The sequence below is a fragment of the Tachypleus tridentatus genome, chromosome 12 (assembly GCF_004210375.1).
Source record: "Tachypleus tridentatus isolate NWPU-2018 chromosome 12, ASM421037v1, whole genome shotgun sequence".
In the NCBI taxonomy this organism is placed as follows: domain Eukaryota; kingdom Metazoa; phylum Arthropoda; class Merostomata; order Xiphosura; family Limulidae; genus Tachypleus; species Tachypleus tridentatus.
In genome coordinates this window covers 21841769-22080773 of record NC_134836.1, presented here as the reverse complement: position 1 = coordinate 22080773, position 239005 = coordinate 21841769, and the positions used below count along the sequence as shown (strand labels likewise).

General features: G+C 35.4%; 2 protein-coding genes, 1 long non-coding RNA gene, 1 other non-coding gene and 1 pseudogene across 22 annotated transcripts; 2 read left to right on the top strand and 3 right to left on the bottom strand.

Moving 5' to 3' along the window:
* Positions 1-13667: 13667 nt before the first annotated feature.
* LOC143235144 (RNA binding protein fox-1 homolog 1-like) lies at positions 13668-87589 on the top strand. 9 transcript variants are annotated; one of them, XM_076473009.1, is made up of 11 exons: positions 13668-14693; positions 67777-67905; positions 68479-68643; positions 68982-69035; positions 72201-72293; positions 77265-77319; positions 79832-79946; positions 80931-81003; positions 83529-83635; positions 84973-85057; positions 85609-87589. In XM_076473009.1, exons 1-11 carry the CDS (start codon positions 14529-14531, stop codon positions 85651-85653), a joined length of 1086 nt encoding a protein of 361 aa, XP_076329124.1. In that variant the 5' UTR covers positions 13668-14528; the 3' UTR covers positions 85654-87589. The 9 variants fall into 9 exon arrangements, 7 of the variants coding, with proteins under 7 accessions (XP_076329124.1, XP_076329129.1, XP_076329123.1 ...); XM_076473014.1 differs by lacking the exon at positions 13668-14693 and adding an exon at positions 25166-25351; XM_076473008.1 differs by lacking the exon at positions 13668-14693 and adding an exon at positions 26647-26832.
* Positions 87590-93793: 6204 nt separating this feature from the next.
* LOC143235140 (allatostatin-A receptor pseudogene) lies at positions 93794-125778 on the bottom strand (annotated as a pseudogene). Its single transcript, XR_013018942.1, has 2 exons — positions 125561-125778; positions 93794-95851 (listed from the first exon to the last, which is right to left on the bottom strand). The product of XR_013018942.1 is annotated as an allatostatin-A receptor pseudogene (transcript).
* Positions 125779-126308: 530 nt separating this feature from the next.
* On the bottom strand, positions 126309-133281 carry LOC143235082 (uncharacterized). Its single transcript, XR_013018914.1, has 3 exons — positions 132814-133281; positions 130748-130816; positions 126309-126847 (listed from the first exon to the last, which is right to left on the bottom strand). It is a non-coding gene; the product is annotated as an uncharacterized LOC143235082 (long non-coding RNA).
* A 21117-nt stretch (positions 133282-154398) lies between these two features.
* TRNAP-UGG (transfer RNA proline (anticodon UGG)) lies at positions 154399-154470 on the bottom strand. Its single transcript has one exon. It is a non-coding gene; the product is annotated as a tRNA-Pro (tRNA).
* Positions 154471-156882: 2412 nt separating this feature from the next.
* LOC143235139 (uncharacterized) lies at positions 156883-229055 on the top strand. 10 transcript variants are annotated; one of them, XR_013018940.1, is made up of 21 exons: positions 156883-157609; positions 182319-182399; positions 187526-187591; positions 188813-188964; positions 189285-189393; positions 190553-191369; positions 193756-193804; positions 194566-194831; positions 202262-202443; positions 203489-203569; positions 205913-206116; positions 207051-207521; positions 208239-211283; positions 213960-214037; positions 214906-215031; positions 215733-215880; positions 220074-220197; positions 221243-221375; positions 221934-222077; positions 223293-223391; positions 224535-226498. XR_013018940.1 is itself a non-coding variant. In XM_076472993.1 (21 exons), the coding sequence occupies exons 1-21, from the start codon at positions 157490-157492 to the stop codon at positions 229015-229017; spliced, it is 6636 nt and encodes a 2211-aa protein (XP_076329108.1). In that variant the 5' UTR covers positions 156883-157489; the 3' UTR covers positions 229018-229055. The 10 variants fall into 10 exon arrangements, 7 of the variants coding, with proteins under 7 accessions (XP_076329108.1, XP_076329110.1, XP_076329115.1 ...); XR_013018939.1 differs by having other exon boundaries at positions 221915-222077; XR_013018941.1 differs by having other exon boundaries at positions 221857-222077.
* Positions 229056-239005: the final 9950 nt, after the last annotated feature.

Sequence of the window (239005 nt, the reverse complement as noted above, 5' to 3'; positions counted from 1 at the left end):
GCTCAAGGTTTAGCTTTGATGGATATTATTAATCCCATTATTTAATTAAAAATTAGCCGTCTAAGCAGAAGGTGTCTCCACCTAGTGGCCCACATCATGATCAGAAATTCTAAATTAGGGATGACTGTGCCTGAATCTGCAGGATCTCTGATCTGGTCATTTAGATTTGACCATGTGTGGCTTAAGCTACTTGAAATTGAAATACCAAATGAGCTGTGAATACCAGCTTGTTTTAGTCAAAGGGTATGCGTACGTGTTCATTGAAAACAAAGATCTTTGTACCATTTCTAAAACTTGCAAAGAAAACATATTTATATATCCCCACATAAAATTAGTATTTTGAAGTTTTAAACAGGACTATAATTATTATTTTTAAGACCAAGAGGGGAGTCAACTGTGAAGCCTGTTGAACAACGTGTTTGTGTGCAAGACCGAACTGTAAATAACGGTGAAAGTGAAGCTTATTTTGTGCTTTCTGTGATAAACCTAGTGCTAGCACTGGTTTTACAAAAGGTAATAAGCCAAATAGTTCTGGTCGTCTTAAAAGTCAGTTTTAAACTTTGTTTTAAAAAAATACATTTTCTTTCTGTTTCATTCTTTAACATCTGCACAAAACAAACATTGAATCCCTTTTTCTATAGATGAAACTGTTATGTGAAAATTGCCTAAATGAGTAGGTTCATTGTGATCTGTTTCTTCTCAACTGAATTACTTGAAGAGAAATCTTTATGTAACAGGTCAAGGGCTCGAAACAAACATCGTTTTCATGGTACTCGAGGGAAGAGAAGGTTTTACGCTTTTGGAAACACTGCCATCAGCAATTAGTTGAATCAGAGTTTTGAAAATTTCATGGTTCCATGAATTCTTATCCATCCTTCTTTAATGAACAGTTTGATATGGATACAATATTTCAGAGAATGGTTTTTGCCCTTCAGTTTTAATGGTTGCATTAGAATATACATCACTGTTGTTAACGTAAATTAAACATGAGTTACAGAAATTGTATTGGTCCATGTTTCAAAGGCCCAAATTTTTACCACGGGTGTATACCACAGTTGACAACATCACTGTAAATATAAACACTGTAGTTTAAAAGGTAAATGTTTTCACCATTGATATGGTACCACAGTGGGTAACATCCTTGTGAAGTTGAACACTGCGTAGCATTGATTTATTGTATTCAAGATGGATACGAAACGCAATCTTTCAGTGAAATTTTTGTGTGATCACTTCTCAAATGATCCAAAGTCAATAGGTTCCTTCTGATATGCCCTTCGTCTTCTGAGGTGCTTAATAAAAAAAAAACATTTTGAAGCAATAGAGAAAGAGTTCCAAAATCATACATTGTACGTTTTGGAACACTGTCAAAAACGACTAGCCAAACAAGATTTCTAGAAAAATCACAGTTCTAATTCTGCTTATCAACAAATTAAATACGACATTTTATTTTCACACGTAACAAGGAATGATTTCATGTAGTTCTGCGACTTTTTACCAGTTGAAACAGAAACTGTTTTTTTTCAACTACAGTTTCTTTTCTCCAAAAGTTAGTTTTGAACATTTGCATATTTTGATGTGTTATTCTGTGCTACTGTTTCAAGTAAATTGTTAGGAGGTCCCTTACACATACAACATCAAAACATAATGTGGGGGTGGGGAGAGCAATAACAAATTCGTGAAGCTCATACTTCTCACTTTACACAGTGTAATCTTGATAGAAGTTGTTATAACCTAAACTTTATCTGAAGACAAGTTAATCTTGTTCTAATTTTATTTTTACTTTCACTTTCTGGTTTTAAGTTCAGGACGTTAAAGAACTGTTACTAGCATATAAACATCCTGAGGTTTTCTCAGGTTTGCTGGGGTCACGGAATAACAAGAGGCATGCCAGGTAATATTTAGGAGAAGTAAAACCTGAGTTATTTTAAGTCCGATTGGACACATTATGTTACACAGTGGAGTAATCTTTACTCTTACAAACAATAGTGTATCTTTCGAATACCTTTATTGAAATGCTTACAAACTAAACTGGGTGATAAAATCATTCAACACGTCAAATCTAAATCATCTGTCTAATATTCTATGTAATTCATAAATCGTAATTTCAGTATATTCCAAGTTGAGAAAACACGCCATTATATACGAAATATAATGATATTTTTCTCATGGTCTAGATATTAAGCGGGTTACAGATGGTCACTCTCCATTCAAAAGAAGGGGTGTTACATTCTTTGGCATCACCTGATTTGCTAGTCGAAAATATCCATGTTCTGCACTGCAGAAACGTTTCTCACGAGAAAGAGCATATGTCACTTTACTTGAATGAAATATCCTAAGTCTTGATTTTAGTTTCTCGGTGTGGATTCCTCTACGTGGTGAGGGGACCTCCCAGGGAAGGTTCTGTTCTATCTGGTTACCTTCTCTGGGATCTAAACATTCACCCACATGTTTGCCGTGCGTGGCGACCCGTGAAGGAGAGGAGAGGATCCTGGTGGTTGAGGGGTCCAACTCTAACACACCACTTTGGCCTCGAATTCCTGTATACGGGCGGCCTTTGGGTGGCCCCCCTTGGGTCAATCGGCTGGTCCACTTGGGCTAGAGTCAACCAAGTGCCAGTGTTGGAAGTTCTCAACGGGTGTTGTGGACATTGTGCCTGATGCTGGTGTTTGGGTATAGTGCTCACGAAACCCTGGCGTTGCTGCATTGTCCTTGCGTGACTTTGTAGTGCGTCCCTTTGTAGGGCTCCACGGTGGGTGGGGTCAGTGGGTACCGAAATTTTTTCCTTTTCCTATGGATTCTCTAAAAATTTAAATAAAATTGTAAAAAAACAGTCAATGGGTAAGCGACCACGTCTTGAATACTCAGAATAGCAATCTTCAACATCAGTAACACACGTACCTCATTTTCTTATATTACATTCCCTTTCGGAAAAACCTTTAGGGCAAATGTCCCCTTTTTTTATTCAAAAGGGACTAGAGGGACTTGCTGGCTCTCCAAAGTCAGTAAAGAAACTTCGATCTGGTGACATATTGGTTGAAACATCCACATCCCAACACAGTGAACTCCTCTTGCATTCAAAGGCAATTGGGGATATACCTATTGAGGTTACACCCCATGCTACCTTGAATTCTTCACGAGGAGTTATTGTTGAAAGGGATTTGAAGAACGTTCCCGAGTCAGAGATTCTCGCTGGTCTCTCCACTCAAGGAGTTTCTGCAGTGAGGCGCATCTCCACTCGCAAAGATGGAGTTACACTGCCAACAAATACCCTCGTTTTAACATTTACTTCACCACGTGCACCTGCCACCATCAAGGCAGGTTATCTCATTTGCAGGGTTCGGCCATACATACCAAACCCTCTTTGATGTTTCCAATGTCAGAGATTCGGCCACTCAAAGACATCTTGTCGTGGTTCCCTGACATGTGCTCGTTATGGAGGCAAGGACCACGATGCCTATGACTGTGACATGAACCCACATTGCGTAAACTGCAATGGTTCTCGCCCCTCTTACTTTCATTCTTGCCCAAAATGGTTGGAGGAAATAGAGGTGCAGCGTTTGAAAACGACACATAACATTAGTTATCCTGAGGCTCGGAAATTGCTGTCCACAACTCCATCTCGGACATATGCTGCTGCACTTCATTCCACAACTACAGTGGGAGTGCAGACAGATCTCTCTGTGCCTCCAAGAGAATCGTTTTCAAAACAAATGAAAAGCCTTTTGACCTCCGTGGTTAAAGAGGTTGATGAATCGACTTCCACACCCATCTCTGTTCCTCCCATACCTTCCAACAAACCTCAAGATCCACGTCCTTCAGTTTCAAATACAGGCATTTCTTCTGATACATCTTTTTTCTCCCACCACAAGAGACAAAACAATTATTCGTTCGCGTCATCAGTTACTGGACTCCCCTTCCAATAACAAAAATCTGCCCACCCGACCCAGAGCAGAATCCATGGAGGTTGATAGACCTCCTCCAACTAAAGACAGTAAAGAAAAAAGACGTGGTCGTAAATCGAAGGGTTCTCCAGCCACTTCACCTACCCGTTCTTAAAAAATGGCCACCTTGATACAATGGAACTGTCGAGGTTTACGTTCTAATCTGGATGATATCAAAACGCTGATTGTTTCCTACCATCCTGTTTGTCTTTCTTTACAAGAAACATTTCTCAAAACCGCTGATACTGTCTCTATTCGGCAGTTTTCTCTGTACAGAAATGACAGGTTGTGTGATGGTCGAGTACATGGAGGGGTGGCACTGTTGGTTGATCAACACATGCCCACCCTGTCTTTGTCACTCAACACACCCTTGGAGGCTGTAGCCATCCGTGTTTCCTTGGGTCATACCATCACTGTTTGTTCTCTGTACCTGTCCCCTGGAGAGACATATGATCAATCAGATCTTGATGCTCTCGTTGAACAATTGCCATCTCCATTTCTAATCCTTGGGGATTTTAATGGACATCATCCACTCTGGGGAAGTGCTATTATTGATGGGAGGGGCCGATCTGTAGAGCGGATGCTCTCTGATTACAATCTTTTTCTTTTCAATACTGGTTCTTCCACTTACTTTCATGCACCTAGTCAGTCCTTTACTGCTATTGACCTCTCAGTTTGCTCCCATTCATTATTCTCCCATTTTTCATTGAGGGTTGACAGTAATCCACTAGGCAGTGATCATTTTCCGATCCTTTTGAGAGAGACTGGCCGTGGTCGATGCCACCCGACCCGCGTGCCCCGGTGGAAGCTGGATCAGGCAGACTGGTCCACTTTCACTGCTCTCGCAGAACTTGATCCTGCCATCGTAAATCAGCCATCAGTAGACGACTGTGTAGCAGCGGTAATTGACTGTATTACACATGCAGCTGCTCAGTGTGTTCCTAAAACCTCGACACGTTTTCCACGATATCCTTGTCTGTGGTGGAATCCTGCTTGCCACTTAGCACGGAAGGCTCAAAAGCGGGCCTGGGATACTTTTCGTAGATATCCCACACTTTCAAACCGGGTTGCTTTCCAACAGGCCCGTGCACATGCTAGGTGGGTAAGACGTCAAAGCCAGAAGGAATCTTGGATTAAGTTCACAACCAGCATATCTTCTACCACCAGTTCCAAGATCATATGGGACAGGATTCGAAAGGTTAATGGACACTACAATTCTATCCCCCTCTCGATCTTACTCTCTGATGGTCAGGAGGTGACTGATGTTCGAAACATCGCTAACACTCTAGGTGAAAGCTTTTGCCGGGTATCTAGCACTTCTGCTTGTTCATCCACCTTCCTGGCCATCAAGACTCGGGCAGAGCGATCACCTCTTTCCTTTCGAACTGACTGTTTCTTTGACTATAATTGTCCCTTTACCCTGGTGGAACTAAAAAATGGCCCTTCATTGGTCTGCCAGTACGTCTGTTGGACCTGATGATATTCATTATGACATGCTGCACTATCTATCTCCTGCTTCTCTTGATGTCCTTCTGATTGTTTTCAACCGGATCTGGCAGGAGAATGTTTTTCCTGATGCCTGGCGCCAGGCTATTATTTTACCTTTCTCTAAGCCAGGGAAAGATCCCAAGATTCCTTCAAACTACCGTCCAATTGCTTTGACGAGCTGTCTCTGTAAGACATAAGAAAGGATGGTTAATGCTCGTCTTGTTTGGTTCCTTGAATCAAACAACCTCCTCTCGCCCACCCAGTGTGGGCTCCGTCGACAGCACTCCACCACAGACCACCTAATTCGTCTTGAAACATCTATCAGAGAAGCCTTTCTCAACTGCCAACATCTTGTATCAATATTCTTTGACATAGAGAAGGCTTACGACACAACATGGAGGTATGGCGTTTTGCGAGACCTCCATACATATGGGTTACGTGGCCATCTACCCATGTTTATTAAAAAATTTTTAATGGACAGGAGATTCCAAGTTCGTGTGAATTCGACACTTTCCCGTTCTTTTGTACAGGAACTTGGAGTCCCTCAAGGCTGTGTATTGAGTGTTACACTCTTCAGTATAAAGATAAATGCCATCACTGAACAACTCCCTCTCACTGTTGCAAATAGGCTGTATGTCGACGACTTTCACATCTCATGTCAGTCGTCAAACATGAGATATATTGAGCGGCAACTACAAACCGCCCTCAATTGTGTAGGGAAGTGGACTCTGGCGAACGGCTTTAATTTCTTTCTCTCCAAAACTGTATGCATGCACTTTTGCCGTCGACGGGGTATTCACCCTGATCCTGAACTTCATATCGGTGAAGTTTTGCTGCCAGTGGTCCCGGAGACCAAGTTCTTGGGGCTTATCTTTGATCGTAAACTGACCTTTATACCACACTTAAAGCAGCTTCGGATCAAATGCACAAGAGCACTGAACATCCTCCGTGTTCTCTCTTCTACCAGTTGGGGGCAGATCGCTGTTCAATGTTAAAGGTATATCGTGCTCTTATTAGTTCGAAACTCGATTATGGATCAATCGTCTATGGCTCTGCCAGACCCTCGGCCTTAAAGATGCTGGACCCCATTCATCACCAAGGACTTCGACTCTGCATTGGGGCTTTCCGTACCTCTCCAGTTCAAAGTTTGCAACTATCTTTACAATATACTTCGAAACTTCATTCCTTACCAAAGCATCCCACCTGGAAATGTGTTTTCCTTCCTCGGTGGGCAGTACTTTTTCAGAACAGACGATCTGTCATTGCTCCGTTTGGCCTTCGCATCCGGGCGCAATTGGATGAATTGGGTCTGTCCTTGGATAACATTGCAGATTCCACAGGTTGGCCCATCCCACCATGGCTTATTACAGCCCCCAAATGTGACCTTTCTTTCAGTCACCTAAAAAAGGCAGATACTCCAGATTGGAAGTACCGTCTTTTCTTCGATGAATATCTTTCAAACAATCATTCAGTTCCCATTTATACAGATGGTTCCAAATCAAGTAATTCAGTGGGCTCTGCTATGGTTTGCTATGGGTCAGTAGTTGCGCGCAGAATCCCTTCTACAGCTTCTGTGTTCACTGCTGAACTGTATGCCATATCTCTTGCCCTGGATCATATTGCAGCTGAGCAGTACTCCAACTGCACTATTTATACTGATTCGCTTAGTTCTATACTTGCCTTGGAATCGCTACACGGTAGCTCACATCCTATTCTCGCTGATATTCGAAACCGACTGGCCCATTTCTCATTAGCAGCTATTTCAATCCAGTTTTTCTGGATACCAGGCCATGTTGGTATTCGCGGGAACGAGCTTGCAGACATGGAAGCTAAATATGTCTGCTTCAGCACCATCACTCCTGTGCCTATTCCGTACATGGACTATGGTGTTGTCTTCAAGGCTCGGCTCCGTGCCAGCTGGCAGTCCACTTGGAGTGAGCAACGTGACAACAAACTTTTTCAAATCAAACTCAAAATTGGACTTTGGCCATCTAGCTTCCGTAAAGTTCGGAAGGAGGAAGTTATTCTCACTAGGCTACGCATTGGTCACAGTTTTTTAACTCATCATTTTCTTTTATCTGGAACTGATGCACCAATGTGTAGTTTGTGTAACACTCAAATCACTGTCAGCCACGTTTTACTTTCTTGCCATCGTTACAATTCTCAACGACGGCAATATTTTAAACATATTTTTTCCCAGGGTCAGTCTGTAACATTGGACAGAGTTATTGGTGATGGTGACTCTGTCCACCTTGATAATGTTTTTAATTTTTTAATGGCCATTAATCTTTTTAATCTCATTTAAGTGTTGCATATTTATTTATTACACCTTTTTAATTGTGGTTCCTTTTTTACAGTTTTAATTTCTCTCCTTCAATTTGACATTGGACAATGGCCAGAACATTAAATAACTCGGCACCAGGACTGGAAAGGCCAACTTCAGGTGACCAACGCTACTGTTTGAACTACCCGTTAGTCGTCCTGGCGAGTTGTTATTATACTTTTGCTGCATATCATTTCACACTTTTACTACTTAACTTTTTTAGTACTGGCCATATTGACTCATAACCCGAAACCAGGACTGGAAAGACCAACTTCAGGTGACTGACGGTGGTTTTTATACTTACCTGTTAGTCTTCCTGGCGGGTTATGATCATTACCATTCTGCTACAGGTAGTTCTTTACAACTTTGTTGACTGGATGTCAACATTGGTTTTTACGCCATTTTCTGTTTTAATTGCCGTTTTGCTTTTATCTTCAATTACTTTTACAAATTTTACTCCATTTACTTGACTTTTATCTTTTTACTGGACATTTGGCTAACTCATTATTACGATTTTGCGGAGTGTCTTTTAAAACTTTTATTATTTTACATTTTGATAATAGCTGCTATGACACATAACCCGGAACCAGGACTGGAAAGGCCAACTTCGGGTGATTGATGGTGATTCTTGAACTTACCTGTTAGTCTTCCTGGCGGGTTATGATCATTACCTTTTTGCTAGAGTAAATACCTTACAACTTCTTATACTCTGCCTTCTATCTTAACATTGTAGACTAGGTGTCAACATTGGTTTTATACTTTTTTGTTTTACCTTCATTTCCATTTATGTCTATTACTACATTTATTTATTTATTTTTTACATTTTTTACCGAATGTCTGGCGCAGATAGCCTCGCTGCTTTGTGCCATAAAACACTAAATCAATCAATCAATCTTGATTTTAGCTACACACGAGCAAACAACTGAATGTTTTGTGAGACACTGCAACGTGTTGAAGTTTAGGTTATAAACAAGTTTTTCTGACAACTATAAAAAAGTAAACAATTTTGGCGCACAGAATCTGTACTGATCTTTTTTAAGATCATATTATTAACATAAACGAGTTTCTTGATACCCCATGTCTATCTGAAGACAGATGTGTCATAAGGAACAGCACACTTAGTAGAAATGTTGGCATGTCTTTGCAGAGGCATAACTCATACACCCCATTGTCCAGCTTTGCACTGAAACAAAACAAGAATGTTATTTTCAATGAATGATTGTGAGCATCCCGCCAAGTGATTAGTGTATAGAGTGTAGACCAAATATACGTCAGACTTTCAGCTAGTTGGGAGTAGCTACTTCAGATGGAGCTGAATGACATCTTTTTCTCATTAACGATCAGGCTTGAACTATAGAGATTTCGATCTGGCCATTTAACCTATAAGGGTGTTGTTTAAGTGCACAATACTTGAATTGTCTGACAAAAAACAGAAGTCATTTGGATGAATGATAGGGGTAGATGGCAGAAAAATTATTCTGACTTTTTGGTCTGGAATGATGAAAGCAAACTTACTTTTTGATAGCAAGGAGACAGTTTTAAGCGTGTTTTGTAGCTCTTATGAAATTATCGAAGTGAAAGGGTCTTTAATGTTGTCGAAGAATCATGAAGCTTGTGCTATACTAAGGAAAGTAATATATCAACAACGGTGTTCAAAATCTTTAGTGATATTGGATTTTATGTGATACACACATACAGGAGAATACGTTTTGGTCTAGATTAATTACAGCTAAGAGAGACCAAGTCTGTTCCAACCACTGGTAGTGACAATGGTTAGAGAAGATTGTGACACATTCTTACGTCTTAGCCATTGCACAATTGATAAAAAATGTTACTACACCGTTCCTATATGTTAACATAGCTTATAGAGTATTATAGCAGTAAAATTATGTTCAGTTTCACATGCTCTATGATCATTTCCGAGACCATGTCATAAGAAAAATAACAGGGAATTTATATTTCCGTATTTCTGCATTATTGTCATTGTTTAACATATTGCACTGAATTGTTTCTTTCAATAAAATAAGTGCTAAATGTTCTTTACAATACCTCCCCCCCAATTGTTCAGTAGTAAGCTTGAGAGCTTACACGCCAAAAATGAAGTTTCGATACCTTTAGGCTTATTGACTCGGTAATTCTGAAGGTTAATAATGCTAAAAATGGGATTTTGATACCTGCACTTGGTATAGCACAGATATCCCATTGGCAGTCTTTTATTTAAACATGAACAAAGTGTCCATTCACTCCACAATAAGTTTAGGGACCTACAATGTCAGATAAAAACTACTGTTTGTCGTAGAAGATTAATTTTTGGTGAGTTAATGTTTCATGTTTGTTTAGTTTTTTGTATGCTTCTTTTTTTAATGATAAGAAAGGTGGTGTTTGTAAATTATTGATGTCGAGGCTACGGAGATTTCTAGAACACCTCGCCTCAGTGAAAGATATTTAAAAAGAGAGAGAGAAAAAACAAACAGCGACCAGACGAGAGACCAAAAAGCCAAAAGTAACGCCGAGTGAAAGAAAGCTTCAGGGCTCGGCATGGCTAAGTAAGTGGTTAAGGCACTCGACTCGTAATTTGAGGGTTGTGAGTTCGAGTCCCCATCACACCAAACATGCTTGCCCTTTCAGCCATTTGGGTGTTATAATGTGTAGTCAATCCCACTTCGTTGGTAAAAAAGTAGCCTAAGAGTTGGCGGTTGGTAGTGATGAGTAGCTGCCTTCCCTATTAAATTAGGGACGGCTAGTGCAGATAGCCCTTGTGTAGCTTTGCGCGAAATTCAAAATAAATCAAAACAGGAAAGCTTCAGTCAGAGAAAGGTTATAAAACGTAAAGTTAACCGTCGTAGGAGTGAAGTTAAAGTGAGATTAATAGTTTTTTTAACTCTATGAAAATAATCTGCTTTGTCAATTGGTGTTCTAAAGCAATCGAACCTACTAGTGTGTACTTTGGCAAAAACCAACGATTATTTGGAAGTAGACCTATATGCGAAAAACACGTTTATTATAAGTTGGCCTAAATACAAAAAAGCAGGCGTGTGTCGGAAGTTAAGAATACAACTGTTGTAACTCAACGACAGCGTAAATGAACTATACGTCAATGCTAATTTGATGAAAATAAAGAAAAAATAATAATTCGGCTTGTCAACATAATTTAAAAGCAATCGAATTAGCCTAAGTGAACCTTTAACAACTATAAAGAGAACTATATACTGTTTAAAATACAACTATGATACAGTAAAGAATGTTTGTACATAATTTCTTGTGAATATATTATTTTAAAACAAACAGTGCGTGATGTACTTTTATCGTTTAATTTATCGTCAACAAATCACAAACAAATGTTATGGAAGAATATTTAGCCCAACACGCCCATATACTTTAACTTACTAATATACACATAAACTTTACTACTCACGAAGAAAGTACCTGACAATGACATTGTATATAAATGAATCGTTTCCACAATTGCTTTTTATCGTTCTACTCAATTACTGGATACATACAGCTAAGTCTAACATGTACAAGGTACGAAAAGACCTTATCAGGTGTTATTAACTGAATATCTGAGGAAGAAACACGTATATGAAATCATAAAGTTAATTATTTCTGTAACCATAGAAACATAACTATAGGGAAGCACAAGCCAGGATGTGATGTGAGATATTAAAATCAGTGATGTCGACCCTACGTTATCGCTAGAATATTTGTCGTTAGTGTCATCGCAACTTATGCCCTACCATGCTGAATTTCAGTGGAGAGGGGTCGTATTTACCATATTTAGTTATATCTGCTGGCCAGTTTGGAAAAACAAAAAGTATGAAAATTATGTGCCACAAATTTATGTATCTCGGAGAACATATGATACCACAATATAAATAAATATTACATATTACAGTTTCTCGGTTTTGGTCCACATTCGTAACGTCATATTGATTATTATTACACACATATGGAAAATAGTGTGGCGGCGCGTGCTATATGTTAACATCGAGTTCATTTGAGTGTAAATGAATAACTTTTTGGAGAAATCGAAACAATATCAACGATATACATCCAAAACCGACAAACATATTTCACAAATCTTACTGTTGACCCGTTGTGAAGTAGACCTTAAACAGGGTTGCTAAAAGCACCACCTGCGGTTTCATTTCTCAGTACTTCGTAGTTCACTGGATTTTAAGGACAAGAATGGCTCTTATTGGGGTCAATCCTTTTAGTTAGAAGGTAGAACGTCTTCGGACTAGTATTAAAAATGATTATAACTGTTTGTTTGTTTTGTTGTTTTCTGAATTTCGCGCAAAGCTACTCGAGGACTATCTGCGCTAGTTGTCTCTAATTTAGCAGCATAAGACTAGAGGGAAGGCAGCTAGTCATCACCACCCACCGCCAGCTGTTGGGTTACTCTTTTACCAACGAATAATGGGATTGACCGTCACATAATAACGCCCCTACGGTTGAAAGGGCGAGCATGTTTGGTGCGACTGGGATTGATTATAACTGATTCACGTTCATCGAATATATTAAAGCAGTAGTTTTCTAAATACCGTTTAAAAGTTGTACATTTTATTTGGATAATTTCTTTTTTTATGAACAATTATTTTGTACGTATAATAAACAAATAAACTTTGCATAAATCGACAATGAGAAAATAATATTACTAATAATTGTAAAAAATTGTACAAATATACTTGCAAAAACATTTAAAAATTTATTGTCTTTGTGTGTATATATTTTGATTTTTAAAGCAGTGGCTACATCAAACTTTCGAGTCTTACGGTAACGCACTGATTGGTCGAGATGGTCATCTAATTGTGAAAGCTGCAGTGTTATCATATTTATAGATGATGGTGGTGTATTTTCTGATTTCATAATCTCTCAAATTGGCTTGAATTATTTCGGCAATAACATGTTTTAGTCATAATGTTTCGAAATATGTATGCCTCGCCCTCACTATATTTAAGCGGCTGACTACGGCCGTAGTAAGAAATCAAATTTTGTTACAGAGGGTATAAGATATTTAAACGTATAATATATTACGTAGAACTGTAGGGAAACAAATTATAGAAATAACACTAAAGAAAACTGTAGAAAGCTTGTTGTTGTAAAAAGTGGCTTTTAATACGTCAGTAGAAAAGTTGGTGCCATGATAGTACGAGCAAAACAAAACAAAATTAATCCTTAATACGAGTGTAAAATTTGTAATAATAAAAAACTACTTCTCGATGGAGTCGTAGAAAGCTGTAGTAATATCAAAAAATGTAAAATCGATTGTATAATATTGGTGGCGATGATAAAATGTAGTTTTGAATTGGACTGTAACATAAGTGAAGTAGCCTAGACGCTACATATGAATATTTATCAAATTTTATGAAAACAATTTTTTATGGTGTGTATTAGATCGAGCAAGTTAATTGTAGCCATTATTAACTTTATTTAACGTATTTACAAATTAACTTTATTCGTAGAAATTAATAACACATTATTTATTATTATTTTGTTTGTTTTAATTTTTCTCTTCTGAAGAACAAGACATGTGTTCACTTTCAACGAAATAGTTCAAAAATAATTGTCATAAAACAATTAATCATAGAAAAAGATATATATAACAATAAAACCAAAAGAAAAATAGTTACTTATACAAGAAATAACGAATGAGGAACAAACTAATTAAAGATCGTGTTTACTTTGCTTCTGGAAATAAATGATAGCCACCGTCACTTCTGATGCACATTACTTTTTAATTAAGCGTTAATATGGTACTAAATTATATTACTAGGTGACTTATTTGATTTCATCATTAACTTACGTTTTTTAATAGATAATTTACGTTTAAGAATTCCTTTGTCCGATCTTTATTTTCCAATTTATTTGAAATAATATAATAATACGAACTTAAATTATGATGGAATTATGAATTAGTCCTAACAGTAACGTTTTATACTGAAATTTATACTGTTTTTGACAGGCTAACAGTAATAGTTGGGAATTCTTGGCTATGTAAATTGATGGCAGAATGTCATTGCATACAAATATTAAGCTAAGTCCACCTGGAATATCATGCTAATAACGTCAAATTTGCACGAACAAAAACCGCAATATTTTATTTATGTAAATCAAAATAGTATTATTTTTTCAATTCATATTGTGTCTTTAAAACTCAAAATGAACTGACATTTAAATCAGTACTTACAGTTCGACAAAGTGAATGATTTCAACCTCTTTTTATTTAATACAATACGCGTCAGATAGACGAGACCCATTCTCTTCCCGGCATCTCGGTTTGTACTCTCGTTTTATTCTGTCCACGCTCTTGCATCCGGGACTTGCTTAACGAGTAGGTGTTACAAACCGTTTAATATAGGCTAATATATCCCTGTGCATACGTAAGCAATGTGAACGTCTTGTAGTTCCTGCAAGTGGAAATAGAAAATAAACTGTGAGAGACAGAACTAGATTTTGTTTTATGGCATTTGCAATATCATATCAACAAAGGAATAAATATTATTCTGCTAGATTTGTGTTCGTGATTTAAGTGATGTGGTTTATTCGGATAATTCGAAACTGTTCAAGTTAAAACGAAGGTTTAGACGCGATATCAACTCTCACAGAGTAACATATCTTCGTATCCAAAGTAAGCCTTTTAGTTACGTGCAACTAAAAAGAAATATATATATATATTTATATACACACGAACCTCTGCTGAGTATTACATCAGACCTTTTAGAATTTCAGTGTTTCTTGTAGTTGGCTGGACGTAAGTAGATTTCTTTTGCAACATGACGAAGAAGGTAGCAAATGGTGGAATCGAACAAACCCATGGGAAGGAGAAGACAAGCAGTTCGGGAAACCCTAACGTATCTTCCATCAATGAAAACGCCGAAACACAAAATCACATTAACGGCAACACTGCTGATTCATGTGACCCAGAAGACACAGACAAGGTAGGTCATATGATATTATTTATACTGTTATTATTAAAATCTTATGACCAGTTCACACACACGCCAGTGTACTGCGTTTGACCGTAGAATGTTATTACATTCGATCGGAAGTGTATAAATATTTATGTCCAGTAGAGTAAGAAGCAGAAACAAAGTGGGGTTGTTGGCTAGATATGTAGACTTTATAATTAGAGACTGAAAGTATAAGTTGATAAAAATAGCTCCCGTAGTGCTAGAGGCAACTCAGTATAGAGGGTTATGAGGGCATGCCATCTACAGGGTGGTCCGTAAGTCCCTACCCATCCATATATCTTATGTATTCAGTGTATCTGTGTGCTGTCCCTCATTCTCGCGGCATAATATTATGTGACGCCATGTTCTGTGAGACATTTTCCTCAACATAGCAGGGGTTATTGTTCTAAATGCCGCGATAACAGCTGCCTTCAACTCATCATTAGTATTATATAACGTTGTTTATAATAACATATAGATGGGTAGGGACTTACGGGCCACCCTGTAGAATAGTAGTCTAATAATATAAAGTTGCTATAGAAATGAAATAGCGAAATCCCGGTTCCAATGCCTCTGATAAAAAAATTACATCGTGAAAGCTTTTCATATGTAGACTAGTTATTGTTTTTTTGTTTTTAATAGTTGGATAACTTTAAATATCGGTAAATATTTTAAGACTGAACATACATCTAAGAATTTTTAAACTTATTTTAAAGCGAAAAAAGTTAATTAACAAAGTGGGAAAGGTATAATTCAGAATAAGAAAATAAGACGAATTCGAACGCTCCATATACGGAAATAAGCATTGGGTATGATTAAAATAATTGTAATAACAGTTTTTTATTAAAAGGCGGGGTAGAAAATTATCATTTCGTGTGCATTAAGCCTAAGGCAGTAGTTCTTAACCTTGTTGGAGGTACTGAACCCCGGAAAACCAAATACAACACTGGATCAACGAGATCGTGTGCTGTTAAAAAGTTTGCAACCTGAAGTTTCTCGGTATACATTTCTTTATCTAGCTAGCTACACGTATTTCACTTACAACAAAGAATTGTGAACGCTATACAAATCTGCTGAATTCTTCGAGAATTACTCTTAAGGGAATTTGTATTAAATTCGCAACTTTGTATTTTATGGTGCGTATGCGTTGTTTTCATGACTTCCCCTGTTGAGGCTCGTAGAAATAATGATGATATTCTCACTTCAGTCAACGATAAAAATGACGGGGGAAGAAACGAGTAGTGTCGACGTACACAGTGGAAACATCCAGGATGTTGAATGTCTAATACATCAACATGTTGGTAGATATGTAGACTGGAAACATCTAGTGCAGTGATTCTTAACCTTGTTGGAGGTACTGAACCCCGGAAGTTTCGTACTTGCATTCACTGAACCCTCCGTAATTGGAAAAATAAAATATGTTTTTTTTCAAATTTAAAACATAAGTAGATATTTTATTAGTGCACAAAATGAACCATGCATCAGTTGCACACAATATCACTGTGTTCAAAGAACAAAACCAACAAAACATGAATTTCACACAAAAACAAAAACACAACTCAATGAATACTGCAAATCAATGTAACTTTTGCTGTTGCCTTTCAGAGACAAGTTAAAAAATGCGCAGCTTCACCTTGACAACTGCCACTCTCATATCATTTTCGCAACAAAGTCTGTTCCTTTTCTTTGTTTTTATGTCTACCATCCTCGAAAAGGATTGCTCGCAAAGATACGTTGTAACAAACGGTACGAGTATCTCAAGGGCTTTATCAGCAATAAGAGGGTACGCTACGATTTGGTGACACCAAAACGTTGAGAGCGTTATTGTTCTGAAAAGTTGATGTTGAACCTGGCTCTGCTGAAGTTCAATGATTTCGTCGACGTATTCATCATTGGCATCTGCTGTCGCAACACTAAACGTGAACGGCTGCCTCACCCATGCTGGATATGACTCTCTGGTGAGGAAGTATCTGTCGAGAGACTTTGCGAGCTCATCTAAGTGCATGGCAATTGCTTGCTTCAATTCCCCGAGTACAGAAATGTCTCCGATTTCAGACACATCTTCGATCTTACTTACACAGTCGTCCAGCAGGGGAAAGTTTATGAAGTTATCATTCTCTGTTCGTCGTTTCCATAACGGTAGCTTTTTTTGAAAAGCCTTCAGGTTTTCTTCCGCTTCGATGATGTTGACTCCACCGCCCTGCATCTGTTGATTGAGATGATTGAGAGCATTGAAGATGTCGGACATATACGCCAAAATGACAGTGAATTCAGATTTTTTGAAGCAATCTGCATGGCAATGTTGGTGCTCTCGCAAAAACAGGGCTAATTCCACACGCATAGCAAAAACACGATTCATCACCTTTCCCCAGGATAACCACCGAACGTTAGAATGGTACAGAAGTACCTCGAATTCAGAGCCCATTTCATTACACAGCTCTTTGAAGATGCGGTGCTTCAAGGTACTATTTCGCACAAAGTTCACACATTCCACTACAATTTTTAATACTTCTGCCAGTTTTGAAGGCTAGGTTTTTGTTGCCAACGCATGCCTGTGCAGAACACAGTGCGTTACAATGATGTGTGGTGCATCGGCTTTCACCAGCGCACCAAAACCAGAGTTTCGTCCCAGCATGACTGGAGCTCTGTCCGAACAAACTCCAGAAACCATATCCCATGAAAGATCGTTGTCTCTGAAGAAGTCATCCACAAGCTTCTTCACGTCAGCTACCTTAGTTGTTGTTGTAAGAGGCTTACAAAATAAAAAATCTTCTTTTATCTCGTCATTCTTCACATAACACACGAATACAACAAGCTGGCTTAGATTGGAAACGTCAGTGGTCTCGTCGAGTTAAAGGCTGAATTTTGCTGGGCTTGAAATCAGATCTGCAACTACTTGAGCCAAGATGTCATCGCTCCTGTCATCTATTCTGCTGCTGATAGTGTCATTTGAAAGAGGAATTTGGGATAACTTATTTTCAGCAGCTTTTCCCAGCGTGATATTCGCCATCTTCAAAGCAGCTGGTTTTACAAGTGCTTCACCAATGGTGAGTGGTTTGCCCTGCTTTGCGATCAAGTACGCAACTTCGTACAATACTGTGAGGATCAGTTTGCCGAGAACAGGCAAAGTAACCTTTTTATCGAGCCTGGCTCTCTTTATCTTGAATTCAGCAAGCGTTGTGTTCTTGTATTTTCCATCTCCATGCAGCTTTAAGGAGTGTTCTCTTAATTTTGCCGGTGCTAGACTAGAATTGCTCAACTAGGAATTGAAAATCATGCATTGAGGACGCTGACTCCCATCATGTTCCGTTATACACGTGAATCCATATTGTACGTATTCGTCCAACCACTTTCTGTTTTTGCTCGACATAGTTGGTATAAAGGGATTGAAATATTAGGAAAAAAATCACAAATTACGCAGAATTACTACAGTCACAAGTCGACTGCTAAGCGCACAACGTTCCCTGTAGCACAGATATTAAGGCCAAGTGATGTGACGTGATTAGCTGCAGCCAATGATGGCCAAGTGTAGCATGACGTCACGAATCATACGAGTGGGGTGAACGAAACGGACACACACACAGTTTGTGTGTCTTGATCTGCGCCGAACCCCTGAGACTGACTCACTGAATTCCTGGGGTTCGATTGAACCCAGGTTAAGAACCACTGGCCTTAGGCTTAGCATGCTTTAAGCCTAGATTAAAGATAAGTTAATTGTAGAAGAATATCGTTTAACTTTCGTGAGTCGTACAGTATGTATAACATGGCCTACATATGTGAAGATTTACTGTATATGTCCCACCTCTCTCTACTCTTAAAATATTCGGTAAGAGATGATTTTATCGTTGGTTTCGTCGTCATTCAACAGTCGTCTATCTTCCATACAAATACAATAAATAACTACTTTAAAACAACAGATTTTAATGAACTACATGTAACCTTTTTGTTTTTTGGGTCTGGGTAAAACTGTTGATTTTGGTTTTAAAAGATCAAGAGCACGATATAAATAAAATAAAATTGAAAACTAGTTTTTGTGCAAAATAAAATATATTAACGTAAACAAACAGACTTAAAACAAGTTAAACCAACAAAAGCATTGCTGGCGAGTCTAACCATTCCGTCGACGGACATTTTTACAATAACTTAAAGGTCGATTTTACAATTCTTTTACTTTTCATTTCGCACGCAAACCATAATTATTTAATTAAAATAAAAATATTTATGTCCTGGTGATTTTCCTTACTTTATGTTAAAGAGGGTTGAATTTTCTAATATTTCTTGACTAGAACCTCCGAATTAGAATTTATAATAATGTCAACCGGCCCACGTTACGTTATATCTGCTATACCCAGTAATGGCCTAGTATAAAATCAACGAACAACTGTTAACGGTGTCAACTATATTCCGTTGGTGTGGTGTAATTTTTTCATCAGTTATATTTAGGTTGCAATTTTTTAAAAAATTATAAAGAGTTATTCATGCGATAACACCTTTTAGGATTTTGTACAAGAATTTAATTATCTCAACCATTGAAGCATTGTGTTAAAACCTCCTTTGTTGTAAGATTCATTTATGGGATTCAGAGCTGTGTTGAATTGGTCTAGTATTCCAGGGTATTGTTATGGTCTACTGATGTAGGATTTAGTGCTATAATTCAGTGTTATAGTGTTTCTTGTAGTGTTGTATTTGTCTGACGAACTGTTGTTTGACATAAAATCAAGGGTTATTTTCATCCGAAATATAAATAGTTGGTATTTTAGTAAGCCTAAACAAATGTGATAAAAGCGCATAAACTGCAGACCCATTTTTTGATTTGACTATTATTACCTATGAAAAATTAGACGCTTGTACAAACAATATTTCAGATTTGTCGTTTCTAAAGAGAGACAAACGATTGTATGAAACGTTCTTTATACAACTTACTACTGTTACCTTACTACTGAATTCATGATAATATTAAATGGGTTCTTTGTATAATCATTTTTAATGTATTGTGTTTAAAAAAGACTGCTACTTGGGAACATTGGAGTGATAATGTATAAAAAACAAAACGCACGTGGAACATTGATATTCATACAGTAAAGTATATAAGTACTAAGACATCTATGTTTTATTCACCCACTCCACCCTCCTGAAACGTCCGAAGGAGCTTATCATGTTAAAAACCAGATTTTGATACCCGTGATGGTTACAGCACAGATAGCCCCTGTATATTCATTGGTTGTTAGGTGTAAAGTGTTTATCACTCTACCCGTACAAGAACCTGAAGAGACAGACCTTTCCATACTTCTATAACGTGCAACAAGGAATAGGAGTCAACCTTGTATATAGACAGGGTTGTGTCTTCGTAGCCCATTAAGTTTAATTTCCAGCTCCATAGTCGGCAGTAGTCTAAACCAGCGTTTCTCGTGTGCAGATCACAGATATCGATCCAAGTAAGGCGGTCGACGTTGAAACTTAGTTTATAAAAAGTGAACTATATTGCCTGAGACAGACTCTGTGCTCTGTATGAGAAATGAACTATGCTGCCTAAGAGAGAGATGATGTGTGTCAGAACAGGTTTTATCATCAAATGTTTAATAACAGCCATGATTCTCTGACAGGTTTTATCCATCAAATGATGTTTATTAACAGCTATATGCCTTATTAATCATAGTAAGTAAGAATCAATTTCAATTTTGTGAAATAAAATTATGGCATACACCGTTATTTATGTTCATATTTCGTGTTGGAGCAGTATAGCAGAAGTATATAAGTTTCCTTATCGTGTGGCAAATACTCGTGGGAAAAAAAGCAGTTGGCATCTATTACCTTGCTTCGAGAACCCGGGGAGGAGAACAGATGTTGTTTCGTGATTTGGTACACTTTCTGCTGTTTTACAGTTGTAATAAAGTGGTGTTATAATCCGATTTTTTAATATTTTATTTCAATTTCAGCAGAAGAGTGCTAGATGTTAAATCTTATAATCAATTTTTATTAAAATACACTTCAGTGTAACTGTAAATGAAATAATAATTAGATATTACATATAATGTTAAATGTTGAACTTTTCACTTACGAAAGTTGAAATTTATTACTGAATTGAATTTGTTACAGGATATTTCTACTTGTTTCATTTTATAGTTAAGAATAATTCTGAAGGAGTAGCCGATAAAAATATTTCTTAAATAAACTACTTGGATAACTGGATGAAAGGTTGTTTCCAAGTGTTTAGTAATGTTACTATATTATGGATTGTGGCTCCATCTACATTCTAATATTGATAATATTTTGTAAATACTACAACACGGGTCAGTGGAACACACTATTATGTAGATGTGTGCTAGTGTAATATTTATAACATACTATACTTCTGTTAGCCTACTCGTGATACTTTTTAAGTTATGAGCAAAAAACCATTCGGGACGCAGAGGTACGAACACTTTCTGTCGTAACTGTATGTCAAGATATTCTAGTCAGACCACGAAACGTTTTAAAATTATGGTTGGGTTCGATGTATGTTTAATTAACTGGCCAAAGGTCATAGTAAAATACTAGTCGAACTTTAACTAAAATCTTTTTAAGCTACCGAATGAAATTTGATGGTAACACAGAGTAGATGTGTCCAATCTGGTAAACTTCTATAGGATAACATAGGGTACGTGTATCCAACCTGGTAAACCTGAAGATGATAACATAGGGTAGGTGTGTCCAACTTGTTAAACCTCTAGAGGATTACATAAGGTAAGTGTGTCCAACCTAGTAAATTTCTAGAGGATATGTTATTGTGGCGCTTTATGAGGAATTCATCATCGCTTGCCATTTTGTCATGAATACATGAAAATCTGCAAAATTTCGACGACTAACTTCGACGTAGTAACACTATCGATCTATACTGAATACAGAAAACGAGAACAAACTTTTAGACACATAAATCTACACTTCCGTTTCAGTGGTAACTGTGGTAGTCAGCTGTCCATCGTCTAAAGAACCGTTTAGATATGCGAGAGAATTCACAAAAATTTGTAATAAAAGGGCAAGGTCATGATATGCAGGTTATGATAGTGGCATAAAATATGTTTCATTTTATAAATTATAAAATGCCGATGACACCTGCCGATGTAGAGAAGAAAACGTTAAAAACACTTAAAGTTTAAACTTACAGAAGATTAACAGGTTAGACATACCTACCCTATGTTATCCTCTAGAGGTTTAACAGGTTGTACACATCAACTCTCTGTTATCCTCTAGAAGTTTAAGAGATTAAACACACCTACCTTATGTTATCCTCTTCAGGTTTACCAGGTTGGACATACCTACTCTATGTTATCCTCTAGAGGTTTACCAGATTGGACACACCTTTCCTATGTTATCCTTTAGAGGTTTACCAGGTTGAACACACCTACTCTGTGTTATCCTCTAGAAATTTAACAGGTTGGACACACCTACCCTATGCTATCCTCTAGAAGTTTAACAGGTTGAACACACCTACCATATGTTATCCTATGGAAGTTTACCAGGTTGAACACACCTACCCTATGTTATCCTCTAAAAGTTTAACAGGTTGGACACACCTACCCTATGTTATCCTCTAGAGGTTTACCAGATTAGACACACCTACTCTGTATTATCCTCTAGAAGTTTAACAGGTTGGACACACCTACCCTATGCTATCCTCTGGAAGTTTAATAGGTTGAACACACCTACCATATGTTATACTATGGAAGTCTAACAGGTTGGACACAGCTACCCTATGCTATCCTCTTCAAGCTTACCAGGTTGGATACATCTACCCTATGTTATCCTCTAGAAGTTTAACAGGTTGGACACCCCTACCCTATGCTATCCTCTTCAAGCTTACCAGGTTGGATACATCTACCCTATGTTATCCTCTAGAAGTTTAACGGGTTGGACACCCCTACCCTATGTTATCCTCTTCAGATTTACCAGGTTGCACATATCTACCCTGTGTTATCACCTAGAGGTTTACAAGATTGGACATACCTACTCTGTGTTATCCTCTAGATAACCTGTATGAAAAGGTGTATGTACCAGCGTTATGTATTGGCACTCTCTAAAAGTTCAGCTTATTTTTAATTATTCAAAACAATTTTATTTTTTGTTGTTTCCAATGTCAACTTTATTTTGTTAATTACACACATAATTTGTAATAATTTAAAATACAACAGCAGATATTTGAATAATAAAGTTAATGGCTTTTTAGTGAACAAAAATCTGATTTTAAAAAAACTTCTTTATGGCCAGAATTAAGGAGTATAGTGTTTATAGTTACAAAATTTTAAATTTGATTATTAATTTACGTAATACGTTACGTTCGAAATAAAACGTATTTAATTGCCAATTTCTGTTATATTAGAGTCCTTTAGAGTATTTTCTTGCTAAATGTCACAGAGGGATTATTTACACCTTAATTTGTTTCAGAAATTTAACGGAAAATTACATGGAAGGGCTCGCCTCGTGTTGACAGCTATCGATTCACAATCCCAAAATAATACTCACCCTTTCATCTGCGGGGGCGTTATTACTGTTCGTTGGTAAAATATAAACAAAGAGTTGGCAGTGTTGATTAGCCACTTTCCCTGTCGTTTATTGCTGATAAGTTGGAAGGGCTGTAACAGGTATTCCTTGAGTAATTCCTAAAGAACCAAAATGTATGATTGATGAACGACCAAACTCTACAGTCCAGTGTAACTTATAGACTATTCTAAAATTTTCTTAACGTGTCAAGTGAATAGTGATTGTTAGGAACAACACTACAGCGTGAGTTATTTAAAAAAAGTATTTAAACAGTCTTTTCAGAAGTCAAAACTCGAGGCCGTTCAGAATTTGAAAATAGGCGAAATACTTATATGTATATATAATTGTATTTTATATATATATATGTGTGTGTGTGTGTGTGTATATATATATATATATAACAGCCATAGTAATTATATTTACATTTATCTAATTTTTCCTTCCCAGTTTCCTTTTTGTAATTAAAGTAATGGTCTACAGGCGGACTGTAGTTGTGACATCTTTATCTCCTGCTTGTAACGTAATTGATAACAGCCAGTTGGACTTGTATAAAAACAAACCACTGTAAGTATTTTCTATTCGAAACTAGACCAGAATGAAAAATCTTAAGAAATTAACCATCAACAACCAGTTTTCTCATGGTTCAAAGGTTTTTTCATGGTTTATAACAATAAACTTTGGGACTTAATCCCCAAAGTGACATAGCACAGATAGTCCACTGTGTTGTTTTGCGCCAACATAAAAAAAAAAAAAAATAGAAAGGAAAGAACTATCACTATCATGGTGACTCGACGGTTAGCTTATAACTCTAAAATTCGGAGCTAAAACAACAACTCATCAACAGTTAAAGCCTACTGAATTAACAACCAATATATATACTGTTATTAAGTACGACCACGCACTCTCTTCAGACTGTACATGCCATTCATCATTAAATACAACAGGAACGACGAAACGTTGGAAGTGTTACAACATTTAATAGGCCCACCGATACCAGCACGAAACAAAACTGTATTGGACGAGACATAGCAACGGTGTTGTGTTAGTTTATTGTTGTTAGATGGAAAAAAAACATTTGTTGTGTTGCTAAAACGACTGTAACAGAGGACTTGTTACAAGTCTGGCAACAATTAAAAATAAGACTAAACGATATTTACATAAACGTAACAGGAAATAAGACGATCTGTTGACAATTGAGGAAGACATTATTAAATAAAGTTAAAAGGACAATTACAAGAATACTGTGTAGGCGACGTGGTTCAGTAGTTCATTTTCCAAGTCAAGTTAATGTGGTTCGCTGGACAAATGATATTTTGGCAGTGGTCCAATTGAGATCACCCAAGGCGTAAGAAGAGAAAATAAATTGTGTGAGAAGCAAACTACCGTCCCTTATTAACTAATGTCTCTGCGATAAGGAGTGTGATATATCTAACCTTGAAAAAACAAGATTTCTAGCCTGCCCCTCTCTTGCCATGTTTGGTTAGAATATTTATACATGTACTAAGCAAGTTCATATTTTTCATCCTGTACCCAGAAACGATTATTAGAAACAAACGAAATGGGGTGAACATTGTTTCTTGATCAGGTGGAATTTTGTCTACAGGAAACCGTGACTATTAATTAAATTGCTATCTTTCTATCATTATTTAACGGAAACTTAGGACTTATAAATATAATTACTCTAAGAGACGTGAATGTGTGTTGAAAATGTATAACAATTAGCATTTTACTAAATTTTGTTTCGGAGTAAATTTCATGTTTAATTTCGTTTGCTGAACTATGTGATTTGTATCTATCACAATGTTTTTGTTTAATGATAGATGGCGCTCCTATAATCATTCAATGTTTTTCTTGTCGGATGGTCTCGTCGCTTCCAAGCCTAATAGTGTAACGAGCTGATGTTTTTATATTTGTTTCGATACTTTCCTGATTACGTAGAGCTAAATAAAACTTTTTACATAAACGGAGATATGAAATGTTTGCTTTGATGATGTTATTGGATGTGGACACGTGTCCATCTAATCTACGTACGAAGTTAGAGATGTTTTTTAAATCTGTAAATGTTTAAATTTCTTCAAAAGTCTGTTTAGAATCATTGGAAAGCTTGCAAGAAACGTGCGAGAAAGCAGGTAAAAGACCTTTTCCTTATGATTTAGTTTTATTAACCAATTAAAAGACCTTTCCTCTGTGATGTGGTTTCATTAGCCAATTAAAAGACCTTTCCTCTATGATGTAATTATTATTAACCAATTAAAAGACATGTCAGGGTTTGTAGTTTATACAGTCATCCCTAATTATTGTTAACGTATATAAAGAAACTTTATCTATGTTGGATTGTTGGGATGGCTTGAAGATCCGTAAAGATGTTGTCAAGTTGTTTAAACAACATGTTATATGCTACTACATGCTCGTCTCTGATAGATTTAGGATGTCTGTCTGTCTGTTTGTTTCTTTTCAATTTTCGTGAATAGCTACATGAGGGCTATCTGCGCTAGCCGTCCCTAATTAGCAGGGTAAGATTAGAGGGAAGGTAGCTAGTCACCACCATCCATCGCTAATTCTTGGGCTACTCTTTTACCAACGAATAGTGGGATTGACTGCAACATTATTAGGCACTCACGGCTGAAAGGGCAAGAATGTCTGGTGTAACGGGGACTTGAACCTGCAACCACCAGATTACGAGTCGAGCGGGCTAACCACTCGACCATGTGGGGCCGATTTAACATATGAACCCCAACTAATTTAGAAATATATTCAATTTGTAACATGAGTTAGTCTGTATATAAAATACAAAATTAAATACAACAAAATTGGGCAAAAAAGTGTATTAATACGGTGTATAGAGAATACACAAAAAATAAAATCTGAATTTCGTTTTGAGATTAAAACCATATACAGATATTTGATAAACTGTTCTGTAGTCTGTTAATCAGTGTTCTTTGATAATTTATTTTCCTGAATGTTGTTACTTCACTGAGAATATTGATGACTTATAAAAAAGATGGAACGACAAGCCTCATTTGTGGAGTTTGTTGTTATGGTGAAAACAAATCTTCTGATTTTATAACGCCAAGCTGTCAAATATTTCTCTGAATATGGAAGGAAAGGTTTTCGTTATTTGTTTATTTTTAATTAATTTAACAAGTACAGTACAATGCTTGAGGAAAACGTTTTTATTCGTAAAGGTGAATTTTACAGAAAAAGAAAACTTTGCAGTCAAAAGAACTACTCGTACTGATTAATTTTGCAGGTTCACATTTTTTATAAAACATAAGTGCTGATAAATGAAACATAGAACTTGGTGCAGAAAGAGCCCTTTCCGAGCGGCGATCCAAACGTTTTAGCTTTTACGTTTGCCGCTAGGAAAAGTACTGTGACGTAATAGTTGCCAAACAAATCGCTAACGCCAGCGCGTTGAACGTAAATAAACATGGCCAGTACATACGGAGAAACAGAGGCGGAGTCTGTTTTGATTTTGTGTTCTGAACAGTGCCGAGTAGCGCCATATGAATTCGAACCTACTCTGAACGAACCTAGAACAGTTACTTTTGACACAGATCTGACAAGTTCTAGTGATGAGGACAGTTCCACGAGCGAGAACAGCGGAACTGTGAGTGATACTAAAGAAATAAGATTATATATTAGAACAACATGCTTATGAGGCTTATGAGATTTACATTTAATATGACAATGTCAAAGTACTGTGTTGAGATTAATTTTATTATGATGAGTTATGGAAATATGTTATGGAGTTTATATTTGATTGTTTACAAGTCTACAATGTTTTTTTTTAAATATATAACATGTACTTGATTACTTCAACATGTTCAAGACAGTTTTATTTTAATTTATCTTGAAATGTTAAATTTGAAAAATGGTATTCTTCAAACTTTTACATGTGTAAAAATGATACAAAAACATCTACAGAATGATCTACCACCTTTTACACTTGGAATATACTCTATTTGGGATAGATTTGTCCACTGTCTAGACTAGGAAATCACGGTTTCACTGACTTTTAGGTGCTACAAATGCAAAACACGCTCATGAATGTGAAATGTGTATGTCTAGTTACATTCTTCAAAAACTTGTACTTTTTAAATTATTATATTATACAAGTTATTGTTTATTGCTTTATACTGCACACATACCTTTAAGTTTGTTTTTTTCGTGATGGCGAGGGATGGCTTCAGAGGGGTGGAACCTGTACGCTGTAGGCTGAGATCAGTCCTCAGCTCTACACGAGGAAAGATTGTGGTGACGATCCTGTCTACTGCCGATGGTTTTTCAGTCTCAATCTGTCTGGCTTGAAACCCACGGAATCCAAAACAGTGAGATCCGACACAAAACATGAGCGTTTTGACAAAGCTTTGCATAGTGTGAAGGAGTCCAGTTCTTCCTATTGACCATCCGCACCCACTGTCGCCACCTTGTCGGTTTCTTCTCCTTGCACGGAAACGAAAAGAAATTTTTGCCCATGCCGAACCGTTTTTACAAACATAAGCAACGCAGTAAACCATGTTATCATAAAACAAACATAAAGTAGCAATATCAAGACAAAAAATAGTCTCACAAAGTATGTAATCCGAAAAAAGCACCGGTAGATTTACATAAAACACTAGCACTGAAAGGAACAAAATGGTCGGCGCGCAACGAAGCTTGTTTGGCAACTATTACGTCATAGTTGTAAAACATCACGGAAACAACCGAACGACCGAGTTCGAGGACCCTCATATTTTGTTTCATTTTTTACTCAAAAACTAAAGTGTTTAAAGATATGGCAACCACACAGGAATTATACCTAACCAAAGTGCAGTTTCTAAGGCAATTATTAAATTTTTGAAAATTCATCTTTAAAAAGTGATCAATTAAATAACAAACAATAAATTCTAGTCACTGTTCGTAATATAATGAGAAAAAAGAGGCTCGAATGTCTAATTGTGGTAGGAGAGAGAACCGAGTTTGTTTGTTTGTTTTTTAATTTGTTATAGATTAGTCAAGCCCTCCCAAGGTTTAAGGAAAACTGATCTGCACTTATTAGGTTTTCTACCACAAGCTTTATTGTTAGCGTAAACGAAAAGGTCTATAAGTTGTTTGTTGAATACCAGTTATTAATTGTTTTTGTTATTCTGTGTTCGACCCAGTCCGTTGCCAACTTCAGGGAGACGTCGCAGTAATGAGAAACAGTTGTATATCTACAGACAACCAGTTCTGTTTGGTTGTTTTTACAGGTTAAAACGTAGCTCTTAAAACACGTTTGATAATAGTAGTATGAGTGTGTCGTTACTTTTCTTTATTCTTTTTTGTGGATTTATTGTATAATTGTTATGTTTGATATCCTTGTACTTCACGACAGTTGGCACTAGTTCTACTGCTGCTAAACTTGACGTGTTGAAAGTACGTTTTAATACAAACAAATTAAACGAGGCTACTACAACTGCTAATAAAATAAAGTAGTTAGACAAGTTACACGACCTTCAGAAACGTTGCACACGGTAGAGCACTGACTCATCACGTAATAAATTAATACAACACGTGATTAGCTGATAACGTCGCAGCGACCAGACGACGTAATTATCGAATAAAAGAAAAGATTCTACTGAAACAACTTCCAGTTTGCTGCCCCCTTCCCTCCCGGAAGATGTATAAAATGTGTTGTATGGTTTATAATAATTTTCTAGTTAGCTGTTAATTTCGAAAAATTGGAAATATTTACGGTCACATTAAACAAGTTGCTTACAATATTGTAAGTGGAGGTACTTTGTGAATTCAAAGTTATATGGTTCCCGAACTATTGCCGTGAAAACACATTCCGCACTTTGGGAACGTTGGGGTGTTATAAGAGTTACAGTTAACTACTGTTCGATAATACAGTAGTTGGCGGGGGTGCTATTACGTAGCTGTTCTTCTAGATTGTCAGTTAAAAATTAGGGACGACTATGTATAGATTGTCCTCAAGCATTTTTGTATGAAATTCTAAAGTGAACAAATCCTCTGGGAATACTTTAGTAACATTGATTAAAAGAAACCATTTAACAAAAGAATAAACTAGTAATAATTTATACCAGCACAATCTTTTATATATCATTGGCCCTCAAACCCTTATTGGCTCAGTATTCAAAGGGTGCAAAACTGATAAAAGTTGAAGCCAATCTATTTATTCGTTTGTTATTATAGGCGGCGGAACGGGGGGAGGTGTTATCCCCAATTTTGACCTGGTAGCAAAGTGCCCCTTCGAATGGAGAATAAAGATTGGTGTATAAATGTCGCGGAACTTCACTGTTACAACTCTGAATACACTGAATTAACTGCTGTTAATACACGAAATTAAGTGCCATCAATTGTTATCAGTGCCTAATCCCTCATTAAATTCATATAAGTTTTGCCGCCTACACTTGTCACAGTAAGTTATACCGGTTTTGGAGAATTCCGCCCCTTACCGCTAACTCTAACCAAGATGTTTTGCTTGTATGTTTTCTTTAGAGCAAGGCCATATTAGGCTATCTGTTGCGTCCATCGCGCGGAATCGAACTCGGAATTTTATCGTTGTAAGTATACTGTTGTCCTACTAGAGGGCTGAACAGTATATAACCGAAAAACTAGACTTCACGGAGTGATGAAGTGTAAACTATATGTATGGTTTTACAAAATGTATCTACATAGTTCTATAATATTTATCACTGATGTCAATAATTTATTCTTGTATAACTCGGTAACAAGTGTTATTCAATCTAACCAAACTTTGCTACCTGGATAATGAAATTTAGAAATTAACATATTTTCTATGTAAAAACGGACAAATTTACACATTTGCATAAGGTCTGAATAAAACAACATATGAATCAAGATTTACATGTACTTATACTAAAGTTATACAAAAATGTTTAGCAGTGAGTAGTTTTTCGAGATTTGCGACTATAATGTAAATCACTTTCACGTATCAGCTCCCAAATATAGTCTCCCATCATGTTTTCGTTATACGCTTCCAGTTTACAAAAGCAAAGTTTGCGCGGAATTATAAACAAACAAACAATTCTTTTTAACCCCCTATTGTTGTTCACAGCGCAATATAGCTCCGACAGGGAGCGCCACAATCTGACTAAATTCAATGTTCGCTCTGATTGAAATAAATAAAAATAGATATGCGTTAAAATACGCCCCGCATATTGTTTTAGCCGCTATAATTTTCCAAAGTGAACAAAATTCGCGACATGGCTAACTAATCAATGAATACTTGCTTTAAAATTAATATCGAAAATGTTTTTATATTAAACGCCTTATATGATGAAGAACTCGTCACGAAGCGCGAAACGTCGTCTTAAAAGAATGAAAACCGTAGAAACTCGGTTTCCACCGAGAACATGCTTGTGGGTCATCTCTCAGTCACAGATCATATGCTATCTTGTTACGTATATTGGAAATATCTGCGTTCCAACAGTGTGTGGGGTAAAGTTGTCGTGATTACATTAGTTACGTTAAATATGGAGTTTGGTTCAGTACCAAACAGCTTTTCGTCAACAGTGGCGACACACTTCTCTAACCCATGCACGTGTGTCTGCATTGTTGCAGAGATTCGCAGCGTGTCTCTGGCTCTCGGGTTAGTTCGTGGCTAGGTGGTGATGTTCTCTGTTCGGTTAGGAAGGTTGGTGCATCAACCCAGTATCGGAGCTTTGGCGCTACCTTTCCCAGTAGCACAAGTAAGTGAAGTTACATTTTCGTGTCTGATGTTTCGCACGTCGCACACGTGTTTCTTTTTATCTCACGTCACATCTGTTTCCAACCACGATATTAGGTGTTGTGATCGTTAGTATTCCCTGTGTACAAGATTCATGTCAAACGGCATAAAAATATGTCCGCAAAATTTATTTTAATTTCCATAATTTTTAGTTCCATGTCTTTAGTTTATAACAACTCACACAGAAATATTACGAATTAATGTCTAGACAAAAAACAAACAAACTCGTAATGTGTGTTTGTTTTTGTAGTTAACAGAAGGAAAAACTGAACACGAGCGAATTTTTATCTCATCGTTGTTTTTTGTTATTTTTCTGCTTGCCGCATGGCCCGGCATGGCCAAGCGTGTTAAGGTGTTCGACTCGTAATCCGAGGGTCGCGGGTTCGCATCCCGGTCGCGCCAAACATGCTCGCCCTCCCAGCCGTGGGGGCGTTATAATGTGACGGTCAATCCCACTATTCGTTGGTAAAAGAGTAGCCCAAGAGTTGGCGGTGGGTGGTGATGACTAGCTGCCTTCCCTCTAGTCTTACACTGCTAAATTAGGGACGGCTATCACAGATAGCCCTCGAGTAGCTTTGTGCGAAATTCCAAAACAAACAAACAAACCACATCAGCGTCATTCGACCGACAGTTTTAACTCGTAATAAGAAACTGTCATGGTTTTCTTTATGAATAAATACATTTATATTTTCATAACATATAAACGTAATTCGGTATAAAGATGTATAACAATCAATACGTCACTTTTAGGTTAAAATAATTTGAAAATGATATACCTGAGTAAAGCATTGTTACTTGGTTGAGAAACCTTTAAATTTTTTAATGAAAGGAAAACTTGCAAGTTTAGTCATGTCTTTAGAAACATACACAAAATTACACGTTATGAAAAAATTACTTCGCAATAATGTTCTGACCGAAGTCTTTAAAATAAATAAATGTTTTCGAGTGTTCTGGAACGAAAGAACTAGGTTTCAAGAAGAATGCTGATCGTTCTTTGTCACAACTGTTCGTCTGTTTTTACACGTACACATACCTTTTATATTTTATTTTGAGAGTGTCAAACTTTGGGGGGAAAAAAAACCCTGTTAAATGGGTTTAAGGAACTAGCGATGACAACCAATAAATCAAACTGTATTTTTTCGTTTTGACAGAAATCTGATGTCACTGAAGGCGTACATTGTCCAGTTCTGGTCACATAATGTTAATATCAAAACAGTTGCATGTTTGGTGTGACGGGGATTTGAAACCGCGACCCTCAGATTACGAGTCGAGTATCTTAACCACCTGGCCGTTTTAAACGTACTCCCTATGTTGTCAGAAAAAGGCGTGGTTTAGTGGTTAGTGTGTCTGGCTGCGGAACGAAAGGTTCGGAGTTACTAGAGAATGTATTACACATTCTGTACTTTCACTTGTTATAAAACTGTTAATTCCTTCACTCGGGTAGCGGCGGATGCTGCAGGCTTATTTCCTTTCCTCTGGTCAGCTGTTCAAAATAAGTGACGGTAATACCTAAAAACAAGGGTGACACTGACCTGTTTATTAAGCGCACATGCGCATAAAGTACCATTTAGCTTGAAACATTCTACTACTAACTATTGATTTTTGAGACACACCTATCACTGCGGGGATGGGGTGGAGGGTGTATTTTAACTGTCATCGTAAGTAAAGTGTTGTACTTTATCTGAGCTCTTCAAAAAGGTAACTCTTACCACTCGTAGTGATAAGATGTATTTTAACCATTTCGTTTTTTTATGTAGGTGGTTCAATATGTACATTTTCTGGTTGCAACATGTCACTGAATGTGAGGACTTTTTTTTTTCTTTTAATTTTACAGACTTGGGGCTACATATTTCTAGGTTTTAGTGTGTGTAAGTTTTAACATTCACTCGTAATGTAGCAGTTTATTTGTTTTTTCTTGTACATTTTTTACAGAGTTTCGGGCACGATTTATACGTAGAATTGATGGATCTAAATGGTCCTGATTATTTGATACTTTTGCTTAAGCGAGGACTTAGATGGAGGAGGGTTTACTTGAAAGGCATTGTAAATGGGTTTCGTCTGTCTAGGAAGTTTTGGACAAAATTTAGAGGTGCTAGTGTAATCTTAATCAGGTCGCTAGCAGCTCGAAACTTTGACCAAAACGTACTAGATTTTATACTCTCTTAATATGGTTTTGTTAGCAGTTGTCTTTCTTGGACGAGTTGTTAAGGCAAAGTTGGCGTTTAACCAGAACTACTGGGGGATTTAGAGGAGGACAAAAGCATGTCTTAATTATTGTGAACGTTGTGGGTATACCATATCCCACAGGAAAAAAAACAACAGAAGTGGGCTGGCATGTGTACAGAAAATCTTTATTGTCCTAGAATGCCCAAATATATATACATATATACTTCTTTATAGAGTTGTGACCAATAAGCATTTGATTTTAGCCAATCACAAATTCGAACCAATTGTGTAACGTTCTTAGTGGAAGTAATCAATTTCATTCATAGTAAAAGTTCGTCTGCTATCTTTCTGAAAAAACCTAATATGTTTCCACTGTTATATTACTGTCGAAGAGAATCATTTCGTCATGAACTGAATATTGAGTGGGAAGAGATAAATAAGGAGATATGGGTAGGAAACTTGTAAGAGGTTTTATTATATTAATTTCATTTCACATTTCTTCCAGTAACAAATTAGGCTTTACACATCCAAAACAAAAGAACACACAACAGTGAAACGTGTCGAATCGTACTGTTTAATTTAATGTATTATTTTTGTGCTATAGCCTAAACCAGGGAATGAAAACACATATAAAAAGTACAAACTACTTTTAATTTACTCAATATCTTTTACACAATCGTTGGTGGGAGATATCAGTCAGGGTTTGGAATGTCCTGAGGGGGAGGTCGTTTGTTAGACAATTTCGGGAACCCGTAGACTGAATCCTTGAAGAATTTCTACAACAGACTTTCATGCACAATGTAACGTTTATTTCGAGATATTGAGACAAATATAATTCAACACATACTCTTTTAATATCCATACTAAGTGTTTTGATAAATGAGCCTTAATTCGGAAGTTCTCCATTTGAAATTACTTTAAAAAGTATTGCTTTGTATAGACATTTTGTGGCCAAATGGCTAGTGTGCCCGAACTGTAAATCTAATTATTATGGCTCGAATTTCGTTGCTTTCAGGATGAACTTCGTAATTTAGGACCTTGAATACGTTATAAGAGTGAGTGTCAATTCCAACTGTTCAGTAAGACTAGAGTAGCCCAAGTGTTGGCAGTGCATGTTATTTTTAAGTAGCTGCCTTCACATAAGTTTAAAATTAACCATACATCTGTAGACAGATTGTAGGTTTGCGAGAAAATGTTGAATTAAACAAAGAAATTCACGCTTAAAACATTCGAAGTCGGACAGAATTGAATTGTCATAATTAAAAGCGGATCGAATACTGATTTCATAATTAAAACTGTTTGCATGTAGAATTTGAGAGAACATTGTTCTTTCCTTATCAGTGAAAGTGTTAATATCCATACCAGCCGTTCTGAGATACATTTATACGCAAGAAAGCCTCTTACGTACAACTTAGGAAGTTGACTAGCGTCCTCTCTCGACTTTTGTGCGAGAATGAATCTCACGAACTGTTATTTAGTTGTTTCGTTCAATCACTGATAAAGAGCAACCCGAGAGGTGACGGTGGTTGTTGCGATCTCTCTAGTTTTATCACTTTAAAATTAGGAACGGTGAGTAAAGATAGTCCTCGATTAGATTTCCGCGAATTTTAACAAAATAAACACAAAGTTTTACTTACAGTATAAAGTGTAATAAACGTGGTACTTTTTTGTAATACTAATTCGACAACGTTTACTTGTTATAAGCATGGTGGTTCACTTCTCCTTTATAAGGTGGTTTTGTTTGTTGAATCTTGTTGATCAACGCTACTAGCCTGCACTAGCGGTCCCTAATTTAATAGTAATAGACTATAGAGGAGGCAACTAGTCAACAAAATCCACTTCCAACTCTCTGGCACATCTAATCGAATTTTTGATTGACTGTAACTTTACAACGCCCTCACAGCTGATAATAGATCAAATACTTTTGACGATGGGATTCTAATTCATGGCCCGCAGGTTGTGAGTCAAGTACCCTCTAACCACTAGGCTTTGCTAGGCCGGTAAAGTGACTTGTTATAGAACTGTTGGACCACCAAGTTTTCCTAGGCCAGTAAAATGACGTGTTACAGAACTGTTGGAAGATGTACATTTAAAAGTCATTGGTCAAAGCTTTTTAAACGCTCTTTTTATTGGTTGTCCTAATATTTTCCAAGTTACACAGAAAATTATGTTCAAAGAAAAACCTCGGTATTTTTATCTTTTTAGTTTTTTCTTTTCCTTTTGTTGTTTATTTTTATTTTTCTTCTCCAAAATTTGTTGAGTGAAGTTGAATTGAGCTAAAATAGGCGGATCAAACATTGGTCAGTTTTGGCATTTTACTGTTTCATTGTCAGTTTTGGTTTTGTTTTTCTTACTAGTTCGGTTACGCCTACACGCATGCCCACGAATATGTCACATTTTTTTAAAATTTAATTTCTGTTTAAGTTGTAGGAATATGTGAGTTCCTTTTGTTCGTGGTTTTCGTTCATTGTCAGGAGCATATAAAAATATGTTTTTGTTTGTTTTTGTTAATAGAGAAATTTCAGTCTTCATGCTCGATGTTGTTGGTATAACTTTTATAGCTATGCTTCAGATAATGCTACTTATTTTAATTATCAGGTGGTTTTCACAAATAGTGCTAAATAAATAGATTGGACAACGATAAGTTTACGGATTTGCTAAAATTTGGGGCTCGACTCCTTGCTGTGTTTACAGCTCTAAAACAGATAGACAAACAGTAAATGAAAGATATTTTTCCTTGAATATGAACAGTCTTTTAAGTATCGCTTGTAATGAGACTTGAAATAGACACTGCGTGGCCTAATGGTTAGCCTGCTTGATATTTGAAGCCATTTTTCGTGTCCCGTTACCGAAAAAAAAAATATACTTTCACGTCAGGTGTTTTGTAAGGTTGACGACTAAATTCTATTCTTCGGTCAGACAAGAGTAGCATAAAGGTTGACGGCTGGTGCTGTTGACTAGCTGCCTTCCATTTAGTCTGTCAGTCCAAAATTAAGAATGACTGTAGCTTTGTGTGAATATTCGAAAACAAAGACAATTACACTTGTATTTGTTTGGTGTTTTAGACCAAGATTTATGTATGTGTTAGATTATACTAAGCCAACAGTGAATCTGTTATTTTAATACTAGGTATTAGAAGACAGCGTTGGATCATACTAAGCCAGTAGTGAATCTGTTATTTCAGTACTAGATATTGGAAGAAGACATTATTGGGTTAAATTACTGTAGTATAAAGTACTGGATGTTCAGTATTGACTTGAACTATGGATTAACAGTTTCATGACAAAAAATGTTTTGACCAATTTTCATTCAAACTGTTATTCGAATATACATTTTAAGCTTTCAGGTGTTTGTTGTGTTGCAGTAAAATAACATTTTTTTACAGTACTTAAACAGTTTAAACAGGTCCTGATGGCAAGGCTTTATGTTACGGAGATATTGATCACATAATGTAAGGACCATTATGTTCTCCAGCAAAGACATTTTTGGTACATATTAACAACTTCTTACAGTGATTTTTTTCACTTTTAATGCTAGTAATATATTATTAATACTTATGTTCTGTCAACCTTCTGAAGACCAGGGTAGGCCAGAAAAGTTTTATCTCAAGTCATACTTGACTAAACAAAGGCTCTTATGATCTTTTCTATATTTACCTCAGAGCAGTGACAGGTATGGTGAAGTAGGTTAAAGGAAAACTTAATGAGTAATGCAGGGAAGAAGGTTTGACGAGTGAAACTGTGTTAGTTCGTTTTTCTAAGCCTGTAAACATCATACGAGTATGTCTACAAAACTCGTTCAGAGAAACGTATGTAGATAATATTTTCTGTTGATTTTATTTTGTAGCAATTATAGAGATGTTTAAATAATAATTAGGACCGGGCGTGAGGCAGTGAGCCCGAGGGTTGACATTTAACATTTAAATCGAATATTTTTTCATTGTCTTGTTACAAACATTTATCTCGAATTTTCACTTACTGACACACCGTCTATCTGTGTATACTTGTTATATTAACAAGCTGTTACTTTAACTACTTACTGACACATGGTGTATCTGTGAGTACTGGTTATATGAACAACCTGTTACTTTAACTACTTACTACCACACGATGTATCTGTGTATACCGATTATATTAACAACCTGTTACTTTAACTACTTGCTGACACACGGTGTATCTGTGTATACTGGTTATATTAACAAGCTGTTACTTTAACTACTTACTGACACATGGTGTATCTGTGAGTACTGGTTATATGAACAACCTGTTACTTTAACTACTTACTACCACACGATGTGTCTGTGTATACCGATTATATTAACAACCTGTTACTTTAATTACTTGCTGACACACGGTGTATCTGTGTATACTGGTTATATTAACAATCTGTTACTTTAACTACTTACTGCCACACGCTGTATCAGTTGATGATGGTCACCGTTTGAGGGTTAAAACATTGGAACGAGCAGGTAACGAACTTTTGGTTCCATACAGTCTATACAGAATTATGTATGAAATCTTGTTCATTTTGTGTTTGCCGTGGGTTTGAATAAGTAATAAAGAACAATATTCGCCATTTTGTGTCAGATCGGATGGTGTGCCGCATTGCAGCACGCCCTGCAGAGCTCTTTAGTAATTAATCACGTGTCAATATGTCTCTGAGAGAAATCTATGGTTTATCAAACCACGTCCACATCTTGGTTTGTTATTGTCTGTGTATTCATATCACCGTGTTTGAAGTGTGTGGGGGACATATGTGGTGACTTGTTTGTTTGTTTTGAATTTCGCGCAAAGCTACTCTAGGGCTATCTGGGCTAGCCGTCCCAAATTTAGCCAACTCTTGGGCTACTCTTTTACCAACGAATAGTGGGATTGACCGTAACATTATAACGCCCCCAAGGCTGAAAGGGCGAGCATGTTTGGTGCGACGGGGATTCGAACCCGCGACCCTCAGATTACGAGTCAAACGCCTTAACCCACTTCGTCATACCGGGCCATGTTGACCTGTGTTGTCACGCTTCGAGGTTCTAATGAAATGCTCGTAATATAATGTTGTAGAGAACAAACAATGAGTAATTATAAACATATATGAACGTGGAAATTGGTGAAACGAATTTATGTATATTTGGAATATCCTTTTGTTTTTTGTAGTTTAATTTTATTTCGTACTTTTCTCTCACTGCCAAGTGTTTTTTTTTTTTTCATAGTATAAACGTTACACGTATGTGTTGAGAGCAAAACCTGTTGGTTTTTCTTGGGAGTGGGGGTTTAAAAAGGCGGAGGTGAATGAAACTTCTCCTTCGAGGAATGCCACCTGGAAACTAGTTATTCAATTATTCTATTACCTAACTTCATATCTTTATTAAATATCCGAGTGAATACTGCCATTCTTATTATTGTTACAACCAATTTGGACTTGGAACAAAATTTTGCAGTTTTTCTTCTCATATTGATTCAAACTGGAAAGAATCATAGAATGAAATCCCAGAGGAAGCGCTAGATTGGAAACGGGATTTCTCTAAGTCCTATGGCACCTGCCGTCCATCCGTCCGTGCTCCGTGGTTTAAGAATTTGATAAGGTAAACTCTCGTGGTCTCGCATCTCGAGTATCGTAGGAACTGCCCATCATATTTTTTGTCTTTCTTTACATGTATAGACTCAACGAGTATTGTTCAATTTAAATATATATATATATTAATAGAGGAAAAGTCATTAGGAAAGTCCATTTAAAACATCCAGACAGACAGAATGAGCATTTATATGCTGCTCAGGAAATTGTGTAGTTGGAGAAAGTAAATATATACACCAGCAAACAAGTGAACTAGTTCACAAATATGAGAACCGGAAGTCGAGCCCCCTATTTGATAAAGACTAAATAAGACTAGGAAAACATATTTGATATAAATTACTTAAATCTTTGTACGTTTTAACAACACGGTCCATTAACATGTAACATGAGTAGTGTGGGACCGCACGATCAAATTACAACCTGTATAGTCCATTAGCATACGAATCGGATATATAATGGAAGGTTGACCAGTAGAGTGTTGGGACCGTTCTAACAATATTTATAATCCAAGGTTGACCGGTAGAATGTGGGACCATTATAACAATGTATATAATGGAAGGTTGACCAGTAGAGTGTAGGACCGTTCTAACAATATATATATATATATAATGGAAGATTGACCAGTAGAATGTGGGACCGTTATATCAATATATAATGGATGGTACACAACTAGAGTGCGGGACCTTTCTAACGATAAACATATATATATAACGGAAGGTTGACGTGTAGAGTGTGAGACCGTTCTAACAATGTATATAATGGAACGTTGACCAGTAGAGTGTGGGACCGTTCTAACAATATATATATATAATGGAAGATTGACCAGTAGAATGTGGGACCGTTATATCAATATATAATGGATGGTTCACCAGTAGAGTGCGGGACCTTTCTAACGATAAACATATATATATAACGGAAGGTTGACGTGTAGAGTGTGGGACCGTTCTAACAATGTATATAATGGAACGTTGACCAGTAGAGTGTGGGACCGTTCTAACAATATATATATAATGGATGGTTGACCAGTAGAGTGCGGGACCTTTCTCACAATAAATATATATATATATAATGGAAGGTTGACCTGTAGAGCGTGGGACCGTTTCAACAATATCTATATATAATTGAAGGTTGGCCAGTAGAGTGTGGGACCGTTTTCACAGTATGTATAATGGAAGGTTGACCAGTAGAGTGTGGGACCGTTCTAACAATATGTATAATTGAAGGTTGACCAGTAGAATGTGGGACCGTTCTAACAATATATGTATAACTGAAGGTTGACCAGTAGAGTGTTGGACCATTCTAACAGTATGTATAATAGAAGGTTGACCTGTAGATTGTGGGACCGTATTACAATATATATATAATGGAAGATTGACCTGTAGAGCATGGGACCATTCCAACAATATCTATATATATAATTGAAGGTTGACCAGTAGAGTATGGGACCATTCTAACAGTATGTATAATAGAAAGTTGACCAGTAGAGTGTGGGACCGTTCTAACAATATGTATAATAGAAGGTTGACCAGCAGAATGTGGGACCGTTCTAACAATATATATATATTTAATTGAAGGTTGACCAGTAGAGTATGGGACCATTCTAACAGTATGTATAATAGAAGGTTAACCTGTAGATTGTGGGACTGTATTACAATATATGTAATGGAAGGTTGACCTTAGAGCATGTGACCATTCCAACAATATCTATATACAGGGTGTTCGGAAAGTTACTGTGCACTTATATATTTATTAACAGACATGTTTCAATATAGAATACAGGAGGTAAATATGAATGACAATTATAAACAATGTTGAAAGTGACCCCCGTTGGCATCAATACAGGCCTGGATCCTTCTTATTTTGTTTCTAAACACCGCTATCAGTTGCTGGCTTGAAATGGACTGAATAAAATATGATTACAAAACTGCACAGTGACTTTCCGAACACCCTGTATAATGGAAGGATAAGCAGTAGAGTGTTGGATCGTTCTAACAATATATATATAACGGAAGGTTGATCAGTAGAATATGGGACCATTCTCACAGTATGTATAATGGAAGGTTGACCTGTAGAGTGTGGGACCGTTCTAACAATATGTGTAATGGAAGGTTGATCAGTAGAGTGTGGGACCATTCCAACAATATATATATATAATTGAAGGTTGACCAGTAGAGAGTGGGACCATTCTAACAATATATATATAATTGAAGGTTGACTAGTGAAGTATGGGACTATTCTAACAGTATGTATAATGGAAGGTTGACCAGTAGAGTGTAGGACCGTTTTAACAATATATACACTGCTGACCAAAAACTTAAGGCCAATGAACTTAAAGAAAAAATATGCATTTTGCGTCGTTAGACTCAACCATTTATTTGAGTAGAGCTTCAAAAGATAAAAGTAAGAAAAGGGAAAATAAAAATAAAAAACTTTTTAGCATTCAATAGGGAAAATGCGAACACTATGAAATTAGCCTAAATACTAGCTGATCAAAAGTTTAAGACTATACCAAAAAAAAGTCCTAAACAGTGTAGGAAATACCCAACAAGAGGTCTCAGTACTGAGTTACACGGCCGTCATTGCGAATATCTGCAAACATTCGCTTTGACATGGTCGATAAAAGCGTTTGCAGAAGGCTGGCTGGAATGTTATTCCAAGTGGTGAAGATGGCTTCACGAAGATCATGCACTCTTTGGAATTGACGTCCATTTCTATAGACTTCCCTTGCCATCCACCCCCAAACATTTTCAATGGGGTTCAGTTTGGGTGAACACGCTGGATGGTCCAAACGAATCACGTTATTCGCCATGAAAAAGTCCTTTGTCCTTCGGGCATTGTGGATTGCATCGTTGTCCTGCTGAAAGATCCAATCATTTCCACACAAGCGAGGGCTTTCAATCAATAAGGATGGTCTCTCCCACATGTCAGTGTATCTAGCTGCTGTTTGACGCCCCTGTGTAATCTGAAGCTCCATTGTTCCATAGAAGGAGAAGGCACTCCATATCATGAAGAAACCTCCTCCACTGTGTCGTGTAGAAAATGTCTCCGGTGGGATATCCTTATCGTGCCAGTAACGTTAGAAGCCATTTGGACCATTCAGGTTACATTTTTTTTTCTCATCAGAGAACAAAACCTTCTTCCACTTTTCTACGTCCCATGTTTGGTGCTTCTCAGCAAAATTTAACCGAGCTGTTTCGTGGTGTGGAAGGAGGAGTGGCCTTTTAGACGTTTACGATTTTTAAAGCCTTTCTATCGTAGATGGCGTCTTATTGATCTTGAGCTGCATTCTGCGTCCGTAAGGGCCTTAATCTGATTCGACGATCGGTTGGTATCTTGCCGGACAACCCGTCGAATCCTCCTGCTGAACGCCGGCGAAATTTTCTTGAGCCAACTACTTGAATTTCTCGTTCCGTATCCCTCAAGGTCTTTTAAGAAATTTGCAACAGCAGTTTTACTACGCCCAATCTCACCAGCGATGACACGTTGAGAGAGACCTTGCTTTTGCAGCTCGACAATTCTGCCACGTTCAAACCATGTCAACTTTTTAGGCTTTGCCATGATTTTACCCAATGTAACACAGGCAATGTCGGTAGGAGATGTTGACAACACTAATGCTTGAACACAAATGACTAAATTTCGTTACGTGTTTACCGATTAACACTTCGTTTCAGTATGGTCTTAAACTTTTGACCAGCTAGTATTTAGGTCTTTTCATCGTGTTCACATTTTTCGTATTAAACGCTAAAAAGTTTTTTATTTTTATTTTCCCTTTTCTTATTTTCATCTTTTGAAGCTCTTCTCAAATAAGTGGTTGAGTCTAACAAAACAAAATACATATTTTTTCTTATGTTCATTACCTTAAGAATTTGGCCAACAGTGTATAAATATATTGGTGTAATATTACACTAATATATATCTACATTATAATACCTTTATCACATTAATATATATATTTATAACTCCTGTATTACAGTAATATATATATCTATATTATAATATCTTTATTAAACTAATATATATAAATATATATTATAATACATTTATTACGCTAATATATATATATTTATATTAGAATACCTTTATTACACTAATATATATATATTATAATACCTTTATCACACTAATATATATATTTATATTAGAATACCTTTGTTACACCAATATATATTTATATTATAATAACTTTATTACACTAATATATATCTCTGTATGATGATATCTTTTTCACACTAATATCTGCCTATTGTTGAATATGTATGCATGTTTATTCCTCGTGTTGTAAGTGCGTGTACGTATCATGTATGTCATGAAGAAAATTTTGGGTGTGATAGTACACAGAGATATTATCAACAAAATGATTCTGCTATCCTGTGTTGTGGAAAATTATAGCTACCTCTTCAAAGTAGTTTGTTAATTATATAAAATTACTACATCGGTAAATAATGTATGTGGAATACTAGATTCCTTTGTCCAATATGTCCATCAGTAAAAGGGTCGGGGTGCTTTTTCACGGATTCAGCAGGCTTATAACACTAGAAACCGAACTTTGATACCTGTGATTGACATAGTATAGAAACCCATTGTGTAGTTTCCCCTTAACAACAAACCAATATTCACACGAACTTGTAAGTGTTACCAAGTTAAAACACGTCTTTATGTGACGTGACTGTTGTTCCATTAGCAAGGCTTATTTGAGATTAATATGGTGTTAATTCTAGAAGTAGACGACCTTATAACACCGATTTTTGTTATATTTCCTTAATTGGACACACCGTTTCTTCAAGTGTGTTCCGTTAAAATAAGATTTTTATTAACATGTCTTTCATACACCAGTGTGTACTATAGAAATTAAATAATGCTTATTAATATTTTACCAACAATCGGTGAACATAGAGCTCTGTTTAACAAACACGTAAGAATGTTGGTTAATCAAAACTATTGTTGTATAAATTGTTTTGTCTCACATGGTTTAATTAACTAGAAAAATGTAGTTGAAGCCGCACAAGGGATGAAAATATCAAAGTTAAATAATAGGACGAACAATCGCCAAATTTTTATGTTTTTATTTAAAGAAGGAAGATGTTTCGAGATGGTACTGTTCGTAAGATCTGCAGTTTATCTCTTACGTTAGTTTTGTATTTCATAAAGTGTAACAACAACATTGTGAAATAATGTACATATATCATGGAACTGTCCCTCTGCCTGTTAGGTGTCTAAACATCACTGGCTGAACCAGTATGCAGAACCTAGGTCCACTTACAATAGATCGAATAGAACGATCAGTAGTTATTCGACTTTGACAGACTTCTCAGTTTATGCTATGTGAAGCCGACGCCGAATGAAAGTGAAGTTTAATGCCACGAGCAGCGCGGGCTTTATTTGTTAGTCAGTCTTCAGTGCTGAACAGGCTTGCACGTGCACGAGGACAATACAGAGACCTTATCACGTGGATATGAAAAAGAATTACGTCACTATAATTATTATATCAAACGAGTTACTTTAGTGATGTGTGCTATAGTAGTAATCTAATAACTTGTTCCAAATTATTATTCTAAATATATAACAAAACACTCAGTAGCTTAGCATTACATATCTTACAGGATGTAACATTGTTATTAATTCTAGACAAAAATCGGTCGAATCTCAGCAAGGTTTTTTAGAATATAGATCCTAATGTGTTTTGAATTTGGCATTGAAACCAAAACCTAAAAAAAAAAAAAGTTCTGTTTGCGGCTACAGCACATAAAAGATGACAGACATAAACCAGTTCCCTCTGGTGAATGTCTCTGGAACTTAAATAATACGTAATCCCGGAGTTCTGTTTTTGCTTCATCAAATTTCACGTTAAAATAAGCCTGCTAATAACCTTTCGAGGAACTTGGAATTTCTTCTTGTCAATAGACTTAAAATGCCATCGTGTTTACATAAGATTTATTGCTATCGATCTGAGCATTTATCCTGCAGTCTACACGAAAATTTCTTGAATATTGGCAGGCCTCAAGTCAAACACAGGGATTTGTTCGTCTTTTCAGAAAGTGAACGAAAATAAGATAAAACAGGACAATTTATTAGTTTATAGATGAAAAAAACACTTGAAACACACACCCTTTTTTAGTACACACTTGAAATACACACCCTTTCGTAGTACACACGTGAAATACACACCATTTCGTAGTACACACGTGAAATACACACCATTTCGTAGTACACACGTGAAATACACACCCGTTCTTATTACACACGTGAAACACACATCAGTTCGTATTACACAAGTGAAACACACACCAGTTGGTATTACACACGTGAAACACACACACGTTCGTATTACACACGTGAAACACACGCATAGTGACAAGGAGTGGAGAGTCTTACTTACCTATAAACATCTGCTATTTATAAAACCTATGACAAGGAGTAGAGATTCTTACTTAACATAAACACCAACTATGAAACTGACAAGGAGTAGAGAGTCTTACTTACCTATAAACATCTGCTATAAAAATTATGAGAAGGAGTAGAGAGTCTTGCTTACCTATAAACATCTACTATAAAAACTATGACAACTCAGGTGGTTTTTCCACATCATTATACCCTTCTTTCTTGTAGAGAAAACGCAATTGAAAGAGATGACAAAGAATAGAGCAAGGAAATGGGCTCAGCTGTATTACAGAGAATTTGGCATCAGAAGAATACTGACCTTTGTGTCAACAGATGGAGATAGATATATGTTTGTCCAGTACACCAACGGACAGAGGTAGAGATAGCTTTATGTCTACCATTGTCTAATGGTCATTACTCTTGTGTTCTTTTAGTCACATATTTCAACTAAGTTCTGACAATGATAAAATACAACTCCTTGTGTGTGTGTTCATTAAAGAGATCAGGATAGCCATTTCTTTAGAGTTTTCACAACACAACCATCATTAAACATTCCACTTGGGCGTAACCATCATGCTTCGCATACGGCATAGATGGTGCCTGTTCGCTTGTTGACATACTGAACAAAATAACTGTAATCTTCTCCTAAGAACAATTTTAACAATGCTAACAAGTGGGCATTTGTCTTTATTCAACATTACTTTCAACTAGCCTTAGTTACTAATAGTTTATCACCAACCATGGCTGTTCTTCAGAGGTATCTCGTTTATATACAGCCTCTGAGTTTCCTTGCGGAGCAGGCTGTGCAAGGGGTGCTTTTGCTAATGGTAGCGGAGGAATATAATGTAGGTAAAACCAACTTAAATATAGAGAGGTTTTGTTTTTTTTTTGCACAGTGTTTGATCGTTTAATTGGTGCTGTAGTTGTTCTTCATCGTATATGATCTAGTAATATCTGTTGTTTTTACAAATATCTGGAAATATCTGAGTACAGCTTTTGTTTTACTACTGTCCGGTGTTGCAGGAAAGACAAACCTTATTAAAGGTGAAACCTGTACAGTATTGATTACCTCTACGCTTTACTCATTGTCTAATCCACTCAAACGAAGACTGACCACTTTGAACCGTGTTTGATATCCCCCCCTCCGACAATCTTGTTACAGTATGCAATTAAAAACGGCATATTACCTTCACTTTCAGCGAGGAATGTTTTGGTTTGTTTATGTTTCACTCGCAACATTTTTTATATCCAACCTTTACTCTTCTATCTCTTCACTTAAATAATACGAAACCTAGATGCGTGAGTATAGAACGTGCGTATGTTGATCGACCATGTAGACTGACACGTTAATTGTTTGGTAAAGAACGCGGTCGCGTAGTTTCTGTATTTATTCATCTGGTGTATAGATTGGTGACGTATTTCGTTTTGTAAGAGTGTTCTGACAGGCGGCTGTGGTGGCTCTAATCTTTTAGTCGTTTCCTTGCTCCAGAATTGCCATATATTTCACAAATTTCCTTTAATGATATCAATATATTTCACATTTCCCTTTAACGATATCCATATATTTCATACTTCCCTTTAATGATATCCATGTATTTCACATTTCCTTTTAATGATATCCATGTATTTTACATTTCCCTTGAATGATATCCATATATTTCATACTTCCCTTTAATGATATCCATGTATTTTACATTTCCCTTCAATGATATCCATGTATTTCACATTTCCCTTTAATGATATCCATATAATTCATATTTTCCTTTAATGATATCCATGTATTTCACATTTCCCTTTAATTTCTAATTAATTTAATTTCATTCAGAGAGACTCTACACCACTACCGTCTGTAGTTTGTATTCTAGCGGTAATTGTAGTCCCTTTATGTGTGATGTTATGTGGTTTTGAGCTTTTGTGCATGTCTAAAAAAGATCTACATAGAGATCATACGTTTATTTATTGACATAGTTTCACAGTAATATCGCGGAATTTTTTATGTGATAAGTGCACGTGTAACTTAACGTGCATTGTTTAAATGTGTCGTTGCTACGTGAGTGTGAAACCGTTTAATCACAAAAGTTTCCTTTTATATGCAAAAACGGCTCGTTTGGGCTGAGAAAACACTTTACATAGAAGAGCGAACAAAAGAGCGAACAAAAGTTTCCTATCTGTATATTAAAGTAATATGTATTAACACATGTTGTTTGTGGTCCCAGAGTGGACTGCTTTACAACCAGTGTTGAACTTTTCTCTCTCTCTTTATTTTTACTTCCAATAGCGAAAGATGGCCTCTGGAGGCCAAAGAACGTGAAGCTTTATGCAGTTGATTAAATATATAATTGCATTGTGAATCAGCCATAATACTATGTTGTTCTAGTGTGGCGCCACCTGTGAGAGTTTGCGTTAAATACTTTTTGCGTTCTTGATTAATGAAACAGATACTTTATACACTTCTATAAGATGATGTACTGCACTGTTGTATTATTTAAATGTATTTCAGTTTGTATTTGTTATTTGTAAACGCGCATGCATAATATATCTGTTTGTTTGCGTGGAGAGATACATATATCTGTATATATAAATCTTAGAAGTGCTTCTTACTCATATATCACGCCAATTTTGTTATCAACTTACCAATTGAACGGTGGCGCCATCGTAGTGTAATTATATGAGGCAATTTTATTTATATTGACGGCAAGTTCTGTTTCTCGTTCATCTTTTTTGATGGGCGTCAGAACAATTTGAAATTGAAGAAGACTCCGTTTTGGTGATACAATATAGGGTGGCATATTGGCAGTGTCAGCGATGATGTAGATGACGTTATTAAAAACGAAATATACAGTGGAACTGAGAAAGTGTTGAAAATAAGTATTCACTATTTTACAAGTTTACGGTATGAGAGCTACAATAGAAATCCGTAAAATTTTACGTCGGAATTGTTTTAAATTTTACCAACTCGCTTCCTGCTCGTCTTTTCCCATCTTCGTTTTATGTTTTACGAATATTTTAAACTTTAAGTTTTAGGGCAATCGTTTCGAGAAAAGAGTGGTTTAGGGAAGCTCTAAAACTTATTAATGTATTGATATATTCTGAAAACGGTTTTCATATGTATACGTTCAAGTACTTGGGTTGTCCTGGAATTTGGCAATTCAGTAAGCTTTAAATAAACGCCAAGCATATTTTTTTGTTAGAACATCTTGACGGGACTCGTGACATTCTGATAAATTTTATTGGCTCTGCACTCAAGAGTTAACCTTTAGGTGATGTGGAAGGTATTACATACACACGTATATATGTACGTATATATTATAATCGTTGACATATTATTGTACACCCTTCTTTACTTTCACACAGACGTTAAGATTCATTTACATAAATGTATTATTATCAATGTGTTCCCAGTCCATTCAGTTGAGTTTTTCTGTTTATATTGTCGTAGAAGTACAGATATATAGTAGTAAATTTGACAACTATATACTTACATTTATACATTCGAGAAGTTACATTCGAATCCTAATGTACCACAAGATCTCATTTTGACCGTGTGATGTTTCTTTTACTGGGTTGAAAGGGAGTGGGGAAGTAGTTTTTGATGGTTGCTCCATCCCAAAATGCCCCCCGCTAGTACAGCGGTATGTCTCCGGATTTACAACGCTAAAATCAGGGGTTCGATTCCCCTCGGTGGGCTGAGCAGATAGCCCTTTGTGGCTTTGCTATACGAAAAACACACACACACACACACCATCCCAAAACGTTCAGTGTTTCGCGTATGTTCGAATATGTTGGTGCTGGAACATATTCAATATTTTAGGATAGTTTTTGTCACCAAAACTAAATATTTTACTAATTAATAGTAAAAATATGTGAACTGTAATTATGATATTAATTGATTGTAGAGATATTTCAGTGCTATTATTAGCGTCGGTTGATAGGTTAGAAGTTAGATTCCGGGTTCGATTCCTTCCGTGAATAGAGCTCAGAAATCCATTTTTGTTGTTTTATGTCTTCAAACAAAGACACAACATAAAATAACAAGAATATTTAAAGTAAGACAAGAAGACATCTTTCACGTTATTACGAACACCAGAAACTGATGCATTTTTCTTTTTTTTTACCCTCACTGAGACTTGAACGAGGCTAAAAAATTGAAAGCCTAAAAATTCGAGATGTTTAATTCGCACAATACCACAACTCTCTTTGTGCCAGAATTATTTTTAGGTATACACACACAAAAAAAAACAAAAAAACTATACACCGTTTAATATTTCATTATTTATGTGACACTTGAAAATGGTAAACTTTGGAACGGTTCAATGGGAAGACACTTTCACCGTGGTGGTACAAAATTTCAAACACGCACATGGTCACTATCACACCTTATCTAGGTCAAACGAAGGTTATACTGAGGGTACCATAACAGTTATAGTTAATGGAACAGTAATATCGGGGCAAAAGTAACCCAGTGATTTCTGTGCCATTACCATTAAAAGGAAAGACAAAATCAAAAGGGTTTCGGCGTGGGTGCGTTATGAAAGTGACGGTCAAGTCACACTATTTTATCTGACAAAAGTAGCCCAAGAGTTGGCGGTGGGTGGTGTTCACTGCCTGTCTTCTTTGTAGTTTATCAGAAATCCAACAAACAAAATAAATAGTTTCTACTCACCTGGTTTTAAATTGTTAAATATATCATTCTTATCAGTTTATTTTGAATTGTTAAATACAGCAACTGACAAAGTACAATGAAACTGCTAAAAACCAGACTCAACGAACTAAATACAATAAAACTACTAAAAACCTGACTCAACAGCCTTCCAACTCAATCTAATGAACTTTGTTACGAAACCTCTGTTCACTTGTGATGAAATATTTGATTGTAATGTAAAATAAACTCGCTTTCTTTGTTCACGATGTTGGCTTGTATTTTGTATCTAGTAGGATATCATAAAATAATGGATCAAGATCTGTTACAAATGATTATCCACTAGTTATGTAATGTTTCATATTATTCGCGTATCAAGATAATATGAAAGTTCCATTTTAAAGTATAAAAATAAAAGTTCCTTTCTGAACCTTACAGTGACGTATGCGACGAGAAAAATTACTTTCCTTTATCAGTCAATAAATACGGACGAAACATCATTTTTCGTTTAGGTCGTCTTGTATTTTGTTTCCAGAGTATAGAGGACGAAGACGGATCTACTTCATATGCCATTTGTGATTGATAATTACTTTATCTGTGGCAGAACGTGTTTTATTTCTGACAACCCAGTTGAAAAGTTATGGATGATTGAATTAAGTTATTCAAATAACCTATTGAGTAGTTTAACGTGCGTTTCTACTGAAATGTTTGGTTATCAGTCATAGTCCGAGTGGATCGAAACTATATATGTGATTGTTACGTACACTGTAGGTTAGGGCAACATTGCTTTCTACTCTCAGTGATGTTGTGTGCTGGTCTGCGACTATCAAGATACAGCTCGTATCTTAAACTATTCGCCTTATCCTTCGTTTTCTTTGATATTAGGCCCAGCATGGCCAGGTGGTTAAGGAACTCGACTAGTAATCCGAGGGTCGCGGATTCGAATCCCTGTCACACCAAATATGCTCGTCCTTTCAGCCGTGGGAGCGTTATAATGGTACAATCAATCCCACTAATCATTGGTAAAAGAGTAGCCCAAGAGTTGGCGATGAGTGGTGATGGCTACCTGCCATCCCTCTAGTCTTACACTGTTAAATTAGGGACGGGTAACGCAGATAGCCCACAAGTAGCTTTGCGCGAAATTCAAAACAAACAAACTTTTATATTATCAAATTTCGCGATAACAAGTCGTTATGTACAGTGGCAGTGCTTTCCTACCCACAGTCTTAATTTTTTCCTTTTGTCGCATTTTATAGGAAAACTATTCGTGCATTATATAAGTTCCAGTTGTGTGAAATTGTGCTAAAAATAAGAACATGCATGAAAAACCAATTGATTTCCAGTTTAAAGTGTCTGTTTCAAGTACATGAAGTTTGGTAGGGATATCCAAAGGGTAATTAGAGTCTAAGCTTTTGTTGTGATCGAAAAAGGAGAGGGCGCTGGTGTAGGCCAGGTGGAATGGAAAACAAAAAGGTTATATGGTTTCCTTGTTGTTAGTTGAAGATCAGTGGAATGCTAAAAATGGTGAGAACTGTAAGGTAAAACTTACAGCTTCAAAATTCTGAATTCAGTTCCCATATTAAACATGGCAGATAGTCCACTGTGGTTTTATTCTGAAACAAACTTATTTAAATTGTTCGTTTTTCTGTGTATTCTTTTGAAGTGGATGTCTGTCTGTCTGTCTGTTATATGGCCTCTAGGTCTGTGTTTATGTATATGGAGAGTAAACGGAATCGCGGTTAAATTCTTCACACACACTAAATAAAGGTAATTGTGACATGTTTAATTCAGATCCATTCGGATCGGCACTCCAGTAAGTTAGAAGATCTCCAAGTGCTAACTTGTGGCAATATCACTTGGGGTTAACTGGTTTAAACTGATTTAGCTGTTAATGACTTTTACACGGATATAAGTTGATTAAACAGCCAAGAAACGTGTAAACCTTGTTATGTTAGCTAATCTAAATATCGTCTACATAAACCCGGCGAAATTCCGTAGTCAACTTCAATTGTGTCTGTTCCACTCTGGGGCGGGTGTGACCACGTATGTATCGTGTCTCACTGTGAATACGATGTTCTGTAGCTCGTGGCCTGTTACTGAAACAAAACTCTACACTTTGGGGCCGTGGGTGCGTTATAAGAGTAATAATCGAACCCCACTATTTGACCAACAACAGCCAAAGAGTTGGTGATGACTTTTGTTGAGTAGCTCAGTGATGTCGAGAAAACCCACTTGTAGAGAAATATATATATGTAAAAACGTGTTTACATATATATATTGTTGACTAGCTATCTACCCTTTAGTAAAAAAAAAAAAATCAAAATTAGGAACGGCTAGTTCAGAGAGCCCTTACGTAGCCATACGTGAATATCCACAGAAAACAAACTTTTATACCTCATAAACGTGGGTTTGATATGAATGGAAAAATGAATGACTTTAAAATGTTCTGTGGAACATTAAATGTTTCATGTACTTTTACAGGGATCCTAAAGTCTTCAGTTTCAAGAATAAATACAACCAAAATTAAGAGTAAAAATATTTTAATTCTTGATTTTGAAGTTCATATGTCATGCTGTGTTGTAACCTACAGAATGCATAGTTATTATCTTGATTCGTGGCATGCGCAGGATTTACTGACGTCACGACAGAATAAATTGCAATATTAAGCGTCCTTTATGTGATGCCATTTTAGTGTCTAATGACTAAACAGTGCTACGAAAGGTTGAAACAACTGGTTTCTCCAAGTGCACCCCCTCCTTTCGAGGAAATATGACACTTAAAGTAATCTACAAACGTAGTTTGTTGAATTTCACACAAAATTACTAGAGAGCTATCTACGCTAGCTCATCCTTAATTTTGAATTAACAGTGGAAAGTAACTAGTTGGTGTGAAGTGAAACTATTAAGAGTTTTTGGTAACTCCTCTGTTATGGATCTCAACTACTTCAGCAGTTGAGGAATGAATGATAAACACCCCAGGCAACAACTATTACATATTATACTGAGTGAAACAGAAACGAGAGAAAAAAGCTAAAAGCAATTAGTACGTGGACCACACAAAGCACCTGTTTGAACCAGACCCTCAGAAACATATACACGGAGGAAGTTTTCTTTTGTTGTTACATGCGCGATAAGTGGGATAATTAGCCTGAGGTGGCGCTTTGAACAAAATGAAATACTGGCGCACTAAAGACACCCATGCTCGCCCTCCCAGCCGTGGGGGCGTTATAATGTGACGGTCAATCCCACTATTCGTTGGTAAAAGAGTAGCCCAAGAGTTGGCGGTGGGTGGTGATGACTAGCTGCCTTCCCTCTAGTCTTACACTGCTAAATTAGGGACGGCTAGCACAGATAGCCCTCGAGTTGCTTTGTGCGAAATTCCAAAAAACAAAAAACAAACTAAAGACACCTTGCGGCATTCATCTACGTTAGTTGTTGAAGTGCGATCCATCCTTGACCACAGTTGCCTAAATTTTGAGGTGAACGTAAAGTGCACTTCAAAAAGTTTGAAGAGGATTTTCCCCGATTTCTGCACGTTTCATTGCGAAGGTTAACTGACCATTTTCCCAGTGGGATCCAATCGTCTCGTGTGACTTAGCTGAATAAACGACGTCATTAATATTATGAATCATAGAAGTTAAGTCGAAGTTAACCAACATTACCACTGAAATGAACCACAGCTAAACTTATTGATGAACGCTGTAGCCTTCCTCCAGTACACGGAACTGGACAGCGTCAACAGCACGGATTGAGAAAAAAGAGCAACACATGGCAGCTACAAACACCGACATTAGCGGGTCCAAAGAAATTGGGAAGAAGGTAGTAATGATGAAAGGTTAAGTGAGAACGAAGTCACGGAAGGCCGTAGTTCAGTGACTTGTGACTATTAGTTTAATCCATTATTTTTGCTACATTTGTTTAGAGTTCCTCAGTTTAAAAAAATGTCTACCACTTACATTGTTTTTCGGTTTATTTATTAAATACGAAAAAGCAAAATTCGCGGAATCCTCCCCACCTATTTTTACCGAGTTTGTGTAAAGTTAATGCCTCTTCTTATACCACTATTCAAGCTCTCAGTGGCTCATCTGTAAATTTAAAGACATATCACGCTAATCACCTGACTTCGATAGTTAAGTCATTGTTGAGCTTTGTGTTTAATAACAAACAAACAAACACTAGTTAAAAAGAATTATTAATAAAATGTGGTGTTAACAGCAATACGTAACAGTTCCTGGAAGCTTTTGTCGTGTATTAGTTATATTGTGACGCATGTGCAACGTTGTTGTTTTTTTGTTAGCGAACTTACCACTTGTCCATCTGGGGACTACATGTATTATACGTCTAAAAATCACGGCGCTAATATTAGTCATAAATATATATATATTTCCCCAATGTATCAACTATAAAACAGAGGACTTTCCAAGCTCACATGTGTGCTATACATATATTCATTCCCCCACCATATTAACCATAATTCACAATTTTTCCAATTTTAAAAGTATAGGGTTTTTTTACATACTTGGAAAAGCAATTTTATTGAAAAATTGAAAATAGTTTTATCAGTAACAGAATTAGATGTAACGTGATGTTGTAACACAAGATGGAATCAATTTTTTACATAGTTAGATGTGATGTTGTAACACAAGATGGAATCAGTTCTTTACATAGTTAGATGTGATGTAACGTGATGTTGTAACACAAGATGGAATCAGTTCTTTACATAATTAGATGTGATGTAACGTGATGTTGTTACACAAGATGGAATCAGTTCTTTACATAATTAGATGTGATGTAACGTGATGTTGTAACACAAGATGGAATCAGTTCTTTACATATATACAAACGAAACAACAACTAAAATGCCAGCATGCTACGATGACAAAATGTAATATCGAAACGTAAGAGAAGAAACATTGCAAATAAAAACTCTCAGATATCATATTATAGTTATCAACTATGATGGAGCCAGTAGGAACATTAAAGACGTCGAGTTTGGCTGTAGAAGATATTTGGAAGTGGTTTTTATCTTTTCACCGTTCAAAATCACCACTGTTTAGCAATAACCACCATAAGCATGTATAAGTACTTAGAACACGCAACACAAATGATTATTTTTTATTTAAAAACTCAACTAGTCATGTTTGAGTTGTGGGTTAGTTACCACAAAACACGTGACGAAACAGAGACGAAGAATTAAAAAAAAACTGTGACATTGCCCCCCGCTAGTACAGCGGTATGTCTTTGGATTTACAACGCTAAAATCAGGGGTTCGATTCCTCTCGGTGGGCTGAGCAGATAGCCCGATGTGGCTTTGCTATAAGAAAAACACACACACACAAACTGTGACATTCATACGAATAAAAACTACAATCAGACGTTTTAATCACGAGAATTAATTGTAAAAGTGTGATGAAAATTACTTATATATATACACACACACACACACCACTATAAATAGCTAGTTCTAGTTAGTCCAGCAATTGTTATATTTTTCATTGAATTTAGTACTCGTGGTAAAATTTTTAAATCTCAAAGTCTACCATCAGTGTGTATTGTGTGCATTCTTACAGATCTCTGATCATGAAATTTATGGTCAGCAACGTTTCTCCAGATTCTACCAATCATTTTCTAGCGTTAATCTGTACACCATCTACTGTGGTGATCTTGACAATCTCCTAGAACATGACGGTCTTGTCATCAACGGATTCTTGTTCTTGTTTTGATAACAAATTAAGGTACTTTTTCGATAGAGAGTTAAGCCTTTCAAGGCAGAATATCGAGGAACATGAAGTATTCACTGGGTACTGGTTGTTAAGTAACACAAGAATTTGTATTTGTAACGCTAGTATATCAAAGATTATTTTTATCAAAAAGTGATAGGTGTAGTTGTTAATGTTGCTGGAAAGGTTTCACACTCTCTATTACTTGTCGTTAATCACGTGTCAAGAAGATCCAGGCTTTGTTGGCTGTTCCAGTCGTCTTGCTGACCAGTAACAGAAAAGTTCGAGTGTCTGTTGAAACGAAACACGATAATTAATAACAGATACTTTTAAGTTATTATAGAGTCCAGATTGGTGCATTAAGATGGACACTTTTTTGTTTGTTTTGTTTTGAATTTTGCGCAAAGCTACTCGAGGGCTATCTGCGCTAAGATGAACACAACAGTAACAAGAATAATTATTTAGTGATCGTCAGAAACATATATAGGAGTTTGACAAACGGATTAAGGAGTGGTGACGTCTTTTTATACTAAAAAAGAACTGCTAGAAATGTTAAAAGGTTAGGCATTTGTCACGTGTTCTTTCTATATATCGATCTCTCTGTCAGTTTGTCTATCAATTGAACTATTTCTTGTCAAAACACGTGATGTCAACAGAAAACTTGTAATATTTATATAAATGAAAATTGTTATCTTACTACAATAAGTTAAGTAGTAAAAACTCATAGATGAAGTACAGCCAGATCCACTTTTCTCTTTTTGGTTCCATTCCCGAAGAAAGAAAGAAACAGCGCTTTTTGTATTTAAGATTGGGCCGATATTAGATAATTTCTGATCCCGTAAAGGTTCCTCCTAGGTTGTCGCAATATAATGGTTTGTGCTTAGCAACAAACAAACAACAGTGTATCTTACTCTGTGAGTAACAACAAGTGAACCTTTATCTCCGTTTTCACGGACTGCTGCGTGCCGGAGCCAATTTTGAATCACAGATTTTGGCCAATTTTCCATGTATCTTCATCGTGTCAAAGAAACACAGGTTTGATGGAAGGCTAGAATGGTTGTCGATTAGGGTTGCTGCGATTCTGTCTGACAGCTCTTCCATTTCCTCTGATTTTTAGTTGTTAGTGGAAAGCTGGTAGACTTTGAGTTTGGGACTCTGGTTTTATACCGACGCGTAGTAGGATTACCTTTTTATCGAAGTCGTGGCTATCATCATACTAGCTTTTTGAGTGGGAAACCTCTCGATCGTCAACATGGTGAACGAGAGATTTGCTCCGAATAGTTGCGGGGTGTGATTTGGGAGCAGTTGCTATCGTAACCACTCAGCTATGGGAATCTTCCTGTTTTTAAATAGAATTGTCAAGAATTTTCTCCTAAAAACTTTATGTTCATCATTTACCAGTCTTGTGCTATGGATATCTCTTTTTTGGGAAATTATTTTTTATTCTTTCATTCAGAAGTATACCATAGAAACATTTCACTGTAAACGACCAAGATTTTTCCTTGAACCATATATATGGGTGTGTTAAACATGATGGTTGCGGCGCCATTCCATTGTATACTTACTGTATTGTAGGAGCCACTCCATTGTATACCTACTGTATTGTAGGCGCCACTCCATCGTATACTTTACTGTATTGTAGGCGCCACTACACTGTATACTTTACTGTATTGTAGATGACACTCCATTGTATACTTACTGTATTGTAGGTGCCACTCCATTGTATACTTACTATTCTTGATTATAAGAAACCCACTTGAAAGTTCAGCAGTAGTTTCGTATTTCTCTGACCCGAAGTTTAACTGGAGTTTCGTATGTCTTTCATAACTCAAGGTCTTAATTATTTAGAGAAGCAATATTTTTCTTGTACAACGGAATATTTGAATATATGGTGTTTACCTGATTTTCATATTACGTACTTTTGTACTCTGAACGATTTGTTATTTATTCATGTAATCACTACGACTTCATAAAACGTTTGAGGAAATATCGGATCATCTAATCATGTTTACTATGAAGTGTCTTAGGGGTTGTTGCCTACACGTACATTATTATCACAGGTTTTGAAGTTAAAGGAACACATATGTTTACTTTCTTTTTCTTATCCAACGACATTTTTCTATTGTTTGTGTTTGGTGTCATTTGCAAGCGTGAACTGTGTGCGAGAAATACGCTGAAAGTTTCCAAATTAGATATACGTTTGAATAATATTCAAGATAGATAAACGCCATCAATTGTTCTCTTATTTTTATCTATATTCTCTCCACCCATATTTAACGATAAAAAGTCGAACTTTAGTATATAGTAACTGTACACAGTGAATTCTATCTATGAACCGACTATATTTTAGTGTATTCTGACGAAAGTTGTAATTAGAAATCTCTTTATATATGCTTGTTATTCATACCCTACTGACTCTGATTTTGTTCAACTAGTGAGGCGTTGTGGTTCATAACACACACTGTCACCACCACTATTTTTGTTGACAGGCTTCGTGCCCAAATGTTCATATTTATCCTACATAAAACTAATGTTGTCTAGTAACAAGCACCATGTTTTCACTGTGATTTCAAGAATACTTGTTTAGATTCAATTCCACTGATTATTAATGCGTAAATTTTCTAAATATATATTTTTGTTAACTAACTTGTAAGGTTGCTCGTGCCAAAAGTCCATTTTTTTTTACCACACACACGGAACAGATATTTGTAAACACGATATTTATGAATATTCTAAATACATCCTGATTATTAATTTATTTGTGTATAGCTTTTTATATGCGTCTTATTAAACTACATGTGCTTAGTATGGCCTGGTGATTAGAGAACTTGATTCACAATATGTGGGTCGCAGGTTCGAATCCAGTCACTTAACATGCTTACCTTTTCAGCCGTGGGGACGTTATTATGTTACGATCGTTTTTACTTTTCTGTGGTAAAGTGTTGGCGGTGGTTGGTATTGGCTGACTGCCTTCCCTTTAGTTTGTCACATGTAGACAGTGCAAAAAGCTTTAGAGTAACTTTGCACGAAATTCAACAGACAGACAAACAAGTTATATGGAAGGACCTTTACGAACGTAAAAGAAGTAAGTGGTACCATCAACAAAATTAAGTTTCAACAACAAGAACATTCGGTGGCCTGTTTTTCTTACTGTATTTTGTTTTCTTACCAGATGCTCTTTCCCCCAAACCACAAGATAATCAGAAGTGCTATTTTAAATGTATTTCTATTAGCTAAGTTACCAGGAAATTTCTTGTTAATATCCTCCGAAAAAGCACAACGAGGTATTTGCTAAGGAAAAGTTAAGCCAGAGAAGTAAAGAACGTAACCTAGTGTTTAGCCATTCTAGACTGCGGATTTAAGGCATAAACTTCTAGCCTCATTATGCCGCTTAATACACTCCTATTTTTAGCTGTGTGGACGTTATAACAGTGAAGATCAATTCATTATTTGGTTAAGAGTTGCCGTATAGACAGTGGACGTTACTCACTGTAATATCAACCTCAGACTCAGGTCATCGGCTCGATATCGTGAACAACCATTGAGATACGTATATTGCATAATTTTACATGAATAATTTTATGTTTTTAACTTGTAAAACGCTCAGAACTCTTGGGTGAAATCACTGTTTTCCTGTAAAAACATACGTAAAGTGAAAGTGGAAGTAGTTAGTGTATTGATTTTGTTTGATGTTTTTTGTGTGATTAAGGACCAGTAAGAACGTTGTTGTATAAATGGTTTATAAAACATTCGTAAAAGAGCTGGTGGTCTACTGTTGGTTATTCTATGGTTAAGTTAATGATGGCTGTTTCCAAACTTTTGAGGTTCCCTTACGTAGCCATTTTGTCCATTTGTTACATAAATTGTTGTTAGGTTAAAGGTACTGTTCAGAAGATGCCATTTGATATCTAACCAGCAGGAGCAGGAAGAGATGAAATCAGCTACACAGAAGTTGCAAAACCACCCACCTATTCCTGACAACGAACTTAACGACCTCACGTGATCATTTTGAGATATGTGATAAATAGCAGTTTAGTTAATTAGTTTTTGTCTTTTTGATAAAGTTAGAGGAAGGCCACTTGCACGCTTCCATACCTAATTTTGATCTGTTAGATTAGAGAGAAGCCACCTACTGCCAAATCTTGGGCAGTGTTTGTCTGAGTGAATACTGAAATTAGCTGCTACTTTTATAATGCACCTACAGCCCCAAAGTACGGAGCGTATTTTAACACCAACGGAATGTAATCTACGAACTATCAGATTCACATTCCGAGTACACCAACCATTGGTCACGCCCAGCCTGGGTGTTTATATTTTTAAACAACTTATCTCTCTGTTAATTTAAGTAACTAAAGTAAGTCATCCTTGTATTTAATGGAGTTTTCAGTTGGTTCTCAAAGTACCTTGGACAATGGTGTCGGCTTACACTGTTCAATGTTGTATAAGTATATCAAAGTACCTTGTACAGTGACGTCAGTCTACATTGTTGAATGTTATATAAGTGTATCAAAGTACCTTGGACATTGGTTTCATAGCTCTCTACAGATAGTGTATATCTTTTAACTGGCTTATTTGCGATAAAATGCAGCAAGTTATTCGACTTTTCACATGCAGTAGTTTACACAGTTAGTCCACTGGAGAATTCTTCACCGATAGTCTCATGTCGGACTTTATTCGAGCACACACACATTGAGAGGAGGGAGGATATTCATGTGGTAATTTCCCGACCAGTAATGTAATCCAAATCCTCCAGAGTAACATTTGTTTCATTTCTTTTCAAGTATTATCTGCCTCTAGCACGTTTCTGTAACTCTGCCTCCACTTACCAATCTTTCTTGCATCTTTATATGCAAACATAATTTTGTTTTCCCTGCAGAAAGTGAGATTAACCAAGGAATTAGAGTCACTAGTCGGTTATTCCCTTGAGGGAGTTCTTACGGGGATTTTTATTTCCACAAATCATTGTTGATTTTGGAGCACGTGGTTTGATTGTCATGCATGAAAACCTTGCGTAGTTAATTAGGAATGTCGATTTAATAGAAATGCAATGAAGCCAAGCGTACAAGCTGATTGACACCAGTATGTTGATGTTAAGGGAGACTACAGAACTATCGATTAGAGTAGGCTTAGTTATTATAGTTTAGGTTCGAATAATTAATTTAACATAAGTGATGTTTCAATTTTTATTTCAATTAAGTAACTACGAAATAAATTTATTCCCGCCGTCAGTTAGTTATATATTACGTTTATGTGTTAATTTATAATTTTGAAGGAAATATGAAACATATATATATATATATGTTGGGCCTAAGCTATATATATATCATGGTAGATTTTCTTTTAGAAAAATCTTTCTAAATGAAAGAAAAAACATATATAATATTATATGAGACGTATCTTATTTTGTTTGTTGTTAAACACAAAGCTGAACAAAGGGCTGTCTGTTCTTTTCCCACCATAGGTATCGAAATCTGGTTTGTAGCGTTGTAAGTCCGCAGACATATCACTTTGCCACTCGGGGGCAAAACTTATTTTATTTTTTTGTTATTTAAGCTGTAGTCACTGTTATACTATTAACTCCGTAAGCTGTTTCCAGTTTTATTCGACTTCCTTACCTGTTTGTCGTTAAGCAGAACATTTTGTGAGAGGATCAAGTCCCGAATTCTGTAATTCAGCTAAGTTTACACACCAAAAGAACGTTACAACTGCTAGAAATAACAAAAAATACATGTTGACATATTCTTTACATTGTTTTCGATTTACTTGTTTTTAAGTAATGGAATTATGATTTTCTTTACAAAGTAATTAGGCAAAAACAAAAGTGTTTGGAAAAATGGATAAAATAGCGAAACGTTTTTTCAGCAGAACCTGGAGAGAACGAAACTATAAAACCAAGAAAGAAATTTGCTCTATCGTTATTTAAGAACATTTATTCGTCAGAAATTGATTTCTCTGTCATCAAGGCTGGTTGGACGAAACACGCCATATTTAATTATGGAGGTGATCTACTGAACATTGTATAGAATGTCTCCATAGTATGGAGGTGATATACTGACATTATATGGGATGACCCCAAACTATAGCGAGAAGTATTTATTATAGTCAGCATCAGTCTTGGCACTATTGGGGTTGCCAAAGACCCAGTGAGGTCAAGTTCTCTTTAACTTCTTCTTCCATTTATTACCAACGTTTGTTTATTTTCGGACTTCTCACAAAGCTACTCGAGGGCTATTTGCGCTAACTGTCACTAATTTTGAAGGCAGCTAATTAAATCAAACCACCCACCGTCGGCTCTTAGGCTACTTTTTTTTTTTTAAATCAACGATGAGATTTATCGCCACATTATACCCCTTTCACACACACACACACACACAACTGAAAGGGGTGATCGAGTATGTTCTGGGACGAGATTCGAACTCGTGACCCTTAGATTACGAGCCAAGCTCTAACCACCAGGCCATACCGGCCATACCAAGACTCTAACGTTTGTCATTGAATTGGTTTCACTATTTAGAGCACCGAAGTTCTGATAGAGTTTCAAAATTGTTGGCTAAGCGTTATCTTGTGGTTCACGTGCCCGGATTGAGAATTCGAGGATTCATTGTTCGTTAACAGTTCCAGCAAAAAAATTCGATTTGTTAAATTCGAGACTTTGGGTAGACTGTAGTAACGATAGTTAAATACAGGTCCGCTGAGACACGAGTTTCTCAACGGTTGATAAACGGGTCACAGACCAAATTATCCACTACGACACATAATGTCGACCTGTGAATCATTTAACTACAACCTCGGTAAATATATAGCGTGGACATTTTCTAAACATGTAACATCAGCCGGATCCTTTTTCAAAGACTCTTTTAACTTTAAATATATTCTTAATCAACTAAATCATAAAGCCTTAATGGCCAGTTTTGATGTAATCTCCCTCTTCACAGAAGTCTCAACAACTTATAGAATTCATTACCACCAAAACTAACTTTATGTTCAATAACCAAAATTACCTACAAATAAAGGGTATGGGGAATCCCGTATCACCAATTATAACCATCATTCCCTCTACTCTATTGGTTTAAAATAAGTGACGGCTTGCTAAGATAACTCTGAAGTTGTCATTAATTACAATCTTTTATTTTAACACATAATTCCGTGGCCTCTCCTTTTCATTCTTTTATCTTAACACGTAGTTCAATGACCTCTTCTCTTCCATATTTCAATGATCTCTCTTCCTCATCTTTTATCTTAACACATATTTTAGTGACCTCTCCTTCTCTATGTTTTATCTTAACACATAGTTCCGTGATCTCTTTTCCTCCATGTTTTATCTTAACACACAGTTCAGTGACCTTTTCTCCTCCATCTTTTATCTTAGCACGTAGTTCCGTGACCTCTCCTTCTCTATCTTTTATCTCAACACATAGTTCCGTGGCCTCTTCTTCTACATCTTTTATCTTAACACATAGTTCCGTGACGTCTCCTCCCCGGTCTTTTGTCTTAACACGTAGTTCCATCATGGAGTTAAAGAAAGATTTACCGTAATAAAAACATTCAAATATTTTTTTATTAAATCTGACTTTTCTCTATATATGCTTATTTACCATTTACTCATTGTTCAGTATTTTTGTAACCTAATATTCATGGAAAGTAACCCATATCCCAGCTACTCAGTCGTAATTCCGAAGGCTTACAACACTGTAAACCGAGTTCCGATACCTGTGGTTGACATAATATACATAGTCCATTGTTTAGTTTTGTGCTTAACGTACAAACATTGCTTTTTATTACTATTTTATTATTTTCCAGAATTCAAATTTATTTGCTATGACTAAAATGTTATCCTTTTCTGACAATATTTAATACTTGTTATCGTGTCACCAGCTTGGAAAACCTGGTAAGGCATGATTATACATAAATATACTTGTCATAAGACTTTAATAGTAGGCCTATTGTATTTTTAACACCTCTTGAAAAACCCTAAAGGATAGGGTGAGAAATTAATAGGCCTACTATTAATGTCTTATGATAAGTATCGTTGGTTTTTACTACTGTTTACAAGCCAATGTTTATTTTCAAACAATATTTTTATAAACGTGTGTAATTTATACTTCTGTATATTGTAACCTTTCAAAAAATTTTCCTTAGTCTAATTTTTATGTCACAATGCATGATGGGAAGGATATCTGTTCGAAACGTCTATTGAAATAGTTTTACTATGACGTGTTTTAATTAATCAATTCTTGTCCGTCTTGGTTTTGCTCACGGATTGTGTAAAAACAGTCACGCTAGGCATAATCGGGTTAGTAATAACTTAAGATCCGAATTCACACTATTTACTTAAAAAAGAAAAAGTCAGTGTCTGAATATGTATGCGTGTGTGCATAGCAGCTTACAATATTCTTCGGAGCACCACTCGGTGGTACATATGAGAACTTCTAAAACTAAAGTTTGGCTTTATACTCCCCAGTAGGCACAACATAATAACTTGCAGATATATTGGAGCTATGATTCAACTTCAAAGTTAGCGACAGGTTCTACCTCAGCAAATCAGCGATAAGTTTTAGAATGAATGAGTTTTAATAGCATACAACGAAATCACATCAAACATTTGCATGCATAGAATACAGTAAAAATGCAAAGCGCCACTAATCCATCTTCTGTATATATACTTCCGCCTAAAAAACAACTTACGGTTGAGCAAATATTTATTTTAATATTCTGTATTTAATTACATATTCTGACTTGATGTAAAACACTTACAGTTCTTAAATCTCTTTTGAAGTTGTGCTTAATATTTTTTTGGTTCCACTAACTTGCGTGGGTCGTAAGGCTAATGAAAGAAATCTGATATATGTAAAAGTCGGTGTGTGTCACGTCACGCGCTATTTCTTGAAATAAGAGAAGTCATAAAAGCTAAAATGCATTTATCTAGATAGAATAGTTCGATTACTATCTGCACATTACAATTTTAGTGATTGGGATACCAGCAGACCATGAGAGAATTATGTGTGCCTTGAAGCCTTATAAGTGTATTGAGTGTTATAATAAGCTAATAAGTAAAGACATAGTGTTGGATCAGCTAGTCTAGAGTCAAGTGCATACAATTTATCATGGAAGAAAAAATATCGATTTAGTTTTAAACTTAAATCGTTTCTGAATTTATCTATTTTATGCTATATCACCAACGTTTTTTAACAAAAACAAACCGCTTTAATCAACGAAGACTCCAAATTAAGAAAACAAATGTCTTTTCAGATGTGTTGACTATACATTTCATATTATATTCTCGAAGTATAAACTAACAACAGTATTAAGTTATATTTTTGTTGTAAAGCGACATTACATAAATACGTAATGTCTTTTCTATTGATTAGAAGTTGTTAATCTAACTGAAGTTTATCACCAATAATCCTATCGACACATCGTGAGTTTATTTCATGAATAATCTTAATTTTGATTGGCTCGCAAAGGAATTTACTGACATTTTACTGCCTCGACTTCATATTTCTGCCTCTTTGGTTAAGGTTGATGTTACAAAATTTATGTATGTCAGTTAGCTATTAAATGTGAGGTTAGGGCTTATTATGGGTGGGGTGGTGCCTCTTGCCCCCATACTTTTTGACGGGCTATACGCTAGTCCTTTCGTAAAACATTGATAATTTAAACATGTCATTGAGTGTTTGATATACAATAAAATCACTGAATGTTTGGTATACAATAAGATCGTTAAATGGCGGGACAATAAAGGCAGGTTGAACCACAAGTATGAAACGTTAAACAGGGATGCTTATATTAATAGAAATCGTTGAAGATAAATTTTCACTTAATTCACGAAAATAATATGCCAAACACGAAACCCATCAAGTTGGTTTTGATTTTTTTTCGATTACCGTTTCCTTCTTTTTCACGATGATTTAGTAGAGTTATTTTTCTCACGTTCTGACCACTAAAATACCAGCAGTTAACAGCGTTTCGCAAAAGTGGCATACTTTAACATTTTAACGGTGTTTGTGTCATAACTAGTACAGAAAAAGTAGAAGAAAAGACAAAAAAGAATACAGCAGAATTTAGAAGGAAAAAAAAACTAACGATTTCATAAATACACGTGGAACGTAAGGTATGTTGTTACATTATTTAATCGTCCTTACGTCATTTCAAGTAACGCACTAATTACTTTTCGAAGGTTGATAATATCGTTTTTTCCGGTGAATATTTTTAGTTTTTACATTTTTGTTGGTGATCAGCCTTCGTGTGTTATTATGCTTTATCATTCATTAAAATATTTAAAAACTTATAAATGTCATATGATCTAAGAAAAAACAACAACTTATTAAACAACATATCATTACTCTGTAATAGTACATAGTTAAACTAAATAATCGCATAATCTACCAACTTTTCTTACATTATAAATCTATAAGACGTATTGTTTTTGTTTTTAAATGATTGTTGAAGCAACTTTTTATTTGGGATATTTTCAAAAATACTTGTATAGAGTCTTAAGATTTGAGTCTAATATTAAGAAATGTTTCGGAAAAAGCTAAATGTAAGACCGGACAGTATTCAAACCAGTGATTTTGTTTGTCATGTAGCTGATTCAGTCACTTGACCTACGTGAGTCTCATAAGACACTCCACTACCATTAGTATGTTACCCAGTTAGTAATAATCCTGGAATATGAATTTCGCGTTGTTTTTTATTGTTTAATGTATTTAAATATAACTGTGTCCTGTATCCTGTTACTTTTACACGATTGTTTTTTTTTTAAAGAAAGTGCAGTATAAATGTAGCAAATAATTTTGTACTTCCATTCTGGTATATACGAGTTGACTTAATAGATGTATTATCATATACGTTTATATTAACAGTTGACTTAATAGATGTATTATCATAGAATTTATATTAACAGTTGACTTAATAAATGTATTATCATAGAATTTATATTAACAGTTGACTTAACAGATGTATTATCACATACGTTTATATTAACAGTTGACTTAATAGATGTATTATCATAGAATTTATATTAACAGTTGACTTAACAGATGTATTATCATATAGGTTTATATTAACAGTTGACTTAATAGATGTATTATCATATAGGTTTATATTAACAGTTGACTTAATAGATGTATTATTATATAGGTGTATATAAACAGTTGACTTAATCGCCTTATTATCATATACGTTTATATTCAACTTATTTACCAGTTACGATGGTGGATAATGTGTCTTCAAACTAGAAAATGGTTGTGAGAAATTCAGTTGATGCTTATTATGTGATTGTTCCAAGTTTAATTTCAATCTTGAAACACGTGGTTGAGTTCATATTGGGTCGAAACGCTTTGAACTTTGCGATGCCTGGAGTGTTTCTAACTTAGCGATTCGTTTTGTGAACACCAATGGCTTGGAAAAAAATATTATTGGGTTTTTAAAACTCGTAACGATATTTGCCACTATCGGTCCGCATGTGCCAAAAGAACTTAATGTTGTAGCTAAGTAGGTTTGGGAAGTGGTAATAACAACAGCGTAAAGAAATGTCATCGATTACGTGTAGGTAGAGCTATCGTTATGCCTGCTGTGAGTGTTACTTCGATGTTACAAGTGTCGTAGTCTTCACCTTGTAATTTGTGAATTATGTAAAACAGCTGATAGCACTAACGGACGTTACATTATCTGTTTACTTTTGCCTTAGCCTTGACTAGACCTTCAACGTCTAATTATACTAGTTTTGTCCTTTGTGATGTCAACTCTTATGATAAACAACCGACAGCAACAGTTTCACACATTGGGATAGAACTTAGCTGCAATGACAGTTTACAGAACTGGATTCTTTATCTTGAACATTTCCAGTTATGAACAATGGTTAACATTATTGTGAATGTGCGACAGAAGTAGTTTTTTTAAAACGCTAAATTACCTTAAAAAGTATAAATTAGTTTTAACATGGACTTTAAATCCTGAGAGCTAAACCATTATGTATAAAGTAAAAAGAGTTTATAGGGGGAAATGCTGTACTGAAAAACGTGAGAACACTGTATAATTTCTATATACATAAATTGTGGATATCACACAGCTTCTGGTACGTAAAACACTAAATACTGAACAGATAGTGGTACATAAAGTTCTAAATACAGTATTGATACAGCAATTTTGATGTATGCTTTTGAAGTTCGCTCACTGATTTGATATTCTTCTATTGCACATATTTTATTAACATTTATTTTAGGTAAAGAACTGTATATTTTTGTAATTAATAGTGATTTGTGTTTTTTTATTGTGTGATTTTTGTTGTTTGTTTTTATTAAGAACATCTTTAAATGTTTTCCTCCGTCTTTTCTTGTTTGGTTTATAGCAAATGGTACACTCCCAAATGACTGCCTCCTATGGTCCTTATTCTCAGAATGATGAACAGTCATCTAACCAACAGAAGGATACATTTGTCACACCTATAGTAACCACAAATGGTGTAGAACAACAAACGGTGAGTTATGGTGTGTGTGTTTTCATATAGCAAAGCCACATCGGGCTGTCTGCGTAGTCCACCGAGGGGAGTCGAAACCCTAAATTTAGCGTTGTAAATCCGTAGACTTCCCGCTGTACCAGTGAGGGGACGAGTTATGGTAAAGACATCACGGTCTGTAAATCGTTAATTAAAATTTAGCTTCCTGTTTTTGGTTAGTTAACGTGGTTGCTCTGACACTAAGTGACACATTTTCTTGAACTGAAAACAAATGATACGGAACATATTATGTTTAAAATTCTTTTCTACCAAGTGCTTTTGTAAATTGTAAAATTCTGAACGAAAAGTAGACAGACAGACGTCTTGATGGGCAAGAGATTGCACCATTTTTCATACAAGGTCTGGAGGATAGATAGATAAAACACAAAATCAATATGTTAGTTATTAACTAACTTGTCAAAACAATTACACGATAAGGAAATAGAGTGTTTTAGGAAAATTCACATACAATTTTTATGTAATAACGTTAATTAATAGTTGGCAATTATAACGTGAAAATTGAGATTTGAAGTTTTTCCTTTTTTAACTTGGTAGCAAACAGACTTAGATCTAGAATTTTCATCAGGAGGTCAAGGACAAGTGGCTACCCAAACAACAACAGTTGGTCTTAATACTTCCAAACCTAACCAACCAAAACGTCTCCATATCAGTAACATTCCATTTCGATTTCGTGATTCTGACCTGAGACAGTTGTTTGGGGTAAGTTTAAGCAATTCTTAAATTACTTTACCGGTATTTTCTAGTGAGCTGCATATCGCTTTCATGGACCCTTATTTCTGATATAGTGCAATTTCAATTATTTTTAATAAAAAATATTGATATGTCCATTGATTTAAACGAAAGTGAACTTAACTCCATAAGAAATTATTTATTGATATCAATATCTTTGTTCGATTTTTAATGTAAATAAGGAGTTTTTACATTTAATAATATATTTAGACTAAGACAACTTGATATGGTCGTTATGGATAAAATTTACTTTCATGTTTTCTTTCCGTAATTCTTACTTAAATTTATTTATATTATTTTACTTACAGCAATTTGGTCCAATACTCGATGTTGAAATTATTTTTAATGAACGAGGCTCAAAGGTAAGCAACGATGATGTGAATGGTCTAGTTTAACCCTGACAGTTTTGTTTCTTAGAATAGTTTAACAATTCATTTTTAATATATTTTCTTATTATTTGACTTTTTAACCTATTTATCTTAGGCTCAACCGTGTGTAGAAATTAATATTAGTAAATCTTGAGTTAGGCTAAAACGTGTGGAATTTAATATAAATAATTCTTGATTTAGGCTAAACCATGTGTGGAAGTTGATAATAATAAATCGTGATTTAGGCTAATCCATTTTAATAAATCTTCATTCATAAAATCCCACTTTTTGTTCTTTTGTTTTCAAATTATAAATGATTATTTGCAAAGTACGAATATTTTATAAACGAGTAATTGTCTGGATATGAAAATTATCCCACTTTTTTATTTTGTTTTTTATGCTCAATTAGTTTATAGTTTAAAAAGACTAGGCATTTTAGAGAAATGTAAATAAATAAATTACTTAAACATTACTTACATATTTTTAGTTTTTTTGTAAGACTAGCATTATGAAAACTGTAGTTTTCTTATTGTTTATGCTGTGATAAAAAATTCAGCAGTATATAGTTCAAACTACATAACGTTTTTAATATTTTTTTCAAATGAACTTTTTTTTAAAATTTTTCACTTTACAGATGTGTTAATTAGTTTAAGCTTGTTTACTTCTTGTGTAAGGAATTTTACATAGGTCGGGCCCGGCATGATCAAGCGTGCTAAGGCGTACGATTCGTAATCTGAGGGTCGCGGGTTTGCATCCCCGTCGCGCCGAACATGCTCGCCCTTTCAGCCGTTGGGGCGTTATAATGGGACGGTAAATCCAACTATTCGTTGGTAAAAGAGTAGCCCAAGAGTTGGCAGTGGGTGGTGATGACTAGCTGCCTTCCCTTTAGTCTTACACTACTAAATTAGGGACGGCTATCACAGATAGCCCTCGAGTAACTTTGTGCGAAATTCAAAAACAAACAAACAATTTATATAGGTCAGTGTATCTTTGTGACTTTATTTTTAATTCCAGAAAAATAAGAAGTATCTCTATTATTTTGTTTTCATTAAGTCTTGGACCTGGGAAAGATTATTTAAACTGTGGTTGCTTTAAGTGACCATATTTATTTGTGTAATGCATCATAATGTTACTGAAGTTATACGACCAATGTATCTAACTGTTAGCATGCATTGCATTTGAAAGGAAATCTAGTTGCATATATATATGTAAAAATGAAACAAAATTTGTGCTATTTGTTCTGATAGCACTAAGTCTCTTTTAAATTGTTTTCATTAATTCATATTCATTACATGTTATACTTTCTTTCCAATATTTTATATTCTGTTCATTTTATAAGTTTATCATATATGCTGAACAATTGTGTTTTATATGTAAAACAGGCAGCTAAGAATATACTGCCTTATTGTACCTATGGTATACAATCTCTTTCTCAACTTCAGTTTTTCTCAGTGGGGTAAACTTTCAGTAAGCACTAAGGTTAACAAGCCGATAGGTGATACACCCACCACTTGTTACAGTAAACCTTTATTTAGTCAGATTAAGTGTAATTGAGTGATAGAAAATAGTTACATACATAAGTAAGATAAGGAAAACATTTTGTTTTACTTTAATTAATTTGTATTAGATGTTTTACAGACCAAGCTCTTCATATACTTTTAGAAATTATAGCTATAGCTACAAAACTGTATAAAATGTCTCAGATGTGGATAACTTTATGGTGGTCACCTAGTTTTCTGATATTGTTTCTATTATCCAGAATAATGATAAGAAAACTAAAAATGTATTTTCCATTGTTCGTAGTACTGTGTTCCATAAGTGTATGTAGTATTTTGATTTTTTTAAAGACTGATGTCTTATCAGATTATATGTGTACTGATGGTTTATAGGATTAAATAATATTTTCATTTTAACTGTATTTTAAAACATCTAAAACTTATACTTGAGATCATGTTTATGAGGTATTTGAAAAAAACAAAAGGAAACCATTGTAATTTGTGTTATATATGTAATTTTACAAATTACTGATAAATAGATGTGCATTATTTCTTCATTGTATGCCACTGGTTTACTTCCATTACATCAACTTAAATTAGTATGTTAGTTTAATAGCTTTTTCTTCAGTCATTATTTATATTAAAATGAACCCATGTTAATTTTGTTCACACATTTGATTGTTACCATACCTCTCTTTAAACAAGTCACCATAAAAGTCAAAATCCACAGGAAAAAAACAAAATAACAGCAACAGATATTTGATATAACAGTTTTATTTCCTTTCCAGTTCTCTGTGCCATAGAATTTATGAAAGCCAAATTTCTGTATCCATAATGTTTAATCTTCAAGGCAAGTACAGAGTGGCTGATCGACCACATTTGGCTAACAAAACTTGCAAATATGTTTACTGCTAACTTACTGTGATAGTTCCAGTAATTTATCTTAATTGTGCATATAAATAACAGTGAAATATTGGGTGAAAGTATCAGTGGTTTAATGAGTTTATATTTTTAACTAATATTTTCTTTTCATGTGCTATATCTGATTATTTTTAGCATGAATGCATGGGCAAAAAGAGTAAAAAATGCTTTGAAAATCTCATGTCATACTTCTCTAACTGACTGATCATAAGTTTTACAGAATATGATTAAAACTGTGTTTGTTACACAGATTTTAATGGTGCTTTATCTACAGATCATACGGTTTAAAATAGATTAGTATATATTTCAAAAGTCAACTATTTTGTAATATAAACTAAAACTTTCGTCTTTAATACTTTGTGATAAATGTGTTGTTTGTTTTCACCAAGCTAATTTGTTCACACGGTGTTTTTGCTAAAATTACAAAAAAGGTTTAACTTTAAAACAACGTGATTTGTTCCTATATTCCTGAAGTATTGTGTCATTCTGTTTTTTCTTGAAGCTTCTAACAGCCTATCTGTCAGAATTCTTATTAATTCGAACTTCATCAGTTATGGAAGCTATGAAGACATGCACACCAAACTGACAAGTGCTGCATGTCTGGAAAGGCATATAATCCCTGACTGGTGCCTAAACCAACACTGTGAATTATAATATCTATGTAATTTGTCTTTACTGGGGAGTTCTGTTGAAGTGCACGGTTATTAATGCATGTTTTTTCTTGTTTGTTTTATGCATGCAGGGGTTCGGTTTCGTAACATTCGCAAGTAGTGTGGATGCTGATCGCGCACGAGAGCAGTTGAACGGCACGGTGGTTGAGGGACGCAAAATAGAGGTGCATGACCTTTATCCTTTGTGGTAGCACTTGCTGTTCTAACGTTTGGTCTTAGATTAGAGTCAGTCAGCAAAGAAATGTCCATCCTGTTAGGAATTACGCACAATAGAAGTTTCCCTGACAACTCACAGAGGGTGTTTGTGTCTATTTTTGTTTGTTTAAGGTAGCTTTGAATGAGTGAATGATGTTAAAAGTATATTGTGTGGTACGACACATAGTAAATAATTAATTTTGTAAAGAAGCTTAGCTTATCTCTTGTTTAGGTTATACATAATGAGTTCGATGCTTGTAAGTTTTTGATTTCAGATTAGCGTCACGTATAATTGTATATGTTTTATTCTATTCTGCATTCATCTCTTCAGTTTTTCTTCTAAGTTTGACTATGATCACGTGTTTGGGAGTTGTTTTAACTTTCCACTTTCTTCCCTTAGTCGTTTATCTTCATTCGTTGGAGTGTATGGTTTGAATGACATAGTTGAATGTCTTATATTCACACACTCTGCTTGAAACTTGATCACTTGTGTGCCTTGAGACAACATTGGATAGACATTTCTTGTGCTGGTGGCAATATAAACATTTCAGTGCTTATCGTTAGCTAGTTGTAATACTAGTATTTTAAGGTGAAATTTGTGTTAACGTAAAAACTACTTGTGCAAACGTTGCCTCCTTTCTCATCTGGATATTATGCAAAGTAAAACGTGCACAATATAACCCAATGTTTAGTGCACCAGATTTAGATTACTTTTTAATGTTAACCATCTTGAGCCTCGGAGAAATAAAAGTTTAACTACAAAGATTAGTTGAATTATTATATTATATTTAAAGTGAGATATGCCTTGTTTACGTACTTGAAATAATTACTATCACATTTGAAATGAATTTAGGATTCCAGTTTTGTACATTTATGAGTGAAAACTTTGTAAAGAACTGAATCTATTTATAAACAGACTTAAACTTCCATTCAAATGTAAACGTACATTGCGCCATCTAATCAGATTTCCACACCCTCTTCTCATTTATCAGACATTAAACCTCGGATTTTAGACTTAAAAACTATAACTAGCACAAACACTTAAACTGTTTAAGAAGTGTCACCTGACACAGAGATAGTTATCAGAGATACCAACAGTTTATAGATCTGTTTATATCAGTGCTCTACAACAGGTTATAGACTTTTTCGTAATGTCCTAATGCCATCATTTGTAGATTTATGACTAAAGGTATTGTCACAGTTACAGAGACACGGCAGTTTCTTTAAAGAAGCACTTAATATTGTCGATGGATGCAGAAAACTTACTCGGTGAACCACTTAGGAGACAACGACACTCGGTTTTGTCATGGCAATTTGGAGATTATTTTAGTGGTGATAAAACTTGGAATTATGAAGAAAATTTTAGTGAGTGTTGCCTAAAACATTTCTTATTACAATAAGCATTTAAGAAGCGCTCACTTCCGTCTGTGATCAATGTACGCTTCATTTATGTTGGGCCCCTAAATTTTTAGGAACTGTATTACTCAGAAGAGTGTCATTTTGAAACTGTAGAAATAAACTTAGATATAAGTTTTGAGAAAGCCACAATTAAATATTGCCTTGGAACTAAGAACAAAACCAAGTTCAATTAAAAAAAGAATACAAGTAAAAGAGGGGATATTTCCTGCTCGTATGTTTGAAGGTTACAGTATCCTCACGCTAGAAATGGGTTGGATTACAGTAAGTGCGCATATCCAAGTTTATATGTCAGTTCCATTACAATGTGTGAATACAAATGGAAGCTCATGTTACACCATTTAGACATTTCTCGTGGACCTCTATCCCTTCAGTGTAATAAAATGGTCCCTCAAAAGTTGTTCTTCACGCACAGTTTATGGACCTCCGAAATAATTTCTTTCAGAGTGTAACACAATAGTCTACAGAAGTGGATATTAAGTTTTATAGAAGTTAAGTGTAAACAGGACCGTAACAAAGGATGGTGGAAAAAACTACTGTAAGACCCTAAGAAGAAATACCTTTAAAATAGAAGAAATCCACGATGGAAATATTTCTTTAATAATGTTTAGAAGAAATTTATAGGAGAAAGGATGTCGTTACCATCACCCAAATGTAACTGTTAACTAGTTACTAATTGTAGAAATAAAGAGACCAATAAAAGTTAAGAATTCCTGACCATGGCAGACATGGAAAACTACAGTAATAATATATCTACAGCAGCCATTCATGTCAGAGAGAGTCTTCTGGCGAGACCGCGGTAAGCCTTTGAATTTACAGTGCTAAAATCAGAGACACGATTCCCCTCAATGGAGAAAGAGAGAGAGAAAAAAAACATGTAATTGGAAGAATACTAAAACAAGAGGGAACCATCGACAGCCGCGACATCTTTTAGGCAGGATTAGAATAAACTGTGAGACCTTTTCCCCATTTTTATTAGTTATATTTTTGTGCGCCAACAATATCAAGCGTGAGGCGTGCCTATTTTATTACTCATCGGGATCTCTTCTCTCAAATTTAAATTCGTTTGGGCTGGATTCGAGTAAATTAAATGTGAGACCTTGGGTGTGGTCAAATACATCAACCAAAAGGATTTGACTTTCTGAGTTCAAGATTATAGTTATAACTCTGTCAAAAAATGACGGTTCTATAATCTAAATGTTTGTACTTGAAAAAATAATGTAGGAGTCATTCTATGAACTGCTATGCTGTGGAAAAAAAAGGGGGGGATATAAACCTTACACTAATAAAAAGAAGAAAAATATCAGAAGCCTCTTAAAAGCATTCATCTAACTGATAACGAACTAAAGTACTATAGAAGTCAACAAAACCAGGGTATTTCTCATGAATCATTCAAATAAATTGATTAAAGAAGAGGAAAGACTGCAGACGAAAGGACAGCGCAACAACCTATACCTAATTAGAGATAGTCACAACTTTAAATAAGTACTTAGGTGAAAAATGGCGATGTATACTGTCAAGTCTAACAAGAGCAGTGCTTTTATTTGTATACCTGCCTTTACAACTGGTATTATAGTAATAAAAAATACAGAGCCTTTTGCAAATGAAAATAAATAATGACGTTTTTGCATGTACGCTCGGAGGAGAGAAAGCCCTGCTAGTGCTACCATCTACTGGACAAGAATGTTCTTTAAAATAAATATATATATATAAATATATATGGAGATAACAGTTATTAAACGTAATGAAATTTCTAAAATTACATCTTCGTTAATCTAAGAGCTACAGTGTTTGTTCAGTACTTTTATATTACCGAAGATGGAATTTTGAAAATTCCCAACCGTTTAATAAATGTTTCATATTATTACATTCGTGGTTTACTTTATTATTAACTATTTCTCACTGACCATGGGTGTTGGAACCCTGTTTGAATGCTATAAGCCGAGAGACTTACCACACAGCCACTGAGAGAGTGGTGGATGTATTCAGCGAGCTATACAGCGACATATGTGCTAAATGACAATTGTTTTTTAAACACAGATAAAACCTTCGTAAGTACTACGACATCAGTTGTTACGAGTAATTTCTAGACACTTTAAATCTTGCTTTTAACATTAAGAATGAATTAGTTCTTGGAAAAAGAAAGAAAGGTTTATATAATCGTATGCTACCAAAATCACTCGGTACAGCTCTCATGAAATTTTGTGAAACTGTGCTAGAAGGTATAGTTTCGGTTTGGAGATAAAAACCTTGTGTAGTATAATATAACTTCACCTGTTTTACTTTGGTTTGTTTCTTTACTTACGATTACCAGAGCCGTTGTATTTTCTTAAGAATAATTTAAGTTTTGTTGATTTGGGCAAAGGACTAACATATAATAATAAATTAAAATATTTAATCAGCTACTACACAGCTGCCATCTGCTGATACATTGTTACACTATGGAATTATTGTTCGCTCAAGTATGTTATTCACATATTTAACTGCATAATTATTGATTTGACAATATTTTGTTTATCCATCATTGCACACAAGCACACTTTTTACCTGATTTGAACATCTGATTAGAAGGTAACAAATCAAGTCCTCTGGAGTTTATAGCAGGAAACTAATGTCAGCAGTATTTGTCAGTATTTCAACTAGCAGACAGATAATTTTATAATTCTAATCAGGTTTTGTTGTTTTTCTTCTATTATTTATTATTTAAACATTGCACTGTCGGTATGAAAGAATCTGTACTTATAACAAAATATAAGTAGCTTAAGTATTAGTTCAACAAACTGAACAAATGGCTAATGATAGGAGAGAGTTGGTTGTCCTTGCCTTTATTTTGTTAATACCTTTGTAATCTTTCAAAGAGAACATTGGATAACCGAGACTGTAAAAGTTTCATTAGATGGTGAAAGGAGGCTGTTTGTGCAAAGTAACTTAAGTGTAGTAAAACCAATAAAAGACAAATAGAAATCAGAAACAAATTTGTAAATTGGCGTTTTTCTATTTTTACATTATATAACGATTATAAACTCAAATGGTTTAAATAGTGTGTGTTTTTAAATCTTTTAAGCTAGTTAAATTTAATAATACTGGTAGCGTAGCTGCTCGTGTGTTTTTTTACTGTTTTATACATTTCTATAGAAGAACTCAAAACTGAAATATAATTGTTGCTAGATTTCTTGACAGTTTTATATTGTAATTTTGTCTTTATGTTTGTTGTTTAAGTGCAATATAAACTGCAATTTCCTAGACATTTTATTTTTGAAGCATAAAAAGAAATATTTTGTTTTATTGATTATGTTTTCTCAGTAATATTTATGTGTAAAGAATAAGCTTTTTATTGACAAATTTAGATTTATTAAAACATATCTTAAAAACTATTATTAATATGGAGTGATCAATTAAGATGTATTACCACATTGTAACCATTCTTATTTTAATGGCTAAAGATAATCTTGATTTACTAAAATATAGATACTTATGTGCAAGAAACACATTTTAATAAAAAAATGTACTTCTTGTGGCATTAGGTGAATAATGCTACAGCAAGGACACAAACCAAGAAAACCACAACTATCCCAAACAGTAAGTATGTGAATTTAGCTGTCTTTCTTGATAATACATTTTGCTGTAATATAGTAGAAATATAATCATGTGGGAGTTATTGAAATAATACTTAAACATGTTAGCATGCTGAAGGGTGAAAAACTTTTCTTCTTTGAGCAACCATCATGGAATCAAAGAGTTCTGGTGTCAAGAAAGGTTTACCAAAGCATTTCATAAATTATTTTACCTCACCAATAACTTCTGATCAAAGAAAATCATTTACAAGGGTCAGAAATATTAGTTTATGTAATAATGTAACTAAATTAATATAGCAGTGTAACAATCAGTAACAAAAACTTGTAATGATTAGAATAAATTGTTGTTGTTTTATTCCTTAACCCAGTCTCTGCAGCTGGCATGTTTTTTTTTAATTATTCCATGTACTAAACTAACAATACAGGACAACAGTGATGTTAAGGAAATATGTTTTTGAAATTGATATCAAACCAATAATATGGATGTTTACAACCTATGGATTATAACTGTACTTACAAGACATGTTAAAACCAACTGCTCAGGTCAGTCTACCACATTTATTGTCTAGCTGATAGAAAGCCCTTTATTTTTCAATTAAAACAGAAAATAATTTTATCATAACTTGTTAAATTAAACTTTTAAAAATTATGTAAGGATATGGGGTAACACCCCCTAACCCACTTTTACTCATTGTAACACGGTCTTAGATACCCACCAACCCCATTATATGGACTATTCTATAGACCTCAAATAGTTGTACTGTAAATTATATTGTAATTTAGCATTCTTCAATTGGAATTGAAATTAATATTATCTCATTGGCAAGTGAGCTGAAAATATGATTTTATCATAATCCACTAGTTGGCAGTAGTTCAAATCCTGGACGGGCCCAAAGTTATATTTTCCACGTCCTTTGTCAGTACTCTCTTTTTCTGACTTAGTAGTGTTGTCAAAATTGGACAAACCATTACTTATATTTAATGTTTGTTGGAAAACAAGAAGAACGTCACTAATGACTCTGTAATTTACCAAATAAGTACTGCACAACAATTGTTTTGAAAAGTTTTGCTTCCTGAAAAGTTTTGCTGATTATGGCAGGCACCTGGTGGGTATGCACAAATATAGTTTGGTTTTGCTTCATCACGTAGGAACGCTGAGAAATAGACAGTTAACTGTTTACCGGCAATAACGTATTTAATTGCGTTTATGTTTCTAATACGCTATTAAGTTCAACATAATTAAAGTGTTTTGTTCCTGATTTTCGTTTATATTCAATGTCCGGTGCATCACGTTGCAGTGTCTAACAGTAGTCAGCAAACATTGATGGATTTCAGTTGCCCTGATATCGTTTTTCCATTGTAGCAATGTCTTGGTGAAATTGAAGATTTCGATGAAACAGTACGTGATGGGCAAATTTGGATGTGATTTTAGTGATCAGCAGCCAAAAATCTATAAGGAACACCCAACAGTGTTCAAGAAGCAAAAACTTTGTTGTGCAGTGTTATTGGTTAATATAATTTTAAAGGTACTTACACCCAAAGGATTTGGGTCAAGTGAGGGGAGCTGATCAAGTGATGCTATTCAAACTGTTTTATATAGGGGGGAAAAAGGGATATTAAAAAGGGAGGAAAATTGTGCTATGTAATTATTGGATGGCCCCTGATTTTTTTTATAATAGTTTTGGTTTAGTTTAGTGGAAGGGACAGTCAAGATGGACCATCAGGTCCCTAAATATTATGTTACCTATATGTAACTGGTAAGACCACATTTGGAGAATTGTATTCACTCTTGGACTCCTTATCATAGCTGAACTGTTAGAAAATATTCAGAGAAGGGTTCCTAGAATGGTGCCTGGGATAGAAAGGTTGTCATATGAGGAGAGTTTGAAATCTCCCAAACTGTTTTTTTTTTTTTAAATAAGAGTTAATTGAAGTGTTCAAGATAGTAAAGGAAATTGATAAAGTTGATGTGTCATCTTTGTTAAGGTTTCATGGTGAGAATGGTAAGACTAGAAGCAGGGTGGAAGTCATATTCAGCTAAAACAGTTTCATTTTTCTAACGGGATGGTTGGAATTTGAAATAGATTGTCTTTGGATATTGTTGAAACAATAAATTTAAGTGAGTTTAAGAGAAATCTTGTTAACTATATTGAGAGTTTGGCTTTGAGAGTTTTTTGTAATAGTTTCATTTAGTGAATAGAACAGTTTAGATGAATCAGTAGGTCCCTAAATATTAAGTATACCCATAGAATATGTATATTTCGTAAAATGATGCTGTTTCCAACTTAAGATAATAATATTACAAAATCTTAATTATCCTCCAATCAGAAGTTTGATTTCTCACTTTGATTAAGATTCAAGGTTTAATGTTTTCTATGAAAACACTGTTAGAGTATAAACAGTGTATAACAAGAAGTAAACTTCTTGTAGACAAATCAAACATTTATGATGTTAGTTCATAACTAATGTTCTCCAAAATTATTTCTGGAATATAATTGTTTTTCTTGTGATTTCAGTTGCAGCTTTGCGAGGAGTAGCAATCCAAAGAGGCCGAGCAAGGGGAGCTTTCCCCCATCTATCATCCCCCCTTAGTGCAGCAGCAGCAGCTACTGCCCTACATGGTTATACTCCGTAAGCACAAGAATTCAGACCAATATGTTACAACACCACTAAAACAGATATCTTAGAATTCAGACCAGTATGTAACTATGCCATTAAAACTGATATATAAGAATTTAGACCAATACGTTACTACACCACTAAATCTGATATATTAGAATTCAGAACAATATGCTACTACACCAATAAAACAGATATCTTAGGTTTTATTGTTTCTCCAGTTAAGTTTGGTTTACACTAACATATTGGACACAAAACTAAGTATGTGTATGCTTTTTTTATTTGTAGATGTTTTGGTGAAACTTCTACTTGTATAGTTATACCATCTTTCTAGGTAACAATGAGAATTATGAAAAATAAATGTTTGTTTTCATCATATCATTTAACTTGTTTTATTTGCTGATGCTTCGTGTTCCAGCTGGATTTATATTTCATAAACCGTTAAACTTTCTTTGGATATAAAAAAAAAGTTGTTTCTAGACATTGTTAGGCTTAACTCTCTGAGTTGATAAACGTTTAGAAAATAATCTTGGTTTGTCCAGTATTATTGTTAAATGTTTGTGGTAATATAAATTAAATTAAGTTGCTGTAAAGTGGCACTATAATTTAGCATGGGTTGATAAGAATAAAATGTCTACATCACACTTTTGTACTTCACTATTTGAAATTAGCTGGTATTAGTTTGATTATCAAAACTTAGAAAGTATCAATTAGCCAGAGACTCCAGATAAAGTGACAAATTTAAAAACTGTCACAAGTTTTTTATAACACTTTAAACTTTATATAAACATAGTTGTTAGATTAACTTCCATTTTAACTGAAAGAATTTGTTGTATAATACAACTGATATAAATATAGAGAAAAAAGAGAATGAAAATATGTATTAGATGGTAAATGTTATAATGACAAAACGGAAAACCAAAATACATATCAGATTATAAATGCAACTGTTTGAAAAGCACCTAAAGATTCGTCTTTAATCCTTGTCTGTTGTAGACTTCTATTACCAGGTGGTGTTTACCAAGACCCATTTCTAGCTTATGCAGGAGCAGAGAGATATCAGCTACCTGTAAGTGATGTCTGTGACTCTTTTTAATTTATCTACTTTTCTCATATCTACATACACTCATATAAGAAGCTACCTTCTTTGTAGCTGGTTCATTTTTCATGATGTAAGCTTGTACATTTAGCCATTAATAAATTAGAATTGGAACAAAGCTTTCTTATTTTGTAATTGTATCACACATTGTATAGAGAGTTGATACTTTAATTAGTACCTTTCCAGGTGTTCTTTAACTCTAAATCCATATTGTATGCCATATTGACTTGTCCTTTCCTCATAGTGCTCACCATGGAGATCGTTAATTTTCATGAGATCACTTGAAGGTGAATAACCTTGTGATATTTTGCTTCCTAAACATGCTCATTCCAGTCTGTACCACCCCTGGTGTGAATGGGTAAAGCAGAAGGGAATTGCTGCCCATCTGTGCCATGCTTCAAGTAAATAACATGGCATGGTCTGCTTTTCAAAATATCATCTCTTGGTCACCCATTGTATTGTCTCTTAAGATAGTATTCCTCCTGACTCCTCATTTTCCTTGTGGGAGTCCTTACCATTTTCATTTCCAAGTTGTTGAATGAGCTCCACAAGAAACAGATTAGAACCATTCAGTTAAAAGTGGGGTGGTGGTGTTCTGCTGGTGTCGATGTGATGTGGCCTTTGGAGGAGCTGAACCATCACCTTGCTGGTTGACACAGCCTCTTGATTGTATTTACACAACAACTGGAGTTGAACAATCTCCTTATTGGATGACATGCTCATCTGACATTATCTACACAACCACTAGAGTTAAGCCATCACATTCATAGATGACATGACCTCCTTATAAAATGTACAGAACAACTGGAATTGAACCATTACCTTGCTGGTTGACATAGCCTTCTGATCACATATACACAGCCACTGGAGTTGAGCTGATATGGACTCCTAATGCTATTTACATTAACATGAGAGTTGAGTCATTGCAACTGCAGTTTACCCCTTTGATTGGGAGCCCTCACCTTTATGTAGAAGTTGGTTTCTGGACATTGAGGTTTTGAATTCTCTAAGTGCTCACAAAAGTTTGGGTTGTCTATCTTACTACCCCAGTTGCTCCTTCTGTGTCGTGGGTTGTGGTGATGATGTGTCATTCCATCTATGTCTTGGATCTTGGTGATGATATGTGGTTCCATCTGTGTCTTGGTGATGATGTGTTGGATTGTTGCAGTTCTACCTTTGACTATCCTTTGTTCTCCTATTAAGGGGATGCCTTTGGTGCCAACTTGTGCCACAGTTGGGTAGATGATTCCATGCGATAGATATCATTGACAGATTGGTGGTGATCCTCATGACATACCCAGATAGTCTTAATCCCCAATTTTTGTCTTTGAGATAAAGGCAGTATAATCCTTAACCTGCCCTCCCTTGGTTGTCTGTACCCTGCAAGACGATTTTGGATATAGTTGACTTACTGAGTGCAGTTTGCCATGCCCTAGCCACTGTACATCTAAGGATTTCTGTCCTTGTGCATTACACAGAGTATACTTGGCTCAAAAAGTGGTGTGGTTTCTCCTCTTATGATCTTCATATCTGATTCTGTCCAATATTGTGAGAGGAGGTAAGTTCTGTACTGGAAGTTATAATTTTTCTATTATAAAGATGTATTTCCAATAGATACTTATCTCCTCTCATTCTTCCCACCCTTCCTTTTCACATTTCTCCAGGGCTGACTTCTGCCAAACTTCAAAGTGTTAATTTGGTAAAGGAGTGTAGAGGGAGTCACATGAGCATAGCGTGCTCTTGTTTGAGCAGAAAGCTTGGGGCATGCATAAAGAAAAACTTTGCATATAGAGGGCAGCACTGAACAGGAATAGCTAATCTTGTAAGTACCTATTGGAAATAAATTTTCAGTACAGGAAAATTATAATTTTTAAGTGTGAAAAATGATTTAATTTGCATTTTTGTTTTCCAGTTCATCTAACTAATATCATACAACTTGTTTTAGTAATACAGTATTTTAAGATGTGGTTTATTCAAATATATACTTGTATTAAGTGAATGGGTATCTTCCTGTCTATTGTTGTAAATAAAATTACAATTTGTTGTAAGAACAGAAAACTTGTTAGTTTTGTGATATTGACTGAATGTATTTTAATCAAAGTAATTATGACATGTGAATAACACAAAAATCTCCTTTAAACTCTGTGTAAATGTGTACGTGAATTCTTTGTAACGTATGTTTGTATCACCTGTTATTATTTTAAAAACTTTTATGAAAAGAATCCTTTTTTCTTTTTTTAAATATTAACATACTTGTATTAGAGATAACTTATCAGGAAGCTTTATTGAGATTAAATATCGTTTGATGTTTTGGTTTTCCTTGAACGAATTATAAACAGAATATCTGAAAGTATAATTAAACATGTTGGTAGAACCAGAGTGCAATATTCTTACTTGGATCTGCATATGATGAAGTTAATTTATTGCAGTTAATGAAAGCAAAGATGGCTTTAGATTAACTTTTTCAAGGACAGATTTGATCATTTTGGTTTCAGGCCACCTACGCAGCCAGTGCAGCTTATACGGCAGCGGTGGCACGGAGCTACACTGCAGCGGCAGCAGCCGCTGCTCAACCTGCTGGCACATATGCAGCAGTGGCAGGGTAAGTGTATAACAGTAGGAGTGTCAGTTATGTTGGATATTGGTTTGAAGGAAGGTGCAGGTGTCGAGGTATTCCACAACCTTTGTTTCAGTAGGCACAAGGAAACAGTTTTTGTTGTAAGAATGAAAAAATGTGGTTGTTGGATTTTATATCAATCTTTGGGAAAGTCAAAAATTCTTAATTTACTGTAAAGTCATGGAATATGAGCTAAAAATTTCATGACGAAAACCCTTTAATAAAATACTAGTCATTCTCATATAATGGTTTTAGTAAAGTTGGAAAATTTCAGTTTCAGTAAAACATAAAAAAATCTCATATCAAATAATTAGTTTGACTGCAAAAAAATTTTAATGATTTATATGAGAAGTTTTGTTTACAAAAATGAATTTTCTATATACTTAATTTTGGTCATTGCTCATCTTGTGTATTGTGAGATGAAAGTACTGCTTATCAGAAGTTTGTACGAAAATACAAGTTTAATCCTCCTTAGAAGACAAAACAATGTAGTAGCTATCCTGGAATTTCACTTGTGTAAGGTATGCATAAATCTAGGAAAATAATAAAAACCCAAGAGTTGCATATGTCATGATTTCATAGAAAAACTTAAGTTTTATTTCACATGTAACTTCCAAAGTTTTGATTTGTAGCATGAATATACTATTTACAGAAGGAAATAAAGTCTAAAGACTTGTTTTAGAGGTCAGATAGTAGTCATGTTATGCATCAGTTAGTGATCAAAATAAATATTGACAGAAGTTGATACTAGTAATGTTATGTATCAGTTAGTGGTCAAAATAAATATCGATAGAAGGTGATAGTAGTCATGCTACATATCAGTTAGTGGTCAAAATAAATATTGATAGAAGGTAATGGTAGTCATGTCACATGCCAATTAGTGGTCCAAATAAATATTGACTGAAGGAGACAGCAGTCATGTCGCATGTCAGTTAGTGGTCAAAATAAATATCTTCAGACGATCTGTCAAATCCTTCGTACAGCAACACTTTAATCTCTGTATCTAGTACATCATGCTACATATCAGTTAGTGGTCAAAATAAATATTGATAGAAGGTAATGGTAGTCATGTCACATGCCAATTAGTGGTCCAAATAAATATTGACTGAAGGAGACAGCAGTCATGTCGCATGTCAGTTAGTGGTCAAAATAAATATCTTCAGACGATCTGTCAAATCCTTCGTACAGCAACACTTTAATCTCTGTATCTAGTACATCGTTTCATAGTCTTTGATAGAATGTAAACCATTTTCTTAATTACATAATGTTAAAGTTGAAATAAGCCTCTATCGTAAAAATCAACATTTTCTGTCTATTTCTAGCTCTCCTTCTCTGTACTACACATATGGTAGAGAGTACACTGACCCCTACCTTGGACACACTATTGGTCCAGTTACTGGATATGGGGTGAGCATAGCTATGGTATAAATAAAAAAGAATATTTTTTGTGTACTAAAAGTAACTAATTGGAATTCAGTAATATAGTAAAGATTAGTACCTAAATATTTAAATTAAATGGAAAACACAATAACTCCAAACACTCAAGAAATATGTCTAATATCTGTAATAAATCTAAAGATTTATGTGAGACAATAAGAAGTATTTCAGTTATAAACAAGCATGTAACCAGAATCTGAGTGATTTGTGGGAGACAATGTAAACAGCAAGACTTGATAAAGTATTAAACATGAACATAAAAACAGCAGTGTAAACTGGTAAATGTGTGAACATGGAGTAAACTGGGATTGTAATTTACTGTTTTTATTTGGTTTTAAGAATCTAACTTGAAGTTGTATGTCTCAACCTGTCTAATTCATATAACTGTTTAGCACAGGCCACAGCCACCAGTACTTTTATGAAAACTTGTAAACATTCTAATTTTTTTACATTAAATGTTTTACTGTCTATGTAGGTTATTATTCTGTTTAGCTGATAATCTAAGCTCTTTGGTTTTACAGGCAGCAGTGTATCGAAGTGGTTACAATAGATTTACGCCATATTAGAATCAGAAAATCCAGCATACAGTAAGTATAAACATAAGAACCCAGCAAGGTTGAGTGTAGCTCTAGGCTGACTGATTATACCATTCATTTTAACTGCACAAGACAGTCCAACGAAATGTTTGCATTGTTGCACGCTATGTAATGTTTTTTATGTTGTTCCTTATTTATTCTCAGATTTGAGTTTTAAAGAAAAAGTGTGTAGGCTGGCCCCTGGTGGAGAATAAGCATACTAAATAGTGTTGGCTGGCCCCTGGTAGAGCCTTGTATATCTTTTGTTATCTCTCTGTTCTATAGTAAACACATGTTACATCTTCACTTGTGTGTATATATAAGTATCTGACATGTATATTAGTTGCAAAGCTTTACTCCAAGGTCTAGTCATGTTGAAGAATGACAGAGTAAGACCAAAAAATGTGCTCATTTTATTAAAAGGCAAGTCTTAAGCTCTCCAGTGGAAGCAATATAATAGTCTGAAGAAATACCAGAGAAAGTTATTGTAGAAAGATATATCTATTTATGAGAAAGTGTGTTGTTGAAAGTTTGCTCTGAAACATAGTCTAAAATAGGAGTGTTTTGGCTAGTGTTAAAGATATTTTAATAAGAGGTTTGATATTGTTGGCTATTGAATGTTTCATGCTTAATAATAATAACAAAGACTCAATTTGTAGCAAGATTTTGAAAGTAAGGAAACAATATGAAATAGAAATATGATTGTAAGTTGAACATGTATAAATTGGTATGGTTTTTTAACTTGAGGCCAGAATCAACTGAAAAGTGTAATTTTTTTAATTTCCTAGACATGAAAAAAACATTTGAAGAGCATGAATGTCATTTTTTTACCCAGCATTTTTATATTTTATTTATAAATAATCTGTAACTTACATATTTTTATTTTAACTTAATAAAACAAACACCGTTTCAGTATTATTATAATTGGTTTATAATTTGTTTTTAGTGTGTACAGTTTTTTAAACTAACTTGAAACGTTGTATTCATTGATTTTAATAATACACTTTAGACTAACTTACGTTACTCTGTTGTGATGACTGAATTGTAAGCCTACTTGCTAAAATTAAGGACTTTTCTTGTCAGTGGCAGGTTAGTTTGGAAGTGAGGTGTTCAGTAGCGGTCAGATACTCAACATAGGAATAATGTTATTGTAAACTTACATGTTGTAAATATTTTGCTGGTTTTTAAAGTCTGCTCTCTTGTCAGTTGCATCATATAATTGTTTTTGAATATATACTTAATTTTTAATATTAATAAAATACTCACCAGAAGATATTTATATTTAATGTGCTCGCTAGATGGTGTCATCCATATTGTTTTATAAGAAATATAAATTATTGCGAGTAAGGTTCATAATTGTATTATATATGTGATTATAAGAAACAAAACTATTAATTTATGAAAACCTGTGTCATTTTATAATTTACGTTAGATCATTTTATGTACATAAAAATACTTGACTCTTTTAATCGTCTTTTTTACTCTTTTTTTTTTAAAGCCTATTAATGTAATTTGATGTTTCCTTCCAAGTTAATGCTTTAAAAACAAATTTATAACAACTGTGACAGCGGAAAAGAAACTATATGCACTACTGTGGCAGCACCAATGCCACGTGGGTACTAAACCTAACGAACTGCAATGTTCGAAAATTCAGTGCATTTTTTACTGTAAAATTTCGTTTTTATAAATATAATTTTAAAAATTATGTCAAATAGTAGAATGACGTATAAAATCAATTAATTATCAAAATGTTATTTGAAGCTTGCAGGTTAATGTAATTAAATGTTAAGAAAACGTGTATATATATGTGTGTGTGTATGTATATGTATGTATGTACCTGTTTATAGGAAGTTTGTTTTAGTAGCATGATTGATATCAAAGTATTGTCGACAGCAAGTCTTTAGATAAAAGTAGTCTTGACTGGAAATGTGTATTCACTGAGATATATGCGTGTAAAGATGTTCACAAAAACAAAAAAAGGAGGGGCTTGTGTGTGAGAGTTTTCGTTATGACCAAACTATTTACATAAGCTCGTGGATATTTCTTGAACGGCAATGTCTGTGTTTTAAAAGCAGTAGGTTTTGATACTGTTGTTTGTCAACTATTTTAAGATTAAAACAAAGTCGTGGTAATCTCGTTTTTTAGTGTAAAAATCCAGTTATATCGCTTCTGTATTTACCATGATATTATTATTTTCTTTCGAGTAAAAGTTTCATTAAAAAAATGTTTTGAGCTAACGCGGCTTTCATGTTTTAAAGGCTACCAACAGAGCTATCAAATCGTTGCTTGTTAATCTAGCTTCTCTAAAAGAAACGTTTTCTTTGGAAGAAGTATGAGGTTGGAAGCGTCCGTAGAAAGTCCATTCTTCAGTTAAAAGCTCGTACAATCCTCAAACTTGTTTTCCGTTAAAAATCTGGAATTTTTGTATTATTTATACCTGGGATCCTTTATTGGTATATTATTCATCATTTCTTGATATGTTTATCACAGCGTTTAACAAGTACCTTATCAGAGATTTATATTTAATATTTATGTATCACTGCCAGTGTCCTGTTTATTGTTCTTAAATTTCTGAAGTGAAAATGTTCGAACAAAGCAGACAGGTGTACCAATCAGAAAGGGTGTTTAACCCTAGTTATATAAACACATTATTTACACTAGGCTTAAGTCAGAAATAGTACTTATGCCTAACTATTCCAATACCTTATCACACACAGTAGGCTTAAGTCAAAAACGAAGTTTAACTTTACTTATACAAATACCTCATTACATATACTTGAAGTCGGTAACGTCTTTTTAACCAATTAGACTAAACTGGTTAAAGGAGACCTCAACTGCTAGTCATTTTAACAGTTCCGTCTCAACTGACCGTCTTTGTTTCCAAAATGCAGTAAGAATAGTTACTAGAATAAGCAATATATATGAGAAGTAGGTGAAATATGAAAAATACATTTTAATGTAAAGTAAACATAGTTTTTAAGAATGTGCCTTCTCTGATTTAAAAAATACTATATTGAGTTTAATGAAACACTGCATAAACGTAGTCAAACATTTTTGCCATAAATTAAAAGCAAAACTTAATACTATCATGTTAAACGTATTAGTTATTTGTATTTTTATTGTTTATGTTGTTTAAGAAAGTATTTGGTTCTAATACAATGTTAGATTCATTAGTTTTGTTAGATAACATTATTGGAATCATTCCACATTATTAGCGCTTATTGCGCGTTCCTTGCTTTTTTTCTATATGCTAGCATTTTTTAAGTAACACTCGTGTTTTCATGGAATTAATGGTGAAAATAAATAGTCCGTTGGCGCAAAGGAAACTTTCCAAGTAATTAAATAAAAGTTCCAGTTAAAATGCTATCAAGATGTGAGACCATTTCATTTATTTTAAACAAAAAAGAAAAACTTTAATCTTATTGATAAAATCGAATTTTATTCATTCTATTAAAACTTCACATTGGAGACATCTTCACAACTTTATTCATATGTATTTAGTTTAATGTCATCTACGTGTGTAATTTGTTTTTCTTTTAATGAAAGGAAGAGCTTTTCAAATTTACGAAGTTAAGCGTTGTGATAGGTTTTACGTCACCATTATGTTCCAGTGGTTAACCCTAGAGGGAAATGGTGAAAGGTTTTTATAGTGTGCCCGTTTCTCATAATTAAGTTTATTTATTGTTGCTGTAGAATATTTAATGGATCTTTCGACAGAAATTATTACACAGTAGAATAAATTTAAGGTGGCTTTTCACACGCACAAACACACGTACATATGTATATATTATGAATCAAGACAGTAATTCATAATAGGGATCGCAAGTAATTTCTGATAGAACGTTCTAGTAAAAAAAATAACTTAAACAGTAAAGATTTCGTTCAAACAACACTGTTGACTGATAAGGCTGTACACATAAAATGCATAAAAGTATGCATTTTAGAATTACAAGGAAAAGAAAATTCCTTTGAAAATGGCCAATTTGTAATTCTTCTTTTATTATTGTCTTGCCAGCCTACAACAAAAACAGTTTGGTATATTGTATTCAAACCTTTCGTAAAATACTAAATAAAGTACTGTTAAGATTTGTTTTTGGATTTCGCGCAAAGCTACATGAAGGCTATCTACGCTAGCCGTTCCTAATTTAGCAGTGTAAAACTAGAGGGAAGGCAGCTAGTCACTATCACCTACCGCCAACTATTGGGCTACTCTTTTACCAACGAATAGTGGGATTGACCTTCATGTTATAACGTTCACACGAACCCGTGACATTAAGATTACGAGTGGAGCGCCTTAACCACCTGGCTGTGCTGGGCTCGTGGGGATATTGAGAAGTTGTCATGTTTCTTCTACACTTTACATAAGCTAAAGATCATCATAATTCTTGTGTAAACAATGTATCATTATCCCTGGAAGTTAGCTTTCTTACAGATATCTGGTGTTCCTCAAGAAATTTAAGTACAGGGTGGAACAGAAATTACCAACCAATTATAGGTGAATATTATTAAATCACTAACATGTTGATACTCAATGATTTGTACAGTATACAATCGGTGTCTTTAGGGAGCCAAACCCTCTATTGTGTATGACTTGAAGAAGGAAATAAAATCAATACTTATAGTATTAAACTTTATTACACGCATTCGTAGAATAATTACTTTAAAAGACACAAAGGTTTATTTAAAGCGATGTTTTATTTGAAATGGCTAGTTGTTGTTTTTCTGGTAAACTTTTATGCGAGCTTAGTGGGGTTGGATCTTATTCTAGGCATATATGCCCATTGCTATGCATTATATACAGAAAATTTAGTTACACATAAGCTATAACTGGTCACTACATTTACAGACAAGTATCTGTGACAATTTCCAGCTGTCATTTAACATGTTACATCTCAAACTAATGTGATCACATAGTCAATAGCTACAATAAATTATCACGAACAGTATCAGCTAGGTAATAGTTATGTTGATTATCATTACAATGTATAAAGTCAGCTATCCCATCAAGTACTCCTTTGTCCATTGTTGAGCATAAAAGAAAAGTCAGCAAACAAGATTTAAAAAATTGGAAATTTAAAAACCTACAAATAGGGATCGTAAAAAGTAAGGAAACAACACTTGGAATATTGTAGTCGTTATTTACTCAAACTCCAAATCTCTGATTTAACTTCACCAAATATAATTCTAAGTAACAGCATGAAGCCAAACTAGGGGTTTTTATTTTGAATATATAATGGATACAGTATTTCCAGCCTTGTTTTTTTTTTTTACTTTTTGTACGACCCCTGTTTGCAGGTTTTAAAATTCCAAATGTTTTATTTATCTTGTATATATATGTATATATAAAGAAATGGAAGGGCTGTTATCAGCCTTAAAACTTAGGCTTAATAAAGTTTTCATTCTCTTATCATTACCATATTGTCGAATATGTGTTGTTGAAGTGTAATTTCCAATTATTCATTTTCCTTTCTCTTCACTTAAAAGTAATACATATATGAGACTTCACAATGGTAAGGATACATACATACTCTGTACATTGTGGCCGTGGGTTTGTTATTGGAGTGACGGTCAAAACCCATTATAATAACTCAAGGGAAGTGGTCACCAGTTTTCTTTCCTCTAAACTATCACTTCTAGGTTACGGGCGGTCAGCACAGATGTCCACTCCTCGAGTAGCTTTGTTCGAAATTCGACAGACCGATCAGAGAGTCGAAACAAATTTTCACTTTTACTACTATTTTTTGTCTGTGTTTTACGAATTAACTTGTATAATGAAAGTAAAACTTTTGTTGCTATGGTTTCAGATAAGTATAAATTATAACACATGTTATAACAAGTTACCACGTAGATACTGACAAATTACGATTTTGAGCCCATGAGGCCCCTAATGGTGCAAAGTTGATACTTTATAACACTAAAATTTGGGGTTAGAAGTCTACATTGGCCACAGAAGTGGAACTACACCCACGTTTTCAATAAAATAATTAAATCACCCTCCGAAATTAAACCAGTGGCAGCCCACTTGGTGCTGTTGCCTGATTGGTAGAACCAGTGACAGCCTATTTAGTGCTGTGGTCTGATTGGTTGAACCAGTGTCAGACCGCTTTGTGCTATTGCCTGATTGGTTATACAGAATCAGACGTGGAAAAACTGACTTGACTGTAGATTTTGATATCACAGATATCGGACCAACCTTTACTCCAGAAGCTAGTGTCCATCAGGGAGGGGTGGTTAGCCCTATACTTTTTATCATGTATGTAAACAATATGCCATTGAGGGATTCTAATCGTGGATTCTCTTCACAGTTCGCTGATGATGTGGCAGTCTGGAAAAGTGCCGCAACACCAACAATAGCAGCCACAAACATCCAACCGCAACTAAATAAAATAAGCGAATACTGTCAAAAATATAGAATAAAAATAAACACAGCAAAAACACAACTCGTAGTCTTTACGAAATTGACAAAACACAAAAAACAACAGCCAGAATTATATATGAATGGTACACTACTTCAGACTGCCACATCGGCAAAATTTTTAGGTCTAACCTATGATTCAAAATTAACTTGGATTAGCCATGTCAACAAAATTAGAAATAAAGTGTGGCGAAGAACCAACTATGCTAGGAGTCTAACTGGCAAAAACATTGGAGCATCTATAGATAACATACTAAAAATTTACAAAACATATATTAGACCAGTAATAGACTACGCAGCTCCAACTACAAACAATCCAAAACACACTCCTTACAACACCGTACAGAGTTCTAAGAACTACATCATCTCAATTCATACACAAATATTCGAACATACCAACCGTACCAGATAGATTCCAAGATGGTACAATAACGAACTCCGATAAAAATTGAATGAAAAACGAATTACTATGCGAACTAGATAGGTGCATCATACATGATGAAGTTATTCCAAAACATCTCTTCCCGGTTAATGTGTATTTTAAACACAAAAAAATAAAAATAAATAAATAAAAAATAAAATATATAATAAAAAATGTACGTGTGTGTGTGTGTACATATATATATATATATATACATATAATGAATTAAAAAAAGTGCCACCAACAAACTTGACATCCAGCTGATAGGGCAAAATAATAACCATATATGTACCACAATACATCGACATTGCCCTGAAAAGGATCGGAGTAATATTCAGTTCACTCTGACCCAAAAATGAAGTAACTATTACTATCAAATACTACAAGACCACATAAGTACGGGGAGGAGAAAGAGGTCAAAGAGAACCCGATCCTCCAAGGTACGAACATACAATACCCAAACACCGAGGGAGAGAGAAGACACTTGCATTAGAAAACTTCCAAAAGTAAAGGTGAGATTATTTGGTGAAACCATATTACTTGAGTGACCTGTGGTGAACGGTAACTTTCACAATCTTTTTTTTTTTATTGTTATCTATGGAAATCGCTTTGATGTACGTGACTACGTGTTACATGTAGCAAAGGTAGGGATATTGACTGGTACGTGGTGCTTCATGAAATATAGATTTTTCCATTTGAACCTGTGTACGTGTCCGATATTTAGGGGGGGGGCGGTGTGCTTTGTTTTTGCTGTAAAGCTGTGAGTAATTTGTCAAATGACATTAAAATGTTAATTTTAGATACGTTTTATTAAATAGACAATTACAAAATAAAAATTGAGTGGGAAATATTCTTGTCGATGTTGTTTGGCGAGAATAATACGACAGCATTATGGAAATAAAAGTTTATTACACATAAACACACACTAAAACTTTACTCGTTATGATAAAAAAGAAGTACATCTATTTAAATATCAGTTGTGGGAAAACGTTGACCTCTGCAGTGGGGGACTTAGGTCAAAATATGTTTTGAGCTTGGTATCTCCCTAACTTTCATTCTTCTGCTTAATCTCGTTCTCATCGGGTGTTTGTAAGTGATGTGTTAGTGACGTCATTCAAGTGGCACATCTCGTAGAGCCCCAATCTTACGAGGTAGCCAAATTGTCAAACATCATAATTTGCTGGTGCACCAGACTGATACATACACTCCAAAAGAACGACAAATATTTTACTTTGAGAGCTTTACCATAACAACTTTGGGATTTTTGTCACAAATAACAAGACACATAATAATATTCTTTTGTTTGTTTTAGCGCATGGACACTAATTGGGTTATATGCGTTCTGTCCACCGTCGGGAATTAAACCCCGGATCTTAGCAGCCAGACGATAATAATATTCATACAAAGAGAAGTTTATTCGGGACTCCATATCAAGCCTTCCGTTCTTAGCATTCGAAAACCGTCGAAACTATGATATTTGTGTTTAAAACTTTTCAAATATCAATTTTTGTGTGATCTATCCATCAACGTTAGAAACAGATAGTTGTTGTGGTTGATTTTAACCGAAAGAAAATCAAGCCAGTCTTATACAAAACCTTGTTAGAGGTAATAGATCTACTTTCAACACATCAGTGATACTTACTTAAGTGGTCAGGCTAAATCCATAGGAAAGGCAGAATATTTAAAACCTTGTATGAAACATAAGTCTCCATACTCAACATTGGTTACTAAAATTATAAGTTTTTTTTGAAGTAGAAAATCCATTTACTATCCCACTCACTGAAATTAAATCTTTAAACCCTACTCGAATAGCATATGTAGCAACACAAGTTGCAGTGACAAAGTACCATTGGTGACGTCACTTCCGCAGTTAAATGTGACGTGCCGTTGGCGTAAACTTTTCCGCGTTTGAACATAACGTGCTATATGTGACGTAACTTCCGCGGTTGAACTGACTAGGTCTAGAAACACTGACTAGAAATAGTAAAACAATGATTTTACTTTTGACATTGAACAGTAACAAAATGAAAACACTTAAAAAACACAAAAAACGTCACATGCACTTCGAAATGCAGATGTGACCATCAGAAAATGTTGGTGGAGATGTAGGAAATTCATCATATATCATTACTCATTTTCATAGCAAAAGTGTTCTTGGTGCCGGCTGTTTCTCGCTCAACAGGCTCGAAAAGTTGTCTGCCACTCTTCGACTGCTCTCCGGTCGGTATGCACGTGACGACTTTCTGGAAGGCTTTGCGGAAGTTATCCGACAAGAAAGTGTACAAGATGGGGTTGACGCAGGAGTTCGTGTAAGCCAAGATGTGCGACGTCACCTGCACGACTACTCGACCAGGTCGTAATTTCATTTCGTACTTGTCCAAGCTCTTCAGAAGCAAGACGGTCTGGATGGGAAACCAGCAAACGGCAAAAATGACGACCACTATGACCACCATCCGAGTGACTCGCTTCTTGGACCTGTTGCTCCCGGCGCTGACCTTTCCTCCCGGAACCACGTGGAGCCACAGCCTTTTCAACATCAGCACGTAGAGCCAGAAGATGAGCACGAGTGGCACCACGTAGGAAGTGAGGAAGAAGGAGATTTGATAAGCTGGGTAGCTGTACCCTTCTTGGAGAAAGACACACATGGAGTATCGATTGGACCCCACATCGTAGGATACTTCCCCATGGGCTGGAAGAGCCGGTAAGCAGGCTAGGAGGATCACAGACCACGTGACTGTGATGGCAACATAAGCATTCCTTTCGGTGCGGATGGACATGGAGACGATTGGATGTACAACAGCCATAAATCTGTCGAGAGACATGAGGACAAGAGTGTAGATGCTGGCATATGCGCATACGATCACCAAGTACTGCACCATACGACACCAGGTGTCGCCAAAGGGCCAGTAAGGAAGCGCGTAGTCCCAAGCCGTAAAGGGCACGCAGAAGATGATGAAGAGGAGGTCAGCCACAGCCAGGTTGATGATGAGCAAGTTGGTGGTTGAGCGCATTGGAGGGTTGAAGATGACCACCACAACCACGAGGAAGTTTCCGATTAATCCCACGATGACGATGATTCCAAAAAGAATGGGAACCACAACGCTGACAATTCGTTCCAGCTGAGTGGTCGTGATGTTTCTAAACATGGCGTCAGTCGCGTTACAGTTGGTGATGGTGCTGTTACAAAATAATATTAAGGTGGCTCCCTCTGTAGTTGTGTGAGGGTCCGTATCTTCCACAACATCAAAAGTTTCCACTTTAATGTCCATGTAGTCCATGGCTGGATGACAACAGAGCAGGCACGAGTCTTCTTGAAATTGGTTCTTGCTTCTGTCTTTACTTACTTTGTTGACCTAAGGGATTGAGGAAGAAACCAACAAATTATAAAAAGAAACGATAACCGAGTAACAGCGACAAACATAAGCACTAACAAAAAATATTGAAGTTATAAAAAAATGGACGCTACTAAAGATGGCAGTGGCCCAAACACTGCTCACAAAACCCAGGTGTTTTTTTTTTAAATAAATCGAAAAAAATACATATTTCTAACATATAGTATACTTTATGTTCCATTGTACATGGTGTATATTAATAACTCTCTTCACAAATTGCATACGTTTGTATATCTGATTGGTGAATACAAGTTATATACCTTTTCTAGCATATCTGGAATTACTAAAAAATATTAATTCCAACAAACAATAAAACGCAAATAAAAAATAGTGGTACGGAAATTAAACTCTCTCTCGCGTGCGCGGGTTCAAATCCCCATCCAACCAAATATGCTGACCTCTTTCAGCCATGTGGTGTTATAATGTCATGATCAATTCTACTATTCATTGGTAAAAGAGTTGGCAGTGGATAGTGATGACTAGCTGCCTTCCATCTAGTCTTACACTGCTAAACTAGGGGCGCGAAATTCAAAACAAACAACTAAACTTATTTCTTACAAACATGTTTTAGTCTTCTAACGTGTTATTTCTGTTAATCTAATTTTGGTTTCTATGTTAAATTATGTTCATTTATTCTATATATTTTTCTTTTAGTTTCCTTTACTACCTTTGCTATATGTTCCATAAATGCATATATAATTATTTAATTTCTCTATGTTCTTCTTTCTTTCATACTTATCTGAGTAATTCCTTATGTCTGTTAGTACCCACGTCTCTATAGGGTTGTTGCTTCAATGAGTTAAATCAATAATTGAATTTTCCATTAATTGCCTAATTAAACCCCAGGAAAGCAGCTTTGCCGCAAAGATAACTTGCTGCAGTAACATATAATGTATCATTTAACTTTTAAAAGCAAAGTAGTGTTTAGTTTTGTTACCAGAAAAGGCTTGACAGTGAAATAGTTTACCGTATCAGTAAAAATAATGTGTTGATTTTACCACATTCGGTAGTTATGAAAAGCTAAATGGGTTAATAATGCGGCATATATAACAAAGTTCCACCAAAATCGATATGTAAATTCCCTCAACTAGAACACAACGTAGAAGTAAATTTGAACTTTTCGCTCACTACACGTATATCATAAATTAAACATTTAGGTGTAATTCATCGCGAATGTAAACCTTAATTTCGTAGTTATTTACACATAAGTAAACTATATTGTTTGGAAGTAATCAGTTAATTAGAAACCAATTAAATATATATTTCATTAGTACAACTAATAAAAACTTATTTCATCCAATCCAATAAAAGTTTTCCTGCTAAACTAATAGAATCAGCTTAGTTTCGTTCCTAATGTGGCGCCCTCAGTGACATAGCGGCATGTCTACGGACTCGCAACACTGGAAACCAAGTTAAAACGTGATGAGTAGAGCACTGATAGCCAATTGTGTAGCTTTGTGCTCAATTGCAAACAAACCCAACGTGGTAGAAATGTTTCAGCGACCTCTAGTCACTTAACTTTAAATTACTTTGTATTTTTTTTACTTCATCACCAGTTCTTTACACGACAACTTACAAAGTCGGCGAGTTGTAAATGTTTCCAAGTTGGATATGACATTCATTTGCTGCCGTGTTTACAGTATTTATTGGAAGAAAAAGAAAAACAGATAGACGAGTAAGTTAAAAGATATCGAAGAGACGTTAAGCTATTTTCTTTAAAATACACCCTTATACAATGTTTAATAAACTGTCCTATGGTGTCTTGTAACCATCTGCTTGTTTACGTAACTATGTAAAAAAACGAAGGCCGAAAATGTATGTGAGGAATTTAATATAGGATTATCCAGTATTTGAATTAGGTATTCTAAGCATATTAGGAGTCGGTTTGGTTTGAATTTCGCGCAAAGCTACACTAGCCGTCCCTAATTTAGCAGTGTATGACTAAAGGGAAGGCAACTAGTCATCACCACCCACCGCCAACTCTTAAGCTACTCTTTTTACCAACGAATAGTGGGGTTGACCGTCAAATTACAGCGCCACCACGGCTGAAAGGGCGAACATGTTTGGTGTGACGGGGATTTGAACCCGCGCCCCTTAGGTTACAAGTCGAGTGCCTTAACCTCTTGGCCATGCCGGGCGAAGTCGATTTGGAGAGATGTATTCTTCTTTCCAATATCTGCTGGAAAATATCAGTGAAATTCCAAGAAAATCAGATTGCATACAACCTATTTCAGTTATTCTTCACGTTTCCCCTACAAATCTATAGGTTTTAGCCAGTAAAACTACTGACAGAGCTTGTTTTTTGTGGGTTTTTTCAATACACATTTTTCTATAGATGTGCCAAAATGTACATTAAAAACACTTATGCAGGGTCCCCTAAAAATATTCTCTTTCGAGAGTAAATATAACCAAAAGTAAGAAGAACAAACATTTCTATTTCTTGCTTTTGAAGTTGATACGTCATGTCATGACGTAGCCTACAGTGTGCGTAATTATTCTCGTGATTCATGCACGTTTTACTGACGTCACGGTAGAACAAACTGTCACATTAAGCGTCCCTTATGTGACACCATTTTAGTGTCCACTGACTGTTGTCGTTGTTTTTTATTAAGCAAAAGGCTACACAAAGGGCTGTCTGTGCTCTGCCCACCACGGATATCGAAATCTGGTTGCTAGTAGTATAAGTCCGCAGATATGCCACTGACTGACAGACAACACTATTGGATATAGGTGCGAGTGATTAAAACAGGTGATCTCTCCAGGTGGCCTTCGCCCATTTTTGATTGTTTTGTCTTAAAAAAAACAAGTTAGAAGCTTGAGTCCTTGTTTATATATTAAATTTAAAAAGAACAATTATTAAAACTGACTTCTTCCGATGTTTGTAATCCTAACAACACGTTTGCAGGCTTAAATGCTAGAAATCGCGTTTCGATACTTTGGTGGGCACAATACAGACTGCCCATTGTGTAGCTTTGCGCTTAACTACAAACAAATACAAGAACAAAAACGCATATGTTGTGTAGTCAGAATAGCTTCTGTTTTAAAATCGAAAGAGAAATTCAGGAACTCCTGGTGATGTAAAAATGAATCATTGTTATAAGCGAAAAGAGACAAGTCTATAAATATATAAAGCAAAATAAAATTAAAACTATCGCCTTATCCACGAGCAATCTTTGTTTCGTCAGGAATAAAAAAAAACTTTTAAAAAGTGAGAGCCTAAGAATTGAGAGAAAACTGATAAAAGAGACAGGGAGAGAGATAAATAAATAGAAAAGCTTGTGAAAGTGAAATGAGTTAAACAACAATAGCAGTTTAGAAGGAAATAAAATAAGTTGAGAGCCATTTCAAGTCTATTCTTTGAGACCGTCGGCTATAAAATACACATGGTTAGGATAATCGATACTTGTTTGAGAAGAGGAAAGTACTGAAAATTCGTGGATTTATTTATAAGTGGATCTGTTTAGATGAGATAAACGTTCTTACTAAGATGTAATCTGCAAAAACAAAAAAAATGTTCCTTTTATCTCAGTCTCTACGATCAGAGCAGATTTGTTTCATTGTTTGTTCAGTGACTCGCCGCCTCTCTGTAGAAATTCAATGTAAATAAATCAACAAAATCTCTCTCGCTTACGTTGGTTTGTTAGTCCTCTTCCCACCCGGGTCCGGCATGGCCAAGCGTGTTAAGGATTTCTATTCGTAATCTGAGGGTCGCGGGTTCGCATCCCCGTCACACCAAACATGCTCGCCCTTTGGGCCACTTTATGTGGGGGCGTTATAATGTGACGGTCAATCCACCTATTCGTTTGTAAAAGAGTAGCCCAAGAGTTGGCGGTGGGTGGTGATGACTAGCTGCCTTCCCTCTAGTCTTACACTGCTAAATTAGGGACGGCTAGCACAGATAGCCCTCGAGTAGTTTTGTGCGAAATTCAAAAAAACAAACAAACCCTCCTACCCCAGTGGCATGTCTGCGGACTTAAAATACTAGAAACCAGGTTTTGATACCCATGGTAGGCATAGTAAAGAAAGTCCATTGTGTAGCTTTGTGTGCGCAAAGCTACATGTGGGCTATCTGCGTTAGCCTTTCCTCACTTAGCAGTGTAAGAGTAGAGAGAAGGCAGCTAGTCATCACCATCCACCGCCAACTCTTGGGCTACTCTTTTACCAACGAATAATGGGATTGACCGTCGCATTATTCGACTAGCGACCCTCAGATTGCCAGTCGAGCGCCCCATAGCCATTTGACCACTTACGTTAGTCGTAATTTTTCTGAGAAGTATGCTAGAATTACAACTCGTTAAGTTATAGTCACACCGTACGTTAGTTTCGAAATTATTCGCACAAAGATAATAGAAACTGTCTTGTCTCGCTGTCCCCGTTTTTGAACTTTTAAGCTAAAAAAAAGAGCAGCTAATCAACACGGCTTACTACTAGCTCCTAAACGACTCTTATAAATTCTAACCGAACAGTAAGGTACGACCGTCACCCTTACTGCGCGTTTTTGTGGCAAAGAGTATTCTCAATACTCGGCCACACCAATCTCCAAATCAGCTTAAATTTCAGCTGTACAAAACAGATATAAAAGCATTGTTAAAAATAGCAACAGTAAAACAATTTTAGCTCTATCGATTTATTTGTTTATGCCAAATGAAACAGCCTTCTGACCGTGTTTATCCAACACACACACCCAGAGAGTGAGAAATAGAAACAAATCGACCGTCAATTTGCTTTGAACACATTTAGTAAGCGAAGTGTGTATTGAAGTTACGATGTGTTTATTGTGCTACATAAACTACGTGTCTATCTACCTGCCAGTTTCGTCATGGAACATTTTTATTTATTTGTTTTTTACTTCGTTCTCCATCTGTATACGTTAACTCAAACTCCATCTACTTATCCATTTATCCGTGATTTCTTTCTTACTTGTTATTCTAACTATTCATTGGTGAAAAAATAGTGAAACAAAACTGTAATAAATGTATAATACTGTAACGTGCTCCGTAAACTTTGTATATAAGGCATTACTTTCCGTTGTAAAAAACCTCTGATAAAACAATCAGACATTTTTAAAATTTCAGACGAGAACTTGTTAACAAATGATTAAATCTTCCTTTCTCTATCTATCTTCTTCCTTCATCCCTAAGCTGGTATTTATTTACATAATAAAGATGAAGTGGCCCCTAGTGATGGTAGAAGAAACTAATAAATAATTTGTTCTTCCCCACTTGTTTTGCTTAATTGATCCACATAACCAATGAACTATGTACACTAGATATTAATGGAACTAAGTCTGTTTGTTTTTATCTTAGGCTCTGAATTTTACGGCAATCAAATCAGAAAATCGTCAGTTGGTACTTAATTTTCTTAAAATGCGCATTCAACAAATAGTAAGAAAACAGAATGAATTAAATTACACATTTAAACTAATGAGAAATATCAAAGAAGGGTAAGGAAGGCTTGATATAGTTAAAAGTTTTTCTTGTTTCCCGATTCTTTCCAAGAATGCGTGAAATAAACGAACAAAATCGAAACATGTAACAGTTACTGAAATTGATTACTACAGTACGAGTACACGAAACGACTTATTTCCAAAGGATTTTTTTTCTTCTTCTGTAGACTGTCTTTCTCAATGTCTGACCTATTCAAAAGAGGTTCAATGCATGGTTCAATGTTTTAGTTACATATGTTGTGTAGTGTTGTCTACAGACTCCTCTTACTGGATCAAACTTGGCAGGTGGATTTGTGATGGCCCGAGGGGTGGAGTTGTCCGAGGAAGGTCAGCCAAGCATGATGACGGTCAACGAATAGGTTTTCAGGGTCGTTGACAAATTATCTGGAAACCGGTCACATCTTACTCAAAAGCTAGCCGGACCAAACTTTGGCACGTGTTCTCCGGTACAACATACGGGGTTTGGGGTAGCTATAGAAATAATTGGAAAAAGTGATTTGTACATTGGGACCTTTGTGAACTTTGAAGTGGAGCATGTGTATTTTATAATAGTTTGTAAATAATTAACGAACAGGTGAAAGATAGTTCCTGCTGGGGTGGGGGAGAAATTGCTACATTCGGGTTATGATGAAACTACATATATCTCTTAATCTGTAATTTAAACAACTGATAAGATTATAATAACTTGTGGAGAATGAACGAACCTATCTTGATTCTCATCGCGAAAGGCTCGTAAAGGTGCAACTATTGTATATCCTCTGTTGACCTTTCTGGGATAGCAAACGTCATTCATTCGACCTCTGTCAGTTGTACTAGTGTTCTCTTTCACCAAGACGTTGAAAGGTAAGGTACATAAACGAACACCCAACTGTTTTATATCGCTGACCATGTCAGAACTGACAAAACGTCATGAAGGTCCCACGTGAAGATTTTACAGTACCGACAAAAAAAAAATCATTGTATTCTGTAAAACCAAAGATTTGTTTGAAATATATATTCCAACTCTTGTAAAGGTGGTAAATAAAACCCGCCCACTGCTCTGTTTTATATGACAGGGCGTTGACCACACACAAACACGTTAGGTTTTTAAAGGTAGCTAGTTATTACGAGACCCCCGCTAGTACAGCAGTATGTCTCCGGATTTACAACGCTAAAATCAGGGGTTCGATTCCCCTCGGTGGGCTGAGCAGATAGCCCTTTGTGGCTTTGCTATAAGAAAATACAAATACAATACAATACAGTTATTATGATGTTACCTTTTAAGGGTAGCAAGTGATGTTGGTGCAAACGTTAAACGTCTACTTTGTTTCAAAGTTTCTTGATGCTTATAACCCTGAAATGAAAACTAGCTTTCATTCCGTAAACAAAGGTTATAATGCACTTTGAGGAAAGTTAAGTACAGTGTAATAATTGTAAATTAAACCACGTAATTTCATCATAACATTTTTTTTCCCTGACATTAGAATTAGGAATTTAAAAATCGCTATTTTTCTCTCCGAGTAGGTAAGTACGACATTCTAGTCAAAACAGTCCTATCCGCAAAGGTCCACTGGACACTTATGTTTAAAGATGATATAGCATTCACTGTTGATTTTCACTTTATCTTGTTTTAGCCAAACAAGTATGCAGTTAACCCAACATTAAAGCATAAATTGACACCTCTAAAAGTGTTTTTATTTAGACATCACAATTTACTTTTCCCGAAGGAGAACCGAAGGCTGCCTAGAAAGGTTACCTGTTTTTAACCAGTCGCACTATCATACAGTAATGTAATGTCCGTCGATCAGTCCGTCAGTAGCTACTAAAATGACTTCGCGAGTGACGCTTAATGTTGCAATTTGTACTGTCGTGCGTTAGTAAAACTTGTGCAAGCAGTAAATTACCAGTACAATCACGCACTCTGTAGGCTACAACACAACATGACACACAAAGTTCAAACTTTGGATTTATTTACTCTTGGAACAGACATTTTGAAAGACCGTGTGTAGCTTTTCCCTTTATTATCTTCTATCCAAGTTTTTATGCTCACGCCTTTCGGAACAACGGTCACTCCAGTAAAAATACACGTTTTGATGGACCACGCATACAAGATTTATTGAATTAGCCTGAAACTAAGTAATGCAATCAAATATTTCATGATGGTACCGAAGTACCTTAACATTAAAACAGCAGTAGTTTTATCACAAAATTAGCCACGATGAACGACTTCATCACAAGAGTTGGCACCCATGTGGTTTATATTAAAACTTAACCTATAACATTATATTCGTTTAAGTTGGTCCTTCAGCTATTGGCCCATAATTTATTTTACTTTACATAAATGTACATTTCAAGAATGTCATATGGCAATTTCAAAGATAAATTAATAAAACTTTGAGTAAGGTTTTGACATATACATTAAGGCTGTAAAACAAGAAGGCACAAGATTTATGAATTTATTTCAATCTTCTGTCTCGTGGTTTCCGCAATCCACTTTCTCCACGAAATTACATATTGTTATGCGTGTCACTTTTATGAAGGCCCTGTGCTCGGTAAAGTAATTAATATATCAGAAGTCATAGCGTGTATGTAATAAACAGTTTTACATTGCAATATATAACGCATGATCTACTTACTACATTGATAAATATTTTTTTTTTTACCTCAAGGCTTTGAAAAATCACAAACTTTATTATTCAAGGCTTAACAACTGCGCGTCTTACCAACCTTCAAAACAACCGTTTCCGTCGTTTGTACAAAACAATGTAATATTGGCTCAAGCTTATGTATATAATAAATAAATACCTTAACTCACACATGAACTTTAACCGCTAGTATTCAAGTACGATTATATATATAATACCATTATATCTTATGGTAACATTTTCACTTCTATAAGCCTTTTATACCTTATTTGCTGAAGATACTAGAGTTAAGATAATTTGTAAATAGAGCTAAAACCTGAAACGATTTGTCTTCTTTATCGGTAAGAACAAAATGTTATTACATAAGGTATATAAAAAATTAAAATTGAGTATTAAGACTAATTACGAAAAGTGTTTTTATTAACTAATGGACATGATAAAGCAATTCGTTTGCTTTATTGAACGAATTTGAGATTTTTGTTTATTAACCCTAAAACTATCAATTGAAGCTAGCTATGTTTTTGAAAAACTTTCTGAATTATTTTTGCACTACAGAAACAAAATATAGCCTCACAACACTAATACCTATTTCCTTTAGTTCAAAATAACTTTATTTTAATGCGCAAATTTGTGAAGTTAATTTGTAACAATGTGTCTGAGAGTTGCTACTGAAGATTTTCTCATGACGGTTTGTTTGTTTTGAATTTCGCACAAAGATACTCAAGGGCTATCTGTGCTAGCCGTTCCTAATTTAGCAGTGTAAGATTAGAGGGAAGGCAGCTAGTCATCACCACCCACCGCCAACTCTTGGGCTACTCTTTTACCCACGAATAATGAGATTGACCGTCACATTATAACGCACCCACGGCTGAAAGGGCGAGCATGTTTGGCGCGACGGGGATGCGAACCTGCGACCCTCAGATTACGAGTCGAACGCCTTACCCCACCTGGCCATGCCGGGCCTTCTCATGACAGCAAATCGTTGATGATTGTGACATCTTTGTTGAAAAAGTTCATTATGTTTTAATTTAAATCAAAACATGAATTTAACAATAAAAAATTGTAGTATGCATTGTGTACTACAGATGGGTTTGTTTGCTTGTAGTTAAGCACAAAATTATATGAAGGACTAACTGTTCTCTGCCAACCAGGTATTGAAACCCGCCTTCTAGCGTTGTAAGTCTACAGCTATCCTGCTGTGACGTTGTTGGACATGCAAACATATCAAACATAATTTGCTCATCCCGTTATCTTTTTTTTTCCACTGTGTTTGTGTGTGTGTTTATAATTTCACTTTTACATAGGTGACTATGATTATAGTGACTTGGTTGTTTTTTTTCTCAGATACTTTGAAAATTTTGCTTTTCACAAAATAGTACATAAAAGTTATTGATAACTTTAACCTTTTAAACAGGAAGGACAAGTAAATTTGTCATACACGTTGTTATTATTACGTTATAGTTTGTTGTTAAGCGTAAAGCTACACAGTGAGCTACTTGAAACCTGGCTTTTAGAAATTATGAGCCTTCTTAATTACCGATGACATTTGGGAGATTATTATTTTAGGATTTTACTGAAGTCGGTAGTACAGCAATTGGCAGAGTGGGCAGAGCAAAAAGTACTTTTGAATTACAGTGCTCTAACAAACCACGGTAAATATAAAATTCGTAAAAGATCATGCTGTTTTAACGTGATTTATCGTTGGTCCTTTTTGTTTTGGTAAATATGCTATCAAAGCTATTCCACTTAATAATAACGAATTCATTTTTTATTTCAACAAACATTTGCTACAGTTTCTTTCAATCATAGGCCTAAATCTAATAAATATTTTTCAATTTAAACTCTACCATTATATGTAGGCCTAACTTCAAATGGCACGATCCAAAATGAACTGCGAGACGGATGCCTAACTCAATTAGCACGCAACTCAACTTGTACTCGAAAAGTATAATACATATGGTAATTAATATTGCCCACTGGCTTTTCGTTAACAACCAACTTACTGAATACTTCATAAAATTCACATTAATTTTACTAACTTATTACTAATACTTATAAAGAATGTACCTTTATCCTTAAATATTGGACGTACCTTTTCAATTATTACATCATCACAATTAGCATCTCCTAGAAAATATAATTATAGCATTGAAAATATAACTTACAATGATACAACAGAGAGGGCAGAGCGAAAAGTACTTTTGAATTACAGTGCTGTAACAAACCACGGTAAACATAAAATTCGTAAAAGTTTATGCTATTTTAACGTGATAAAGCCTTTATTATCCAGGTATTTCTGAACGAATAAAGCGCAACCACCTTTCACGAAAACACTATTTACTGAAAAGATAAATAATTCATTACCTAGTAACTTTTACGCTTTATTAGTGAATTAATAAAACTTTTGTTTTAATCAAAATGTGGTTAAAAACCGGAACTGAGGCGCCTTCTGTTCTACCATGCATACTATGCACAACCTGCGTTTAAGGTTATTGTGTGTTTTAGTATTGGAGATACAGTTAAGTATGTTTTGTGTTTAATTTACCACAGTTTCAGATATTTTAGACTCTACTTCGTAGAGAATAAATAGAAAAATTGAGTTCAGTTTAACGTTATATGAAGATTGAGGGATATCAATGTTTTAAAATAATATCTGCCGGAGAAGACGAATATCATACAGGTGGATTGTAAAAACGTTATGTCCAAGCTTTGACATGGAAAGATACTTCTAATTTTATCACTTGACCAACAATATTCAATCAGTAAAAACAAATAATTTAAGTTATTTGTGTTTTACCACGATGTGGACTCTCACTTTGTATTGCGTTTGTGGTGTGTATTTTAACGATTAAGTGTGTGATTACTTGGAAGAAAGAGTTTCATAATTGTCTATAGAATTTGTCATGGCTTTGTCCTGATTAATGCAGTTACAGCTGATTTTGTTTACGTGAACTTGAAATCGTAAGTTTGATAGCTGAATTTTGTATTACTGCAAAGGATTCTATTGAGTATGTTATATATGGAAATAGTTTAGTGATCATATAGAAGTCAATACGACCATAAATAAAAGAAGTGAGACTTATGCTATTAAGAAAATTTTAAACAAAAATACACCAATTATGTACATTTTATAAAGACAACAAGACTTTTTAAATGATAAATTCCAACGCTGATTTTTTGTTTAAATGTATGTAGACCACTATGAAATTTATATAAATGATAAAGTTGATTGCGTGTAAACAGGCTAGGCTTAGTCATGTGTAGTAAGAGGCCTACTTAGGCCTACGTTTTAGACTTCGATTTCAGAGGGCCCCAAGTGTTGGGTAGGCTTAACAAAATAATATTAAACTTTCAAATATTTAACCGTGTTTTATACTTACGAATAAAGTATTGAAACATGTGTAAAAGTATAACCATTTTTGGAAAAAAACAAACCAAAAAACGACTTAACGTTTCGAGGGGTAATGGTATCAGAAACTAAACGCTATCCTGACATTTAAAAAACAATGTCATTTCAAATTTTCACTTTTTCATAACTGTTCCGGTGAGCTACATCAAAAGTTCAATAAGCCTGTAAATAATAATTACCATTTACTTTTTTTACTGTATTCCTTATTTGTCTATAGCTTTGTGACATGGGCTTATTAATTAGCAAATGTGCCATTCTACTTGACTACAAGAACAACAACAATTTTGTCTCTCTTAACGTCTGTAAATGTTCCACGAAGTATTAGGTCATCCCTTAAGTAATGTCAGGTTCAGAAAAAGAGAAATGATTTCAAACGCTTTTAATGTTATTTAATCGATAATGTATGTTCCATTATTATTAATTACTTCCTGCCAACGATTCACAAGCTTCTGAATGCCACTCCTATAAAATTCTTGGGGTTTGGAGGAAAAGAATGTAGAGAGGGTAGTTTTGATATTTTCATATGTTCCAAGCTATTTTCCATCAAGATAATTTTGCTTTGGAATAGATGATAATCAGATGGGGCAAGGTCTGAAAAAATAAGGAGGATGTGGAAGTTTTTCCCAGTCTAGCTCTTCAATCTTTGCAGGTGTGATCCTTACTGTATGGGGCCGTGCATTATCCTGGTGTAACACAACACCTTTACAATTGATCAAAGCAGACCTCTTTTCTTTCAGTGCAACATTAAAGCGCTCTAACTGTTGACAATAGAAGTCTAATGTAATTGTCACATTGAGTGACAGCAACTCAAAGTGAATCACAGCAACAATATCCCACCAAGTGCTTAATAATACTTTTCTATGGTGGAGGTCTATTTGTGGCTGTGCTTTAGCCAGTTTACCTGCACTGAGCCAATGTCTGCGGTATTTAACATTTTTATAATATATCTATTTTTCATCTCCAGTCACTAACCTGTCCAGAAAAAGTGAGTTACGTTCACGAGAGTGCAGAGAAGTGCAAATGTCTGCTTTTGCTCTAAGGTTGGCTTCTGCAAAATCATGAGGGACCAATTTTCTAAGTTTTGGCACATTTTCAAGCTGTTGCATATAACGGTGAACCGTTGAATAGGTTGAATTAAGCTTTTTTGCTAGTTCTTTAACCGTTACAGTACAATTTTCATCAAGTGCAGCCAGCAACAAGTGATAATTAAATTCAACAGGAGGACCTGAACGTGGCGCATGACTTAAGCTCTAGTCACCTGATCTGGACTTCTGAAAACACCTTCGACATTTTTTTTCATTGAGAGACTCCTTACCATAAACACCTTGAATGTTTCCTGTAGTTTCTGCTGCACTGTTACTTTATTTAAACTCATAAAGCATTATATGCCTATTGTGCTCCTCAAACACACCCATCTTCATAAAGGTTTATTTGATTAATGATCTGAAAAAGTGGACTTGGGTTAATTTATTTTATTTGTCTGAACATTTTTGTACACGTCCTACTTGATATTAGTGTATTTAAAGTCTTCTACAAAGACAGAAACGATGATGCACTTTCTGGATTAAATTTTAGGAGATTAACTATGGGATGACCTGATACATTAATATTATGGTTGGCTTTTCGATATGTTCCGTTCGATGATATGATAAAAAAAAACCTTTTCTTTTAAACCACAATTGCACAACATGCATTATGTCTAGAAAATGTAAGAAAATATTCGTGTTCTTAGCAAAATTCAAGAGCAAGAAATAAAAAAATTATTTCCAAAATGATCATGTTTAGTCGTAATAAATAAGAATGTTAGAAGAGAGAATATTTTAAGAGTATGGAAACTGGGTATGTATATTTTAGCGTGTGTGCAATACACATACAAAATAATATTGTATTTATAGCAGAAGGAAAACTGACAGAAAGTTAGCAGGAAGTAATTCAGATATGAACACAAGAGTGGGCTGTCTTCTTTCCATTAACGTTACTATTTCTGTTCAGTCATAGAAGACAATACATTCTAATAGGGAAAATGAATGAACACCAAACGAATGTTTGTTTGTTGAATTTCGCGCAAAGCTACACGAGGAATATCTGCGCTATCCGTCCCTAATGTAGCACTAAAAAACTAGAAGCAAGGTAACTATTCATCATTACTCACCGCCAACTCCTGGGCTACTCTTTTATCAACGTATAGCGGGATTGACCGTCACATTGTAACACCCCACCACTAAAAGGATAAGCATATTTGATGGGACAGATATTTGAACTCGCGACTCTCATTTGAGAGTCAAGAGCCCTAACCACTTAACCTACCCATGCTGGACCACTCCAAACGTTCTGAGTTTTCTGTTTATATGAATGTTATTCAGTTTTCGATTTTTATATGAAATATATCCCTGTTGTTACTGCTACATTGGCGTCAAAAGAGTGTATGGTGCATTTCCCTTCTTCATTGACTAATATCCTTCTCTCTGATGTTGGACAGAAATAGTGAAAAGTCAGTGATCAGAAACGACCCCCTCCTAGAAAAATGTTAGATATATTTTGCCGAATTTTTGATGTAAAAAAATTAATTTATTGTGTCTATTTGTTTAAAACTTATTGCACTGCTTGTTACTTTTGGAATTTTCGCGAAGAATTACACAAAAGACAATACGTTCGCAGTGTTGTAGCCAATTCTCGACTGACAAACTTAGAACTAGTCAACATTACATCGCTGACTGTCTCACCAAACAGTGAGATTTGACTTTCACTCCTTTAGTGCATCTCAAAGTATAAAATGTGGAAAGCGATTTTATGACAATGAGACACGAACTTTAAATTCTCAGACTTACAGTCCGGCAGCCTCTATTCCGCCACTGATATAAATGAGGTTGAGTGCGTTATATTAAAAATAACTTTTAAGCCTTATCACATCGTTACAGTCCATGTTGCTAGGTATGGTTATGTCTGTCTTCATAGTTTCAATTACAAAAACACTCATGTTCATAGAGTTCCACTTCATGCTGCTTGCTTTCCATAATCTATCTATTTTACGAGAACCCCAGTGCATCAGCTGGTTTAGGTAGAGACCTAAGAATTCATACCCCGTTTGACTTCTTTCCAGGCAAATATCCTTCTTGGTTGTTTTAGGCACTGTCACCTGGGATACGTGGACAATGTTTGCTATAGGCTTTTATGTTTGTGGATTCTCACCTTTTACAAGATGCTATACTTTGACTATCATGACTGGGCAGAAATTGTTTTCTGTGCTTCTGGATTCTTGGTGCGCCAGGTGCCTCAAGATGATCCATACTCCCTTCTCACCCCTCTTCCCCCAAAAAAAACAACAAAAACTCCACATCTGAACACATTTTTATAAATGTTTTGTGTCTGAAATGGTTGTTAGTAATTCTTTCCAAAAGCGATCACTATTTGGTGACATCATATGACCTACGAAACACCAAACTGTCAAAATGTATTTTCACATTCGACCATGGCTTTATGTAGTCTGTGGTTTCGATGTCTCTGCTGATTTGCGTATTCAAAATTGTTTTAATTATATGGTATATAACGTACTTATACCTCTGAAAGTGGGGGGGGTGCTTACTTAACTGAATGTATTTTATATATTTGTTGTTAATTAAATACTTAAAAATTTGTTTTGAATAGACTTCTGTTACACTGGATTTAAGCTTCACTTCACAGGCGCTACAAATGACATACCAGTATCTTCAACATCGAACTGGTATCTGTATGGGAGATTTACATTTTCTGCTGCAAGTTTTATCATAGCGAACTTGTGTCATTTGTTTAAAATATAGCTGTTGCAGGCCTAGGTAAGATGACAGGGGTGTAAGTAAACCTGGTAGTAAATAAAATATCACTTACCTTGCCTGTCAAATGATCAGTGTTGAGGAGATCCGTGTTCAGTGGCGTATTCAGGTAGGGACTAGAGGGGGCTCAGCCCCAGAGCCGATGTTTTATTAGGGGCCCATTGATAATTTTATTCTATGTAAAATTACATGGGATGTAGGGCCCATAAAAATGTTTAACACGTGAGCCTAAACAACCTTAAATCTGCCACTGAAGGTATTCTTTAATTCCCAATAGTATTTCAGGTTTTAGATACGACATATCTGGTTCGGTTTTCATCACGAATTATATCGACTACAGATGCATGAGGTTAATAAACAAGGTCCTAAGTATTAGGTTTTATGAACCTGTGAGCCATTGCTAATGTAATAGCGCAAACTCTTCAAAAATTAGAAGCCAACGAACTATATTATTTTGTTCATTTACTTTAATTTATATACTTCCCCTTATGAGCAACTTTTGTCAATTACTTATATTTGCGGAAATTTAAATTATCGTGTTTGTAAGTTCCTTACAGTCAGTTTAATTAAACATGAAAATAATGTGATTATATAGCAAGACATTAAGAAATGGTGTATTTATTTGAAATTAAGAATTTATTTTATTAATAAAGTTAACAAAGTTTTAAATCATAGAAATTTCGAGTACAGTTACGTATTATAAAACAAAAATAATTGGGTCTCCTTCTTGTATTATGTATGAGGTTCTTAAAAGTAGTTCGAAAAGATCCTTGTCGAGTCAGAATAATTGTGTTTGATACTGGTTCATATTGTTGTAAGCTATAATTTTAATGTTACAATTTGGTTGTTAGCTAGAAGGCGTAAAACACCCTGAAAATTCTAAATTATCGTAAAGTTTTCTTCACATTTAAAGCTAGATCATAAATACGAGATAGTTGTGGAATATGTACAGTTGTTTTAATAGTAGAATTGGTCAATAAGATAATCACATCAAGATACAAGTTTGATATAGTCATTGTTTTTGTGAGGTGTTTGGATCTATGTTAGCTAACGTTCATAATTAATTAGTTACTTTGTACAAATGGTTGATTTTATTTAATAAAGGTAATACAGTTTCAACGTAAGCCTATGTACATTTATTTGTTTTTTTAATTTCGCACAAAGCTACACGAGGGCTCTCTGCGCTTGCCGTCCCTAATTTAGCAGTGTAAGACTAAAGGGAAGGCAACTAGTCATCACCACCCACTGCCAACTCTTGGGCTACTCTTTTACCAACTAAGAGTGGGATTGAACGTTACATTATAACGCCCCCACATAAAGTGGCTCAAAGTGCGAGCATGTTTGGTGTGACGGGGATTCGAACCCGCGACCCGCAGATTACGAGTCGAATGTCTTAACCTACCTGGCCATTCTGGGCCAAACTGAATGAGGAAATAAACTAATTGGTTATAGATTACGTGGAATAAACTTGCTGTTAATCGGATAATTAAGAAACTGATAACGAAAGCCCAACAATGTAACCATGAACTTGTTGGTTTATAGTTGTGTTTTTGGAATACTTAACTAGAAATAATTATGCTATCCAAAACAGTTTTGTATTTTTTAAAGAAATACGAGATTTGAATTTTGATAGAAGTTTTTACTGTGTTAGTTTTGATACAAAACTCTTTCTTTTTGAGACTGGTATTTCGTTAAATTGTACTATAAATTTATGAACATAGATTCTATATCGAGATAGTGTTTCCAAAATATGCGTTTCACCCACTGTTGAAAATAATCTAATTTTCAATTTGATAATGATTTATGGAATGAAGTGTTTCTATGGTATCGTTGGCTTGAAAAATATCCTTCAACTCTCGTAAACCGATATTACCTTTAAGATTCTTGAGTTTTCTAAATTATTTAACACTAGTCATCCGAACATAAAGTTTGCAGATGAAAAGTAATGCCCACCACTTTTATTCTTAGACGTTTTTTATATGTAATAAAGATAAATTCGAGTGGAAAATGTTTCATAAAAAGACTTGCTGGTTTCAGTTTTGATTCTGATAGCATTATACTGGTTTCTTCTACCAAAGATTTGATGGAGATAAAATAGTTCATCGAACATACAGATCACTAGCAGGTTTTAATTTCTCCATATAACAGAATATACTTAATTATCACAGAGGGATATAATAGCAGGAAGTGTTAAAACGGAAGTTGCGAGTTGATAGTTTTTAACAGAGTGGTGGACAGCAGGGGCCGTTGTTAACGTAAGGTCCCAGGCTGGAAATACGAGGGTCTCACCAAAAGTAATCTTGGTTTTCGAAAGGAACTACGTGATACAGTACGACAAAAAGGTTTATTTTATCATCACCTATGACATATTTTCTGTAGTTTCATTAGTAAAAATTGTAGTTTATTATAGATGAGTTAATTAATTGTCAATTTAACTGATAACGTGTATTTTTAAACTTATTTTACGGAAATAGTATAATAAAAGAACACGTGTTTGTTAGTAATATAAAACAAGGATAAGCAACAGAAGTTACAAAACAAGGTTGAAACTTGAACCTGTTCGAACTACAAATTGTAGGCTTTGGTTGTGAGAATAAGATTTTAAGTTGTTTACAGGCTGTCTCGTGCACCTCAGACCTTTTTATGAGTCCTAACTAGTTCATCAGAGACATAACCGTTCGTTCCTTGTTTGTTTGTCACTCCTAACAAACTTTAAATTTGATCATCGTCAAGTCGCAAATGTTTTCACTCAGAACGTTCAATCAAAACAGATTACACAGTTAGGCCTAATATTAGGGATAAAAACGCACGTTACTCTGCAGACTATTGCGATTCTTCACCAGTGTTAAGACTATTAATAGATTTCATGGATGTGACTGTTTCTGGTGTTTGAAGTGCAGGACGTATTTCGTGGTGTTTTGCAGTCTTCTAAGTTGTTTTAATAAAGTTAACCTAAGGTAATCACATACAGATATCGATTTAATGATACTCAGTTTGGATAAACAACAACAACAAACACGAAACAAAAAGCTATTAGAAATCGAAATTTGAAGCCTCTTATTTTCTTTTGAAATCTTAGTGCTATGCTGGTCGATACTCCTTATTTTTTGTGACTGGAATAATCTGCAAAAATCAGATTTTAAAATGTCATCGGCTAAAAATGTCATTCGATTTGATCACCTACTCAGACTAATGTAGAAACATGTGTAATAATTTTAACGATGTTACAAACTTAATATGTAGTGTATTATGCTTACTAATATATGCAAAACAACAACAACAACAAAAAATCACATTATATTGTAGGGAAAAGCAACCTCTGCTGTCATACTGCAGTTACGGGCCTGAATATTAGTTTTGTTTTCCGATGCCGACTAATGCAGATCGATATTTGTGTATTCAGTTAGTTAATTACCATAATATAAAAAAAATCATAATTAAAAGAGTTTTACTAAATAATAACAAGCTGGTTAAACGTCAAGTAATCTCAAGGAGATCGAAGTACAAGAAAATAAGAAATTAATGTGACATTTTTATTTTTACAATCGTCTTTATGGTCTTTTCTCAGAATGGGAAATTATTATTGTTGGTTTGTTAACTTATACGTTCTAAAACCTTTCTCTAATTAGTCCTATGACATTCTAATGTTCCAGTGGCTGTTTAAGTCAAAATGCAAATGTGTTTTTTAAATAATATTTGAAAATGTTTTGGAAGAATAGTAAATCGTATTAGACGTTTTAAAACTTTTCCCTAATTACATCATAAATTATTAAATCATAATGCTATTCCACGACCTAGCTACATCGCTCAGCTATATTTTACTACTTATAATTAAAAAATTGATATATTTTTTGTATTGGTATGGGCCTCGGCATGGCGAAGTGTGTTAAGGCGTTCGACTCGTAATCTGAGGGTCGCGGGTTCGAATCCTGGTTGCACCAAACATGCTTGCCCTTTCAGTTGTGGGGGGCGTTATAATGTGACGATCAATCCCACTATTCGTTGGTAAAAGAGTAGTCCAAGAGTTGGCGGTGGGTGGTGATGACTAGCTGCCTTCCCTCTAGTCTTACACTGCTAAATTAGGGACGGCTAGCACAGATAGCCCTCGAGTAGCTTTGTGCGAAATTCAAAAAACAAACAAATAAAACCCTCGCGTAGCTTTGCGCGAAATTCAAACCAAACTGTATTGGTGTGATGCGCACGTGACGTCTGGAATTTTCTTGAGGCGTAGTGATGATGTGCAACATCTAGAAATTTCATGAATATATCGAAAAGTCTGGAATAATATATTGTTAAGCTAAAAAGAGGAAAAGTTGAATACATGCAAGAGTTGTTTATACCGTTTAGTGAATTAATTTAGAATTAGTTCAGTATAAATTTGCGTTCAAACAAATTAGAGAGAGAGAGATTGTTACGTAGAAAGTGACCGATCAGTTTTGCGAGTCAGGTCTACCAATCAACGAAAGTACCCTATAGAACTGGTACAATAAGGTGGAAGAAATAAATCACTTTCGTTACAGTTAATTGGCCTGAACATTGCAATATGTTGCTAACGCTGTTGCGGTGTCTACATTATACCCGTTAAGAAAAATTTTGGCTTTACGAGTGTTATTTTTAAAGTTTTTGAACCATCAGAGTTTTATGTACAAAATTTATTCCCGGCACGTGAATATTGGGATTAGATATGGACTGTTGTGGGTATAATAGTTGTCTTTGTGACGTTACCTTAAACAGACTAAAATGGAGGAGGAGTTCATAATGTTTTGTATCTCCCCGGAGAACAGTTTAATTTACTTCTCTATAACTTATGCAACGAGAGTTAAGAAACTAAATAAAAATGTGAATAAGGAAGCCTCCCACTCCACATATTAATAGTGCCTACATTTATCTGTTATACGCTTCCTAAAAAAATGGGGGTAGGACCGGGTGTAGCATAACTGTTATCGTGCCCAGACTGTGAATTAGATGGTTCACGATTCACGCTCCCGTTGCTTCTAAAACTAGTTCCGTACTTTTAGCAGATTCTTTTCTAAAGGACCTGGCATGGCCAGGTGGTTCGGTAGCTCTACTCGTGGGTTCAAATCCCGTTTCAACAAATATGCTTGCCCTTTCAGCCGTAGGCACGTTATAATGTGACGACCAACCCCACTATTCGTTGGTAAAGGAGTATTTCAAAAGTCGGCGGTGGGTGATAATGACTAGCTGCCTTCATTCTAGTCTTATACTGCTAAATTAGGGACGGCTAGCGCAGATAGCCCTCGTGTAGCTTTGTGCGAAATTCAAAAACAGAAAAATATTATTTAAGGCGTCGAGCAGGCAGCAGTCGATGTTAATTTTGTTATTTTTAACAAGGATTTCCCTACCAGATGGATATTGTATAGTTAACCAAAGCATATTGTGATTGTGTTATTTTTTATTTTACGTAAGATTTAAAGGCCTAATTTGGTCACGTAACTAAAGTTTAACTCCGTGATCTTTTTAGATAATTCTTGAAATTTGAAGTTTTTAGCCTGTGTAAATTTTGAATTTGAAGAGAACCTTATTGGTTTAGCGGTAAGTCATAGGCTTATAACAATAAAAACCGGGTTTTGATACCCTTGCTGGGCACAGTACACATAGTCCATTGTATAGCTTTTAACTTAACAATAAAGAATCCGGCGACGATTTTATTACAAAATAAATATTGGAGACTTATCAAAATAAATAAGTTATTTATTTTAGCTAACGTAACCTATTGGCACACTTTACGAACATGACTATCGATATTTTATAGTTATCTGGTTTTAGTGTTTGAACTTCTATGTAAATGATCGGGTAAATTAATTCAAAATAAGTAATGTAGCACTTATATTATTAACGATTTAAAACAGTATAATGTGAAGTTTTCGAGTTTACCGATATTGAAAATATATTTTCCACCTCAGTGAAAGAATTATGATTTAAAATAACACTACTCCAGGCAATGGAGGAATAGATAAATAACGTTATTAGATAGATTAACAATATAGATAAAAATGTAATTATTAATTCACTAAAGTTTAGGAAAAACTAGAAATATTACAAGCCCGGGGAATTTTTTTGATCCTACTTAACATATGCATGTAATGTAATTTAGAAGATCAAAGCCATTTAATGAAATAAAGTGATCAGAAAGGTAACGTTCTGAACTGCTAGGCTTAGCTCAAACCCTACACAGAGGGTCAATACGGAGAAACGCACATATCTAAAAAGTGAAAAATATGGTTACAAAAGAGAACCCTTCGACACAGAAGGTCAGATGACAATATAATAACCAAGGATTCGAAGTTGGCGCAAGTTCACAAATCAGTCACAACATAAAATCAAGGACTGGTTTCACAAGGAAGATGATCAGAGAAACAAGAATTACAGCAATCTCAGTTCATAACATCTACAGTGCAGCCCCATTACATTATATTAAGCAATTTCCAAAAAACAGTGTAGCTTTAGATCGAGACAACTTTATCAAGATGATTTCGTAAGTCAATAATCTCTTACTATAATTTTCAAGTTTCGTACGTCATAACAGTTGGTTTCAAAACGCCACATATTCGCGTGTTATAAGTTTTACTAACCACGGGAACTGATGATGACGTCACAACATGCTCTGGTTAGTGAAAGTTCATTTATGAGCATGCCAATAAAAGTCGTGTTATGCTTGCGTCTTATCTATGCCTAATCAACATTTTGTTTAATCTTTACGTAGTTGTCAATTTGAGCATGTGTAACAGCCGGCTGCTGAATGTTTATTTGCTTTTTGAATTTCGCGCAAAGCTACTCGAGGACTATTTGCGCTAGTCGTCTCTAATTTAGCAACATAAGACTAGAGGGAAGGCAGCTAATCATCACCACCCATCGCCAACTGTTGGGTTACTCTTTTAACAACGAATAATGGGATTGACCGTAACATTATAACGTCCCAACGGCTGAAAGGGCGAGCATGTTTGGTGCGACGGGGATTTGAACCCGCGACACTCAGATTACGAGTCGAACGCTTTAACCAACCTGGCCATGCCGGGCCCCTGGTGAATGCTAACCTGTTTCTATTCTCTCTGTTAATTTAAATGGCAACATGAACATATCGGTCGTTATGAATAATTTGATCTTTCCGAATTTTTGCTTTATGTCTTTATGTTGCTTAAGAGTTTAAACTCTATGGTTTAGAAGAACGTCACCGACTATCCAAACCCTTTATAATACTACTCGTCATAGGCTGGATGATTTTATTTACCCCTGGAGTACCTATACTTCGTGAGATATTTGATTCAGAAATCTAAGCGGCTTACGTACGATATCAAATCCAGAAAGTCATTTGAAAACCTGCATTTTCACTTAGAATCGACTGAGGTCCATTGTATCATTCATACTACTAAGTGCTAGTCTTGTGTCTAGAATGTATTCTCATTTTTTGTTGTGGTCTCTCCCAGTGATATATGTCTATAGATTTAAAACGCAAGATACCAGTGGTGGGCGGAGCACAGGTAGCCCATTGTGTAGCTTTGTACCTGACCTCAAATAAACAATTTTTTTTTCTACTTGCTCAGCCGAAACAAAACTTGTGTTTTCAGACAACATTCTATTTAGTAACATTATAGTGTACGTTATGTAAAGTTAAGTCACGCATGCGCACGCTGTTTAAAAGACAATTTTTAAAAACTATATTATGGTGTGAACGTGTTTTGAAAGCCAACCTTTAACAAGCGTACACACCATCACAACTGTTGTTCTAAACACATGGCCGATATAATTATTGTTTTGGCCACTGCTCTGTTCTTGTATAACAGCTGGTCTGATGAGCTCAGGATTGGTCGAAACGCGTCGTCGGCAATGGATATCACAAATATAGTGTAGTTGAAATACTGTTATCATAAATTATTCTAATTATTGAAAATATGTAAGAGACTATATCAGACACGCACTGTTGAAAATATAATAGGCCTAACAATGCTTCAGAAGATATGGCCGTACAAAATCGATTCAAAAATATTAATTGTTTAACCAAGGCCTTAGATATTCGGAAAGACTGTTATTCAACGGACTTGGTGGTTAATTAGTGAGTTTTATTTAACAGAGAAGAAAATTTCACAATTACAAATTATAAACTATTGGAATGTAGTGACAATACGTTTTTGCGACTCATACATAATCTGAGGGTCGCGGGTTCGAATCCCCGTCGCACCAAACATGCTCACCCTTTCAGTCGTGGGGGCATTATAATGTGACGGTCAATCCCACTATTCGTTGGTAAAAGAGTAGCCCAAGAGTTGGCAGTGGGTGGTGATGACTAGCTGCCTTTCCTCTAGTCTTAGACTGCTAAATTAGGGACGTGTAGCTTTGCGCGAAATATAAAAAAACAACAAAAAACAAACAGACAATACGTTTACCACGTTATATCATGTGATTTTACAATGCTTGAGAGATGTACCTCTGGTGGTAAGACACTAACTTTCTGAAAATACATAGTTGACTAGAAAACGGGGCTTCGTCTTTTGTTTGCAAGACTCTCTGGTTAATAATAATTCTAATGCTTATTTATTTTTTATTATTTCACGAGTTAGTTTTGCAAACTATTTGCAGTGTCTTTTTTTTTCACTTTTATATTTAAAATGATAATTACAGTATCACCCAAAGTGTCGAACTTGTCATGCGTGATGCCTAATTAGTGTGTACTGGTGGAATGTGCACCGCGCACGATATGGCAGTGGATGTGAAACGAAATTGTAAAAAAAAATATGTTTTTCTTATAGTAAAGTCACATACGACTGGCTATCTGCTGTGTTCACCGAGGAGAATCGAACCCCTGATTTTAGTGTGGTAAATCCTTAGACTTACCACTGTCGCAGCGGGGAACTGTAAAAGATATAAGACTGGAAATGAAGAACAACACATACCTTATGCTTAATGAAATAGTTTGTAGGGAGAAAAAGAAGATATCTTTTTAAAAAGTCAAGTAACTTATAGAAAGAGTTTGTTAATGAAATATCTTAACCAAAAAATAAAACTTTCTCGAAAGGAGAAAAAGTTTTCATGAAGAAACGGATAAAGTGGTGTAAGTACTGGCACGTGCTGTTGCGCAGACACGTACAGCAAAGTCATGAGCTTATCCAACGCTTTTATTTTAAACTGCAACATAAAAAAATATCGTTTGTCTATGTTCAGGCCAAGCTACGCAAGGCCTGTCTTTTGTTTCGAACTGATAGTATGTGAACTGTTTCAAAGTTACTAAGGCTACCAGCTGCCTTACTAATTACAAACTGCTGCTGACCAGTTGGTAACCACAAAACATTTTTGCTGGCTTTATTTTAGGAATTACACCTTCTACAAAGCGTGTATTTTAATTACAGTGGTACTTCGGTTCTCGAACGACTCCCTTCTCGAACAATTCGGTTTTCGAACATATTGTTTGAGAAAAAAATGTCTTGGTTGTCGAACATAAACTCGGTTCCCGAACCAAGCTGTCGTGGCCCGAACCCCCGAAATAACCCGACTGATGACCCGAACGACCCTTCGACCATTTTAGGCTCTCGCCAAGCTTGCCCAAGACATTTTACCTGCACCTGTCGCTTAGTCCACACCCTCGTTAAAATCTGTTGTGAACGTTCTCGTTTTTCTTTTTTGTGTGTGTGTTTTTCTAAATATTCTGATTAAATAAGCCACCATGGGGTCAAAGAAGGATAATGAAAGCAGCAAACCAAAGAGAAAAGTTGTTAGAGCCACAACAGAGGTGAAAAAAGATCTCATAGCGAAGTATGAGAGTGGTGTTCGCGTGTCTGACCTTCCTACACAGTTTGGTATGGCGAAGTCTACAGTCTGCACCATACTGAAAAATATGGATGTTGCAAAAGGAGTGACAGTGCTTACGAAACAAAGATCACAAACAATTGAAGAGGTAGTAAAACTGTTGTTGATTTGGGTAAACGAAAAACAGTTAGCTGGTGATAGCATTTCTGAGACCATCATTTGTGAGAAAGCAAAGCAGTTGCATGCTGACCTCCTGAAAAACACCCCTGGAACGAGTGCTGATACAAGTGATGCCTTTAAGGCTAGTAGGGGTAGTTTGAAAAATTTAGGAAGAGAAGGAGCATACATAGTGTGGTGAGACATGGGGTGGGTGCAAGTTCTGGCAAAGACGCTGTTGGTAAATTTGTTAGGGAATTTAAGGACTATGTAGAAGCTGAGGATTTTATTCCCCAACAAGTGTTCAACTGTGATGAGACAGGCCTCTTTTGAAAGAAAATGCCAAAGAGGACCTACATCACCAAGGAGGAGAAGTCACTGCTAGGACACAAGCCAATGAAGGACAGGGTAACTCTATTGTTATGTAGTAATGCAAGTGGGGACTTAAAACTTAAGCCTTTGCTTGTGTACCATTCTGAGAATTCGAGGATTTTTAAGAAAAATAATGTCCTGAAAAGTAAAATAAATGTCATGTGTTGGGCTAATAGTAAAGCATGGGTAACCAGGCGACTTTTATGGAGTGGGTCCATGAAGTGTTTGCCCCAAATGTAAAAAATTACCTCATGAAAAAACAGTTGCCACTCAAGGCCCTCCTTGATGCACCTGCTCACCCACCAGGCTTGGAGGACGGGTTGGTGGAGGAGTACAGTTTAATTACGGTGAAGCTCTTGCCCCCTAACACGACTCCTCTCATTCAGCCCATGGACGAGCAGGTCATATCGAACTTTAAGAAACTCTACATTAAAACATTGTTTCAAAGGTGCTTTGAAGTAACCTCTGACACAGAGGTAACCCTCAGAGAGTTTTGGAAAAATCACTTTGCTTATAGACAAAGCCTGGATGAAAGTGTCTTTGAGGACCATGAACTCAGCCTGGAAGAAACTGTGGCCAGACTCAGTAGCAGATGGAGACTTTGAAGGCTTTGAGGCTGAGCCTGTTGTCGAGGATATTGTCTCACTAGGCAAGTGTATGGGCTTGAATGTGAGTGGTGATGATGTGGAGGAGTTGGTGGAAGACCACAACATGGAGCTCACCACGGAAGAACTCCAAGACCTTCAGAAGAAGCAGCAACAGAAGGCAACTGAGGAAGTGTCTTCAGATGAGGAGGAGAGAAGGGAGGATGTTCCTAGTTCACTAATCAAGGAAATGTGTGGAAAATGGGGAGAGTTACAAAGTTTTGTGGAAAAATGTCACCCTGACAAAGCTGTAGCAACCCACACATAAACCTTTTCAATGACAATGCCATGTCTTACTTCAGAAACATTTTAAAACGCAGGCAGAAAAATTAGACAAGTTTTAGTGAGAAATAGGTCCAGTGAGTCTCAAACAGGTTGTAGCGCTGCAAAGAGACAGAAAAGAGAAAGAACCCTAGAAAGAGAGTTACCTGACATTTTTATGGAAGGCGACTCCCCTACTCTCCACATTCCTCACCATCTTTCACTTACGCCACCAGCTCTCCTCAGCAAGTAGTAAAGTGCAGTTATATTTTCATTTATTGTTTTTTTATTGTGTTTATAGTTTTTGTGGTTGACTTTATGCATGTAAGTATTATTATATAGGTATAAATAAGCAATATTTTACTTAAAATGCTTCATAATGCATAATTTTTGGAGGTATGTAACGGATCAATTTAAATTACAGTATTTCTTATGGAAGAATTGATTCGGTTTTCGAACAGCCTTCTGGAACGGATTAAGTTCGAGAACCGAGGTACCACTGTATATGGCTACCTTCACTGGTAACAGAGATGAAGTTTAGAATTGTGTATAGGGGGAATATGAATATTTTAAACGACTGTTAAACCATATTGAATATCCTTTGGAAAATAGGGACACAGAAAACGAGAATTTGAAACTCTCCAACTTGGGGTCTCTACGTGATGGAAGTTGTGCAGTTAAAGCTACTGTCTTCAGTAGGATAGATAACACGTTTCTCACCACAACTATCAGCACAATTGTAGTTTCCAGCTATTAGCTGTTATCCACCCAACCACCTTCATGGAATACGTATCATTATTCATTATACATACGCTACTCAATTCTTTCAAGTGAAATATTTACTTTAGGGGATCTTCTTAAACCCAAGATAAGAACGAAGTTAAAGTAATTCAGAAAATGGTAGTATTAAATCATAGATTAATAGAGACTAAGAAATAGAATATATATTAAACAATTACACTGTATTAAGATAAGGGAACATATATCAATTAAATATCTATACTGTTTTAAGATATATATATAAATAAACTTCGTTAATTTTATTTACAAAAATTCATTTCATAAACGTCTAAAAAATTTAAATTCAGCCAAACAGTTGTAAATATTTCAAAACAAACATTATAATATTAAGGTTACGAAGACTCGGTAATTAGTTCAATAATAAAACTGGTTTACAAAGATTACACTTCTATCTTGTTAATTAAAATTTTACAGATTCATTTATTTTGCTAAAATAAATATCGAATTGAAAAGTTAACAATTTTAACACTAAATGGCCAAATTAAACCATTTTTTTGGGCGAAAATAAAGATTGTTTGTAAGTGGGTGGGTATTTATATGTTTTTCTTATAACAAATCCACATCAGACTATTTGCTGTGTCCACCGAGGGGAATCGAACCCGTGATTTTAGCTTTGCAAATCTGAAGACTTACCGCTGTTCCAGCGGGGTACAAGATTGTTTGTAATAAGCAAAAACCTACAAAATGGACTCTTTGTACTCATCCCGCCACGGGTATCGAAACCCGGTTTTTATAGTTGTAATTTCGTAGACATTCCGATGTTCAAATGGGGGTGAGGATGAAAGTAAAGAACGATGAGATAAAACTTGTTGTGATTTAAAAACAATTATACCGCGTCAGAGTTAATCCATTTGGTAATTAACTTATTCATTAATAATTAACGACACTCGAATTTTCCGAAGTACTCAGTTATTGATTTACTTAACTATATATTACAAACAAATGTTGTGTTTTTCCAAGATCCATGAAAAGAATACACCATTTTAATTATTCTCAGATTTACTGGCCAGGTGGTTAAGGCGCTCGACTCGTAATCCGAAGGTCGAGGGTTCGGATCTCCGTCACACTAAATATACTCGCTCATTTCAGCCATGGGGGCCTTATAATGTTACGGTCAATCTTACTATTCGTTGGTAAAAGAGTAGCCCAAGAGTTGGCGGTGGGTGTTGATGACTAGCTGCTTTCCCTCTAGTTTTAGATTTCTAAATTAGGGAAGGCTAGCGCAGATAGTTCTTGTGTAGCTTTGCACGAAATTCAAAACAAACAATTAGGTTTACCGGTGGAACCTCTTGACTTTGAAAGATTTACTTCTGGGTTGATTTTTCGGCTTTTAATAACATAGAAGACAGAAAAAATACTGTGGAGTTGAAACTAATCTGAACGATATAAAAACAGGTCGGTAGTTTTTGTGTTAATATCATCACGGTAACATTAAGAAAAATAAGAAATTATTTTAGAAAAGTATTTATTGATGTTTCACGACTGATACAAGTCATAACAAAATTACATTTATCGACTCGTACAACTTAACTTCTAAATAAGATCTGACTTCAGTATGCTCCACTGCTAATGTGAAAAACACTATAGGTGAACTATGTTTAACGACAGGAAGCCACGACAAGTACCGCATACTATTATTTCTATTAAAATATATAACATATTTAATTTAAAAAACGTTATTTTTAGTGCTCTCTGAATGGTCGGCAGTTAACTTGATAGATCATAATGCTACAGTTTAGGATTCGATCCATCAAGTGGACACAGTCCAACGTACAGCTTTGCATTTGAAATATAACATTTAAATAAACTTTGGCTGCAGTCTTTACCTAAAGAAAATAATTGTGTATTTGTTTAGATTTTACTCCTTGAAGGTAAGTTGGAAAGACAAATAAAACAACAGTTCGGCCAGTCACACCTTTTGGATTTGTTCCCTGCCTTTCTAAAACCCTGTCGTAACTAGACTCGTTTCGTTTGCACGAAAACACTAAGCTTTGAAGAACTAAAAACCCTTCTGGATAAAGTAATTTTGGCAACACACACACATTTATGTCCAATAATTACACGTGGACTAGGAAAATGTGGAAACGATTTCGAATTTAATGAAAGCAGCGCTGAACTACAAATTATAAGGTGGAGGAAGTCTGAATTGAACCTGACTGTCCCAGGTCGTGCACAAAGACTGAAATACTGACCCCAGACAGTCGAATGGACAGAACTTAAGATTATGAACGTATTCCTACCATGATATTAGAAAGAGAGATTAAACAGAAATAATTGATTACCAAGTGACTAGGGAAATACCTGAACTCTTTATTTTGCACCGACAGAAAGACTTTTCTACAGATGCTATGTGACTAGGCTAGAGAGTAGGAAATCGTATCTGAAATACCTGTTTCTGAATAGTTCACATCTTCTTCACGTATAGACCTGCGAGGTGTAGTTGTTTCGGATGTCTCCATGGGTTCTGTATCGAATCGGAACTGCTTCTTCCACATCTCAGCCGAAAAAAACGAATCAACTCTTGACAACCAATCAGAGTCGATGTTCATTTCTCGTGTTAGCCAATCGTGTTTCTTTTAGACATCTGAAGTCTGCAGCTCATGCCGTTTTCAGTCTTCATTTCATGAGAGAAGAGAAAGTTGAACGTAACTTTAATGTGATGTTAATAAGTAATGGCGTAGTTTATGGTAATATTTATGTCGCTAAGACCAAGTAAGGATGAAAATAATTTTTATCTCTCTACTTTTTTGCATTAGGTTTCACCTATGTTGGAAGAGACAGTTATGTATTTTGATAAGAACATCGGTTATCGATCCTCACCATGGCTATACACTCAATTAAGTAAAATTAATAATTAGATAATACTTTTTAAGAAACCTTCTACATTTTACAAGCCGATAAATTGCTCAGTTGACCTGGCACAGAAATCAGCAGAACATTCGGACTGTTGAGATCTAGTAGAGATAACCACGTAACAGCTTTCTAATAAGAAGACCCAGGATCGAATTCCGATTTCTTTCACTAGTAAACAGTATTTCTAAGAACGTCCTTGAATAATTCAGCAATATTGCAAAAATAAATAAATTATAGTCATACGGGTGCGCTATATGCACCTCACTGTTGGTAGTGGGTGCTGTTGACCAACCTATCAGTTCAAACTTAGGGATGGCTACACGCAAATAGCGCTTTGAGTGAAAGTACCAACCAAAACATTATGGTATTTACAACTAGATTAGAGGGCACTAGATCGAGGGACACAGATGTTCAGAAATACCCGTATGTATTTTTAAGTTGTTTGGAGTATTCTGTTGAGAATTTTGAACTTACAATAAAACTTAGAAATGTATTACATTCTTTGATAAAGTGATAAAGAAAAAAGCTTGCCTGAATTGTCGAGCAAACTTGATGACGAAAGTTACTCGAGACAGTTGAATGGACGGCAGTTGTCTTTTGTAACAACAAAAGTGTGGAGGTCTTTTTGTTTATCAAAGATCGAACGCAGTTATTTCAGAATTATAAAGCTGTCTTTCCGTCATCTTATTCTAAACACCAATACTATAGCATCATCTAACTTTGAAATTCCATTGATAGCGGTAAATCTACGGAGTTACAACTCTAAAATCCAATACTCGAATCCCCGCGGTGGACACGGCAATTAATACAATGTGGTTTGGATCTGAAACAAATAAACGAACATAAATAATCGCTATGAATAATACTTTTCACGATGTCGTGAAATAAATATTGCGAAAAAATGTAACAATAATAAAGTGTTGTGGTCTACAGTTTACGGTATAATAAAGGTATTACACAAACTTAGTTGTGGACTAAGATTACAATATAATAAAGATATTACACTAACTTAGTTGTGGTCTACAAATTACAGTATAATAAAGATATTACACTTACTTAGTTGTGGTCTACAAATTACAGTATAATAATATAATAAAGGTATTACACTAACTTAGTTGTGGTCTGCAGATTACAGTAAAATAAAGACATTACACTAATTTAGTTGTGGTCTGCAGATTACAGTAAAATAAAAATATTACACTAACTTAGTTGTGATCTACAGATTACAGTATAATAAAGGTATTACATTAATTTAGTTGTGGTCTACAGATTACAGTATAATAAAGATACTACACTAACTTAGTTGTGGTGTACAGATTACGGTATAATAAAGATACTACACTAATTTAGTTGTAGTCTACAGATTACGGTACAATAAAGATACTACACTAACTTAGTTGTGGTGTACAGATTACGGTATAATAAAGATACTACACTAATTTAGTTATGATCTACAGATTACAGTATAATAAAGATATTACACTAACTTAATTGTGGTGTACAGATTACAGTATAATAAAGATACTACACTAATTTAGTTGTGGTGTACAGATTACAGTATAATAAAGATACTACATTAACTTAGTTGTGGTGTACAGATTATAGTATAATAAAGATACTACACTAACTTAGTTGTGGTGTGCAGATTATAGTATAATGAAGATACTACACTAACTTAATTGTGGTGTACAGATTACAGTATAATAAAGATACTACACTAACTTAGTTGTGGTGTACAGATTACGGTATAATAAAGATACTACACTAATTTAGTTGTGATCTACAGTTTACAGTATAATAAAGATACTACACTAATTTAGTTGTGATCTACAGTTTACAGTATAATAAAGATATTACACTAACTTAATTGTGGTGTACAGATTACAGTATAATAAAGATATTACACTAACTTAGTTGTGGTGTACAGATTATAGTATAATAAAGATATTACACTAACTTAGTTGTGGTGTACAGATTACGGTATAATAAAGATACTACACTAATTTAGTTGTGATCTACAGATTACAGTATAATAAAGATATTACACTAACTTAATTGTGGTGTACAGATTACAGTATAATAAAGATACTACACTAACTTAATTGTGGTGTACAGATTGCAGTATAATAAAGATATTACACTAACTTAATTGTGGTGTACAGATTACAGTATAATAAAGATATTACACTAACTTAGTTGTGGTGTACAGATTATAGTATAATAAAGATATTACACTAACTTAGTTGTGGTGTACAGATTACGGTATAATAAAGATACTACACTAATTTAGTTGTGATCTACAGATTACAGTATAATAAAGATATTACACTAACTTAATTGTGGTGTACAGATTACAGTATAATAAAGATACTACACTAACTTAGTTGTGGTGTACAGATTACAGTATAATAAAGATATTACACTAACTTAGTTGTGATGTACAGATTATAGTATAATAATTCACTGAGCTCTTCAGTATGACTCATTCTACTGCCAATGTTTGTCTATAGTGATTACATGGTTATATGCTTGATGATATGCACCTGTTAGCAATGGATGTGGTTGAAATAGTCGAACCCACTAATTAGAAGGGATGTCCACATATCTTTGGCCATGTAGTGTAGTTAAGTTTCAAAATGTATTCATCAATATTGTTTCCAATATACCTTAGAATGTTATTCTTATTACATTTAATGGCTATTCTATATATTTAGATCCTTTATTAAGTATTTTACATATTTTATCTTTTATAATTTCCAAGTTACCAGTAACAATATGTTTACGAAAAGTATTAATAAATTAACTACTTTCACACTCAGAAGGTAAGTTAATCTCACCTACATGTTTGTTTTAGATATCCTCCTGTTTTGTTGATATTTAATGTCTACTGTTCGTATGCTGATCATATATATGTTGATGTCTGTTGCATGTCCATCAGATATAATCAAAACAACAGACACATGATCAGCAAGTAACCTAGGGGTCAGGGTCTGAATTGTTAGATTCCACTACCACTGATCAGTCGTGGCCACAATACTTACTTCTAAAGACATAAAAATAGAAATCGGATGTCATCAACCAGCCTTGATTTCTATAAAAACGGTACAGCAGTATGTCTGTAGGCTTAGAATGCTAAACAAAAGTGGGTTTCGATAACAGTGGTGGGCAGAGCACAGATAGCTCATTGTAAAACTTTGTGTTTAACAAGAAACAAACAAGCATGTATCTCAGAACGGCTGGTATAGGTATTATCAATAAAAGTGACAATACCCATACCAGCCATTCTGAGACACAATTTTTTTTTAATTGAGTTTCTCGTCATCAACAAACAAGCAAACAATTTCATACTACTATTTATGTATCTTAATGGGTACTGGTAACTTTGTGAACTTAAAATGCTAAAACTGGGGGTTTGATTACCCATGGTGGATAAAGTATAGATAGGCCACCGTGTAGCTTTGCGCTAAAACAAACGACTATTTGTGAAGGAGTTCGTTTTCTTTATTTACTCTTGGTTATAGGCGTGCATTAAAGTAAAGTAACTGAGTTTCAGGGAAGTACCCAAATTTGGAGAGTTTCCTCACTTCCCCCACTAGACAAATTTCAAACCTAGATCATTTGTTATTGTTGTTATTATTACTGGGAATGATGCAACACTCAATGGCAAAATATCTTTTACAACAAATCTGTTATAGCATCATTTTAACTGAAAGTGATATCTCAAAATTTCGCTATTATTCCTTATCGGTTTATTTATTATTTAAAAACATACAAATTTCAAAATACAATTGCGTGATGTCGCTAAATAAATCTGCTACAAAACTTTAATTACAACTTTAACTCAATTACCGATATAATGTTCCCAAGTTTCATGATACATATGTGGTCATTTTAACCCAAATTGCCTCTTTCTTTGTGAACCTGACGATGACCGAAGAAGGTCGAAACGTTGTTCGCTCTTCTATGTAAAATATTTTCTCAACCCAAACGAGCCGTTTTTGCATATATATAGTTAAGTTTTAAAATATATTCATCACTACTATTTTAAATATTTTTGGATTTTTATTCTTATTACATTTTGTGGCTATTCTATATTTTCATCCTTCATTAAATATTTCACGTAATATTTTATCTTTTATAATTTTCAAGTTACCAGTAACAATATGTTTATGAAAAGTATCAATGAATAAACTATTTTACACTCACAAGGTTAGCTATTAACTTAATTTTCTTTTAGATCAGTCAAAAAACTTTTATAGTTATATAGAGATGGGTCAATTGGAACTTCATATTTATAACTGACGGTAGACTAAGTTTTTGGAAGGAAAAATGTTATTTTTTTATAGATTGATAAATAATTTAAGAAATCTGCAAATCATTAAATATTTTGATTTGTAGTTTCTCATTTCCAAAACTTGACAAGTCAAACTTTTAATCGATATTTTATAATATCTACAAGTAAGTGTTTTACATGATCGTTTCGAAAATCAAATTTTTTATTACATTAATTAATAATTTTATTTTGGGAAGATTAAGATGATAAATCTTTTTGACAAATAATTTACATACACCAGTACTAGAATAAAAAATATTATCCAAATGCCTACAAAATTCTGAAAAGTTAACCCATTTCAATTTATTATTTTCTTTACCTTTTTATTTTATTTACTTAACTTTATCAGTATTAATATATATCAGTATATATATATATTGCGCTACATACTTTGAAGCCGTGGGTGGTGTTGACAAGCTGCCTTCCTTTCCTTTCATCGAATAGAGACGCATGTTTGAGCTAATATAAAGCAAAAACAACAACATCTAATAAATGACTTAAAGTTTGTGGAATTAGAAAAGAATAAAAATAAATATACGCGTTTAGTTCGCATTGATATTTTTATCGTAGATGTGAAATATGAAATAAAACTAATGACCCCAGTTTATGATTAGAACGTAAGAAACTGTTTAGTAACTAGACCAATTCTTTTCGATTAAAGAGAGCACGATAATGTGTTAAGGGATTTTAAATACATTTGTTGTTGTTTTTCTTGTCGTTATGGCTTTCATAAACCTTAAAGTTAGTGTTGCATGTGTAATGTGAAACGACTTTTTGATTTGCAATATTAATTTTGAACATATAACTAATTAGAGGTCGTATAGCCTCGAGTTGTTTGTCTGTATAAAATAGCCTTATAAAAATAAAATTTATCTCAACTTTAATCTGAGTTTGAAAATGAAAGATACTTATTTAGCCTAATATATAATTTTCATAGATGTTTGTAAGTCGTGCAATATCGAAGGTAAATTTATAGAACATCAAAATGCAACTGCTTATTCGTTTAGAGTTACTCCTAAAGAAATTCAAAATTTAATCGACAATACAAAGCCACACACATACCAGATTATAAAATATTAAGCTTCCTTATATCCGATCTTTCTGGGGATTGAGATTGTTTACTTTAAAAGTCAAATTAGATGGTCTCAGAAACGAATATTTTCAAGTTTTTTTTCGAATCTTAAGTCTGTCATTTAATCTGAGACAGAATTTAGTTTTGAATAATTAATATCCTAGCTTTAAAATGTCTTTTCTTTTTTCAGTCAGTGACGTGAGAGCATAATTAGTGGATGGTATAAGTCCACCAGTAACTTAAAGCACAATAAATAATACAATTACAATATGACTGTATTTATTGACAGGTTTAGAATATCGTAACAACGTGTTTCACCTTCATGCATTGCATTTTGCCTCAGAACTGACTAAATTAAAGTTATGTGATTCTAAGTATTACACAGCGGTACACAGTTATCTCAATTTTGTTAAGGAAAGTTTGAGTTCATAGAGTTACCAACGTCCATCTGCAGGACTGGAATGAAGTAAATAAAACGTCTGTGGGGTACAGGCGTGGCCTAGATCCTCTCCATTTGGATAAGGTAGGGCCCGTCATACAGTGATTTACAGAACAAATGATATAGTAAAGACGTTTGTCCCACCCATCTTGACTCTTCTCATTAGTTACAGAAAGAAATATTATTTTTAAGAGTAGAATGAAATTTGGGGTTGCACAGCCCACTCTAACACCCCTCTAGAACCCGCTCTAGTCAGCTAACGGTAGCTAACTTTTACCAACGAACAGTGGAATTGAATATCACATACTAATGCCCCCGCGACTGAAAGGGTGAACAAGTTTGGTGTGCCGGGAATTCGAACCCGCGACTCTCAGATTGCGAGTCTAGTGCCCTAACCGCGTGGCTATCACGTGTCGTAGCGCTTTGCACAGGTTAGCTAAGTTCAGGTATAGCAAGTACCAGGAGAAACAGAGACAAGAGCTATCCATAGAATCGAACACGAACTCTAGCATCATAAGTCTACAAGTTTACCGTCAGAATATTTAATTTGAACTAAACATTAAAGTATTTTTATATTATATAGTATTCGTCATTACACTACAAAAACGTGTGGCTGATTTTTTAAAAACCTGTCGCTGAATTATCACTACTGTTAAACTCTATACTTCCGGAAAATTGGTTGTAGATTGAAACGTGGAATATTCCAACAACAATAATTAGTCTTATGTTACGTGTTACAATTTGGAATAGCCTGAAACTGGGTTAAATTTTGAATGAGAAGTTAATTGAATATCGATAGGTATCAAATTTATTATATTTGCTACCAAGATTGATACAAACTATTTTCTTTATTGACACAAATATATTATTATACAAACAATAATACAATTTATGTTAACAGTTATTGCAAATAATAATTTATATACAAAGATTTTACAAACTTACACACAATATTGAGTCTTCAATCTAGTCTGGAACTGAATATTTTATCCGCGGTTTACGATGAGCGAAATAGTTTCTGGTTAATATAAGTACAGTTTACTTAGCGGTAGCTAGTTAGCTCTATTCTTGGCTGGTCTCACGCCGTTTACAAGCTGACTTTTCACCGACGAAAATATTTAATGTTCTCTTAGAAATACCAACGTCCGAAGTTTATTCTCTGAAGTTAAACAATCTGTAATGTTCGAAATCTATAAACATTTTTGTTTAAATATATTCAGTTTTCCGATTAATAAGCGTTTATTACAATTGTAGTTTATGAGTTTTGTGGTATATTAACTATAGCAAATCAACAATATAAAACTCTCTTCGCGCGTCGATTTGTAAATTTTAAGGCGAGGTTCTCGAAAATTCAGTTGGCAATAATACTGGGAGTCACTAGTATTTTACACACACACACATAGTACATTGTTGATTCTTACGTTCGAGAACCTTCTACAAATTTAATGAATAGGCAAGAATTTCGCAGTATATATTTAACAATATAAGTTACATGCATTCTTAATATAAATTTAACTTACACAAACGTCGATATTAGAATAAATATATAATAGTAAATCCGTTACACCTGTACACTAATACGACGTCCAATTGTGGCTTCGAACTTTGATTCAATCTCGGAAAAGGTTCCCAATTATTGTGACAAGTCAGAATTGACAGGTAATTGTTACCTGTTGCAACTTGAATGATGATCTGCCTTATTCTGGTGCTGGAGATTTTATATTGTTGGTCTTTATGTGGCGTCACGTTCTGCTTGAGCACTTTGAGCCGAGAGCCAACAAAATAAAAACTACTACTACATACATAACATTTAAATGAGAAACAAACAATCAAATGAGATCCACGTGTACAAGGTGTGTTAATTTACAATAAAAAAAACCTATACTCATAACTGTAAGGTAAATATTGTCATCAAATGACAAGGCCTACACAAAGAATAGCCAATGGCAGTGAAATTTTGTAACACTCCGTTATTTTTGTATCTTTAAATAACACACTTCTGATTCTAGTTAGCATACATATTTATAGAATTGTTTAAAGAACAACAGACGAAATAAATTAAAATCGAAAGGCTCTATAATGTTAAAAAGAGGAAACGTCATAGAAAGTTCTTAATGGCGTCACCTTCAACATCTGTAACGTCATCTTTAATGATGTAGTGCGTCAATTTATTCTTGTTCTTAAGTCTGAAACTCTAACAGTAAAAGTAACGTTCGGAAAAAGTACCGTCTAAAAGGTTTAGTTCTTTTCCAACTTACTGATCACGTGAAGGTTATTGGTTTATATTTTTACTTCTAGAAATTTGTAACATTCCAGATAAAACCTTGTGTTTTTTATTTGCAAATGAGAGATCATTAAGGCTTATTATTTGGGGTTATTCTTTACACTGTAGTTTTTATCATTATTTTAATTTAAAACATTCATTTCTAATCACTGTAGTTTTTATCATTATTTTAGTTTAAAACATTCCTTTCTAATCACAGTAGTTTTTATCGTTATTTTAAGTTAAAACTGATCCAAGCATTTTCCAACAGTATTCCTGTCTCTTTTACCGATAATTAACTTGTTTATCAATATCTTTATTTGTTTGTTGTCAGAAATTCGCATATCGCTACACAAGGGCTATCTTCACTGTCCGTCACTAAATTTCAACTGATAAACTAGAGCAAAGCAACTAGTCAACAGAACCCACTGTCAACTCTTAGGTTATTCGAATCGAATAATGGAATTTGACAGCCTCATTTATTACGTACTCACGAATCCAAAATGCGGATTGAGTTTTTCAAGCAATAGGACGCGAATCATGAATCTTCGGATTTTTCCGTAGAAGTTTTGTTAATAATAATTTACTTTTTTAATTGTAAGTAACCTGAGACTAAATGTATTAACTAGGACTAGATATATTAACAGGGAGTGATACCGTGACCTGGTAGTTAGGGTGCTCGAATCGCAATATGCGGTTAGTGGGATCTAAACCCAGTACCGAACGTGCTCGTCCTTTCAGCTGTTGAGGCATTATTATACAATGTTTAAACCTACTATTTGGCGGTAAAAAGTAACCCAAGAATTGGCGGTGTACTGCAAGCCGGTTGCTTCCTCTGTAGTCAGAAGCTCATTACATCGACATGTACACGTAATTTACGTTGCTTCACCATAAAATAAACAAACATGTGATTTTATCTCATTTAAACCGACATATTGATAATAAATCTGAAATCACAGTGGCGATTATACTGTTACGTCACGATTAATAAACGTTCTATTGGCTTTGGCGATCATTTTCAGGTACTGGTTTCTTCATCTAATCCTAGCAACCGAATTATGTTATTAAGTGCGAGTTACTACCTATTACTCATCAAGTTAGGTTTTTACTTACCTTTACCTGATATGTAACTATAGAGAGCGCTGATGGTGTTACATCCAACACTGGGACCAGTCATACCTTATGAAACTACCAAATAATCTTACTTTCCTCTAGTAGGCGCCTCCCCCCCCCCACCTTCCAGTGGCTCAAAGTTAAGTCTGTAAACTTAGATTGCTAAGAATCGGAATTAGATACCATGGCGGGCAGAGCACAGATAGCCCATTGTGCAGCTCTGTATTATGGGTTTTCAAGCTTGTCGTTGAGCCAAAGGGGTTCCTGACTGGTTCATTAATACTGGGTTCTCTGTATCCACAAGTTCTTAACCAAACTCCCTTCTGGGATATTCTCGGTATCTGTGTTTTACTGTCACTAACAGCCTGAAATGTTGTGAAGAAAACCAGTAATTCACCTGTGATCCACGTAGGAACAACCTAGTCACATTTCATAAGGCTTAGCTAATGGTGTTTACCTGTCTTTATTATGAGGTAGAAATGGTATCAGTACTAGGTTATTGATTGTCTATTTAATAAACGTCTGTAAAATAACATGCTTTGGATATATCAAACACCATTAGACTCAAACACAAGTAACAGCATTAGACTAAAACACAAGTAACAGCATTAGACTAAAACACAAGTAACAGCATTAGACTGAAACACAAGTAACATCATCAGACTAATATCACAAGTAACACCATCAGGCTAAGATCACAAGTAACATCATAAGGCTAAAATCACAAATAACACTATTAGGCTAAGATCACAAGTAACACTGTCAAGTATTTATCAAGTAAGCTTGATAAACCAATCACATATTTGTATTCTGTCATGTTCATAATGTAAACTTGATGAGTCAGTCACATATCTTGTTTGTATTCCATCACGTATTTTAAGAACGTAGCTCAAATTTGTTCCCAGCTGCGCAATACCTTGGAATCCTATAACGAATTTTAGTTGGGATGTTTTGGGGGGTAAAAAACTATGTTTGTAGGTCCTAGCTTTAATTAAATCTCGTTTTATTAAATAGCCTGGCATGGCCTGTTGACTAAGGCACTCGGCTCGCAAAGCTGCGGGTAACGCCTTCTCAACTTTGGGAGAATTATTAAGTGGTGGCCATTCCAACTATTCGTTGGTAAAAGAGGAGCCCAAGAGTTAGCAGTGGGCGGTTTTGACCAGCTAGCTTCACTCTTTTCTGTCACTGGTAAATTAGGGATGGCTAACGCAGATATCTTTGAACGAACTTTCAAATCAGAAATAGAATGGTGCCCCCATATCCGCACACAACTGTGATATTTAAAATAATGACAAGATTCAGGTATGTTTTAGATATATTTGTATTTAAACCGCAGAAGTTCCATTTCGGATTTAATGTTGAGCATTATAAAACGTAAGTTTTCATGGATTGACCGAAACATAAAACACCCCCACGGCTGAAAGGCAAGTATGTTTGGTGTGATGGAGATTTCAAACCCCCAATCCACAGATTTCGAGTCGAGCGCCCTAACCATCTGGCCATACTGGACATATGAAATGTAAAAACAACAACTAATTTGCCCCCCGCTAGTACAGCGGTATGTCTCCGGATTTACAACGCTAAAATCAGGGGTTCGATTCTCCTCGGTGGGCTGAGCAGATAGCCCTTTGTGGCTTTGCTATACGAAAAACACACACACACGCAAACAACTAATTTTTAATTGAAACAGCAATGAAATATGTCTAATTCAGTTACTGTTGAAGTTTTTTTAGGGTATTTAAAATTGACACGATACACGTTGCGCTATAAATAAAATGACAGTCGAAAGTTGTTTTTAATTAATTTAGATTTAAGGATCTTTGAGAATCTAGTTTTGTTTTGTTTTTACTAAGCTTGTAATTTGAAGAGAAGTTCCATTTTGAACATCCAGGATTTATTCTCCGTCCTTCAAATAAACTCTTCATGTTTTTTTGTTGGTGTTGTTGCCAAACATAATCTCTTTTCTATGAATTACCTTCAACGTCAAACTAAAACACATTAACCCTACGACAAGGCAGATACATTAAGAGTGGACACAGCGTTAGGCCTAGTAACTTCTGCGTCGTGTTTTTCTTGGCTTCAGGCCTTATGTTTTCACTGATCTAGTACACGAAGAATGAACCTCTGTATCAAAAAATATCCCTGGACTGTAATGTCATTCATGAAGACGTGGTTTCAAAATAATAAATGCTTTAATTGTCATGAGTTTCCTCACTCACGTCATGGTTACTATGGTAACATAAAAAATGTAACAAGATGCGTTAGTCGCTAATCAAGTGATAATTAAAACTGAGCCCATGTAGTTTAATTGATCAATTTATAGCGAAATGTTAATTAGGTCTTACAATGTAACACAAGTAATGCGAGTAAAAATTTAACAAACGGACATTTCAAAAAGGTCTTAAATACTTTCATCTTGTGTTGCCATGGCGAATCGATCATCATCTACACCTTTCAAATATACTGAAGAGCTATCGATCTGTGATCCAGTAGGGATCTTATTTTTAGTCCCTCATCGACGAATATTTTCCGCTCCGAGCCATTTTCCAAAAACACTATATCCGTCACATCTGGTTCATTTGACTATTTATACGTTTCTCAAACATTTGTATCAATATTTCCCATGGTTCTTTTCTGTTATTAATCTTCAATGGCCCCCTCGATTCCAGCCTAAAGCCACGTTAGCTCACCCACCTTTCATATCGTCACTACCCAGATTCGCCCTATACTGTTGTCATGGTTACTCAACTTTTATATTACCATTTGGAATCAAAGGTTCACATCCATTCAAAATATCTTACAGAAGATTTATTTGTCTGTCTTATTTATATCTTTATGTTTATAACTTAATGACTGCTCAATTTTTATACAAATGTAATGTGAACGTTCATTCTGACCACACTTGATAGGTCAGTTAGCTTTTTTCACAGTTTTCGCTTTCTCTTTGTTTTATTGAATATCATCCGTAAATGAGAAATGTTTACCTTCCAAAAACAGATGCTATACATATAATATATTCAATTTTTGATGTTACGTGATTTCTGTCACGGTACAAATGTATAAAAACCGTGTGGTTCGTTTTTGGTATCCAAATATTGATCAAAATAATTCACTTGACAAACACTGAATATATGGATAAAACCAAATACAGCACTGGATCAACGAGATCGTGTGCTGTTAAAAGTTTGCAACCTGAAGTTTCTCGGTATACATTTCTTTATCTAGCTAGCTACACGTATTTCACTTACAACAAAGAATTGTGAACGCTATACAAATCTGCTGAATTCTTCGAGAATTACTCTTAAGGGAATTTGTATTAAATTCGCAACTTTGTATTTTATGGTGCGTATGCGTTGTTTTCATGACTTCCCCTGTTGAGGCTCGTAGAAATAATGATGATATTCTCACTTCAGTCAACGATAAAAATGACGGGGGAAGAAACGAGTAGTGTCGACGTACACAGTGGAAACATCCAGGATGTTGAATGTCTAATACATCAACATGTTGGTAGATATGTAGACTGGAAACATCTAGTGCAGTGATTCTTAACCTTGTTGGAGGTACTGAACCCCGGAAGTTTCGTACTTGCATTCACTGAACCCTCCGTAATTGGAAAAATAAAATATGTTTTTTTTCAAATTTAAAACATAAGTAGATATTTTATTAGTGCACAAAATGAACCATGCATCAGTTGCACACAATATCACTGTGTTCAAAGAACAAAACCAACAAAACATGAATTTCACACAAAAACAAAAACACAACTCAATGAATACTGCAAATCAATGTAACTTTTGCTGTTGCCTTTCAGAGACAAGTTAAAAAATGCGCAGCTTCACCTTGACAACTGCCACTCTCATATCATTTTCGCAACAAAGTCTGTTCCTTTTCTTTGTTTTTATGTCTACCATCCTCGAAAAGGATTGCTCGCAAAGATACGTTGTAACAAACGGTACGAGTATCTCAAGGGCTTTATCAGCAATAAGAGGGTACGCTACGATTTGGTGACACCAAAACGTTGAGAGCGTTATTGTTCTGAAAAGTTGATGTTGAACCTGGCTCTGCTGAAGTTCAATGATTTCGTCGACGTATTCATCATTGGCATCTGCTGTCGCAACACTAAACGTGAACGGCTGCCTCACCCATGCTGGATATGACTCTCTGGTGAGGAAGTATCTGTCGAGAGACTTTGCGAGCTCATCTAAGTGCATGGCAATTGCTTGCTTCAATTCCCCGAGTACAGAAATGTCTCCGATTTCAGACACATCTTCGATCTTACTTACACAGTCGTCCAGCAGGGGAAAGTTTATGAAGTTATCATTCTCTGTTCGTCGTTTCCATAACGGTAGCTTTTTTTGAAAAGCCTTCAGGTTTTCTTCCGCTTCGATGATGTTGACTCCACCGCCCTGCATCTGTTGATTGAGATGATTGAGAGCATTGAAGATGTCGGACATATACGCCAAAATGACAGTGAATTCAGATTTTTTGAAGCAATCTGCATGGCAATGTTGGTGCTCTCGCAAAAACAGGGCTAATTCCACACGCATAGCAAAAACACGATTCATCACCTTTCCCCAGGATAACCACCGAACGTTAGAATGGTACAGAAGTACCTCGAATTCAGAGCCCATTTCATTACACAGCTCTTTGAAGATGCGGTGCTTCAAGGCACTATTTCGCACAAAGTTCACACATTCCACTACAATTTTTAATACTTCTGTCAGTTTTGAAGGCTAGGTTTTTGTTGCCAATGCATGCCTGTGCAGAACACAGTACGTTACAATGATGTGTGGTGCATTGGCTTTCACCAGCGCACCAAAACCAGAGTTTCGTCCCAGCATGACTGGAGCTCGTCCGAACAAACTGCAGAAACCATATCTCACGAAAGATCGTTGTCTCTGAAGAAGTCATCCACAAGTTTCTTCACGTCGGCTGCCTTAGTTGTTGTTGTAAGAGGCTTACAAAATAAAAAAATCTTTTATCTCGTCGTTCTTCATAAAGCGCACGAATACAACAAGCTGGCTTAGATTGGAAACGTCGGTGGTCTCGTTGAGTTAAAGGCTGAATTTTGCTGGGCTTGAAATTAGATCTGCAACTACTTGAGCCAAGATGTCATCGCTCATGTCATCTATTCTGCTGCTGATGGTGTCATTTGAAAGAGGAATTTGGGATAACGTATTTTCAGCAGCTTTTCCCAGCATGATATTCGCCATCTTCAACGCAGTTGGTTTTACAAATGCTTCACTAATGGTGTGTGGTTTGCCCTGCTTTGCGATCAAGTACGCAACTTCGTACAATACTGTGAGGATCAGTTTGTCGATGGGTACAAAGCCGAGAACAGGCAAAGTAACCTTTTTATCGAGCCTGGCTCTCTTTACCTTGAATTCAGCAAGCGTTGTGTTCTTGTATTTCCCATCTCCGTGCAGCTTTAAGGAGTGTTCTCTTAGTTTTGCCAGTGCTAGACCAGAATTGCTCAACTTGGCATTGCAAATCATGCACTGAGAACGCTGACTCCCATCATGTTCCGTTTTACACGTGAATCCATATTGTACGTATTCGTCCGACCATTTTCTGTTTTTGCTCGACATAGTTAGTATGAAGGGATTGAAAGATTAGGAACAAATCACGAATGACGCACGATTACTGCAGTCACAAGTCGACTGCTAAGTGCACGAAGTTCCCTGCAGCACAGATATTAAAGCCAAGTGATGTGATGTGATCAGGCGCAGCCAATGATGACCAACTGGAGCATGACGTCACGAATCATATGAGTGGGGTGAACGGAACGGACACACACACAGTGTGTGTGTCTTGACCTCCGCCGAACCCCTGAGACTAATCCACCGAACCCCTGGGGTTCGATTGAACCCAGGTTAAGAACCATTGATCTTGTGGTGTTGAATATTAATGTAAGTAAGAAGGAGACAGTTCTTGTTAACTGATACAGAAAATGTACGTAAGAAATGTATGGTATTAGATTTGTTTTAGTATTTCACAGAAAGCTACATAAAGGTCTTATTTACACATACCCGTCCCGACATTCTGACTAATAAGCCTCTAAGTAAGCCATATTAGATCAATAGCGCTAATCGCTAACCTTTGGGGTTTCACCATTACTCTTGTAGTTCACCCATCGCTCCAAAGTTGAGGGACCGATCGTGGGTCGGTGGTTAGAGTGCCGAATTGCGGTTCCATGGATCGCGTTTTATTGCGAAAAACAAATCTTGCATCTAAGGTCGTGTGTGGGTTGTAAGAATGACAGTGAAATCCCACTATTAAAGGAAACAAAAGCATCCCCAGAGCGTGTCAGTCTGTAGCAAGAGTTTGGATACAGTGTATGTTTGTGTGTGAAAGGATAGCGAACAACATATTTAAAACAACAGACAGAGGAATGGAATACATTAATTTTATGTACACTTACGTAGTCTTGTAAATTTAAGCGAGTTTTCTAGACAACCGTCTTCAAAGTTAACTTCTCTCTCTCCAACACTAAAGAGAGAGACTCTCTCTATCGGGATAAACGCCTCTTGTGAAAATACAGTAAATTATTGTTATTAATTTTAAACTTGAAGTTAAAAATTATTCTTAAATTAGTTATTACTTATGGATAATTAGACAAGATAGCTTCAGGCTAGGAAAGTAATTTTACAGAAAATTAGCAATTAAACCTAACTCGAGAACTGTTTACAGGTGTGTGTTTAAACTCCCATACTGAATAAAAGAGTAGAATTTTCGTTATTTCAAAGATGAGAGTAGATTTCGGTGGGTTGGGGGCCACCGTTTATTTATTTCAAGAGTTTTCCGTTCAAACGTACTGAAGACTCGTTTAAGCCTATAAGTCCCTAATTTTGAAGTAACAAACTATATTATAGGCAGCTAGTCAACATCACCTACCGCCACCTCTTGGGCTACTCTTTACCAACAGACAGTGAATTTGACTCGCATTATAACAAACAATCATTGAGCTGCGATCCGAGTGGCCTAACGACGAGGACATGTCAGGGAGGGGAAGGAACTGAAGAGGTTTCTCTTCTTCTCCTCTTTCCCATTATGGCTTAAGTAATCTTGAAGCATTATATCTAAGAATAGGGTTTGATCCCTGTGGTTGGGCCATCGCAGTGCCCCCGTTGTAGTGTTTCTTGTTTGACAAGAAATAAATAACAGTTTCATCTAACTGTGGGGCGGATTTAGAAACTTTTTAATAGAGCCTGAGAAACCAAACTGTTTGTTACTAAAACAATATAGATTTACAGTGAAGGTTTACAATATATGTTTGCACTAGCAGTTCATTCTAGTTTAAGTTGGACCAAAATATGATATCAATAAACAAAGTTAGAAACCTATCAGGTATACTTTAAGACACGAGTAGATGAATTTTATCAAATAAACATGAAACATTAGAAAATATATAATAAGTTAATAAACACAAGTTGTTCGATTGTTTTGATGCAAAGCTACAAAATAGAGTCTGTCCACCACGGACAATCAAACCCCAAATTTTAGCAGTGTAAGTCTATAAGCTTATCGCGAACTTCTTTGATTTATTTTACTCAAAGCTGCACGAGGGCCACCTGCTCTAGCCATCATATATGTTGAAGTGATAGCCAACGCATCTGATTCTTGGGCTATCATTGTCAGGCTGACTAGTTGGATATGACTGTCACTTTCATAACGTACCCACGGCCATAGCTCTTGAAGCGGTAACGGACACGAACCACAAAAACGATAAAGATTTATTTGTTTATAGCCCTTCATTACTCCCGGTGGTTGAAGTTTTATAATGCGAAAAATCAGGTTTCAATACCTGTGGTGGTAAAGCATAGATTTGTGCTTAACAGTAAACGAAAAAACAAACAACCCAACAGGCAATTGTTTGTTTATTAGTATTGTGTTAATTGCACTATAGACTATCTACTCTGTGCTCATTGCGGATATATAACCTCGAATATTATTGTTATAAATCTTCAAATTTGTCACCGAACCGCTGAGAGTAGGAACACACAGGATAAGTTAAACAGGTAAGTCTAGATAAGCAAAATACATTTTATTATGTTATTAAAGGATGTTTTTAGTTAAGAATGAAGGTGCACAGTGGGCTATCTGTGCTCTCTCCAACACGAGTATCAAAACTCGGTTTGTAGTAGTGTGAGTCCGAAGACATACGGCTGTACCACTGGGGGGCTTTCATTAAAGGAGCTAACCTGAATATTATTCTTTTATATCTTGGACTAAAAAAAAGGTCCCCGCTTCGTGTTTTTATATCGTTCTGTCACACTGAAACGGGTCCTTGCTAATCTCAAGGAATCACTCCATTTATTTCTAGATCAAACCATTTACGTCTCTAGATTTTGTTACCCTGAAAAGTTAGTTATCTTAGTTTTTAATAGAGTCCATCGTCCTTGTACTGCTAATCTTGCATGAATTAACGGATTTTCTTTGTCCTTGTTCATTTTACTGAATTCGAAGTTGCTGGTCTAATTTTCTTAGGCAAATATTTAAAAACTTTGAAAAATGTTTATTGTTGACTATTTTAAGATCACACGTTTAAGCCTAACTATTAATTTTCGATAAAACTATTAAATTTTAGGGGAATTCTGAAGAACGGGTGAGCAGCGTTATGATAATTTATTTAACATTCTCTCTATTGTGCGTATTTTCGTTTAAAACTTCGATCATCTTATGTACGATTAAATTATTTGTGGGACGGAACAAACTTATCCCTTTGCTCCATAGAAAATGACGCCCCTAAATAATAACTTCACTTGTACTTATAGCAATTAATCCACTGAAACTAAGCCAAATATAGTAAAACAAATGCACTATGGCAAGAGTTGTAGACATGCGTAATAAAACATTTTGAAATCAAAAGCCGATAAGTATAAACTGTGTCTTTCATGTGAGAAACTCGGTAAATAATTGCCAAAACAAAATTTGTTTTCCATAAAACGGAAGTACAAATGAGAACATTATCTCACTGCTTCTTTTTTGTTTCTTCAAAAATTCGATACGAACTTCAAAAATACTTATTTAATTTCCTACGCTAACAAAGCTGGCACCTAGCTTCTCACGTTAAAAGTTAAGGCTAGAAAATCTGTTTTGTTTTGGAATTTCGCACAAAGCTACTCGAGGGCTATCTGTGCTAGCCGTCCCTAATTTAGCAGTGTAAGACTAAAGGGAAGGCAGCTAGTCATCACCACCCACCGCCAACTCTTGGCTACTCTTTTACCAACGAAAAGTGGGATTGACCGTCACATTATAACGCCCCCACGGCTGGGAGGGCGAGCATGTTTGGCGCGACTCGGGCGTGAACCCGCGACCCTCAGATTACGAAGCAGATTACAAAAATCAACTTTTGTATTGCATGGTTACCATACAAAACAGCAAAGCTAAGTCTTGGAAACTCACAATGTCGACAAAAAATGTGAGATACAATCTGGCCTACTTTTGTTAAATTCGTCGCGAGGTACAAGAGAGACAGAACTTGTAAACCTATATTACTTTGGTTAAAAAAATATGCACATTAAATGATAATGCAATTCTTTTAAGGCTTTTTTTAATTTTTACTGGATTAAAAATATATTTCAGTGATTCATCAGTAAAAAAATCTATACTTATATCGAATTATGAAATAATTGTTTAAAAAACAGAAAATCCCACTCTTAATTTTGTTTTGGAATTTCGCACAAAGCTACTCGAGGGCTATCTGTGCTAGCCGTCCCTAATTTAGCAGTGTAAGACTAGAGGGAAGGCAGCTAGTTATCACCACCCACCGCCAACTCTTGGGCTACTCTTTTACCAACGAAAAGTGGGATTGACCGTCACATTATAACGCCCCCACGGCTGGGAGGGCGAGCATGTTTAGCGCGACTCGAGCGCGAACCCGCGACCCTCAGATTACGAAGCGCACGCCTTAACGCGCTAGGCCATGTCAGGCCTCTCACTCTTAATACCTTAATTGTAGAAATCTGTAGTTAATAGTGCGTCATTAGTTCTTTCAACATATTCCAAGCAGTAAATTTGAAGGCTTATAATGCCAAGGTTCAGAGCTCGATCCCTGCAGTTGAAGATAACCAATTGTATAGTTATATTCTTACGAAACGACCAACATCTTAAGACGAAATATTTATAAGCCAAAAAATATTTGGTATCTAATCAGTGGGTTCGGCTATTTCAGCCACACTCATTGCTAACAGTTGCATAAAATCAAGCATTTAGCCATGCAATCTCTATAGACAAACATTGGCAGTAGAATGAGTTATGCTGAAGAATTCAGTGAATTTCAACGTGGCACTGTCATAGAATGCCACCTTTCCAACAAGTCAGTTCGTCAAATTTCTATCCTGCTAGAGCTGCCCCGGTCAACTGTAATTGCTGTTATCGTGAAGTGGAAACGTCTAGAAGCAACAACAGCTCAGCCACGAAGCGGTAAGTCCCACAAGCTCATAGAACGGGACCGCCGAGTGCTGAAGCACATAAATATCGTCTGTCCACAATTGCAACATTCACTGTCCAGTTCCAAACTTCCTCTGGAAGCAACGTCAATACAAGAACTGTTCGTCGGGAGCTTCATGAAATGGGCTTCCATGGCCGAGCAACGCACACAAGCCTAGATCACCATGCACAATGCCAAGCGTAGGCTGGAGTGGTGTAAAGCACACTGTCATTGGACTCTGGAGCAATGGAAACGTGTTCTCTGGAGTGATGAATCACACTCACTATCTGGCAGTCTGATGGACGAATCTGGGTTTGGCGGATGTCAGGAGAACGCTACCTCCCTGAATGCATAGTGCCACCTGTAAAGTTTTGTGGAGGAAGAATAATGATTTGGGGCTGTTCTTCATGGTTTGGGCTAGGCTCTTTAGTTCCAGTGAAGAGAATCTTAATGCTACAGCATACAATGGCATTCTAGAGAATTGTGTGATTCCAACTTTGTGGCAACAGTTTGGGGAAGGCTCCTTTTTGTTTCAGCATGACAATGCTTCCGTGTATAAAGCGAGGTCTATAAAGACATGGTTTTCCGAGATTGGGGTAGAAGAACTTGACTGGCCTGCACAGAGCCGTGAACTAAACCCCATCGAGCACCTTTGGGATGAATTGGAACGCCGACTGCGAGCTAGGCCTTCTCCCCCGACATCAGTGCCCGATCTCATTAATGCTCTTGTAGCTGAATAGGAGCGAATCCCCGCAGCCATGTTCCAAAATCTAGTGAAAAGCCTTCCCAGAAGAGTGTAAGCTGTTATAGCCGCAAAGGGGAGATCGACTCCATATTAATGCCCATGGTTTTGGAATGAGATGTTCAAGAAGCACATGTGGATGTGATGGTCGGGTGTCCACATACTTTTGGTTCTGTTGTGTATCTCAGCACATCAACATTTTGAAACAAAGGTCCAGGCTGTAAAGGTCTCGAAACGCCCTCTAGTGTTTCTTAGTTTTTATAATAAGCTATATAGAACGTATGAATATAAAATATAAATAAACGGTTGTCACGTATATGTTATTTTAAATCGCTAAAAAATTAAGGTCTACCCACTTTCAATATACTAAACACCTTGAAGTGGGTTTTAATTATCTCTAAAAATACATGTGTATTATATTCATCGATTGCTAGTTTCTTTCCAAATTCACGTGCTCAGTTGTCCTTACAGCTGGCGAAACAACGTTGTTCACATAGTAAGATCCGAACCTTTGTTTGTTACTGACACTAGCAACATCTGAAAAATCCTCCAATTAGAAGTAAACATTGCTTAAGGGCAATTTAAGGAGATTTGTGTTGTGCAGTGCTGTAAAAAACTTTAATATTATATTCTCATAAATATTTATGAACTACAAATACGATTTATTTAAAAGTAATTGGATCATCCTAAAGATTTCACGAAATAATGTAGTAACTTGTTGAAATCTCCAAGGAGAACTAACTTTCATCTCCAGAAAAGAACCAATCTGAAAATATGAAATTAATTTATCCGTGCTTCGCGGCTGGTAACTGATATGTTTGTTTCTCTCGAGCTGATTCGAAGTTAAGCTACACAAAAAAATATACATTACAGTATATTTTTAGCCAAATGGAAAGTTGTAGTTAAGCCTTGAACTGACACAGTCTTTGGAATGAGTTCTTAGGAGATCTACTCCCATATTTTATTTATTCTGGAGCAGTCCCAATACTGTCTTATTTTCTCGACACTGTTCCAGACATTTGGTAATAATTTACAGCGTCATGTTACCGCAAGATGGCGATATAATGACAACAAACAAAAGTTGAAGACTAAGTAATCATTGACAGTGTTATATTACTGTGTGGTAGCGCTATGATTGCAACAAACAAAAGTTACAAGACTTTAGGTAATCATTGACATTTTTATACGAGCGTGTGATGGCACTGTGATCACGACAAACAAAAGTTACAAGAATTTTGTTTTGAATTCCACGCAAAGCTACTCAAGAGCTAGCTGCGCTAGCAGTCCCTAATTTAGTAGCTAGTCATCACCACCCACCGCCAACTCTTGGGCTACTCTTTTACCAACAAATAATGGGATGACCGTCACATTATAACGCCTCCACAGCTGAAATGGCGAGCATGTTTGGTGCGACGGAGAGTCGAACGCCTTAACCCACCTGGCCATGCCGGGCCAAGTTAGAATAATTCAGGTAATAAATTATACTTGTACATTATCGTGTGATAGCGTTATGATCACTACAAACAAAAGCTACGAGACTTTAGGTAATCATTGACAGCTTTATGTGGCCGTGTAGTGGCGCTGTGATCATGACAAACAAAAGTGTCATGATTTTAGATAATCAATGACAGCGTTATATTACCGTGATACGGCACTATGGTTCTAATTACTTATTGCTCTCCATCAATCAGTGTTATTGAAGGTCAGGTCATGTTCGTATTCCAACCTGTATTTAAGTGGAACGGATCGTGGTTTTTGCACTTTTGTTTTCTGTAGATATACTGAACTACGTTTACCTGTTACTGTTTCTTTGTAAATATACTGAATTATGCTTATTTGTTTCTCGGAAAAGTCATTGTTCGAAATTAGGCACAGTAACTCAGTTCAAATCTCGACTCGTACGTAATTCGAGGGTCACGGGTTCGAATCCCCGTTACACCAAACATACTCGTCCTTTCAGCCGTGGGGGCGTAATAATATACGGTCAATCCCACTATGTGTTAGTGAAAGAGTAGACCAAGAGTTAGCGGTGGATGGTGATGACTAACTTCCTTCCCTCTAGTCTTTCACTACTAAAATAGGGACGGATAGCGCTGATAACCCTCGTGTAGCTTTGCGCGAAATTCAAAAACAAAACAAAATCAATCAGTTCAAATCAAACTATCTCAAATACGAAAACTAAATGGAGCTGGGAACTAGGACTTCTGGAATGCTCCAGAAAGAGCTTCTTTGCTTTCAAGTAAATAAACAGAATATCTGACAACTTTGTCAACCCTAACGAGAACGTGGTTTTATTGATAACGACTAGTGAATTTACGCAATAAAGAAAGAGGCGTAGATAAGCAAATGGACGCGTAATGCATGCAACTGCTCTGTGCATTTATTAGCTTGTTTTAAAAAATAAAAGGCACCCCTAGTGGGCTATGTGTATTGTGCCCACTACGGGTATCGAAAACAGACTTTTGTTAGCGTTATTACCCACGAAACTTACCGCTGTGCCACTCGAGGGCGTGATTACTGTGATAAAACAACATTGTTGTTTAGAATTAAGCACAAAGCTACACAATGGGCTATATGTGCTCTGCCCACCACGAGTATCGAAAGCCGGTTTTTAGCGTTGTAAGTCCGCAGACATACTGCTGAGCCACTTGGGGGGCTAAAACAACGTAGAGTTCTAATTCCTTTTACGAAATTCCAACCTACGTGTCCGCATTCTTCTCATTTCGAATATGTCAAAGCTGTCGATAACAAGTATAAAGACCAATCATAATGTATTTGTGTTATTAGAAACACAGTCTTTATGTACAAAGAATAAGATATAAAAAAATCGAAATAAGTTATAACAATTTGTTTAATTTACGAAACCCTTCACCCCTGCTATCAACTTTATGCACAGGAAACGTTTTTCATTTAATTTCTTTTCTTAAATTATCTTTATTATTTAGCTTTCATTGTTGTTATTTTTTTAATAATGAATAATAATTCTTCACAAACCGTTTAACAGATATTCAGTTTTTATTGCTATGTCCTATACTAGCCAGTAAGACTGCTGATAACATAGAAAGAGTGATACTAGCCAATAGGACTGCTGGTAACATTGAAAGTGTCTCTTAACAGCCAGTAGGACTTTTGCTTGCATACTGATTAAGGTTTATATATATTTGTTTAAAAATCGATATTAATGTACTTCATAACAGTAAAGAACTACATCTCCACACTCTTTCCTGGCTTTTATTGTTATTTAAGTTTGTATATTTTAAACCTATAAATACATAACTTTAGGTTATCTAACGTTTACATATGATAGGTCTTGAAACTTTTACAAAGTGTTCCAACACATTGAAAATGGTACGTTTATGACACGGTTGTTCCCACTTCAGACAATATTCTCAACTCAGGATACGAAAATTATCTAACTCCAAACAGCATTCTCATAAACTCAGAATACATGATACGAGGGTTAACTTACTTAAGATAGTAATCTTAACTCTGGGTATATGATACAAGGGTTAACTCACTTAAGATAGTAATCTTAACTCTGGGTATATGATACAAGGGTTAGCTTACTTAAGACAGTAATCTTAACTCAGAATACATGATACGAAGGTTAACTTACTTAAGACAGTAATTTTAATTCGGGGTATATGATACCATTTTAGACATTAACCAAACAAATATCAGCATTTTATCATCACAAACTCAATGATATACAGATTTTAAGCCTAATATTATTGTCCTCAGGTCGAGTTTAATTTTCTAATATAAACAGTAAAAGGACTTTAGTGATGTTAAGACAGCTATCATTTAATCACTTTATTTTTTTTAAAGAGTATGTTTCTTTAGTCTTACTTTAATTATTCAGTATTTACCTCTCAAAATAAAAGTTTATTCATTTCCTCCTAAAACTTACTTCTCCAGAATCTACATGAACAAAATATATTATGTTTAATTTAGAAAGAATATTTTCTAATCTATAATGCATTCCAATATAATATAACGTTTATATTTTTACACTAAAAGCAGGTCCATACGAATATCACCTCAACAGCTATTAATTCCAAGATCAGTGCTTTTATTACCCTTTATTACTTTCCTCTCATTCAACGATAATCTATTAATTATCATTCGTTTTTTTGAAGTTATTTTTACCTTTATATCCAAGTAATTTCTCTCATAGCCAAGGGTATTTAATACGTAAAATAATTATTGTTAATATAATTTCTAAAGTTCTCTATCGTTCTGCGTTCCTTCAGTTTTCCATGTCTACTATTTAGATTACCCATTTAGTTTTGTTTCTCGGCTCTCGTCTCATGTTAAATGTTAGAAGTTGAACTAGAAAGACGTCATAAAAACTTCTTACATTACACTTGAACTTAATTTATTATCTTGTTTCTCCACAATGTTCTACTTCACGGTGACTAAGTTCTTTCTATCCACAGTTCGAATGTATTTACTGACATTATCTTATCATTCTAGAAATGATATACTTACTGACATGATCTTATCACTACTGATGATGTACGTACTGACAACATCTTGTCACTCTAGTAATAATGTAATTATTGACATCATCTTATCATTCTAGTAATGACATACATCTTGTAACTCTAGTAATAATGTACTCACTGACATCATCTCGTCACTCTAGTAATGATGTACTAACTGACATAATCTTATCACTTTAGTAATAATGTACACACTGACACACCATCTTATCACTCTAGTAATAATGCACTTACTGACATCATCTTATTACTCTAGTAATGATGTACATACGGACATCATCTTGTCACTACAAATAATGTACATAGTGACATCATCTTGTCACTAGTAATAATGAACTTACTGACATCATCTTATACTAATAATTATGTAATTACTGACATCATCTTATCACTGGAAATAATGTACATACTGACATCATCTTATCATTCTAGAAATGATGTACTTACTGACATTATCTTATCACTAGTGATGATGTACTTACTAACATCATCTTGTAATTACCTACATAATTTGTAATTTATATCATTTCAACGTTAAATGTAGATAGGAACAAGTAACCGCATATTACCTGCATAACTTATAGTCTACCTGGTTAATATTTTGCCTAAAATATACAGAGTGGCTAACTGTGCCCTCTGGAAATGACACAAGTCAATAAAATTATTATTTAGAAAGTAGTGATGAACAATGCATTATGGAACATGGTCAAAAGCTCTTTAACTTGTATAGAAACGAGTGTATGGTTTTGTTACAACATTAAACTTCTCAATCTTGAACTACTGGTTTAATTGTTCTTGGAAAAGTTAGGTTAAACTGAACGACTTGCTTGTGATTTAGTTGTTAAAGTGCTGAACCCTGGATCTGGGATCCATTCTTCGAATACCTTTGTTACAAAAATGTTTTCTCGATAAGGTTATGGCTCCAATAAAATAGTGACACTGACTGCCTTTCAGTTTGTTTATCAGTTCAAAATCAGAGACGAATGGTAAGGATTTCCCTTGTTTATCTTTACTCTAACATTCGAAAGAACCATGCTATGGACAGGAGTCTTATGTAAAATGTTATTGCTCAAAGTTTGTTTATTCATAGTGGCGCAATGCCTTTGGGGTTTTAGTAATAAATATATATATGTATGTTATTATTAAATTTTGTAATTAAATTGTTAGCATAGTAATGTCACAGTGAGTAAAACCAAAATCAAAACTTTACATTGATGTCTGAATATGTCTTTAATTTGTTTTATTTAGGTTTACTTTAGTACCATTATTTGCCGAAAGGTGGCGGCGTTTGTAAAAAGTAGGCTTGTCATTTTTGTGTTTCTCTTCATAAGAACAGTACATACCATTTTAACATTATTTTATTTGCTAAGAATACTCGCCAATTATTTCTTTGTCGTGTGGTTTATCATTACAGTCAATGGTATTCACATTTCGATTCGGTTTTCTAAATATTGTCAAGTTGTATTTAGAATTAAGGAAGATAACAGGGCGAAGAAATTAAAATTATTAAATAAATTCTTTATAATCCTATTTCAATGTCGTGTGTGTAGGTAGGTGAGTGTTAAAAAGGTAAAAAAAAAGTGAACATATTTGAGCTAAAATAACTTATCTCAGTGGTGATCAAAGTTGTGCTCCTTTGTAGATTTATCTGACCATTAGACACACCGTTACTGGATTATTGAAACCTGACATTTATCTGGCGTAAAACGTCTTTTGTTTTCGGTACAGTTTCTGCATTACATAAAACTAAGAAGGCTTAGAGTATTATTTAAGTACATTTATTAGTTTTATGATATTCTGCCATCTAGCGGTAGAGCTTTATTTGTCGGAAAATAATAAAACTTTTTTTACGTTATTATCAAAAAAGGGAAATTTGTCAATCTTAAAAAACAACTTTCAAAATTATATGCTATTTATCATTTCTTAACTTTAAGATCACCTTGTATCTACTAAACAAATAATAATATATCTGTATGTCTACTGTAATATTTTTGTCTTGGTAATATCTCGTTTTTGTGATTCTCTTTAATGATAACTGTATTTACACGAATATCTTATTATGTATAATTATATAATAGTTTTTCGAGGCTCATAACGCAAATGTTAAGATATTTGGTATATACGTAGTTAACTCTATGATTTAACGTAAACTTCTACTTTTACACTGTATACTTTATCCGTCAACAGTACGATAGGTGGTACAGTTTTTATTAAAATCTTACGGTAGGTTTTTTGTTTTGGAATTTCGCACAAAACTACTCGAGGGTTATCTGTGCTAGCCGTCCCTAATTTAGCAGTGTAAGACTAGAGGGAAGGCAACTAGTCATCACCACCCACCGCCAACTCTTGGGCTACTCTTTTTCCAACGAAAAGTGGGATTGACCGTACATTATAACGCCCCCACGGAGAGCATGTTTGGCGCGAACCCGCGACCCTCAGATTACGAAGCGCACGCCTTAACGCGCTAGGCCATGCCAGGCACCCTTACGGTAGGTTAGTATATGTTTGAAGCAGTTTAAATTTAATTATAGTTGTCACAATTTCGGGTTCACTTTAATTGGTCTTCTGGTATAATTCTGTATTACAAGAAATAAACAAAATCTCGATATTTTATGATAAAATATAATTACAAGTTTTTGTTCTCCACACTTGCTTAAACTGTTCATTAGTTGTTAATTTTAGGCCTGAATAGGTAACTCTTAACCCATTAATTTTAGACCTCAATAGGCAATGCGCAAGTCTTTTGTGTGGGAAAACTATTCTGTCATGGTTGCATATTTAAGAAAAATCATTTCACATTCCTAAATAAATAAACTCTCTTCTTGGCATATATTGCATAATAGGGCTGATTTGAAGGGAATAATTTTATGAGAAACAATTTATATGAGGTGCTAAGCCTTTCATACCCGCTGCTTATTTATTTTTAATGTTTCACCACTAACGGTGACATAAACCATATCTTTAAATATATATTATCTTGACGTTAGAAACTAAAATTAAATATACATACTACTAGCACTGTTGTAAGTGACTGATAGCAGAATTATATTCTTAAACAATGCGATACCCATTCCAATTTAAAATATAACACACGAGAATTTCTGTAATAAAACGTTTTCTAGTTTACTTCAGCTTCTATCATCTAGTGTTTTATGTTAAAACAAAATTATTTAGAAAAATCAAACTTGTTCTAACAGTAGTGTTTTTGTGATAAATCGTGGCTCGATTACCAAAAAGCTTAACTGATGTAATAATATAGTCAACGTGTTTTATTTACATATACATTTAAATATAGTACGACTATAATAACTCTTTTAACAAACATTGAGATATTAAATATAAGTAACTAAATTATAGCAGAATTATATGCATCAATTAATTTCAATTTTGTCTAATTTTGAGAACATTACGTTTAGTCAGAAAAACTGAAAAAAAAAAATAAAGCATCGATAAATGAAGTGAAAAGGTACGTGTTGGGCCCGTCCGGGATTTGAACCCGGGACCTCTCGCACCCAAAGCGAGAATCATACCCCTAGACCAACGGGCCTGTTTAACATCCTTTTGAATCCTTTTTTATTTAAAATCACTAGTGTATTTGTAAAATAATGTCTTGTGATATGATACGACGATTGACAACGTATGTTCCAAACACGCCATTCCACCACGACATTATACAGACTGTTGTTTTTATATGTAGTTTTGCATATTCAAAATCTTGTTTGATATAACGTACTGAACTCTCTGTAATAGGCTTACTTTTTCTACATAAATCGCTATTATTTATTCATGGTCATCCATGAGGTACATTACAGAGAAGAGTAAGATGACAAAATGATAACTTGTACTTGTTGTAGTTACTTTAGTTTTCAGAAAATGTTTATATGCAAGTTGGTTTTAAAAAAACGGACCATGTTAATGTCTATAAGAATTGTTGTAACCCTAATATGATCAACTTGTTACAATTGTATGTGCAATGGTGTTCACATACCCTCTGTACCAAAATTAATTTTCTTATATGATCAATATTTACTTCTCTCAGTTATAAAAATGTTGTAAAATATGACAATGGTGCCAAAAAATACACTTCAAAATTGTATTTTCCTTATTTATATCGCCCCTTCTTTACTCCTCGTTTCTTAGTGCAGTTATAAATCTAGTCTTGCGACACTAAAATTCAGATTTTAATACTTGTTATCAATACAACAGACAGCCTACGACTGTATAGTTCAGTGCTCACCAAGAATCTAATCAATAAAATAAAAATGTGTTGCCATCTACTCTTACGTTTGTAAGTAATATTAACTTCCAATTAGAATAAGTTACCTTTTTAGAGGGAAACTAAAATTTAATCCTCGTTTCGGTAACGAATGTAGCTAATTAAATATACGTCTTTCATGTTTTATTTATAGAGACTAGAATACATCATTTTATCACTTGTTACGATATTTTAGGCTGTCATTTGATTATTATTAAATTGTGATCACACACGTATACAACATTGATCTAATTAGAAATTCCAAGTGTCTTTAAAAACGTATAGTAATTAGAATGTAAAAAACAAAAAAGTAAAATTAAATCTAACTTTTTTCTAAAATCAGCAAAACAAATTTTTGGTCAGTCGTTTTCTGTTATTCTGAATTATAAAAAGCGCAAAGTAATTGGTTAAACGTATTTAATTTTATGATTATAATGAAATGATGGCGATTGAAGGGGATGTATGTTGATTTCGCTTTACGTATTTACAAGAGTGGGGGATGTATTGTGTTTAGTTATTAAGATAACATTATATAGTTTATAAATAAATAGTGTATAACCCTTCAAACATGACAGGGAAAATACTACCGCCCACATCCCATAGTATACCCTAACCTCATGTTTCATAGCTAACTGAAATAAATAAATTTTGCGAAATCAAACTTGACCACCAAAGAAGCAGAAAAAATGAAGTCGATGCAGTCATATGTCGGTAAATTCCTCTGTTAGCCAATCAAAATTTAGATAATGCATGAAATGAATTCTTAGCGTATTCATAGAATAATTATTAGTAAAAATCATGTATATTGAAAACTTCTTATATATATAAAAGCCAGTGCTTTTTGGCAACCCTACATTCTAACAATGGCTTTTAAATCGTTTCTGAATGAAAGTAGCTTTTGTTAAGACTAACAATAATATAAGGTTATATTTTTGTTTCTAAGGTATGTGATATAAAAGATGTAATGCTGGATCACATAGTTTAGAGCCACGATTAGATGATCCAACGTTACGTCTTTACTTTAGGCTTATTATACCAACACTCACTACATTTATAAGGTTTCACGGCACCCGCCCCCTCAGACAGGGCAGACAGTAATCGAATTATTCAATCTGGATAATCACATTTTTGCTTTTGTGATTCTTATTTCGAGAAATAAAGCGTAATGTGACACACACTAGCTTTTATATAGGTTAGATTAACATTTTTAGAACCTAAATCAACATCAGGATGTTAATTCCACTAATTTGCGAGGGGTTCTAATTACGTTGACGGACCCCGAGCTGAGATATTACAGTTTTAAAAATCTCAAAATCGTATGTGACACTATATACTCCCATTTCAGTGTCTTCCCTCTTTATCTAGACACTAACATAGTAATGACCAAATATGAAAACAAATGTTGAATAAATAAGCATTACTTCTCTCTTAAAAAAAAAAAAGTAATTCGTACATCTAAAGTGTTATTTTTACATAAATTGCAATATACAAATCAAGAGTAATATAGGGAGATCTACAGTTAATGTGATTTATATTGTAGATTTACGGGCTTCTAATCTTTTACTAACTTCCAGTGTTTCAAATTTGTAGTAACGTCGAAGTATGTCTAGAAGGAGCAAAAGCATGTGCATGCATATTTTTTTTGCACGTGGGTCTGTTGTACGTTAATCTCGGAGCAGAGACTCTCGTCTGGCTGCGAATACTAACTACAGAAGCTTGGATAAAGACAACAGCGCATATGGTCATGTGGTATGGGTGTAATGCCAAACCTAAGGAGAGAAAACAAATAAATAGCGGATGCTCGGATGCAAGTGTTCCGTAGCCTTTAAAGCTTACAAAGCGACTTCTACCTAAGAAACGTTATCTTCTGAAAATATTAGTAGGAAACTAACAGGTTTTGGCTTTTATATTTTTCAAACATATTTATTTTATAAAAAATGTAGCGATCAACAACGAAGCAGGTAGATAGCGGCAGTTAACGGCAAGGCAATGAACGCATACTCGATGCCTATTCAGCGGAATGGCGGGAAGATTCGTGTAATTATGTTGTTTTGGTATTTGAGCATTGGAGTGAGAGAAAAAAACAACCTATTAAGCATTTAGTAGGATGAATTGTAGACATTTTCAGAAGAAAAAAAAGTTTAATAAGCATGTAACAGTTGATGAACCTACACGAACTGAATGGTTAGTGAGAGAAGACAGCTTCTTCGGTTTAAATATAGTAACTTAATTCTCCAAAATTTGTATTCAAGTTTACGTAAGTTATATTTCGTCTTTATTCTCTTACCCCGATTTCTAAAAGTGAAATGCGATGACGACGTTGAAAACCGAATGCAGTAATTTTTCCGCGAATATATTTAACAAATCGAAATGCCAGCACTGTTTTAAAACGAAAGAATCTCACTCGGAAGAGGCGTTAGAAAATAACAGAGTAAGTGAAAATATAATTTTATAAATTATAGGTACTAGATCATCAAGGTGTTTAGGGTTAACTTGATTATAAGAGACGTAGTTCTTGTATCTCCTAACTTTACTGTAGCATTAAAATACAAGATTATGAAAGACGTAATTTTATTATCTCCTAACTTATTGTAACATTATAATACAAGATAATAAGAGACGTAGTTCTGTTATCTCCTGGGCCTGGCATGGCCTAGCGCGTTAAGGCGTGCGCTTCATAATCTGAGGGTCGCGGGTTCGCGCCCGAGTCGCGCCAAACATGCTCGCCCTTTCAGCCGTGGGGGCGTTATATGTGACGGTCAATCCCACTATTCGTTGGTAAAAGAGTAGCCCAAGAGTTGGCGGTGGGTGGTGATGACTAGCTGCCTTCCCTTTAGTCTTACACTGCTAAATTAGGGACGGTTAGCACAGATAGCCCTCGAGTAGCTTTGTGCGAAATTCCAAAAACAAACAAACAAACTGTTATCTCCTAACTTACTGTGACATTAAAATACCAGATAATAAGAGACATAGTTCTATTATCTTAAAGATATTACTGTGACATTAAGATACAGGAGAATAAGAGACGTAGTTCTGTTATCTTGAAGATATTGCTCTTTGATTTCAGTGCTTTAAATGGTTTACTAAATAATTGCGCTCCTGTTAACATGTCCTGAATAACATTACCATTAGTGAAGCCGTGTTCACACTGGCTTTCGTTTCGTGTTGACGTTCGATAACTGTTTACGAAATTTTTTATTTTGATAATATGTTAAATATATTTCACCTAGCCTTTTAAAACACACGAAAGTAAAGAGACTTGTGAACTTGTGACCTACTTATTTTTATTTCAGTGAATTTTTAGTTCATAATATAGTATAGGTTATTTTTTTTTTACACCTGAACACAGAAAATTACTTATGAAAGTATGAGACACAAAACAAGTCATGAAGTTCATTTAGTCACTAGTTAACTTTCTTTACTGTTATGAAATGAAGAGCCACGCTCTTATCTCCTAAGCGTTACTTCATTAAAACACTCCCAAAATTACTTTCATAATCGAAAACAAAAATCTTTGCTCCATGATTTCTGGGTTTTAACGGGATGGTTTCAGTATTTAAGGCTTTATTGACGACCGACCATAAAAACCCAGAACTCAATGGTTGCGTTGTTCGTATGGTAATATTTAAATAGAATTCATTAGGTCTAGCATTTATGATGAAAATCACGTCTCAGTAGAAGACAGTTTTTCTTCATAATTCATGTATTTCGTATTTAAAACTAAGTAGAGAAAATAATATAATTTCAAATAAATTTCTATCTTACAAAAGTCGCTAGGAGGCGCGTTAGCTTGGTTGTTAGTCGCTGTCTGGGGAACTTACCGAACGATATCAGAATTCGTCAGCTAGACTGTCACAGCCAAAGAAGCCTTTCGTTCAGTACCAGAACTCGTCAGTTAGACTGAGCGATTAGAGAGATGGTGGAAGATCATGTTATTAAACTATTGAATTTCCTGAAGTCAGAACTCCACCTTCTACATAGGTCTTACTAACGTTTCGTGAAAGGATTACGTAAACAAGAAATGTTTTATATACATTATAATTATCAAGAAAGATATATATTTAGAAAATATTTTGTTTGTATATAGTTTTGGTTGTTGAACATGAAGTTTGTCTTCATCGTGGTGAATACTATGAGGGTTGCAAACTGGTTACTGGGAATTTCTATACAAACAAATGGCCTAAGCATGGGCAACCCAGTATCACCAGTTCTAGCCAATATTTTTATGACACAAGTTGAAACACAAGCAATTAACACAGCATTACATCCACCACTATACTGGTACAGATATGTAGATGACACGGTTGCGGGATTCAAATCTACAGAACACATACTTAATTTTTTCAATCACATTAACTCTATACATCCCAACATTAACTTCACATGTGAACAGGAAGAAAGCAATCAAATATCATTTCTTAACCTCAAAATTACAAGAACTGACACACAATTCAAAACAGAAATCCACCGAAAAATCACCCATACTGGACTATACATTCCTTGGGACTCAGCACATGAAACAAAACAAAAACTCAACATACTAAGAAACCAAATAAACACAGCCATAAAACTATGCTCACCAGATAAAATTAACGATGAATTAGACAAAATAAAACAATACTTCATCAACATCAATAAGTTTCCTCCACAAACCGTAGAAAACATTATACGCACACACCTAGACAGAAAGCAAAATCAACCAACTAAAGTAAATACAGCTCTCGAATCAAAACCACGAAACCATATACTGCTGTATACCATATATTCCTGACATCAGCAAACAAATAACCAACATTTGGCAAAATTAGTAACAAAATATGACATTCCAGTTAATACCAAATTTATTCAAAACCAGGCACAAAACTGAGGTCTATACTATGTAAAACTACACTGACAAACATCACACCAACATTATTTATAAAATACAATGTGATAACTGCCACGACTTCTATATTGAGAAACAAGTAGAAAATGGAAACCAGATTCAAAGAACATAAAAGTCACCTTCACACGTTTTCGAACACTGCAAGTCAAATAAACACAACATAACCATAGAAAACACTCAAATACTAAATAAAGAAACAAACATAAACAAACGCAAAATCAAAGAAGCCTTACTTATACAACAACTTAAACCCAAAATAAACCAATATAAAGGAACGCCTTTATACCTATATTAATATAATAAATAAATAAAATTATATATTCAAACATCTAATACCGCCCTCTACATTTCGACACACAGTTACACAACCCCTTTCAAACATGTGGTCAGCTTCCGGTCAATTACCTCTTTCTTTGTGAACCTGACGATGACCGAAGAAGGTCGAAACGTTGTTCGCTCTTCTATGTAAAATATTTTCTCAACCCAAACGAGCCGTTTTTGCATATAAATAAAATTAATGAAATAAGAGAGGTTTAAAAATTCTTGTTGGGTTTGGGTTATAAGGCCTAATTTCATTAAGTTTTCGGATTTCATGCTTGTTTTCTGTATTTCGTTCCAATGAATTTCCTTTTTTTTTCGTGCTGACGTTTAATATTTAATGTTAAGGAATATATATTTTATAAGATCGTTCGTTAATTTATAAACTTTATAGCGTTTTAGGAATTAATTGTATTGCATTGTATAATTTTTAAAAATAAACAGTTTCGTCATTTAAGTCAGCGAGATGAGACGCATGACTGGAAACTTATCGAACTTATCTCTAAAGACTAAACTAAAAGAGATATATGCATTTGACTCGTATGAAACAAATGTTTATTTTATAAAAGCTACACAGCACCCTCATGTAGAATTGTAATGAAATAATGGATCAGATGTAGACGAGCACAATATCCAATCTCAAACAATCTGGGGGCGTCAGTGCCCCCGGGAAGCAAAATCACAGCGTCCAGAAGATATATGAACAAGCTACTCAAATTTATTTCTATTCGTACCTAGTAACTCGAAGTCAGATGATTGGCTCGCCTGTGGATCAGATATGAACATTAGCGTGACAACATAAGTATTGTTTTCATTGGTAGATTTTTTCTGGTCACTGACTATTTTACACACATACTTGACCTCAGATTTCTATTAAAATAGCTCTATTGTTGACTCGTAACAAAACAAAACTTTGTCACGCGTATAATAAAAAACAAATAGGTCGAATCGCAACGGTACACACCGTGTGAACCTTCTTTTAAATCAACATTTAACAGATATTTTGTTCCGTAACTTAAAGAAATGGGAGCCAGCCGTATGATTATTTGGTTATTTGTATTTAATATATGATGTATTATAACGTGTCATTTTAAAACATCGTCAAACGTTGACGATTATTGTGATCTTTTGTTACGGTGTCGTAGGCAGTGTAGGGGCAGTGACCCCCTATCGTGCATTCTTCAACAAATATAGGTCGCCAGCTCCTCTTCTGTGCTTGTCAAAGTGGGGCGTGGTTAAAGCTAGATGCGCCGTGACTCAGGCATACGTGTGTCTGTCAGTCGTTATTCGTTTATATATTTTCTGCCCCTTACTATGTTTCTACGGTAATATAAGGTTAAAGGTACACCTAACAGACTAGCATCAAAATTTCGCGTCTACAACGTTACACTATTCTAGTTTCATAAAGTGTGGAATCCGTTGTAATCTGGACCAGCTAATAATTGTTGTAAACCTGGACCAGGTAATAATAGATGTAACTTGAACCAGGTAATAACACAAGCCTGCTAATGTAAACTGCGTGAGAGTTGTTTCGGTTTTAATAATATATTTTCTATAATTCAGCGACGCAGATTTCGAAAATAATATTGCTTTTTGTTATTACGTAACGATTTTATTTACGAATCAGAAAAAGAACTTATTTTGATCAAATTATTGTTCCATTTACTGCAATGAACATTTTTTTAATTATTGTGTATGTTTCTCGTTAGTCCTAGTACGACCCTTAAGATCGTCAAGTGCGATTGGTATAGAGAAATCTATAGCCGATAGTTGTCAACATTTAAGTTGTACCAATCTCAGTGAAAATGATTCATTTAAGTAAAAGCACATATGACGTTTTGTATAAATGGCTATTATTTTTCTAAATTTGTATGTAATATTAAAATAATAAATAACGCACACACTACGTTAAAATAGGTACACAGTTAAAACATTTTAATTAAGATCAATTTATGACCGCTATAAAGTTGACTCTACACATTTCGACGTTGAAATATGATCTTCAGTAGTGAGTTACAAGACAGAACCCTGTCTTATTTATATCTTCTTGATCTTAAATAGATAACATTACCTATATACAGGTTTACAGTTCCCACGTGAACATTTCACACAAGGTCACACCACATTTTTACATAAATACTCGCCAAACCTTCACCTCTATTTAATAATACATGATCGATTTTATCTTTAATTATTTCCAACGTTCTGGAATATTATTAGCTAGAATACGTTTTGGTTGGGTTAATATTACAGTATTTTCCCACAATACCGCATGTGTTTCACGTGCATGTTCTGATATGGCTGAATGTAATATATTTTTTATTTCTCATGTGTACTTTATCTTCCATTAAACGATATTTGAAATTGCATTTAGTCTGGCCAATACAAATATATCCACACTCACGTGATTAATTCGAGTGATAAAAATCTCTGACTTTTTTTTTTTTGAACGAAGTATATGTGCTTGCAGTTGCTGTTAATTTAGTAGTATATTTAATATTAGCTACTGAATAATTCTACACAAATCAAGATCAAATATGAAACCGTTAATTAGTACTGTTTTTACTTTTGAAACTAGAATACTTTGTTGGGTATCCTCGCTGTTAACAATGTTTTCGACCATAATCCTAGTAACACCTCACGACGATCTGCCAACTTAGAAAATGTGGGTCAGTCCTGACTTCATATTGTAAACTAGCAATACAACATAAACTTTATAGTGAAATAGTTATAGTAAAAAAACTAAACATAGTATGATAATCGTTATAAGGAATCAATGCAAGACATTAGAAAAGAAATGTATATACCTTACTTACAGAAACACAAACATTGTTTTTGTAAAAAAAAGTTACAGTCTTTAATTGCATTTTAAAATTTTTGTGTCAGTGAAGTAAAGAAGAAATGATATAGTGTACTTTGTATAAGGTCGTTCAACTTTCATTCCATAGGTACAAATACCTTTTTAAACTTTGTGGGTTTTTTCTTGGCGTTTTCCCAATTTTTCTGTTGTCTAAATGAACGGAAATTGCAGAGTGAATATCAAACACTTTGTCAGTAGTGTTCAACTAGTTGTATATTGTAATGTTAGTATATTTTGGCTCAGTCAAACGTTTATTGTAGGCTAGAAACTCTAACAAATAACCTGTCCTGCTATGGTTAAAGACGTTTCTCGAATGAATAGCTAGATCTTTATCATAACAGAAGAGCCTCCTGATTTTCTAATGGGATTGATACTGGCGAATTTTCTCTTCACGAGATAGTGTTTCCTGTTTAACCAGACTGTTGTCTTTCATGTTTTCTAACGTTTGTTTTCTACAAACAGCCACTAATATCTACTACACAATGGACACGTGTAAATGTTGTTACATTTTTAAACTGGAAAAATTCCCCCCAAGTTTTGCTATTCGCTTGGATTCTATCTTATGATAGGATGAAAACTTTCTGTACTAACATCTGTTTCTGCTAGAGAACCAAAAAAAAAAAAAAAAAAAAATCTTAACGTCTGTCTGCCTATTATTATACATACTTTAGTTGAAGTTTCGGGTGAGGATGGAAGCGGCCAGGAGATGGCGCTCTGGAAGGATGTCCTTGAAAGAGATACACAACTCTTGGTTCTCCTTAAATGTAGGAACAGACTTAGAGACAGATGAACACATGGAAGTTTCTCTGTTCTTTTTTATATAGGGATGTTACTTTAGTAGGTAACGTAACTAACTGCATTTTGTAACTAACATATTCTTTAGTAGCATCTAAAGAGCCAACTAGAACAAACCAAATCTGGTTCCTTACAGAATCTTAAGCTAATCCAGAATCAACTGATCATGTGTTTTTTTACAAAATCTTAAGCTAATCCAGAACTAACTAATCACGTGATTTCTTACAGAATCTTAAGCTAAGCCACAACCAACTAATCATGTGATTTCTTACAGAATCTTAAGCTAAGCCACAACCAACTAATCATGTGATTTCTTACAGAATCTTAAGCTAAGTTTGAACTAACTAATCATGTGATTTCTTACAGAATCTTAAGCTAAGCCACAACCAACTAATCACGTGATTTCTCACAGAGTCTTAAGCTAAGCCAGAACCAACTAATCATGTGATTTCTTACAGAATCTTAAGCTAAGCCAGAACCCACTAATCACTGATTTCTTACAGAATCGTAAGCTAAGCCAGAATCAACTACTCATGTTATTTCTTACAGAATCGTAAGCTAAGCCAGAATCAACTAATCATGTGATTTCTTACATAATCTTGAGCTAAGCCAGAACTAACTAGTCATGTGATTTCTTACAGAAGCTTAAGCTAAGCCAGAACCAACCAATCCTGGTTCCTCACAAAATCTTAAGCTAATTCAGAACCAACTAATCACGTGATTTCTCACAGAGTCTTAAGCTAAGCCAGAACCAACAAATCATGTGATTTCTTACAGAATGTTAAGTTAAGCCAGAATCAACTAATCATGTGATTTCTTACAGAATCTTAAGCTAAGCCAGAACCCACTAATCACTGATTTCTTACAGAATCGTAAGCTAAGCCAGAATCAACTAATCATGTGATTTCTTACATAATCTTGAGCTAAGCCAGAACTAACTAGTCATGTGATTTCTTACAGAAGCTTAAGCTAAGCCAGCACCAACCAATCCTGGTTCCTCACAAAATCTTAAGCTAATTCAGAACCAACTAATCGTGATATTTTACAGAATTTTAAGCTAAGCCACAACCAACTAATCACGTGATTTCTTACAGAGTCTTAACCTAAGCCAGAACCAACTAATCATGTGATTTATTACAGAATCTTAAGCTAAGCCAGAACCAACTAATCATGTGATTTCTTACACAATCTTAAGCTAATTCAGAACCAACTAATCGTGGTTTCTTACATAATTTTAAGTTAAGCCACAACCAACTAATCATGTGATTTCTTACAGAATCTTGAGCTAAGCCAGAACTAACTAATCATGTGATTTCTTACAGAATCTGAAGGTAAGCCGCAACCAACTGATCATGTGATTTCTTACAGAATCTTAGGCTAATTCAGAACCAACTAATCGTGGTTTCTTACATAATTTTAAGCTAAGCCAGAACCAATCAATCCTGGTTCCTCACAAAATCTTAAGCTAATTCAGAACCAACTAATCATGTAATTTCTTACAGAATCTTAAGCTAAGGCAGAACCAACTAATCTCGTGGTTTTTTATAGATCTTTAATATTCATGTGTATTTTCAAAACCAGTATCTTCACTATTCTCACTTCGCTAAATAGCCAGATCTGTTCAAGTTTCAACTGTAGTCAACTCAGTTTCTGTCGTTATAAACATTTAGATCATGTGTGGTGTTTAAAAGTGGAACTAATAGAGGCTTCTACCAAATATGTATAGCATATTACATCACCTTTCTGGCTGGAATGGTATTCTATATGTTCTCGACCCTATTTCTCCCTGTTCTCGTACCAAATTTCATGCACTATGACGTGACGCACCCTATATAGCATCCCCTCCACCGAAACACTCTGCTACTCAGAGAGACAACGAGATAATTACACAAGTTTAAATTGCTAGTGTAGGTCACTTATTACTATCCTGTGTAACTGTCTATCACACACAGCGCAGTCGCTTGTTGTAATTCCTCAGGATGTAGAAGAAGTGTTGATGGTAGGATAGATTTAAAATAATATCATTTTCTTAATAACCTAACGAGGGTGAAATACTCTTCTTTTTTTTTTTTTGGAGGGAAGAGGACAATTTTTATTTTTAGTAGGTATCGCATGGAACATTGCTTGTTGTACCTTGCGTTTTGCAGTGTTTTAATTATTAGCTACTAGAATCTAAAAACTAAACCTGAAAAGTCTCAAACAGTGAAGCTAGTGTAGCAGTTAAACAGCGTGATATTATTATTTTTTAAATTAAGCACAAAATTACACAATGGGCTATTTGTGTTTTGCCCGCCACGAGTATCGAATATTCGGTTTTTAGCGGTGTGCGTCCGTAGACATGCCGCTGTGCCACTGGGGAGCGCGTGACATTCAACAAAACAAGTATCGTTTAGTGTTTGGTTGCTATAGTAACACGTGTCGTATAGCATTCTATTGCTACAGCAACTTATGTAGTGTATCGTTTAGAAAGGTTTAATTTTGAGGACGTGAAATCCACAATTTGTTCGTGGTTATATTTATGAGATAATGAAAGATGATATTAAGTTAACAAACGGGTTTAACGGATGGTTAACATGCTTGAACACTGAATCTTAGGGTTAGCAGTTCTTTGCAACAAAGACACGCATCACACTTTGGAGCAGTGGATGTGCTGCAAAAGTGACAGTCAGTTACCGTTAATCAATATGACAAAAGTGTCCCAAGAGTTGCCAGTTAGTGCTCTTTACTAATTGTCTTTTGTATAATCTGTCGGTTCAGAGTTGGGGACGACAGTACACACAGACAGCTCTTGGTGTGGCTAGCCAAACCTTGTGAGATATTATAACATTTACGCCCAAAAATGTTAACTTTATTCCATTCATTATAAACATTTATTTTATTACATTACACACTCCTGGTATATTAAATGCTGGGTTAGGTTTTAGCTCTGATCTACTTAGGCAGAAATTAATCATAATTACTTACAAAATTAGGCCAAGCTAAGCCTAATTACATATTATTTGCCAGTACATTTTAAACTCGATGAATTTATGGGAATCTCATTAACTGACACTGTAAGTTTCAACGAAAGTATTTACACAATATTTTGTCCTTGATAATCTTTAACCTATCTCTAAAATAAACACAAACAGAATTGTAAGAAATTTCAGTATTCAGTTATGATAGCAAATTGTCCACAATAAGCTTGCGCTTTTCTGGACACTTCCGACGTCTTGTGTTACATAACTTGTATGACAGGAACAAAATGGGAATTGTAGACTAATACATCTGTATATATATATATATATGTATGACCTAATTCTTGTTCTTCCCTGAAAACACTAACGATTTTTTCAACAATGTTTCTTTTAGTTTTTAAGTCTATTTTTCGAGTGTTTAACATAAAAACTAATTAAATGATTACTATTAAAACTATTAATGCTATTTGTATTTTATGATAGTATCTGACGCTTAATAAAGAAATGATATACATCTACTATGTACTGTGTTAGTTTTACGAACCTGTATTCGTGTATTGAAACCATTTTTTCAGTTTCTATGTGCGACCTTCATTGTTATATTAAAACAACTTTTCAGTTTCTAGCTAGGAAACTTTATTTTGTATCGATTAGCATTTACAGTGTTATAAGGTTTAACAGAAAAAAAAATGGTGGACAAAAATAGAAAAAATAAATTGTGTTTTGTTGTCTTTGCGATAACGGTCGTTAATCACTGAGCCGCGATCGTCCCCTGGAAGAAAATACTGTTTTACTAAAACCGTAAAAATTAATTACGTGTCCCGCTGAAAATTTCGAATTTTCCAGAATAAACCAGTGGAAAACGGTACCATCCTGCTAATTAAATCATAAGACTGACTTTTCATAGTCACGCGGGTAGACAGCGGTACGTTTACGGACTTATAACCCTAAAATATGGGTTTGGATTCCCCGCGGTTGATAGAGCAAATAGCCCAGTGTGGCTTTGCTCTAAAACAAGAACAACAAAAGGACTTTTCATGGTTCAGATTTTGGATATCGAGTTTCAGAATGTTAAACGCTGAACTCTTATTTCCGTGTAATAAAAGTCTTTCCTATTAAATTACAACAGCAAAAGTTAAACCAGGGGCGTATATGTTTATTGAAATACCTTTAACATACGTACCCTTACAACGGTGAACGGTAGGGAAATAAGTTAGTAACTCGAGTATTTAATTTAACCACGAATCTGATAAAATAAATTTGCTAAAAATTTTTAATTTCTTTTTTCCTTCCCATTTCCTTTCTTGATATTGCTGTGCTTTCTATCTTTTTTGCTACTGTTAGGCCTCATTTCAATTTACTTCGTAACTTCAACATTGACTAGGCCTAACAATTTTAATTTTTAAACAACGACTCACGTATACCCAACTAGAGTGCTTATATTCACGAAAATTTTGTTAAGTTGGTTATTATAAATATAATTAGGCCTAATGAAGGAGTAAATTTTTTCTTTTGCCAAACACTTTCTGAATATTATCTTAAGTAAAATTGGTAAGTAAACAATTAATATCGTTTTTGTTTTTACGTATTATTTAGCATTTAGAAACATACAATCAGGATCAAACAATTTATTTTAATTTAAGATATATAGAATTAATGAAACTATTTGGAACACATATTATTATAAATAATAGAAGGATTTCAAATAATGAAGTATGAATGTGAAGTCAGTCTATCGTTTTATTTACCCCTTTACTGAGTTGTATTAGGTCCGGAGAATTCCACCCTTCACCAATAAACCTAGGCGAGGGTAAATCGAAGAACTAAGCATCATATAGTGGTGGCGTGTATGCTATGTGTATTGTATTTTGAAATAACTTACAATCACACAGTAGTCTTATAGCTATGCAGAAGTTTCGACCATATGCAACATTAAGTATACAGTTTTATTCAGGTTTGCCGTTGTCCAAGGTATAACTCAGTAACGAGTATTAGATTGGGGTTTACATTTTTTATTTTAAACAGATTGTCAGACTAAGTCCCAAGAATAAATTAGTAGCTTCAGTGATGTATAATTATTGAAACTCCTGCGTAAATATAAGATTACTGTGTAAGTAACTGACATTTCAGAACACTAAAAGAAATGTTTTATGATTTGAAGAGTAAGAGTGGATCTTTAAATGTGTACAACTTTGTAATAAGACATATAAAAGACAAAATAAGTGTTATGCATTCAGAATATAATGAGGAAGATGACAATCAAATATGATGTCGTTCACGGGATATCCGATACAGTAGCTGGACTCTGTCTGACAAAGTTGGTATCAGCCCTTTGTCGTTGTAGCTTGACTTGTTGATTGGTTTATGCAGTTGACAAATAATGTGGTATTTGAAACTTTCCTTTTTCTGGTGCTCTGGTTTTACATTTTAGGAATATTAATTTATTTTCTACCGTGATGTAGGAACTCTAGATAATTCAGAATGATTGTATATGCTAATGTGGATGAAATACAAGTTGTTTTAATTAAATCTAATGTGGATTGATTCTTAGCGCAGTTTGTCCGTGTATTAAAAAGGTTTGATGCGAAATTGGTCGCCCTTGCCAAAATATCAAGAACTAATACTTAAAAAAACTTTATTCTAAGCTGTAGATCCATCAATTTACATTTTTGTCTGGCATATATACAGCCTCGTGATACTGACTGAAATAATAACGAACTTTAGTGACGACAGTTGTTAAAAAGGAAATTATACATGACAGGTTAAAATGACGAGCACATGTGCGACACAGACTTCTTTCCTTTCTTTAGTGTATATTAGTTTTAAAATAAAGAGGAATATACGGGCGTGGTCATTGTTTAATTGAGAAATAAATATTTGAATGTTGAAATAAGAAACTTACGGGTTAAAATACAAAATGTCAGGGGTTAGAATAAGACATTTAAAGACTGAAATAGGAGAGCTAAAGGGTAATCACCAAAGATATTTCAAGCTGAATGGTTATGGTGCTTTTATTAAAATAAAAATAACCATTAAGAAAGCAAGTAAGTCTTTGTAACCTTTGAGGATTAGATACAAATTTTCATTCACGTACAGACCCGGGATTTCTGAAAGTGGAAGGGTCCAAAAAGGACCTTCAGGAGCGTCTGGAGATTACCATAAGATATATTATAATAGCAACCTTAGAAGGGCGGCGTATGATGTATTTTAACCATTTATTGTATAACAGAATCTCGTTGTTCCCTTTCCTTGATTCACCATTGTTGCATCTGCAAAGAGAAGAATAGGAACTGTCGTTTGGAGTACAGTACTTCAAGCAAAGTACGGTCTATAGCTGGACTTGAGTTCTCCTTGTGGTATTCCACACCAAGTTCCTGTTTATCTGGAGAGAGTTCTGTTTGTGGTACTCCACACCCCTGTTTATTTGGAGAGTGTTCTGTATGTGGTATTTCACACCAAGTTTCTGTTTATCTGGAGAGAGTTCTGTTTGTGGTATTCCACACCAAGTTCTTGTTTATCTGGAGAGAGTTCTGTTTGTGGTATTCTACACCAAGTTCTTGTTTATCTGGAGAGAGTTCTGTTTGTGGTATTCCACACCAAGTTCTTGTTTATCTGACTTATAAGCAACAGTATTTAAGACCTGATTTTCACTGTTATAATTACAATTTGTTCTAAGACGATTATTTGACGACTGTTTTAATGTTTCAGAGTTTCTACGAATACTACGCTTTTTTATCTTTATAAAAATAAATTGTAGTTCTATTTTTAAGTTTTTGTTTAGAGTTTAGTTTTTTAACAGAATGCTGTTAGTGTGTAGGTTTGTATATTCAGTAACTGGGTTCGGTAGTGGTTGTTATTTTTCTGTACACGAAACGGTAAAGAAATACAAGAACAATATTTTATTGTTATTAAGTCACTGTCTTGTCTTTTCTAATGTTACTTTAAAATGGTAAGTTGACTTATGTCATTGTTTTCTGCGTTGTTGATGTCGTCTATCGTGTGTTATTAATGTCATTTACTGTGTGTTATTGATGTCGTCTTCTGTGTGTTTTTGACGTCGTCTACTGTGTGGTTAATGAATAGCATCACTTAAGGACAGACTCAGCTCTTACTATGGACATCTTACAGACCATTGTGTTTACCAGAGTTCGTGCCTCGACTTTCCTAGACAGAGTAAGGATCCTATATCTTTCAGCCTGTGTTAACTTTCATGTCCGTCATCCTACGGTCTGACGTAGCTTTGTTTGCTGCGAAGCTTAAAGCTGCACGGTGGGCTATATCTGTTTTGTCCACGATGTTATAAGCTCCCAGACTTACCACAGGCAGTGGATGTGATCCAGTTATAACCAACATATTTTATTATTGAAGATTCTATTTTGTAAGCAGAGCGTTGTGATGAACTTTCGTAGTTTATCTGAGTTGCTAATACTTGTCCCTTTCCTAATTACATTTATTGTCAGTATTTATCATTTATTATTCTACTAGAGATAGACAGAATATGATACTATTTTCTGTCTCTCTTTCTCTATAGGTAAAACTATATTGTCCCTGGTCTCAGTTATTTACTTTTATTGTCAGTTTTATTTTGTTCAGATTGTCTAAGTAATGGGCCCGGCATGGCCAAGCGTGTTACGGCGTGCAATCTCGTAATCTGAGGGTCGCGGGTTCGCATCCCCGTCGCGCTAAACATGCTCGCCCTTTCAACCATGGGGGCGTTATAATGTTACGGTCAATCCCACTATTCGTTGGTAAAAGAGTAGCCCAAAAGTTGGCGGTGGGTGGTGATGACTAGCTGCCTTCCCTCTAGTCTTACACTGCTAAATTAGGGACGGCTAGCACAGATAGCCCTCGAGTAGCTTTGTGCAAAATTCAAAAACAAACAAACAGTCTAAATAATTCACTCTTTACGGTCGTTTTAATGTAGGTTTTATACTAATCTCGCATTATCGTCACTGTTTCGTAGGAGTGCCTAACAAAATATACCTTGTGTGGGTTTATGCCAGATTGTGGATTCAAAGATCCACCCGTTCTGTAACGTCGCACCCCGTACTTCTGGGCCGTATGTGGGTTATAAAAATGAGAGTTAAGTTCCACTGTTCATTTAGGATAATCTAAGAGTTGGCGGCTGGTGCTGTTGAATAGCGAACTAACCTTTGTTATGGACAGCTAGTCAGATCGTTTTTGAATAACTCTGAGTATTAAAAATAAACCGTATGGGTAAGTCGAAAAATCGATAGTATGCGTTACCAACCAAAAAGTAGGCTTAACCGTTTTGGTCTTTCTTCTGGTTGTACTATTTCATGTGTGTTGAGTTTTCTCTGTTCACGAACAGCTATATATATATAAAGCAGAGTTGTTTGTTTGTGTTGAATGTGACGTAAAGCTACTTGAGGCTAGCCGTATCTAATTTACTAGTGATAGATTAAAAAATATAACTAATCAACACCACCCTCCGTCAACTCTTACGCTACTACTTAACGAACAAAAAGTGGGTTTACACAACATTTTAGAAAGCCCCCCACGGGTGAATGTGCGAGCATGTTCGATGACAGGATTCGAACCCACTACGCGCAGATTGCGAGTCAAGCGTAACCTTGCCAACCGCCATATACGTAAGAAACCTACAGACTGGATAAGAAAACATAATTTTCCATAAACCAACACTTACTTCAGGGTATGTGTTTTCAAAGAATGACAAGATGTTTACAGGTCGTACGTTACTCTATTTCAAAAATTGAAAGTAGTTATTCAGCGGGAAGTCTCGTTTGAAATACTGTTATAGAAATATTATATATTATTTAGTTCAGCTGCACGTGGCTGCTTGTTGAAGAAGTACCAAAATTATAGACAGCATGTTATGCATGAAATCTCAAATGGTAGCCTTTTCTATATTTATTAATACCTAGTATGTTTTTTTTCAGTGGAATTCGACTCTTTCTTTTGTTTTAACTACCCCCCCCCCCTCTTTCTCAGTGGTGCAGTTATATATGTTTGCCGACTTGCAACGCTAAAAACCTAGTTTCGATACCCGTGGTGGACAGAGCACAGTTAGCCCATTGTATAGCTTAATACTTAAAAAATTGTTTCAAATATACTCGTTTTAATACACAATATGGCAAAACAAACATCTTTTAGCTGAAGTTTCGGTTCTTTTAGGGGCAATTATCAAATTTGTAATATAACACAGGTCATTATCTCTATCTTATTAGATCACCTTGTATGAGGATAAAAATGTTATAATCACCATTTCAGTAAACAAATGTCACACTTCTTAAAATACAGCTTTGATATAACGATAAGCAAAGAAATATAGAACACTTTCGTTGATATATGTGTTGTTATTGGTATTTACTGTTATTGTTTTAACGCAGAACTTCACAACAAGCCATCTACGTTCTGTACACCTCGGGACATCTGTAAACTTGCCGCCTATCCGTCGAACTACTGCTGTCGTTCACATATTCAGGGGATTGTGTCGAAAATAGTTTAATTAAAATACAATGATTCAGTTAGCTTTTATTTTAAAGACAACAGCCTTCAATACCCTTTCATTTCGAGCACAGAAAGTAGACAAAAATGATAACACTAATAACACTATGTAACAAAATTTTTACTTTTTCTTGTTCCTGGGCAGAAAGTGTTACCTCCCAATTGCTTATGCCTAAAGTAAATGGAAAATACCTACTTTTCTCTTCAAACTTTTCTGTTGTGACCTGAGAGCGTATAACGAAAACATGATGGGAGACTTTATTTGGGGGCTGATACGTAAAAGTGATTTACATCAGTCACAAATCTCGAAAAACTACTCACTTTTAAACATTTTTGTATAACAATAAATACATGTAATTTTTTATTCATATGTTGTTTTATTCGTACCTTATGTAGATAAAATGTGCAAATAGAAAACAGGTTAATTTCTAAATTTCATTATCCAGGTCACAAAAGCAAAGTTTGAAGGGAATAATGGCCATTTTCTATAGTTTTGCAACATAAGCAATTAATAAATAACGCGTAATTTTCAGGAACAAAAGTTGTGTTACATAGTGTTATTTACGTCATATTACCAATTACTCAATGAAGCACTATTTTAAACTACTCTGATATTTAGGTGTCTATAACTATTAATTTCAGTAGGTCACTCTGCAGACTGCCCGAAATCACCTCTGTCCTAAAAACATTCCGGCCACCACGTGTCCACAGTATACTCTGTTGTTATGACTAAACAAGGACAGTGACCCCAGAATTTTAACATTTGATTGTAAAAAATCTGTCCGTGCTCGAAAACAAAGATTCCTTCTCACGCGCTTCACAAAGGCTAACCGATTAAATAAATATATTAGAGTCGACTTGTACGATTTCGTGGGATGTTTTACTCGCTGAAACACGTCAGTCTGGAAACATCTTTCGAAGTGATTTCTTCGCGAACAACACAGAATGATTAAAGTTTTCAGAGAACAACGCGTTCTCTTGTTCGAAGCGATATAGTAGAATACAAGTTAGACGTCATATAGCAAGAGAAATCGATTCAATCTTTAAGAAGGAATTCCATGTTAAGCATTTTATACCTTAACAAAAATAGATTACAGTTGTTGCTCTGGGCAACAGATGTGTTCTTAATTATATCCATGAAAAACAATGAAAAAAATTGAACATTTCTCCGTGTTAATTTAAACTGCTACAGCAGATAGCCTAATGTAGCTTTGCTGTAAGGAAAACACACACACACACTTATTAAACCGCTAAGCCTAAAAGTAAACCAGTTTTATTTAGTGTGTGTATGTGTGTCTATTAAGCTACGTGGCCAACCTAAAAAAAAATAAATAAATCTCCATCTATATTCGGTTCCTAAAAATTAAAGATAAGCGTTTCTTGTTTCTGTCCACTTGCACAAATCTATATGTCTAATAATACATACAGAAGTCATAATTAAAGGAAACAACGATAAGACAGACAATTTGAACACAATTTCTTATTAACAATCTAGAAGACAAGTAAATTATAAGATTCTCGGACATTTGGAAGCTGTTATCACAAATCGTTCCGTGCTGTCTCTATATCTTTATAAGCTGTCTGTCTGGACATTTGAGTCATTTTAAACGTGAGTACCATCTGATAAAACAAAAGAGATAAAATAATGTATCTCGCGTACATGTCAACGTTTGTTTGGCCCATTAGCTTTCCAGCACTTTCTGTTACTGTTTTTATTAAACATTTGAACGTATAGTTCGTTCCACTCGTAAATAATGTACACCAAGGGTTCGGACTTTATTTCAGCGACCCGTGAGTAAATTTACTTTAACCGTGGGCCTTTGATGGCTCAACGGTAAGTCTGCAGACTTAAAACGCTAAAAATCGGGTTTCGATAGCCGTGGTGGGCACAACACAGGTAGCCCCTTGTGTAGTTTTGCGCTTAGTTACATGCAAACAATTAACTGGTAGAGTTACTAAATACAAAAACAAAGGCTCTGTTGTACGTGACCAATGTGTAATGGCTACTCTGACGACCTCTGGTACGATTCATATATTGCGATCAGTACCATAGTGTAATCGGATGAGTAACAATAACTCATAAATAAGGTGTTTCGCTTTTTATTTTAATCTCCTGCGTTTTTGCTGTTTTTTTCGCCGCTTTCACAAGACAATTCTCTCTGTCCCAGAAGCCGTGGAGGTACTTTCCCTGTGCATGACTCACTGAATACGAGTTCTTCCACTAAATGTCTATACTTTACTTTGTTCATAGGTGTAAAGAACTGGCATTTTTAAAACGTTCTAAAGTGTCACTTATGCACATGATTTAAAGCATTTTATTGGACACCACTGTTAAAACTGAAGGACTGATTACTTGGCACCTTGCCAAAATTTGTCAAAGCGGTGTCGTAATCCATTGTCCGAGAGGAATGGTGGAGTTCCGATTACTTAGACAAGGGTAATTATTACTACTTTCTGTGGAAACTTTGACCATGACCTATTGTTAAGAAACTGTCGAAGTGTGTGTTTTTTGTTTTTTTTTCAGACTGGAGGCAAAAATTTAATATGTAGTTATGGTAACAAGTACATGAATATTTGGAAGATCTAATCTAGTTTTTTTGGTTTTCTCAAATGTTGTTACCAGACTTGTTTATGCTACTAATTCATTTTTTAAAATCATTTTAGCCTCAGAAGTAAGTTTTTAAACTTAAAGAAGGTAAAGTTAGAAATATCGATACCTGTGGTGTGAATAGAATAGCGTTGCGCTTAATAACAACGAAGCCAATGTCAGTCATTTTATTACCCTTTATTCTGGTTACTATAATGTTATATATGAATAGAAGACAACCGGCCGGCAGCTCCCACCCGTAAGTGTTGGGCTATACTTTATCAACGAATAGTGGTATTGACCATCACATTACAACGCCGTCACTGTACAAAGGACGAATATATTCAGCGTCAGACTTCGATCCCGCAACCCATAGTGAAGAGGAAAGACCACATATTATTATATTTCGTAGTTCAAATAACAGGACTAACCATCTATTTTGCTTACGACTAGGCCCGGCATGGCTAGGTGGGTCAAGGCGTTAGAGGTCGCGGGTTCGAACCCTTTCAGCCGTGGGAGCGTTATAATGTGACCGTCAATCCCACTATTCATTGGTAAAAGAGTAGTCCAAGAGTTGGCGATGGGTGGAGATAACTAGCTGCCTTTCCTCTAGTCTTTCACTACTAAATTAGGGACGGCTAGTGCAGATAGCCCTCGTATAGCTTGCACGAGATTAAAAAACAAACTCTTACGACTCGTATTAGAATAACACTCTCGAACAAACCCTGAGTTAATGACAGTCAGTCCTCGTTTTATTACTAAAAATCAAAGAAATGTATATATTCAATATTATTTATGCATTCTAGTGTGCCTGCAACATGAGAAAATAATTCTTAAAAGCAAACGTAGGAGATACAGTGGACAATTTACAGTTTCTACATGCGCTAAAACCTGAAATGAAAGAGACGTAAGGAATAAGTGAAACCGAACATTAGCATGTTCTTAACATTCTAGATGACGAATTCTCATCTATTATTTCTACAGTCTCTGGTTCCTTACATTGTGCTGCTTCGAGGTAAAAAACAACATTGAATTCCATCGTTACATGCATACATCGGTACTTAACATCTGTTGCTGTTACGACTGGGTAGGAACGTTTACTGGTGTGTAGTACTTAACATCTGTTGCTGTTACGACTGGTAGGAACGTTTACTGATGTGTAGTACTTAACATATGTTGCTGTTTCGACTGGTAGGAACGTTTACTGATGTGTAGTACTTAACATCTGTTGCTGTTACGACTGGGTAGGAACGTCGTTGATAAGCTTAATATTCAATTATTTGCACAACGTTGATGCACTAATCTGATTCTGTTAGGCTCGGCATGGCCAGGTGATTGGGGCTCTCGACTCGAAATTCCAGGATCATGGGTTTGAATTCCCATCCCACCAAACATGCCCGTCCTTTCAGCCTTATAACGGGGCGTTATAAGATCGGTCAATCTCACTATTCGTTGGTAAAAGAGTAGTCCACTAGTTGAAGATTAGTGGTGATGACTAGTTGCTTCTCTGTAGTCTTCACTGCTATATTAGGAACTTTTAGTGCAAATAACTCTAGTGTTTCGAAATTCAAAACAAACTGTTGTGTTAACAAGCTGGAAAGAAGGCTTAGCTATATGTACTATGAAACTTCGGAAACATAAACCTTTATTATTGCTACTGCCGAGAATGAAACTTATTAAAACTTCCCAAAAATTAATGTTAAATTTTCCATTTTGCTAAATAAAGGGAAACACTTCATTACAAATACCAAAAATAATAATAATGATAACAATATAGGGTAACTTCTTAAAGTCAAAATTCATAAGTTAATATAAAGACAAGGTATAGTTTGGGCCTTCAAAGGTGCGTTTTCAGACATATCCTTGGGTAAAAGTAGAAACTTAATCTACCTTTCATTTTTAAGAAAGTCATCGATTTCCCTTTGAAATTGCCACCTAGTAACACAGCGAAATTTCTACGAAATTACAACGCTAGAAATTGGGTTTCGATACCGTGGTGGGCAGATTAGAGATAGGTCATTGTGTAGCTTTGTACATAAACTATAAACAAACCCTTTGAAACACTTGTAAGCTATCATCCTTCACTGCTACCAACGGAATCTTTTGCTGAAAGTATTAATTCAATAAACTAAATCGTGGATTGGGTGTGTGACGGTGTGGCTTTTCAGTAAGTTTGAAGTTAGAGTCCCGTTTATAAACTCAATAAATGATTTATCGGTTTTTCAAAATGATCAACATATAACCTATTGTTGACATATACTTATCCAGATATAACCTGCTGTTGACATTTACTTATCCAGATATAACCTGTTGTTGGCATTTACTTATCTCGCAATTTTCCTGCGGTTCGTTCTACATTATATACGTTTAATTCTGCAACATTTCACCGTTGTGCTTTACTTCAAGTGTCCATGACACGCGTTCCGTTACCGCTAAGGAAAATCGTGCTACGCGCTTTGATGTCGGATGTTCGTTATAAGAGTGACAGTTAAATCCCAGTACAATATTTTAGGTAATTTATACTGTTAAGGCTACATATAGGGACATTCCTTCGGTATCATAAACGACATCAATAACGTGATAAACACTCTTACAAAGTGTGTGTGTGCATATATGTTTTCGTCCTTACAACAGAGACAACACGTCGATTCCGTTTAGCTCGATTATGAATCTCATTTTATTCCTGTATGTGTGGAATGATCTGGTCTGTTTATATGCTTATGTTTGATTGACGAGGCTAAATGTGTCACGTGAATACCCTATTCAAGATTACGTTGCTAATAAGGAAATGTTAATAAATGTTCATTGTAGGACGTTGGTTAATTTTATTACCATATATAGTTTCTATTCAAATGATGTGTGTAAATGTAGGGACATCCTCCTCATAATAAAACTTATTAACATTAATTTCAATACTTAATTAGGGCAGTGTAAAAAGCATCGAAACTAACGCCACTGCATGATAGATTAATAGACGTTTGATAAATAATTATATAACCTTTTTTTTTCTCGTTATTCTTGTTGTTGTTGGTTTAGCGCAAAGCTACACAGTGGGCTTTCTGCGTGGTGGAATCGAACATTGGGTTTCAGAAGTGTATTTGTGGTTTATCCATACCAGAACACTCAACGCTGAAATATGAATGATAAGTGTTTAATAGCACGCACGTGCTCTAATCTCGGAGAAAAAAAAACATCAAAGAATTTTTTCCGACTACGGGGCTCGTATGTGTGTGTGTGTGTGGGGTATACGTTCCTTTTCTGTAGTACTTGACTCCCCCCTGGTCACTTTACACATGTGTATATATACACACACCTATAAATAGGCCTGGCATGGCCAAGCGCGTAAGGCATGTGACTCGTAATCCGAGGGTCGCGGGTTCGCGCCCGCGCTAAACATGCTCGCCCTCCCAGCCGTGGGGGCGTATAATGTGACGGTTAATCCCACTTTTCGTTGGTAAAAGAATAGCCCAAGAGTTGGCGGTGGGTGGTGATGACTAGCTGCCTTCCCTCTAGTCTTACACTGCTAAATTAGGGCCGGCTAGCACAGATAGCCCTCGAGTAGCTTTGTGCGAAATTCCAAAACAAACAAACAAACATACACACACACCTATAAAGAAACTAGTAAAACAAAAGTATCCAATACATCATTATCACTAAATATTAAAAACTGAACCGAGTGCAGCAGTGGTTCAGGCAGCATTGCTACTTGAGTTGACCACCACTGGGTAAAAATCCCGTGGGTTACGCACCCCCCTGGTGTCGAGACCGGCTGTCTTTTGACTGTATACTGTACATACATTTTGACAAGATGTAGGCATAAAGTCATGTAAATTTTGTTTGAGTGATTGGTGTGACTGTTGGTATTTTATTTAGGAAATACAATGCGATGAGCCATCCTCTCTTGTACACCGCGGGGAATTAAATCCCGGATTTTAGAATTGTAAGTTCATAAACATGTGGGGACCTGAGCTGTCGCTTACCTGTTAGTGAATTTGTTAACCAGAGAGCGGTAAGACTTTGGATTTACAAAATCAGGGGTTCAATTTCTCTCGGTGGACACATCAGATAGTCCGATGTGTTTTGCAATAAGAAAACACACAGTTTATAAACCAAGAGCATGAAGAAAGTGAGTCTGTATAACATATATACGCAGAGGTCAGGAGGTCAAGTTGTACAACTGTTGTATCTGAAGTAAGTACTCTGTCATAGACAGACAGAGATACAAACTTTATAAACCTTCACACAGTGACCTTTTTAATTGGTAGGTTTTATGTCATGCCTGGTATGGCTTGGTGGTTTTGGCACTCTTGTCTAACGTGCCGGTTATGGTATCGAATCTAGTCATCGAACATACTCGATCTTTCAGCCTTGGGAATATTGTAATGTGACGGTCAGTTCCATTATCCATTCGTAAAGAGTAGCTCATAAGTTGGCGGTGGATGGTATTGAATAGTTGCCTTCTCTCTAGTCTGTCACTAGCGTAGATCGCCTTTGAGTGGCTTTGCCTGAGAATAAAACAGGTTATATGTTTTATATCTAAATATTGGACCTCTTCTGATTTTATTATCCAAATTGATATTTCCACCTTCCATGTATATTTCAAGGCTCATGATCCCGCTAAGAGAATAAAAACATCTTTCACGTGCGTACCCGAGCTGATATATATATATATTATATTTAGTTCTAGTGTTTGTTACGTATGGAATACTACGTTAAGTACTTCCTGCAAAATGTAAAAAAAAAAGAAAAGCAGCCGGTCACATCCTGAAAAACATAATGTAAACACCAACCGACCAATCACGTTCTCCGTTACTTGGACACAGCTTTCATGTTATAAAACAAACATATCTATTCGCAAAGAATTCAAGAAGGGCCTATTGTTCACCCATTCATCTCTTTCATTGTTTCTACCCTCTGGTGGCTCAGCAGTAAACTGGAAAACTTATAACCTTAGCACCCGGCGTTCGATTCTGCTATTGCCCTTTGTTAATTTTTGTAGAATAATTTATCGTTTAAGTCTATAACCTTACCATTGACCCACCAGGGGAATCGTTGTTTAGAAAATAATTCATCAGTTGTCTTGGTTCCATCTCTAAAAGCTTAGCATGATCAGGTGATTAGGGTGATCGACTAGCACTCTGCGGGTAAGGCCTTCGAATTCCCATCCCATCAAACATTCTTTCCCTTTCAGCCGTGGGAGTGTTATAATAGTACAGTCAAATCCACTACTCGTTTGTAAAAGAGTAGACCAAGAGTTGGCGGTGGGTGGCGACGAATAATTGCCTTCTCTTTAGCCTTTCACTGCTAAATTAGAGATGGTCAGAGCTGATAGCCTTCATGTAGCTTTACGCAAAATTCACAACAAATCTTCCATCTCCATATGTTTGAGACAGCCCTTACACCCCAATCTCACTCCATGGTTGAACTTTAAATATGAAGGTTTATAACGCTGAAAACCTGGTTTTCCATATCCGTGGTAGACAGAACACAAATATTTCATTTTATAGCTTAGTGGTTAATAATAAACGTTCTAGGGAAATATTAGGCATACTATTGGAAAGAACAATCAAAGAAAAGATACACTCCAAGAAAAACAAAACATTGAATTTACTCTCCCTTGTTTACAGTATTTGCTGAACTATGATAAAAGTATCAGATATTATCATTTCTCACTACTTTTAGATACTCTTTGAACCCTCTTAATTGTTAGTCGAACGGTGATAAAGAAATTATCTTTATGTTTGTTTTTTAAAGCATTTTTTGTTGTTGTTTTTTAATTTCGCGCGAAGCTACACGAGGGCTATTTGCGCTAGCCATCCCTAATTTAGCAATGTAAGGCTAGAGGGAAGGCATCTAGTCATCACCATCTATCGCCAGTTCTTCAACCAACGAATAGTGGGATTAAACCTTATACGACCTTTTGAACACTAATATTAGTGAGGTAGAGCTAACTTGTCTTGAACGTGTACTTTTCTTCCCCTTATTTTTCAGTTTTTTATTATTTTAAAACGCTACTTTTAATAGTGTGGAGAATGATTTTTTGTCGTTTTCTAAGCGCAAAATAGCTATACTGTGGACTGACTGCACGTGCTTTTTTTCCTTCACCGCAGGGGTCGAAACTCGCATTTTACATAAGATGACAGTAAAGAACTTTGAAAATCTTAAAGAATCGATTTATAGAGGAAATTGTGATTTTGCTATAAAACTACGTATATCACAAACTATCCATTTGTTCTTTCTTTTCTTCAGGCTACGAGGAAGGTTTCCAAATGTAGCTACCTATTCGTTGCTCCAGATCTGGATTTCTCCGTTCCGTCAAACAGGACCAAAGTAAGTATTACTCGTTTAAACAGTAGGAGTTTAAATCTTGCTGTAAGGAGAGAAACTGGGAGCATTATTTACAACAGCATTAACAGAAGACGAATAGCAGAAGCGTTAATTATTCACGAACTAAAACCTAGTTTAAATCGAAACAAAAACCTTTTTTTTTTTTTTTTAAATTGGAACAAAATGCTCACGTAACTTCCGAATATTTTGGGCCAGGCATGGCAACGTGGTTAGGGCGCTCGACTCGCAATCTGCAGGTCGTAGGTTCGAATTCTCATTCCACCAAACATCCTCGCCCTTTCAGCCGTGGGGGCATTATAAAGTAACAGTTACTCTCACTATTTGTTGGTAAAAGAGTAATCGAAGAGTTGGCGGTGGGTGATGATGACTAGATGCTCGTCCTCTAGTCTTACACTGGTAAATTAGGGACGGCTAACGCAAGTAGCCCTCGTGTTCTTTGTACGAAACTCAAACCAAATCAAATTCTAATATTTCGTACAAGAGACGACGGTTTACTTGAAGGGGACAAAAACGTTGTTATAAAGCTCAAACAACACAACAATCCACTCAAAAAACTATGTCTTTGGACGTTTATTCAAAAAGTTTAAATCTCGTACGTGTAAATATGAACAACGGTCACATAAAAAGATTTAAGTCGTGGAATAGTGAATTAACAAAACATTCTTTTAATGTTGTTGTTGTTGTTTTCTTATAGCAAAGCCACATCGGGCTATCTGCTGAGCCCACCGAGGGGAATCGAACCCCTGATTTTAGCGTTTTAAATCCATAGACTTACCGCTGGACTAGCCCATTCTTTTAATAAAAGAATAACAGTAAATATTCTAAATGTTTAACAAATGCTAGGTATCACTGTAAAAACTTATTTCTCTGAGTTTTGGTAATAGTGGATACCGATAGTCCCTAAATTACTAACAATATTTTATAAATGTTTTTTTTTTTTTAAATACAACAATGTAATGAGTAATATCCGCGCGCCCCGTCAGTACAGCGGTAAGTCTACGGATTTACAACGCTAATATCAGGAGTTCGATTCCCCTCGGTGGAATCCGATAACCCGATGTGGCTTTGTTATAAGAAAACACCCCACACACACACACACTAATATCCGTAAGCGGTAGGCATGGCAACCGAGTAACAGTTTCGTATTCAGAGGTTGTTTGTTAGTCGGTTTGAATTATATTTATCTTACCCTAACCTTCAGAATTCATGGGCCCGCCATGGCCAAGCGTGTTAAGGCGTTCGACTCGTAATCCGAGGGTCGCGGGTTCGAATCCCGGTCGCACAAAACATGCTCGCCCTTTCAACCGTGGGGGCATTATAATGTGACAGTCAATCCCACTATTCGTTGGTAAAAGAGTAGCCCAAGAGTTGGCGGTGGGTGGTGATGACTAGCTGCCTTTCCTTTAGTCTTACACTGCTAAATTAGGGACGGCTAGTGCAGATAGCCCTCGAGTAGCGTTGTGCGAAACGCAAAACAAACAAACAAAACCCGTGTTTTCCATTGTTCTTATATAACGTTTTGACATCCAGTGGTTCAGCGATAAATCTAAAAATCGGGTTTTGATACTTTTTATGGGCAGAGCACAGATAGCCCATTTTGTACTTCGATCTGAACAACAAGCGAACAAAGTAGGTTGTTCTATGTATAGCAGTATATCAGTCCTATACCATGAACCTCGATTTTTAGACACGTATGAGGTGCGCCATTTTGGATTTCATTTAAGCAACGATGATTAGTGCCCTGAAGAATACGTAGATTATCATTATTCAATGTAATTTTGTGTAAGAATAAAATCAATTACAGAATGTCTTTGCTAACGCTAACAAACTTATTTGTTTTGTTTTAAACTCTAATCCTAAGTGAAGTTATTCGGAATATTTCTAATAACATCGCCATGACAGCGAAAAGTTACATTATTTCAACAAGTCGAATAGGCCTACGCTCTTTCTTCTGATAAACTGTAACGGCCAGTAAAGTGAAGCGCTATTCTATTATTAATATTGCTATTATTATTTTTAAAACACTAAGTTTTTGGAGCTACGTTCGTCGCAACGTAGTGACTGCGGTTAGGTTCTGACATGAGTCGAGTAACAGCTTAATAACCAACTATCCTGTTGATCAGGCTTATGAAATACTGCCCTTGTTTATTGGTTGCTGTTGATTAAATATGATTCGTTAAATGCTTGTTTTATATATGTTTATATGAAGCAAAATGTTTTTATTGTTGTTTTGTTTTTGCATTAATATGGAAAACTTTTCCAAACAATTTACAATTTATTTGTGAATTTCCCGTTACAGAACAGAAAAAGAACATTTCATTTGTCACGTGCTGTTATAAGAAACGAGGGCTTTATGCAATAAAACTTGAAGCACATTAACAGAAATGAAATGTGCTGTGAAGGATGTTTGGCTAGACATGCGTATTTTAAAATGAAATGTTAAAATAGCGCCAGTGCTGCCAAAAGCAGTTGATTCTAGAGAGGCTATTAATAATATAACTCACAGTTGCTCTATTAGTCAAATATGAAAAAGTGTGGGTATTACATCAATTCTGTTTTCTTTAGAACTGGAAGGTGTGCGTTTTTAACCATAGAACTATTACTGGGGTGGTGGAGGGGGGTGTATACCCCAGTGGGCTTTTTAAACACATTTATTTTGTAAGATGTTTTTGCACCAAACTATGTATTGATCCATGACTTAATTGATTTGGGTCTTTCAAAACATGACAATTACAAACACTATCAGTACTGACATTAGCCTCCATTGATATGGAGTTCTCTGTGTATTGTACATAAAAAAAAGAAGAGTGATTTCACCCAATATTAGTGGTCAGATAATCAAACACAATGCTGTAACCAGACAACATTAAGCAGTGTGTAGACCTACTGCTAGTGAAGGAGTCAGTCACAAGAGTTTAAAATTAAGGGTTAAAGATAACTTTTTAGTATTTCTTACATAAAGTTTTTAATTTGTAACTGTCAAGAAAGATTTATAGAATGGCTATGAAAATTTTATACTTAAAAAAAATAAATCTGGAGAACTCTTGTATATGCCCTTCATAAAATAAAGTCTAACAAAAATATCTGTTTTAGTGGTCTTAGAGTAAGTGTTGTCAGTGGACTTGTATAGTCATTTTATTGACTGGTATTGTAAGGTTTCAATATATTGTAGTAATATTTAGTGAATCTTGTACTGCTAGTTGTATCTGGTGAAATTAGTTAGGGAGTGTTTATTTTAAAGGATAATTTAGGCTGTTACATATACTTGTTGAATAGCTAGCTTATTTGAATATTAGTATAAGAATTCTGACCATCCAATGTTGTGATGTTCAAAAGAGGTCATTTCCTTATCAGATGTTAAAGTGGCCAGAGAACCACTAACGTGGTATAATTTAGAGGCTGTTGTTAAGATACCCAGATAAATAAAACTAAAATAGAAAAGGAAAAAGAGCTTATTCAATTCGTTTATTCTCTCATTGTTTACTCTGTGTTTTGGTACTGACAAAGAAAAATATTCTCCTTTCAATTAGAGTTGGTTAGAGCAGTTTGTTTGTTTTTAGTAAACATGCTAGTCACTGCACGGAGTTCTTCCATTTTGTAAAGTTATTATTTAATAGTGAGTACTTGAATCTCAAGAATTTTGGCTAAGTCATTATTTCTAGCCTACTTAAAGTTGGTAGTTACTTATACATTGTACAGTCCAGAGCTTAAAGTGGAAAACTTAGAATTAATTCTCAAAGAACTTCTTAGAAATTATATGTAACCCATTCCTACACAATCCATTCCAAACTGACATTGCTTTGTTTTTGTGGACATTTTAGTATTAGTATTTTTAGGGTCAATTTAGCTTTGTGGCATTAAATTTTCTTTTGTGTTAAACCTTATTAACCAGACAGTTGTTTGTTTTAATTATTCATTCAATATAGTATAACATAGTGTGTCAAACACTGAAATAAGTAGTAACCTGTCTTGGTTTAATTTCTGACTGTTTTTATTTGCTTTGTAAATAGCAAAACAAAATGAAAGCAAGTATTTTTCTGAAGAAAAATTTGGCTATTGTACAATGGCAAATCTGGTAGTGTCAGCCAAGAGCCTACTTCATGTGGTTTTATTATGTGAAACTGGGTTGTAATTTAAATTGAAGGATTTCATAACTTCTCTGTGATTAGTAGAATCATCATAATATTCTTCTTTAGCGATGTAAAATTTTGTGATTTTAATAAAACTATGTTATTTTGAAGACTGTACATGGTAATCAAATAATTAAATTGAAGGGAATTTTAAAACTTGTTTTCTTGGTAGAAAAAGCTCTTACTAATGTTTGCATCCCTCAGCCATTAGATAATTAATGGGTTTATTTAATCTTTCAAATGAAGCTGTAAAACTGGCACTGTAAATTTCTTGAGTAAGTTGAAAAAGCAAAAAAATTCTTGGCATTGTTCAGTCACAAATATAGGAAGTACAGTGTCATTTTTAATTGTTTGAGCTTTGTAGATATTAGATTAGGAATGTCACTTTTCATGTTAAAAGTTATTCAGATGTTTTCCTTGACACATACAGTTAAATGTAATGTTGCCTCATCTGTACATTTAAACTTAAATTTTTCTTTTTTGTTGATTCATTTCCAAGCCTAGTTTGGTGGGTGTTTTGTCAAACCATCAAAAGTAATCATCTTGAGAGTTAAAAAAAGGGTGAAATGTTAATTGCAATTAAGTGGTACTGCCAATGATCTGATGTCAAAAAGACAAAGTATTTGAACAGAACAGCCAAGTGAAATTATTCATCACATTTTTTTCTAAAGCTGCTTGGTATGTAATGTTTTTAACTTGTTTAAACTTAACATTGAATTCACAAAAATAAAGGCAGATATGTGTATGAAAAACAAGACAAAGCTAAAAAATAAAACTGATTATTTAGCTAAGTGGTTTATTGGAAAATTCTTGAAACATACAATTATCTTAAGCACAAAGAGAGTCATGCAAAAAAGTAGATTTAACAGATTCTTTTTCCACATAGAATAAATTCACAGAATTAACACTTGTGTTAGAATGTTGTCTGTAATTGAGTTACAAAAACAGTAAATATGTTGTTTAATTGTTTTTTGGTAGCGATGGCAGTGGCGTTGGTTTGTTCTGTATGATGATGGAGAACTGACGTTTTCTGTAGATGAACACGTAAGTGTCAGATTTTTAAGAACTGGTGAAGAGTTTAATATAATTTGTGTGTTATTTCTGTGCTTTATTTTAATATTTCTTGTTTGTGTATAAGAAAAACACTTACAGTATTTGTATTTATACTGTAAAGGTTAGATGTTTTATAATCATTCTATTCAATATGGCTGTTGTCATTATAAAGTTCAAAAACAGTGACCTTCAACATTTGTTTTACAATCAAAGGCAGTTTTCTTTTTCTCACAGGCCTTTTTTGGCCCGAGATCTAGAATGTGTTTTGGATGTTGTTCTTTAGTCTAAATGCTTTTGGTAATTTTAATTGCATTATGAATTGTTACTTAACTAAAACAGTCAACAATGTTGCTCGTCTTTTGGTTTATTCAGTAGCAGTAAGATTATTATCCCTTCCTACACATCAACAGACATCAGTACATTTTGTTTCTCAGATGTCTCTTAAGAAAATCATTAATACTTAACCTTGTCAAATTATTCTCATCACAATTGAGTAGAAATATAAATGAAATGAGTCAAATTCATAAAAATTATTGAAGAAAGTAAATTTAAATAGTATGAGATAGTTTTATTTTGACAACACAGATGTTAGCATTCATAATAGTAACTATAGGTATTGGAAGTCCAGATGTAACGTAATACAGAACTCAACTGCTGGATATATTGGAGAGTGTGGGTTTGTGTTGTTATTGTTCTGAATTATTTATAAATAAACAACAACAAAAATGTTTAATTAAAGATCAGATGTTTATAGATTTCTCAAAGACATGCTGTCGTGTGGTTTACGCCTGTATTCTGGTTTTAACAAATGTCTACATTTAGAGAGATATTAGGTTCTTCACCTAAGTTACTTCTCCAGTTTACATTAATCGTAATGTAAATGTGATTTGTATTCTCAGAAAGTTTTTTATATTATAATATGTGGTGTTTTGTTCCCTTCTACAATCCATGCTGTAATCTGAATCTTATGTAAAATAGTAACCAGTAACTTGGAGACTTAAGAGGTGACAACATCTGCTAGAAAATGACAAAAAAGATGAAACATTTAAATAACTGATATTTGTCATAAACATGTACCACAAGTATCTTGATTTTAAAAAATTCTCTTGTACAAATTATCTTCTCTAGACTTCTGTATTACAGAAAAGTTCTGTTAACTAAACTTTGTTGATTTGGATATAAACAATGACATAGGATATGACTTTATTCCAGCCCAGTACAGTACCGCAAGCAGTGATTGACATGAATAAAGTTCTAGAAGTCACCACTACTGAAGATGCTATGGGAAGTCATTATTCTCTTGCCATAAGAGCACCAGAGAAAGATTACTTTATTAAAGGAACAAGCCAAGAAGAAACCACCTGGTATGTTATAACATTAAAGAACTTGTAAACAGTTAGTTCAAGATCTGAATTACACAGGCCTGAAGTTATCATTGTTTAATATTTTTCTGGGAATAATTATCTGGTTTTAAAATAATTATGTCTTACTGACTACAAGTAGTTAAAGTCTCAAGTTTTGGATGGTACATTATTACAGTTATAGGACTGTTCCTGTAGATGTGTGAATAAGGAATATCTCTGGCAGTGCTAACATAAACTATGAAGGACTAAGTTGTTTAAATGTTCTTTTTTCCTTTTATTGAACAAAATACTAAAGATCATCCATTTTGTTTCTAAAACAGCTGGTTTAATGTACTATCCTCCATTGCCAGGAGCACTGTGCGAGGAAAAACTAAACGTTTTCCTCTGGTATCACATCCTAAACCATTTGCAACATCAGCCGTATCTCAGGTATTTAAATTTTGATTTTTGTATAAGAAAACAATACCTGTTAAACTAAATACTCATAATAGTTTAAATAGTCTGTAGTAATTAAACAGTTGTTGTTGATGGAGATTCAACAATAAAGCCTTTACACTGATAAAGACATTTATTTTGATATGAGTTGGTTCTTTCCTAAATCACTGCATGATGCAACTGGTTTGTCAAAATCATTAAAAAATGTTGCCTGGCACTTAAGTGTAAGAACCCACTGATACTACTTTAAAAATCTAATTCTATTGACTAATGAAGACCTGGATCAGTTTTATATAGATATAGGTATAAATATAGCATAAAATGTATGATTGTTCAGAAGATGGACAACCATGGACTCCCTTTTGTATAGACTAGTGGTGTGTGTGTGTATATATACACGTACATAATTATACAATGAAGTTATTTTGCTTCCTTTCACTTACAATCATCGATAACTATTTGAACATATTTAAGTTAATAATATTTTAGAAATGCAACAAAGGTTTGACATGTTTTTTTCTTGCATGTTCTGTTTTTATACTGTCTCGATGCTGGGGTTAAACACATTCAAATACTGTTAAGAAAGAAAGAGTAATATTGCAATTCATATTGAATATTTAAGGGAAAAGTGACTTTGATAGTGGGACATGATCTTGGACCTTTGGCTAACAATACCAGTAAGCTACTTAGCAGTACAAGCTGTCTTTGTCATTGACAGTTTATGAAGCATTATACCATAAGAGTGGTCACTATAAAATGTTCTGATTGGTACAAAAATACAAATCATATTAAGTTTGTCAAATAATTAAATTTATTTGTTAAATTCTGTTAGGAAACCATGATATAGTAATTTTATTATATCATAATACTGACTATTAAATATGTATGTGAAAAAGCCAATAGGTGAAAAAAACTCTGGTCTTGGAATCTGTTATCTCCTACTAGCATTTTTACTTAAGTATTTAATATTAATTGTTATAATATATTCAAACATTATAGTGTGTCTTTTCATTCATGCATTATTGTATGTGTGAGACAATGCATACAGATGTAAGATTTTGTTACTTTTAAGAGATAAATAAAGTGATATAAAGCCAGAGAAGATTGTAATTACATGAAATAATTTCTACGAATGTGTCTGATATTTTTTCAGCAATCCAACCAAGCCTTTACAACCATATCAACTTACAATTGTCTTAAGAACTTTACCACCGAAAATGCAAGTCCTGTCACACCTTGTGACCAGCCTAGTTACAGTCTTGCAGAGTCTGCTAATAATGTTTCACAGCTACACAATGCTGACCAGTTGCCATACTCTAAGACACCTTCTCCTGCTTTGTCACACACAAAGCAGTTTGCAAAGTCACAGAAACTAATAGTTTCACCTCTTACACAGCTACTAAGTAAAGGTCCTTCAGTTAAAACTGTTGTCCATGTTCACTTGTCTCAAACACCCTTAATAAAGCAGATGAAGTCTCCAGCTACAGAATTCTTCCAACCTGTCACACCATTAGCAAAGGTTCGTACTTGCTCACGAACATCATCAGAGAAATCTCTTAGATCACAATCAAACCTTGTAGATCAGAGTTCCTCGAACTGTTCGTTAGTGTCACAGATGTCTGCTGTACAGCCAGAAACACAAAAGGTGATACAGTTCTCAAATCAGAGTTCCTCAAACTGTCCATTAGTGTCACATATGTCTACTGTACAGCCAGAAACACGACAATCGATACAGTCCTCAAATCAGAGTTCCTCAAACTGTTCGTTAGTGTCACAGATGTCTACTGTACGGTCAGAAACAACACAGATGATACAGTCCCAAAATGCAAAGAAAAAGGAGGAGATTTCCCCGCAAGGCAGGAGGTCCAACATTTTGGAAAAAAGCTATGTTTGTCCATCTGTGGGAAAACTTGTGAGCTACAAAAGCTTACTAAACCAAAACCAGACATCTGTATTAACAGCCAAACAAAGTAATAACATTATATTACTGGTTTTTCTAATCTAAATATAATGTACTGGCATTCATGGGAGAATACTAAATTTATTACAGTATACAACAATCAAGGAATTTTGTTCTAAGTTTTGAACTACCATACAAAACAGTCAGTTAATTGTAATATCTCCATTTTAGATACCTAGACAACAATAAAGAACAGTCAAATAATAGTAATATTTCCATTTTAAATTTATAGAAAACAATATAGAACAGTCAGATAATTGTAATATCTCCATTTTATGTATGTAGACAACAATACAGAACAGTCATATATTTGTAATATCTCCATTTTAAACACCTAGACAACAATATAGAAGAGTCGGATAATTGTAATATCTCCATTATAAATACCTACACAACAATATAGAACAGTCAGATAATTGTCATATCTTCATTTTAGATATGTAGACAACAATATATAACAATCAAATAATTGTAATATTTAAATTTTAAGTACCTAGAGAACAATACAGAACAGTCAGGTAATTGTAATATCTCCATTTTAGATACCTAGAAAACATTATATAACAGTGAAATAATTGTAATATCTCCATTTTAAATATGTAGATGACAATGTAGAACAGTCAGATAATTGTAATATCCATTTCAAATATCTAGACAATAATACAGAACAGTTAGATAATTGTAATATCTCCATATTAAGTACCTAGACAACAATATAGAACAGTCAAATAATTGTAATATCCATTTCAAATATCTAGACAATAATACAGAACAGTTAGATAATTGTAATATCTCCATATTAAGTACCTAGACAACAATATAGAACAGTCAAATAATTGTAATATCTCCATTTTAGATACTTAGACAACAATACGTAACAGTCAGATAATTGTATTATCTCCATTTTAAATATGTAGACAACAGCACTAAAACAATCAGATAATTGTAATTTTTGTTTTTTAAAATTTGGACTAATACATTAGAACCTCTATTAATGGTCACCATGCTGTCATGAGCAGACCTTTTCAAGTCTTTTTATTGTTTTTCTTATTTGTAAACAAAATCTTGCAGTAAAGGACATCTCAATATTCTGTATTAAGAGCAGGCTCTTTTGTCTCATTTTTATATAGGCTCTCAATAAACAAGCAGTTAACCCTTTAGACGTGGACAGGTTAAACTGTTTATATTGTAATCTTTTAGAGTTATTTTCAAAATTTTGTTCAGTAATTTTACTATTTCTTATAAGTTCTCAAAGTCTTTGTTTTTCAAAGTTTTTATTTTTTCTCTGTTTTAATAAAGAATATTTATTGATTGATGAATAAGTTTTCTGAAAGGGAAATACAATTCCATAACTTTGTGCAAAAATATCTTTGTCCACCTGTATATTACAACACTAAGTTACAAACATCATAGAAGGATGACCAATATCGAAACACTTGTAATGTTTATTGAATAGGCTCAGAACCATATATTGTAACAAATGTTTTCACAGATTCAAAATTTGGTCTTATTAACTCTGGGGAATTCTTATTGTAAACTCTGTAGAATACATAATTTTACGACTGCCTGAGTCAGAACCTTCATCCATCAACATCAAACTATTCCTGTGAGCACAACAATGGGCTATTTACCTAAAACAATTTGCACTTGAGCAAGGTTTATCAGACATTTTAGAACTATCATGGATCAAGGATAAATTGTAACACCACCAGAGTGAATGTAACAAATAATTATCTATTGAACACATATTTACAACATAAACAGGTAACTAACTGGTGATGTAAAGAATATAAGTTTGCTTCAAAAGTGTTTGTGATAATGACCCAATATATATGATGTACAAACATAAGATGCCTTTTTACCTGTGCACATATTTTCCTACTTATGGAGTAGAAATAAATTTAAAAAACACATTTCTTGTTCCATTTCTTTAATAATTTTACAATATACACAAAAATACTACTTACATATGTGTAACAAAAAATTACTTTAAATGCATTCACCAGACAGAGTTGAGTCTTTAAAGTTCAGAAATTTTGTGTGGTAAATATGACATCCAGCTTTGTATCACTTATTTTTTTATATTGAGGGCACCTTGCTATAGAGGGCATTTGGATGCAGTCAGATAGGTGCTGTTAATGTTGAGGTTCTACTGTAAATAGAATAGTAAAATAACAGTTAGCTGTTTTATAAATTTGTATTACTGCATGCAGAACAGAAAAATAATTTTAACATCTGCTTTGAAAGCATGGCCTAATATATAGAACATTAAAATAATTGTAATTCTAGTTTTAAAAATCAGACTGTAATATATATGTATAACTTACAAATAGTTTTATTCTCTATTCAAAATACTTGCTTTATCAATAATTAATAACTTTGTTTAAATTTTGAAGACTTTGATACAAAGAATACAGAGAGAATAAAAACTGCGATACAAAACAAGTAAGTTATTTTATTTTGTTCTTCGATTTTTTTTAATAAATAAATTTAAAGTCTGTTTCACAGTGTGTCAGTAAAACTGAAGTTTTGTAGATATATCATATGTTGTTAGTGTGTATGTGCAATATCTTGGGAAATACAATAGAAAGAAATGTGACGTACGTAAAATATAAAGTCAGACATTCAGGTTTCAGTGATATATAACTTGTTTGTTCAGAAATCTCAAAGTGATATTTTTGTTAAATTAACAATATTTGTCTTTGTTGTTTTCTTTCTGAATTGTAAAGTGGATGCTTATTGTATGATGTAGTAGTTTGTGAGACACGCTTTACCCTCTGCTGTGTCCGAGGCAATTTCCTAGATAGCTTTCAGGAAGATAGCTGAAGCATATGGTTCTCTGTAGTTAACAATATTCATACAGTTCCCTCTAGTTAACAATACTCTTTTTCATTATTTCCCAAAATCTGATTGATTAAAGCTCTGAAGTAGTTTTATTTTAAACGTTATTTCTGTATGTAAACAATATATGTTTTCTTACCCTCACACCAGATGATGATGTAGTGTTTATGAGCTACATAATCTCTAAGGACAATTTATTTGTGATTATGAATAGCTATTAATGTAATAGAAGTTATCACCAAAACAAAACTGCTAATAAGTTCCATTTCTCCAATGGAGAGTGGACAAGTTTTAGTGGTATGAGGAGTAAAACAAGTAATTTTTTTCTGCTAGGGGTGTTAATTCATACTTTCTCTGTTGAATAGGTCTGAATATGATCATACTGCAGTGCATATTTCAGAAGGTAGTATGTTGCAGAATGGTGTGAAACTATCAAGGGATATTAGCCAAGTGGACAAGCAGAAAGATATGGAACAACCATGTAGTGGAACGCGAGAAGCAAACTTTCACAACAACCCCCTGTACCTTCTTATGTCTGGCGTACCAAAAAGTAGAGCCATTGAGTCTGTGACAGAGTTAAAGCAGGAAGATTTATCACCTGATATCCATCATCATTTCTCTGACAACCAAGGTGTGTAAGATGTGGGTTTGTAAGCAAGTGTAAGTGTGGAATGTTCTCCATAACTGACTCTCTAACAACCAAAGTGTGTAAGATGTAGGTTTGTAAGTAAGTGTAAGTGTGGGATGTTCTCCACAATTGACACTCTTAACAACTAAGGTGTGTAAGATATGTGTCTAAGATACCACGTATCAAGCTCAAGAGTGATTCTAGTTTCCCTCCAGTATCTTGACCCCTCGGTGTGGATTCCTGTACGTGGTGAGGGGACCTCCCAGGGAAGGTTCTGTTCTATCTGGTTACCTTCTCTGGGATCTAATCATCCACCCATGTGTTTGCTGTGCGTGGCGACCCGTGAAGGGGAGGAGAGGATCCTGGTGGTTGAGGGGTCCAACCCTAACACACCACTTTGGCCTCGAATTCCTGTAGACGGGTGGCCTTTGGGTGGCCCCCCTTGGGTCAATCGGCTGGTCCACTTGGGCTAGAGTCAACCAAGTACCAGTGTTGGAAGTTCTCAACGGGTGTTGTGGACATTGTTCCTGATGCTGGTGTTTGGGTATAGTGCTCACGAAACCCTGGCGTTGCTGCATTGTCCTTGCGTGACTTTGTAGTGCGTCCCCTTGTAGGGCTCCATGGTGGGTGGGGTCAGTGGGTACCGAAATTTTTCTTTTCCTATGGATCCTCTAAAAATTTAAATAAAATTAAAAAAACAGTCAATGGGTAAGCGACCACGTCTTGAATACAGCAATCTTCAACATCAGTAACACACGTACCTCATTTTCTTATATTACATTCCCTTTCGGAAAAACCTTTAGGGCAAATGTCCCCTTTTTTTTATTCAAAAGGGACTAGAGGGACTTGCTGGCTCTCCAAAGTCAGTAAAGAAACTTTGATCTGGTGACATATTGGTTGAAACATCCACATCCCAACACAGTGAACTCCTCTTGCATTCAAAGGCAATTGGGGATATACCTATTGAGGTTACACCCCATGCTACCTTGAATTCTTCACGAGGAGTTATTGTTGAAAGGATTTGAAGAACGTTCCCAGTCAGAGATTCTCGCTGGTCTCTCCACTCAAGGAGTTTCTGCAGTGAGGCGCATCTCCACTCGCAAAGATGGAGTTACACTGCCAACAAATACCCTCGTTTTAACATTTACTTCACCACGTGCACCTGCCACCATCAAGGCAGGTTATCTCATTTGCAGGGTTCGGCCATACATACCAAACCCTCTTTGATGTTTCCAATGTCAGAGATTCGGCCACTCAAAGACATCTTGTTGTGGTTCCCTGACATGTGCTCGTTGTGGAGGCAAGGACCACGATGCCTATGACTGTGACATGAACCCACATTGCGTAAACTGCAATGGTTCTCACCCCTTTTACTTTCATTCTTGCCCAAAATGGTTGGAGGAAAAAGAGGTGCAGCGTTTGAAAACGACACATAACATTAGTTATCCTGAGGCTCGGAAAATTGCTGTCCACAACTCCATCTCGGACATATGCTGCTGCACTTCATTCCACAACTACAGTGGGAGTGCAGACAGATCTCTCTGTGCCTCCAAGAGAATCGTTTTCAAAACAAATGAAAAGCCTTTTGACCTCCGTGGTTAAAAAGGTTGATGAATCGACTTCCACACCCATCTCTGTTCCTCCCATACCTTCCAACAAACCTCAAGATCCACGTCCTTCAGTTTCAAATACTGGCATTTCTTCTGATACATCTTTTTCTTCCACCACAAGAGACAAAACAATTATTCGTTTGCATCCTCAGTCACTGGATTCCCCTTCCAATAACAAAAATCTGCCCACCCGACCCAGAGCTGGATCCATGGAGGTTGATAGACCTCTTCTAATTTGGATGATATCAAAACGCTGATTGCTTCCTACCATCCTGTTTGTCTTTCTTTACAAGAAACATTTCTCAAAACTGCTGATACTGTCTCCATTCGGCAGTTTTCTCTGTACAGAAATGACAGGTTGTGTGATGGTCGAGTACATGGAGGGGTGGCACTGTTGGTTGATAAACACATGCTCACCCTGTCTTTGTCACTCAACACACCCTTGGAGGCTGTAGCCATCCGTGTTTCCTTGGGTCATACCATCACTGTTTGTTCTCTGTACCTGTCCCCTGGAGAGACATATGATCAATCAGATCTTGATGCTCTCGTTGAACAATTGCCATCTCCATTTCTAATCCTAGGGGATTTTAATGGACATCATCCATTCTGGGGAAGTGCTATTATTGATGGGAGGGGCCGATCTGTAGAGCGGATGCTCTCTGATTACAATCTTTTTCTTTTCAATACTGGTTCTTCCACTTACTTTCATGCACCTAGTCAGTCCTTTACTGCTATTGACCTCTCAGTTTGCTCCCATTCATTATTCTCCCATTTTTCATTGAGGGTTGACAGTAATCCACTAGGCAGTGATCATTTTCCGATCCTTTTGAGAGAGACTGGCCGTGGTCGATGCCACCCGACCCGCGTGCCCCAGTGGAAGCTGGATCAGGCAGACTGGTCCACTTTCACTGCTCTCGCAGAACTTGATCCTGCCATCATAAATTAGCCATCAGTGACGACTGTGTAGCAGCGGTAACTGACTGTATTACACGTGCAGCTGCTCAGTGTGTTCCTAAAACCTCGACACGTTTTCCACGATATCCTTGTCTGTGGTGGAATCCTGCTTGCCACTTAGCACGGAAGGCTCAAAAGCGGGCCTGGGATACTTTTCGTAGATATCCCACACTTTCAAACCGGGTTGCTTTCCAACAGGTCCGTGCACATGCTAGGTGGGTAAGACGTCAAAGCCAGAAATAATCTTGGATTAAGTTCACAACCAACATATCTTCTACCACCAGTTCCAAGATCATATGGGACAGGATTCGAAAGGTTAATGGACACTACAATTCTATCCCCCTCTCGATCTTACTCTCTGATGGTCAGGAGGTGACTGATGTTCGGAACATCGCTGACACTATAGGTGAAAGCTTTTGCCGGGTATCAAGCCCTTCTGCTGTTCCTCCACCTTCCTGGCCATCAAGACTTCGGGCAGAGCGATCACCTCTTTCCTTTCGAACTGACTGTTTCTTTGACTATAATTGTCCCTTTACCCTGGTGGAACTAAAAATGGCCCTTCATTGGTCTGCCAGTACGTCTGTTGGACCTGATGATATTCATTATGACATGCTGCACCATCTATCTCCTGCTTCTCTTGATGTCCTTCTGATTGTTTTCAACCGGATCTGGCAGGAGAATGTTTTTCCTGATGCCTGGCCAGGCTATTATTTTACCTTTCTCTAAGCCAGGGAAAGATCCCAAGATTCCTTCAAACTACCGTCCAATTGCTTTGACGAGCTGTCTCTGTAAGACATTAGAAAGGATGGTTAATGCTCGTCTTGTTTCGTTCCTTGAATCAAACAACCTCCTCTCGCCCACCCAGTGTGGGTTCCGTCGACAACACTCCACCACAGACCACCTAATTCGTCTTGAAACATCTATCAGAGAAGCCTTTCTCAACCGCCAACATCTTGTATCAATATTCTTTGACATAGAGAAGGCTTATGACACAACATGGAGGTATGGCGTTTTGCGAGACCTCCATACATATGGGTTACGTGGCCATCTACCCATGTTTATTAAAAAATTTTTAATGGACAGGAGATTCCAAGTTCGTGTGGGTTCGACACTTTTCCCGTTCTTTTGTACAGGAACTTGGAGTCCCTCAAGGCTGTGTATTGAGTGTTACACTCTTCAGTATAAAGATAAATGCCATCACTGAACAACTCCCTCTCACTGTTGCGAATGGGGTGTATGTCGACGACTTTCACATCTCATGTCAGTCGTCAAACATGAGATATATTGAGCGGCAACTACAAACCGCCCTCAATTGTGTACAGAAGTGGACTCTGGCAAACGGCTTTAATTTCTCTCTCTCCAAAACTGTATGCATGCACTTTTGCCGTCGACGGGGTATTCACCCTGATCCTGAACTTCATATCGGTGAAGTTTTGCTGCCAGTGGTCCCGAGACCAAGTTCTTGGGGCTTATCTTTGATTGTAAACTGACCTTTATACCACACTTAAAGCAGCTTCGGGTCAAATGCACAAGAGCACTGAACATCCTCCGTGTTCTCTCTTCTACCAGTTGGGGGGCAGATCGCTGTTCAATGTTAAAGGTATATCGTGCTCTTATTAGATCGAAACTCGATTATGGATCAATGGTCTATGGCTCTGCCAGACCCTTGGCCTTAAAGATGCTGGACCCCATTCATCACCAAGGACTTCGACTCTGCACTGGGGATTTCCGTACCTCTCCAGTTCAAAGTATATACATTGAATCTCATGAACCTTCTCTACACCTTCACCGTTTGCAACTATCTTTACAATATACTTCAAAACTTTATTCCTTACCAAAGCATCCCACCTGGAAATGTGTTTTCCTTCCTCGGTGGGCAGTACTTTTTTCAGAACAGACGATCTGTCATTGCTCTGTTTGGCCTTCGCATCTGGGCGCAATTGGATGAATTGGGTCTGTCCTTGGATAACATTGCAGATTCCACAGGTTGGCCCATCCCACCATGGCTTATTACAGCCCCCAAATGTGACCTTTCTTTCAGTCACCTAAAAAAGGCAGATACTCCAGATTGGAAGTACTGTCTTTTATTCAATTAATATCTTTCAAACAATCATTCAGTTCCCATTTATACAGATGGTCCCAAATCAAGTAATTCAGTGGGCTCTGCTATTGTTTGCTATGGGTCAGTAGTTGTGCGCAGAATCCTATCTGCAGCTTCTGTGTTCACTGCTGAACTGTATGCCATATCTCTTGCCCTGGATCATATTGCAGCTGAGCAGTACTCCAACTGCACTATTTATACTGATTCGCTTAGTTCTATACTTGCCTTGGAATCGCTACACGTTAGCTCACATCCTATTCTCGCTGATATTTGAAACCGACTGGCCCATTTCTCATTAGCAGCTATTTCAATCCAGTTTTTCTGGATACCAGGCCATGTTGGTATTCGCGGGAAGGAGCTTGCAGACATGGCATCTAAATATGTTTGCTTCAGCACCATCACTCCTATGCCTATTCCATACATGGACTATGGTGTTGTCTTCAAGGCTCGGCTCCATGCCAGCTGGCAGTCCACTTGGAGTGAGCAACGTGACAACAAACTTTTTCAAATCAAACTCAAAATTGGACTTCCGGCCATCTAGCTTCCGTAAAGTTCGGAAGGAGGAAGTTGTTCTCACTAGGCTACGCATTGGTCACAGTTTTTCAACTCATCATTTTCTTTTATCTGGAACTGATGCACCAATGTGTAGTTTGTGTAACACTCAAATCACTATCAGCCACGTTTTACTTTCTTGCCATCGTTACAATTCTCAACGACGGCAATATTTTAAACATATTTTTTCCCAGGGTCAGTCTGTAACATTGGACAGAGTTATTGGTGATGGTGACTCTGTCCATCTTGATAATGTTTTTAATTTTTTAATGGCCATTAATCTTTTTAATCTCATTTAAGTGTTGCATATTTATTCATTACACCTTTTTAATTGTGGTTCCTTTTTTACAGTTTTAATCTCTCTCCTTCAATTTGACATTGGACAATGGCCAGAACATTAAATAACTCGACACCAGGACTGGAAAGGCCAACTTCAGGTGACTAACGCTACTGTTTGAACTATCCGTTTGAACTACTCGTTAGTCGTCCTGGCGAGTTGTTGTTATACTTTTGCTGCATATCATTTCACACTTTTACTACTTAACTTTTTAGTACTGGCCATATTGACTCATAACCCAGAACCAGGACTGGAAAGACCAACTTCAGGTGACTGACGGTGGTTTTTATACTTGCCTGTTAGTCTTCCTGGCGGGTTATGATCATTACCATTCTGCTACAGGTAGTTCTTTACAACTTTGTTGACTGGATGTCAACATTGGTTTTTACGCCATTTTCTGTTTTAATTGCCGTTTTGCTTTTATCTTCAATTACTTTTACACATTTTACTCCATTTACTTGACTTTTATCTTTTTACTGGACATTTGGCTACTCATTATTACGATTTTGCGGAGTGTCTTTTAAAACTTCTATTCTTTTACATTTTGATACTGGTTGCTATGACACATAACCCAGAACCAGGACTGGAAAGACCAACTTCAGGTGACTGGACGGTGGTTCTTGAACTTACCTGTTAGTCTTCCTGGCGGGTTATGATCATTACCTTTTGCTAGAGTAAATACCTTACAACTTCTTATACTCTGCCTTCTATCTTAACATTGTAGACTAGGTGTCAACATTGGTTTTATACTTTTTTGTTTTACCTTCATTTCCATTTATGTCTATTACTACATTTATTTTTTTATTTTATTTTTACATTTTTACCGAATGTCTGGCGCAGATAGCCTCGCTGCTTTGTGCCATGAAACACTAAATCAATCAATCAATCAACCAGTATCTTGAACTTGGGGTGAAGATGGTGTGATCCTCATTCTACTCTGTGTTTATGTCGGTTTCCATCAGCCTCAGTTTTAGATGTAGTTGACTTACCAAGTATGGTCTGTAACACCCTAGCCATTCTACACCTGGGGGTACATCCATTGTTTCACCCACTTTTATACTTTGTGGGATTCAGTTACATATATATTTATATGGTTAGGTTCACTATCCTGCGACAGTTCTCTCCTACTTTGATATGTTTCTTTCATTTTCAGCTCTTAAACATTTCACAGATGGTCAAAAGGCATACCTGGCTCAGAAGTGGTGCGGTACCCCTTATCAGATCTACAGATCTGATTTTCTCTTGCTTTTTTGCAGTATGCTTCTGCTGCTTTACCATTCCCTTGCACTGGTCCCACCTCTCACTAGCTAATCTTTTGAAAGGAGGTAACTACTCTATTGAAAGTTATAATTTTGCTATACTGAAAATGTATTTCCAGTAGGTACATACCTCCTCTTACGTTTCTCATCCTTCTTCCCTAGTTTCCGTCAATGCTTGAATCTTCTGCCAAACTTCAAAATGATAGTTTAGTAGCAGTGTATAGAAGGAGTCATGTGCATCATATGAGTATATCATGGTCCAATTAGTGGACAAGTGATGCAGTTCCATGAGATGCACGTTGGTATCATTTGTTTCCAGTAGAAAGCAGAAGGCTTGTGGCATGTGTAAAGGAAAAAGTTTGCATATAGAGGGCAGCACTAGACAAGAATAGCTAATCTTGTGAGGGAAGGTATGCACCTATTGGAAATACATTTTCAATGTAAGAAAATTATAACTTTTATTAAATTTTTCCTATGAGGTTGGTTCAGTAGCTGAGTTCCATGTTTCGACTAATTGGGGTTGTCTGACTCTAGCTTCTTGGTTTACTTGTGTAAAGTTTTTTTTCTATTTTATTCTAACACATAAAATTTTTTTCCTGTTTAAAATTATTCCTTATCAGAAGAGTGCAGTCATTCCAATAGGCTTGAGAGATCATCCTCGGGAACTAACATAAGAAGTGTAGACTGGGACACAGCAGTAGATAGGTGTCAACTGAAAACCTCATCTTACCAAAACACTAAGACACCTGTTTGCAGAAGGCATTTAAAATCTCAGAATGCAAGACCTGATTATTGCTCTCAGGTGATTATTATGATATTTTTTACAAATATCAATTTGAAACCATACATCTGATATTTAATCACTATACTATTGTAAATTATTAAAAAAATGGTGTTGCATTTTTTCCCACACAGGAGGTGAATTGAATTAATATTTATATTATCAATAAGATCTCTTCAAGTAACAGTATTTAATATACTTAAGTGATAAATATTTAGGAACAGGTGAACTGCATTTTTATTTACCACAGAAAAATTACAGAAGAAATGTGCTATTTGATTGAATGTTGGGAGAGTGGGTGGCCAAATGGTTTGCATGCCCACACTGTGAATCTTAGAATTTATGGTTTGCACCCTGTTACCACAAACTGTGCTTCACAGTTTAGAGTTGTGTGTGTTATAAGAGTGAAGGTCAAATCACACTGTTTGATCAGACAAAAACACCTCAATAGCTGGTATCGAATGCTTTTGATTAGATACCTTTCATCTAGTCTTTTATTTCAAAATTAGTGACAATTATGTATAGATTTTCCACTTAACACAACACAATTTTTAAACGTACATTAGATAAACATCACTTGTTGCCAAAATGTAAATAAAACAACAAGTTTTTAAAATAACTGATGTTAATGTTTTGGTTTTGATTTCTAAAATACTCCAATTGCTGCAGCTTCATCAAAGAAGAATCTTGTATCATCATATACAGTATGTCTGTGTTGCAATTTTTATGACGTTAGAAAAACACATACGTTCAAGAAGTCTGGAGAGAAATAAATAAAAAAATCCTCTGAGTGCTTTCAGAAGTGCTCAGGTTATAGGGTTTTTATTCATTTCTGCTTTGTTATCTATAACAACAAGAGTTGTAAACTGATAAATCAATGCATCCTTGGCCATTATAAGGATGATATATAAAATTAATCACTGGATTAATTTTGTATATATGGATCTAACTTTCATTAAAAGTTAATAACTACCGTCTAAAAACAGTATTATTATATTAAGAAAAGAATGCTATAGTTGCTATTTCTGAATTAGAAACTGTCGCTATTTTTGTGCACCTTTTCTAGGTTCGATGGGATCCAGACGGTTGTGTTCTGGACACTTGTTCCCCTCTTTACCACACTGCTGATACGGAGCATGATTCTGAGGTGATTTTTGTGGAGATTCACTGTTATATTAAGATTTAACAGTAGAGACAAAAATAACAGCCAGGATATGATGTTGGTGAGATGTTTCCATTCAAAACAACCTAAAAATAATTTGTTTCAGATTAAATCTATAACAAAATTAACCATTCACATATGTTGTGTGTGAAAAACGAAAATTGTCAGGATATGATGATGTGACAAAATTCACAGCTCTTGTACATTGTGTGTGAAAAACAGAAATTGTTACTATATGATGATGTGACAAAATTTGTATATATTTTGTTATAGTTTGAGTCAAAACCATACAGAACTGATGTTATGTAATAAAACTGTTTGATAATATAGACTAATGGATATTTATATAGTTATATTGGGTTGTCCAGAAATAAGTGTTGTTTTTGAACTGTGAAATTTATAAAAGTATAAACCAGTGTTATAAACATGCTTTAATCAAAGTAAGCACCATTTGCTTCAACACAATTTTGCCAACGTGTAATAATGCTGTTTATGTCCCTGCTATAGAAATCAGAGTTTCTACGGTCAATGAACTCCCTGAAAGCTTCTTCTGCAACTGCCTGGCTTGGAAATTGTTTATTATTCAAAAAATTGTTAAAATGCTTGAAAAAATAGGAAAAGTTTGGGGAATAAGATGGATGAAGCAGAACCTCAATTCCCAACTCATTCAATTTTTAGAGCATCATCCTTGACAGGTCTCATGACACCAATTTTATTGATCTTTGGTCAGCTCATGCTGAACCCACTTGTTAAATTTTTTTGTCTTTTCAGTTGCACTCAAGTGGTTGGCAATGTTTGATTTGCTTGTGCCTAGCTTTTTTCACAAGCTCATGTACTGTTGTTTAAGGATCTGTCTCAATTGCTTCCCTTTGTATGTTTTTATCTAAGGATGGCTTCCTGCCATGACCTTCATGGTATTCAAGACTTTCACCTCCATGTCAAAACTTTAGAACCAAACTGAACTGTATATTCACTAACAGATCCATGGCTGAATGCCTGGTTGATGTTTCTTGTAGTTTCAGTAGCTTTTTTTTCCAAGCTTGAAGTCATAGAGGAAAAATAAGATGAAAGTCCTTCACGTCCATGTTGCTTTGTGGATTGCGAAACTTACTCTGAGTAGAGTTGAAACAGCAGACAATTAAGACATCTTGTAAGCAACAAACGTTGGATTAAACCAACCAACGATAAGTTACTCAATATTCAGTTCTAAATGTCATCATGAGAATTCCAACATTTATTTCTGGACAACCTAATGGACATACAAACGTGCATGCACCCTATATATATGTGTTTAATTATGAGCATATAATCTACCTTGATGCACTTCAAGTAATCATTTATTTTTTGTACCTTTTTATATTCATCTCTTTTTGTTGTACTTGTTCTTCAGATACAATTTCAGTTTCCACTTTCTGTTTATTGTGTTCACTAGCTTTCTTGTTTTTCAGTCCACTTCTATCTATTTGTTTTATGTTTTTCTGTGTTATTTTTCAGTGTTAATAAATGGCCAAAATATTGTGTAAATTTTTTTTTCTCAGCTACAGCTTTATAATAACATGTGAAGAGATGCCAACTATTTCAAATGACTGAGCGTAATGATTGTAGACAGAGCCCTTTCACTATTTTAGTCCTTTTAGATTTGCCAGAAACAAGACAATCTGGTGAATGAGGCCTCTTTTTTTCCATCTTGTGAATGATCGCATTGGTATTTCTATGCTGCTTAGAAAACGAGAAATACTCATCTATGCGAGCGCTGATTGGCTGACAAGCACTGATGACGTAACTATGGATTCTCCCACGTACCCAGTATGGAGAAGCACTGCACTCAAACTATTGGTAGACGTCGGAGATACAAATATTTTTTATTATTTCAAGCACAAACATGATTATCACAAGTAGCCATTTGGATTATGTCTTTTATTTATTATCAAAATTTATTTGTATCTCACTAGAAATTTTCTTTTCACCCCTTTCAAGCACTGTTGGAACAATTTATCACTTTATTGTATAGGTCTATATAATATATAATAATTTTGGAGTTGCAACAAGTCGTAATATTTGTGTGTATGAGCATATATATAGTCATAATGTTTACACCAAACTCATAATGATTACACTCAAATCGTAATGGTTGGCATCTCTGTATGTAGTTTGTAATTCAAATGATACTATAAACATTTGTAATATATAGAAAATTAACTTCCTCTGATGTAATTGTTATTAACTAACTTTGGTTTATATCACATTGTTTGTTATGAAAGGAGATAATATCATAAGTGATGTATGTGTCACAAAATGCTACTATTTACTTTTATTTTTTTGTTTAAGAAATTAGTCAAGAAAGGATGGTTGATGTATCAGCATTCAAACGAATGGCACAAGCACTGGGTTGTTCTGAGTGCTTCCTTCTTGGTTCTCTACCATGATCTGAAAGCAGAGATGGCTAATGCTGTTGATGAAAGGGTAGACATTCGATTAATAAAATCTATTGATGAAGCAGAGGCAAGAAAAATTTATCCTTTTACTGTGAAAGTGAGTGTAAAACTATTATTTATTGTTATAATGTTGATGCTTGTTTTTCTGAGAAAAACCAAAAGTTCAAATGGATATAAGTTACATAAGTTGAAAACATGCATGTAATTTACATAAGCTCACAACCTCATTCTTATCGGATTATACCACAAAATGTATACAAATATGAATAAAAACGAGTGATACAGTCACTCACGTGTTTTCAGGTAGACGGTAAGATTACACAGTTACATTTCTCACCTGTGTTTTCATGTAAACATAGTAAGATCATACAATCACATTTCTCACTCAGATGATTCTATTTTTTGTGGCCTTGTTTTTTTATCAACTACTATCTCGTATGCAGTGTATTTCCAGCAGTTATTTTGAAATTTCGAAAATAGTCAGAAATTTGAGAAAATTGTAATTTTAATGTTCATTATATCCAAAAACCCTACAAGGTGGATAACATTTAAGTAATGTTTTTATAAACATGAAAACGTAAAATCATTCCTCATTAAAGAATTTTTTTCTCCATCATCCCCTAGTGGCAGTATGAAAAACTAATTTAAAATATCAAACTGTTCAAGTATGATTTTTTGAATAATTATTTATATATTTTTCGTGACTCTCAGGAAGATATGTAAGTATATAAAGCCTTTTTTTTTATTAATGGTTGTCATTTATTAAACATTGAAGTTTTGTTTTTAAACATTAAACAAGATTAATATCTGAGATATTTACTGAAGTGTCTTGTTGTTTCACAAAGGTTACTTTGGCTTATACCTCTCTGGCCATTTTAACTATTGACTTTATTTTTTGTTCGAGTTGCACAGAAATATTTTCTGTGTCCTTTTTGGTTGAACTAAGATGATATTGGCGTATAGTAATAATTATATAAGATTTTTACTATCTTGAATTTTCATTGATCGTATGAAAATTATGTTTATTCCAGACATTGGATGGCCAGATACACATGTTTTCAACCATCACGGCTGGAATGCGCAGCAACTGGCTCCAGGCACTTCATCATGTTTGTAAAATGTATCTCATTTCACCTATGAGTACAAGTACAACACCTCCAGTTAAGTTCTCTTCAAACATTTTTTCTCCTAGACAACAGGAGAAATCATTTAACAAAACATTTTTAAGTGATACACCTTCACGTCCAGACAATTTCAACAAGATTAAACAGCCGACTAACCCTCATTCTCGATCACTTCCCAAAGCGGCATCTAGAATCAAAGAGAAAACCAAGTCACAATCTTTACAGTCAAAGATTTCTAATAAACATGATAAATTAATAGCACCTATTAGTGTTTACCAGGGTTTGCCTTTAGGTAAAATAGATCACCATAACAAGGTTTTAACTTCAAGAGATTGTGGCACAGAATTTCAACCTTGGAGGCAGATAAATTTGTCAGAGGTAATTTAAATGTTTTGTTTACTTCGTTTTTTAATAATATTTTTATTCTTAAAATGAAAACGTGCATTAATATAGTTTGTTTTTCATTTTTATGTAATTAAATAGGATTTCTTTTAGTGAAGCAGTTTAAAACTTTACATTAAAATTAAACTAAAGATGTATTTGGATCATTAATCTAATGTTTGGTCTACAAGATTAAACATTTGAGAACCTACATGAATGTGTTGACCTGATCGTTTCTGTAGCTGGATATTTTGGAGCATCTCTCACATAACATTTTCCTTCTTAATTCGTGAATGAAATTATTATTAATAAATAAATTAAATACCAATTATTAATATTAGTGAAAGAGGTTTTAACATAAAAATGTAGAGAATATTTAATATTTTTTGTTCTTGCTCGTGAATTTGGCAAATTAATAACACTTGCATGATTGTTATATTTGACACATAATTTCAGTTACTAATATTTTTAAAGTAAGAAAATGGTGATTGTTTTAGGGTTTTAAACTGCTGTGAGTTTCAAGTTTAACTATTATTAATGTATTTTTTTCAATATTTAATTACCATATAACAACAAACTATTAAATTTGCAACATCTTCATACCATAAAGTAAGATATGTTAAGATATGCTTTAGAAATGTGTGTTATATTTTGTAGCTAGTCATGTATTCTGGTTCTTTACTTACATCAGTTTGATCTGTAACTCATGAACAGGATTGTACTAAATTCAGCATTTGTCCAGAGGTTGCTAGTTGTAGTGACGTGAGTGTTTTGACTCCATTTGGGACACCAATATTGTACGACAAAGATAATGGTTCTAAGAATAAATACCTTTCACGTAAGAGACTGGAAAATGGTTACAGCCTAGTTACAATCAAGCCTGATCTGGATTTTGATCTACAAAATGCAGATGCTAGTCACAAAGATTGTAAAGAAAACTCACAGTGTTCTGGCTTGAAACATGATGACTATAGACAGAACAATGAAATTCCCACAAAGATCCCAGATGCTGGTGAGTTCACATTAAAAATGTTCAAACAACAGATGGCTGACAGGAAAGGACTATTTGTCGAGAAAGAGGCTGATAATTTGCTCACGAATAATAAAATTCTTGTTATTGAAGACCTTCGGGCATTCTTTCATTTGTGTCTAGATAGATTACTAAATCTTAAAAAGAAACTAGGATCGTCCCTAGAAAGAAAAGATGAAGCATTTATAGTGGGGAAAGAAATTTTTAGTCTATGTAGTGAGATAGAGAAAATTTTAGCTCTGAATGACATGAAATTAACAAGTGAAAGCAAGACTTGTAAGTCTGAAAATGCAATTATTGAATTTCAGAGTGCTTGTAGCACCAAGCTTGTAGAAGTAGAGAAGCTTGATAATAAAATAAGTTCCTTAAAGTCAGTTTTAAATGACCGAGACCAAGATTTAATGAAAGTACGTACCCAAGTAGGCAGCTTAGAAAAAGAAAAGATGTGTTTAAAGGATCGTGTAAAACAATTGGAAATGGTTTTACGAACATCCTCATGTGATGAGTCATTCGCCAAAGGCTCCAAGTCCTTGTCTGAAGAGAATACTCATTTGAAACTGTTGCTGAACAAAGCCAATGAAACTACCAAAAGTCTCAGAAAAAGGCTGCAAGAAAACAGTGAAAGCTTTACCAATTTGGAAATAAATAATTACCAGTTAGAGCAAGATATCAGGCAGTTTCAGAGTGAACATTCTTCTCAAATAGCCTTAATGATAGCCAGAGTTGAGGATTTGACAACCAAATTGGCAACTGCTGAAAAAAACTTGCGTTACTTAAAACAAAAACTTGCAAAAGCTGAATTAAGGCAAGAAAAACAGAAAAATTCTTTTCAGGAGAAAGAGGGAATAAACCTCTCAAAAGAACTGGAAATCAAACTTGAAGATTTAGAGTCCAAAATAGGTCATATTGAAACTTGTTTAGGTAGTCGTAACACAAATGATGAGGATGGTATGACGTTTAAATCGGAAACTAAAAGTAACCAATTAGATCTGTTAACAAGACTTAACAATTTAGAATCCAAGGTTAAGGCTGCTTGTAGTATAGTTAATGGATGGAGTATAAAGAAACCAAAGATCTTGTTTCCAAGAAGCTGTGATACAGAAGACGTTCAGGAAGAATCAGGTACGATGTCTGCTAGTGATTGGTCTTTGAAACTGTGCTCTATGCCTACAAAAGTTACTACTGATGATACACTTCTGTCTGTTTCGTCCTGTATCAAAACATTGTTTCAGAAAGTCAAAATGGTAATGGCATGGATGAAAGATACTTTCTTGGTTTTACAGAAGCAAAATTCAATGACCAAAGGTTCTAAAGGTTCTGCTAATGAACTTGCACATCTGACAAGAACCTGTCAATACCTCCTTTCTAGTGAAGAAAAAGATGAAAATATTAAAATAAACTTAATCTACCTTTTGCTTGTTCTTCAAGAAATAACAGTAGCAGCTATAAAAATTAGTGAAGTCGAATCATTGAAAAGAAACATAATTTTCAAAGAAGTGTATACAATGCATAAACTTGTATGTGCATTTGAGAATAAACTTTGCTCTGACTCATGTAGTTTGGCCATTGACTACAACAGTAGAAACTTTTCATTTCTTTTTTCCTTCCCCTCATTGTTCTCAAATTTAAACACATCAGTCTCTGATTCTGTGAATTCTTTAGAAGATACTATTTCTCAGGATCACTTGGAAACTGAACTTATGGCTTTACAAGAACAGTGGAAGAAAGTAAAAAATTTAGTGGACAAATTACGGGACAACAAAATTATTACCCTAGTCAAGTATCTTAAAGACACACAAGTTCAGAGACTGAAAGTGGAAGGAACACAAAAAGTAGCAAAGAGAGACTCATGTATTGAAAGTACTTTTTCTGAAGAATTAATTTTTGCTGAAATGTATCTACTTATTATCTGTTTCAGTGAAAAATCTTACAAACAGTTCCTGTCAATGTTTCAGAGATGTGGGTTTTTGTCCTTGTATTTTGAATCGAAAGCTTTTGAAGCTTGGAATTCTTCAATGAATACTGAATTAGGAAAAGAGATTGAATCTATCTTTGTACAAATAAAAACTAGTTGTCTTGAAGATGAAATCTCCATCAGGATTCAGTCAAGTTCTGAAGAACACTTACTGAATCAGCAGGTGATGCAGCTCCTTGTGGAAATAACAGACATGTGTGTGGTCTCTGCTCTGCTTCAAGGTTCTACTGCTTATTGTACAGAAAGAGTCAACAGCTTTAAAGCAGATAATAGCAGAGAACCAATTAGTAGTAACCACACTAATCTACTGCATGACACATTGCCAGAAAATCTTTACAAGGAAGCAGTCAAAATGGTCACCATCTACTCTCCGTTTTCTCTTTCAAAAGAAGAGTTGGTTTACAGCCATGATGGACATTCTGTCATTGTTGAGAGGTTAGCCAGATTCCACTCTTTAAACCTGACAAAACTGAATGAAAGATATGTTGAGGAAATAACTAAAGTGAGAACCTGCTACCAGGAGGAACTGAAGAAGGCCTGCTTAGAATTGAAATATCAACAGCAGAAGGTGGACTGCTTGTGTACAGAAGCAGAATCTTATCAAGAAGTGACCCAGCAACAGCAAGAAACAACATGTTCCACCTGTAAAGAAGTAAACACTAAACTTGAAGAAACATATGAGGAACAAACAGCTTCATTAGAAGATGAAAAGAAAAATGTACAGAAACAGTTACAAGCCATTTTTAATGATCAGGTAACATATCTTTAATAAGCAAACATGCAAAGTAATGAGAGGTATAACACACCCCACTTCTATATTAATTACATACTTGGGTAATTACAGTGTTTGATGTAACAATTGATTTACATGGCAGTTTTATGAAGTGTTTCTTTGTAACTCTGTGAATGTTTCTAACACAGATACTTAACAGTTGTTAAAGTAACAGTGATTGTTGTGTTGCTAGACAAATCATAAAGTGTGTTTATAACATTGCTACCTTTGTTTTAGGTCTCAGTGAATTGTGTTGCAACACTAACACATATTTGTAACATCTTTTTATAATACATGTTCTACACTTACAGTTTAACAATGATAATTAGATGTTGAGGTTCCAAATGTGTTTATATATACAGGGTGTTTGGAAAGTCACTGTGCAGTTTTGTCTGTTAATAAATATATAAATGCACAGTGACTTTCCTAACACCCTGTTGTATTTACACACATTTACATATACATATATATATTATAATAATATTTTATTCAGTCTATTTCAAGCCAGCAACTGATAGCGGTGTTTAGAAACAAAATAAGAAGGATCGAGGCCTGTATTGATGCCAATGGGGGTCACTTTCAACATTGCTTATAATTGTCATTTATATTTACCTCCTGTACTCTATATTGAAACATGTCTGTTAATAAATATATAACTGCACAGTGACTCTCTGAACACCCTGTATAAACTGTTTACAGACATGTATACATGATTGCATATATATACTTTGTACACACGTTTATGTATACATGACTGTTTATATATAAAATGTAAACGTGGACATACATATATACGTATATACACACAAGGTACACATAACAGTGGTTGTATATATCAGGGTGTTGCATATGAAATGTTGGATTTTTAAAGGAAAATGTGAAACAAGTACATCTTTTTGTTGTTTAATTTATCTAATCAAAATAAGCTCCTTCAGACTCAATACACTTCTGCCAATTAGTGGTAAGCTTATAAATGCCATCTTTATAGAATTGAATGTCTTTTGATGTAATGAAGTCTTCAAAGACACTTTCAATTAACCTTTGGCTTATAAACGTTTTTCCTTTAAAAAATGCCTTAAAATAAGTAATAATCTGTAGGTGAAAGATTTGGTGAATGAGGTAAAGTTTCATACCAAAATTTGTTTACTTTTTGGACAGTAACACATGAGACATGAAACTGAGCATTGTCATGAAGCAGTATGGGTCCTCTGCAGTTGACTATTGCTAGATGTTTTTGTAACAACTTTTTATGCATGACTATTGCTGGATGTGTTTGTAACAACTTTCTGTGTATGACTATTGCTAGATGTTTTTGTAACAACTTTCTGTGCATGACTATTTCTCTACTGTGATTGTTTCTTCTGGGTTTAAGAATAAATAATGGATCACACTTGCTGACAATCACCAAACACTGACCTAAGCTTCTTAAAGTGAAGAGCTGGTTTTGGCATATGTTTTGGTGCTTCATCAAAGTTAAGCCCCTGTTTGGATCTTCATTGATTGTTGTAAAGAATCCATGGAGAAACAGGTCATTTTTGGAACAAATTTCAACTCCTCTTATTTGACATTTTCAGTTAATTCATGAGATACCCATTTATTGAGGTTTTTTACCTTACCAATTGATTGAAGATGTAAGGAAACTGTTGAATAATTAACATTAAGTTTGTTGGTGAGTTCCTTTTTGGTTTGGCAGGTATCTGGTTCAACTAAGGCCTTCAGTTCTTCTTTATTAATGGCTGTCTGAGGGTGGCCTCAAGGCTTGTGTCACCAAAGCAAAATCTTTTAAATCAATACTGTGCTGTGCTCTCATTTGCTGTGTCATCACTAAATGCATGATTGATATTACGAGCTGCTGCTGCTGCATTGTGACCAAGCTTCAACTCCTACAAGGAAATTAAACGAATGTCAGATGACAAAAATCAACATAAATGTGAATTAATTTCTGAAATAAAGAAAGCTTGAAATGAACCAGACAATATGCTGTGTTATTGTGACAAATTTACACAAATGATTCTTTTTAGCCACTAAAAATCGAGTTTTAAATTTGCCCATAACAATCTGACATTTTATATGTAACAGTATGTGTGTGTATATACATGTATATATCAATTTATATAGTTTATATATACACACACACAAGATACACATGATGATCTTGCAAATATAGAGTATAAATGTGGCCATATGTATAAAGTATGCACATGCTGATATGCTTAAAAGTAGACATTTTCATATATATATTTCTTCTATATATTCACATTAGGTGTGTTTATATCTACAGGTTAGATGTCTTTATATATATGGGTTAGATATGCTTATATATATATAGGTTAGATGAGCTTATATGTGTAGGTTAGATGTGTTGATATCTGTAGGTCAGATGAATTTATATATAAAGGTTAGATGTGCTTATATATACAGGTTAGGTGTGTTTATATTTATAGGTTAGATATGTTTATATGTTCAGATTAGATGTTTTTATGTATACTAGTTAGGTGTGTTTACATATTCAGTTGGACATGTTTGTATACACAGGATAAATTTGTGTTGTATATTTCATATTGAGACACACAATGTTGATATATACACATCTATATATATATTATATTGTTTTTAATCTGCAGATACCCCTAATATCATTCGTTTTCCCTATACTAGGTTAAAACACTAGAGAATAAAGTATTAAGCCTTCAGAATGAACTACAACTTACTCAGACACACCTCAGAAACTTGAAGGTATGTTGATATATTATTTTCAGGGACATTGTACTAGTATATTAAAAGTGAAAAAACAAAAATGTAGGTTGTTTTTTTCCCTTTCAGTGTTTGTTGTTAAATGTTAAACTTTATTCTTTGAATCTTGTATTTTCTTCCTTCTTACAGCATACCCATACACTTGAATGTATTTGTATAAGCTAATGACAAAATATGTGTTTTCTATACAATTTTTTATATGAAGTTGTGATGTGATATTTTGGTTTAGTTTGAATGTTATGCAAAGTTACTTGAGGGTTGTCCATGCTAGCCATTCATAATTTAGCAGTGATAGTTTATATGGAAACCAACTAGTCCAACACCACTTACTGCCATGTTTTAGGCTGCTTTTTTACCAATTGATAGTGCAGTTGACCATCATATTATAATACCCTCACGGCTGAAAGGGTGATCATCTTCAGTGACCAGCCAGTTGTGAGTTGAATGTTAAGTCATCAGGCAGTGGTATTGTGTTTGCTGTTCACCAGTATTATTATTATATTTATATTCTGCATATCTTTCTCTCTGTAATTTAAGTAAGCTGTGTCATAAGTGTGTTTTATACATGATTGCCAGCTCACACTGCATTAGAATTGATTTTAACATTTTACTTGTAATTAGACAAAATGACTGGTACTAGATGGTGCTAAAGTGTGTCATAGACCTGTGGTCATAAGTAAACCAGTCTCTAGCTCTACACAAATAAGTAGGTCAGTTGAGTGCTGGTGACAATTCCAGGGATTATGCTGAGACTTGCTGCTTCACAGAAAGTAGATTGAATGTGTTTAATAATACAATTATTGGTTTTTATTTTATCAAAATACTACATTTTTCATCTTCAACTAAACAGAATGAGTATGAGGAAAAGTTGAAAAGTTTAATGAAGGCTTATCAACAGAAAGTCAAAGAAAACATTCAAGAGATAAGTGAAGAGGAAATACGACAGCATTACCAAGATGACCTTTCTGAATGGAAGGTAACTAAATCATTCATTGGATGTTTACTATTTAGCATCATGTGCAAGTGTCATGGAGTTGAAACTAATCTTTAAGTGTCATGAAGTTTAAATTAACTTTTGTCAGAAAATAAGAATAGGGAACACATGCAAAATGGAAAATGTTAATTGTTTTGGTATCTCATTTAGGTATACAATTACTGAGATTCAGATTCTGTTCATAAATAAGAACCAGAATTTATTTAATAGTCTATGAAAATCATTATCCTAACCGACTTAAGTTATTAGCTCATTTCTGTTGCATCTAAATTCTAAAGAGATATTAATTATATAAATACTTGTTAGTGCAAGAGTCCTTTCAACTTGAATAATGTAGTGGTCATTTCATAGTTTAATATTTTGATTATGGTCTTTCAATACTTGAGAATGTTGTTGTTGGGTGTTCCTGTGTAAAGATATCTTTCATTACATTTGAATCTTATGAATATTTCTGTATTTTAAGAGTAAACCAGTTCAGGTATCTGGTACTTATCACAATGTTTGTGTGTGAACATTATAACACAATTTACTCTTTTTAATTATTCATTCGTAATAGTATTGAAAACAAAATATATCTTGATAATTTCAAAAACCATCTCTTGTAAAATAATCTATAATCTTAAAGTTTCATTTCAAAAATTTTGTAAATATGTTCATTTTATACCTAATTCCTCTGTGTGTAGAAGTTCACAGAAAGAAGTCTGAATGTTTTAAAAAAGTCCTACAAGAGAATGTTACAGGATCTACAGGACAAACACAGACAGGAAGTAGAAAGATTGAAGACTGAGAAAGATGAGGCCCTGCAAGAGGAAGCAAGAGCAACTAAGACAGGTAAGGCCAAGTTATCGTAGAATCAAAGAGGAAAACTAATCATGTTAGTTGTTTACCACCTGACTGACACAAGAACTAATCAAGTTAGTGGTTTACCAGCTGACTAACACAAGAACTAATCAAGTTATTGATTTACCAGCTGACTAACACAAGAACTAATCAAGTTAGTGGTTTACCACCTGATCTACACAAGAACTATTCATGTTAGTGGTTTACCAGCTGATCTACAGAAGAACTAATCAAGTTATTGATTTACCAGCTGATCAATACAAGAATGGATAACTTATATATGATAAAGCTTCTTACTCAGACAAAACTTCCAAACATGTAGTACATTCTGCAAACTCTAACCACTTCATTGTACTTATAAATCATTGTTTCTAAATTTACTAGTTCTTGGACAGTTCCCCTCAGTGTGGATTCATGTATGTGGTGAGATGATATCCAAGGAAAAGTTCTGTGCTTTCTGTTTACCTCATCTGGGATCTAAACATTCACCCATGTATTTGCTGTGTGTGGTGACCCATGAAGGGGAGGAGAGGATCCTGGTGGTTGAGGGGTCCAACCCTAACACACCACTTTGGCCTTGAATTCCTGTAGACAGGCAGCCTTAAGGTGCCCCCCCCCCCAGGTTCAATCAGCTGGTCAACTTGGGCTAGGGTCAACCAAGTACCAGTGTTGGATGTTCTCAACAGGTGTTTTAGACGTTGTACTTGATGCTGATGTTTGGGTATAGTGCTCACAAAACACTAGTATTGCTGCAGTGTTCTTGTTTGGCATTGTAGCATGTTCCCTTGTAGGGCTCTATGGTGGGTGGTGTTAGTGGGCACCGAAATATTATTTTTTTTATTATGGATCCTCCAAACAAAAACTTAAATGAAAAGCTTAGTGAAAAAAACATTCCATAGGTAAACGACCAGTCCTGAAGATTCTGAGCACCAATTATCAGCATCTGTAACACCTGTACCTCATTTTTCTTATACTACGTTCTCTTTCAGACAACTTTTACGTCAGATGTCTCCCTTTTTCATTTAGAAGGGACTAGAGGGACTTGCTGGCTCTCCAAAGTCAGTAAAGAAGCTTTGCTTTGGAGACATATTGGTGAAAACATCCACATCTAAACACAGTGAACTCCTCTTGCATTAAACGACGATTAGGGATATACCTATTGAGGTTATGCCTCATGCTACTTTGAATTCATCACGAGGAGTTATTTTTTTTAATGGGATTTGATGAACATTCCCGAGTCAGAGATTCTCGCTGGTTTCTCCAAACAAAGAGTTTCTGCAGTGAGGCATATCTCCACTGGCAAAGATGGAATTATGATGCCGACCAGTGTTTTCATTCTAACATTTACGTCACCACATCTGCCTGCCACAATCTAGGAAGGATATCTTAATTGCAAGGTAAGGCCATACATTCCAAACCCTCTCAAACATTTCTAGTGTCAATGGTTCGATCACTTAAAGACATCATGTTGTGGTTCCTTGACGTGTGTTTGTTGAGGTGGCAAGGACCATGATGCCTGTGAGTGTGAAATGGACCCTCATTACATCAGTTGCAATGGCTCTCCCATGTCCTTTTTGTTGGTATCCCACACTTTCGCATTGCTTTCCAGCTGGCCCGTGCACATGCTCGGTGAATAAGACGTCAAAGCCAGAAGAACACAACCAGCATATCTTCTACCACCTGTTATAAGATCATAAGGGACAAGATTCAAAAGGTCAGTGGGTAATATAATTCTGTCCCCCTTTCTATCTTGCTCTCTGATGGCCAGCAAGTAGCTAATACCTGGAGCATTGCAGATACTTTAGGTGAAAGCTTTTGCCAGGTATCTAACACTTCTGCTTCTTCCTCTACTTTCTTAGCCATCAAAACTCAGGCAGAGCAATTACCTCTTTCCTTTCAAGCTGATTGTCTCTATGACTATAATCTTCCTTTTACACTGGTGGAACTCAAACTGGCCCTTCATCGTTTTGGCAGTACATCAGTTGGACCTGATGATGTACACTCTGAACTGCTGTGCCATCTATCTCCTGCTTTTTGTGGACCACTTGATTCGACTTGAAACATCAGTCAGAGAAGCATTTCTCAAACGACAACATTTTATCAATATTCTTTGATATTGAGAAGGTTATGATACAACATGAAGGTATGTCATTTTGCGAGACCTCCATATCTGGGTTACATGGCCATTTGCCCATTTTTATTAAAAATTTTTAATGAACAGGAGATTCCAACTTCATGTGGGTTCAACACTTTCTCGTTCTCCACAGGAACTTGGAGTCCCTCAGGACTGTGTTTTGAGTGTCACACTTTTCAGTATAAAGATTAATGCTATCACTGAACAACTGCCTCTCACTGTTGCAAACAGGCTCTATGTCAATGACTTTCACGTTTCATGTAAGTCATCGAATGTGAGGTATATTGAGCAGCAGCTACAGACTGCCCTCAATCATTTACTGAAGTGGACCACAGCAAAGAGCTTTAACGTCTCTCTCTCTAAAACTGTTTGCATGCACTTTTGCCACCAACGGGGTATTTACCCTGATCCTGAACTCCCTATCGGTGAAGTTGTGCTGCCTGTGGTCCCTGAGACCAAGTTCTTGGGGCTTATCTTTGACCATAAGCTGACCTTTATACCACACATCAAGCAGCTACAGGTCAAATGTACAAGAGCACTGAACATCCTCCAAGTACTCTCTTTCACCACTTGGGGAGTGGATTGATGTTCTATGCTAAAGATTTATTGCACTCAAATTGCACTATTTATACTGACTTGCTTCGTCCTTTACTGGCCATAGAATCGCTTCATGTTAGTTCACACCGTTCTTACCAATATCAAAAACTGACTGGTCCTTTTCTCTTTAACATCTACTTCTGTCCAGTTTTTTTTGATACTGAGCCACGTTGGTATTTACGGGAACAAGCTCGCTGACACAACAGCTATATGTGCCTGCTCTAGCACTATTACTGGTGTGCCTGTACCGTACATGGACTATGGTTCTGTATTCAAGGCTTAGCTCCGTGTCAGTTAGCAGTTGACTTGGAGTGAGCAATGTGAAAACAAGCTTTTCCAAATAAAACCCTATATTGTACTTTGGCCATCTTGCTTCCATAAGGCTTCAAAAAGAAGAAGTTGTTCTAACTAGACTATGCATTGGTCATAGTTTCTTAACTCATCATTTTCTTTTATCTGGGACTGACACATCAGTGTGTGGTCTGTGTAACAATCAGGTCACAATAAGCCACATTTTACTGTCTTGCTGTCATTGAGAGTTGTAAAGTTAGATAGTGTTATTGGCAATGGTGACACTGTCCACCTCACAAGTGTTTCTAGTTTTCTAAAAGCCATTATTCTGTTTAATGCTATTTAAGTTTTTAATGTATAAATTATATCGTTTTTTAATTCTATTCCTTTTTAAGAATTAAAGTACAACTAGTTCGATTTGAAATTAGAAAATGGCTGTAACGTCAAACAACTTGAAACCAGGACTGGAAAGGCCAACTTCAGGTGACTAACGCTGCTGTTTGAACTACCTGTTAGTCATCCTGGCAAGTTATAATAATTAAAATTTCACTACAAGTCTTTTAAAACTTGTATTACTTTACTTTCTGAAAATGGCCATAATTTCAAAACTCGAAACCAGGACTGAAAAGGCCAACTTCAGGTGATTGATTAATGGTGGTTTTTGAACTTACCTGTTAGCCTTCCTGGCGAGTTATGATAATTACAGTTATGTTGCAGAAAGCCCTTTATAACTTGTATTACTGTAGTTTTTTTCTTACTGCTGTATACTAGATGTAAAAATTGGATTTAATTCTGTTTAGGTTTTTAACTCAAAAATTAAACTTTGTTTAGTTTTACCTTAATTTCTTTTTTTTAATTTTAACATTTTATTGGATGTTTGATGCAGATAGCCTAGTTGCTTTGCACCATAAAACACCAAACTAACCAACTTGGACAGGTTTGAGTTTTCTGGTTGAAGGCTTACCATATCAGTTTCTCAATAGTTTTTATTTTTAGTTATATTCATGATTTCAGAGAAACACATAGGTTCAAGAAGTATTCATAGAAATGAATAAAAATCCTATAACCCGAGTGCTTTCAAAAGGTGGACGTTTCGAAAGACTCAGGTTAAAGGATTTTTATTCATTTATTATTAGTAATAATAATTTGTGATTTTTTTCAGCTCTGGATGCCATAAGAAGAGCTTATCAAGAAAGGTTACAAAGAGAAGTCGACAGATGTAAGAATGAATGGATGAAACAAAATGAATGGACTCCATACTTTGAGTCTCTGTACAAAGAACACAGGTAGGTATTATTTGTATTTCATCCCAAAACCTAATTATTTGTGCAATAAACACTTCTATTAAGAAGAGACAATGCAAGTTGCCACTACATAGATTCTCACTTCTCGTAGCTTCCATCAGGTGAAAACCACCTGTATCTTCATGAAATGTTGAGATTCGACGCATACCAAAATCTATATGAAATCGATCGAACCAAGAACTTATTAAAGTTGTATAGTAAAAATAATCTTCATATATGTAATAATTATATACTGTTCATATAATGTTAAAATAGTTTTTGTGGGTATACATAAAAAAACATCAACAAATCATGTGAATGTAGCAGACTCACAGTAGAGAGTCAGCAGCTAGGATTAACTGTATATTATAGTGATGGAGGCTGAGAAGACATGGCCTACCTATTATCAGACATGACCTGATTCATATTGTGCACTATTAAAAATATAACAAAACTTTGATACTTTTCAGCAAATGTTACCTCTACGTAGATCTGTCCAAGATACAGTCATTTGATCAGTTAAAAACTAACATCCATGAAAGTATAGATATTTAAAATGTTCTTTGGATGGAACTTTTTGTGACAACTCTTCAAATACTGAATTGGTAGTAATTAGTTGTAGCCCATTACTTGAATTACCAATACTGTATTTATAAATATATTTTATTGAATTTCAACACACAACTAGGGTCTCTAAAGAAAGAGATAACACTATGTAAAAGTTAGAATTACTTTGTAATGTTTCATTTTGGTTTAGTCTGACATTTCTCTTATTGGTATGATGATTTGTAGATTTGTTTTTTTGTTATTATTGCTGTCTGTAGTTTTTGTTTTCTATAAGAAAGAAAGTTTCTTGTTTCCTAATTTTCCTATGAGCTATTCATAAATATTAGGAAACAAGTCTATGACATTCATATCCAAGTATAACCGAAGATATAGGAGCTGAAAACATAATTAGTCTCTGAACAGGAAAAGTTTAGACATATTTAACGTAATGGTTATTGTATATTTCTGTATGTTCGTGTGAATTTTAAAACTGTATTTTTAGAGATTCAGCTACAGAAGTAAGAAAAGAAATGCTCTCTCTGTCTGAGAAGTATTCCATCAAATGTTTAGAAAATGCCACATTAAAGGAACATTTAGAAGCAGTCTACCATCAAAATGAAGAAGAAAATTTTCGGGTTTGTGGGTTTTTGTTTTGTGACTGATACAATAGTTATAAAGGTTAAAGTATCCAATTAACAAGTTAAGACACATAAAACTTAAAAACAAAACTAGTTCTTAGCTTAGGGGATAGAATTTTAACAACCATGTGATTGCAATGATTTTTGTTATTTGTTTACAGAAGTTACTAAAGAAAATAACACTTTTAAAGAAATATTTGTCACTTAGGACAACTTTAGCATGTTTATTATTTATTTTCAGACATTTGTAGTTTGGATAACTTATCACATACTGACAGTTATTTATCCTCAAGCATTTGTGGTTCAGAATTAAAAAAGCATTCCTATCATTAATTATAAAAAGGTGATAAATGCATGTCACCCATATTTTACAAAACCACCTGTGTGCATGCTGAAAACCAGATAATTGACTCTGCTTAATCTTTGTAAGGTTAAGAAAACAGTTTGAGGTTTTTGTTATTGTTTGTTTCTCTTAAAGTAATGCCTAGTTTGTACAGTGTAGCTGCGACTGTTTGTCACTGTTCAAACAATCTTAGTTCTTCAATCTCTCTGAAGATATGAACACCAAGTTTTATTCTTCAGCTACTAGACCTTCTAGTGAGAAGTACACAGCTACGAACACACTTTAGTTCCGAGATTTCAGAAAGCACAGTAGCAACACAAGAAAGACCAGTGTCAAAAAATAATGATTCTTCAAAGGTACAGTGATACAAAACCATTCTTTGCATTATGAAAAAGAATATTTTTTTCAGAAAATAACATTAAAGATGCACTTTAATTACATAGTACATCTTTGTTCTACATTTTTATTCAGTGATTGTAAAAGAAGGTTTTAAAGTTGTTTCTTTATCCATAAATATCTAACAGATTTAAATGCTTTCAGAAGGACTCAGTAACTTGGTAATCATGATTTAAAACTCAATACAAATCTTTTTTTAACGTTTTACTCATTCTATACATCTAAAATAATGTTCTTTGCAATTAGTAGAGAAACTTCCTTTCTCGTTTTTAAGTTGTGCAGTAAATATTTTCTAGTTTGAACTGAAATATTCCAAGTATAACCCATTCATTTTGAAGTTTTTAAAGACTATTCCATAGCAAGTTCTAATGACATATTTGAACTGCTGTGGTAATTATCAGCTTTAGTATGGCTGATTTTGGTAGTTGAGTGTAACTTTTAGCATATATCCTAAACTAAGTCTTCAGTTGTTTTGCTTATTGCTTCTAATAGCGTGTGTACACACACACGTACACAAACACACACATATATATATATATATATATATATATATACTCACTAGAGTTAAAGAGATTACTTCAGTTCATTTTCTTAATATGCATTTTAAAAGTCTTATAGATGGACTCGCACAAAATCTTTTGAATAAATTTATCATCCAGTTAAGTAACCAGTTAGGTTTTATAATCCTTGAAGTCATTATCACAAAATAAAATGAGTGAAATTTTTAAAGTAAATGGATGTTTCAGTTGATGTTTACCATTGTATCATACATTAAAATCATGAATAGTTCAAGTTGTCAGGAAAAAATACAGATGTCTGTATTGCCAATTTTTTACCGTCTGTTTGGACTTAAAATTTCCTGTCTTTGTTATTATAACAAGTGTAAGAAAATAAAAACATGAATTATTTTTAAATTACAGTAATGAGTAACGTAGAAAAGTGGAATGTTACTACAAAATTACAACAGTTTGACTCCTAGTATTGAGTCATCATTTTTTCCTGATGATGATCCATTACTGTGGGTTAAAACTTTGCAATCATCAAAACCTTGCCAACTGTAAAAATTAATTTTTTGTATCTTTGAATTAAGTATTGTAAACATAATAACTGTTCTTTTCATCTTCAACTATATGATAAACAGTCTAATGACTTATGTTCCATATGCTCCTTCATAGAGTGTGGACACTCCATGTCTTGAACTACCATTAAAGGCTGAGGGCAGAATACAAGAACTCGAGACCTCTAACCAGAATATTACTCATTCTCTTTATTCAGTAAGACAGTTTTGGTTTATTGAATAATTTAAAAGAAGAAACAAGATAAATTACAAAAGTCTTTCAAGAATGTAAGTCAAATCGTGTGATCCAGGATTTTGGCAGAAACATGGTTTTATTGACTAACTTACACCCCAGCAGATAAACGATGACTTATGCTTATCACTAGTACCTTACTAGAATACCCTATCACTTAATTATGTGTTAACCACTTGTAAAACATAGTTTATCAGTATACTGCTTTATTAGATACACATGCATCATAATATTGTGTGCAAAGATTTACACACAAAAGGCTTGCAGCAAGCAGAGGGACGAATTAATAGCTTAGGTATCTTTCATTGCTTCACAAATATTAACAAGTATTTGACAACAAAGATTGTATACTCTACAGGTACAAAACTGTGTAGGTGACTAAACTGTATAGTTTCAGTTATTTTACGTGCTACCAAGTGTTAAAAGGTGTGTTTTGTATCCACTTACTTGATATGTTACCAGGAGGTAAAGGATGTGTTGGATCCACCTACTTGTTATGTTACCAGGAGATAAAAGATATATGTTGGATCCACTTACTTGATGTGTTACTAGGAGATAAAAAGATGTGTGTTGGATACACCTACTTGTTATGTTACTAGGAGATAAAAGATACGTGTTGGATCCACTTACTTGATGTGTTACTAGGAGATAAAAGATGTGTGTTGTATCCGCCTACTTGATATGTTACAAGGAGATAAAAGTGTGTTGGATCCATCTGTGTGATGTAATACTAGGGGGTAAAAGATGTGTGTTGGGTTCAAGTTCTCATTACATTACTTCCAGTAGAAGTACTCTTCCCTGATGAATGTTACTGATCACTGCTATAACTTTTCTTGCTCAAATATTTTTATAATTTTTTATTTTAATTTATACAAAATAAGAAATTTCAGAAAGTATGAATTTATTTCATAAGAACGTTTTGAAGGTAGTCTGTTCTTTTGATGGTGTTTTGACTACTTGGTCTTTCTCTGACACATTAGTTTTGGAAAAACTAGCTATCAGTTGATATAAATATCAAATTTGACATAAGTGGTATCTTTAAAAAAGATTTAATTGTTTTTTTTATATAGTTTTATATTCATTCAGTGCCTTTTTTTCCCTAAAAAGTTTGTGAAGACGATAGTAGTTGATGACATGCAAGGAAGCCCTCTTCTCTCCACCAATAGCTAATTGTTTGTGGAACAATAAAAAGTCTCAGGTTTTCTGCATAAAGATGGCTTTTCAAGAAGTTCATATATTTAGAAAAGAAGGGTGACAGTTCAAGAGGACGTTCTAAGAACAAACATAATTTATTTCTTGTCAGTTTCAGTTTGTGGACAATGTATGATTTTATGTGTTCAACAATACACATGAATGTTCAGTTTTATATCATGTACATATGGTATGATTTTATTCCTCTTCTGGTACAACTTGAACTTTTGACATTCATTTAGATAACTGAAATAACATCAGGTAGTAAAACATTATTAATCTTGCTACAAAGCTGTGGATTAATAATAAAAAAAATCTACTAAACATGAGTCTTACAGACTGACTTTAAATTGTATACTTATAAGCAAAAGGCACATCTAATTTTATATTGTTATGAATAACTAAATTCATCACTTTATTAGCTAAGTTTCTTTGTACATTGAAGCTTTCACCCCAGGAAAACATTACAGTTAGAAATGGAATACTGTGATCTTCATTTCATGACCTCCAAACTGTGGAGTATAAATTTGGTGAACATAATGTGGGTACAAGCTTTGAATACAGATGACATGTACAGTTTATATTTTGTCATTTACAGCCATGTTATTTTCTGTAAACAGGGATCAATTGGAAGCTAAACTTATACCAGGAAAAGAGCTTGAGGGGTCCACAAGTTTATCACAAAAGTAACAGAAATACATACTGAAGAAGTACTTGTAATTTAATGTTAAAGCTAATCGTATATGATGGACAGAATCAGAGGAATCTTATACAAGACAAAATATAATCTCTTCACCAGAAACACTGTCGAGTCAGTCCTCTACCATGTGCATTGTTATTGGTAGAATTAACACACGTGTTAATATGCATCTTAATGTGACAACAAAAGATAAAGAATTAGTTCACTGTTATATTAATACAGTGTTAATATATTTTTGTAAAACTTTTGAGAGGCCCTGCTGTAACTCTTCCTGGCAAGCAACTCAGCACCTGTCAGTAAGAATCATAATGGAAGTTAAAAATGTCTTCAAATTCATATCTTGAGTACAAACCAAACAAACTATTAATATGAGGTAATTTTATGTTGCTTTTAATATGAAGGTGTATGAGAGCAAGTGTTAAGTGTTTCTTGGTATCTTCTGTTAAAGGATAAATAAAACAAAAAATGATAATTTAGTATTTATCTGTAGAAATAAATAAATAAACTGTTTTGTGTAGAAGCTGATAAAGAAGAGAAAATTGTCGACTTAAATTAAAATCCTACGTCTTCACAATAACTTACAATATGAACGAAGTGGGGACTTTTTGTTGTAATTCCTCCCCTATCTTTTTAGATTTAATTTCTCTATAAACCAACACTATTAAAATAACTCCACAATAAGTCCAGTCTGTAAATAAAGGAAAGGACTTGAAATATTGTCGTTTATGTATTTTATTTGTGATGACACGTATTACATAGACATTGAACTTATATAATTAATTTGTGTAATAAAAGAAACTTAAATAATTTTTACAAATAGCTCTATTATGTTATGTTATTACTTGAGTGCATGCAAATGTTTGGGCTGTACACCTCTGTAGTTAGTGTCACGTTTTGGAGAAGTTTTTGTCTTTGTTATTCATAAACTCTACTGTAGTTTTTTTTAAAGTCTTCAATAAATAAACCTCACAGGAAATAAGTATAACAAGTTTTAAAACATACTGGTGGGACTGACTTGGTGTCTCTAATGTTTAAAGAGAAGATTTCAGTTTTTTATCTATACTTAGGTGTAGAAACTTCTCATAAGATTTGAAAATTAAATTTTTAATATATATATATATGTAAAGGTCTCCTATTATAATAAATTATCTTGTTTATTCATATGATTAATAATCTCTAATAGAGTTGTTGTTTACTGTTTTTCCAATTTGTGATAAAGATAAATATTCATAGAAGTCTTGAACTAGTGGAATATTATATCTCACCTTTAACATTGTAACTGTGTACATTTTACTAACTTTAAATATTAGCCAAGCTTTAGGAAGCATTGCTTCTGTTACTGGAAATAGAATAAATACATGTTTTTTTATGAAGTTAAATGGTTAAGTGGTAACCATGCTAGACTCTAAATCTACTATTCCTGGTTTGTGTCTCATTACAACAAAATCCAGCTCTGTACATTCGAGCTGTGAATATGTTATAAGAGTAACTGTCAAATTTTACTATTAAATTAGAATGGGTCTAAATAGTCCAGAAGAGCCAGTTTATTCATTCACTATTCCTACACACACCACTTGCCAAATAAGCCAAACAATTTATTGTTGTAACTCCATAACATTACCATTGACCCACCAGAAGACCCACTGTTTAGATAGTACTGTATCAATCAATGTTTTTTTAACTACAAAGGCCCGACATGGCCAAGTGGTTAGGATGGTCAACTTGCAATCTGCAGGTCGCAGGTTTGAATTTTCATCCCATTAAACATGCTCACTCTTTAAGACATGGGAGCATTATAATGGGACAGTCAATCCTACTACTCACTGGTAAAAGAGTAGCCCCAAAAGTTGTCAGTGGGTGGTGATGAGTAACTGTCTTCCTTCGAGTTTTACACTGCTAAATGAGGGACGACTAGCGCAGATATCCCTTGTGTGGCTTTGTCCTCTTCTAAACCTTTTTTTCTGTTTGCTCTAGCCTTATAAAATTATCAGATTTCCATTATCAACATATATAGTACTGATATTTATTTATTTTATATGAAATTCTACTGAAAATACAATAAAAGAAATATGTTTTGCAAAACAGATGCCTAAACTTTTGACTCATATATTTACATATAAAATAAATAAATATCTTTACTATAGGTGTTTAATTACCAGAGATAACTGGATTAGACTTTTGTTAATTAATGTGATTTTTAGGAAGTTAGTGCCTAAATACTCAATATATCAAGTGCAAGTTACTGTGATAACTGTACTCATAACATACATACACACACTCAGCACCACCATGAAATTTTACAAATAACTAAATGTTTCCAAAAAGAAAATGAGAACATAAAGTAATGGTTGTTTCACTGAATGATCTGTATTCTTTTTCAGTAAGATGAAATTTATAAGTTATTCGTGTAAAATTTAAGACAGGCAAAATGTTTAAGTAGGTATCGGTAAAAACACTATGAAACTGAAATAAAGATCTTTGACAAGTTATAAAAAACAACTACAAATGTAATATTAATATGCATATATAAGTGTTTGTATATATATTGCATATATAATATGTATTGGAGATTTGATGTTTACACTATGTAACACAAATTTTGTTCCTGGATAGTATGTGTTGTTTCTTAATTGCTTATGTTGTAAAAGTACAGAAAATGGCCATTATTCTCTTCAAACTTTGCTTCTGTGACCTAGATAATGAAATTTAGAAATTAACCTATTTTCTGTGTAAAAACAGGCAAATTTGCACATTTTCATTTACATAAGGTCTGAATGAAAGAACATATGAATCCAGATTTATATGTGTTTATACTAAAGTTATACAACAATGTTTAAAAGGGATAAGTTTTTCGAGATTTGCGACTGTAATGTAAATCACTTTCACGGATCAGCCCCCAGATATAGTCTTGACATTCGACTTTGTTAGACCAAAATCTTTGATCAAGCCATTGAGGTTTCTTTGGTTGGGGCGGTATGGGTTTCTCTCACCAGCTACACCTCTGAAATTGTAATCTGGATCTTCAACATCTACCTTCTCTTCTGAGGAGGCTGCTTTCTCTCTGGTGGAGTGGGTACAGGGAGCTCAGGGCAGTATGACACTGGGGCAATAGATGAGGGAAGGTCCAGATACATGATAGCAGATGCATTCTTGCCAGCCTGACGTTTGGAAGGGTCTACCATGCAGAAGTAGCAGTTGCTTGAGTGGTCAGTGGGTTCATACCAAATTCTTGGAATAGCAAACTTCATGGCTCTCTTTTCCCCTCTGTACCATCCTGCAAAAGAGCAAAATAAAATTGTTATTATGAAGAATAAACTTATTTCATCCACATAATGTGTAAGAGGTTCATGTAATATATTTTATGTGATATTTTTTCTATACTATTGGAAATAAAAAAAAAATAAATTGAAACATTTAAATTTTAAAAAGTCTAAAATTTGTACAATATAAAATCTTACTATTCAAGTAAGCAAAAATTGTTTGTCTTACCTCTAGTAGTTAAGGACTATAATTACATGTTGAAAATTGCAGATGAGACAACTAAGGACTACAATTACACTGCACAACAAAGATTTTTGGCTGCTGATCATGAAAATCATATCCAAATTTGCCCATCACATACAGTTTCATCAAAATCTTCAGTTTTGCTACAATGGAACAACGATATCAGGGCAACTGGAATTCATCAATGCTTGCTGAATACTGTTGGACACTGCAACATGATGCACCGAAAATTGAATACAAACGAAAATTAAAAGCAAATCTTTTAATTATGTTGAACTTAATAGCATATTGGAAAAATAAATGCAATTAAATACGTTATTGCCGGTAGACAGTTAACTGTCTATTTCTCAGAGTTCCTATGTGATGAAGCAAAACCAAAACTATATTTGTGCATACCCACCAAATCACTTGTCACAATCACCAAAACCTTTTCAGGAAGCAAAACTTTTAAAAAAAAATTGTTGTGCAATGTTACATGCTGAATATTGTGGGTGGGACAACAAAGGACTATAATTACACGTTGAACATTGTGGGTGAGACAACAGAGGACTATAATTACACGTTTAAGATTGTGGATGGGACAACAAAAGATTATAATTCCACATTGAAGATTATCAATGTGACAACAAAGAAATGTATTTCCATATTGAAGATTGTCGATGTGATAACAAAGGATTATAATTCCACATTGAAGATGGTGAATGGGACAAAAAAGGACTGTAATTACACATTGAAGATGGTGGATGGACCAACCATGGACTATTATTCCACATTGAAGATGGTAGAGGGAACTTGGGCAGTCAAAGAAATATCAGATGAGCTTCTAAGAACATAGTATTGAAAGAGAAAAATCCATGAAGTACATTACTAGGGAGTGGGGGTAGTAGTTTAATGAAACCCATCAATTTGAAACAGGTAATTACCCAGTAAAGATGGTACAGTAAAAGATACTACCAAAAGCACTTTTGTGTTGTTAAAAGTGTCAGTTAGATTTGGAGTAATGTGAGAATACCCAATTGTATCACAATTGGTTGGCTGAACCTAATTGTGTGGTTATGGCTATAAGTCAGACTGTTCCAGTTTGGAGATGTACTTATGTGAGGTACTTCCTAGAATAATTAGGTGCAGGGGAGAATATCCCAGACCTGCATCCATAGGAAAACACGAAACCTATCTAGCTGACCTAACCACCAAGCATGGATTGATTTGTAGTATAACATACAAGACTCAGATAACACCAACTATACTTCCCAGTGGGATTATACCTATCCCAGTGATTATGTATATTGACCTCCCAGGAGCTGGGAAAGCAATAATTGTACTGTAGTTTACCAGAATAAAACAGGGGTGGACTAATTTTCATGAAGAAAATATCAAAATGGTAACTTGACTGAACAGAAAACATCACATCTACATAAGATTACAGATTCTGCTATAGGTTAGGGTGACTAAGGAGAGCAAGCATTATCCAGTGTGAAGGCAGGCACACTCTTGGTGCAGTAAGGTTTCTTGTTGATTTTTTTCTGGTGAAGTACAACATAGAAAATAAAATATATATTCACTGAGCTAGAAAATCCTGTTTTAACAGTAAGCATGGAAAAACATTAGGTGACTTACCACTTTATATATCCACCTACTTAGTGCAGATTTTGTGAAGGAAAAGTACTTCCTATGGGGCATAATTGGATGCTGTCAGAGTTACATCATCTCTGCTATCTATGTCAATGTTGTGGAAAGAAATCAGTAAAAGTAATTATTATATCACTTGATTCTCTTGGAAGACTGAAGCAAAAAGAAACTCAAGTGTGGACAAAGCTACTATGTGATAAGTCAGGGGTTGTAGAATCTCAGATGCTCACAAAGATACTATGTAATAAGTCACTGATCATTGAAACTCAGGTGGGAACAAAGCTACTATGTAATAAGTCAGGGGTCATTGAAGTTCAAATGCAGACAAGGCTACTATGTAAAAGGTCAGGAGTCATTGAAACTCAGATGGGAACAAAGCTACCATGTGATAAGTAAGGAGTCATAGAAACTCAGATTAGAACAATGCTACTGTGCAATCAGCCAGGGGTTGTAGAAACTCAGGTGAACAAAGCTACTATATAATAAGTCGCAAGTTGTAGAAACTCACATGCAGACAAAGCTACTATGCGATAAGCAAAGAGTAATTAAAACTGAGATGGGAAAAAGCTATTATGTAATAAGTAAGGAGTCATTGAAACACAGATGGGATCAAACTACTGTGTAATAAGTCAGGGGTTGAAGAAACTCAGATCCGAAGAAAGATACTATGCAATAAGTCAGGGTTTCTAAATACTCAGATGGGAACAAAGCTCCCATGTAATAAGTAAGCAGTCATTGAAACTAGGTTGTGAAGAAAGCTACTGTGTGATAGGTAAGGGGTCCTTGAAACTCGGATGCGAACAAAGATACTATGTAAAAAGTTAGGAGTTGTAGAAACACAAATGCGAACAAAGCTACTATGTAATAAGTCAGAGGTTGTAAACTTTCAGATGCCAACAAAGCTACTACATAATAAGTCAGGATTTGTAGAATTTCAAATGCGATGAAAGATACTATGTAATAAATCAGCGGTTGGAGAAACTCAGATGGGAACAATGCTACTATGTAATAAGACAGGGAATCATTGAAATTAAATGGGAACAAAGCTACTATGTGATAACTCACGGGTCATTGAAATTTAGATGGGAACAAAGCTACCGTGTGATAACTCATGGGTCACTGAAACTCATGTTAAAAACGCTACTATGTAATAAGAAAGGAGTCATTGAATCCCAGATTGGAACAAAGCTGCAATGTGATATGTCAAAAGTCAATGAATCTCAAAAGGGAACAAAGCTACTACGTAATAAGTAAGGAGTTATTGAAACTCAAATGGGAACAATGCAGCTATGTAATACGTAAGGAGTCATGAAAATCAAATAGGAACAAATCTGCAATGAAATAAGTAAGTAGTAATTGAAACTCGGATAAGACTAAAGCTACTATTGAATAAGTCATGGGTTGTAGGTAAGTAAGGAGTCATCAAATTCAAATGAGAACAAAGATACTATGAATAATTAAGTAGTCAGTGAATATCTCATTGGAACATAGCTGATATGTGATAACTCAAAAGTCAATGAAACTCAAATAAGGTCAAAGCTACTATGTAATAAGTAAGGAGTCATTGAAACACAGATTGAAAGAAATCTAATATATAGTAAGTAAGGAGGCTTCAAACTCAAATTTGAAAAAATCTACTATGTTATAAGTAAAGAGTGATAAAACTCTTATGGGAACAAAGTTTGTAGGAAAGAAGTCGATGAATCACATACGGGAACAAAGCTGCTGTGTTATAAGTCAGAATCATGAATCTGAAATATGAAGAAAGCTGCTATATAACAAGAAAGGACTCATGAGATTTAAATGGGAACAAAGATGCCTTGTAATAAGTAAGTTGTCATTGAATCTCAGATGGGACCAAAGCTACGATGTGATAAATTAGGAGTCAATGAAACTCAAAAAAGATCAAAGACCTATGTAATAAGTAAGGAGTCATTGAAACACCGAAGAGAATAATTCTTCTCTGTAATAAGTAAGGAGTCTTGAAAGTGAAATGGGAGAAAAGCTCTATGTAATATGTATGAAATCATAAAATTGAAATGGGAACAAAGCTATTATTTTATAAGCAAAAAATCTTGAATTTCAGATGGGAACCGTTGCTAGGGAAACTTTCACCACTGCTTACGCCCCGTTGCTAGGGAAATTTCCCCCCACTGATTGCCCCACGTTACTAGGGAAATTCTTCCCATTGCTTGCTCCGTTGCTAGGGAAACTTCCCCACTTCTTCTTTCCGTTGCTAAAGAAATTTCCCCCACTGTTTGCCCCCCGTTGCTAGGGAAGTTACCCCACAGTTTGCCCCCCGTTTCTAAAGAAATTTCCTTTACTCCTTGCCCCCTGTTGTTAGGGAAATTTTCCCCACCGCTTGCCCCTGTTGCTAGAGAAATTTCACCACTGCTTATCTACCCGTTGCTAGGGAAACGTTCCCCACCACTTGCTCACCGTTTCTTGGGAAATTTTTCCGACTGTTTGCCCCCACTTTGTTAAGGAAATTTCCCCCACTGCTTTCCCCCCGTTCCTAGGGAATTTTTCTCCACTGCTTGCCATAGGTGCTAGGAAAATTTCACCCACTGCTTGCCCCCTGTTGCTAGGGACATTTCCCCCACTGCTTGCTCCCGTTTCTAGGGAAATTTCCATTACTCCTTGCCCCCTGTGGCTAGCGAAATTTCCCCTACTGCTTGCCCCCTGTTGCTAGAGAAATTTCCCCACTGCTTGCCATTCCGTTGCTAGGGAAATTTCCCCACTGCTTGCCCATTGTTGCTAGGGAAATTTCCTCCACTTCTTGTTTCCGTTGTAAGTGAAATTTCCCTAATGCTTGCTCCCCCGTTGCTATGGAAATCTCCTCCACTTCTTGTTTCCGTTTCTAGTGACATTTTCCCAACGCTTGTACCCCGTTGCTAGGGAAATTTCACCACTGCTTTCCCCCTGTTGCTTGTAAAATGTCTTCCACTTCTTGCACCCCCCCTCCTTTTTTAGGTACATTTTCCACACTCCTTGCTCGACGTTGCTACGGAAATTTACATCATTGCTTGCCCCTGTTGCTAGGGAAATGTCCCCACTGCTTGCTCCCCGTTGCTAGAGACATTTTCTTCACTCCTTGCTCCACGTTGCCAGGGACATTGCCCCCACTTTTTGCCCCTGTTGCTAGGGAAATTTCCCCTACTGCTTGCCCCCGTTCCTAGGGAAATTTCCCTTACTCCTTGCCCCTTGTGGCTAGCGAAATTTCCCCTTTGCTTACCCCCCGTTGTTAGGGAAATTTCCCCACTTCTTGCTCCTCGTTGCTAGGGAAATTTCCCCCACTGTTTGCTCCCCATTGCTAAAAAATTTCAAACACTGGTTGCCCCTTATTGCTAGGGAAATTTACCCTACTTTTTGGCCACTTTTGCTAGAGAAATTTCACCACTGCTTAACCCCTGTTGCTAAGGAAAATTTTCTTCATTGCTTGCCCCACGTTGTTAGGGAAACTTTCCCACTGCTTGCCCCGTTGTTAGGGAAATTTCCTCACTGCTTGCCCCTATAGCTAGGGAAATTTCCCCACTGCTTCCCCCGTTGCTAGGGAAATTTTCCCCACTTCTTTCTGTTGCTAGGGAAATTTCCCCAATGCTTGCCCCCCATTCCTATGGAAATTTCACCACTGCTTACCCACCTGTTGCTAGGGAAACTTTCCCCACCACTTGCTCCCCGTTGCTAGTGAAATTTCCCCAATGCTTGCACCACGTTGCTAGGGAAATTTCTTCCACTTCTTACCCCCCGTTTTTGGGTACATTTTCCTCACTCCTTGCTTCGCGTTGCTAGGGATATTTACATCACTGCTTGCCCCCGTTGCTAGAGACATTTTCTCCACTCCTTGCTTTGCGTTGCTAGGGACATTTCACCCACTGTTTGCCCCCCGTTGCAAGGGAAATTTCCCTTACTGTTGCCACCCATTGCTGGGGAAATTTTTCCACTGCTTGCTCCTGTTGCTAGAGAAATTTCACCACTGCTTACCCCCCGTTGCTAGGGAAACTTTCCCCACTGCTTAACCCCACGTTGCTAGGGAAATTTCCCCCTCTTCTTGCCCCCGTTTCTAGGGAAATTTCCCCTACTTATTGCCCCCTGTTGCCAGCGAAATTTTCCCCACTGCTTGCTCCCTGTTGCTAGAGAAATTTCACCACTGCTTACCCCACCGTTGCTGTGGATACTTTTCCCACTGCTTACCATCCGTTGCTAGGGAAATTTCCCCACTGCTTGCCATTCCGTTGCTAGGGAAATTTCCCCACTGCTTTTCCCCATTGCTAAGGAAATTTTCCCTGTTACTAGGGAAATTTTCCCCACTGCTTGCTCCAGTTGCTAGGTAAAATACGCTTTCTTCTTGCCCCATGTTGCTAGGGAAATTTCCCCAATGCTTGCCCCCCTGTTGCTGGGGAAATCCCCTCCACTTCTTGTTTCTGTATCTACTGAAATTTTCCCCACTGCATACCCTTTTTTGCAAGGGAAATTTCCCCACTGCTTGCCCCCTGTTGCTTGTGTAATTTCTTCCACTTCTTGCCCCCCGTTTTTAGGTACATTTTTCTTACTCCTTTCTCCGCGTTGTTTGGGAAATTTACATCACTGCTTGCTCCCGTTGCAAGACATATTTCGCCACTGCTTGCCACCGTTGCTAGATAAATTTTCTTCACTCCTTGCTATGCATTGCTAGGGACATTTCCCCCACTGCTAGCCCCCCGTTGCTAGAGAAATTTCCCCTACTGCTTGCCTCCGTTTCTAGGAAAAGTTCCTCAACTCCTTGCCCTCTGTGGGTAGCGAAATTTTCCCCTTTGTTTGTCCCCTGTTGCTAGAGAAATTTCACCACTGCTTGACCCCGTTGCTAGGGAAATGTCTTCCACTGCTTTCTCCCATTGCTAGGGAAATTTCCCCCACTCATTGCCACCTGTTGCTCAAGAAATTTTTTCCACTGCTTGCTCCTAGTTGCTAGCGACACATCCCCCACTCCTTGCTCCCTGTGTCTATGGAAATTTCCCCCACTTCTTGTTTCCGTTGCTAGTGAAATTTTTCCAATGCTTGCCCATTATTGCTAGGGAAATCTCTTTTTGTTTCCATTTCTAGTGAAATTTTCCCAACTTGCCCCCCGTTGCTATGGAAATTTCACCACTGCTTAACCCCTGTTGATAAGGAAAATTTCCCCACTGCTTGCCCCCTGTTGCAAGACAAATTTCGCCACTGCTTGCCACCGTTGCTAGATAAATTTTCTTCATTCCTTGCTATGCATTGCTAGGGACATTTCCCCCACTGCTAGCCCCCCCGTTGCTAGAGAAATTTCCCCTACTGCTTGCCCCCCATTCCTATGGAAATTTCACCACTGCTTATCCGCCCGTTGCTAGGGAAATTTCCCACTCCTTTTCCCCCATTGTTAGGGAAAATTTTCCCAATGCTTGCACCATGTTGCTAGGGAAATTTCACCACTGCTTGCCCCCTGTTGCTTGTAAAATTTCTTCCACTTCTTGCACCCCCCCTTTTTTAGGTACATTTTCCCCACTCCTTGCTCGACGTTGCTACGGAAATTTACATCACTGCTTGCCCCTGTTGCTAGGGAAATGTCCCCACTGCTTGCTCCCCGTTGCTAGAGACATTTTCTTCACTCCTTGCTCCACGTTGCCAGGACATTGCCCCACTTCTGCCCCTGTTGCTAGGGAAATTTCCCCACTGCTTGCCCCTGTTCCTATGGAAATTTCCTTACTCCTTGCCCCTTGGGCTAGCTGAAATTTCCCTTGCTTTACCCCCCCCGTTGCTAGGGAAATTTTCCCACTTCTTGCTCCTCGTTGCTAGGGAAATTTCCCCCACTGTTTGCTCCCCATTGCTAAAAAATTTCAAACACTGGTTGCCCCTTATTGCTAGGGAAATTTACCCTACTTTTTGGCCACTTTTGCTAGAGAAATTTCACCACTGCTTAACCCCTGTTGCTAAGGAAAATTTCCTCACTGCCTGCCCCTGTTGCTAGGGAAATTTTCGCCATTGCTTGCCCCACGTTGTTAGGGAAACTTCCCCCACTGCTTGCCCCGTTGTTAGGGAAATTTCCTCACTTCTTGCCCCTATAGCTAGGGAAATTTCCCCACTGCTTCCCCCGTTCCTAGGGAAATTTTCCCCACTTCTTTCTGTTTCTAGGGAAATTTCGTCAATGCTTGCCCCCCATTCCTATGGAAATTTCACCACTGCTTACCCACATGTTGCTAGGGAAACTTTCCCCACCACTTGCTCCCCGTTGCTAGTGAAATTTCCCCAATGCTTGCACCACGTTGCTAGGGAAATTTCACCACTGCTTGCCCCCTGTTGCTTGTGAAATTTCTTCCACTTCTTACCCCCCGGTTTTGGGTACATTTTCCTCACTCCTTGCTTCGCGTTGCTAGGGATATTTACATCACTGCTTGCCCCCGTTGCTAGAGACATTTTCTCCACTCCTTGCTTTGCGTTGCTAGGGACATTTCACCCACTGTTTGCCCCCCGTTGCAAGGGAAATTTCCCTTACTGTTGCCACCCATTGCTGGGGAAATTTCTCCACTGCTTGCTCCTGTTGCTAGAGAAATTTCACCACTGCTTACCCCCCGTTGGTAGGGAAATTTCCCCCTCTTCTTGCCCCCGTTTCTAGGGAAATTTCCCCTACTTATTGCCCCCTGTTGCCAGCGAAATTTTCCCCACTGCTTGCCCCCTGTTGCTAGAGAAATTTCACCATTGCTTACCCCACCGTTGCTGTGAAAACTTTTCCCACTGCTTACCATCCGTTGCTAGGGAAATTTCCCCACTGCTTGCCATTCTGTTGCTAGGAAACTTTCCCCCACTGCTTTCCTCCGTTGCTAGGGAAATTTCCCCACTGCTTTTCCCCATTGCTAAGGAAATTTTCCCTGTTACTTGGGAAATTTTCCCCACTGCTTGCCCCAGTTGCTAGGTAAAATACGCTTTCTTGTTGCCCCATTTTGCTAGGGAAATTTCCCCAATGCTTGCCCCTCTGTTGCTGGGAATCCCTCCACTTCTTTTCTTTGTTTCACTGAAATTTTCCCCACTGCATGCCCTTTTTGTAAGGGAAATTTCCCACTGCTTGCGTCCCCCTGTTGCTTGTGTAATTTCTTCCACTTCTTGCCCCCCGTTTTTAGGTACATTTTTCTTACTCCTTGCTCCGCGTTGTTTGGGAAATTTACATCACTGCTTGCTCCCGTTGCAAGACAAATTTCGCCACTGCTTGCCACCGTTGCTAGATAAATTTTCTTCACTCCTTGCTATGCATTGCTAGGGACATTTCCCCACTGCTAGCTCCCCCCTTGCTAAAGAATTTCCCCTACTGCTTGCCTCCGTTGCTAGGGAAATGTCTTCCACTGCTTTCTCTCATTGCTAGGGAAATTTCCCCCACTCATTGCCACCTGTTGCTCAAGAAATTTTTTCCACTGCTTGCTCCTAGTTGCTAGCGACACATCCCCCACTCCTTGCTCCCTGTTGCTATGGAAATTTCCCCACTTCTTGTTGTTGTTTTGTGAAATTTTTCCAATGCTTGCCCATTGTTGCTATGGAAATTTCACCACTGCTTAACCCCTGTTGCTGAGGAAAATTTCCCCACTGCCTGCCCACGTTGATAGGGAAATTTTCTCCATTGCTTGCCCCCATTGCTAAAGAAATTTTATCCACTGTTGCCCCTGTTGCTAGGGACATTTCCCCATTGCTTGCCCCACGTTGGTAGGGAATTTCCCCACTGCTTGTCCCCATCGTTGTTAGGGGAAACTCCCCCACTGCTTGCCCCGTTGTTAGGGAAATTTCCCACTCCTTTTCCCCCATTGTTAGGGAAAATTTTACCAATGCTTGCGCCACGTTGCTAGGGAAATTTCACCACTGCTTGCCCCCTGTTGCAAGACAAATTTCGCCACTGCTTGCCACCGTTGCTAGATAAACTTTCTTCATTCCTTGCTATGCATTGCTAGGGACATTTCCCACTGCTAGCCCCTGTTGCTAGAGAGAAATTTCCCTACTGCTTGCCTCCGTTTCTGGGAAAATTTCCTCAACTCCTTGCCCCTGTGGCTAGGGAATTTTCCCCTTTGTTAGTCCCCTGTTGCTAGAGAAATTTCACCACTGCTTGCCACCTGTTGCTAGGGAAATTTCACCCACTGCTAGCCCGCCGTTGCTAGAGAAATTTTCCCACTGCTGGCCCCCCGTTGCTAGGGACATTTCCCCAACTCCTTTCTCCCCGTTGCTAGGGAAATTTTTCCGACTGTTTGCCCCCACTTTGTTAAGGAAATTTCCCCCACTGCTTTCCCCCCATTGCTAGGGAATTTTCTTCCACTGCTTGCCATAGTTGCTAGGAAAATTTCACCCACTGCTTGTCCCCTGTTGCTAGTGAAATTTCCCCACTGTTTGTCCCCTGTTTCTAGGGAAATTCCATTACTCCTTGCCCCCTGTGGCTAGCGAAATTTCCCCTACTGCTTGCCCCCTGGTGCTAGAGAAATTTCCCCACTGCTTGCCATTCCTTTGCTAGGGAAATTTCCCCACTGCTTGCCCATTGTTGCTAGGGAAATTTCCTCCACTTCTTTTTTCCGTTGCA

Bases quoted from the DNA above. Each gene is read 5' to 3' on its own strand.
- LOC143235144 (XM_076473008.1), top strand. From the start codon at position 26,653: ATGGCCAGTACATACGGAGAAACAGAGGCGGAGTCTGTTTTGATTTTG. The intron at 81,004-83,528 runs GTAAGTGATGTC...TTTTGGTTTCAG, and splicing joins CAGAGAGATATCAGCTACCT to GCCACCTACGCAGCCAGTGC. The intron at 83,636-84,972 runs GTAAGTGTATAA...GTCTATTTCTAG, and splicing joins ACATATGCAGCAGTGGCAGG to CTCTCCTTCTCTGTACTACA.
- LOC143235139 (XM_076472993.1), top strand. From the start codon at position 157,490: ATGACGACGTTGAAAACCGAATGCAGTAATTTTTCCGCGAATATATTT. The intron at 191,370-193,755 runs GTAATAACATTA...TAAATTTTGAAG, and splicing joins TGTATTAACAGCCAAACAAA to ACTTTGATACAAAGAATACA. The intron at 203,570-205,912 runs GTGATTTTTGTG...TTTTTGTTTAAG, and splicing joins ATACGGAGCATGATTCTGAG to AAATTAGTCAAGAAAGGATG.